Raw genomic sequence first — 288358 nt, forward strand, 5'->3', positions numbered from 1 at the left:
TCTGCAGCCACATCCATTGCACATAAGTTTGATCTTTTTCGCCTGGAAATAATATAAAATAAATGTTTGGTATGTTAAAAAAATAGTTTTTGTTCGCTGGTGCTATTTATTCTTCACTCACAGATGCAACATTTTGGTGAGCACGCAGCCGCAATTGTTCCGAAAATCCAGAGCCGTAATAAAATCCTCAAATCCCTTGCTGGCAGTACCTGGGGAAAAGATAAAGAAGCGCTCATTACTACATACAAAGCAATTGGCCAGCATTTACCTGCTACATGCTACTGGAAGAAGCTACAGGCCTGCCGAAATACTGCTCTCAGAATCGCCACGGGCTGCCTTCTTTTGTCCCCAGAACACCATCTACATAATGAGGCGAGAATACTCCCCATCAGGGATAGAAATGAGATGCTAACCAAACAGTTCCTGTTGAATACCCAGAAACGTGAGCATCCCAACAGACATCTAATTGATGAGCCAACACCGCCTAGGGGCTTAAGGAGTCATCTCCGTAAGCATTTTGAGGAAATAAGGCACCTGAGAACTCAGCCGTATGAATGAGGGTTATTAAAGGCGTTGGTTCCAAGAGGGGAGAAGGGGGGGGGGGGGGGCGGTTGCTGATGCTCGCCATTGCTACCAACTCAACTACGGAGATTGTAGTCATGAGTGGAAGCGGCCGTATGAGCTGGTGGCGCGGTGGGGCGTGGCTTGTTGAGCAGCAGAGCTGCTGAAAGGTAGTGCGGAGCGTTGAGGCGTAGACTACGGGGCGCCCTTAGGGTTCGATGCCGCAGTCCCGCTGCAGGTAACAGTCTAGTTGAGGGGTCGACCGCTAATACGCGTCCAAAAATATCGCAAGAGGTGTCAAACAACGCGTCTTGACATCAGTATTAATAATCCGAAAGCGGAAAATAAGTACTTTAACCTGTTCAAAAGATATTAACGAAAAACAGAAAAATTTCCCGCGGGTCCCTCCGAAACCGGGGTGGGATCCATCGTATTTTTGCGCAGAACACCACTCTGCATTGGCGGCCTTCGGCCGCGGTTATAAAAAATTACCCTGGATGGGTCCAACACCGGTTTGTACACCAAAACTATATCCGCGCAAAACACTTATGTTCACAATTTTTTTTGTGGGTACCCAATCTTACAACAACCACATGAAAATCGCCCACTTCCACTGCATATATCTCAGAACTGAGATACAATTTTTATTTTCCGCCTTCGGATTATTATTTTCGAGATTATTCGCGTCTTTTGATACCTCTCTCGATATTTTTGGTAGCGTATTAGCAGTCGACCCCTCAACTAAACTTTTACCCCGCTGCAAGGATCTGCTGGGAGGATGAAAATTTGTGGGAGGGACGCAACAAATTAAATGGAGTTAGACTGAAATGAAGCCGGACAGAATAGGCTGCCTTGGGAAGTGTTTATAAATTAATATAGAGGTATTGATTTCCAATTATTATTCACGCATATTCACCAGGGGAATTTATTTTAACATGGTACAATCCATTGCCCCAATTACACGCGGAAAATTTGCCTTTTCTTTAAAAGCAGAATGTGTTTCCAAGCGCTCCTGTTCCGTTTGAGGAAATTTCACAAAATCTGGTCGCAAGGATGCTAGATGGTAGGAAACTAACGTAATTGCACGTGAAGCACTTTGCTTTTGAAACTCCGGAAAGGTCTGCCACAATTTGCTGACAAGATCCTGAAGCATAGAACCGGAGTGCGATGAAAAATATTTGTTGTGGCTGCATTGCGTTGTTGCTGTAAACGAAGAAGTAATTTAGGGCAACATTTATAAAATATGATGTGAACTTACCGTGCTCCAAGATAAATTTTGTCTTTTATTAAAGAAAAAACAAAGCAAGCAGCATCTTTGCACATACGAAATCGTTCGCGAAAGTCAACATCGCCATAATAATGAAAAAAGTCGGAACGCTCTTTAATTTTTCTTTTTCGTCGAAGCACGATTACCTGCAGATCTTCAAAATCGGAATCACATTCACCAGAATCTCGAAGATCCATTAAACTTTGTATTCCACCGAGAATACAAATAAGCCACTTCCGATAAACTTCTCAGCGCTAATTATAAAACTCTTAATTTTTGTCCATTGCGGAACTATTCAAGGCGGTAGCATGGTGACAGCGCATTTGTACTTTTTTTATTAAATTAGTGAAATAGTGAATTAGTGAAAATTATAAATCTAAACATATGAATGAACGCCTGCCAAGAATTGGTATTGCAAATTTGCTCGTGTTCGTAAATTAAGGTTGTTGCCTGTGACTCAACCTTTTAAAAAATACGCTTTTACGCCTTAATGCCGACTTTGAACAAGTTAGTTGGTGGTTACTCGAAAACTTTGTTGCAATTTACTCTTATTTATAGGATTTCAAGACTTGCTTACATTCTAATTTCATCATATTGTGACGAAAATTAGCAGCACTAAGGGATACTATCATCTCTAAGCCGATACTAAGCAGTCACTTGTATCTACATAAACAAATCAATCATTATGTCTACACATATGTACATACAGCAGCGGAGATATACTCACAAAAGTATGCAATCATCAGCAAAGTAGTTCTCACACATACACATGCATATTTCTGAGATACTCACAAAAGTATGCAATCTTCAGCGAACTAGTAAATTCTAGAAGGAGAAACGCCTAGAAATATGCGAACGCGAAGAATATAAAAGCAGCACCAGCAGGGGCATGAGCCATTCAGTTTGATTTAAGCACGCTATCAGTTGCGAAGTGAAGTTTAATTGCGAAGTACTCTTAAAATAGTCTAATAAAGACCATTTTGTAATAAAGAATATTGGAGTGTTTTATTTAACAGCTTAGCGATACCAACATAAGCAGAAGGTTCCAAATAAGAGGAATTTCACTAAATTCGATACAATATTGTGAAATACATTGGCCTTGAAATAAAGATATCAATTTCTTTTGGATGGAAAAATCCATTAAGGCTCTAGTTAAGCTACATCTGAATATATACGCCAGTATTTGATCAAGTAAACAAAGCAAGATACTTTGTATTCTTAAAATAACAAATATGAATCATAGAACTATTTGTGGGTAGCTTGAATCATTGATTCAAGATGAAATTGTTTACAATTTGCAGCTGGAATAACAAAGAGGCGAGCTTGTGCTTACTGAAGAAGCGATTTCAGTTCGCAGCATGCATTGATGGGAAAGATCAATTTTGTTTACAGTTATGGTAAGGCTTGTGTGTGCAGGCTGCCGGTAACTTGTATGCATTATATAGTAAAGGTTGATTTGAAGAAGTGAAAAAAATTGCCAATTACAGACGGATGATATTACTGCCGCATAAAACAGTCAATAGCACGGCGTAGAAAAAAGATAAATCCACCAGTTTTCGCGCTCGATGGTGTCCATATGTATATATATACTATGTATGTATGGGCCACTAACAAATAATACCAGTCTTCTTCTGCTTCCAATTTCCTTGAAGTTCTTTTTGGAGTTATGCCTATTCAATAATAGGCATTATATATTATTTATTCAAAAGTGACTAAAAGATAAGTTTACCTAATTTTTCGTTTTAAAAATTTTAGTCAGTTAATTTTCAATAAAAATTGTATATATAGAACTTTTTTTGACGTGAAATGTCTAACAAATGAAAAAAAACATTGAAGGTATGAGTGGCTTTTCATTCGCCTCTTTTTATCTTTTGTCCTTCTGAATGGAATTAGACAAAGAATAGCGATGCCTGAACCATTCTTTACTAGATAGTTCGGCAGCTTAAATTGAGGTTATGTTGCGAACAGAGCGGACGGCAATGAGTGGAATGAGGAACAGCAGTAAGAGCAGAGTTCTATCAATATGCCTTCAATCTTTGTAGCAATATTAAAGATAAATGTAGAAAAACTAACTAAATATTTGAACATCAGCAAACATTTTCTCGTAATTTCTGCAAATAAGGTGTCCTAAATGCTATACAGTTATTCCAAAATCATCACAGTTTATGTCTGTTTAAATATTTAACTTGATATTCTTTCAAGATTTTCGTAATATTGCCATTAGTGATGTTCATGTGTGTATGATAATTTTATCGATCTGCTGTTAGTTGCGCTACTTGTTAAGGTTTACAATGGCCTGAACTATCTCTGTTCCAACATTGATAGGTTAGGTTGAACTGGACGGTCAATAAAGACCTCACATAGACTGAATGTGTCCATAGAGTTACCAGAATTTGTTTGACGGCCAAACGGAAGAACCCCAATGAGGTGCCAGGACATATGTATGTTATAGAATAACACCGTCCTCTTGGCAAATACTAGCAGTTTTCTAGGACCCAGCTTATTTGCTGCCTCAATATCGGGCAACTCTGCCGCCCCTAATAACTGGAGCCTTGACCTGGCGAGCGCAGGACATGAACACAGAACGTGCTCAACCGTTTCTTTCTGCAGCTCACACTTCCTACATTTGCCGTTACCGAAGAGGACTAACTTGTAAGCATATGACGCCAGAAGGCAGTGTCCAGTCAGTATGCCCATCGTCAGCCTTAAGTCTTCTCTCTTCAAAGATATGAGCCACTTTGTGAGTCTAATATCGTAGGCTTTGCACATGATCTTAGAAATTTTGCAGCCCCGCGCTTTTGTCCACGCATTTCCTGCTTGATGGATAATATGCAACTCCTGTCTCCTTTTGATTTCTCCCAAACGAATTGGGACGTCTATCGTCGACTCAGCGAGTGTTGCACCCTCCTTTGCCAACTCATCGGCCGTTTCGTTACCTTCTTCCCCTTTTATGACCGGGAACCCAGTAAATATGTATGGTCCGGCCTGAGTGAAGTTTTTCCAATGCTTCTTTGCATTCCAAAACACTTCTTAATGAAGTACTGTGTGAGATTATTGCTTTAATCGCAGGCTGACTATCAATATATAAATTTACGCGACGCGGCTTAAGCACGCTTCCTCAAGAATTTCTGCTGCTTTCTTCACTGCTATAATTTCCGCTTGGAAAACGCTGCAGTAATCTGGAAGCCTGTAGGATCTACTTATTTCTGGGTCGACACAGTAAACAGCAAACCCAACCCCTTCCATTAATATGGAACCATCCGTATACACGTGTATAGCATGTTCTGCCATTTCGGCACCCCGGCGCCAACCCCCCGGCTCAATTGTGGCCCCAATATTTCTTTCGACGCTTTGCCCGATATCAGATGGCGCTATACTGCTGTGCCATAAGTCCTGCACTCAAGCTGCCCCGAGGCCTTAAGCGTTGTTGCCGTTGCTAACGCGATGTTATTGGCAGTCAGGTTTGCAGGCATGCATGCAAAGCTCCTATCGGTGTAGTTTTTAAGGCTCCAGTTTTGCTAATCAATGATACTCTGCATACCCTCTCAAGTTTTTTGGTATACGTACTTTTGTGTGTGGCTGTTTACCAAACAAGAACCCCATAATACAGTATGGGTTTAACAATTGCCGTAAATACCCAATGAGAGAGTTTGGGTTATAGGCCCCACATGCATCCTAGCATCCTCTTGCATGCATAGAGTGCCGCGGAGGCTTTCTGTGCTCTCTCATTCACATGGAGTTTCCACGACTAATTACTATCTATTAAAACTCCTAGATACTTTGTGCTATATTTTTCTTGCAGGGTTACCCCTCCAAGCTTAGGCTTACTCCAATTAGGGACCTTATAATTCCTAGTAAATAATACTAGACCGGTTTTTCCGCGTTGGCGGTTAACCCGACTCCAGATGCCCAGGCATGTACAATAGGGTGGGTCGATTTGTATGGACGAAAGTTAAACAATATCGCGCCATCCATTTTTCGATAGGATTTGGGCTCAGGAAAAAAAGTTCCACTACGCATACCCAAATGCTTACCATGTATACCCTGTCCGACCCAGAAATGTCCGCTAAAAACGTTGTCGATAACAGTTTTTAGCGGACATTTTTGGGTCGGACAGGGTATACGTGGAAATTTTACAATCAAATGAAAATTTTTTTAGTAGGTCATGAAAAAAACCTTAAAAAATCAAAGCCGAAAAAAATTAAAAAAAAAAAGTGAAATTTCGCAGGCCCGAAAATTATTTTTTTTGGGTATCTGTAGTGGAACTTCTTTCCTGAGCCCAAATCCTATCGAAAAATCGATGGCGCGATATCGGTTAATAAATCGCCCCAGTCTAATGTACATCCCGAAGTGACACTACGGACTCAATCAGTCTATGTGAGATCCTCATGGACCGGCCAGTTCAACCTAACCCGAAGTGTCTGATCCATCAGAGAGATGAGCAACATTGATAAATTACAAAACAAAATTTACTGTTTAGATATGCATACATTCGGGATGTGTCGCAAAGTAGTATGCGACCAATGCCAGTTTTGATTTATTTGGTACCTTTTGTTTGAAAATTGTACCTATATACCCGAAAGGCATCGATAGGACCAATCGGCTTTGTTCCAATATGGGAACATATGCAGCCTAGTCTCTTTTCTGTTCAGTAAGGACTCAAATAGGGCCAGTTGTATTTTTAACCCGAATGGTAGTAGAATGATTTTTTGGTCCGACAAAACTTTATCGCCAAAAGCGATAGATATTTTGTCGTTAAGATATGACCAGACCAGGTTGACCATAATTTACCAACGCCAGTGATGTTAGGTTGGTTGAACTGGCTGGTCTGTCAGGACCTCACTTATACTCAAGGTTTCAACAGTTTTTAACGCCGGTTGGGAGGTTACAATAAATTATTACAAAGTAATTTACACTTTATGTTTCTTAGATAATTCTATTCAATCATATTTAATCTTTTCATTTGATTTATTTCGTTGCTATTTGTTTTTTACGTTTTGTTTCAATTTGCTACATAAATTTCAACTTGACTGTTGCCAAATATACCTGAAAGGGGCTAGAGGGCCCCTCATTTTTTTTTATTATATCCCAATGTGGGCAAAATAGATCAATCGCAGACTGCTCTCCTTAGGGATTAATCGCACGGTTTTTTGTACCTAAAATATTGTTTTGATTGAACAAATTATTGAAAATTTAAAATAAATCTTTTGCGTTTCGAGACTTAAATTTGTATGATAAAACTTGCTAGATCTAGCGTTAAATCTTTTTTGATGCTTATATCACGAAAAAAGCTCAAGTGAAAATATGCAATAAAACATTTGAGGTGTTTGACATTAAATCTTTTCAGAGGCGTAAATCTCGAATAAGGCTTTAGGTTGAAATATAGTATAAGGCTGCTAATGCAAATTAAGTATCCAATTTTTCTACCGTTTATGTTTGCTACTCGGTTCAGATTGTGCAGAGCTTTTTTCAATGTTCTGGTTTATTTGGTGTTATATCGCTTCACGACCTTTTTTGACCAGAAAAATTTCATACTACATTATCTGAAAGTTTCTTCCTTTTTACAAAGCCTAAGACTTTCCTTGATGCTATCATCAGCATTGTTTTAAAGCCATAATAAGAGCGAGATCACCCCTCGGCAATTGGCAAATACCCTCAGTGTATTTCTGCATAAAATATCGGTATAAAATATGTAGGTTCCATCCCCGCCAAAAATAACTATAAGGTAGCAGGAAGAAAAAATCGCTCTATGTTGCTTCGGAGGTGTATCGTGCAAGGTTATAATTACAGGATGTTATTTAAGTATGTTTCCAAACTCCAAGAGGTGATTCTTTGAGTAATTTTAAGACGAAAACAAAAGTCGAAAAATGCTCAATTTTCAAGATAAAAGGTGTCAAACTTTCTTTTAAAAATCGGTTTAAGTATCCTTAATATCTTCAGAAACTTTCAGTCGACTTTGTTCAAATATAACAAATATATAAGGACAGTAAGAGGTTAATTTAGCACCAATTAGATACAAATTATTAAGTCTAGTGACGTCCCGCAAAACACCCTAACCAATATCTTTTACAAAAAAATTTTACGTCACAGACTTTTTTTGAATTTTCGTATTTCTTTCGAATTAAGCAGCTAAAAATACAACTTCGTTTGCGAGCATTGTGAATTCATATGTCCAAGTGGCGAATGTTTGAAAAAAACGTTCACAATAGTAAACAGCCGGGATCTCCTGTTGAATCGCTGTTGGATTACTTAAATTATTTGCTCAATAGTGCTTTTCAAACATTTTTTTAGACGACTGGTACATTGCGCTAACCACATATTCTAAAATGTTTGCTTAGCTGGATGCTCATATTTTCTCTATTACCTAGATTTTAAAAATCAATATTAATTTTGTAGTCTCATTTTCTGCAGACCCATCTGAAAGAAAAATTCATTTGAAACATGAATGGGCAATTGATGACACTTTAATTTATTAACCGCGAGCAAAAAACAATCCTTTCTTCCATTCTCTAGCCATTTGCGACAGCCGTTCTCCCAGTCAGCAATTATTTGACAGGTAGGTATGGCAATGAAGGAATAGAAAGATTTTTCACTTGTATGAATTCGCAATGTTTGCGAGATAAAAAATAATAAGCACTTCATTGCATGTCCCCGGGACAATAACATTATAAAATACTAATACCACCAAACTTATTAAGCAATGAAAATTGGACGAAAACCGTCTCTTGAATATTTTTGCACATATTAAAACTAATTTCGATAGAACAAATAATAATAGTAATGATAACTATTATAATAATAATAGTAATGATAACTATTATAATAATAATAATAATTAGCCGATAGTCTGCTGGACCAACTGGTACTCGATAGCAGAGACAGCGATGCGATCATCAGCGAACCTTATAGGGCCAGGAGTGACTGGCACGTATATTTAACAGGTGCTGCTGCGAGCTGGATCGTGGACGCTGGCACCCACGTACGAAGCCGTGTTGTCGGAAACGGCTACGTACGCGTAACAGTGGCGTACACCACACTAGTGAGCTGCTACCTGTCCCCAAATGATCCAATTCAAGGGTTTAAAGATAAGTTAGAACTACTTGAAGACGATTTGCGAGATGAAACCGGTAACGTGGTCGTCGCTGGAGATTTCAATGCTAGGGCTGTTTGAGTGGGGAATGCCCCAGACTAACTGCAGAGGAAGGCTAGTGCTAGAAATGGCTGCCCGTCTTGGTTTTGTCATTCTGAATACCGGCACGACCCCGACGTATGGGCGACCAGGCATTGGACACTATCCCTGATATTATATTAGTATCGGAAAACCTGCTGTCAAAGGCGGCTGGATGGAGGATATCACAGGTAGTGACCATAACTACATCACCTTTCATCTTAATGACTCAGGGCAAAGTCGGAGAGGGAGACCGCCCCGTATGAAAACAAAATGGGACGCCTCTAAGGTTGACGCTGCAGTTCTCCGCTGTTTTAGAAGCGAGCGCACGACAGATAGTCGACAGTGCCGAAGCAGCGAACGCTACGGTAGAAGCCACCAATTGTACTAGTGGAGTAGCGAAGTCGCCGAACTACGCGGGGTATGCCACATAATGCCAAAGCTGGCAACCCGCGCACTCAGCAGGCCTGACGCGCTAGAACATGCGGAGGCATACAAAAGAGCAAAAAAGGTTCTCTGTGCCGCCATAAAGCAAAGCAAACTTAATAGCTGGAAAAAGCTTTGCAAAGAAGTTGATCGGGATCCTTGGGAACAAGGGTATAAAATAGTAATGGGGAAATTCCGCCTACCGAACCAAACGACGGATGACGACAAGATGCGAAGTATAGTAAATGTTCTGTTCCTCACTTGCACAAACTGATAAGGTGACCACGGCACCCACGAAGGCCACGGCGTGCAGCGGTTCAGGGATGGTGAACTAAAATTGACTACTAAAAGCAGCCCTGAGTTGTGCTGCATATGTATAACAAATGCCCGGAAGCCAGGATCTTTCCAAAAAGGTGACAGGCAGCACACCTCGTGCTATTCCCGAAAGGAAAGGGAGACCCGAACTCCCGAAACGCCCGGGAAAATGATGGAAGGCTTCCTGCTGATAGCAGCCACTGAAGATGGAGGAGGTGTGTCCTATCGGCAGCATGGGTTCCGGTAAGGTCACTCCTCAATAGATTCCATAGCCGAGGTTAAAAATGCGGTAAGGAAAGTCGAAACGGCGGCCCACCAAGCTAGGCTGGTTGTCTTACGGGTTCCGCTGGACGTGAAAAATGCCATCAACTCCGTCAGGTGGCACGACATGCTCGGTGCGCTAAAACACTCTTTGAAGGTACCTCCTTATCTACTAGCCATTTTAAGGGACTACCTAAAATATCGCTGGCTCACGTACGAAATAAATCAAGGCCAGAGAAATGTGAGGATAACAGGCGGAGCAGCCCGGGGATGAGTGTTAGGTCCCGACCGCTGGAATGCTTTGTATGACAGCCTCCTTCGCTTGCACATGCCAGAAATCGATTTTCTTGTCGCTTTCGTAGACGACGTGGCTACCGTATTTACAGCACGGAACTGCGAGATGGCGCAGCTTAAATTAAACCAAGTAATGCGCAGTTTAAAAAGATGGATGAGTGACCGGACTTGAGCTTGCGACAGCGAAAACTTTTATCGTGATTCTCACGAAGAAACGAATTCCCACCATAATCAATATGATGGTTGGGGAACAGCAAGTACAAACACGCGGATCAACGAAATACCTTGAGGTGAAGCTAGATAGCAAGCTAACCTTATCGGAACACTTTCAAGGAACCTGCGAGAAAACTGCGCTGAAGCCATGGTTAGAACGGTCACATGGAGAGGTCGAATTCTATCTGACAAAGTTTTTAAGTGATCACGGCTACTTCTGGGAATATCTCCACAAGATGGGGAAGGTTAAAAATTCGAATTGCTTATACTGTGGGGTCGTAGACGACGCACGTCACACCTTTTTCGAATGCGCTCACTACGCACAGCAACGTAGAAGAGTGGATGTAACACTAGGCGACCTATCTACGGGCTGTGCCATACGCAAGGAATATTCTCTTCGTTAAACGTCATGAATGTTCTTAGCCCAATAACGTGAGAGTAGCCAAAGAGTTCACGTAGCGCGCTCCGTCCCCGAAATTCTGTTAAACGCGGTCCAAGGTCTGGAAGATGTGCAGGCCGCGGGAGGTTAGGTTTTTGTGAGAGAAAAAGGGAGTCCTCAGAGATGCTCGCTACAACAGAGTGTGGCACCGAGTCTAAACAACCCGGTTAGTGCATAAACCACTTCCTCCATCCACGTAACAAAAAAAAAAAAAAAAAAAACACACATACATACATAACACAATAAGAATTTCTTACCTTAAAATTACTCAAAGATTACCTCTTAGTGTTCGGCCACGTACTAAAATAACACCCTGTATAAAAATAACCTGGCACCGTCGCCTCGACACAAAAAAGCGGTAGCCTCAACCGAAAGAAATTAAAAGTTGAAAATGCTCATCCATCCATCGGCCATGTCTTCGCCTATAGGCCCGAAATCATATCCCCCACATGAATTTTTGCAATAACTTTCATTTAAATAAAGGTATCGTAATAAAATTTGGTATACAACTTATTCTGACCACAAGTAATGTTGCCATTATGGGCGTATTCGGAATAAAAGCACGCCCCTTTTTCTGTATGAAATATTTTCTATAAACATAATTCGTCGATATTTCACTGGAAAATGGCGGCATACTCTTAAAATTTGTCACTTTGCTTCTCTGTGTAGAGCTAACTTGATCTGCCTAAAAACTTAAGAAATCGGCATGTCAATGCGACTGGATAAAATTACGAAAAACCGTTGATGACCACACACACTTACCATATAGTTAAAAGAAAAAAAAAACTCTTTTAGACACACATAATGCAATGTCTCCTCAAATTATGAAATATATTTTTAGATACACCCTTTCTTTAATTGAAAAGTACTCGTAAAAAAGATGAGAATACTTTTGAAAAAGCCATATCTGCGTAGATACGGTGTTTTTCATGGGAAACATGTTGTAATTTCATTTGATTTCCTACAAAAAGTGTAGATACTGCTGTCATTTTGCTGTAACTTTTAATCTTCAATTTCTTTCTTTTATCATATTTTTCTTAACTATTAATTTTCAGTTACCTAGCATAAAATTTCCAATGTTCCAATAAGAAACGGTAAGAACAATTGATGTACCCATGTCCATATGTGTGTGTATATGCCTATCTACGAAAGAGCGCGGATATGTGCGCATAAAAGGCATATACACACCGCATGCACATAGTCCAATTGTTACTAAGTAAGCATGCAATTTACGTACATAAGAATTTTAGGTGAGTTGAAATTTAAGACATTAGGGTATTCGAAAATAATTCAAATGTAATGTAGGTAGTAAATTTAAAATATTCAATTGCAAAGATAACAGGTTAAAGGTACGAATTTAAAGGTAAGTTATAAAAGTAAGTATTCATTTTAAGAATTAAGGTAAGTATATATGAATTATATATGTATATATTTCATCTTATTTTACATTTCATTTCAGGTAATGGATTTCTCTTAAATTTCTCTTAAAATTCATCTGCTTTAACACCGGCCACCTTGATGGAATCTGCATTATTCAACACTCGGATAATAGTAACACGGCAAGTTTATGAATTGGCCTCCTAATTATTCCTGCCCTTGTGCGGACGTCTTCTACTCTCACTTTCCCGTCCTGGCCGGCGATCGTGCCCGTCACTCGGCCTAGAATCCATTGTTGGGGTGGGGCGTTATCTGCGGACGTTGCCACTTGTTGCGCTCCTGCAAACTCAGGAGGTAGCTCTTGGACCACGCTTGCCAAAACTGTCGCTTGAGGGAGCAAACATGTTGCCATCTGTCGGGGTAGCGTGTGCTTGGTTCCGGGAGTGCGGTTTCCCCTGGCATTGCCTTGAGCTGGCATCCGATCAACAAGTGGGCCGGAGTTAGAGCCTCGCCGTCGTTCGGATCTTGGCTGAGAGGGGCGATTGGGCGCGAGTCGAGCACGGCCTCTACCTCTACGAGCAGCGTTCCGATTTCTTCGGCGGTGAGACTCGCGTTGCCCATGGCTCGTACGAGCAGGTGCTTCGCCGACTTCACTGCTGCCTCCCATAACCCGCCGAAGTGGGGCGCCCTGGGAGGTATAAAGGTGAACTTGAATCCTTCTTCTGCTGCGTACTGGAGAACCTCCGCCTTCTGACTCAGAAACGCTACCCTCAGTTCCTTGAGTTTGCGATCTGCTCCCACGAAGTTCGTTGCGTTGTCGCACTGAATCGTCGCTGGTGTTCTCCGGCGTCCAACGAACCTATTAAGGGCGAGAATAAATTTATCAGAACTTAAATCAGAAACAAGTTCCAAATGTACAGCTTTTGAGGAAAAGCACACAAAGACTGCAATATACATTTGTAAAGGGGGACGACCCCATATCTTTTGTGTGACGTAAATTGGACCGCAAAAATCTGCCCGACAATCCATAAAAGGTCGCAGAGAACGCAGCCTGTTGGCTGGTAAATTGCCCCTTGTTTGGTTTTTTAATTTTGGTTCGTAGTGAAAGCAATGTATGCAGTTTCACACGGTTCGACTACATGCTTCTCGAGCATTAATTAACCAAATTCTTTCGCGAAGAAGTGCAACCAATGCCTTTACTCCTGCATGGCGATTGCGTAAATGTAAGAACCGTACATAAGGTTTAACGAACTGCGAATTTTTACTCAATAATAGATGGCGGCCACCGTGGTGTGATGGTAGCGTGCTCCGCCTACCACACCGGATGCCCTGGGTTCAAACCCCGAGCAAAGCAACATCAAAAATTTTAAAAATAAGGTTTTTCAATTAGAAGAAAATTTTTCTAAGCGGGGTCGCCCCTCGGCAGTGTTTGGCAAGCGCTCCGAGTGTATTTCTGCCATGAAAAGCTCTCAGTGAAAACTCATCTGCCTTGCAGATGCCGTTCGGAGTCGGCACAAAATCATGTAGGTCCCGTCCGGCCAATTTGTAGGGAAAATCAAGAGGAGCACGACGCAAATAGGAAGAGAAACTCGGCCTTAGATCTCTTCGGAGGTTATCGCGCCTTACATTTTTTTTTTTTTTTTTTGAGGAATTGAGGAAATTTGGCATCATAACGGATCGGCGCGTTTACTAAACGACCGCCTACTAGTAATAATTTCAACGACAAGGACTGCTATGAAGGAGTATGTAAAAATGGATTTAATTTTTGCAAGCTCGACGGTAGTTTAAGATTTTTCGACAATTTATGGATTTCTTCACCATATTCATCACCTTGGATTATTTTAACAATTTTCAAAAAGCTTAGTTTCAACTCGTGTGCTGATGGTAATATGTCATATTTAGTGGTTCGGTTTCTCATTTTCAAGAACCATCGCAGAATATAGGCACAGACTCGAAGTAATTTTGTGTGTAAAGAAAATGTTTCAATTATTTTCAGCAGTGGATTACGATCAGTACTCACTGCTACTAAGGCGCTGGCGTTTTTCTTTTTTTCCAGTGTTTGTTCTTCAGGCGTTAATTCAAAATGATTATTTATTGACCAACATGCGGGGTCTTCTAAGAGGAACTGTGGGCCAGAAAACCATATAAAGTTCTGCAGTTCATCCACGCTACAACCCCGAGACACTTGATCCGCAGGATTTTGTTTTGTTGGCAGATGTCGCCACGAAGCTTTCTGGGTCCACTCTTGGATCTGAGACACTATATTTGCAACGAAAGTTTGCAGCGTTGATGGATGTGTTTTTATCCAGTGCAAAACTATTTCGGATTCTGTCCAGAAAGTTGTGCTGTCAATGGGTAGACTCAAAATTGGGGCGATGCGCGACAATAATTTGGCCAGAAGATGCGCTGCCAGGAGCTCTAAACGAGGAAGAGACTTATTCTTCAGCGGAGCAACCCTGGATTTTGCAGTTAGCAGAATGCATTTAACGTCGTTAGCGAATTGGCTTCGAATGTATTTGACAATTAGCACTCGACTCAGTATAAACGAACCGAGGAATGCTGATTGACGATAACTGCAACAAATTCGCTTTAAAATTCTGCCAACTGCTGTTGAGATACAATCGGAATCGACTCATCCCAATCTAGTTTCTTAATCCACAGCTCTTGCAATAAGATTTTAGCTGAGGTCACTAGTGGGGCCAGCAAACCAAAAGGATCAAAGATTCGGGCAGATACCGATAAAATATTTCGTTTTGTAGCTCGTAACTCATCAAATGTATCATCCCATCTAAACCGAAATAAGTCGTCTTTTGGCGACCAGTGGATTCCCAGCGTTTTAGTGGAGTCTGAATCGTTGAAATTTAACGATTTTTCCAGACTCTGACTATCGTAAAAACTTGGGTGGTCGGGTGAACTTTAAGATGTCAGTTACCTCACAGCGAATTCTGTCGAGGGATTCAAAATCTTCAGATCCGGTTAACAGATCATCAACGTAGAAATTGGTACGTATTACCCTGGCACCGAGTGGATATTTTTGTGCATTCATATCACTTAGCATCTGCAAACACCGTGTTGCGAGAAATGGAGCTGGCGCAGTGCCATAGGTAACGGTGTTTAAACGAAAAATTTGCAGAGGCTCGGATGGATGTTTTCTTCACACTATTAATTGAAAATTTTTCTCATTTTTATTTACGAAAACTTGGCGATACATCTTTGTGATGTCCGCCGTAATATCATACTTATGCATTTGAAAGCGAAGTAGCGTTGAAAAAAGTCCTTCTTGTATGGTCGGTCCAACCATTAAATTGTCATTCAACGCAATTTGTGAAGATGTTCGACTTGACGCATCGAAAACAACGCGGATCTTTGTCGATGTACTTTGTGGTCTCAAAACGCATTGATGCGGAATAAAGTAGTGGGCTTCACTCAGGATTTTATTATCAGTGGGACTCATGTGCCCCAAAGCCAAGTATTCTTCCATGAAGTCCAGATACATTTGACTAAGTTCTGGATCTTTCAACGTACGTCTCTCCAGCGCCTGAAATCGCCGAGCTGCGGTTTCATATGAATCACCTAATACATTAAAGCCAACTTTGAACGGTAATCTTACTTGAATCCGTCCATATGGCAAGACTTCAGTAGTCTTCACAAAATTTTCCTCGCATTCCCTTTGTTCGGGAGTGAACCTTGTGGCCTGTGCCTCTGAAGGAATTTCTTCCATTGCCCTGAATCTTTGAACAATTTGATCAATTGTTTCTAGATCATCTTCAGCTTTGCACAAGGCACTGTTTGCTTGAGAGCTATCAGTTTGGTTGGAGGCATATTTACCTGAAATAACCCAACCCAAAAGTGTTTTTTGAAGCGTTGGGAATCTTGGGTCAGTTTTAATTTGACCTATAGAAAGGAGATCGAAGAATGTTTCGGCTCCCAACAAAAGATCAACCTTTGCCGATTTATAAAACCCAGGATCGGCGAGCTCAATATTGGCTAGAATTTTCCAGCCTGTCGTATTTACTACTCGAACAGGGTGGTTTGCAGAAATTGCTTCCATTACCCAAAATTCTGCCATAAACTCAAAATCGTTTACTCGGGATTTAATAGTTGCAGTAACTTTAGCCCGAACCTTTTGAGTTGCAATTCCTATCCCGATGACATTTAATGTCGCCTTCTCTCGTCGAACTCGCAATTTTTGTGCCAGCTCTTCAGTCATAAAATTGACTTGAGACCCTGAGTCAAGTAAAGCTCGAGCTGAAACATAATCACCGGAGCAAGTTTTCACCTTGACTACTGCTGTCGCTAACATAACGCGATCGGGCACGCTTACTGTGTGCATCGCTTGCGAGGTCCAAGGTTGTGGTGATGTTTCGAACGAAATTGGGTACTAGTGTAACATGGTATGATGTGACCTGTTACAAACCCGACACCGTTCCGGTTTGCACTTTGAAACCGTATGTCCCTTGCGTAAGCAATTTATACACAATGGGATTGATTTCGCGAATTCGAACCTCTGCTGCGCAGAGAGAGTTTGAAATTTGGGGCCGGCTGTTGTTAGGAAATGATCTTTGGAGTTGCAATGAAAGTACGTTATTGCCTTTGATTTTGTAGCTACAAAGGACGATTTTGGCTTTTCAGCACCTTTGTTGTTCTGCCTGTGGTTTCGAAGGATGAAAATTTCGATTTTGACGACGTCGATGCTTCTTCAGACGAGAGGTTCTGGTATCTCTTATTGGGAGCCGCTTCACACTCACTCCACAGCGGAAGCTTGTCATAGTCGAGCTGCTCCTCCCATTTTGACCGCGTAGTGGGATCAACCTTCGACATCACTAAATGTATCAGCATTGCATTTGATTTATTTTTGTCGTCACCCAAAGACAACAGGGAGTCATACACGGCAGATACTGTATCGATCATAGACCGCAATGAAACCGAAGATGGTTTTGAATTTTTGGAAGCTCAAACAGTTTTGCAACTGTGTTAGAAAATATCAGACATTTGTTGTCATATACTTTTTTTGAGCATGCCACCGCCTTCGGATAATTTTCTTCCGTCATTTGGAAGGCCTTCACGGTTCTTAAAGCTTCACCAGGCAAACATGAAACCAAGTGGGTGAATTTTTCTATATCCGAAAGAGACGTGTCATTCTGAACAAGGCTCTCAAACAGACTAATGAAGTTTTTAAACTCCGAATATTGCCCTCGAAATTTGGGCAGCGACATCTTTGGAAGCCCCGAGCTGTGAGGCGCTAAAGAAGGATGTTTCAGTAACATTCAACTTTTTATGTTCTGACACTATTGATTTTAAAGGGGCCTTGGTTTCTACAATCAGATCATCAAGGCTACCACGAGTTGTATCGTCTTCATCGATATCCTCGATTTCGCATTAACACTTCATAAGCTTTTCACTGTAGCTATCTTGCATCTCAAGTCGACACTCGACTTCCGATATCTGTGATGAAATCGACTTATCGAGAATCTCGGTTTTAATTCTCAAAATGCTTCGTTTTAAAGTGTGATCGATTTTTGCTGACCAATTTGATTTTATTAAATTCAAAATTATTATAGGCTGGTATGGTCAGATATTTGAACAGTGCAAGATTAAACTTCACTTATAAACCCGACGTTTCGCCAAGCTCCTTGGCATCCTCAGGGGCTGGATATCTTTATTTAAAAACAATGACAATAACAAAGACAAATTTGTAAAAACAAGTTGGAACATAAACATTGTAAAATCATGACACAAACATTAAATGCGGAAGATGCGTTTTAAAATTGACCTTTGTCTTTTCAGAGCCTTGGTGTCTTCCACCTGGCCTTGCGAACTCTCACTTTTTCCGGTTATCTTGGTGCGCTATAAGTACAGTAACTTTGTACTCAAAATGTATAGTCTGGAAGTTTTCAGCGACTTAAATAACGAAAACGAAAAAAAAAAAAATACTGAAACTTCACCCGAACTATCGAAAAGAAGCGCGAACCAAGTAGGGACTCACCGAACAAGAAAGTCACAAAATCGTTTCAAAAAGGGAAACTAGACAAATGTCGAAAATCTGAACGATCTAACCGGAGCGAAAATATGGTCAATAATAGGACCAAGAAATAAAGCAGTATAGCTTTCGAAAATATGACAGTTTTGGTAATCGCGAGCCTTGTCGGAAATTGCACGAGGTAGTTTTTCACTAGCAATCCCGAAATCTTATATCACGAAATTTACGTAAAATATACGATAATATATGAAGTGAATAAAAGAGAGCCAAAAATTTAAGTTCGTTGGGTAATTTTTGCAGCAATTTAGTAAAAGATATAACCTCAACAGCTTTTAATTGTTAGCACTCAATACCTATTCTTTGTGTACTGGTTCGTTTCCTGCTTTGACTTCCCTTTGGCAGAGTAGGCAGCTGCACTTCATTCCCACGATGTCCAACGCTGGAGGAAACTTAAGTGGCCAAATCCTCGAAAGCAGCAATATCACCAAAAATCAGGATCAACGCAATTATTAGCGTCCAGAGCAGCAACCGTAGCGGTATCACGGTCGGTTTTAAGCGGCACAGTTATGCAGTTAAGCAAATATCAAAATATAGTGTAATAAAATGTTAATCCCTTTTTAAAATTCACTACTATTTTAGTGAACGCAACTGTACAATAAATATATGTATAAATTTTCAGAAATTTCCGCACTTGTGGGTAAGTATTACCTCTTTCATATAACCTTTTATTATTATTATAATTGGTTAGGGGGGTGTGGTATAAAATTTACCTGTTGTTCCTGGCGGGATGTAGCTATGGTGGATGCGGCGACGATGGCGATGATGTGGTGGTGATGGCGGCAGCGTTTCGATGATGGTGGTGATGGTTATCTGGCGGCAGTGGCGAAGTGCTGAGGGTGGCAGTAGACGCTGTGGAATTCGGTCGGATGATGACCACAGCGATCCCTTTTGATGTGTACAAAGCACTTTGTCTAACTTTTTGCACAACCTAATGGCAGTCTTTATATACACACAAACCACTATTAATTTGGGATTTTACACAAGAGAAAAGGCACTTGGGTTTTGTTCAAACTTTAAAACAAATTTAATTTTTTATACAAAGAGATTTTACAACGATAAAAAGATTTTTCCAAATTCAGGTCACACCGCGAGATAGATAAAATTCGAATTATAAGTAAAAAAGGAAATGTCAACAAACATATATATATATGTACATATGTACGTACATGTCAACTGTCAACTCATCGTTGCGGTTGCCAGAGGGGCGAAACGTGAACTTTTATACTCTAATAGATATAACTATAGATATAATTCATGGATTTAACGTAATTCATGAGTCGTAAAGATAATAACTATACATCAAATAGTAATGTATAAAAAGGTTCAATGTACATATTTATATATATGTAACTTAGTTACGGTAATTATAAATAAGGTACATGTTCAAATTCAATATAAAAAATTCAGGTAAAATTCAAGTTCTTTTAATTGGTTATAAAAATACGATGTTGATGGAGTTGGCTGTTGATGACTGCAATAGTCGCTCAACCATCGTCCCCGCCCTAGGCGCGTTCAGCGGCTAGAGCCTCTTGCAGCTCTTGAAGAGTCCGTAGCGCATCTCGTACGAGGAGGTCAGACACCTTTCCCCTGGAAGTGGCAGTTTGCAGCCCTTGTGCGGTGCATCGAACGGTGCGTCGAGCGGCAGTAGATGCTGGTGGTTGTGCTTCGGTAGCTGGGCGAGACCGAGAGATAGCTGGGCGAGAACGGGATCGCACGGTGGGGGTAGAGGGTACCTGAGGTGGTACTACTTGGCGACCAGGCCGGTGTGCCTGGGTATGACGTGGGATGCTCGGGGTTACATCCCGTCGATGCAGCAGAGAGTGATGTCGTAAGCCGCAAGTTCGGCAGCGATCATGTGAGCTGCATTCATCTGTGGCGTGCGATAGCGCTAAGCAATTTAGGCAGAATTTATGCGCCCTCGCGAGAATCCATCGTTGTGGCGGCTTCAGTTTCTTGAAGACTCTGCAATTACGAAGAGCGTGGGTTTGCATACATACGCGGCATCGTCGGTAGTCGATTTGCAGCGGCGGGCTGCGCGCGATCACTGCTGACCGCAAGGAGTTTCGGGGTGCCCGTTGCTGATCGCGATTCATGACAATCTGAAAGTATAGTTGTAAATGCCTTTTAGGTGAGAGAAATGTTAAGGCAGGGAGTTTCAGTTGGCATTATGTTGCGAAATACGACTATTAGTGACGGTGATGTGGTAAGAGTGGACAGAGGTGGTTTGAGAGTAGCTACGAATTCTCCGGGGTTGCCCGAGAGGGTGGGCTTTCAATCTGAGGGAGGAAACAGAGCTTGACAAGTGGTCGTGTGAGGGTGCCGGTTTGAGTACGAACGTCAATAACGCGTATATGACCATCTGACCCGGGATATATGTTTTCAATGCGTCCTAGACGCCACTCTGTCGGGGGGAGTGAGTCGTCGTGAATACAAACACACTCACCGACCTTGGGTTCGGGTTGTGGATTTTTCCACTTCTGCCTCTTCTGGAGATCCTTTAGGTAGTCTTCCTTCCACCGTTTGCTGAATTGATGATGTAAACTTTTTACCCTGTCCCATCGGTTTATAAGAGATAACTCCGCGTGATCCACTTCAGGGATAGCGAGGAGGGGGCCACCTCTGAGAAAGTGGCCGGGGGTCAGCGCGGTAAACTCGGTGGGATCTTGGGACAAAGGTGAGATAGGACGAGAGTTTAATACGGCTTCAATTCTTACCAAGAGGGTGGTAAATTCTTCAAATGTGAACTTGTGGGCTCCTGCAGTCTTCTTGAAGTGCAGTTTGAAACTCTTCACTGCAGACTCCCACAAGCCGCCCATATGGGGAGCTCCGGGCGGAAAGAATTTCCAATTGATGCCCTGGGGAGAGTATTTAGCGATTACTTCTTGAGAGGCAGTTTTCATGAAGTCAACGAACTCCTTTTCGGCCGCTATTTTAGCTCCAATAAACGTTTTGCCGTTGTCACTCATCATTGTGGCAGGATATACACGACGTCCGACGAAGCGAGCGAATGCTGCGAGAAAGGCATTTGTTGTTAGGTCCGAGCACAGCTCAAGGTGGACAGCTTTTGTCACGAAACAGACAAAAACGGCCACGTAGCCTTTCAGTAAGGTGTGAGACCTTAGCAAGGAGGCTTTTGTTTGAAAAGGCCCCGCAAAGTCGACACTGGTAGTGGTGAAAGGCGGAGCATATGTGCATTGTTCCGGGGGCAAAGCCGCCATGATTTGCGATCGCATTTGCTGCTTGTGGAGGGAACAAGTCTTGCACTGATGTATGCATCTCTTTATGAGGGGTTTGAGTCGTGGAATATAGAGATCCTGTCTGAGGCATTGCTGCATGAGACGTATTTCGGCATGGAGAAGAAGTTCATGGAGGTACTGTATATAGAGGACAGCAAATCTTGATTTTTCTGGGATAATAACGGGATGTTTTTCACTGTAAGTCAACGTCGAATGAGCTAGTCTACCATGAACCCTGAGGAGCCCGTTTTTATCGAGGTATGGGTTGAGGGTTAGTCGAGAGCTTCTTTTATCAATGGGTTTTTGCATTTTCCAAGCATGTTCTTTCGCGAGCAAAATATCGGGTTTGCGTTAACGTCACAAGTTTATTTTTCGTTTTGTGGAGATCTTCATGAGACAGAGAGGGAGTGTACGCGGGTTTAATGCCTCGAATTCGGTCCTTGAGATTATTAATGAACCTGAAGACATATGCCATGACCCTGAGGGCGCGGGGAAAAGAGGAAAATCGATCCAATACATCGGGGTCATCTTCAGCTGAGTGTAGTGCTTCGACTCGGCGCATTTCAGGCGGGTTGATACTGCGGGTAGATGATTTTGGCCAAGCTTCCGGGGGCTGGGTCAGCCACACAGGGCCATTCCACCACAGCGAAGAATTTGCCAAGTCCATGGGTTTGCATCCTCTAGTGCCCATGTCTGCTGGATTGTCGCGACTGCCTACATGCTTCCAGGAGGCGCTTCCGACGAGATCCATAATTTCAGCTGTTCGATTGGATATGAAAGTTTTCCAAACGTGGGGAGGCTTTTCGAGCCATGCTAACACAATTTCCGAGTCAGACCACATGTAAAGATTTTTAAGAGAGAGCTCGAGATGGGATTGTACGACGGCGATTAGTCGGGCAAGGAGTAGAGCTCCACATAGTTCTAGTCTTGGAAGACTGGTAGTGCGAAGAGGGGCAAACTTGCCTTTAGCGACCAGAAGGTGGGACGACGTGGTGGCACCGTGGGTTGTTCGCAGATATATAGTGGCGCAATATGCCTTTTCTGACGCATCGCAGAAGCCATGCAGTTCAACCTGCTGGTTCGGGATGTAGTCAACCCATCGAGGTATCTTTATATTTGAGATGCTGAGTAAATTTTTTGCGAACTGCGTCCATTTAATAAAGCGGAGGGGCTTCACTGGTTCGCCCCAGCCAGTTCCGTCTATCCATAGCTTTTGGAGTAAAATCTTGGCCTGAATCATAATCGGCGTAAGCCACCCTGCGGGGTCAAAAAGTTTTGCGACCGAGGAGAGAATTTGTCGTTTTGTACTAGCGGACGAGAGCGGTATTGAGTCCACTGTGTACGAAAACGTGTCGGTCAGGGCGTTCCACTGTATGCCGAGAGTTTTGGTGTTGCTTGCTTTCTCGAATTCAAAAAGATTGGTGTTTAGCAAGTCCTCTTCTTCGATGTTTTTTATAATACTGGGGTGATTGGCCGTTATTTTCCGTAATGGAAATCCTGCTGACGCTAACACTTGGATGACTTGGGAGAGAGATGTTTCAGCAGAGAGAATTTCATGGCTGCCAGAGAGAATGTTATCTACATATGTTTCTTTCGTCAAAACAGGCACGGCTTTGGAGAAAGTTTCTTCTACATCTTTGGCCAGTTGGTGAAGAGTACGTATGGCGAGGTAGGGGGCACAGTTCACACCAAATGTGACTGTTTTCAGACGATAGTCTTTTATGGGGTCGCTCGGAGATGAGCGAAATACGATCCTCTGATAGTCTCTGTCGTCTTCATGCATTATGATTTGACGATACATTTTTCTACGTCTCCGTTAAAAAAAAATTGGTAGGTACGCCACTTGAGAATCAGAAGCATCAGATCGGGCTGGAGGGTAGGGCCGGTATAAAGAACGTCGTTAAGCGCACGTCCAGATGCCGACTTTTTTGAGGCGTTAAACACGACCTGCACCTTTGATGTCTTTTTCTCGGGTTTGACAACTGCGTGATGAGGAAAATAAAATGAGAGGCATTTTCCTCCGTCAAATTTTTCATAGGAGCCGGTTTTCTCCATATGATCGAGGGTGAGGTATTCTTCTAGGACACTATCATATTGAGTCTTTAAATCCCCTTTCTTGTGGAAACTTCTCTCCATTCCAAGAAACTGGCTTAGAGCTGAAGACCGAGAGTGGGATAATGAGATTGACTCTGGGAAGCTGGGTTTAAACGGCAGCCGTACGATTTTTGTTAGCCGGGTTAATATATTGCCTCTGCACTTATTCTGGTTTAAAAATACGATGTTGATGGAGTTGGCTGTTGATGACTGCAATAGTCGCTCAACCAATAATTTTTTTTTAGGAAAACTTTGCTTTTGGGTAAGTACCTCTTTTATTTTATTTGGGTAAGTACCTCTTAATTCTTTTTCTTTATATGTAGGCAAATTGTTATATGGATATTCACTGCACTATTAAGAGCATAAAATTTTAGATTGTATGATTTTAATTTTAAATATATATGTATCTGTATATATATATATTTTAATAATTGGTATAATTTTTAATTGCTCTTTTTGCTTTTTAGCCACTGTACTGCACTCACTGTATGTAAATTATATTTATTTGTTTTTACACACGACCACTCGCGGACAGGCAGTTGATATTTTCATTAAAAAAGAATAATTTGCAAGTTAGTTGTTTTTGAAATTTTAATTTGATTAAATAGTTTTAAATTAGTTTTTATTTAATTTGTATTTATTTGTTTTTTAACTGAGCACTCACTTTCACTTCATAGAGTATATTATTTAATTTAATTTGCACTGAGTCCCTGCTTCGGGCGCCATGAAAATTTACTAATGTTTTTTAGCAAAGAAAATAATAAGGTATTTTAGGGGAGCGCAAATTACTTCACACTCTCATTAAACTGCCTAGAAAATCACTTGAAATTGCATGTCTCCGTATAAATAAAACGCCGCTGTCGCCGATTACTAACAAACTCTAACTTTTAATCTTCAATTTCTTCCTTTTATCATATTTTTCTTAACTATTTTCAGTTACCTAGCATAAAATGTCCAATATTCCAATAAGAAACGGTAAGAACAATTGATGTACCAATTTCCATATGTGTGTGTATATGCCTATCTACGAAAGAGCGCGGAGATGCGCGCATAAAAGGCATATACACACCGCATGCACATAGGTACAATTGTTACTAAGTAAGCATGCAATTTACGTACATAAGAATTTTAGGTGAGTTGAAATTTAAGACATTAGGGTATTCGAAAATAATTCAAATTTAATGTAGGTAGTAAATTTTAAATATTCAATTGCAAAGATAACAGGTTAAAGGTACGTATTTAAAGATAAGTTATAAGTATTCAATTTTAAGACTTAAGGTAAGTATTTATGAATTATATATGTGTATATAGGTATGTATTTCATTTTATTTTACATTTCATTTCAGGTAATGGATTTCTCTTAAACTAATTATTCATCTGCTTTAACAACGTTAATATGACCGCCTTTTGACTAGTATTACGACCGTTTTTTTGCTTGGATTATACTGCTATATAAATAAAATATTTCTTTAATGCAAATCCATTAACATTTCTTTTATTCAATTTTTTTGTAATATATTAGACTATTTATAATAGTTGTAAATTATTAACTATAAGTCATAAGGAAGGAATAGTTTTTCAGTCTTGTTGGTGAGCCATAAATACAACTTTTATTGTATGCGATTGTATGCATACAAAGTTAAGGGAAACTTAAATAAATTAATTAGTGATATAGAAAACAAAAGAGAAGAGCTAACGGAACTATTGGTTGCAGTAAACCATCAAATCGCGAGTAGGCAATTCACAAGTTCAGTAAGTTGACTTGTAATTCGCCAATTTTAATGCTATACCTTTTTTATTTTAGTTCAGGAAGCTGCAATTGAGGTTCGGAAGATACAATTGAAGTTCAAAAATTTCTACTCGAGTTCAGAAAATTTAAATTCAAGCTTAGAATTTCTAGTTGTAGTTCAGAAAATTAAAATTGAAGTTGTGTTTGTAGTTCAGAAAATTATAACTGAACTTAAATTGTAATTTTCTGAACTTCAGTTGTAATTTTCTGAACTGCAGTTGAAATTCCTGAGCTTCAGTTATAATTTACTGAAATTCTATTGAAAATTCTGAACTTCAATTGTAATTTTTTGAACTTCAATTGAAGTTCCCGAGTTTACATAACTTCAATTGCAACTTTCAAAATTTGTTTACATAAAATGAACAATTTAACATTTTTTCTGACAGTTAAAGTGGTGATTTGCTTACCAGTGGTTTGAAACCACTTGCATTCGTGTTTGCGCTTCTCTCATATTCAAACCGGTGTCCAATCCCTACTTCTTTTTAACTTCTACATATCAATAGCTATCCTCACCACCAGAAGGAGTCACTATTGTTTCCTACGCCTATACTATTGTTTCCTACATCGATGAGCTTTGTAATAAAATAAAGAGCTATCTCCCCGATCTCCCCAGTTTTGTCGCCACGAAACCTGACATTGTCACCGACCAAATCATCGGCGACCTTATTTACAACATGGACGCGCCAATTTTCGACCATATGGCATTACGCTACCGACTGTCTTGCATCCTAAAATCTAGGGTGTGATGTTCGATCAGGATCTACGTTTTGGTCAGCATGCAACCGCAATTGTATTTTTATTTCTTACTTTTTACATGTGGCTCTCCTGCGTAAAGATAATTTGATTACAAAGAATATCCCACCACCTTTTACTTCACTTGAACAACAACAGCACCCTCTTCGAAAGTTTTGGGGAGTGTTGTAGATGGTAAAAGTCTAGTTGGTACGTTTTGGTAACAATGCACCATTAAGGTACTAGCCCGACCATCTCGGAAACGATTAATATGATCACATTAAATCTTCTAAGCCATCCCGCCCCACCACCTAGTTCCACGAGGAACTTGGGGTCGCCAGAGCCTCGCCAGCTTAATATGTGTGTGATACATTTATATATGTAACAGGATTCCTCTCGCGTAGATGAGGTTGACAATTGGTTTGAGGAAGCTCTGAACCTATAAAGATTTGTCGCTTATCAATCCCTTGAGTCCCTCGTTCCTTTGGTGTACAAACATGTTTCGATTTTTTGTGATAGAACTGAGCTACATTACACTGACCGACTTCACGGCGACGTTACTGATCAGCTTAACGCCTTAAAGGTAGTTGGCAAAGAAACGGCATATACGATCAGAAGGCACTCGAAGGCGATGCCCCAAAACTAACAGCCAAAAGCAATAATTATCATTTCACTGACACAAATTTTATAGTTTTTTCTTCCGGAGTTGGACACAATATTTTCATTATATTACTTAACAATTTAATGTATTTTGACTTACCAGCAACAACATAATCATGTTTAATTGTACGCCGCACAATCATTATAGCATCATTTAACGAAGCTCAGTTTCTTCCAAAAATTGTTCGGCACCGCCACGTAAAATCAATGTACGTGTTCTGGCATTAACGCAACCTTTAAATAATTATAAAATATGAAAATAAAATCAACGTCAAACCCACTATCAAACCTAGGAAAATGTTGAAACGTTCACCACCAACTTGACGTTCTTCAAAGTAATCACATTGACTCAAAACACTTGAATTAATATCATTAGCTGCAGTCATAACAGCACCACCACAAGCTTTCATTGTACGTTTCAAATCTTCTTCTGGTACACGAACAGCACAAAACACATCACAATCTGCAAAATACTGTGTAGCAACATCACCAATTGGTAGTTTAGATAACACAACATAGGCGCCTTACTTAGCATGTTTATTGTACAGAATGCGCCATTCAGCATCAACAATTTTCTGATACTCTTGAATATTATCAACACGTACTTCAGCATTATCACGCTCAACCTTGAATTTCAATTCTATATTTAATAATGCGATTTTATATTTTCTGTAAGACTTTGGTCCATCAAAGGAAAGTACAGCGTCCACTACCATTTTAGAAAAGAAATCGTTTTGTTGATGAATAATTTTGGAGGTCATTGCTGTTACAGTGCATTTTTCCAATAAAGCACGTTGTTTTTCCTTTGATTGGCGCTTCTACATGTACAGCCATGTCATATTTTGGTCATGCATAATTGTAATACTTTACGTATAGCTTTAATGATGATACGTGTATGCACGCCTTCCTCAACATATGGCTTTACTTGTTTTAAGATTTCACCTGCTTAAAGAACTACTGAAGTGGTGCCATCGCCGATCTGATAAGTGAAACATTTTTATTCTACACATTCTAATATAACAAAGAACTTACCTCAGCATCTTGAGATTTGGCGATGTCGACTAGAGTTTTACGGCTGGATGCACAATTGCCAATAGTTTCATAATGGATGCACCAATTGTGGCCTTACCACTGGAATCAACAATATGCTTGTCCATACTGCGTGGACCCAATGTAGTGCGTACAGCGTCCACAATTGATTGCGAGGCATTGATGTTGGATATGAGTTGAGGTTTACCTTGACAGCTATCGGTACCCAAACATTGTTTATTCAAAAACTCATATGTACCCAATACAAGTTCAGGACGTTCATATTTATTGACACGCTGTCCGGTGTTGCCCAAATGTTGGAACTATTCAGTTGGCACTGTTGAGAAAATATATGGATCAATGAACACAAGTAAAAGTGAAAGATTTTTTTACTATCTGTTGTCACTTTACACACAAGACATTGCAAACGACGACCAGCATCTACAAATTGCATATTAGCCTTGCAACGATTACATCTAATTGGACCCAATTCACCAAAATTTACAATGTGTGGCTAATGTTCACCCTCAACCGTGCGTGCCATTGGTGAGATGGTAAGTGTAAAGGGCAAAGCTGTTGTTTTTAATAAATCAGCTGTTGCAGGTATGCAATACAAAGAGGACCTGCAAACGAGAAAGATCAATGTAACTGCCAAACAAAACATTAATTTCGAATATCAATACCTAACGTTACGTGGCGAGGAGTTACCCTGATCTTGTACCACATATTTTGTGGTCACCAATGGTGGTAATAGACCCTGTTGATTAGTAATAAAAACACAACCCGCGCTAATTTTATTTTCAATGATAACGCTTATCGGATTTGGCAACTGATCGGGATCTAAACGGCGTTGGGCTTGATCATACTGTTGCGGCTGTTGATATATACCAGTACCAGGTGCAGGTGGTTGCTAAAGAAAATAATACAAAAATGGCTGACTGGGCATTGGCGGCTGTCCAAGTTGTGTTGGTGGCATCATTTGACCCATGTAACAACCTGGCGCCCCTGGCTGTTGTAGAGGATAACCTGGCTATTGAGGTTGTGGAGGACAACCAGGTGGACCAGGTTGTGGTGGATAGGCCGAATGTTGTGGCATTGGCAGATAGTTTGTTGCAGCTGCTGTCGTGGCATTGCATCACCCGGTTGCTGTTGTGGTATATACCTTGGCATATCTGGATGTGGTGTCATTGCCCCACCTGGTCCAGTAGATGCTGCGGCATACCTGGGGGACCATCTTGCTCATGGCCACCAAATGGTGCATACGGTGTTGAGGTGGACCGGATTGTGACTGTGACCAGACTGTCGTGGAATTGGACCCAGTTGCGGTGGCATTTACTGGTCACCTGTTTGCTGGTATGGAGATGTTAAACCGCCTGCAATTGATGTTGGTGGTGTAGCTGACTAGTTTGAGGAGAACCAGTCTAGAAAAATAACAAAATTTATTAGACAGAAAATTATTCAAAAATATGGTAATTCTATACGACAGCATGATACTGCTAATACGCATCCAAAAATCGAGAGAGGTGTCAAAAGACGCGACTTGACATCAGTATTAATAATCCGAAACCGCAAAATAAAAATTTTAACTCGTTCAAAAGATATTAAAAAAATCGAAAAATTACCCGCGGGTCCCTCCAAAACCGTGGTGAAATCAATAGTATTTTTGCGCAGATCACCTTTCTGCATATTTATTTATCAAGCAAACACACAACCATAAGTTAATTTACAGTGTTTCATCTTAAATCAAGCTTAACCTAGCAATAAGATTAGAGTATGGCAGCAGAATGGTAGATGTGTGATAGTCTAGGCATAAAAAGTTCTTGGGTAAAGAAAACAGGAGGAAGAGGAAAAACAGATTGGTTGGAGCTAAAAGGCCAAATACATATATTTCAGTTATTGTGCGAAGTAACGTAGCAGTTCGTTTTTGAAATGCAGTGGGTTCTGAATAGTTCTAAGTCGGACAGGTAATGCGTTCCAGAGGCGGACAGCAAAAACGAAAAATTGGCGTTCAGTTGTTAGGTTGCTGAACTTCATATTGAGTAAGATTCGCGATCGCGGGGATTTAGTGAATTGAAGGCGTTCGCTAAGATATTTAGGCTCTTCGGATACAATGACCCTGTGTAGAAGTGTCAGACATTTTAATTTAAGAAGGTTATCTAACGTTATGGAAGATAATTGTATGACAAAAGCGGATATGTGTTCACGACGTTTAACACCATATACATATCTACCGATATTGTTGTATAAGGCATTCAGTTTACCACGGCACAGGCTGTCACAACAGTCATACAATTCACATCCATAACACAGGGTTGGTAATAGAAATGTTTTCGCTAACAGCAGTCGAATTTTCACTGGGGTAAAGTGTTGCGTGTTCCAAAGAGAACGAAGCATGCCGTAGGTCTTGCCTATTGCATTAAATATGTGGTTATTCCAAGTCAAAGTTCGATTGAAGATTACTCCAAGGTTTTTTACAGTATCAACAAATTTTACAACTGAGTTGTTTAGGATTACATTATCATAGCCGTCAAGTGCAAGAATCTTCTTATAAATTACGATGCAGTGGGATTTGTTTGGGTTTAAAAGTAACACATTATCACATGCCCACTTGTTTACACTTTCAAGATCATAGGTGAGTTTACTGATACAGTTGTTGACGGAGATCACAGGACAGTTGACATATAATTGGACATCGTCAGCATAGATATGAACATAACAGTATTTTAACACGCTTTGGAGGTCATTGACATATAACACAAACAGGAGTGGACCAAGAATCGAACCTTGAGGAACCACCTTTTTTATGAGTAAATAATTAGACAACGTGCTGCCGGCACATACAGCTTGGGATCGATCGCTGAGATATGAAAGTAATAAACATAATGCTGGCGGTGAGAAGTTGAACACATTTTTTAACTTCATGGCGAGAATCGTGTGTCGAATGCTTTTGAATGATCCAACAGCGTTAAAAAAGTAACATGGTTGTTGTTAATGTTTGCGCTAATATCGTCGGATACCTTGATTAGAGCAGTTGTACAGCTGCGATTCGTTCTAAAGCCGGATTGTGTCATATTAATAAGAGAATTGCGACTCAAAAAGGTGTTTATTTGAACATGCATTATGCGTTCAAGGACCTTAGACAAAAATGGCAGAATTGCTATGTGCCTATTTTAACCATTGTTTTTTATTAATTGGAATAACCCTGCCACCTTCCAACATGGAGGAAAAGTTGACGTAGTCAGAATGGTACTTAAGGAAAAGGTGACGAATGGCAATATTTTAGGGAGTAAGCACTTAAAAAATTTAGGCTGAATACCATCTAGGCCAGTGGCATTAGATTTGACACTGAGAATGGACTCAATAACTGCACAATCGTCCACGTTTGAGAACGAAAAACCAGGAAACGTATTGGCCAAATAATCGCTATATCTATCGCAACATATGTTACTCTCACCGTTGGATATCTGAACAAATTTTTCGTTTAGCTCACTGACATTGATATCAGCTGCGATAACATTGTCCCTGGCACCAATACCAATATCACGAATGTGCTTCCATGTTGATTTACTTCCAATCGCAGTGCTAAACCGATGCTCATAATAATTAAGTTTTTCAAATTTTATGGCTTTGGTAACTTCTCTCCGGCGGGCCTTGAAAACGTCAAAGCTGCTCACACATTTTAATCGTTTCCACTTACGATATGCCTGGTTGCGTTTGAGAATAAGGCCCTTGATATGATTGTTAAACCAGCGAAGCTTATGGACATTACAAGGTTTTGTTACAACTGGCACGCGAAAATCAAAAAGGGAACAAATGTTGGATTGAAGGAAAGTTATTTGGTCATTAGCAGAAGTCAGATTATAAACATACTCCCTTGGTGTTCTATCAACGGCCTCTTCGGGCAGCTCATAATTTATATGTGCGAAGTCACCAGCGACGCTTATGGACATTACAAGGTTTTGTTACAACTGGCACGCGAAAATCAAAAAGGGAACAAATGTTGGATTGAAGGAAAGTTATTTGGTCATTAGCAGAAGTCAGATTATAAACATACTCCCTTGGTGTTCTATCAACGGCCTCTTCGGGCAGCTCATAATTTATATGTGCGAAGTCACGATATGAGTAGGTGACTATAGTAGATGACAATTTGAAGTCGTACGTGAGAAAAATTAATCATGCTTGGAAAAGTTTGGTGCAGAGAGCTGATCAAAGAGCAGGCCTTCGGCCGCGCTTATAAAAACCTGGAACCACCCAACACCGGTTTGGAGACCAAAACTATATCCGCGCATAACACTTATATTCACAATTTTTTTGTGGGTACCCCAACATTACAACAACCACATGAAAATCGCCAATTTCAACTGCAAATATCTACGGACAGAGATACAATTTTTATTTTCCGGTTTCGGATTATTATTGCCGAGATTAATACGAGTCTTTTGACACCCCTTTCGATATTTTGGGCCCGTTTTAGCAGTGTCGTGCTGTCGAATAGAATTACCAAAAATATATGTTTGGCGGCCACCGTGGTGTGATGGTAGCGTGCTCCGCCTATCACACCGTATGCCCTGGGTTCAACTCCCGGGCAAAGCAACATCAAAATTTTAGAAATAAGATTTTTCAATTAGAAGAAAATTTTTCTAAGCGGGGTCGCCCCTCGGCAGTGTCTGGCAAGCGCTCCGATTGTATTTCTGCCATGAAAAGCTCTCAGTGAAAACTCATCTGCCTTGCAGATGCCGTTCGGAGTCGGCATAAAACATGTAGGTCCCGTCCGGCCAATTTGTAGGGAAAAATCAAGAGGAGCACGACGCAAATTGGAAGAGAAGCTCGGCCTTAGATCTCTTCGGAGGTTATCGCGCCTTACATTTATTTTTTTTTATATGTTTGCGTACACGCACGTACACTGCTTGAAAGTTGGTTCATTGGCTCGAGCCTTTTAAATGAATTTGGGAAAAATATGAGCAATTATGACATCTATTCAGATTTGCATGAACGTTTTATATTTACCTGCAAAAATTATACATATTCCACAATATTTAATGCTCCAAAATTAGCACAGGTCTGCAGCTAAATTCGCGGAAAAACTTCTAGGCCAGGGAATGTACACGATATACACTCAAAGTTTAGCTAATGAATGGCAACCACAACAGCACAATAATTTGTAATTGTATCACAATCGCACAATATAAATTAAATTATATCTCTTAACAAAAATTTTTCACCGCCGATATGGAACGCTAAATTAGAAATGGCGGATTCGCAGAAAATTTTTTGACGTATTTGGAGATACATACCATGTAAGAAAAGGCGAGCATATACGAATCGGACATTGCAGTTAGGCCATTTCATTTTTTCATACTAACAATTGTGGAACAATGTGAGATTTTTTGTTATTGGTCGCCATTTTCGGTCACTAGATTTTTTCTGGGTTTTTACCTAAATTATTGCAGTGCTGGAAAATTATTTCAGAGCTGGGTTACCCTGGGTGTGAGTTCGCGTAAATTTTAGGAACCTAAACTTATATTCCCCTGGAACTTTCCAGCACTGCAATAATTTAGGTACAAATCTGTCAGAACTGTGCGAGTTGTTTTGACATTGCTGATATATCATACAAATAACGCCAACAACGTTTATTGTATTTGCAATGTCCAGATATATATGCTTCAAATAGACACACGAAGTAAGCTTTTACAAACAAATTTTGAGACTCTTTTCATTAAAAAATTACATTCAAAATGTGAAAGTGCAATTCCTTGATATTCCTTGAAAATGTAGCTTTATTTTTTGGAAGGCGTCCTTTGCGATTTGAGACATTGTTCTTTATATTGTATTAAGGGTCCTACATATCTCTTAAGCAAACAGAAATATTTTGATTTATTCCTTTTGTATGTAAATAGGAGCAGCCAAGAAATTTTTAAGTTCGAAAACACATTGGGATTCACGCAAAATACACACAGAACATCAAGAGTTGTCTGGTGAATTTGTTCCTAAAAGTCTTTAGAACACAGAAGTAGAAATTTCCTTAAAGCTGTGTATTGCAAAAAAATGTTTCTTCAGCATTTCTTGAGTGGTATTTTATAAGGATTTTTTTGATTTTCATAAGAATTGCATAGGGCTCTTAAGGTTTGCGATATTTTCTACATACCCAATTTTTTCACACATTTGAATCTACTTTTAGGTACGCTAGTATCACGGGATCACAAATTCCAATTTTTTTTTTTTTTGCACCAGAGACGCAATTATGAAATTCCTATGTAAAATCACCCCCTGATTCCGGAAATAAAGGCTCTTTTTTATTCTATGGTAACGTTTTTGAGATATTTACGAATTACCGTTTTTTCCAAAAAACAAAAAAACAATTGGTTCCTCTTAATCATATATATCTCAAGAACGAATTGAGCAATTCCAAAACGGTTTGAAGATCTTAAAAGGTAATAAAATTTGCTATAAACTGTACATACAACTATTTGCTGGGCCCTGAAGATTCAAAGATAACGAACAATCGTTACGGATTTTTTCAATTTTTTTTTGTAAAAATATAAAAGAATTGTACTTTGCGAGGAAGGATCTCGAAAATTTTTTATTTTTTTGCAGACTATTTTTTCTTTCTAAACTCTGTTCTATTACAAAAACTAAGCTTTCATTAATCTATTTAATACTTAAGTACCCTACTGGTACATATGTGTTAGTATTCGTATATCAGTTAGTTAGCAGTAGATTTGCGAAGGGCCATTCAACGTACTGCCATATTTGTACTACAAAAGTACTTAGGGTTGGAAAGTCAAGAAAAGTAACCTATGCGAGCGTATCTACAGTGTCATTACCAGAACTAAATTCAACGGAAGCTACATTGCCATAATCAAATTTAACTTTAGTTCCGGCTCCAGTTTCATTGTCAACAGCATTATCTGATTACGCGGCATCATGTTGTACTGGATTTCAAACGGAAAACGAAAGAAACTCTTTGTCAAAAGCACAACTCAATGACTGGATAAGGCATTTGGAATTGTCAAAGGAAAAGGCCGAACTACATGCCTCTCGTATGCAACAATTTAAATTTGTTTCATCCGATGTTAAGGTAACATAGAACTCGTCACGAACAATTTTCCAAGTACTATATGAAGGAGGACAGTGTTTTTTACTGCAAAGACATTGCTGGTCTATTCAAACAGTTTGGTGAACCATATGATTCAAAAGAGTGGCGATTCTTCATAGACGGCGATAAATTAAGTTTAAAGGCCATATTATTGCATATTGGCAACCAAAAGCCATCTATCCCGATCGCGCATGCAGTAAATACGAAGGAAACGTATGAGCTAATGCAAAAATTGCTCAAATTAATCAAATACGAAGAACATGATTGGAAAATATGTGCCGATCTTAAAGTCGTTGGAATGTTATGTGGTCTACAAAGTGGATACACAAAATACTGTTGCTTTCTATGCAAATGGGATAGCCGGGCTCGTCAAGACCACTACATCATAAAGGATTGGCCGGAACGAATCGAGTTTCAAGTTGGGGTGGATAATATAAAATACTCCCCACTTATAAAGAAGGAAAACATAATTCTACCTCCGCTGCACTTCAAGCTCGGCCTTATCAAAAATTTTGTCTAGGCTTTGGACAAAGAAGGCGAATCTTTTCATCATTTGAAGACAAACTTTCCAGAGATTTCTGAAGCAAAAATAAATGAAAAGGATTTTTGTGGGACCGCAAATAAGGAAAAAATGACCAATAACCATTTCAAAGAACTATTGTCACCAGTGGAGGCAGCAGCGTGGGATTTTTTTGAAAAGGTCGTTACTTCTTTTTTAGACAAACACAAAAGTCCTAACTATGAGATGATAGTGAACGACTTAATCAAAAACCATGCGGAAATGGGTTAATAAAAAAACATATTTAAGACCGTTTTCTCAGTTAACTTTAAAACCTGAAAGTATGTTTGACAACTGTTAATAGTTGTCAAAGCGGACTTCACCCTTCGTTTTGGTGTGCGGCGCGGCAAGGTGAAAATCCTCCGGTCTCCTCAGGAGGAGGAGGAAGAACCGGATGATTTCGACGATGCTAACAAGCGCTTGGAGGACTTGCAGCTCGCCGTGCAAGAACCTGAACCCCAATAGTTCCAACGGGTCTAAAGGTTGTCCAAATTAACCTCCAGCACTCTAGGCTGGCCTCGGACAACCTTGTCGTCTTCCTACTGGAAGACGTTGATATAGCCCTTGTTCAGGAACTCTCTCGATAAAAGGATATTCTATGTTTTACAAGCGCGAGGACGGTAAGCCTAGGACATGCGTTTTGGAAAAATCTAACTACAATGTTCTTCTTGTTACTTCTTACAGCTCTTCGGATCTGACGACGATTTCGCTAGAGACAGCTGACGGAGTTAGCATACTAATTGCTTCTTGCTACATGCCGCACGACAAGGACGCTCCGCCGGAGGAGGTCCGAGCCTTGATGAAGGACTGGAGATCTGCAAATATTGTGCTGTGATGTGATGCCAATTCCAGGCACTCATTTTTATCATTAATACTGACCTAGTAGTATGCAATCGGGGAAACACACCCACCTTTGTATTTCCAACCACGGCACATAGCGGCTGGGAGGAGGTGTTAGATGTCACGCTACTAAGCAGAAACAGCAATATTCGGGTAGACAGCTGGAGGGTATCAGATAGTCAGTCGTTTTCTGACAACAGGAGGATACTATTCAATATCTGCCTTAATGTAGAAATTCCTATTTGCTATCGTAATCCAAATAGGACCAATTTGCGAAGGTTCGTCAAGGTGGTAGGAAATAAGCTAGGTAGGCATTCGGCACAGGAAATTTCATCAGTGGGGGACCTTGATATGCTAACAGTAGCAAGCTGGAGGAGGCCTTAGGGTCTGCCCTGCGGATAGCTTGTCCAACCAGTTTTAGTAAAAATAATACGGGCACGGTCGTATCCTGCTCAATATTAACGACTCCAGCACCTTGTCAAAAACGGACTACATATGTCCAAGTAAAGTCTTCGACACAAACTATACAATTCTCTTCCCCACAGGAAATATTGGAAAGATGGGGGATCACTCAGAGATTCGACATCTCGGTTTTCACGGATGGTTCTAAAATGGCTTGCGGAGTGGGAGCGGGAATATTTGCGACTGTCCCGCCCACGTCCTTATGTATGCGGCTTCCCGACTCGGTAAGCGTGTTTCAAGCTGAGATTTCCGCTATCCAAGATGCGTGTTAAGCGTTAATGGATACCATTGGTAACGGTAACAGGGTGGCCATTTTCTCCGATAGCCAGGCGGCTCTTGGGGCCCTCGGGTCAGAGACGATATCTGTCTAGGTGGAATCGGCTGCGGACCTGTAGAGTTTCCAAGAGCATGTGGCCATCATATAACGAAAAACGATCGGCAGCTGTCCTTAAGATGAACAGAAGGGATATATCCAGAGTAGTTGCGGTGCTCACGTGGCATTGGACAATTGGGGTACATGCGGCACTGATAGGACTGGAACACAATACCTCCTGTCGCCGCTGCAAGCGTCCGGAGCCGGAGGAAACGGTTGAGCATCTGCTGTGCGAATGCCCAGCACACTGTCGAAGCAGAATAAAGTTTCTTGGAAAGCCCTTTTTCGAAAGCCTCCCAGAACTCAAGGATGTTAGGCCGGGAGAGCTTCTCAAATTTACAAACTCCACGGGATAGATATAGGGGGACGGGGAGGCGCGTGAAAATGTTTATTAGTCTTCTCACAACACCCTTTCAATGGTTAACTCACGAGTTTGTGGTATCAAAACGGCGCATGAGCGCTAATTGGAGTCAATTGGGACTTGCCACTCCAACCAACCAACCAACCAATTTTAAAACATATCTGCCCGATAAACAAACAATTTATATGAAAATTTTTAAATTTACATGAGAATATATAGCCATAAATCTGAATTAATCGTCCAGTTCCGAACAAACAAGAACGAGAAAAATTTAAACAAGAAATTTGTTCTCAATTGAAAGATAAATCCAGCCTAAGAAAATTATATACTAATGTGTCACTTATGTATTTATCTAATTTACTTTTTTATTTTCTTTCAGGAGTAAATATGTCTTTAAAAATTAATTTTCTTCACTACCATTTAAATTTTTTCCCGCAAAATCTTGGCGACGAAAGTGACAAGCATGGCGAAAGGTTTCACCAGTAAATGAAAATTATTGAAAGTCGGTATCAAGGATTCTGGGATGTCGCTATGATGGGTGACTACTGTTGGTTTCTCATAAGAGAAACCGATCCTAATCTAAATAGGCGTCAAAATAAGACACGTAACTTTTGCAATTATAAAACAAGTAAGGACGGAACTGTCTTCGTATGTGCCGAAGATTTCATACCTTTCATGAACAATAATCTTATCCCTTTCGTAACCTCCAAATAATCGGGTGTATAAAATAAGAAATATATAGTGAACAGATGTAAATACCTAAACGATTTTTAAGATAAATATAAAATAAAAAATAGGTAGGTACTTTGTGTGAGGATGCAAAGCTTCACGTTTTTTGTGGTCTGCATGTAAAAACTATGACTACGAAACACGTATATCAAAAATATATGACGTAAACGTAACTATTTGATGAAATATGATGAATTTTGAAGCTTCTAGCCGTAAAAAAGGGGTAAAAATGACAGTTTATATGGGGTATATAATATATATACCACCGATCTCTATGATTTTTTCAGAAAACAATATATGCTATATACTTAAGCATTCGGTGATATTTGAAGCTTATAGCTGTTGAAATGGGGTAGAAATTGCGAAAAGTTTCTTATCTGAACAATCGGTCCTATGAGATATATACTATATATAAAACTGATATATGCTATAGTGGTCCGATCTGGCCGGTTCCGACAAATGTCTAATCGGACGCTCAAATACACTCGCTCTCCAAATTTTATCAAGATATCGCAAAAATTGAGGGACTAGTTTGCATACAAACAGACAGACGGACAGACGGACATGGCTAAATCAACTCAGCTCTTCATCCTGATTATTTCGGTATACTTAATGGTGGGTCTATCTATTTTCCTTTAAGCACTTACAATTTTGGGTTTCGTGACAAAATTAATATACCATTTCATTTTCATGAAAGGTATAATAAGATCATAGAGTTAAGACAGAATCGTATGTACATATGCCATTATTTGTAGTGTACTTAAGTTGTACTATATGGATATATTTATTTGAACGCTTATAAATTTTGTACTGGTTCATCGATTTTGTTGAATGAAGCTTATTTTGTTTTGTAATAAAACAAAGCTTAGAGAGAAAAAAAAAAATAAAATTTTTTCGAGATCCTTCCTCGCAAAGTACAAAGTTTTTTAAATTTTTATAAAAATTTTTGAAAAAATCCGAAATGATTGTTGTTATCTTTGAATCTGCAGGGCCTAGCAAAAGGTGTTGTATGCACAGTTTATAGCAAATTTTATTACCTTTTAAAAGCTTCAATTCTTTCAAGAAATATATATGATTAAGTGGAACCATTTTTTTTTTTTGAAAAAACGGATATTCGTAAATATCTCAAGAATGTTACCATAGAATTAAAAATAACCTTGATTTTCGGAATCAGGGGGTGATTTTACATAGGAATTTCATAATGGCGTCTCTAGGGCATCTTGGCTGTAAAATAGTGTGTTTTAATGGCTGCAACTAGGCGGGTTCCTTTCCGTCCGTGCATGTTCGAAATACAATTTTTTTAAACAAAACCTTTAAGTTGTAAGTAGAGATGGAAAAAGGGTAAATACCAAAATGGTAAATATCCGGTAAATTGGTTATATATGGTAAAAGTTGGTAAATACCCAAATATTTACCCAAAAGAAGGGTTAAAATAATCTTTTGGAAAATATGGGAAACAAATTCAATCCAAAATATACGCGACTTGTAATGTAATGTTCAATAAAACTAATTTTTCACTAAATATAATGACACTAATATTTATTTTACATACTTGCTTTTTATTGGTCATTCAATAACGCGATTCGCCGAGGTATAGAAAAAAATTCATTCAAAATTTCGTCAATTTTTAAATCTACATTCCGAAGTATGTTTAAGGAAGCAAGTCCATATAAGAGATCTTCTACCATTGTAGACCTCAAATATGATTTCAGGCGACGTAAAGTAGAAAATGATCTTTCGTTTGTGACCCTTGTAACAGGCAATACAGCAATGATTCTTAATACTTGGTGAACGTTCGGGAATGCATCCTGGTCAGAATATCGAGGGCCTCTAGCGAATTTCGAATTTCCTAATTATCGATTCGTTTCCTCCAGAGTTAAATATCATTCTTTCATATTTCGGGGAATGGATCACGTAGAATCGATGAATGTGTTTCAAACAATTCAACGGAACGAGCTTCATCAAAATTTTGTAATTTGGCAGGGAAAAGGCAGGCGAAATTGTACATAATACTCCGATGATTTATAAAACGATCTTGTTAATGTGTAATAAATAAATCCAGGTATGGAATGAAACGTTGCAGCGCTGAGTTTGTTTTCTTGCAAGCCTAGGTTTTTGGAACTCGATGTCGTACTCTTCACAAGTCGAAGTTATTTCTTGGAAAATTGTGCTGAAGACCTCAGTCGCATTTTCTCTCCTGAGTTTCAATACATCTTTTGCATCATCCGCCAGCTCAATTGGTTCGATAAATCTTGATTATCCGTTTGCAGGACTCGACTCAACGATAAGGTCAAAAAATGAACTGACTTGAGGACATGTAGAGATGCCTAAATAAAAAACAATATTTATTTAGACTAAGATTTATGTGCCTACGTCGTTATTTTTGAAAGATGTTAATAAGATCGACTTTGATAATAATTTGAAAACACAATAAGTTTTTAAGTTTCATTGTATGTTTTTGATTTACATTTATGCATTTTCGACATCGTATTTAATTTTCTAACCTGGAAAATTAGTGTTTTGAGGGCAGAAAAAAATTTGGAAAGCATCAGATGCCATTGAATTCTTCCAAGTCGTCGAAATATCCTCCAAAGAATCGATTACCGCTGGCTGCAGGTGAAAATACGTCTCTACTGCTTCATGACGTTGTACCCATCTCGTGGCACAAAACTGTTTCAATTTTTTCCTCAGTCCCTCCTTTAATGTTTCATTGGCCTCAATGGCCTTTGGAAGAACAAGTTGCCGTTTTGGATATTTAAAGAAAGTGTAAACAGTTTCGATTGTTCCGAGACAGTTTTTGATTTCAATTTTACCGCAGGTATCATTGACAGCCAAATTGAAACTATGAGAAGCACAATGTGAATAGAGTGCCAGAGTATATTTTTCTTTGATATATGCTTGAGCCCCGTGAAATTTACCACTCACAGATTTTCCGCCATCGTAACCTTGTCCGAATAATTAAGTAAGGTCTAGTCCAGAAGTTTCTAGAAATGCGAGCAATTTCTCGGACAATACTTTGCCTGTAAAATTTTCAACTGGAGCGAAAGTCAAAAAATCTTCGTGAATTTGATAGGCACCATTCTTCGCGTGTACGTACCGGATGCAAATGGACGAGTAGTGCCAACCCCTGCCGACGGCACAGAAAGTTGTAAGTCAATGGGGACAACCTTTTGTTTCGGGATATCATCTCTCATGACTGATTTAAGTAGTGCTGCTTTATGGTAATCCGCATTTTGATGACTTTTGAAGGTATCCAGTGCTTTTTTCCAATTCTGAAAGGGTTTGAGTACCAGCTGACCCAAAACTTGGCTGCCGACTCAACCTCCTCAGACACGAAATAGCACGCAGCGTTTGCAAAAAGGTCCATCTTCTTTGGCTGAGTAAGCTAACCATGGATATTTTCGAAGCCAAATTCTTTGGAATTTCAAATTTCTTGGTCCAGATGAAATTAATTCGTAGTTATCAGGAGGTGTCCAAATTTTTTCTTGAAGTCCAACAATCGAGTTAATGCCGTCTTCAGATGATTTATTGACAAAATTGGCTATGTCGAATTGGTTGAAGTTGAAGGTTTCGTTGAAGAACTTGCAGCTTCGAAGCTATCTTTTCGCTGATCAATTTCCTACATTGTTAATACCAAAATAAATAATAAAAAAAAATATTTGTGAAATTATAAAGTTCAAAAAATATATAATTCGTAGGTAAAATCATAAATTCTACTAATCAAACACACTATTTGGAATCGAGAAGAAGAAACCATTTTTTCTAAAACAAAACAAAAATAAAATAAAAAATTTTAAGCACATACATATTCTTGCTAAACTTTAATTTTTAAATTTTGACATAGAAATTGCAAAAAATATTTATGAGAAGTAAAAATATAAAAGTGGAGCGCACATTACTTGGATTTGAAAGTTGGTAGGAAAGGAGATATTATTAGCCAATCAATTGCGCTCCACCTTTATATTTTTACTTCTCATAAATGCAATTCTATGTCAAAATTTAAAAATCAAAGTTTAGCAAGAATATGTATTTATGTGTCCTTATCATTTTTCGCTGATTTTTGTCCATTTATATAAAGGAGGTGCTTAACATTTTTTTATTTTTTTTTTATTTGCTCCTTTTCTTACATTTTCTGGGTGTCTTAACCTATCTTTAAGTTTACGCTCGTAGCTCAATGAGAACTTACACAAAAATCAATTCCAAAATTTCCTCCGTTCCGTTTGATTTTTCTAAATATCTCAGTCCGTGTGCCCCTAGCGAAATTTTTGTATTTTGTCATCGTCTGTCATCGACCTCTGAATTAAGCTCTAACTTTTTAGCCTCTAGCTCATCGAGAAGTTACTTAAAACCCGGTTCTAATTTCCAAATTATTATCTAATTTTTTCGATCCGTGCGCCACCTAACGGAATTTTTTTCTCCTTTTGTTTCTTTGTCACGGAGCACAGTGTATTATTTTCATGTTCATGTATTAATTAAAAAAAATTATATCTTTGAATTTCAAAAATTCTTTTGAAATTCTATTTAGAAATACGTAATTAAGCGAAAAAATAAAAAAACTAGAAATTTGAACTAAGTTGAATCGTCTAACGGGCTTTATTTGGAAGCATATCAATTGAGAAAAAGTTTTAACTCGAATTTTTGCCATTGAATGTGAAAGTTTAAATTGCTGGCCTGCTGTTAGTTATACTTCAATTGCTAAAATATAATATTGTGTTTATTTTCTAAGGTATGCTAATTTTAGTAAATATAGCATATGATGTTTAGGCCACAGGCTTAAATATATCTCCCCCCCCCCCCCCCCCCTCTCTTTACATAATTTCCTTTGATTTATTTTCTTTAGTGTACTACCACTCACAGATGCCTGTGTTTATTAGTGACCACAAACATATTATATTTTTTACTGCTGTGAGCTCCCGGTATAGCAAATTTGTTGCCGGGAAACCCAACAAAGGAGCTGTATCGTAGGTTCATCGGCTTATGTTGCAAAGAGGCTCGTCCTCTTTGTATCCAGCAGCCAGCGAAGGAACACCGATTCTACCGTCCACGTAAGTGCTAATTTCCACAATATAATATAATTTTGCGAATATTTTAATATTCTATTTCACAACATTTGTTAAACCTTTTTCTTAACCCTTGTTGTTTCCTTTCAATATATTGAATAAAACCATTGTATTTCTTTTTATTAATACGAATCCTTTTGGTGTTTTTATTTTTCTTCCTTTTTCCCGCCGTTGCCACCACGAAATTGTACATGGTCCTTACCACGCCGGTTACGAGAATCGCACAAAGAAATTAATACAGTCCACTTTCACTCCAAAGCAGATAAAATCAGGAAGCACGCATTTGTTACATCCAACACGTCAATCCACACTACACATCTAGTGACACACTTTCTTGGTGATACCAGCATCTTTTCTTGGGAATATCAACAACATCCAATATCAACACCACAAATCACATTTTTTTAATTCCGGATCACTACAATACAGTAAAGGTACGTGGTTTATAATTATTCCGTGCTAGGTAGGATTTTCGGTGGTTTTCTTTATCATTTCTAATAAAAATTTTAAAATAAAATTAGAAATCGGTAGAGTGTGTTTCTCTGCGTTAAGTTAATTAAACCAAACTTTAACTTAATTTACTTGCACAGTCAATTAAACAAATTTTTCGACAAAATCACTTGCATTTACACCGGCAGTACGACTGCGATTTATTTTGTTGTTACAGTGCAAAGTACACCTGTTTTTAAACTGCACATATTGTTGTTGTTGTTTTTGGTGACCAATAAGCTCATTTCTTGTCCAATTTTTAAAATTGAAATATTTTTATTTTTCACTTGCGGCAATACACAAATCAGTTTTGTCTGATCTAATTTTGTGATACAAAGTTCACTAAATCAATAAAAAAGTCTTAATGCAGTCTTTGGTTAGGCTCTCTAAAAGTCCATAACGAGCGTTCGTATTTTTTTTTTTTCACTAACATCAGTTTTCACTAGCCAATACGTATTGGCTTATACAATTCATTAGCACATCTGCAGTAGCACATTCTTTTAACAATTACGTGGGTGCGCGCCGTTGCCACCACGCAATTGTACATTCCTTTAAACAACTAGCCTTCTCGCAAGCTTCGAAGCCACTTCCACGAGAAATCAATCTCGAACACAATCCTTGAATTTAACACATTTTCACTCACTACTCTCTGCCAAGGCAACTTCTTCTTAATTTTCTTATACATTTTTTGGTTTTCATTTTTATCCACGCCGAGCAGATGCAGTGACGGAGTATGAAAATTACTTCAACGATATGTCACCTTCACAACTCAGTAAACACTCCATAATATACCAAAGGGATGAGAGGGAAACTACGAAGATGACATACGAAAAGCTCGTAGGTTCATCAGAGCTTGAGTCAAAGGACCTATCGGTTTTCAAAAAGAAGCACAAAATGTGATATTTTAGCTTCCTAAAGTGTCAGGCGGTAATAGCTGAGCGTCTGGAAGATTTTGAAAAAAAAGAGAAGAAAGTAGCAGTCTCAGATAATATGGAATATCATGTGCACCTGCCAGCGTGTGATGCGGATATTTTCAAAGGAGGGTATATTTCATGGCCGTCCTTTAGGGACATGTTCACTGCCATATATATTAATAACAGTAAACTCCATGCAGTACAAAACCTATACTATTTAAGGCAAAAAAACCAAGGGGAGGCCAAAGAAATAATGGAACGGTGTTCCTTAACGACAGACGGTTTCGAAACAGCGTGGAAAAATTTATGTGACCGATACGAGAACAAACGTATCTTGGTCAATGCCCAGTTAAAAATTCTTTTTAGTTTGAAAGCAGTTGAGAGAGAATGCGGTAGCTCCATTAAGAAACTGCAGCGGGAAATAAACAATTGCATCTCAGCGCTACAATGTCACAAGATTGACATATCAAACTGGGACGCAATTCTAACGTATTTGTGCTCCACAAAACTGCCAGAAACCACACCTGCTCTATGGGAACAAACCATAGAAAATAAAACACAGATTTTCAAATGAGCAGACATGGATAAATTCTTATTCAGCAGATTCCAAACGTTGGAAACCGTCATAGATATAAGAGGGGATACAGGTTCAAAACCCTCTAAGTAACAAGCCTCTCGTTCCTCTGCAGATACATCGTCGAAACGACTGGGTTTGTATCAGGCTAGTGTAGCCAAACCTACGTGCAAGATGTGCAAAAGTTCTGCACACCGAATCGCAAAATGTGAAAATTTTCTGCGCTTAACGCCAAACAAACGGTTTGAGCACATTAAAAGCATTCGAGGATGCTTAAACTGCCTTTCGACTGGACATACTGTCCAAAGTGCCCCAGTCAAATGAACTGTGCCACATGTCATTTAAGACACAATACGCTGGTTCACATTCCGAACCAGTCCAAAACCACAAATTCGGTAGATACGATCGCAGCATCAACGTCAAGAGATGCTCAAGCGCGTCGCAATGCTGAAAAAGAAAACAGTTCGGTTAATAATGTGAACTCATGTTTCGAAAATACTAGTAAAAGAGTACTATTAGGGACAGCACAGGTGAATATTCATTTAAATGGTGTTGACTATTCGGCGAGAGCCCTAATAGACTCGGGATCTGAATGCTCATTCATAACCGAGAAACTCAAGCGCAGAATAAATCTACCAACTAAACGTATGCATGCCCAAGTTTCGGGCATCAGTAATACAATTTCTGCAAAACTGAAAGAAGCGTGCAATATTCAACTGCGGTCACCAATAGACACACTAATCAAGATCAATTCGATCATGCTGGTTGTACCACAACTAACAGGGAATCTTCCAACTTGCCATATACATAGATGCAATGAATAGGCAAGCATTCCCTGATCTAGTACTGGCTGACAAAAGATTCTTTGTCAATGAGCCAGTGGATTTAGTTATGGGCGGAGACATATACGCCCAAATTATGTTAGGCGGCCTAAGAAAAGATGTGCTAAAAACTTTAATAACACAGGAAACCGTGTTCGGATGGATTCTGACAGGCCGGACCTAGACGGTGGATACCAACAAAACCCTAGTTTCATATTTCAACGAGGTCACTTTAGATAAACAACTGGCGGCCTTTTGGGAGATAGAGGAAATTCCAAAGAAGAGGAGCATCAATAACGATGACACTTAATGCGAGAAGCTATACAAATCCACAACAGTTCGGAACAACGGTGGCAAATACGTAGTCTCCTTACCCTTTAGGAAAGAGGTTAACTTAGGCCCCTCATTGAGAAGTGCGTGTTGTCAATTCCATCGCAACGAGACACGACTTCCGAAAAACCCAGTCCTGCAAACGGAAGTTCACTTTGTTATTGTAAGAAAGCTGGACTTCTCTTATATAATGAATATCAGATTTCGTACACACATTAAATAAGCTTTAGCAATAGATGGATCCATGTAATTAATTTTTTCTTCCGCTTTTTATTTAAACACCTTGCGTTGCGAAAATTAAAAGAATCTCAACTATTCGCACAAATAAATTTGTTCTGTTGTACTTCGAATGACTTAAACGTTTCGCGTCTTTTACGAGCTGCCTGCTGGCCCCACTATTTCAGGGAAAACATATCATGCTATTGAACGTTTCTTGAGCACCAGGTCTGGGGTTTATTGCGGACCACTGAAGCTATTAGCCACGGAGGTTTTTAACAAATCTAATGAAAAAGGCACACCTTGCGATCCGGTAACAGGAGAAGAACGGAAATTTTGTATCAATGGGGAAACACCAGCGAGTCACGTCGCATGTACAGTGGAAATGACATCTGTGAATACGCCGTATGAAGTTGCTGTTATTGATGAAATTCAACAGCATTTGTTGACCCACAAAGAGGCTGGGCGTGTACGCGGGCTTTTCTGCACTGTGAAGCTGGCGCCTTCGAACTTTTGCAAAAAAAATGTGCGAAACAACAAATGAAACAGTAGAAGTGCATAATTACGAAAGACTTACCGAGCTAACCATTGAAGGCTCAGCATTACTAAGTTTGGATTATATATAGCCTGGTAATTGCATTGATTGCTTTCGTAAAAATGATACCTTTTCGGTTTCACGCGGTACAAAATTAGCACAAGCTGCAAAATTCAATGATCCTGAGAATAGCTGTAAAGTTATGGTGGCGACTTATGCCGTCGGTATGGGACTCAATTTGAGCATACGACGCATTATCTTCTTTTCAATAATCAAACCTGGAATGAACGAAAAAAGTGAACGTGAACTTGATACAATATCTGTTTCATCTGCGCTGCAGACAGCAGGTCGCGCTAGACGTTATCGCACACAGTGGGAACACGGTCATGTTACCACATTCAAATCGGACGATCTGCATGTATTACGCAAAATCTTAGCAGAGAAAACTGAGCCACTTAAACAAGCTGGTTTTTTGATTTCAATTTTACTGCAGGTATCATTGACAGCCAAATTGAAACTATGACAAGCACAATGTGAATAGAGTGCCAGAGTATATTTTTCTTTGATATATGCTTGAGCCCCGTGAAATTTACCACTCACAGATTTTCCGCCATCGTAACCTTGTCCGAATAATTAAGTAAGGTCTAGTCCAGAAGTTTCTAGAAATGCGAGCAATTTCTCGGACAATCCTTTGCCTGTAAAATTTTCAACTGGAGCGAAAGTCAAAAAATCTTCGTGAATTTGATAGGCACCATTCTTCGCGTGTACGTACCGGATGCAAATGGACAAGTAGTGTACCGGATGCAAATGGACAAGTAGTGCCAACCCCTGCCGACGGCACAGAATGATGGATTCAATAATTGGAATCAAATATTTCCTACTCCTATTAATAAAATCGAGTTTTTGTTGCGAAAGTTGTAAGTCAATGGGGACAACCTTTTGTTTCCGGATATCATCTCTCATGACTGATTTAAGTAGTGCTGCTTTATGGTAATCCGCATTTTGATGACTTTTGAAGGTATCCAGTGCTTTTTTCCAATTCTGAAAGGGTTTGAGTACCAGCTGACCCAAAACTTGGCTGCCGACTCAACCTCCTCGGACACGAAATAGCACGCAGTGTTTGCAAAAAGGTCCATCTTCTTTGGCTGAGTAAGCTAACCATGGATATTTTTGAAGCCAAATTCTTTGGAATTTCAAATTTCTTGGTCCAGATGAAATTAATTCGTAGTTATCAGGAGGTGTCCAAATTTTTTCTGGAAGTCCAACAATCGAGTTAATGCCGTCTTCAGATGATTTATTGACAAAATTGGCTATGTCGAATTGGTTGAAGTTGAAGGTTTCGTTGAAGAACTTGCAGCTTCGAAGCTATCTTTTCGCTGATCAATTTCCTACATTGTTAATACCAAAATAAATAATAAAAAAAAATATTTGTGAAATTATAAAGTTCAAAAAATATATAATTCGTAGGTAAAATCATAAATTCTACTAATCAAACACACTATTTGGAATCGAGAAGAAGGATCCATTTTTTCTAAAACAAAACAAAAATAAAATAAAAAATTTTAAGCACATACATATTCTTGCTAAACTTTGATTTTTAAATTTTGACATAGAAATTGCAAAAAATATTTATGAGAAGTAAAAATATAAAAGTGGAGCGCACATTACTTGGATTTGAAAGTTGGTAGGAAAGGAGATATTAATAGCCAATCAATTGCGCTCCACCTTTATATTTTTACTTCTCATAAATGCAATTCTATGTCAAAATTTAAAAATCAAAGTTTAGCAAGAATATGTATTTATGTGTCCTTATCATTTTTTGCTGATTTTTGTCCATTTATATAAAGGAGGTGCTTAACATTTTTTTATTTTTTTTTTATTTGCTCCTTTTCTTACATTTTCTGGGTGTCTTAACCTATCTTTAAGTTTACGCTCGTAGCTCAATGAGAACTTACACAAAAATCAATTCCAAAATTTCCTCCGTTCCGTTTGATTTTTCTAAATATCTCAGTCCGTGTGCCCCTAGCGAAATTTTTGTATTTTGTCATCGTCTGTCATCGACCTCTGAATTAAGCTCTAACTTTTTAGCCTCTAGCTCATCGAGAAGTTACTTAAAACCCGGTTCTAATTTCCAAATTATTATCTAATTTTTTCGATCCGTGCGCCACCTAACGATTTTTTTTCTCCTTTTGTTTCTTTGTCACGGAGCACAGTGTATTATTTTCATGTTCATGTATTAATTAAAAAAATTATATCTTTGAATTTCAAAAATTCTTTTGAAATTCTATTTAGAAATACGTAATTAAGCGAAAAAATAAAAAAACTAGAAATTTGAACTAAGTTGAATCGACTAACGGGCTTTATTTGGAAGCATATCAATTGAGAAAAAGTTTTAACTCGAATTTTTGCCATTGAATGTGAAAGTTTAAATTGCTGGCCTGCTGTTAGTTATACTTCAATTGCTAAAATATAATATTGTGTTTATTTTCTAAGGTATGCTAATTTTAGTAAATATAGCATATGATGTTTAGGCCACAGGCTTAAATATATCTCCCCCCCCCCCCCCTCTCTTTACATAATTTCCTTTGATTTATTTTCTTTAGTGTATTACCACTCACAGATGCCTGTGTTTATTAGTGACCACAAGCATATTATACTTTTTACTGCTGTGAGCTCCCGGTATAGCAACTTTGTTGCCGGGAAACCCAACAAAGGAGCTGTATCGTAGGTTCATCGGCTTATGTTGCAAAGAGGCTCGTCCTCTTTGTATTCAGCAGCCAGCGAAGGAACACCGATTCTACCGTCCACGTAAGTGCTAATTTCCACAATATAATATAATTTTCCGAATATTTTAATATTCTATTTCACAACATTTGTTAAACCTTTTTCTTAACCCTTGTTGTTTTCTTTCAATATATTGAATAAAAACCATTGTATTTCTTTTTATTAATACGAATCCTTTTGGTGTTTTTATTTTTCTTCCTTTTTCCCGCCGTTGCCACCACGAAATTGTACATGGTCTTTACCACGCCGGGTACGAGAATCGCACAAAGAAATTAATACAATCCACTTTCACTCCAAAGCAGATAAAATCAGGAAGCACGCATTTGTTACAACCAACACGTCAATCCACACTACACATCTAGTGACACACTTTCTTGGTGATGCCAGCATCTTTTCTTGGGAATATCAACAACATCCAATATCAACACCACAAATCACATTTTTTTAATTCCGGATCACTACAATACAGTAAAGGTACGTGGTTTATAATTATTCCGTGCTAGGTAGGATTTTCGGTGGTTTTCTTTATCATTTCTAATAAAAATTTTAAAATAAAATTAGAAATCGGTAGAGAGTGTTTCTCTGCGTTAAGTTAATTAAACCAAACTTTAACTTAATTTACTTGCACAGTCAATTAAACAAATTTTTCGACAAAATCACTTGCATTTACACCGGCAGTACGACTGCGATTTATTTTGTTTTACAGTGCAAAGTACACCTGTTTTTAAACTGCACATATTGTTGTTGTTGTTTTTGGTGACCAATAAGCTCATTTCTTGTCCAATTTTTAAAATTGAAATATTTTTATTTTTCACTTGCGGCAATACACAAATCAGTTTTGTCTGATCTAATTTTGTGATACAAAGTTCACTAAATCAATAAAAAAGTCTTAATGCAGTCTTTGGTTAGGCTCTCTAAAAGTCCATAACGAGCGTTCGTATTTTTTTTTTTTTTCACTAACATCAGTTTTCACTAGCCATTACGTATTGGCTTATACAATTCATTAGCACATCTGCAGTAGCACATTCTTTTAACAATTACGTGGGTGCGCGCCGTTGCCACCACGCAATTGTACATTCCTTTAAACAACTAGCCTTCTCGCAAGCTTCGAAGCCACTTCCACGAGAAATCAATTTTGAACACAATCCTTGAATTTAACACATTTTCACTCACTACTCTCTGCCAAGGCAACTTCTTCTTAATTTTCTTATACATTTTTTGGTTTTCATTTTTATCCACGCCGAGCAGATGCAGTGACGGAGTATGAAAATGACTTCAACGATATGTCACCTTCACAACTCAGTAAACACTCCATAATATACCAAAGGGATGAGAGGGAAACTACGAAGATGACATACGAAAAGCTCGTAGGTTCATCAGAGCTTGAGTCAAAGGACCTATCGGTTTTCAAAAAGAAGCACAAAATGTGATATTTCAGCTTCCTAAAGTGTCAGGCGGTAATAGCTGAGCGTCTGGAAGATTTTGAAAAAAAAGAGAAGAAAGTGGCAGTCTCAGATAATATGGAATATCATGTGCACCTGCCAGCGTGTGATGCGGATATTTTCAAAGGAGAGTATATTTCATGGCCGTCCTTTAGGGACATGTTCACTGCCATATATATTAATAACAGTAAACTCCATGCAGTACAAAACCTATACTATTTAAGGCAAAAAAACCAAGGGGAGGCCAAAGAAATAGTGGAACGGTGTTCCTTAACGACAGACGGTTTCGAAACAGCGTGGAAAAATTTATGTGACCGATACGAGAACAAACGTATCTTGGTCAATGCCCAGTTAAAAATTCTTTTTAGTTTGAAAGCAGTTGAGAGAGAATGCGGTAGCTCCATTAAGAAACTGCAGCGGGAAATAAACAATTGCATCTCAGCGCTTCAATGTCACAAGATTGACATATCAAACTGGGACGCAATTCTAACGTATTTGTGCTCCACAAAACTGCCAGAAACCACACCTGCTCTATGGGAACAAACCATAGAAAATAAAACACAGATTTTCAAATGAGCAGACATGGATAAATTCTTATTCAGCAGATTCCAAACGTTGGAAACCGTCATAGATATAAGAAGGGATACAGGTTCAAAACCCTCTAAGTAACAAGCCTCTCGTTCCTCTGCAGATACATCGTCGAAACGACTGGGATTGTATCAGGCTAGTGTAGCCAAACCTACGTGCAAGATGTGCAAAAGTTCTGCACACCGAATCGCAAAATGTGAAAATTTTCTGCGCTTAACGCCAAACAAACGGTTTGAGCACATTAAAAGCATTCGAGGATGCTTAAACTGCCTTTCGACTGGACATACTGTCCAAAGTGCCCCAGTCAAATGAACTGTGCCACATGTCATTTAAGACACAATACGCTGGTTCACATTCCGAACCAGTCCAAAACCACAAATTCGGTAGATACGATCGCAGCATCAACGTCAAGAGATGCTCAAGCGCGTCGCAATGCTGAAAAAGAAAACAGTTCGGTTAATAATGTGAACTCATGTTTCGCAAATACTAGTAAAAGAGTACTATTAGGGACAGCACAGGTGAATATTCATTTAAATGGTGTTGACTATTCGGCGAGAGCCCTAATAGACTCGGGATCTGAATGCTCATTCATAACCGAGAAACTCAAGCGCAGAATAAATCTACCAACTAAACGTATGCATGCCCAAGTTTCGGGCATCAGTAATACAATTTCTGCAAAACTGAAAGAAGCGTGCAATATTCAACTGCGGTCACCAATAGACACACTAATCAAGATCAATTCGATCATGCTGGTTGTACCACAACTAACAGGGAATCTTCCAACTTGCCATATACATAGATGCAATGAATAGGCAAGCATTCCCTGATCTAGTACGCAGAATAGAAAATTAGTAAAATTTTGGACAATGGGCGTGGCACCGCCCACTTTTAAAAGAACGTAATTTAAAAGTTTTGCAAGCTGTAATTTGGCAGTCGTTGAAGATAACATCATGAAATTTGGCAGGAACGTTACTCCTATTTGTTCTACATAAAAATTAGCAAAATCGGATGACGAACACGGCCACTTTAAACAAAATTTTAAAAGTCAAATTTTAACAAAAAATTGAATATCTTTACAGTACATACATATGTATGTAAGTAAATTATGTCAACATTCAACGCCAACATTTGTCTCCAAAGCTCTCAGCTGAGTATTTAATGTTCGGTTACACCCGAACTTAGCCTTATTTACTTGTTTTTGTTTAAATTTCGTTTGTGGATAAGTGAGTCTACCTACTGCAGTTTACTATTTCGAAATTATCGCCGCCAACATCAACGCCAAGACGAGATTTCGATTACTCTTGCATGATAACTCTTTACATAACAACTTTTTCAGACTGCATAGCTTATTGCAACAGCTATACCCAACTGTAACTAAATGAACTCATTCCTAGATTTTCATCATACTCAAAATCTTTGAAAGCATCTTATACACCGGTAAAACTTAAATTATGTAAGGGGCAGCAAATGAGAGTTCAAAGGCTTCGCTGGAGAGGTTAATAAAAAATTGGTTTCCGGGATATTCAATACCAGCATTGTAGACTTAAAGCTATAAAGCAACGAAATAAATTATATCGACTCTATATTAAAATAACAACTTTTATTGCCAACGAAAAAATATATTTATTGATTATAATAATTACCAAGCAACATTAAAAATAAACGTTGACAAATAATTATTGGACTAAAAATAAAGACCAAGAATTAACAAAAAATTATTACTGAACAAAAATTTTAAAATTTTCATCTGAGAAAATATTATAAACCAGCGTTTATGCGATAAAACTTATACCTATTATGTCCCTGAAATATTCCTATATATAAAACGAAAAGTTTTTATTTTTAGAAAAATTCTTCCATTTTAGTTGGTCCTGCAAAGTGACGGGACCTACATACATGATTTAAGCTAACTCCAAGTGACAGCTGCCAGGCAGATGAATTTTCACTGAGAAGCTTTTCATAGCAGAAATATACTCGGAGTGGCTTAAAAAACTTTAATTTTTCATTGGAAAACTTATTTCTAAATTTTTGATTTGCTTTCCCCGAGGTTTAAACACCGGATGTTCGGCGCGGTAGGCGGAGCACGGTAGCACCACATCGCCACTGTCGTCGTTTCTTTATTTTAGAAAATTTTCATTGTTTTTACCAAAAGAAGTTCGTTTGGCGAAAAGTCATCCCCATTTTGGATGGTAAATTTTTTAAGTGTACTGATTTTGTTTTTCTAAGAAATCTTTATTTTAAAAAGAACATCAGTACATATGCAGAATAAATTCAGAAATATATAGGTACGATTAAAACACCACGATGCATTCACTAACCTGTAATCTACTCATCTAACCTTGAGATACCTTTGAAACAGGGTCTTGTTAGCTACACTGGTCCTATCGTGTTGCAAACTTTTTTCATTATAATAAATATTTACCAAAGACAGGGCTGTTCAAAATTTTTTATATTGAAGTGCAAATAACAATACATATACAAAATTATATGTACCCTGAAAATTTTTTTAATAAAAAACAACACAATTATTTTAAATGTTTAAGGAATTTTGATGGTCCCCTTAATGAGTAAATTTTGAATAAAACTTTTTTTCAGTGCTGCAATATTTTTGAAAAATTGTTTTTTGTCAATGTGTAAATTTGAATATCATACCGAAGTGCCTTGGCTTCATATGGAAGTGCTTTTCTTTGCACTTTCAAATGAATCGAATTCATATGTGAGGGCATATGGGAGTGCTATGAATTTTTTTGTATTCAAAGTGTGAATTTGTATCTGTGCCTATTCTTCAGGGCGAAACAAAAACAAAAGTGCTTTAAGTTTATAGGGGTTGAGCAGCTCTGACCAAAGAAATTCAAATAACTGTCATAAAAAGTATCTAGCCATAAATTGTATTCGGCACTATAGTTAAGTATTAGCTATAGATCTCTTATTTGTATTAACCTACACAGTTTTCATGACAATAAGTTAAATTGCTAAGCAATAATTATGCACCCTGTATCAAAAAAAGGTCTATCTGAGATAAGAATAATTCTTGCAGTTAATCTAAACAATATATGTTCATCTCACTCATGTGGCTTTGTAAATCATTAGACAGTTTAACACGTTTTTAAGTAACATATTCAATAGAATTTTTGTACATTAAATTTAGTTTAATTGATCTTAATATGCCAGCGAATCAGTGCTTTTGGTGTAAGTGAATTTTGGAACATACAAATTGGTTCTTTTGATAATGTTTACACAAATTTTAAAACATACAGGCAAAATTTTAACAGTTACTTTGCTTGGAGCAATCAGTGTCATATTACTTGTGGCTTCATTAAAATATAACTACCAGTGGGCGTTAACACAAGAACACATACGTTTTCGTAAAGGCTTCCCATCACAATCGAATTGGTTAGCATCGCCGGACGGAACACTCAAAAGTTATTTATTTAACGTGACTAATGGTGAGGCTTTTCTTAATGGTACTGATTCTAAAATCAAACTTCAAGAAGTTGGACCAATCGTGTATCATATAAAAGGAAGAAATAAAATGATAAATCAAACAACCGACAGTATTACCTACGAAAAAGTGCGCTACGACGAAATAAAGTTTGATCCAGAAGCTAGTTGCTCTCCTGATATACTTAATCAAACAATCATTTTGCCGAATTTCATTTTATTTGGTACCGCTGCCAAATTCCATGATTGGGTTTTTCTGGTTAGACACGCTTTCAATGCTATCACAGTTAAAGAACCAGTGTTGGTAAATCAAACTATATATTCTTTTTTGTGGAATTTTACAACACCTGTATTGAATTCGTTATCGACTTACCTTCCAAACCTTGTTGCCAACTGTGGAGTGTTGCACAACGTAAGTGTTCTGCTTCATTAATTGCAATTGTTTACTATTTTGCTATTTTAGGCACTCAAGAGGAAAGAAGAGATATATAATGTAAAGATAGGTACAAAACATGGATTGGACAACTTTTTTAGAGTTAATTCTTTAAATAATAAAACTTACTTTTTTGAGCAAAGTAATCGGCTAAAGATTCCAAGGCATGAACAAGCATACAAATATTGTCCAATCGAATTGGCTGATACGTTTGATAATTCGTTGTTCACGCCATATTTGACTCCAGAAAGAGAATTAACAATCATCGCTGGTGAAGCCTGTAGAACACACCGTTTAAAATATACTGGTGTAGTGAATCACTTGGGATTAGCAGGGTATCGTTATATTATTAATGACAATCATGACGAGTCAAGTTGTTTAGATAACTCCATGGGAATTAAGTTGTATAAGGGAATGTTTGATGTCTCGAAATGCCTCTTCAGTAAGTGAAATATTCATTAATATTTATTATGTAACGGCCAATGGGAGTGTTGAAGAGTTATTTGGTTCATTCAGAGAATTAATACACCATTACAATTTTATCTACTTTATATATATATATATATACATTCGAACGATTTTCTGTCTTCCTCTATCAAATTTGGCTTGGACGCAAGCCTAAATTTTTTTTTTGTGGTGAACGGTACCAAATACTGAAGATACTACAAGTGCGGAACCAGTTTGTCTTCTTATCAAATTTTAGAAAGGTTGATAAAAAATCCTTCCAATATTTGTACATCTACTATCCTATAGTGAAATCAACAAAACAAAATGAATCAATTACAGTGTTTCACACAGAAATACCTCAAGTTATAGGTGTAGTTAATCAGTTACAAGAACATCATTCTTAGGGCTAAAAACGTCTTCTCCATAGATATATTTTAATCTATAAGTTATTTTTGCCTCATCAAAAATTAGCGCCAAAAGCTTAGGGAAAATATTTATTTTATGCATACAAAGTATTTACATAACTGCCGCGCACAGAAAACAGTTGTTTTTTGAATTAAGAACTCAATTTCAAAATTTTTGTCATATAAATATACATGGGTTTGAGTATTGAAAATGTAAAAACCGTAGACAAATTTTGTTGTTGCGTGTAGAAAAGTTTTGTCATTAAAATGGAAAACTTTCAATGTTTTCTAAGGATTCTACATACAGAGAATACCTGAAATAATTTTTTTTACATACAGTGCAATCTGAGAAAATTGCAGCTAAGACAGAGCAGCTTAACACTCCAGGGCGGGCGAAACATAAAAAATCCAGGTGGGTAATTTTTCGAACCGGAAAAACTTCCCCATATTTGAACTTTTTCTGTTATTCTTATAATATTATAACATTATACTATTTTCAACCAACTTTATTATTCACTTTAAGTTACAAAAAATAGTTTTCTTAAATTTAAACTAATCTCATTGCTGAAGCGCGAATATTGCAGCTCGCTTCGAATTTTTAGAAATAATTTGTTCACGAGGATTTCAAGATCAAGCTCGTCAGTTTCCTTTGAGTACGAATGTAGAATCGCCACATGGTTGAGTCGATTTTGTGCCATAGTCGATCTCAAATAATATTTAACTCTACGTAAACCACAGAAACTTCTCTCGTTAGAGCAAGTTGACCCCAGAATAGTAATGAGCAATTGTACAAAACTTAAATATTCAAGAACAAGTCTTCTACACCAATTATTTTCTTCATTTTCATAAATTGCACAATATCTTTCAATGCTTTTGGAAGTACTTTCGTACGTTTCATTAAATTCAATGCCACATCTCTGTCACTGACTAACTTGAACTCGTCAAAATCACCTTTATAAAACAGGATAATTTTCTCCACGTCAACTGTTTCACCGACTGCAAATTGTTCCAATGTTCGAAAAAATGTGGCTGAATCTGTGTCAAAACTACTTTTCAAAGAGAAAAATACTTGGTCATACATTTCACAGTAAATTTTACGATAATATTCTTTTGGAGTGTTGAAAACATGGTCGTTATCATTTTTACCGTCAATTCGCTTTGAAGTTTTCCGACGACGTTGCAAATTCGGTTCCCTGATTTCAAATTTCTTTGATAACGCTATGCATTTTCGCCAATTTGATTCAAATTTGGAATTGTGGGAAATTTCTAAAGTGTATGTTACAGCTTCAATTTTACGAGAAGGATCTACGACTTTAAAGTAAAGTATTACTTACTATACGGTTTTTTGTGATAACCGGTAACTTTATATGTAGTACTATGTAAAATGAACATGTCAATGCCGGCAGCCAGCTGTGACACAATACTTTTTTGATCTGACAATAGAACAAAACAATTGAATGGGAATGCATATTAGAGGGACTCATTAAAGCATATAAATTTATAAGGTGTAAAATAATATCCATTTACACACGCTGTTATATGAACGCACCTAGTAATATTCTTGATAAACTTAATTTTCGATCAGCTGTATTATTGCCAAATAAATGTTTAATTGTTTTACAAATTAAAAAATGCCAAGATTAAGTGAAAAATCAAACTAAAACAGTTTTACTAAGAAATTCTTGTAAATGACTTGCTGATGCCGGAGATTTCTGATGAAAAGGACGGCAATTATGTTTGCAAGGTTGCATTCCTTTGAGTTTACCGCGTTTACACCATGAAATGTGCGCGTAAATTTATACAAATTGTGTAAATGTTTTTCATACAAAATTTGACAGTTCGTTTACGCACTAGATAAATTTATACGTTTACACACTTTATAAGGCATTTAGAAGGTTAAATAAGTCCCCCCATTGTAACGAACTTAGAGAAATTCGACTTATTTGAAACCTTCTGCTAACGTTCGAATCACTAACTGTTGAATAAATCACTCCAATATTTAGTATAAAAAACTGGTCTTTATTTAGATTACTTTGGGAGTAGTACTTCACAATTATACTTCACAACCAATAGCTTGTTTAAATCAAAACTGATTAGTTATTACTCAGCTTGCGCGTCTTTTATACTCTCTGTTGTCTCGTCCGCATATTTCTCCGAAGGTATAGACGTTTCACCTTCTAGAACTCTTGTAGCTCATGCTTGGTTACCAGCTATATACTACGTGTATACTTGTAGTTTATAGCCATATGGGTGTGTATGTGTGAGTAACTACTCCGGCTGATTACTACATGTGTGTGTGTTAGATATCTCTTCGTCGCCTTCTACATAAGTGTTGCTAGCTTTAATGTGGACACGTATATAAGAGTGGCTGCTTCATGTTTTTCTTGTTGCGTGATTATCTACTAACAGCGTAGTGATGTCAACATTCGCCCTCCACGTAAGTCGGATCGTTCCGATCAGACAAATTTTCTGATCTAAACGCTGCCCGCCTTTCCAAATGAACCACTTTCATTTTGTTTCATGGTATGGGCCTTCCCAATTACACTGCGATTTCGGGGACAAACCTTTTTTTCGTTGTGGGTTGTATAGCAGCACCTAATCTCCTTCCCGAAAACCTTCCGAATTAATTGCTTTATCGTATCTGGCTTTCATTTTGTCACTAATATCTTGGTTCGTTTTATTACAAGATCGTATATTTCCCTTATCTCTTCCTCCAGGACACCAGTGGATTTCTTGGCATTTCCTTCCGCATCGGCATTTATCCCAAACTTAAAATCAGCTAGCAGTCGAAGGTCATTGCCAAATATTACCTTTGCAAGGGTTTGGCCCGTTGTCTCATGCACTGCCGATCGGTGAGCCATCAAGAATAATGATATGTGTGTATCGCACTCTTTATGGAACTTTTCTAAAGTGCTCCTCCAAGGTTCTATTGAATCGTTCCACCATACCATCGGACTGAGGATGCAATGCAGTTGTCCGTGTTTTCCGAATGCCTAATGTCTTACACACTTCTTGAAACACAGCTGATTCAAAATTCCTGCCTTGGTCAGAATGTAACTCCATTGGTACACCATACCTTGCAACCCAATTGTTTGTAAACACTTCTGCTACTGTTTCCGCTTCTTGATTTGGGATTGAGTATATCTCTGTACTCTTGCTGAAATAATCCATAACCGCCAGTACATATTTGTTTCCCCGGTTGTTGGTAGGAAGTGGACCTGCGACATCCATAACCATCCTTTCAAATGGCGCACCTGTGTTATATTGCTTTATCTGGCCATGACTTCGTGTTTTGGGACCCTTCGCTCTGCTGCAAACCTCGCAGTTGGCAATCCACTCAGTGACCGACTGAAGGCAATCAACACAGTAGAATCTCTGCTTAATTTCCTCGAGCGTCTTCGTGATTCCCAGATGACTTCCACTTGGACCATTATGTAGCTCGTTGAGAACGTCAGGAATCCTTTTCCTGGGTACAACTATCATTTTCCTCTTACATTGGCCATCCTCACTCTCCCATACTCGATGCAAGCAACCGGATATCAATTCTAAACTGTTCCATTGTGCCCAATATGACTTCGCAATAGGACCCTCCGCTGACATCTCCTCTCTATTTGGTATATCGTTTCGTTCGAGCCCTTGCATAACATGTGACAGACCTGTATCCTGACACTTCCTTAGTTGTTCCTTGTCCCATTCATCCGTACATTTTATAGTCATAAGCCGGACATCTATGATGTCTTCCTTAGCCTCAGCTTTCGAACAGTGTTTGCACTCCAAACTACATGGGCTTCGTGACATTGCATCAGCATTTCCATGGGTACTACCTTTTCGATGCTCAATGGAAAAGTCATAGCTTTGTAGTCGCTCGATCCACCGTGCTAATTGACCTTCTGGATTACGGAACTGCAGGAGTCATTGTAACGCTGCGTGATCTGTCCTGACGCGGAATAGCTGCCCGTAGAGATATTTGTGAAAATGTTTAACGCACTCTACCAATGCCAACAGCTCTCTCCGTGTAACACAATAGTTGCTCTCTTGTTTTGCAATTGACCAGTTGTCCATCAACCACTTGTGACAAAACGCCTCTTATATCATATCCACTCGCATCTGTATCTAGAATATATGTTGCTCCTGGAATCGGATATGCCAACATTGAGGCAGTGCACAAACGCTCCTTCAATGTTTGTGAAGCCACTTCTTGCTCCTTCTTCCATTCAAAAGCTTTATTTTTTCTTACTAGCTCGTGGAGGCTATGGGCTATGCTAGAAAAGTTTGGTACAACTCGGCGGTAATATGTGCACAGCCCAAGGAAACTTCTCAATTCATGCAGGTTCAGTGGTCTTTGGCCAATCCTTTACAGCCTCTATCTTTTCATTCACAGTGCAGATGCCCTCTGACGTTACCTTATGACCAAAATAAGTTACTTCCTTTTTAAACAGCGAACACTTTTTGGGACTTAGTTTCAGACCAGCGCCAGCTCTTCTCTGGAAAACTTTCTCTAAGTTCTTAAGATGTTCTTCAAAATTCTTTCCCAATACGATGATGTCGCCTTAGAACACTAAGCATGTTTTCCAATGTAGTCCTTTCAGTACCTGGTTCGTCAGTCTCTCAAAAGTAGCTGGTGCATTACAAAGTCCAAAAGGCATCACCGTAAATTGCCAAAGACCATCACCGACACTAAAGGGTGTTTTCTCTTTGTCTTCCTCCTTCACTTCCACTTCCCAGTAGCCGCTTTTCAAGTCCAGTGTGGAAAACCATTTCATACCAGATAGCGAGTCCAAAGTGTCGTTAATTCTTGGCAATGGGTAGCTATCCTTTTTCTTAAAGTCACTCAACTTCCGGTAGTCCATGCAAAACCTCATTTTTCCATCCTTATTCTTTACAAGTACTACTGGTAAGCTCCATGGACTAGCTGATGGTTCGATGACGCTCATTTCTTGTATGATTTGACTCACAACTTCCCGCTTCGCCAGTGGAACACTACGTGGAGCTTGAAGGATCGGCCTCGCATCGCCAGTGTAAATTTGATGTTTCACAACGTTGGTGCGGCCTGCTTTGGAGCCATCTTGGTTAAATATGTTCGCCTACTTTAGGAGCAGTTGTTTTGCTTTACTCTGATAGTCTCCTCTAGATCAATCTTGCTAGTTGAAATGTTTTCCTGGAGCTGTTCCCAATTGATTACTACTTCAGCCTCTTGGCATCTTCCCAATATGGTTCCCCTGGTCAATTTGAGTGGTGACTTGAACTCATTGAGTACTCTTACTGGGATACATCTATCTCGTATTGTCATAGCCAGGGTTTTTCCTACAACTACATTCGGTGTTTATTTGTTTGCTGACTCGATAACCCACAATTTGTTTGTCCCACATTCTCCATCAAGCTTTGCCCAGATTACTGCCTCCGATTTTGGTGGTATTTGCTGATTCTGCTCCACCAGCTTACTGCTGTAGCTCTTCTCGTAACCGTAATTAAGTGGCACGTCCATGTTCTTATATCGCATCGTCTTGCTTTGCATGGCGATCTTGATACCTTTATCGATTAAGAAGTCCGCTCCAATTATGATTTCATCAACAATCTCTGCCACTATAAAATTGTGTAGTACTGTGACGTTCCCAATTGTGACTTCACATGCTACTTCTCCTAGAACCTGGGTGTCCTCTCCAGTGGCTGTACGCAATCTTGCTCCATGCAATGGTCTTATCTTCTTGTTGACTAAATCCGATCGAATGATATGCACCCGTATCTGCAGTCAATAAACGTTCCTTCCCATCCACATGTCCTCCGACAGTAAGATTGTTTGACCCTCTTTCAACTTGCGAGATAGAGATTATAGGGCATTCAATTGCGGGAGCCTGCTGTCGCCCCTTGCTGCTGACTCGCTTTAGTTTAACGATTGAGTGGTTTTGGAGATTTCCTCATCTCCTTCAGCTCTGCGTTTACGGCCACCCATAGTGTTGGAACTATTAGGGCTGGTACTGCAATAATGTGCAATGTGCCTTGGCTTACCGCACTTAAAGCATTTGACGGCACTTTCGTTTTTCCGCTGCGTTGCTTTTAATGCTTCCAAAATTGTGTCTACCCAGTCTGGCCTTTCCACTTCCACGCGATGAGCTTGGTATGCGGGCTTACTCAAAAGTGGCGCTATTTCCTGAGTCAGTGCATGGGATACGGTTTCAGCAAATGTTGGTTTTGGGTTCGCATATGTAGCTCGTTTCGTTTCGACATCCCGTATTCCATTTATAAAGCTTTGAATTTTAACCCTCTCATATATATGTATCACCTAAGGACTTCAGGCCAATCAGTCTCTCGTCGTATCTTCTTAAGACGTTTGAGCGGTTGATTGACCTGTACCTAAGGGAAAGGACTCCCCGGGGTTACTGTCGGCTTCACAGCATACCTACTGTAAGGGCAGATTGACGGAAACGGCTCTCCATTCGATTGTAAAGCAAATAGAGGGGTCCCTAGAACACAAAGAGTTCGCTCTGGGAGCCTTTCTAGACATCGAAGGGGCTTTTAACAATGTCTTACCGGGGGCAAGAAAAAGAGCTCTGGTGGGTTTAGGAGTAGAGGCGGCTCTGGTTGAATTTATTAGAAAACTTCTATGCAGCAGAATTGTCGCAGCTGAGTGGGGAGGCGCCATAACTAGGAGGAAGTGTGCAGGGGCACGCCACAGGGGGGGTGTACTATCTCCTCTGCTCTGGATTGTGGTAGTCGACGAGCTTCTTCTGGAGCTGGAAGCCAATGGCTGTGGGGTGGTTGCCTATGCCTCGCTATCCTAGTCAGAGGCAAATTTCTGGACACCCTGCGCGATGTTCTTCAGGGCTACCTGGATACTGTGGCTAGGTGGGCTGAATCATGTGGATTGGCGGTCAACCCGGGAAAACAGAATTGGTTCTTTTTACAAGGAGATATAAGATACCCGACTTCAGAACTCCCTCGATTGGAGGGGTACTTTCTGACAGGGTTAAATATTTGGGGATTGTTCTGGACAAGAAGCTGTCCTGGAGACCCAATGTCCTAACCGCTCACTATGCAACCTGCATCCCAGTCATTCCCGCGAGGGAGGAGTTGGGAAGAAGAATTATCGGGGGCATGGGACCGGTTAACTTGTTCATGGATGGGTCGAAGTTGGTCGCAAAGGTTAGCGGGGGGGGAGAAGGGGTCTTTTTTCAAGAACTAAATGTAAGCCGCAAGTTTAAGTTGGCTGATCACTGCAGTGTATTCCAAGCGGAATGCGATTAAGGATGCGGTGGAGGAAATGCTATCCAGTGCTACTAAAAAATAAATAAGTGTAAGGCGCGATAACCTCCGAAGAGATCTAAGGCCGAGCTTCTCTTCTAATTTGCGTCGTGCTCCTCTTGATTTTCCCTAAAAATTGGCCGGGCAGGACCTACATGTTTTATGCCGACTCCGAACGGCATCTGCAAGGCAGGTGAGTTTTCACTGAGAGCTTTTCATGGCAAAAATACACTCGGAACGCTTGCCAAACACTGCCGAGGGGCGACCCCGCTTAGAAAAATTTTCTTCTAATTGAAAAACCTTATTTCTAAAATTTTTATTTATTTGTTTAAGTCTATGAATTTTAATTCTTACAGACTATGATACAAGGAAAATTTAAAAAATACTTATGCCTAAAAGTAATCGGTTTACTTAGAAAGCAGACTTCAAAATATTCATAAATTCAGCTCTTTGTATAGAAAAATCAAGAGCAACGGAATTACTTATTGAGTTAAGCTCCCGAATAGCACGCGTAATGGGAGCATTACCAGCGTAATTCGTTCTGAAATAATCGTAATAAAATGGAAAGGAATTTCTGAGAGATCTTTGGGGAACATTAAATCGAATCCTTTCCAGCAAATAAGGGCAATCAATGTAGCCATTAATAACATTATACATGAATGACAAGCACAGTATAGATCTACGATTTTCCAAAGACTTGAGGCTTAAAAGTAAAAGACGTGCAGAGTAGGAAGGAATCGGCTCCGAAAAGTTTAACGGGCGAAGGGCATATTTAAGGAAAATTTTTTGAATTCTCTCAATTCTACAAATGGCCGTTTGGTTGCTTGGTCTCCAAATGAAGACAGCATATTCAATGTGAGATCTAACGTATGACGTGTAGAGCAGCTTAAAGGTATAGGGGTCTGAGAATTTTGAAGCATTGCGCCGTACAAATCCGAGCATAGAATATGCTTTCGACGTTACGTAGTTAATGTGATTAATGAAGGAAAACCTTTTGTCAAAAACGACACCCAGGTCTTTAATCTCGTCAACACATTGAAGTTCACAGTTAGATATACTGTATTTTGTAGAGAAATTGTTAGTTGATTTTGAATAAACTATTTGGAAGCATTTTTGCGTATTTAAAGAGAGACAGGAGTTCAGGCACCATTGGTGAAGCTTATTTATATCATCCTGCAGCTTTATGGCATCTTCTTGCGATTTAATAGCTGAGAATATTTTTAAGTCATCTGCATAAAGTAAACACTTTGCAAACGAAAAACAACTGCTGATGTCATTAATAAATAATATAAATAAAAGTGGGCCTAGTATACTTCCCTGGGGAACGCCAGAAGTCGCAACGAACGGACTAGACATTTTCCCATCAATGGTAACAACGCAGTGTCTATTACTTAAATAAGAACGAATCCACAAAAGAAACGTTGAATGAAAACCGATACAGCTTAATTTTTTTATCAGAACTGTGTGAGGAACTCTATCAAAAGCTTTGGAAAAGTCAGTGTAAATGCAATCAACCTGTAGTCCAGAAGAGAAAGAATCTACACAGTATTCGCTAAAAACAGCAAGATTTGAAACCGTGGACCTATCAGCAACAAACCCGTGCTGGTTGGGTGATATAAGGGATTTAACAGCAAAACTCAACTTGGCATTCACAGCATGCTCAAAAAGTTTAGAGATTGTGGACAGCTTGGATATTGGTCTATAGTTACGCACATCGTTCTTATTTCCACATTTGAAAACGGGCGTAATCGAGGTGAGCTTCCAATCATCGATGAACGTCCCAGATGATAATGATTTATTGAAAATCAGAGTCAACGGATAGACCAAGGCTGGACAGTTTTTTAACAAGACAGAAGAAAACCCATCAACGTCAGTTTGGGATGAGGATTTAAGTATAATAATAGCCTTACTAACATCCTCACAGGAGAGAGTAAGCGTACCGAAGTTCAGGGTACTAACGGCATCCAATGAAAAATCAACCGCTTTATTATTATCATCCTGAGAAAAATTTGACTTAAAAAACTCAGCAAATAAGTTCGCTGCCTCACTTAGAGATCGCGCAGGTTGATCATCAAGGAAAACTCCAAAGGGTACAATGGAGCCGCCTTTTTTTGACTTTATATAGTTCCAAAAAGTTTTAGGATTCGATTTAATATTCGACTCAATATTATAAATATAGTTATTGTACAGAAACTTATCCAAATGATTAAATATCTTTAAATAGTGCTTGTACTTAGTAAAGAATATATGATTCTTTGACCGTTTGAAGTTACGCAAATATTTATTTTTTATGTTCTTCAGTTTTTTTAATTCTTTCGAATACCACGGAAGTTTATACGGCCTCTTTCGCTTTACCGGAATTTTATCCAAACAGTGACTAAATAGAGTGGATTTGAACGTGGCGAAGCAGTTAGAGGTATCAAGTCCCTCCAGTAATTCGTCCCAGTTTATTTCCATTAAAAAATCGTTAAATCTAGGAAAATCGCACAAATTGAAGTTGAATGTTAATCTGCTATCTGAAGTATCCGACGCATAACAATAAAAACTACAAGTAATGACCAGTGGTAGGTGATGCCTATCCTTGGGAATAACTGCATTAGAGCATTCGCTGACTTCACAATTAATGTTGTCACTTATAAATACTAGATCCAATAATCTATTTAGGGCATTAACACTTTTACTAATTTGCTTTAAATTGAGACTCAATAAATTATCAATGAAATACAGTTCGTGATTCAAAGAAAGATTATTAGGTGTGAGACCATAACTAGAATTATTTGTTGACCAGTGAATATTACAAAGGTTGAAGTCTCCAAGCACGCAGAGGTGGTTATCATTAAGGTTTCGTAAAACAAGAGAGATTATGTTATCAGCATGTGCTTTGTATACATCAAATGCGCTGCCTGGTGGAACATACGAGGCAAGCAGATATAGGGAGCCATGCGCACCAGAACCAGAACCATTTATACACACGCAGATTTGGTCAAGTAGCGAGTCGTCATTGTTGAGCGGAAATAAAAATGAACGCAGCTGGCGCTTGACAGCAATTAAAACACCACCACCGCGAATGCAACCAGTTTTCCCAGCATCCCGATCCTTGCGATAGACATTGAAAAGATTTGGGTCAAAGAACTCACTATCAAAAAATTTTCCATTGAGCCATGTCTCGATGAAGACAAAGATATCATAATCCATTTGCGCACTAAAATTATACACAAGATCAGACTTGGTTCTCATGCCAGATACATTGTGAAAATATATCCTTAAGTCGTTACTGCTTTTATTAGCGGGACGATTTCTCCCTACTGTGTGCGAGGAGGCTTTTTGTGAGCCTTCCGAAAAAACTGAAAAGGCTTCACCGTAACATTAGTCGGCCAAATTTCGGAGCTGAGCAATTTGTCAAATGATGACTCAGGAACTCCCAACTTGAAGCTAACTCTATTCAGATTTGCCAACGCAACATCTTTTTTTACTAGCTTCGTACAACTTAATGCGGTTTTATTTAAATTAGCTTGCCTAGCCACATATTCAATTATATTATCTTCAGTTACAGATGGCGAAAAAGACGATATATGTAGCCATTTGTAACGATCAGCAACCACCAGATCGCTCGATGCGTTAGATCCTCTAATAAGAATTCGAGAATTAGTATTTTTCATTTTAGTTCGAGTTTTAGACACATTTGCCCCCTGTCCATCATCCTTAATAGACGCATGAGTGGATGAAGAAGAAGCCGAAATACCCGTCGTTGGCACGGCCGTAATTATGGATGCATACGTATTGCGAGAATTATTTGAAGTTGAAATAACACTCTGAGGCGTCGACGTCACAGCATTGGACACCGTTGTATTAGTAGTGCAAGCAGCTGCAGTACTAATATTTGAGATAGCACTAATCGATACTACAGATGATTGAGGATTCATAGGCACTGACGTTACAACACTAGGCGTTGAAGTTTTAGTAGTGCAAGCAGCAACACTTGCCGATAGTACGGATGGTTGGGCACTCACTGGCACTGACGTCACAACATTATTATTTATTGTATCCGCATGCACTGACGTCACAACACTAGGCGACGTGATTGTAATGGCACAAGCAGCAGCATCAACAGCAACAGGCGAGCGAGCATTCTCATGCACTGACGTCACAACGTTCGTTGTATTAGAAGTATTTGATATGTTAGCACTCTCATTAGTTGTGGCTGGCAGATGAGAGGGATTACCGTTCCACACATCGGCATTACTCATGACTTGTTTAACTGCGACTTCAAAAGAGCCGCGTAAACAATTTATTTCCGCGGTGAGGGAAGCAATTGTATTGTCTTTTTCTACAATATCGCGCTGAAACGCCAGTAGAGCTGAGTGCAAGCTATCAAATTTTAACGAGAGTTTTTTGTTGTCATCTTTTAGAGCACTGACCACATTAAAAACACGAGCATTCTCTGCTCTAAGAGAAGATATTATATTAAATAAAGATACCAATGTTGGTTGTTGTTTGTTGACGTTGTTATTACTGTTGTCACTTTTTATCGCATTGTCAGGCCTAGATTTCGTAGATTCTAAAGAATTACTTTCTGACAAATTCGAATTTTTGGCAATAGCCTTTTCATCCATCATGAGAGTTGGGGGAGGAGAGCGAAGGGAATTCCGACGCTGAGTAGCACAATTTTTACAAAAAAAACTCTGCTGGGAGTTCAATAAAAAATCGACGTCTGACTGACGGATATCAACACAATTTATGTGAAAGAGATTGTTGCACTTAGCGCACTGCACTTTCGGTTGACTTCTATCAACTTTTTGACCGCACACACAAGGCATTTTAATTAAAAGTTTAAATAATTGGAACTAATAAATTATAATTTCCAAAAGTCAGCGATTTGTCAAATGTGTTACCATTGCAAACGCACTTTTACTTTCACAACACGGTGGATTTATAGATTTATGAAAGATTTATGAAGGAGCGTTTTAAAAACACGTCCGAACTGTACGAGAGCGCAGTATGTTTTGATGTTGCTTTGCCCGGGGTGCGAACCCAGGGCATACGGTGTGGTAGGCGGAGCACGCTACCATCACGCCACGGTGGCTGCTACTACGGTTTGGGAATTTAATCTACTCTGATAGCCAAGCGGCTATAAAGGAATTGAGCTCAACTACAATGCGATCGAGGTTGGTCTGGGAGTGCCTGACCTCACTTGCGATTGCATCGAACTATTTTACAATTAAGATTATCTGGGTCCCGGGCCATAGTGATATTCCGGGTAACTGTCAAGCGGGCCCCTTAGCCTGAATCGGTAGAACTGAACCGGATGAAGATGGCTGTAGAGATTTCGGTATTCCGTTAGCCAATTGTGGACTGCTCCTCCATAGCTGAGCCTCGAGTCAGCTCAGCAAACGTTGGGCGGACACTACGTCTTGCAGGGTAGCAAGATCCTTCTGGCCTAAAGTAGATGGCAGGAGGTCTGCTGAAATAACTGGGTTCACTAAGGCTCACCTATCAATGGTCATTGGGGTTTTGACAGGGTACGTCTCAATATATTGGAAACTCCATCCTACTGCAGCTGTATTGAGGATGATGAGGTAGAATCACCAAATCACTTTATGCTTGATTGTTTCGATCTCCCGAGGAGCTATCCAAGGTTGAGATCGGGATCATTCGGAGCTTTATCGTTGCTAACCTACGATTCTCTAAGTATTTATATCTACATCACCGTTATTTTAGTTTATTATATGTGGTATCACAACGGACCTTCATGTTGTCTAAGTGAGCTTCCCCTATCAGGGAACCTAACCCTCTCATATCTGCTCTGTTCGTACTCTGGAATTTTCTGTAAGATTTCAGCTGCGGCCCTCTCAATGCCACGAACAGAGCAGCAACTTTATCTTCAGCATTCCAGTTGTTCACTGCTACGGTGTTCTCGAACTGTAGCTTAAAGACCTGGTAAGGAACAGAACCGTCAAAAATGGAGTTTTTGCCTTCGTATTACTGCCTGAAACAGCCGGGAGATTAAGTTGCAACTAATGGATACGTTCTCTCAAAGCATCCACCTCGGCTTCAATTTTTTTCTCAAACTGCATTATTTTCTCGTCCATACGCGTTTCCAATTTTGATGATATACGCGCCTCTAGTGCTTCGAGTTGTGTGTTTGTGTTTCCATACTTTATGTGTGTCTCCTACGATTCCAGTTGAGATGTTATTTGCGACGATATTTCTGAAATACGTGCCTTCTGCGCTTCCATCTTCGATGTTATACGTGTTTCCTGGGTTTCCCTTTTTGTCGATATCTGTGATAACAAAGCCAACATCGCATTATTCTCGCCGCTTGCGAGTGGGCTCGGACTTCCGTTCTTCTCTTCCAATTCTGATAATGTCTCGTCCCCATCAGGATGAAATACCTACTCGACTGCATTAACTCCTTCTGACTCCACAACCTCCCGTAGTCGTGCTTGAAGTTCTATTTTATTACCGATTGTAGTCAACTTTGTTAACTTTACCATGTCCAAGTTGAATTCAAAATCTTCGGAATTTAAATCATCCCAATATTTAGTATTGCAAACTGGTCTTTATTTAGTTTACTTTGGGAGTAGTACTTCACAATTATACTTCACAACCAATAGCGTGTTTAAATCAAAACTGATTACTCAGCTTGCGCTGCTTTTATACTATCTGTTGCCTCGTCCGCATATTTCTCCAAAGGTCTAGACATTTCACCTTCTAAAACTCTTGTAGCTCATGCTTGGTTACCAGGTTTATATGTGTATATTTGTAGCTTATAGCCATATGCGTGTGCATATGTGAGTAACTACTTCGGCTGATGAGTACATGTGTGCGTGTGTGAGATATCTCTTCGTCGCCTTCTACATAAGTGTTGCTAGCTTTAAGAGTGGCTGCTTCATGATTTTGTTGTTGTGTGAGTATTTACTAACAGCTGATGTCAACATTCGCCACAGTATGATATGTTCAGTCTACTCCCGTACTCCAAGAAACAGTCAGTTGAGCTAGAGTGACGCGCTTCTCCATAGGCAAAGTACGTTCCTCATCTGCGAGCTATGGGTGTTTTTCTTTAAGAACTGGATTCGCTGGAAAATAGGTCCTACGCCTGTTTATGGATATCACTGGGGACCGGTTTGTGTTTTTTTACATTATACGGCTTTGTTCGCAGGTCCCGCATTTCCTCAAAAGGCCTGCGAAGATGAATTCTTAGGCCCCAGGGAGGTGTGGATTCTTTAATCAGATATCTATTGGGATGCCCAGATTTCTGGGCATTCACAGAAACTATTTGTTCAGCATTTAATTTCTCTCCCTAATGGGGAGTACTCTTACCTCATTGTGTAGGTGGTGTTCTGGGGACATAAGAAGTTATCCCGTAGCGGTTTTGAGATTGGAGTTTTGGCATGCCTTTATTTTTTCCAGTGTGTAACTTTTAGACTTGGCCACCATATCGGGTACGCGTAATATGAAATTGGCCGGCCAATTGCTATGTAATTGGCCATGAGCGTTTCTTTGTCTTTACCTCAAGTGCTGCTGGCAAGAGATTCGATGATTTTTTGACGGCTCAGGATTTTAGGTACAATTTAGGTTGCATGCTGGAGAGATCAGGGATATAGCTGTTTATTTTATTACAAAGCGATCGATGTGTGGGCCTGGATCTGTGGCCATTATTGCGCAGTCGTTGGCGTAGGATACAATAGTGAGTCCTTCTGGTGGCGAAGGTAGCTTCGATATGCAGATGTCGAACAAAAGTGGGGATAGGACACAACCCTGTGATACCCCTTGTTTAATTCTTCTGGGTTTAGATGTTGCGTTCCTGAATTGCACCGATGATCGCCGGCTAGACAGATAATTTGCGCTTCATCTTTGGATATTTGGAGGACCCTTCTAGGGGTACAGTACTGTTTTATGGCGGGGTTTTTGCTTCAAGCCGCATGTTAATGGTGTTTAGCGTGGTGGTCTATTAGGTCTATTTAGTTTTCGAAAGCCATGCTGATAATTGGCAAGACGCAAGTTTGCAGTGAAATAGGGAAGCAGAATACATTCAAGTATCTTGGTTACTACGATTCTTCTACGTTAGCTGGCTTCCCAGGCTTTAGTAGCGGAACCACACTGGCACTTTTTCGAGGATGACGAAGGTGGACAGGGATATGTTGAAGATATTCGCTAGATAATTAAATCCCTCTTTGCCAAGTTTTTTAAGCATCGGCATGGCTATGCCGTCGGGGCCTACTACATGCACGAAGGCATCTTAAAAGCGCTGTTTTTATGCTTGTGTATGCGTCTGTTGGACCACCGTCTGGCTTCATCAACAGTAGAATGTATTACATATTGTCGGCAGAATGGGCTCGCGCATTTTTCGCATCCGAAGACACTTTATCGCCGAAGACGATGGATATTTTGTCGTCGTGCTTAGTTTCGATAGGTGCTAAAAAGGTAGACCATAGCGGCAGAGAGGTTACAATTCTTTAAGATGTCTGATGCGTTGGCTGACGTCCCTTATTTGGGTGTCGCTGGGGTCGTGCTGTCTTATAAGGTCACGTTCTCACGCTAGAGTTGCGGCCTCCGCTGGAAAATGTGGCCGGATTTCCAGGATTCTTCCGGCAGGAATAAAACGACCCGACGCGGGAAGCACGCTCCCCTGGGCGAGCATCAATTGGGATATGGATAGCAGCAAAGCGATTGTCTGTATAAGATTTGTAATCTTCCCACTTTCCTTTTTTTTTGAATTTGATGACGCTGACCAGAAAATTTTTTTTTTTGGTGCGCAAAATGTCACTTATGTTCAGCACCATAAAATCAATCGAAAGGCAAATCTTAATTAAATTAATTAACAAAAAATTCTTCTGCTCAGGCAACAATGCTATTGTTACTGAATTTTACTCTCCGCATGATCGAGATCGTCTTTCTCTGCCTCCCGTAAGAGAAATAATTCGACCATCCCGTTTAGTTCTGTTGGGTTTGATGGAGATTTTATTTATATGACAGCCTCTCTAAGTTAAACCTTTAATTGCTGCAAGAGGCCTCCAAATTATGGTTTGGAGGAAAGGTGCGGGGAGTATTTATTCTCAATGGAGTTGTTAATGTGCGATGTTAAAAGAGCTCTCCCGCTTTGACAATGACTTGATTTGACGTGATTTCGCTGACATTCTATTTTTGTTTATATTTATGTTGTTATATACATATGCTATTCTCTTTATGTATAGTCTCCTATATATACATTTTTTTCGTATGGCTGTAAAGTTGGCCATTTTCTTTGTAAGAACTATATTTCTAGTAATGGTTGCATTTGTTTTCTCTTCCATGGTATTAAACGATAGTAACTGCAGTGCTGAAGAATCTGGTCGAGCTAAGCTTTATGTTTTATGCTGTCAACAGGGTGGACTTAACATTGTGCATTTTAACGCACGTAGCCTGAATGTTTAAAACTAGATTATGCTAGGTCTGTTTTTGAGAACTCGCTAATTGATATTATTTGTGTGTAAGAACTTGGTTCAATGTCCAATGTGAGGTCCTAATGAGTATAAATAACTATAGCTAGTTGCGTTATGATCTGCCTCAAAGAAGGGGCGGAGGGGTTGCAATATATTGTAGATGTGATTTACATATGGAACTATTACACAAGTCAACTGGAAGCGGCACTGAGTTTCTGTAACCCATTTAATTTGTTGCGTCCCTCCCACAAATTGCCATACTCTCCTGCTCCATGAAGGTATAGAACCCAATCATGGCCCCAAACCTAACCTGGTTTGAGAAATGGTTTTGCTGCGTATGCCGGAAAAAAATATTTTTGGAACGGTCACACTCTTGTTAGTGTGTCACGCCCAAGGGATGGTTGCATCGGAGAGGTTATTCTGGATTAGACCCCAGAACCCGACATACTCCTAACTTTTATAAAACTTTTGTGGCTCTTTGCTTTTCAGGCCCATGGGCGTCCCGTAGTCTGCGAGTTAGCGCCCCCACTACCTTCCAACAGCCCTGCTGCACAGCAAGCCACAACAAATACCCGCTGATGCTCGGGCCCCATGGCGCGACCAGCTCATCCGGTCACTCCTACTCTTAACTACAATCTCCGAAGTAGAGCCGGTAGAAATGCAGAGTATCAGCCCCGTCTTCTTCTCCCCTTCTTTCCGGCACTAGCAATCGTGTAGGTCAGGGAAACATACTATTCGTCCCTACCATCTTTTGATATCTCATATTTCATATTTCATATTTATTTATTTAAGTCTATGATTACAAAAATCTTACAGACTAGATTCCATATGGACCTATGTATATGGATAGTACTAAATTATTTAGCTTAAAACATAAAATAACATATTTTTAAAGCAAGTTCGAGATATAGAAAAGTCAATGCAATGATTAGAGTTAGTAGAGTTCATTACACTTAGAGCGCGTATGATTGGAGCATTCATCGCATAATTAGATCTTAACTTTTCAATAGTAAACACATTATGTTGGCGTAAGTTACGTGGTGGCACATGAACGTTCAATAATGCAAGAAGTATTGGACAATCGACAATGCCATTAACGATATCATAAATGAATATAATGGAAGAAATTACCCTTCTACTCTCAAATGTATGCAGATTAATTAGCCTCCATCTGGATGTATATGAAGGGATCGGCAGGTCAAAATTTATGTCAGATAAGCAATATTTCATAAATACTTTTTGAACACGTTCAATTCTTTTACTGTGGACCTCATAATATAGACACCAAATTATAGAACCATATTCCAGCCTTGATCTTACAAACGCATTATACAATAAGTTTTTAGTATATGAGTCTCTATACTTTGAGCCATTTCTTTTTATAAATTCCAATAAAGAATACACTTTACTTACTTACTTACTTAATTGGCGCTTAACCGTCTAAACGGTTATGGCCGTCCAACAAGGCGCGCCAGTCGCTCCTTCGCTCCGCCAACCGGCGCCAATTGGTCACACCAAATGAATTTAAATCGTTTTCCACCTGGTCCTTCCAACGGAGTGGGGGCCGCCCTCTACCTTTCATAGGCGGGTTCCGATAGAAACACTTTCTTGGCCGGAGCAACATCTTTCATTCGCATAACATGGCCTAGCCAGCGCAGCCGCTGCGTTTTAATTCGCTGGACTATGTTGATGTCTGCGTATAGCTCGTACAGCTCATCATTAAATCTTCTTCGGTACTCGCCATCGCCAACGCGTAGAGGACCATAAATCTTTCGAAGAACTTTTCTCTCGAACACTCCCAAAGCCGCTTCATCTGCTGTTGCCATGGTCCATGTTTCTGCCCCATATAGCAGGACGGGTACGATAAGTGACTTTTAGAGTATGATTTTCGTTCGCCGAGAGAGGACTTTACTTTTCAATTGCCTACCTAGTCCAAAGTAGCATTTATTGATAAGATTGATTCTTCGCTGGATTTCAGTGTTGATGTTGTTGCTAGTGTTGATGCTGGTTCCCAAATAAACGAAGTCTTTTACTCATTCGAAATTATGGCTGCCAACAGTAGCGTGGTTGCCAAGGCGCATGGGCGCTGACTCTTTGCTCGATGACAGCAGGTACTTCGTTTTGTCCTCATTCACCATCAAACCCATCTTTACCGCTTCTTTTCCCAGTTTGGAGTAAGCAGAACTAACAGCGCGGTAGAATCACGCTTTAGGGATTATAAAATTTAAGTGTTCAATGAACATAAATGGCGAATCAAATACTATGCCTAAGTCTCGAATTTTATTGACCGTGACCAAAGGTATATCAGAAATGTAATAAGTTGAAATCAAATTCTTATTTAATTTAGAATACGTAACACTGTAACATTTACTGACATTGAGAGCGAGCCTTTTCCTACTGCACAATCATTAAGAGCAACTAATTCTGTTTGAAGTGCAAGAACATCAGACTCATTTTTTATTTTGAAAAAGATTTTCAAGTCATCAGCGTAAATAAGATGACCGCACTTTTTAAAGCAAGCACTGACATCATTAAAAAACATTATAAAGAAGAGCGGACCAAGGATGCTTCCTTGAGCCACACCCGAAGTAGCCACATATGGCGCCGACTTTACATTATCGATAACAACAAAATTGATTCTATCGTATAAATATGAACTTATCCATTGTAAGAAGGTGGAATAAAACCCCCAATGCTGTAGCTTGGCCAATAATACTCGATGAGATACTCTATCAAAAGCTTTGGATAAGTCAGTATATATGCAGTCGACTTGGCAACCATCTGTGAACGCTGAAATGCACAATTTGTTTGTCCCACATTCTCCATCAAGCTTTGCCCAGATTACTGCCTCCGATTTTGGTGGCATTTGCTGATTCTGCTCCACCAGCTTACTGCTGTAGCTCTTCTCGTAACCGTAATTAAGTGGCACGTCCATGTTCTTATATCGCATCGTCTTGCTTTGCATGTCGATCTTGATACCTTTATCGATTAAGAAGTCCGCTCCAATTATGATTTCATCAACAATCTCTGCCACTATAAAATTGTGTAGTACTGTGACGTTCCCAATTGTGACTTCACATGCTACTTCTCCTAGAACCTGGGTGTCCTCTCCAGTGGCTGTACGCAATCTTGCTCCATGCAATGGTCTTATCTTCTTGTTGACTAAATCCGATCGAATGATATGCACCCGTATCTACAGTCAATAAACGTTCCTTCCCATCCACATGTCCTCCGACAGTAAGATTGTTTTACCCTCTTTCAACTTGCGAGATAGAGATTATGGGGCATTCAATTGCGGGAGCCTGCTGTCGCCCCTTGCTGCTGACTCGCTTTAGTTTAACGATTGAGTGGTCTTGGAGATTTCCTCATCTCCTTCAGCTCTGCGTTTACGGCCACCCATAGTGTTGGAACTATAGGGGCTTGTACTGCAATAATGTGCAATGTGCCCTGGCTTACCGCACTTAAAGCATTTGACGGCACCATCGTTTTTCCGCTGCGTTGCTTTTAATGCTTCCAAAATTATGTCTACCCAGTCTGGCCTTTCCACTTCCATGCGATGAGCTTTGTATGCGGGCTTACTCAAAAGTGGCGCTATTTCCTGAGTCAGTGCATGGGATACGGTTTCAGCAAATGTTGGTTTTGGGTTCGCATATGTAGCTCGTTTCGTTTCGACATCCCGTATTCCATTTATAAAGCTTTGAATTTTAACCCTCTCATATATATGTATCACCTAAGGACTTCAGGCCAATCAGTCTCTCGTCGTATCTTCTTAAGACGTTTGAGCGGTTGATTGACCTGTACCTAAGCGAAAGGACTCCCCGGGGTTACTGTCGGCTTCACAGCATACCTACCGTAAGGGCAGATTGACGGAAACGGCTCTCCATTCGATTGTAAAGCAAATAGAGGGGTCCCTAGAACACAAAGAGTTCGCTCTGGGAGCCTTTCTAGACATCGAAGGGGCTTTTAACAATGTCTTACCGGGGGCAAGAAAAAGAGCTCTGGTGGGTTTAGGAGTAGAGGCGGCTCTGGTTGAATTTATTAGAAAACTTCTATGCAGTAGAATTGTCGCAGCTGAGTGGGGAGGCGCCATAACTAGGAGGAAGTGTGCAGGGGCACGCCACAGGGGGGGGGGGGGTGTACTATCTCCTCTGCTCTGGGTTGTGGTAGTCGACGAGCTTCTTCTGGAGCTGGAAGCCAATGGCTGTGGGGTGGTTGCCTATGCCTCGCTATCCTAGTCAGAGGCAAATTTCTGGACACCCTGCGCGATGTTCTTCAGGGCTACCTGGATACTGTGGCTAGGTGGGCTGAATCATGTGGATTGGCGGTCAACCCGGGAAAACAGAATTGGTTCTTTTTACAAGGAGATATAAGATACCCGACTTCACAACTCCCTCGATTGGAGGGGTACTTTCTGACAGGGTTAAATATTTGGGGATTGTTCTGGACAAGAAGCTGTCCTAGAGACCCAATGTCCTAACCGCTCACTATGCAACCTGCATCCCAGTCATTCCCCCGAGGGAGGAGTTGGGAAGAAGAATTATCGGGGGCATGGGACCGGTTAACTTGTTCATGGATGGGTCGAAGCTGGTCGCAAAGGTTAGCGGGGGGGGTCTTTTTTCAAGAACTAAATGTAAGCCGCAAGTTTAAGTTGGCTGATCACTGCAGTGTATTCCAAGCGTAATGCGATTAAGGATGCGGTGGAGGAAATGCTATCCAGTGCTACTAAAAAATAAATAAGTGTAAGGCGCGATAACCTCCGAAGAGATCTAAGGCCGAGCTTCTCTTCTAATTTGCGTCGTGCTCCTCTTGATTTTCCCTAAAAATTGGCCGGGCAGGACCTACATGTTTTATGCCGACTCCGAACGGCATCTGCAAGGCAGGTGAGTTTTCACTGAGAGCTTTTCATGGCAGAAATACACTCGGAACGCTTGCCAAACACTGCCGAGGGGCGACCCCGCTTAGAAAAATTTTCTTCTAATTGAAAAACCTTATTTCTAAAATTTTGATGTTGCTTTGCCTGGGGTGCGAACCCAGGGCATACGGTGTGGTAGGCGGAGCACGCTACCATCACGCCACGGTGGCTGCTACTACGGTTAGGGAATTTAATCTACTCTGATAGCCAAGCGGCTATAAAGGAATTGAGCTCAACTACAATGCGATCGAGGTTGTTCTGGGAGTGCCTGACCTCACTTGCGATTGCATCGAACTATTTTACAATTAAGATTATCTGGGTCCCGGGCCATAGTGATATTCCGGGTAACTGTCAAGCGGGCCCCTTAGCCTGAATCGGTAGAACTGAACCGGATGAAGATGGCTGTAGAGATTTCGGTATTCCGTTAGCCAATTGTGGACTGCTCCTCCATAGCTGAGCCTCGAGTCAGCTCAGCAAACGTTGGGCGGACACTACGTCTTGCAGGGTAGCAAGATCTTTCTGGCCGAAAGTAGATGGCAGGAGGTCTGCTGAAATAATTGGGTTCACTAAGGCTCACCTATCAATGGTCATTAGGGTTTTGACAGGGCACGTCTCAATATATTGGAAACTCCATCCTACTGCAGCTGTATTGAGGATGATGAGGTAGAATCACCAAATCACTTTATGCTTGATTGTTTCGATCTCCCGAGGAGCAATCCAAGGTTGAGATCGGGATCATTCGGAGCTTTATCGTTGCTAACCTACGATTCTCTAAGTATATATATCTACATCACCGTTATTTTAGTATATTATATGTGGTATCACAACGGACCTTCATGTTGTCTAAGTGAGCTTCCCCTATCAGGGAAGCAACCACCCAACCTAACCTAACCCTCTCATATCTGCTCCGTTCGTACTCTGGAATTTTCTGTAAGATTTCAGCTGCGGCCCTCTCAATGCCACGAACAGAGCAGCAACTTTACCTTCAGCATTCCAGTTGTTCACTGCTGCGGTGTTCTCGAACTGTAGCTTAAAGACCTGGGAAGGAACAGAACCGTCAAAAATGGAGTTTTTGCCTTCGTATTACTGCCTGAAACAGCCGGGAGATTAAGTTGCAACTACTGGATACGTTCTCTCAAAGCATCCACCTCGGCTTCGATTTTTTTCTCAAACTGCAATATTTTCTCGTCCATACGCGTTTGGAATTTTGATGATATACGCGCCTCTAGTGCTTCGAGTTGTGTGTTTGTGTTTCCATACTTTATGTGTGTCTCCTACGATTCCAGTTGAGATGTTATTTGCGACGATATTTCTGAAATACGTGCCTTCTGCGCTTCCATCTTCGATGTTATACGTGTTTCCTGGGTTTCCATTTTTGTCGATATCTGTGATAACAAAGCCAACATCGCATTATTCTCGCCGCTTGCGAGTGGGCTCGGACTTCCGTTCTTCTCTTCCAATTCTGTTAATGTCTCGTCCCCATCAGGATGAAATACCTACTCGACTGCATTAACTCCTTCTGACTCCACAACCTCCCGTAGTCGTGCTTGAAGTTCTATTTTATTACCGGTTGTAGTCAACTTTGTTAACTTTACCATGTCCAAGTTGAATTCAAAATCTTCGCAATTTATTCAACAATCCCACTTCTGTTGTAACGAATTTAGGGAAATTACGCTTATTTGAAACTTTCTGGTAACGATCGAATCGCTAAAGTGTTGCATAAATCATCCCAATATTTAGTATTGCAAACTGGTCTTTATTTAGTTTACTTTGGGAGTAGTACTTCACAATTATACTTCACAACCAATAGCGTGTTTAAATCAAAACTGATTACTCAGCTTGCGCTGCTTTTATACTATCTGTTGCCTCGTCCGCATATTTCTCCAAAGGTCTAGACATTTCACCTTCTAAAACTCTTGTAGCTCATGCTTGGTTACCAGGTTTATATGTGTATATTTGTAGCTTATAGCCATATGCGTGTGCATATGTGAGTAACTACTTCGGCTGATGACTACATGTGTGCGTGTGTGAGATATCTCTTCGTCGCCTTCTACATAAGTGTTGCTAGCTTTAAGAGTGGCTGCTTCATGTTTTTGTTGTTGTGTGATTATTTACTAACAGCTGATGTCAACATTCGCCACAGTATGATATGTTCAGTCTACTCCCGTACTCCAAGAAACAGTCAGGGGTGGACCACAGTGAGAGGGCTGTTAAAGGCATTGTTTCCACATAGCATGTCATGTGGGGACACATTGCAAGCAAGACATACAATACGTATGTCGGCGTTGAGTCTGGATGGATATGAGTTTAACCTGTTACAGTATCTAAATCTAAGTTGAGCTAGAGTGACGCGCTTCTCCATAGGCAGAGTACGTTCCTCATCTGCGAGCTATGGGTGTTTTTCTTTAAGAACTGGATTCGCTGGAAAATAGGTCCTACGCCTGTTTATGGATATCACTGGGGACCGGTTTGTGTTTTTTTACATTATACGGCTTTGTTCGCAGGTCCCGCATTTCCTCAAAAGGCCTGCGAAGATGAATTCTTAGGCCCCAGGGAGGTGTGGATTCTTTAATCAGATATCTATTGGGATGCCCAGGTTTCTGGGCATTCACAGAAACTATTTGTTCAGCATTTAATTTCTCTCCCTAATGGGGAGTACTCTCACCTCATTGTGTAGGTGGTGTTCTGGGGACATAAGAAGTTATCCCGTAGCGGTTTTGAGATTGAAGTTTTGGCATGCCTTTATTTTTTCCAGTGTGTAACCTTTAGACTTGGCCACCATATCGGGTACGCGTAATATAAAATTGGCCGGCCAATTGCTATGTAAGTGGCCATGAGCGTTTCTTTGTCTTTACCTCAAGTGCTGCTGGCAAGAGATTCGATAATTTTTTGACGGCTCAGGATTTTAGGTACAATTTAGGTTGCATGCTGGAGAGATCAGGGATATAGCTGTTTATTTTATTACAAAGCGATCGATGTGTGGGCCTGGATCTGTGGCCATTATTGCGCAGTCGTTGGCTTAGGATACAATAGTGAGTCCTTCTGGTGGCGAAGGTAGCTTCGATATGCAGATGTCGAACAAAAGTGGGGATAGGACACAACCCTGTGATACCCCTTGTTTAATTCTTCTGGGTTTAGATGTTGCGTTCCTGAATTGCACCGATGATCGCCGGCTAGACAGATAATTTGCGCTTCACCTTTGGATATTTGGAGGACCCTTCTAGGGGTACAGTACTGTTTTATGGCGGGGTTTTTGCTTCAAGCCGCATGCTAATGGTGTTTAGCGTGGTGGTCTATTAGGTCTATTTAGTTTTCGAAAGCCATGCTGATAATTGGCAAGACGCAAGTTTGCAGTGAAATAGGGAAGCAGAATACATTCAAGTATCTTGGCTACTACGATTCTTCTACGTTAGCTGGCTTCCCAGGCTTTAGTAGCGGAACCACACTGGCACTTTTTCGAGGATGACGAAGGTGGACAGGGATATGTTGAAGATATTCGCTAGATAATTAAATCCCTCTTTGCCAAGTTTTTTAAGCATCGGCATGGCTATGCCGTCGGGGCCTACTACATGCACGAAGGCATCTTAAAAGCGCTGTTTTTATGCTTGTGTATGCGTCTGTTGGACCACCGTCTGGCTTCATCAACAGTAGAATGTATTACATATTGTCGGCAGAAAGGGCTCGCGCATTTTTCGCATCCGAAGACACTTTATCGCCGAAGACGATGGATATTTTGTCGTTGTGCTTAGTTTCGATAGGTGCTAAAAAGGTAGACCATAGCGGCAGAGAGGTTACAATTCTTTAAGATGTCTGATGCGTTGGCTGACGTCCCTTATTTGGGTGTCGCTAGGGTCGTGCTGTCTTATAAGGTCACGTTCTCACGCTAGAGTTGCGGCCTCCGCTGGAAAATGTGGCCGGATTTCCAGGATTCTTCCGGCAGGAATAAAACGACCCGACGCGGGAAGCACGCTCCCCTGGGCGAGCATCAATTGGGATATGGATAGCAGCAAAGCGATTGTCTGTATAAGATTTGTAATCTTCCCACTTTCCTTTTTTTTGAATTTGATGACGCTGACCAGAATATTTTTTTTTTTTGGTGCGCAAAATGTCACTTATGTTCAGCACCATAAAATCAATCGAAAGGCAAATCTTAATTAAATTAATTAACAAAAAATTCTTCTGCTCAGGCAACAATGCTATTGTTATTGAATTTTACTCTCCGCATGATCGAGATCGTCTTTATCTGCCTCCCGTAAGAGAAATAATTCGACCATCCCGTTTAGTTCTGCTGGGTTTGACGGAGATTTTATTTATATGACAGCCTCTCTAAGTTAAACCTTTAATTGCTGCAAGAAGCCACCAAATTATGGTTTGGAGGAAAGGTGCGGGGAGTATTTATTCTCAATGGAGTTGTTAATGTGCGATGTTAAAAGAGCTCTCCCGCTTTGACAATGACTTGATTTGACGTGATTTCGCTGACATTCTATTTTTGTTTATATTTATGTTGTTATATACATATGCTATTCTCTTTATGTATAGTCTCCTATATATCCATTTTTTTCGTATGGCTGTAAAGTTGGCCATTTTCTTTGTTGTCATAAGAACTATATTTCTAGTAATGGTTGCATTTGTTTTCTCTTCCATGGTATTAAACGATAGTAACTGCAGTGCTGAAGAATTTGGTCGAGCTAAGCTTTATGTTTTATGCTGTCAACAGGGTGGACTTAACATTGTGCATTTTAACGCACGTAGCCTGAATGTTTAAAACTAGATTATGCTAGGTCTGTTTTTGAGAACTCGCTAATTGATATTATTTGTGTGTAAGAACTTGTTTCAATGTCCAATGTGACGTCCTAATGAGTATAAATAACTATAGCTAGTTGCGTTATGATCTGCCTCAAAGAAGGGGCGGAGGGGTTGCAATATATTGTAGATGTGATTTACATATGAAACTATTACACAAGTCAACTGGAAGCGGCACTGAGTTTCTGTAACCCATTTATGCGTCCCTCCCACAAATTGCCATACTCTCCTGCTCCATCAAGGTATAGAACCCAATCATGGCCCCAAACCTAACCTGGTTTGAGAAATGGTTTTGCTGCGTATGCCGGAAAAAAATATTTTTGGAACGGTCACACTCTTGTTAGTGTGTCACGCCCAAGGGATGGTTGCATCGGAGAGGTTATTCTGGATTAGACCCCAGAACCCGACATACTCCTAACTTTTATAAAACTTTTGTGGCTCTTTGCTTTTCAGGCCCATGGGCGTCCCGTAGTCTGCGCGTTAGCGCCCCCACTACCTTCCAGCAGCCCTGCTGCACAGCAAGCCACAACAAATACCCGCTGATGCTCGCGCCCCATGGCGCGACCAGCTCATCCGGTCACTCCTACTCTTAACTACAATCTCCGAAGTAGAGTCGGTAGAAATGCAGAGTATCAGCCCCGTCTTCTTCTCCCCCTCTTTCCGGCACTAGTAATCGTGTAGGTCAGGGAAACAGACTATTCGTCCCTACCATCTTTTGATATCTCATATTTCATATTTCATATTTATTTATTTAAGTCTATGATTACAAAAATCTTACAGACTAGATTCCATATGGACATATGTATATGGATAGTACTAAATTATTTAGCTTAAAACATAAAATAACATATTTTTAAAGCAAGTTCGAGATATAGAAAAGTCAATGCAATGATTAGAGTTAGTAGAGTTCATTACACTTAGAGCGCGTATGATTGGAGCATTCATCCCATAATTAGATCTTAACTTTTCAATAGTAAACACATTATGTTGGCGTAAGTTACGTGGTGGCACATGAACGTTCAATAATGCAAGAAGTATTGGACAATCGACAATGCCATTAACGATATCATAAATGAATATAATAGAAGAAGTTACCCTTCTACTCTCAAATGTATGCAGATTAATTAGCCTCCATCTGGATGTATATGAAGGGATCGGCAGGTCAAAATTTATGTCAGATAAGCAATATTTCATAAATACTTTTTGAACACGTTCAATTCTTTTACTGTGGACCTCATAATATAGACACCAAATTATAGAACCATATTCCAGCCTTGATCTTACAAACGCATTATACAATAAGTTTTTAGTATATGAGTCTCTATACTTTGAGCCATTTCTTTTTATAAATTCCAATAAAGAATACACTTTACTTACTTACTTACTTAATTGGCGCTTAACCGTCTAAACGGTTATGGCCGTCCAACAAGGCGCGCCAGTCGCTCCTTCGCTCCGCCAACCGGCGCCAATTGGTCACACCAAATGAATTTAAATCGTTTTCCACCTGGTCCTTCCAACGGAGTGGGGGCCGCCCTCTACCTTTCATAGGCGGGTTCCGATAGAAACACTTTCTTGGCCGGAGCAACATCTTTCATTCGCATAACATGGCCTAGCCAGCGCAGCCGCTGCGTTTTAATTCGCTGGACTATGTTGATGTCTGCGTATAGCTCGTACAGCTCATCATTAAATCTTCTTCGGTACTCGCCATCGCCAACGCGTAGAGGACCATAAATCTTTCGAAGAACTTTTCTCTCGAACACTCCCAAAGCCGCTTCATCTGCTGTTGCCATGGTCCATGTTTCTGCCCCATATAGCAGGACGGGTACGATAAGTGACTTTTAGAGTATGATTTTCGTTCGCCGAGAGAGGACTTTACTTTTCAATTGCCTACCTAGTCCAAAGTAGCATTTATTGATAAGATTGATTCTTCGCTGGATTTCAGTGTTGATGTTGTTGCTAGTGTTGATGCTGGTTCCCAAATAAACGAAGTCTTTTACTCATTCGAAATTATGGCTGCCAACAGTAGCGTGGTTGCCAAGGCGCATGGGCGCTGACTCTTTGCTCGATGACAGCAGGTACTTCGTTTTGTCCTCATTCACCATCAAACCCATCTTTACCGCTTCTTTTCCCAGTTTGGAGTAAGCAGAACTAACAGCGCGGTAGAATCACGCTTTAGGGATTATAAAATTTAAGTGTTCAATGAACATAAATGGCGAATCAAATACTATGCCTAAGTCTCGAATTTTATTGACCGTGACCAAAGGTATATCAGAAATGTAATAAGTTGAAATCAAATTCTTATTTAATTTAGAATACGTAACACTGTAACATTTACTGACATTGAGAGCGAGCCTTTTCCTACTGCACAATCATTAAGAGCAACTAATTCTGTTTGAAGTGCAAGAACATCAGACTCATTTTTTATTTTGAGAAAGATTTTCAAGTCATCAGCGTAAATAAGATGACCGCACTTTTTAAAGCAAGCACTGACATCATTAAAAAACATTATAAAGAAGAGCGGACCAAGGATGCTTCCTTGAGCCACACCCGAAGTAGCCACATATGGCGCCGACTTTACATTATCGATAACAACAAAATTGATTCTATCGTATAAATATGAACTTATCCATTGTAAGAAGGTGGAATAAAACCCCCAATGCTGTAGCTTGGCCAATAATACTCGATGAGATACTCTATCAAAAGCTTTGGATAAGTCAGTATATATGCAGTCGACTTGGCAACCATCTGTGAACGCTGAAATGCAGTAATTGGAAAATACTCAGAGATTAGAAATTGTTGAACGACCTGGAACAAATCCATGCTGATATGGGGAGATATACCGCTGAACTAACGCCATTAACTTTCCCATAACCACTTTGTCAAACAATTTCGATATAACGGGCAATTTAGAAATTGGTCGATAATTTGAAATATCACTCTTATTACCATTCTTGTGAACTGGTTCAATATAAGTAATTTTCCAATCATCCAAAAAAATTCCTGACTTTAGGGATAAATTCAAAGTGTACAACAAGGGTTCCGCAACCGAAACCATACAATTCTTTAAAAAAAAATGATGTAAATTGCTGATAGTCGCACTGCTTTGAGCTCTTGATAGTCTTAATACTTATAATAATATCATCTATGTCAAGAACTAATGTTGGGAAGTTAAGACAAGACGATATGTTATTTAACATACCACTATTGTTACTCGGAGCGTCACTAAAGTCGAAATTCGCTTTGAAAAACTCTGCGAACAAATTTGCCGAGTCATAAGATGATGTTGAATTTATACCTTGGTAAGACACATACCGCGGAATAGCTGAAGATGATCGCTTAGAACGAATAAAATTCCAAAACGACTTTGGATTGGATTTGATGTTATTCTCGAAGTTATTAATATACTGATTGTATAAGAATTTATCAAGGCAATTGAACTCCTTAACGTACTTTAAGTATTCTTACTTGTGTTGAAGGGAATTCGATTCCTTAAAAGCTTATAATATTTATTACGTTGGTTTTTAAGTTTCTTTAGGTTCTTTGTATACCGCGGTAACTTATAAGCCCTTGCTGGAAGACAAAGAATATTATTTTCTACTATTTATGAGATATTACTTTTAAATAAATTAGAACAGTCCACAAGACTGCGGTGATATAAAATAAGTTGCCAGTCAATATTGGAAATTAAATTATTTATCAATCCAAAATCACACCGACTATAATTGAAATCAATCTCATTATTAAGTGCAACATTTGCAAACTCATAAAACTCAAGCTCTAATATTAATGGTACATAATGCTTGTAAGTATTCGATAACGGAAAGCAAGAGCAAAACAAATTACAATTTAGATCATTGCTAACAAAAATTAGATCTTGTATTTTATCGAGTGAGTTTACAAAGTTATACTTTGAGCTAATTGTAAACTGTAAAAACTATCAACTAAATACCTTTCATTAGCATAATTTACATTGATTGGTATAAGAACATTTTCACCTGGAAGATAATTTCAAATGATTCTATCTAAATTAAAATCACCTAATACTCATAACTGCGAATTCAAATCGTTCCTCGAAACATGCATAATATTATTAATATGATCTTCATAAAGCTTCTCCGGACTAGTTGGCGGGATATAAGATACACTAACGTGAAGAATACCGGTTTTGCCTTTTATTGAAATTATTAGTTGGTCCATAGCAGTATCAGCTATATTAAGAGGAACCTGAGAAGAATGTATTTCTTTCTTAACAGCTATTAAGACTCCTCCTCCTCGAGAGAGACCAGTGCTTAAACTATTTCGATCTTTGCGAAACACATTGTACAGATTCTTAACAAAAAACTCATTATCATTAAAATCTTCGGAAAACCACGTTTCCCCGAGAACAATTAAATCATAACCACTCTTACAAGTAGCGGCATAAACAGTTGAAGCTTTAGTCCTCATTCCCGACATATTTTGAAAATAAATAGTCAAAGATTTCTTTGTAGAGCGAGCACTACTATTCATACATGGAATAGTTGACTCATTATTAGTACCTGAGTTAACACTCACACATTTTTCTGCAGGGACACAGCCTTTTGAAAAAAAAAACGATACGGCATCTATTTGGCATCAGATGGCCAAATTGATGCATCAAGAATCTTATTGTAATTGGATATACCAAACTTAAAATTCACATGAGTTAAAAAATTGGTATCCTCATCCTTTTTAACAAGCTTTTGGCAACGCATTACAGATTTCGATATATTGGCAACTTTTGAAACATAATCCAAAATTGCTTCTTCATCTACCGACGGCTTAAAAGATGAAAAATGAAGCCATTTAAAGCGAACATCTACATTCAAATTGGAATTAGCATTGCTACCAACAACAATTGCACGCGCCTTAGGATTTTTGTTCACGTCACGTCAAGAGTTCGGAAATTGGAGAGTAACATACTCTTCTTGACTTGCATTTGCATTTTTCACTTGCTTCACATTCGGTTCAACGACATTAGCTTTTGAACACGTTGTAATAACATTTTTTTCAATTTCCGAACTATTTCGCGACGGGTTTCATCGCGCCATTCTGCCAGGCAGAAAACCCAACTACACCGGGTACCACAATGCTTACCCAGGGACTTCATGTCCCAGGACCACAACAGCAATTGCGTCCTGGCCTCCCTCAACTCAGGCGTAGTCACCCGTCACTTACCCCTAGAGTGACGCCGTCTCCCCCGTTGCACTTCAGAATTCTGCAGTTAAACTGTAATGGATTAACTGGGAAGATCACGGAGATAGTTGATTTCATGAAGCGGCATAACATCCGCATTGCTGCGATTGAAAAGACTAAACTCACAGCAAGATCTGCTCTGTAGACCAGCTCTGGGTGTAACATCCACAGGAAAGATCGTGGGAGCGGAAATGGAGGCGGTCTCGAGTTTATCATCCACCACTCAGTGCAATATTATTTATTTATTTATTTATTTGGTGTTCGTACAAGGAAGAATTAGTCTTTTAGGAAGTACATCAATCCGATTAAGTAATTATACCTAAATGTTACAAAAAGAAATTTACTTATTCATCTAAAGATATAAAATATCATATATAAAACAGAAAAGTTAAATACATACAAATTTTCAATAGTATATATTATCATATATTCACTTAAAACTTCAAAGATTTAGAGTAAATTAAGAGTTAAGGAAAGAAAATGCTGCTAGTTTGAAACATCCTGCGTTTTTAATAGTTTTTGTTTTGGAGGGAAGTGAGTTCCATAGACAGATTGTACTGACAAAGAACAGTCTTGAGGATGTTGTGTATTTAAACTTAGGAACCAATAGATTTAGGGTCCGAGTGGACTGACACAAATATAGTTTTTCGAATAAGTAAAGGGAATTTTTGGAATGAAGTAGCTTATGCAAGTAGCATAGATTTCTAAGTTTTAAGAAGTTATTAACATTACTTCCGAGAATTTGTACGGCATATGAAGAGATATGATCAACTTATCTTGTTTGGTTGATTTTCCGACAGGGTGGATAAATGATGTATATTGGAAGAGAACGAAAATCGACACTGACGATGGCACAACGCCGAAACCGGTTTGTCTCAAAACCAAATTTGACAAGGGATGACGGAAAACCGTTCCAATATACATCAGATATGATCAAATTTCTTTTTAGAAAAAACGAAACGGGCAGCATTGTTTAAGGCAACCTGCAATTTATTATGTGAAGACGAATCAAGATTATCGTATATAAGCTCCCCATAAGAAATTTGAGGAATTATAAGAGATTTGACCAGCTTCATTTTTGTTTCACGTGGTAGTAAATAGGCATTTCTGTACAAATTTCGAAGGGTATTATATATTTTACCGACCATAAGGTTAACATGGTCCACACAAGTTAATTTAGAGTTAATTCTGAAGCCTAAATTGGTGACCACGTCTTGGAATAATATTTTGTCTTCATTAAGTATAACTTCAGGAAGTCTGTTCAAGTCAGATGTTGCGCTTGATATTGCTAACGCCTTAGATTTCGTTGCATTCATATATAACTTATTTCTGTGACCCCAATTTCCTATGCGTGATAAGTCTTCATTCAGCCTGACGAACAAGTCTTCGGCAAGCTCAATAGGGCGTAACAAGTATATTTGTGTGTCGTCCGCGTAGAGATGTATTTTGGCATTTTGGCAACAAGGAACTATGTCGTTAATAAAAAGTGTAAACAATATTGGACCCAAAATAGATCCTTGTGGGACACCAGATGTTATAGGCTTTAAGTTTGAGACATTATTACCGCATTGAACTTGCTGAAATCGAGCTGTGAGGTAGTTTTGGATTAGGTTTATAGCATAAGAGCTGTAGTTATACTTTGTTTCCAGCTTATGAAGAAGTATTCTGAAGTCAACTGTGTCAAAAGCTCGTGAGAAATCTAAAAGTACAAGTACTGTAAGCTCATTACGGTCATAGGCAGGGCGTATGTCTTCAAGAATCTTCAGATAGTAAGTTGTTATTATATATATAATCAATTATCTGCTTAGCTAATAGCTTCCCATAACCCTTAGACAAGGCTGGCAACCGGCTAATTGGTCTAAATTCTTTGGAAGAACATGGAGACTTAACTTTAGGAATAGGGATAACATTAGCTATTTTCCATCGACTTGGAAACCCACCGGACATAATTGAAAAGTTAAAAATATGTGTTAGTGAAGCTGTAACAAATGGAAGTATAAGTTTAATAAATCGTATACTGATGCCATCGACTCCAACGGAGTTAGACTTAAGGTCAAATATAGCATCCAAGACATGACTTTCGGTTACAACTGAGAAGTCAAAAATATCAATATCAATATTCCGTCTTATGCCTATACTACCCATCTTACTGTGTTCATAACTAGTGTTATGATCATCATTATAATTTACACTGTTATCGCTTATATTACCATTCAGGAAGTGTGAGTTCATGACATTAGGGTCAAATTTGCATTGTATATTATCATTTTTGGATACTCCAAAAGTGCGAAGATTCTTCCATAGCATTTTTGGAGGCAAATTTGCATTAAATTTATTATTCAAATATGCCACCTTAGCATTCCGGATAGATAAGGTAGCTTGATTGCGCTTCCCATTTGTTTTCATATGGAAATTGCTTCCATTCTCTGTAAGCTTTCTCACGTTTTCTTAAAAGCTTCAAAATTTTATTTGAAAATCATGGTTTTTATGACCTTAGATTTTAACGGTTTTTAGAGGAACATATCTATTAAAAAGGTGATTGACAAGGCTATTAAAATATTCCAACTTTTCGTCTAACTTAGAGAAGGAAAAGCATCCATTCCAGTCAAGAAAAGCAGCCTCATTACTTAGCTTATCTAGGTTTACAGCATTATAGTTCCTATAGGTCAATTCAAAGCCGGGCTCTTTTACGTTGAATTTCAGATCATACGATAAAAAAGCATTTCGTGGTCAGAAATAACATCCATGGGGAATTGGTCAATATGGTTTATATTATTGGCATCGTTAACACATATTAAATCGAGAAAAACGGGTTGCGAATGTGTTCATAATGCACAGATCATTTGCCTGAAAGTTACTTAAAAGGTTCTTACTGCGGGAATCATTATTAAGGATATCAATATTAAATTCACCGCAGATGATGACATGTTCATTTTATTGCATATTCAGAGAGTTTACTAAATAAGTATGTTAAGTCATTTGACCTATTGGGGTTGTATACACAAGCCACAAAACACTTAGTCCGAGCATCGCCTATTTCAATAAATATTCTTTCTACCTCACTGGTAAGGTCTGAGCGATAAATTACTTTTGAATTCAGAAAATTTTAGCAGTATATAGCAACTCCACCACCACGGATGTTATTTTTCCTGTCATTTCTCAGCAATACATATTTATCTAATGAATATGAATGGTCTTCAACGCCAGATTTGAACCACGTTTCGGTAATACAAATTAAGTCAATGTTTAGATCAGCAAATACATATGAAAGGTAGTCTAATTTATGAACCGTAAGACTGCGAGTATTTAAATGACACACATTGAATGTTGGATGTTTTTTACATACTTCACTCAAGATACACCTTACCTGCCCACTGTCAGTACAATCGTTATTCACTTCATACATAATCAAAATAAACAAGCAAGACGATATCAACAGAGCAGCAGATGAAAGTTTTAAACGTGGAAGAGAAAAAGAGTATAGAGTGTGAAATGAGAAGAGAAACAATAGTGCCAGTATAAAATATTATATTAAGCATTAAAACTAAGCAAAGTATTAAGCTCTCATTACTGATACTTAGCATAGACTTGACTTGACTTGGCGTAAACTTGGCAACTTAGCCACGATTATACTCCACTTGGCGCATACAACCTGGCATCATAATCAGCGTTGAAATTTACTTTTAAATAAATGTCAATTTGTATGACAAAAAATGTCAAAATAAAATGGAAACAAACAAATGGCATCTCAAAATGTAAACGTCACTTAGAACTTACATAGAAAATCAAAATTCAACAGACTTCTAAGTCAAGTTAAGTGTTGCTAAGTTTTGAGTAATCAGTAACATGCAATGTTCATTTAACAGAACTGTAAGTGACAGTTCGCAAGCCAAGTCAAGTCTATGCTAAGTATCAGTAATGGAGCCTTTATGCTAGGGTGTTTTTGTATTGTTAGCTTCATTTGTCGGTACGTTGTTTCCTGCAATTCGTTCAGCGCTCTCTTTATCACTAATTTGTACAGCATCGCTGTGTTGACGAGTACGTACATACACATCTCCACGCAGTGAGAAAACATAAGTGAGCAGTTTCTGTTTTTTTTAATTGCAGAGCATGCTGCAATACTTCACGGCAGAGCCGGCCACACAAATACTAAAGCAATTGCATAAGTGTGTGTAAAAATTGAGTGACAACTCCCAACAGTGTGCTAAAAGAAAATGTGGACTGTGAAGTTCGAAATTAAAAAGGAATCTGGTTATTTGATTTCAAGCTAATCCTAACAATATTTACTTATATTCATATAACTAAGAACGCGGATGACGAGCTAGTCAGATAAAACTTTTTTATAAAAGAAGGTATGGTGTTTCTTCAATGCATAATTTACTTAAAAAATCAATTTTTCATCAAGAAAGAACTATAAAACAAAGTAAATGTAAAGACAGAAATATATATTTTCAAAACATAAAGTTATTCAATAAAAAAAAATGTATAAAAATTAATAAAACTAAATAGAACATATAAAAAGTTACTTATATTAAATTCTCAATATTTATTAATAATTAATTAATTATTATTAGTGATTTATATTTAAATTGCCAATATTAATATGTATGTTCAAAGGAACTTAATAATACTAACTAAAACGTATTAAAAGTCACTTTAACATTGCTTTTATTATGTGCCCCAAAAGTAGCATGGACTTTTCCTTTTGCATTCACTGTTGATTTTAGTGAATGACCAGCGAAAGCAAACGATCGTGATCGCACATCGTTAGTGTCTGTGTGAAAATACGAACTCAAATTGCACAATGTGCAACTTTTGGCCGGCTCTGCTTCACGGTTACGTTTTGTAAGGCACTCATGCACAAATATCTTTCCATTTCCATTGCATTCAATATCGCTAAGAGCTAATGATCTTCTATTTATTTTGCAGAAGTTAGCTATTGCTCTTAAAAGCAAAGAGCGGTCATTGGGTGAATTTAGTTTAATTATTAAAGGTGAGCTACAGTTTTTTTTTTTCCAATACGAAAGGCAGTGCGAATAGATGGCGGATTTACCTGCACTGTGCGACATATTTTAGTGAACACTTCACCTAAATCTTCATTTGTCGTTGTGGGCACTCCACTTACCAATATATCTGTCAGTGTGGCATTATTTTGGCATTCATCAACCTGATTCCTCAGTGCATTGACATCAGATCGAAGTTGCTTGCATTCAGTTTCCGCTAATGCTACCCTATTTTCCATATCGTTGTAGCTGCTCTTAAAATTAGCGATCTCTGCCGTCAACTCACCAACTCTCTGCAATAACCGCTGCTCTGATTCCTTTATAAACTCCTTCATCTCCTCCATCATGCTCTCCTTCCATATAATTAATTTTGCTTCTCGGCGCGAAATCTCACTAAAAGAAGGCGGCGGGCTCTCAATTTTCGAAGCCTTTGTAAATGTAGGAGTGAGAAGTGGGGAGACAGTCGTTTGCCGTGTTGGTCTTGTTTTTGTTGTTGTTTTTGATGCCATATTTATATGCTGATATGTCAACAAATTAGCAAAATATTTTATACACAATATTTTTGCAAATGGTAAAATGACCTAGTAACCGAATGGCGCACACCGATTGTAAACCGCCTCACAAAGAAACCTCCCGTGTTTAATTATTTTTTGTGACGTGGAACTATTTATAATTAAATTTTATTGCAGCGAAAATGAAACGCGTCTACTCTCTTCGCATTATTTCCAACATATCCATCTGATCCCGACATCGGCTGCAGGGACAGTGTCTTAGAATGTCATGGCATATCTATCCGATGCGATGTAAAGTTAGAAATCATCATCATGTACATCCCTCCAGTCACCTGTTGGCCCAGTGGATACCGCCCTGATATCAGAGCACTACATACTGGCGAAAAGCGTATTATCTTTACCGATTTCAATGCCCATCATGATCTTTGGCATTCAAACCTTAAGGCAGACAGCAGGGGTGGGATGTTGGAGGATCAAATAGAAGAAACAATGTTCTGCACAATAAACTGAGACGCCCCTACTCGTATGGTAGGAAGCTGTCACAGTTCGCCAGATCTATTCAATGGGAGAAGCATTCAAAAATTATAACCTCTCTGCCGGTGTGGGTACGCTTTGGTCCACCGTAAAGTCCCTATTGAATCCGTCTAAGCATAATTATAAAATCTCCATTGCCTTTAGCGATAAAGTGCTGTCGGATGCGAAAAATGCGCGAGCTATTTTTGAAGATAATATGTAATGCATTCTACGGTTGACAAAGTTAGACGGCGGGCCAACAGACGCGCACACAAGCATAAATACATCGCGTCCCCAATTGCCATCACCAGACAACATAGCCATGTCGATGCTTAAAAACCTAGGTAAAGAGGGATTTTATTATCTAGCACATGTCTTCAACTTGTCCCTTTCCACGTTCGTCATCCCGAAAAATGCAAAATGACCAAGGTGGTTCCGCTACTAAAGCCTGGGAAACCAGTTAACATAGGAGATGCTTATCGTCCGATATCTCTCTTATCGCCAGTAGCCAAGAAATTTGAAGCCACTCTGCTTCCCTACTTTAATGCAAATTTGCAACTAGCCATTTATCAGCATGGCTTCCGAAAATTACATAGCACTCCCACCGCGCTAAATGCCATTAGCACCCAGATAAATTGCGGATTAAATCCAAACCCCCACCATAGGACAGTACACGTTGCGTTAGACCTGTCAAAAGCTTTTGATACGGTCAACCATGGCACGTTACTGCAAGACCTGGAAGGGTCTCCCCTTCCCCAAGTCTCAAAAGGTGGACAGAAAATTATCTGTCTTGTCGGCAAGCATCGTTGGAATTCAGGAACGTAACAAGAAACCAAGAAGAATTAGACAAGGGATGCCACAGGATGGTGTCCTATCCCCTATGTTTAACTCCTACATATCAAAGCTACCTTTACGACCAGAAGGAGTCACTATTCTTTCCTACGCCGATGACTGCACAATAATGGCCACAGGCCCAGGCCCACAGATCAATGAGCTTTGTAACAAAATAAACAGCTATCTCCCTGATCTCTCCAGTTTCTTCGCCTCGCGAAACTTGATATTGTCACCGACCAAATCATCGACGACCATATTCACAACATAGCGCGCCAAATGTCGGCCGTAATGAAAATTCACGTCGATAACACCACGCTACCGACTGTCTTACACCCTAAAATCCTGTGTGTAAGTTTCGATCAGGATCTACATTTTGGGGAGCATGCAGCCGCAATTGCACCGAAAATCCAGAGCCGTAATAAAATCCTCAAATCTCTTGCCGTCAGCACTTGGGGTAAAGATAAAGAAACGCTCACTACCACTTACAAAGCAATTGGCCGGCCGATTGCATGCTACGCCGGCCCGATATGGTCGCCAAGCCTAAAGGTTACTCACTGGAAGAAAATACATGCCTGCCAAAATACCGCCCTAAGAACCGCCACCGGATGTCTTCTTATGTCCCATCTGCATAACCAGACGCGAATTCTCCCCACTAGGGACAGAAATGAAATGCTAACCAAACAGTTTCTGTTGAATACCCAGAAACCTGGGCATCCCAACAGACATCTGATTGATGAGGCTATACCGCCTATGGGTTTAAGGGGTCATCTCCGCAAGCAATATGAGGAAATACGGCACCTGAGAACACAGCCGCATGACGCAAAAAAGCACGAGCAAGTCCTCAGTGCTATGCACAGGCAGGATTGGTCGCACCTATTGGATCGGGAGAAGCACTGCTACAACAGCAATAACAACAACATTTTAATTTCAATATTCTTGTAAGTGATAGCTATAGTATTGATTTTCTTGGTGCCATTGCCAGCACGGAACTGTTCCTTGTCAATACGACAGTGCCAACAAGGTATGCTATAAACTGCTGCCCTAGCCTTTTCGATTATTATATTGTTTGTGATATGTTTAGTGTCATCAAGTTTGATCAAATTTCTTTTATAACTGACCACGATCTAATTTTTTGCTGCTTAGATATAAACAGAGATCGTAGTCATCTAAGCAGGTCGTTTACTTATCGTGACTTCCGCAACGCAAACAAAACTGCTTTTTTTTCTGATTTTAGAATTATTGACTGGAGCTTATGCTGTCTTCTTGAAGCAACTGATAGTAAACTTGATTTTCTTGTAAGTGTCCTTAAATGTGCTTTTGACAAATATGTACCTGTGCGTGAAGTCTCTGCTAAGTGCTCGTCTTGTCCCCGGTTTACCAAGCAAATCCAAACAGCTATTAATGGGAGAAATAGGTTGCATTCAACTTGAAAAAGAAGAACTTCGCAGTGGAGGTATACGCCGCCGATAAACGCTGCCGCCGCGCCGATTTTCGTCGTTTTTCGCACGCCGCCGCCGAATGTCAAAAATATCGGCGCGGTGGCGTTCGGCGCGTTAATATATTTTCTACATATATAAGACTGTAAGCCTTTTATTGATCATGTCGAAAATTGGTCCGATATGGTCGAAAGGGGTATCAGCGGATGCGCATCACTCTCAGTCATAAGAATCCAATCGCCAAATTTAACTCTATCCACCCGTTCAAAAGTTATTTAAAAAACAGTGGCTTTCATTGTCAGTTTAACACGGATTTTGCATAACCCAATTCACCAAGTTATTAAAACAAATCACTAAAAGAAACGTTATATAAAAAATGTATAAATTTTTCAAAAAATTAATAAGGAGCAATGAATTCAAATAAAATTACCCAAGTTGAACATGTTTCAAATTGTCCTTAAGTTGTTAAAAAAAGCAAATTACCCGAAAAAGTGCCGATTTTTTCAAAAATTCTATTTCCGATTGGCTAAAATAGTAGGCGAAATCAGTGATGCAAAATCCTTTAGTAATTTCCAGGGGTTTAAACACTCTTTTGAAACGATTCTTACCCCATACTTAAGTGGAAGATATATGTACATATGAGACGGGTTTGAAAAATAACATGGTCTTATATTCAAACATCTGTTGTTTATTTGCGAAACTATAAAATAGCATCTGAAATGTTAATTTTGATTTTCACACTTCATCATTCAATACCCGAGTCTCTTGGTTTGACACTTCTTAAAGTTGGCGGCCATATCCCCAACTAGGCCAGTTGAATGAATCACATTGACTTATCTTGTTGGGTTAACATCTTTCAACCTAAAATCGGTCGACTTTCATTCTTAAATACCCTTTTGGTTTAACGAAGACTATTGAAATCAATGTTACGAGCACAAACGCCTGAAAATTTTAGTCTATGTTTAAAAAAAAATTATCCAGGGTATTTGTAAAATTTATTATGTGGGATTATACTGTTTTCGCCTATAAGTTACGCAATAATATCCACTTGGACTGGTTACGATTTCGAGGACGGCATCCTTGGCCGAATAGCTACTCCCTAATGTTTTAAGGTGTTTCTCTGGTAGTGCTCGGCAGCATAAATAAATAAATGTAAGGAGCGCTAAGCTCCGAAGAGATTTTAGGTCAATTAATTTTCGTCGTGCTCCTTTTCATTTTGCTTTCAAACTGGCAGGACGGGACTACATGTTTTATGCCGACTCCGAAGGACATCTGCTTTGCCCGGGGCGTGAACCCAGGATCTTCGGTGTGGTAGGCGGAGCACGCTACCATCACACAACCTTGGCAGCATAGCTCAACAAAAAAATTCAGTCAGACAGTCTTCGGTGTTGCACCTAGAGCTTCTTGTAAAGTGACGTCGGCGAAGTCGCAGTCCTATAGCCTCTGTGCTGGCATGTAGTGTGGGTGTCAGGAGGCATGGTAGTGACTGGTGGTGGACAGGCCTTCTACTGTTCGCACATCGGGAATTATAGCTCTTAAAACAGCTGAACAAATTAGAGGGGCCCTTTGCCGCGATCAACAATAGGCGTTGGTGTTAATCGTTAAAACTGTGAGCCATTAGTATTAAAAGGCAATTAATAGCAACCGTAAGTGTCAAAGCTTTATGCGTGACCAGCAAGGGGCCACAAATAATTTAAATAAATCTTGTCTACAACGAGTACTACGCTTTATACGAGACATACGGACAAAAGGTATCCATTTTAAGTACTTAAATTTTTGTCGGCAGACGCAGCAGTACCAGTCCCTTAGACCAGGGTTAGGTTCGAAGCCTCCCTGGAGTAAGTGAATGCAGGACAGTCCCTCCGCAAGGAGCTTCCCCTGAAATTTTTTGAACGATCCGAGAGACTTTGAAGCAAAAACCCCCGATCTTTCTGAAATTTCAAATAGAAAAATCAAGCTTTTTAAAGTAAGAACACCGGCCTAAGCCGTCACGCCTCCGCCGATATATAATAGTGCCTACGCCGCCGCCGCCGCCGATATAGTTATCGGCGTAAACCGCTACCACGCAGAAACTTGGCAAGCCTTCAAATGTTCTAGAAATAGGACTACATATATAGCAAGGCTAGAAATCGCAAGCTCTAAGGCTTAAAACTGAATACCGCTCTCCTTACTAGCATCCTGTGGGGCAATATTAATAAGTTACAAGTTTATACCAAGGAAAAGGTAGAGTGTACTACTCTCCTGATGTGGTTAACATCCTTTCTTTCAGGTAGCACGTCCTGCGTAGCAATAGCTTGAACCCAGTTTGAATTTTCCACAGTGTCTAAACCAGATGTGGGAAGGTGTGTTTTTGAAATCCCCTCCAATGCTCTAGGTGAGGATGGGCTGCCGATCAGGGTCCTAAAACTGGTTTTGCCATTAATCATTCGAACCCTTACCCATATCATCAATCATGCCATTACCACCCATTGCTTTCATAGTCTGTGGAAAGCTGCAACTGTTTTACCTGTAGTTAAAAAGAGTGGTGTTTGCTCACCGTCCGATTTTCGTCCTATTAGTGTTCTGCCAACCCTTTCGAAGGTTTTGAAACAATACTTAATGCATGATCAGATTTCTAGATATATCAATGAGCATAATCTACTTTCCCCTCTTCAGTCAGGCTTTAGTCATAGCTGCGCTATTACAATGCTCAAGATCTTGGATGATCTGAGAACTCCCTTTGACGATAATTATCTAACGTTGTTATGTCTTCTTTCGACTCAGTTAATCATACGCTATTATCAAGCAAGCTGAAGTTTTTCTTTGGGTTTGGTAATCATGCCCTCAGTTTAATGAACAGCTACTTAATATTCAGATACTACGGGAGAACCTCAGGGATCCATTCTTGATCTTCAACCTTTTTCTAAATGATATTTTATTTATCCGACTCGTTTAGCAAGTTGATCGCCTTTGCTGTCACGTCAATGATGACTTGTCAATCATATACAAATGGGCGACTTAAAATGGTTTGTTGCTAAGATGTCATAAATCTTTTGTGCCACCTATCGGCTAAAACCTGAAACTTTGCATCCTCACACAAAGTACCTACCTATTTTTATATCTTTCATGAAAATGAAATGGTATATTAATTTCGTCACGAAGTCCTTCAAGGAAAATAGATAGACCCACCATTAAGTATACCGAAATAATCAGAATGAAGAGCTGAGTTGATTTAGCCATGTCCGTCTATCCGTCTGTCTGTTTGTATGCAAACTAGTCCCTAAATTTTTGAGATATCTTGATAAAATTTGGGGAGCGGGTGTATTTGGGTGTCCGATTAGACATTTGTCGGAACCGGCCAGATCGGGCCACTATAGCATATATCCTCCATACAACCGATTTTTCAGAAGAAGAGGATTTTTGTCATATCGTTCTCACTTTAACAGATTGAAGCTTCAAACTTCACCATATACTTTCGTATATTGCACATATTGTTGTTTGAAAAAATTTATGAGATCGGTCGTATATATAGTATATATCCCCCACAACAGATTGTTCAGATAAGAAACTTTTCGTAATTACTGCCCTATTTTAAGAGCTAGAGGCTTCAAATTTCAACGAATGCTTACGTATATAGCATATATTGTTGTCTGAAAAAATCATAAAGATCGGTGGTATATATAGTATATATATATAGTATATATGGGTTATTCCATCCCATTTCGACCAATTTTGAACCCGACCCCTTTAGAATTGGCTGAAAGTTTTTCTTCTTTTTCTAGCTTACGAAAGACGTTTTTCAGAAATTTTTCAAATTTTTTCATCCAAACACAAAAAAAGTTATGAATTTAAAAAAACACCGTTTTTGTTTTCAAAATGCTATAACTTTTTCAAAAATTTACCGTTTGGGATCTTTTTTTTTAAATTTGTTTTTAAATGTACTTTTCGGAAAAAATACAAAAAAATTTTTAAAGTTTTTTTTTGTAATTTTTCAGTTTTTCGAATTTCACCATTTTTTTTTTTCTCATAAAAAACTTCAATCAATTCTGCAATCATCCCCACTAATCCCGGAGTGGGCCGATTTTTTTTTTAATTGAAAAAAAAAATTTTTTAATTTTTGTGTATTTTTTCCGAAAAGTACATTTAAAAACAAATTTAAAAAAAAAGATCCCAAACGGTCAATATTTGAAAAAGTTATAACATTTTGAAAAAAACACCGTTTTTTTTTTTTAATTCACAACTTATTTTGAGTTGGACACCGTTTGTAAGTATTAATTTCAGTTTTCTACCCTTGATTGTCGACAACATCTCAACTGACCCTTTTCCCAATGCCTTAAGACATTCCTTTCCAGCTGCTTTAATGTTGTATTCCCCACGAAATGGTGCATAATCCAGAAGAAAATCTTTATTGTTGGTCACATTTTTACTAGTGAAACATTTGACTTATTTTCATTATGCATCTCTTTATTCTGCTTATTTTTTGATGGTCGACCGTCTGCCACCGATTTTTTTAAAAATAGGGGCTCTTGCTCCTCATGGTAATCCTGCTTCTTGAAATTACGCTCAAAGTTGAACACTCAACTCGTGGAAACTTTTGTCTTCATCTTTTGACAAAAGCATCCAGCTCGACCGAAATGATTCAAATTTGAACGGTAAAATGTTTAGCGTTTTGTACAAAAGAATAAAATCTGGCAGTGAATTCTCACCTTTAGCAGTTAATCCATTGTTGAGATCATTCCACAGCCCTCGCAGTATGGCAACATGAGTAGGTACATCTAGATTTTGATCCTAATTGAATAAAAAGAAGTCACAGCAAAAGAAGTTGAATAGCTGGTCTCTTGCATTTGCTTCAAATTGATCCTTCAATGCCTTCCAAGTTTCAAAAGCGGTCTATTTGTCCATGACCTTTTGATATACTGCATCCGTTATTGAACTTGTCAGCATCGTTTTTGCGTAGCTGTTGGCTTCTCGGTAGAAATCCTCTTTAGACTTATGAGCTCTTATCTCGGCATCTGTTGGTGTATCAGACAATGGCTCCGGCTTAGTCAGCTTCCCATCAATAACATCCAAACATCCTTCGTGGTAATCAAGAAGACCCCTTATTTTTCTTTTCCATATTGGCCAATCTGCTTCCGTAGCCAATACTCGGATGCTTGAAACATCCATTCCACAGCCTGGGCCCATAACCTTTTATAATTTCGTAGTTAATAGTAATGGTTTATTAGAATTGAATGTTTCGAATGAAAAAATATTAGACAGAATTTAAAAATTCAATAGTAGTACAAAAGATTACCTGATCTAGAAAACTCAAATATAATATTGCAAAGTACATTTTACTATAATATAACAAAACTTCAACACCTTTCACTTGTTTAAATTCAAATTTTCCGGTAACTCGCAAGTTATATTTTGTTGTGAATACCTTCACCAGATAGCTACCATTTCTATTTGTCGTCTTATTTTTCATTCTTTACTCAATTGAATTTCTGAACTGAAGAATAATCATTTAATTATTTTATTTAAAATCTGTCTTGTTGTGACAGATGCTCAGAAGTGGCCAGAAGAGCCTAATTGTGCTGCTTAAAGATGTGCTGCAGAAATTAGAGCAGAAAACAAGTGGACGGTCATGAGAGGAGCGATGCATCAACGATTAACGATGTAGAGGTGGAAATGTTGACCACCAAAGTGCATACCCTTCGTTCATTAATGCCGAGCCCACCAGGGACCACGACATGTACATATAACAATGGTAGTCGTTCATGACTTGTTCCGCAGCCTGCGGTCTCTGCATATAAGCAGATAGACATGCCAGTGATGCAGAAACCTTTTCCAGAAACTGCGCAGCCATACTAACCGAGGACAACGCTCTCTGTACAATCTGTACAAATTAGGTACATACGCTATCAATATACAACACAAATTAATACCAGGTCATCAGTACATGAAAATGCAGAGCGATTACAAAGAGAAACATTTTTACAGCAGCCGAGTTAACAGCGGACATTCATATTCTTACATTAATGCAACAGGGAACATATGTACATAAGAGCGAGATACACACACGAAGTGGCAGCGATATTGACAGAGTTTGATCCGCGTGAGAGTTCATATCCATCAGTGCAATTTGTCGAAAGAATTGCAGCTTTTGCAGTTCTCAGTAAGCTTAAAGGGGCTGCAAAGGGAGGGGCGGATGCGCAGCCAGTATTTTGTAGTTAGAAAAAGCGTAGGCAGATTTGTAAATGTAAAGGCTCCATTACTGATACTTAGCATATACTTGACTTGACTTGGCGTAAAATTGGCAACTTAGCCACGATTATACTCCACTTAGCGCAGACAATCTGGCATCATAATCAATAAATGTCAATTTGTATGACAAAATGTCAAAATGAAATGGAAACAAACATATGGCATCTCAAAATATAAAAGTCACTTAGAAGTTACATAGAAAATCAAAATTCACAGACCTTTAAGTCAAGTTAAGTGTTGCTAAGTTTTGAGTAATCAGTAACATGCAATGTTCATTTAACAGAACTGTAAGTGACAGTTCTCAAGTCAAGTCAAGTCTATGCTAAGTATCAGTAATGGAGCCTTAAGTGTATAGGTAAGTGAGAGCGCATTGATCGCGCGTCCCAATTGGTTTTCGTGTCAGTCACTTGCTAGACAGCAACTAACAAAGACTTTTATTTTTTGGTGCGCAATATGCGAAGCGAACAATTTTTTATGCTAACGAAAAAAATTATACGTACATTCCTGCATATTGTGACGAATATTAATGAAGCAAGCTGCTACAGTCATTATATCTACACATATGTACGTACACGCAGCAGAGAAGAGATGCACAAACACATGCAGATATCTTATCTGAGATGCTCCCAAAAGTATGCAATTGTAATTGTGGAAATGTCGCTCACAAATACACGCATATGAGAAGCTATATACGTGCATCTGTAGTTATAATTATATGGAGGTAACTAATTAAATTCTGGAAGCGCCTAGAAGATGCCACGAGGAAATAACAGAGTATAAAAACACCAGAGGTAGAGGCGCTACAGGCAGTTTCAGTTAAGCACGCTATCTGTCGGGCAATAGATCAGTTTCATTTAAGCTATCAGTCAGTTTGGTTATTAAGCAAGCTATTTGCAAAGTATAAGTGTTATTTTGAAGTACTTTAATAAAGGCCATTTTTCCATTATTCAATATTGGAGTTATTTATTCAACCGTTTAGCGATACGAACGTTAGCAGAAGATTGCAAATAAGGGGAATTGCAGTAAATTCGTTACAATATTGTGTGCTATGTATGGACCAATTGCAGTTATTATACCAAAAGGCCCAATGATTGTTTAAAATTTTGTTGAAATATCCTAAAATTATTATATAAAATTGGAGGTTACAAATAAATGAACTAGAAATTCTTATTCAGTATTTATTTCTGCCATTTCCACCATGAAAAATTGTAATTCCAAAAGTTGATGTTTGCATAAGTATGCATGCAAACTGGTCAATGGCAACAGTGCTTTGCTGTAAACAATACACACACAAATATGTTATGTACATGTACACAGGCGCACATATTGATTCCTACGGGCTTGAAGGCTCGGTCAAACGTATTTCGTACGACAAACGATCGTACGTATGGCACACGTCGGTGGGTAACTTCCGCTTTAGTCGCCGCTTGGCACTTGGCGTAGCAACATCGGTGATAGGTATCGGCTTATCGGTATCAAAATATGTACATATGAATAATTATGCGCGATAAATATGCTTGTTGTTAGCTCGTTGCTTGCTAGTAAGCGAATAAATGAAACATCAATTCACCCGCACTTTCAATTTTGAAAAGCCCTGGTTTAAATTCTATTTCAAATTAAGAAAAGGAAAACAAAAAAATCTTTAGCAGAAAATCGAAATTATGTGAATGCGGTAACATAGCCTTCTTGCTACATAATCTGATTTAACGTTGTTACATGCCCCAAATAATCAAAAAAAAAAAAAACAAAAGAAATTCAAAACCTCCCGTCGCAAAAGTTTATTAATGTTCAACAAAAAAAAAAATAATATTTATTACTTTTTTTTTTTTCGTACTATTTTTAACGTAAAATTTTTAGTAGAATTTAATGACGATGTAGTCCCTCAAGTGGTGCAAATAAAACACGAATTGGTTGAATGAATACAGATATACACACCAGTTAACTTTTATCTATTGATGCCTTACTTACCCTTTTCATTAAGGTAATCATTTTAGAGAAAACAAGTAAGGAAGGCTAAGTTCGGGTGTAACCGAACATTACATACTCAGTTGAGAGCTATGGAGACAAAAGAAGGGAAAATCACCATGTAGGAAACTGAACCTAGGGTAACCCTGGAATGTGTTGTTTGGACGATATGGGTATCAAATGAAAGGTGTTAATGAATATTTTAAAAGGGCGTGGGCCTTAGTTCTATAGGTGGACGCATTTTCGAGATATCGCCATAAAGGTGGACCACGGGTGACTCTAGCATTTGTTTGTACGACATGGGTATCAAATGAAAGGTGTTAATGAGTATTTTAAAAGGGAGTGGGCCTTAGCTCTATAGGTGGACGCCTTTTCGGGATATCGTTATAAAGATGGACCAGGGGTGACCCTAGAATGCGTTTGTACAATATGGGTGTCAAACGAAAGGTGTTAATGTGTGTTTTAAAAGGGAGTGGCGTCCGCCTTTTCGAGATATTGCCATAAAGGTGGACAAGGGGTGACTCTAGAAATTTTTTGTACGATATGGGTATCAAATGAAAGGTGTTAATGAGTATTTTAAAAGGGAGTGGGCCTTAGTTCTATGGGTGGACGCCTTTTCGAGATATCGCCATAAAGGTGGACCAGGGGCGACTCTAGAATTTGTTTGTACGATATGGGTATCAAATGAAAGGTGTTAATGAGTATTTTAAAAGGGAGTGGGCCTTAGTTCTATAGGTGGACGCCTTTTCGAGCTTTCGCCATAAAGGTGGACCAGGGGTGACTTTAGAATTTGTTTACGATATGGGTATCAAATGAAAGGTGTTAATGAATATTTTAAAAGGGATTGGTCCTTAGTTCTATGGGTGGACGACTTTTCGAGATATCGCCATAGAGGTGGACCAGGGATGACTCTAAAATGCGTTTATACAATATGGGTATCAAACGAAAGGTGTTAATGAGTATTTTAAAAGGGAGTGGGCCTTAGTTCTATGGATGGACGCCTTTTCGAAATATCGTTATAAAGGTGCACCAGGGGTGACTCTAGAATTTGTTTGTACGATATGGGTATCAAATGAAAGGTGTTAATGAGTATTTTAAAAGGGAGTCGGCCTTAGTTCTATAGGCGGACGACTTTTCGAGATATCGCCATAGAGGTGGACCAGGGATGACTCTAAAATGCATTTATACAATATGGGTATCAAACGAAAGGTGTTAATGAGTATTTTAAAAGGGAGTGGGCCTTAGTTCTATGGATGGACGCCTTTTCGAAATATCGTTATAAAGGTGGATCAGGGGTGACTCTAGAATTTGTTTGTACGATATGGGTATCAAATGAAGGTTTTAATGAGTATTTTAAAAGGGAGTGGGCCTTAGTTTTATAGGTGGACGCCTTTTCGAGATATCGCCAAAAAAGGTGGGCCAGGGATGACTATAGAATGAGTTTATACAATATGGGTATCAAACGAAAGGTGTTAATGAGTATTTTAAAAGGGAGTGGGCCTTAGTTCTATGGGTGGACGCCTTTTCGAAACATCGATATAAAGGTGGACCAAGGGTGACTCTAGAATATGTTTGTACGATATGGGTATCAAATGAAAGGTGTTAATGAGTATTTTAAGAGGGAGTGGGCCTTAGTTCTATAGATGGACGTCTTTTCGGGATATCGTTATAAAGGTGGACCAGGGTTGACCCTAGAGTGCGTTTGTACATTATGAGTATCAAACGAAAGGCGATAATGAGTATTTTAAAAGGGAGTGGGCCTTAGTTCTATAGGTGGACACCTTTTCGATATATCGCCATAAAGGTGGACCAGGGGTGACTCTATAATGTGTTTGTACAATATGGGTGTCAAATTAAAGGTATTAATAACAATTTTAAAAGGGAGTGGTGGTAGTTGTATGTGTGAAGGCGTTTTCGAGATTTCGACCAAAATGTGGACCAGGGTGACCCAGAAAATCATCTGTCGGGTACCGCTAATTTATTTATATATGTAATACCACGAACAGTATTCCTGCCATGGTTCCAAGGACTTTCGATTTCGCCCTGCAGAACTTTTTCATTTCTTCTACTTAATAATGGTAGGTGTCACACCCATTTTACAAAGTTTTTTTCTAAAGTTATATTTTGCGTCAATAAACCAATAAAATTACCATGTTTCATCCCTTTTTTCGTATTTGGTATAGAATTATGGCATTTTTTTTCATTTTTCGTAATTTTCGAAATCGAAAAAGTGGGCGTGGTCATAGTCGGAGTTCGGCCATTTTTTATACCAATACAAAGTGTGTTCAGATAATTATGTGGACAGAGTTTAGTAAAGATATATCGATTTTTGCTCAAGTTATCGTGTTAACGGCCGAGCGGAAGGACAGACGATCTACTGTGTATAAAAATTGGGCGTGGCTTCAACCGATTTCGCCCTTTTTCAATATCGTCCTAGAATCTAAGCGCCTAACAAATTTCACAAGGATTGGTAAATATTTGTTCGACTTATGGCTTTAAATGTATCCTAGACAAATCAAATGAAAAAGGGCGGAGCCAGGCCCATTTTTAAATTTTCTTTTGTTTTTGTATTTTGATGCACCATATAATTACTGGAGTCGAATGTTGACATAATTTACTTATATACTGTAAAGATATTAAATTTTTTGTAAGTGGGCGTGGTCGTTCTCCGATTTTAATAATTTTTATAAAGCATAAATATAGTAATACAAGAAACGTTCCTGCAAAATTTCATCATGATATCTTCAACGACTGCCAAATTACAGCTTGCAAAACTTCTAAATTACCTTCTTTGAAAAGCGGGCGGTGCCCCGCCCATTGTCCAAAATTTTACTTATTTTCTATTCTGCGTCATTAGTTCAACCCACCTACCAAGCTTCATCGCTTCACCGTCTTTGGTAATGAATTATCGCACTTTTTCGGTTTTTCGAAATTTTCGATATCGAAAAAGTGGGCGTGGTTATAGTCCGATATCATTCATTTTAAATAGCGATCTGAGATGAGTACCCAGGAACCTACATACCAAATTTCGTCAAGATACCTCAAAATTTACTCAAGTTATCATGTTAACGGACGGACGGACATGGCTCAATCAAATTTTTTTTCAATACTGATGATTTTGATATATGGAAGTATATATCTATCTCGATTCCTTTATACCTGTACAACCAACCGTTATCCAATCAAAGTTAATTTACTCTGTGAGCTCTGCTCAACTGAGTATAAAACTATGTGTCCAACATTCATCGCACAAAAAAAAATCCAAAATTAAATATTTTAGAACGATTTAATAAAGAAACCAGCTAATTGGATTAGCTAATTTCATCGCTTTTATCCAATAAATAATCCAGTTCAAAGCATGTGAATCAATATGTTACAGGTGTGTATGTATAATGTACCGATTCATCCTCCTTTCGCTGGCCATTTGATGGAGTGCGGTCGGTTGAAGGTAGATTTTATGAATTTAGAAAAACACAATTATTATACTCAGTTGAGCAGAGCTCACAGAGTATATTAACTTTAATTGGATAACGGTTGGTTGTACAGATATAAAGGAATCGAGATAGATATAGACTTCCATATATCAAAATCATCAGTATCGAAAAAAAATTTGATTAAGCCATGTCCGTCCGTCCGTCCGTCTGTCCGTTAACACGATAACTTGAGTAAATTTTGAGATATCTTGACGAACTTTGGTATGTAGATTCCTGGGCGCTCATCTCAGATTGCTATTTAAAATGAACGATATCGGACTATAACCACGCCCACTTTTTCGATATCGAAAATTTCGAAAAATTGAGATAATTCATTACTAAAAAGGGATAAAGCGATGAAACTTGGCAGGTGCGTTGAACTTATGACACAGAATAGAAAATAAGTAAAATTTTGGACAATGGGCGTGGCACCGCCCACTTTTAAAAGAAGGTAATTTAGAAGTTTTGCAAGCTGTAATTTGGCAGTCGTTGAAAATATCATGATGAAATTTGGCAGGAACGTTACTCCTATTACTATATGTATGCTTAATAAAAATTTGCAAAATCGGAGAACGACCACGCCCACTTTTAAAAAAGTTTTTTTTTAAATTGAAATTTTTACAAAAAATTTAATATCTTTACAGTATATAAGTAAATTATGTCAACATTCAACTCCAGTAATGATATGGTGCAACAAAATACAAAAATAAAACAAAATTTCAAAATGGGCGTGGCTCCGCCCTTTTTCATTTGATTTGTCTAGGATACATTTAATGCCATAAGTCGAACAAAAATTTACCAATCCTTGTGAAATTTGGTAGCGGCTTAGATTCTAGGACGATAACTGTTATCTGTGAAAAAGAGCGAAATCGGTTGAAGCCACGCCCAGTTTTTATACACAGTCGACCGTCTGTCCTTCCGCTCGGCCATTAACACGATAACTTGAGCAAAAATCGATATATCTTTACTAAACTCAGTTCTCATAATTATCCGAACTCACTTTCTATTGGTATAAAAAATGGCCGAAATCTGACTATGACCACGTCCACTTTTTCGATATCGAAAATTACGAAAAATGAAAAAAGTGCCATAATTCTATACCAAATACGAAAAAAGGGTTGAAACATGGTAATTGGATTGGTTTATTGACGCAAAATATAACTTTAGAAAAAAACTTTGTAAAATATGTGTGATACCTACCATATTAAGCAAAAGAAAATGAAAAAGTTCTGCAGGGCGAAATCAAAAGCCCTTGGAATCATGGCAGGAATACTGTTCGTGGTATTACATATATAAATAAATTAGCTGTACCCGACAGATGATGTTCTGGGTCACCCTGTTCCACATTTTGGTCGATATCTCGAAAACGCCTTCACATATACAACTACCACCACTCCCTTTTAAAATTCTTATTAATACCTTTAATTTGACACCCATATTGTACAAACACATTATAGAGTTACCCCTGGTCCACCTTTATGGCGATATATCGAAAAGGCGTCCACCTATAGAACTAAGGCCCACTCCCTTTTAAAATACTCGTTAACACCTTTCATTTGATACCCATAATGTACAAACGCATTCTAGAGTCAACCCTGGTCCACCTTTATAACGATATCCCGAAAAGGCGTCCACCTATAGAATTAAGGCCCACTCCCTTTTAAAATACTCGTTAACACCTTTCATTTGATACCCATATCGTAAAAAAATTCTAAAGTCACCCTTGGCCCACCTTTATGGCGATATCTCGAAAAGGCGTCCACCTATAGAACTAAGGCCCACTCCCTTTTAAAATACTCATTAACATCTTTCATTTGATACCCATATTGTACAAACAAATTCTATAGTCATCCCTGGTCCACCTTTATGGCGATATCTCGAAAAGGCGTCCACCCATAGAACTAAGGCCCACTCACTTTTAAAACACTCATTAACACCTTTCATTTGATACCCATATCGTACAAATTAATTCTAGAGTCACCCCTGGTCCACCTTTATGGCAATATCTCGAAAAGGCGTCCACCCATAGAACTAAGGCCCACTCCCTTTTAAAATACTCATTAACACCATTTATTTGGTACCCATATCGTACAAACTAATTCTAGAGTCACCCCTGGATTACCTTTATAACGATATCCCGAAAAGGCGTCCACCTATAGAACTAAGGCCCACTCCCTTTTAAGATACTCATTAACACCTTTCATTTGATACCCATATCGTACCAACAAATTCTAGAGTCACCCCTGGTCCACCTTTATAACGATATCCCGAAAAGGCGTCCACCTATAGAACTAAGGCCCACTTCCTTTTAAAATACTCATTAACACCTTTCATTTGATACCCATATCATACAAATAAATTCCAGAGTCACCCCTGGTCCACCTTTATGGCGATATCTCGAAAAGGCGTCCACCTATAGAACTAAGCCCGACTCCGTTTTAAAATACTCATTACCACCTTTCATTTGATACCCATATCGTACAAACAAATTCTAGATTCAGCCCTGGTCCACCTTTATGGCGATATCTCGAAAAGGTGTCCACCTATAGAACTATGGCTCACTCCTTCTTAAAATACCTTTAATACCTGTCATTTGATACGCATGTCATACAAACACGTTAAAGGTTACCCGAGGTTCATTTTCCTACATGGTGATTTTCCCTTATTTTGTCTCCATAGCTCTCAACTAAGTATGTAATGTTCGGTTACACCCGAACTTAGCCTTCCTTACTTGTTTTTTATTTAACACCTTTTTCTAACACCCCGTCTTCATAACTGATATCATTTTTTGAGGCTTTTTGACTCGCTCACTCGCCCACTGCGACCTTACATTAATCTTTTCACAATACATATATATATATTTTTTTTGTATTCGAACTTCTAAATATTTTTCGTTCTCATTTTTTTTCTGCACTCTAAATCCTACATAATAATTTATTATTATTCTTTTAGATATTTCTATTAGATATTATTTTTGTTATTTCTTATTTTTTGTATCCACACATACAAATAGTTAGTTTTTATTTCCTTTTTAACAAATAAGCTTTTTTTTCTTTGTATCACTTTTCGGTTCACTTCAGGTATTGATATAATTTATCCTTCAGATTTTGTAATGTTTTTTTGTTTTTTCACTTGTAAGTTTTTAATTTTATTAACTTTAAAAATTTTAAAATTTTTCTTAGTTTGACGCCGTGCACGGCCGGGACAAACTTTTGATTAGTATATAATATTTTTGTTTCTTTTTTTTTGTATTGAAACTTTCAAATAATTATTTTAATAAATATTTTTTTTTCAACAAATTTACTTTTTTTTGTATGACTTTTCCCACTTGTTCACGTGTTCATATAAAAATTCTTTTTTTCAATTTTTTTTGATTTTATAAATTAAAGAAAGTTCTTTTTTTTATAAATTTCCCTTTGTAAATTTTTATTAACTTTTAAAAATAAAAAAATACACGAGGTGCGTGGGCGGGATTTTAAACGATTTAATTTTTTTTTACTTTTGTTTTCGGATAACCGATCATGTTTCAACTCCTTCAGCAACTGCCTTGTCCAACTTTTCGTAAAACTTTTCTAAGTTCGGTATCCGCCGCAATTAAGCCACTTCCTCTCCAAAAAAAAATTGTTTTCGAACTATTTTCTATTCAAAAAATTGCTTACGAGCTATTTTTCTTCGTTATTCGGCTGTTTTCGAACTATTTTCCTTTGTATAGTTTTTATATTTTTAGTCTCTTCAAACTTATAGGATTTTTATTTTACTCCCATAATTCACGTATTTTAATAAGCAATCTCTCATGTAATTTCTGTAACATTTTCCTACACAAATCCCACAGTTTAAGCCCTGCGTTTATGATGCCTGTTAACATCTGTTCCCACTTCTATTATTAGTATTTATGTTCGAACTCATTATTGTAACATTAACTTGAACTTCGGAACTGATCATATGCTGTTAAACCACGCTCTCTATTTGGACGTGCCCTGTTAAAATACTACATGTTTGCTATACCATCTACTAATAAACGAGAAGCATTTCCTTTGGCTACCGGAAATAGAATGCTTATGACTGGCGGATATCAGTCGAACCTCACACATTTGCGAAACTTTCACCCAGGAGGGAAAACTTAAAATATGTGATAAACTTTTACTTTTGTTTTTAGCATGAGATAACGTCTAATGTCATTGAATCCAGGGTAATAAAATTATGTAGGAATAACTAATCTCCCGGCGTCGGATTTTTCAACTACACTGTGTATTTTTTATTGCAGATGATGTACCAGCAGCATTTTCGAAACCACATTTCTATTATACAACATATAATTGGAGTGAACACTTTGAAGGACTCTTCCCAAATAGTATCGACCACGAAACGACAGTAGTAATCGAACCAATATCTGGTATCCCAATAGAAGAAAGGTACAAATTTCAATCAAACATTCCCTTACCAGATATGTCAGGATATAGCAGGGAAATGCAGCGATTCAGTGAAATGGTTATACCTGCCTACTGGTATGAATACGTGAGTACTTAGTAATATTATTCACAGTGGCAAAAACATCGGGTCGTATTCATAAACAACGCAAAAACCTCCTGGTATTTAACGAACTTCATTCAATACCAGAGAATTTTTCTATGCGAGGTCGCCCCTCGGCAGTGTTTTATTTATTTATTTTTATTTTTTCGAAAAGTCAAAAACAACAATGGTTCTTAATGACTAAAACGAATCACTAAGCCTGACTAAAAACAGTTTTAAGTAAATTAAGAAAAACAGACTTTGGAAAAGAAAAATCAAGCATAATAGAATTAGAGATCTCATTAAATTCACGTAGAGAGCGCGACAATGGAGCATTTATAACATGTTTGGCAAGCACTCCGAGTGTACTTATGCCATGAAAAGCTCTCAGTGAAAACTCATCTGCCTTGCATATGCCGTTCGGAGTCGGCATAAAACAAGAAGGCCCCGTTCCGCCAATTTGTAGGAAAAATTGAAAGCAGCACGATGCAAATTGGAAGAGAAGCTCGGCCTAAAATCTCTTCGGGGGCTATCGCGCCTTAAATTTTGTTTATGGTTTTTGTGTGAGTTTAAACTACAGTTAAAATTTATTAGAATTTATAACCCTGCAACTTTGACCGCTAAACTAAGATGAGTATTAAGACTTAACTGTGGTTTAAGCTCAAGCTTAAAAACCGGGCCTTACATTTCATCGAGTGAAGCCAGTAGTTTTTTGCTGTTTTGGTAGTAAAATATTTTACTTAACTAACCCATTTCGTACATCTGTTGCGTTTTCGCAACAGCAGAACTACATTTTTTTTTGTTAAAGAAATAAAATCCTTCTCTAATAACAAAATCAAAAAAATTGTATAAGCCATGTGAGCCTGCCTTGGGAGGATTCATGAGAAACTGAACCTTAATGCGGAGATAACTTTTCTTACAAAACTGGAGAACGTGTGAATACAAATGTTCTACAAACCTTCAAATTCATTCTTTAAATGCATTTTTAACACATTTTTCTTTCTGCTTAAAGTAAAGTGCTGATTAAACATTTCCAATTAGGTAGAAAAAGCTTGTTTTGAAAATGCTGTCAAAAAATGTGTGACAGTGATTAATGAGAAAAATAACTGCATTAACTCAAAGTGGCGTAGTGAGGTTTCCTTCCGCCCGGGCCAAAATATTTTTTGGCGCTCACTCCAGTTAAGTCGTTGGCTTAAGATATCATCTATAAGTTGACTCAAAAACATATTTAATAATAATATGATTATAATACATAATTAAAACTAATATCTATGTGCAAATTTTGCTTGCCTTTGAGGAAGCAAATATATCAATACCATCAAAATTTATCATTTCAAATTTCTCTTTTTCCACATTTAGGCCCGGTTTTTCAGAACAAGTTCAACTCAGTTTGTCAGTTAAACTACGCTTAAACTAATTCTGCAGTTTTTCAGTCTAATTTTGCTGAATTTTAAGCTGAGCTTAAGCAGCCTATCTGGGTTAAACTCTAGTTAACTTCTCGGTGACTTGCGTTCATTCGAAATGGCGTCGAATATACCCAACAAGCATTTGGGCTTGAGTACCATTAGTGCTCATGTTTATAACTAGCATACCCCAAGAGTTGTTACGAAACAATGGTCAATTTGAGGATAATAGTAGTAGTAGTATATATTTATTTTTTCCAAAAAATCCGATACAGAGTATGACTTATGCTTTTGCGTACATCAAAACAAATAAATAAATTAAAGTAGATAATAGCGACAATAACAGAGTATTTTGTGTGTCGCACCACGTGCTAAATAAAATACTATTGAGTTACAAAAATCCATTTAATAATAAGTCTCTAATTGTAAAGCTTTCCGCGAGAAACTTGGCCAGATCCTCGAAGTTAAATCCATTTACACTGTCAACCACCTTGGCCATATCTAAAGTTCTTTCACCAAAGTAAAGGGAACGAATGTTGTTCTATATCGGACATGTGCCAATAAAGTGAAAAACGTCTTCTGGCTCCTGCAAGTTACATACTGTGCAAAGTGGAGACGATATGTTTTTATAGATTCTTGCGTTTAGATTCAAGAAACCTCTACGTGCCCGGAGAATCATAGCGGCTGCATATGCACTGTAATCATCAGTGAAATACATACTCTCCAACGATCATAGTGTACTCAGCGTACTCTGTAAGAGGGAATTTTTTATAAAGCGAAAAATGCTATACTTAAGTTAAAAATGATAGTTCCCAATTTGTGGTTCTTTGACTGGACTCAAGTGTAAGATTCCAATGGTACAGTATTTTCACGGAAACAAAATAAAATATATATAATTTATTTTTGATAAGTTACGCTTAATTACTGCTATCATTCAGGTGTTTATTTCTTACAATAAATACCTGTTGGGTTTGGGGGTACTACCATGGAGATTTTCTTTCAACTTCACCCCAACTCGATAGCAATGTAGGATATCAACTGGAGAAACGTGTTGAATATTCATTTGAGTAGATACTGTACATTTCTCAAATTCCCCCAAAGGTTGGATAATAATTTGAAAATGCTAATGATGTTGGAGACCAACTCGAGAAATATAAATTTCAAAAAATTTCTCAAAGGTTGGATAGTGATTGGAGAATGAAGTTGGATATTAACTTGACAACTATCTGGTTTAAGAATAACTAGATAATGATGTTGGATATCACATCATGAACTAGATATATATTTCGCTGGAGAAATATCTTTTAAATGTTTGTTGGGTAAGCAAAATCCAGCTGTTGTCGTATCTACAAATTATCTAGATAATAAAACACCAATGTTGCCGTACAAAATAACCTACCACAAAGGTGGCTTTAAACTGTGACTGAAGAAGTGCTCAGTAGTATAACTGGAGTTTAGATTTGATTAGAGTTGAAGCAAACTTAGTTTAAGCTTAGCTTAACCAACTACTGAAAAACCGGGCCACTTGGGCGACCTTGCCCCATCCTTGATCGGAAATATGTCAAACTCAGTTATAATTTGCTGAACGAATGTTCGCAGCTACCAATTGATACTGAGATAGTCAAGAGTATATGAAGTGCCACTCGCAAGTTTGGAAAACCATCTTTTCCATACGTGATTATAAAAGAAAGTAATTCTAACGGAGTTTAGGTTTAATTTCTTTTATACTGCAATGTAATATTTTGCAGTCACATATTTCGGTAAAAAGTTCTGTTCCATCGAAATCTGTATTATAAAATTCACCAAAGTTCTTGCAATTTTTTTCTAAGTCGTTATTATTCTTGTTTACCAAATTTCCAACGTCTAAGAGAATTCCAAATTTAAAATTAAGGTCATTTAGTCGTGTAAATCTTGTAAATATTTCTTGTTGAAGACGATCGAGAAAACTTTTCTTAATGCGAGAAATTTCACATTCTGCGAAAAGACCAACATCTCTAGCCGATTTTTTGGAGATTTTGCACCGCCTTCTTACACGTTTTACTATATCAATATCCCATTTTTTAAAAAAATGACTTCGCTTTTTCTATTGCTTCTTCACAGAGAGTGCCTCGAATTTCGGATAGTTCAGTTGCTAGTGATTTAAGATCACAATACGCTTCTCTAAAATTCATCCCCGGATCTTGTACTCTGAGCTGCACACGATCAATCTTACAATTCGCGTTTTATGAAGTGATAAAATGAGAAACATTTTCAAACAAAAATGTTTTCAAATGTTTGAAAACTCATTTTCCTCAGTAAGCCACACATATCGATCAGTAAAACCCACCTTCGGTTCTGAATGACCACACAGCACATACACATAGCTAATATACACAAGCATCAATTTTGACAATACCTGTTCATGTACCTACAAACTATAAATACAAGACAAACGACAACAACAGATCAGAACGAAAATCAACACTGATGATGGCACAACGCCGAACCCGGTTTGTCTCGAAACCAAATTTGACAAGGGATGACGAAAAATCGTTGCAATATATATCATAACAGCGTTTCTTGATCACTAATTCCAAAAGCTTTGTAAAAATATTGAATTATTGGAATATGTGCATGGCGATTAGTATAAAAAAGCATAAATGTTAGTTTTAGACCTCAAAGTGCTTACTTACATATAAATATTTTCCAAAACCTGAAACACATGCGAAATGCAAAATTCTTTTAGCAGTGCATGAAATATTTGTTTCTTGAAATAACTTCCTAAAACTATTTACATTTATGCATTTTTTGTTGCGGCTTTATTTTAAACTAGCTGGCCCGGCAGATGTTATCCTGCCCGGTAATATTCCTTCCAGTGCTTTACAAACTTTTCCTGGAAACGGAAGCATTTGTCATTTAGAAGCTCATAAAAAAAATTCCGCACCTCGCTTCATATCTCAAGCTTTATCTCTCCATTCGCTTTCTCCCTCTTTTCTCCTTTAAATATTTCTTTATTTTTCCTTTCTCTTTCCCCTTCCTATTCATTCCCCTTTTCCATTTCCCTTTTTTCCCCCGTTTCCTTTCCCGTTTCCTTTCATTTAGAAAAGAGGTGTGGCACCCCCCAATTTAACGCCTTCAGATAAACTTCAAGGATAACAAAACACAAATAGTTCAAATTTCAATGTTATTTATTTGAACGGAATCGAAATCAGTAGAGAGCCATATGAAGAACAATGTTTTTTGTTTTGTTTTCCGGCGCAAAAACAAACAACGAAGACGGTTTCCCAACACGCGAACAGGCAACGTACAGCTGACCGTGCGAAAAACATGGAAATTCGAGATCAATCCCACAGACTTCCAACGATTGGCCTTGCGATTTATTGATTGTCATTGCAAAAGCCAATCGAACCGGAAATCGAATCCGCTTGAATTGGAATGGAAGATCAGATGGAATAATCGGATTCGTGGGATAAGGACTTCCTCTCCCTTGAATTTGCCCTTGATAATCGTAGCTTGAATCACATTTTTCATCAGTTTCTTGACGGACAACCGCGTACCGTTGCACAATTTCGGATGATTCAGATTCCGCAACATGTTTATGATCGATCACTCTTTCGACTGTAAATTATGCGGCGGAGTTCCTGGCACATCAAGCGAGTTCAAAAATTCTGTTGTATAGTTTGTCGCTTCATCCTCGTCGAGCACGCTGTCAACGGATTTGTATGAATGCATTTCTCCAGCTATTTGACTTTGAATAATCAAATTCAAGCTATCGACGTGCTTATTCTTTGCTGCAAGTTTTCCCCGTTCACTAATCCAATCGAGATTTTTATAATTTTGTGCAATGCCGGGGAACACTTTGGTGATGAGTTTTTCTTTCGACGATGTGAACTCGCAAACATTTGCCGGGAACGATATTAATCCAGTGGAGACATCAACAGGTATTTGGCCATTGCCAAGCACCAGCAGTTGTCTCGAGAATTCAAGAGCCGATCGTTCTGCAACGCAACTCTTATGTTCGTGGTCAACTTCAACTTCTTGACATGACGCCACAAATACGACGATTTCAGGCATGCATTAAGTTCATCGCCAGCAGTAGATTTCGGGATGACAGGTAGCGTTTGGCGAAAATCTTCGCAGAGCAATATCATAGCCCCGCCAAATTGTCTCGAATCACCTCGTAAATCCTTCATCGTTCGGTCAACCTCAAAAGCTCGTTTATGCGACATCGTGCATTCATCCCAAATGATGATTTTGCATTCTCGCATCAATTTTGCTGTCGCTGAATTCTTGGTCATTGTGCACGTTGGCTTGTCTGCCGTAAGTAGATTCATCGGCAGTTTTAAAGCTGAATGTGCAGTTCGACCGCCTTCCAACAATGTGACAACAATGCCAAAGGAAGCAATATCCAACGAAATTTGAGATCTTTCCCGAATTGTAGCCAGAATCAAAGAAATTACTAATGTTTTTCCTGTCCCACCGGGAGCATCGAGAAAGTAAATGCCTCCCGTTCCATCGTCAACAGCCTTCATCCTGCTCTGCATTCAACAGCTGCACATTTGTTCGGACTCTTTCGGCCAGCTCATCTCGATCATAGTCTTGCTCCCGTTGCAGTTCCCGATTGAATGCATCTTTTATCGAACGATTTGGCGCTGGCATTCCCAATGTCGACACCAGACTGCCGCATATGAGGATGCACATGTCTTCGATCAGAAGTAACGCTTCGTTGTGCATCCCGTCATTAATTTGAAGATCGAAATTCAAAGTTGTCATGCGAAATCTGCGTAAAATGTCGTCAGCCATCTCGTCCCTATATTTTTCCCACAATGCGGTCGGGTTCGATGGATTACATGCGGATATGATGATCGCAAACAATGTACGAATTTGATTCGCTGGCGATGAAACAGTTGCATCGGCGAGAGTGGCGCATAGCACACCATCCACAGTACGCAGGGAATCGAAGGATGTAGGGCCCCTGATGTTAACCGAAAGCAAGGGAAGATAGAAGCATTCGCCTTGGCGTGGATGAACTGTGCATATTCGTCCGAGAGCATCGGTGGAATAGACATCAGTAAAGCAAGCAACAACATTACCTGTTCTCCGGCGTTGAAACCTCTTTGATGCAGCGTTAAATGTGCTGCGGATGACGTTCATGAATCGGAAAAGAAAACAGCCGCCAAATTGCCTCGTTACAACTCACATAACGTCCAAGTTGAAATTTCGTTACCTCGTCGTTTGCATTCGGTTCAACAATGCCAAATACCGCCATGTCGCTCCCTTTGTTCACATATTTGCAAACGTATTTGATGGATTTAATGGAATTGCAGTACTCAACATTGCAGTGAGTTGAGAACGTTTTCGACAAAAGGAACGATCCTTTCACTTTCATCACGATTGATCTGCCATTGTCATCTGGAGAACGACGCCGCTACAATGGATATCCGTCGATTCCAGAGATTGTGTCAGCCGCCAACGGACGGGGGAAACGCTTTGTGCAATTTCCGTTTTCCATGCACGGCGAGTCTGGGTTTTGGACTCCCCAAGGACCATGGATCATGTTCGTTGTCACAATGGAGTACAGCTCCGGATCAGTTTCTGGATCTGGTATTTCGGAAGAAATGATCGATTTAATATCATCTGGATAGATCGTGTCAAGCATCCAAAGCAAAATGTGTGCATGTGGTAAGCCACTCTTCTGCCATTCAACCGAGTACATCCAACAACGTATTATGCCAAAAAACGTATGCTTAACGATGTAATCCATGAGTACTTTGATCGTTTGTCTGAACACTCGTGCAATGATGTCATGTCGATCGCTGGATGTTTGTCCTGTCATCAGGAAATTCGTAATTTTAGGCCATTTCGGATTGCAAGTGAACGTGATGTATAAATCCGGCCGTCCGTAATTCAGCACATACGTCATCGCATCCTGAGCGTACTCATGCATGTGGCGCGGGCTTCCAACGTAAGTCCCTGGAAGAATGGTCAAATAACCGATGTTGGTTGCATCTCCTTCAGTAGCCATGGCATCACGCAAGCGTATGTATTCATCTGATCGTAACTTGGACTGATTGAAACGAATGAAATTGAGGCGCTCCGTTTCGACCTTGACGTACATGTCAACGCAGTACTGGTGAAACAACCGGCGATATCTCAACAGATGATTGTCAATATCGCGCCGAATCATCAAACGATACGCATAAAAATACATTGAGCTGACCTTCATATTCGTTTCTTCTCCTGAAATATGAATTCGAACTCGGTTGCAAAATAAAATAGAAGTGATGACTTGTAAACAAACCTGTAGTTGGATTAACCATCTTTATATTGAAGTTATATCCATCCTCTCCACGACAGAACATCAACGGGTATTGAAGTGCATCATATGACCGATTCCTATCGCAAACGCGCTTCAATTGTCCACCATCCCGACGGTAAAGAACAATATCGCGTTATTCCTTATTCTCGCCAACAATCACCACTGCGACATCATTGATAGTAGGAGCATTGAATTGTCTTGCATGGCCTCCAGCAGGTCTTTTGTCTGCTCTAATAATAATTTTGTGGTCGTCTGAAGGCATCATATCCAATGCTGTTTTGAACAATCTGATCATTTCACGTTTAGTCGCAGTAGTGGTAGCGTTCGGTAGTGGTAACAAAGCGCCCGCTCGATGGTGAATTTGCCCTTGAATCTGAATATTTGGAAGCAATTTCTAAAAATATAACAATAGTTGTTCATTTTGATAATAATGGGACATCATTACCTTAAAAGTAGGATTGTAGCCGGGTACATCAACAACTTGGGCTCCAAATGATGTCATTTGAAAGCATCCGTTATATTTTTGTGTATTCTCTAGAAAATGTTTTGATTGGATTGTATTTCCATATAGTAACGAATACAATGGCTCTAGCGGGTGGGTTAAAACGGGTAATTTCACTTTGCCACCAGCACAGCATAAGCCGGGGGTTTCTGATTGAAACGCAGCGAAGATCTTTGTAGGCTATTGCGGAATCGTATTCGAAAGTAGCGCGATTCAAGCCTACATTTATGAATGGTGTTCCAACAACATTTTTTTGAATTTGTGGTGGTGATTGTGCCGCGCGAACTTGTGCAATATGGGCACGTCTCCATTCATTTTCTTCTGCACGTTCCTCTTGCGTTTGATTATCACGGACATTCTGACTAATTATTGGACGGCGTGTACGTCGTCCAAGGTTTGATCGTCTAATAGGAGGCATTAGTCAAGCAAATAACTCAAGCTAAAATGCAATAAAGTAATTTTTGACTAATCCTATTAAAAAGAAAATTCTTAAAAAAAAAATACTTACGGAATGAATGTATCGCAATATATGCCCACAGTTCTAGAAGATAACCTCACTTTTTACACGCAAACTTAATTTCTTAAAACATGATCGAATTGATAAATATCGCAATGGAATTTCAATTGATCGTAATGCTTGTACCGTTTGTAGTTGTGAGACGCGATATATGACTATCCGAAATCAGAAAAATAAATCAATGAACACGAAAATCAGAAAAAATCGAATCAATTCCAGCAAGAAAGATAGCACATTTGTTTAATAAAAAATGACAATGAGAAAAGTGCACCTGTAAAATTACGCTCAACCTAAGCACAGCGCCATCTGTTATTTATCTCGTTATATTAATAATCAATTTTCGATTTCTCCAATTTTCCGACTTTTCCACAGGGTTTTCCCAAAATTTTCTTTCGTAAAAACCTTCTCCTAGCAATTACGATGAACTGAAAAAAAATTTGAGCCAATTCGGTCCTGCCGTTCTCAATTTTCAATTTCTCCAATTTTCCGACTTTTCCGCAGGGTTCTCCCAAAATTTTCTTTCGTAAAAACCTTCTAGCAATTACGAAGAACTGAAAAAAATGTCAGCCAAATCGGTCCGGCCGTTATCAATTTTCGATTTCTACAATTTTCCGACTTTTCCGCAGGGTTTTCCCAAAATTTTCTTTCGTAAAAACCTTCTCCTAGCAATTACGATGAACTGAAAAAAAATTTGAGCCAATTCGGTCCTGCCGTTCTCAATTTTCGATTTCTCCAATTTTCCGACTTTTCCGCAGGGTTCTCCCAAAATTTTCTTTCGTAAAAACCTTCTAGCAATTACGAAGAACTGAAAAAAAATTTGAGCCAAATCGGTCCTGCCGTTCTCAATTGATGAATTACTATACATTTTTCACACCATTTTTATATATATAGATATATTTATTTACAATTTAGATGCCCAAATAACGTGTCCAGTTTCCACTCGCTAAGTATTTTGAACAAAATATCCACGTTCCCAAGGCAGCCGGTTCTATGTACCGGAGCGTCTCAGGATTTTTCCCGACCAAGGGCTGTCGTTACATTGTAACCTCATTTAATTTGTTGCATTCTTGGTCGCACCTATTGGATGGGGCGAAGCACTGCTACAACAACAAAAAAATATGCGCCATTACTTCTATTGTTTTAATTATTACTCCCTGGTAAGAAGAACGTTTTAAAATACAACCACTAAAGCGTTATCTTTTCTGAAAAAAATTGTTGCCTAAATAAATGGTAAAACCTTAATAGAGTTACTCCTACCCTTGAAAAGTGTCAACTTTTATAGTTCATGAAAAGAACATAAATGGCTACCCCGTGTATCAGCTGATTCTCACAAGCGCGTTGTCAATAATAATAAAAATTCATTTGCAATTATTGCCTTCATTTCAATTTTCTTCGTTAAAAATTTGTGAAGTTACGAAAATATATTGTTACGATCAGCTTGTTTGCCACACCGTAATTTTATGAAGGGTAAAAATGTAACGCTTTTGCGTTGCGATGAGGTAATAATTTTCACAAAAGAACGAAATACCCCGTATAGGCGTTGACTGTTTTTTAGAATAGAACAAATTATATTTACAACCCTTGTGCAGCTTAAAAAAGCGTAAGACCCTTTGACAGAAAAGAAAACGGTATAAGTGAAGATTTTTGTGTGCTAGGGTTGCCAAAAATCGCATTTCGTAATGGAAATATATTTTATTATTTTGGCACTGAGAAGGTATTTAATTATTTCCAATGTCCATTTGAGTCTTCATTAATTTTCACATAGTCGTTTTTTCAAAGCTCAGACTTCAGAGCTTGAAAGTAAAGAGCGAAATACTTATCAAACTTTTTCCAAAAGAACTCCATTTTAAAAGAATTTTCAAAAACTTATTCCATAAAATCACAATGTCACGAATATTGTCTTTAACTACGTTTTCAAAATGTTTGAAGCAGGTTGACAATTCAGATATTGGCTTGCAAATCTCTACCTCTTTACTTAATTTTTACTGCCACACTTGAATATAGGGGTGATGGACGCCAGACGTCGCTTCCCAACGCAGCCGGTTCCGCTTCCAAGCCGGTTCTATGTACCGGAGCGACTCGGGGTTTTTTCCGACCAAGGGCTGTGATTTCAGTGTAACCCCATTTAATTTGTTGCATCCCTCACACAAATGGTCATCCTCCCAGCAGATCCTTGCAGCGGGACTGCGCCATACTCTCCAGCACCGGGAAGGTATCGAACCCAATCCGGGTACTTCTCCCGACCCCTGCCCTGAGAAATGGTTTTGCCGCGTTTGCCGGAAAATAATCTTTTTAGGACGGTCATACTCTTGTCAGTGTGTCTCGTACAAGAGATGGTTGCATCGGATAGGTGCTAGATGGGCTAGATCCCAAAAACTGACGTCCACGTAAATTTTATAAATCTTATGTGGCTCCTTGCTGTTCACGCCCTAGGTCGTCCCGTAAAAAGATCGTGAAAGTGGAAATGGAGGCTGTTTCGCGTTTATCATACACCACTCAGTGCAATACAATATATTTGATCCCGACATCGGACGCAGGGACAGTGTCCAAGAACGTCACGGCTTATCTGTCCGGTCAGGCGATGTACATCTACATCCCTCCTGCCACCAGTTGCCCCAGTGGATACCACCCTAATATCAGAGCACTACTCACTGGCGATAATCGCATTATCTTAGGCGATTTCAATGCCCATCACGGTCTAAGACATTCTAACCTGCATTCGGACAGCAGGGTGAGATGTTGACGGATCAAATAGAAGTAACGACGTTCTGCACAACAAACGGAGCCGCCCCACCCGTATGGTAGGAAGCTGCCACAGTTCGCCGGATATATCAATCGTGAGCGCAGGACTCGTAAACTGCTTCAACTGGCAACCGATGGTAACATTGGCATCTGACAACCTGCCTATACTTATTTCGCTCGAGCGAACCGCCGACTTCATCGTCACCGAAAACCCCACTTTCATAAGCTTTAAGAAAGGAATGTGGGATGAGTACAAATCCTTTACAGACAATCGCTTTGCTGCCCTCTCTATCCTGACTGATGCTCACCAAGGGGAACGTGCTGCCCGGAAGGTCATTGAATCCGCCACGGCTCGTTTTACTCCCGCCGGAAGAATTCACGAATCCCGGCGACCCCAAATAAGGGATATAAACAAACGCATCAGATTGCTTGTGGACGAACACAAGCGGGCAAAATGGGAGGAGCATTTAAGGGATTGTAACCACCCTGCCGGTGTGGGTAAGCTTTGGTCCATCGTATGGTCCCTATCGAATCCGTCTAAGCACAGTGACAAAATTTCCATCGCCTTGTCCTGTCCCTTTCCACCTTTTTCATCCCCGAAAAATGGAAAATGGCCAAGGTGTTCCCGCTATTAAAGCCTGGGAAACCAGCTAACATGAGAGATTCTTATCATCCGATATCTCTCCTATCGCCAGCAGCCAAGACACTTGAAGCCATTCTGCTCTCCTACTTTAAAGCAAATCTGCACCTAGCATGGCTTCCGAAAATTACATAGCACATCCGCCGCGCTAAATGCCATTAGTACTCATATAAATTACGGATTAAATCAAAACCCCCACTATAGGACAGTACTCGTTGCGTTAGACCTGTCAAAAGCTTTTGATATGGTCAACCATGGCACGCTGCTGCAAGAACTTGACGGATCACCCCTTCCCCCAAGTCTTAAAAGGTGGACCGCAAATTATCTGTCTGGTCGACAAGCATCGGTGCAATTCAGGAACGCAACATCCAAAGCAAGAAGAATTAAACAAGGGGTGCCACAGGTTGGTGTCCTATCCCGACTTTTGTTTAACTTCTACATATCGAAGCTACCTTCACCACCAGAAGGAGTCACCATCATTTCCTACGCCGATGACTGCACAATAATGGCCACAGGCCCAGGCCCAGGCCCACAGATCGATGAGCTTTGTAACAAAGTAAACAGCTATCTCCCTGATTTCTCCAGTTTCTTCGCCTCGCGAAACCTGACATTGTCACCGACTAAATCATCGGCGACCTTATTTGCAACATGGCACTCCCAAATGTCGACCATTTTGAACATCCACGTCAATGGCACCACGCTACTGACTGTCTTACACCCCAAAATCTGGGGTGTGACGTTCGATCAGGATCTATATTTTGGTGAGTATGCAGCCGCCATTGTACCGAAAATCCAGAGCTGCAACAAAATCCTCAAATCTCTTCTGGCAGTATTTAGGTTAAGATAAAGAAACGCTCATTACCACTTACAAAGCAATTGACCAGTCGATTGCATGCTACGCGTACCCTATATGGTCGCCAAGCCTTAAAACTACTCACTGGCAGAAGCTACAGGCCTGTCAAACTACCGCCCTCAGAACCGCTGTCTTCTTATGTCCCCAGAACCCCGTCTACATAATGAGACTCGAATACTCCCCTTTAAGGAAAGAAATGATTTGCTAACCAAACAGTTTCTGTTGAAGATCCAGAAACCTGGCCATCCCAACAGACATCTGATTTATGAGCCTACACCGCCCACGTGCTTAAAGAGTCATCTCCGTAAGCATTATGAGGAAATACGGCACCTGAGAACACAGCCGTAGGAATCTAAAAAGCACAAGCGGGTCCTTAGTGAAATCCGCAAACAGGCGTCGGACCTCTGTGCCAAGAATTGCCCGGTGAATCGTGTAATCAAAGAACAATACCCAAAACCAACAGAGGAGGAACGCACTCTCCCTAGAAAACGCGCGTCACTCTAGCTCAACTTCGATCTGGGTACTGCATCAGGTTAAACTCTTACCTATCCAGTATCAACCCCGATATACAAAACAAATGTCCTGCTTGCAATGTGTCCCCACATGACACCAAACCTCTCTTTGACTGTATTGCGGAACCAACGTCTCTAATACCCCATTCATTATGGTCCACCCCTGTTGAAACAGCATGTGTCCTTGGACTCCCGTTAGAGGACATTGATGACAATTTGTGATTGGTCGCACCTACTGGGTGGGGCGAAGCACTGCTACAACAACAACAACGCCAGCTTCCAGCGATCAACAAGAAATCCAGTCATTAGCAATGGCACACAGAGGGAAATACTACACTTCTTAAATAAAAAAGAGGACAATCCATCTATATCATTTTTGAATTAGGACTGTAAGCAGGATATACCCAAGATAATATCGGTTACAGAAATAGATAAGGACCAAAATTCTAGAGGTGTGGGGCTATGAGTAAAATACCCGTTAAAATTATCCGCCTCAACATAGTTCCAAAAATAATTCTGATTAACTCTCAACTCATCTTCAACTCGTAAACGCTTTTATTCTACAATAACTTATGAAGAACATTGAACTACGTCATATAAAAGGTATACTGATCTCTAAAAGCACTATCGCTGGTTGCGGTGTATAATTTAAAGTTCTTATTCCTTTGATTTTTCAACCTAATAGTGTACCAGTGTAGTTTGTGAACCTTAACCGGAAGGAGAGAGAGATTACTACTATCATTGTTTTCGTAAAGGTCAAATATATTATTGACATGAGCACAGTACAGAGAATCTGAGCTGCAAGGCGGAATGTAAGAAACGCAGATAAAAAAAATGCCAGGTGGCCCAGTAAAACAGACACAAAGCTGGTCCAAGAGAGAGTCACCATTAGAGAGTAAGAACAAAAGAAAAGAGAAGGGAAGGCCTCACAGAAATTAACACCCCAGGGTTTGATTTTGACATCTGACGGCCATAGCCAAGAGTCAACAAGCTTTTTAATATTGAAGGAGAGACTCCGTATTTAAAATTACATCTTGTTTACAAACTGGAGTCAGCTACTTTCTTTATTAATTTAAAGCAATGATTTGCATTATTTGAGACATAGTCGACAATATCGTTACCGTTTACAGTCGCACAGTGTAACTTTTTTCACTTTTAGGATGACAAAAGTCCAAAAAACAATGTTCTCCAGTCTCAAAAATGTTTTGACATGCAACAGATTAATAACCAACTGTTAAGAAAATGTATACAAAGCAAAGTAAAAATCCCAAGATCACCATAATTAGCATTATGAAACTTGGATAATTGAGTGTAAAAATCAAGTGTAAAAATCATTTCACAGTCCAAAATTTTTGACCAACTTTGTGGCCACGTGGTGGATTTTTTGATAATTGTTTTGACTTCAAACTATTTTATTTAACATACTTGGGTAGTTCTTAACAGCATTGGTAAGTTTCAGCCACATAGGCGTATTTTTTTAATTTTTTTGTTTTGTTTTAGACAGCCACTAAAAGTTTGGTAAGCTTAGAAAATTTTTCGTTTTCAATAGAATAAAACTTGCTTGATTCCGCCAAATTCCATTGAAGGAATACATACACATTAAAGGGAATTGCATATAGTTTCAGATAAAAAAAACCATTGCGAAATTTTGCGTTTTTCTTTGTAATCGCCAACTTAAGGTCTCTATGCCCTCGCTCATGTATGAAGCGCAGTGACCTAACAATGGAATGTCTTCAATTCAACTATACAATACTAGATCCCAAAAAAAGACAGTTATACCTGAAAGGGCAAAAACCCAGAAAAAGGAAACTTGTGCACTGAATAGCTTCATTGTTTGTCATATCTGTTTTCCCATAGTTAACGAGTTGTGCACTTATCCCATCAACTTTTGTTATGTATGCACGCCTACCTGAGGGTCGTCTATTATGGGTGATTCTTCTAAGCAATTGAGTGCTTCGGGAATATATATGTATGTATACATCACATAAACGCCTACCTAAAGCTCGCTCGGAGTTTGAGATCTTAGGTAGATCTTTAAAGCAAAGAAATGGGTAAGTAAATTTTTGTTAAGCATTAGCAGGTATTATTTTCCCGTAAAAACCCAGTTTCTTATTCTATGACAAGTGATATAATAAAACGCTTGGGCTAACAGTATATAAACAGAGAACAAAGCTAAAAATGAATCATACCAAAGACGGACTGTATTGAAGTAAAACCAACTCCACTGTACCAAATTTTTCTATATCATCAACTAGTTATGGCTATTTCACGAAATGCACTCTTTGAAGTTTGGCTAAAAAGCAAAGATGGAGAAACGGACAAAGCCATACTAAACCATATTTTGAGTATAATTGGAAGAGATGTGGATCATTCAAAATTAAAAAAATATATCATCAATCTAACTTATAATATTCGTAAGAGATGGGCATGTTGTTTTCGATCTACAAGTAGATTTATTAAGAAAACCTCTGAATGGTTATCAAAAAATCTGGATGCTGATGTTGATATTGTCGTGATATTCCTAAGCCGGGGAGGCCAACAAAAAACTTCTCTGAGTCATCTATGCGTACAAAAAGACCAAAAGCTAAGGAACTAGTGAACAATATCGAGAATTATCAACTGTTAATGGCAGCGGAATTGAAATTACGATCATCAGGGAAGAGAATTCCTGCAAAAATAATTGAGGAGTTGTCCACGGCATTACCATCAACAGGCACTGCAATCAAAAAGTCAAACTTCAGAAGTTGACAGAAAAATATATCCTTCATATAACTGTTTAAAAGAATCAAAGAATTTATGCTATCCTGAAAAAATAAACGTAACGGAAACCTATGCTGAAATTTAATTGCAATCCCTAATTGATCACAGCTTACGAAGATTGTGTCTTGCACAAGAAGAGGTATTGCTTTCTATTCCTGAGGTTAAAGAACTAAATGCAATTATTAAATGGGGATGTGATGGAGCTGAGCATAGCTGTTACAAACAACAATTTTCGGAAGAAAACAAATCGGACACTAGTATGTTTTTCAATTCACTAGTACGCCTTCAAATGTATACAATGGTAGACAAACGAAAGGTTATAATTTGGAGTAATCCTGCTCCATCTTCCACGAGATACTGCCGCCCGATAAAATTTGTTTTTACAAAAGAAACGCGAGATGTCATTTCAAAGGAGGTGCAATCTGTCAAAGACCAAATTTACAGCCTTCGTCCTCCAAAAATTCAAACAGATAACGTAAACTTACTGGTGAAATCAACGTTTGTGTTGCGCATGATTGATGGCAAAGTTTGCAACGCTCTCTTTTGAACCACTATGCGACAGAGACAAGGGTACTATATTTATCGCAATATGCTTGGTAAAATATGCCAGTGAGCGTACATAAAATTCTGTTCCATGGAAAGGGTATAATCGTGTCTGCTATTCTTCCTATTGGTAAACTTTCCGAAGAAGCTCAAGAGTCCAGAAACCAAGATGCACGAAACTATCGTGAACTTTTCACCACAAAAAAGTCAAGAATTTGTAGTAACTTGGATTTGCTGCACAGGTTGCTGATAATATCGTGAGACCTGTTCATAAACAGTTTGTGGAAAACCCCTAGGTCAAAGCGGCGGGCCTTAACGAGTGAAGTTATTGGCTTATTATCTGAACCAGAGCATGTCGACGGTATTGACTCCGATTAACTTTATACCAGTTAAAATATCACTTTTTATTTATAAGTATGTTTTTCGATTCAGTTTTTACAAAAATATATGTACCAATGTTGTGTTTGAGTTTGAAAATAAAATTTTTTTAAATATTAATCAAAAGCCTCTAAGCTAAAGTTAAGAAATCTAAACAATTTTTATTTATATTGGCACTGGAAAATGCTTTTAAAGTAGAAAATATGATTATGTGAAATTTCACCTTATATGAGGGCAAGGAGGAAAAGTGGCGGATCACGCCCATTTTTATTCTCAAATCAGATTTAGGTATCTGCAACCACACTGCAAAATTTCAAATGAATTGCTCCATTGGTTTAGCTGTTATTATTTTTGGCATCCTAAAAGTGAAAAAAGTTACACTGTGCATCGGCTTAAACGATGACAAATGCAACGATTTCAATCGAACAGCTAAGTTAATATTTGCATTTGAACTACTTCCTACGACAATAGTAGGTGCTTTGATAAACTTATAATTAGATGTTAAGTTAGTATTATTATTAGATGATAGGTTAGTAGCCACTGATCCCTGATGGCCGGAATAGCCAGTTTTATTATTATCAGGTACAACAGAATTGATATAAGCATCACTAATGGAACGAGTGGCAGCATCACTAAACGAAATGGGTGAAAAAGGCAAATCAACAATAGGACATTGTTTGTTTGATACATTCCAGTCTTTTTAGTACTGTCATGTGTTGGTAGTTTTGTGTTTACCGCCGTATCATCTTGGCAAACTGATTTGCTTGTTATGCCTGACTGAACTGCTTCTGGATTTTCATTGCACTTAGCACACAGTTTCAGTTGGCCTGCCTCAACCTTTTGTCTACATTAGCATGGCATTACGAGATATGTAAGTTAACACATAATAAGTTTACTTACCTTTTTGGCTACATTTTTGCCTACCTTACAAAAAGCCTTTTAATTCTTTTGTGGTTCCCACATTAAAGTGAAATTCCGATTAATTTTATTTTGAAATAATAATAAACCTTATTAATAGTTTGCACTTCCTGTTTTGCACTCAATAAATAAAAAATGTCATTAAGCAAAAGTAACTAAATTTTGCTTCACACACCCCTCACTAGGCTAGGCACATTGTCGTTGGTGTGAGGGCCTAGCCGATCTCCATAGCGCCCGACTATGAGGCGGAGCTGTTTAGGACTGGCATCTCCGCCGTTTCGGCTCATAGGAGAGCGGCGGGATGTCGGTGACCAAGAAATGCCAACCCCCTAATCCAAGGTGATATGCGGACCGTACATATTGGACGATTTGCAGCCAGGGGATAAATTCGGCTGTATTCGAACGGAGCCTTCCCGATACCGGGCCACCTCGGGAAGTATTGATGGCCTTACCACAGTAAGGGACGCTGCTGTGGCGGACGGTTCTTTCCCCGTATATAATACTGGACCGCTGAGCCCGCCTTGTCGGGCAGGTGGTCGTACGACCAAGATGAAGGACTCATTACCTAATTGTAAAAAGGACGATGATAAGAGGACTGAGTCGCAAGCCAAGGACGACAAAAATGCATTAAGCGAGGCGTCGGACTCGGGGAGCGAGAGTAGTGCTGATTCAATGAACTCCGTGTTGGAAAAGCACACAAATGAAAACGGAGTAGAAGAGTGGAGACGGGTACGGAGCAGAGGAAGTAAAAGAGCTCACCCGCAGTACCGTGCAGTGGTCGACCCAACTGAAGTGGAGATCGTATAGTGTGTGAAGTATAATGGTGTGAAGCAACAACATCGCGAGCTTGATGTGGCTGGAGTGGTTCCAAACTTCCAAAGGCAAGGCACGAACGCGCGGTTTGAGGTGATGTATAAAGCGCAAATCCCCATGGAGGATACATTGCGTCTTCTGCAGAATCAGAATCCGAACATACCGACACAGCATTGGAAGGTATTTACTGTATCTCGGCCTACGGAGGCAGGTCAGTTCTACATCTTATTGGAAAAATATCTTTTGGTACAGGCAAAATTTATATGCGACTCAGGAAAAGAAAATTCGCAAACGGAAAGATGGGTGCGAGCTGTAGTAATGGTAAGGAAACAGCTGCATTCATATATGCTGCCTAATTACACTACTGAGGACCTCGTAATGTTAGCCGCTGAACAAAGGAATAAGCAGGCATTTAGCCTGGCATCCTGATACATAGCCCATGCTGCGGAGGTTCCACCGATGGAGTGCAATAGGGTAGTCCAGGACGAAGGTCGCAAAGGGTGGTTGGTCATAGGCGCGGATGCAAATGCGCACCACAATGCGTGGGGAGGAGCAGATACGAACGAGAGAGGCGAATCTCTATTTTGTTACATCCTGCAAACCAATTTGCAGATAGCCACAGGGGAAATGTCCCTACATACTGTAACGAATTTACTTGCAAATCCTCTTATTTGCAATCCTCTGCTAAGTTCGAATCACTAAACTGTTGAATAAATAACTCCAATTTGTAATAATGCAAAATGGCCTTTATTAAAGTACTTCACAATACACTCAAACTGTGCAACGAATAGCTTGCTTAATAACCACACTGATTGATAGCTCAATGAAACTCTACTATTCAAAATAATACTGCTATTGCTCGCTAGATATCGTCTTAATCGCAACTGCTTGACAACTCAAATCAAACTGAATTACTTCTTACTCGCTTGCCCCGCTTTTATAGTTTACGCTGCGTACTTCTAGGCTCTTCCATTTCCAGAACTTACTAGTTGTTTCGGCTACAAAATCGCCAGCCACAACTACGTGCACAAATTATTGCTCTCTCTTGTGACAACTCAGATAAGATATATGCATGTGTTTGTGCATTGCCGCTCCGCTGCTCGTATACGTACATATGTGTAGACGCAATTATTTATTCGTTTATGTAGATACATAAAGATTGAATTATTGATGTGAATGTTTGTAGTTTACAGTCTCTCGCGCGCACATAGGCATATAAGTAAATGCATCTGTGTGTGACATCTCTCTGGGCTGCCTTATATAAGTGTATACTTGATTTAATTATTAACGTAAATACTGCTTGGCATGGCCTAGCATCGCCTTAGTGATGGGATAATTTAGTGATGCTAATATCCGTGACACTGCCCTCCACCTAAGTCTGATCGTCCCGATCAGACAAATCTCTCGATCTAAACGTTGCTAGCCTTTCCAAATGGACCACCTTCATTTTGGTTCGTGGTTTACCGATGGTTTGTATGCGGTACACTACATCGTTGATCTGTTTTACAACTTTGTATGGGCCTTCCCAATTACACTGCAATTTCGGGGACAAACCTTTTTTACGTTGTGGGTTGTATAACAGCACCAAATCTCCTTCCTGAAAACCTTCTGAATTAATTGCTTTATCATATCTGGCTTTCATCTTGTCACTCATAATCTTTGTCCGCTGCCTTATCAGATCATGTATTTCTCTTAGCTCTTCTTCCAAATCACTAGTGGATTTCCTGACATTTCTCTCCGCATTGGCATCTATCACAAACTTCAAATCAGCTGGCAGTCTAAGGTCATTGCCAAAAATTACTTTTGCAGGGGTTTGGCCCGTTGTCTCATGCACTGCTGATCGGTAAGCCATCAAGAATAATGGTATGCGGGTATCCCATTCTTTATGGTACTTGTCCACTACTTTCCTTAAGTGCTCCTCCAATGTTCTATTGAATCGTTCTACCATACCATCGGATTGAGGATGCAATGCAGTTGTCCGTGTTTTTCGAATGCCCAATGACTTACACATTTCCTGGAACACAGCTGATTCGAAATTCCTGCCTTGGTCAAAATGTAACTCCATTGGTACACCATACCTTGCAACCCAATTGTTTATAAACACTTCTGCTACCGTTTCCGCTTCTTGATTTGGGATTGGGTATACCTCTGGCCATTTGCCGAAATAATCCATAACTACCAGTACATATTTGTTTCCGCCGTTGCTAGTAGGAAATGGACCGGCGACATCCATAGCGATCCTTTCAAATGGCGCACCTGAGTTATATGGCTTCATCTGGCCATGACTTCGTGTTCTGGGCCCTTTCGCTCTGCTGCAAACCTCGCAGTTCGCAATCCACTCAGTGACCGACTGACGGCAACCAACCCAATAGAATCTCTGTTTAATCTTCTCGAGCGTCTTCGTGATTCCAAGATGACCTCCGCTTGGACCATTATGCAGCTCGCTGAGCACATCAGGAATCCTCTTTCTGGGAACAACTATCAGTTTATTCTTGTATTTACCATCCTCACTCTCCCATACTCGATGAAGGCAACCGGATATCAATTCTAAACTGTTCCACTGTGCCCAATATGACTTCGCAATGGGACTCTCTGCTGACATCTCTTCTCTGTTTGGTCTTTCATTTCGTTCGAGCCCTTGCATAACACGTGACAGATCTGAATCTTCTAGCTGGCACTTTCTTAGCTGTTCCTTGTCCCATTCATCTGTACATGTTATAGTCATTAGCCGGACATCTATAATGTTCTCTTTAGCCTCGGCTTTTGAACAGTGCTTGCATTCCAAATTACATGGTCTTCGTGACATTGCATCGGCATTTCCATGGGTACTACCTTTTCGATGCTCAATGGAAAAGTCATAGCTTTGTAGTCGCTCGATCCACCGTGCCAATTGTCCTTCCGGATTACGGAACTGCAGTAGCCATTTTAAAGCTGCGTGATCTGTCCTGACACGGAATCGCTGGCCGTAGAGGTATTTGTGAAAATGTTTAACGCACTCTACCAATGCCAACAGCTCTCTCCGCGTAACGCAGTAGTTCCTCTCTGGTTTTCCAATCGAACGGCTGTAATATGCAACTACCTTCTCCTGTCCATCGACCAGTTGTGATAAAACGCCTCCTATAGCATATCCACTCGCATCTGTATCTAGAATAAATGTTGCTCCTGGAATCGGATATGCTAACATTGGGGCAGTGCACAAACGCTCCTGCAATGTTTGGAAAGCCACTTCTTGCTCCTTCTTCCATTCAAAAGCTTTATTTTTTCTTGTAAGCTCATGGAGGCTTTGGGCTACGCTGGAAAAATTTTGTACAAATCGGCGGTAATATGTGCACAGCCCAAGGAAACTTCTTAATTCATGTAGGTTCTGTGGTCTTGGCCAATCCTTTACAGCCTCTATCTTTTCGTTCGCAGTGCAGATGCCCTCTGTCGTTACCTTGTGACCCAAATAATTTACTTCCTTTTTAAACAGCGCACACTTTTCGGGACTTAACTTCAGACCAGCGCCAGCTATTCTTTGGAAAACTTCCTCCAAGTTCTTAAGATGTTCATCGAAATTCTTGCCCAATACGATGATGTCGTCCAGGTACACCAAGCATGTTTTCCAATGTAGTCCTTTCAATACCTGATCCATGAGTCTCTCGAAAGTAGCTGGTGCATTACATAGTCCAAAGGGCATTACTGTAAATTGCCAAAGACCATCTCCGACGCTGAAGGCTGTTTTTTCTTTGTCTTCCTCCTTTACCTCCACTTGCCAGTAGCCGCTTTTCAAGTCCAGTGTGGAAAACCATTTCGTACCAGAGAGCGAGTCCAGAGTGTCGTCAATTCTTGGCAATGGGTAGCTATCCTTTTTCGTAACGTCATTCAACTTCCGGTAGTCCACGCAAAACCTCATTTTTCCATCCTTCTTCTTTACAAGTACTACCGGTGAGCTCCAGGGACTAGCTGATAGTTCGATGACGCCGCTGTCGCTCATTTCTTGTATAATTTGACTCACAACTTGCCGCTTCGCCAGTGGAACACTACGTGGAGCTTGACGGATCGGCCTCGCATCTCCAGTGTCAATTTGATGTTTCACAACGTTGGTGCGGCCTGGTTTAGAACCATCCTGGTCAAATATGTTCGCGTACTTTAGGAGCAGTTGTTTTGCCTTACTCTGATATGCTTCCTCTAGCCCCTGCGTCCATGCCGTGATGTCATTTGAAAGATTAGTATTACTAGCTGAAACGTGTTCCTGGAGCTGTTCACAGTTAATAACTACTTCAGCCTCTTGGCATCTTCCCAAAATAGCTCCTTTAGTGAGTTTGAGTGGTGAATTGAACTCATTGAGTACTCTTACCGGAACACGTCCATCTTGTTTTGTCATAGCCAGGGTTTTTCCTACAAGTATGTTCAGTGCTGATTTGTTTGCTGCTTCGACAACCCACAATTTGTTTGTCCCACAATCTCCATCAACCTTTGCCCAGATGACTGCTTCGGATTTTGGTGGTATTCGCTGACTCTCTTCCACCAGCACTCGTTTACTGCTGTAGCCTCTCTCGTAGCCGAAATTAAGTGGTACATCCATGTTCTTATATCGCATCGTCTTGCTTTGCATGTCGATCTTGATGCCCTGGTCGATTAAGAAGTCCACTCCAATTATGATTTCATCAACAATCTCTGCCACTATAAAATTGTGTACTACCTTGACGTTCCCAATTGCGACTTCACATGATACTTCTCCTAGAACCGTGCTGTCTTCTCCAGTGGCTATACGCAATCTTGCTCCATGCAATGGTGTTATCTTCTTGTTGACTAAATCCGCTCGAATGATGGAATGAGATGCACCCGTATCTACAGTCAGTAAACGTTCCTTTCCATCCACATGTCCTCCCACAGTAAGATTGTTTGACCTTCTTCCAATTTGTGAGATAGAGATTATGGGGCATTCAATTGAGGGAGCCAGCTGTCGCCCCTTGCGGCTGACTCGCTTTAGTTTAACGATTGAGTGGATTTGGAGATTTGCTCATCTCCTTCAGCTCTGCGTTTACGGCCACCCACATTGTTGGAGCTATTGGGACCGGTGCTGCAATGTCGTGCAACATGACCTGGGTTGCCGCACTTGAAACATTTAATAACTCCGGCATTTTTCTGTTGTGATCCCTTCAGTGCTTCCAAAATTGTGTCTACCCATTCTGGCCTTTCTACTTCTACACGATGAGCCTTATATGCTGGTTTACTTAATAGGGAGGCAGTTTCCTGAGTCAATGCATGTGATACCGTTTCAGCAAATGTCAGTTTTGGGTTCGCGTATGTAGCTCGCTTCGTTTCCACGTCTCGTATGCCATTTATGAAGCTCTGGATTTTTACCCTTTCAGTGTATTCCACGGGTGCGTCTGCATTTGCAAGATGAGCCAATCTTTCAATATCTGAAGCAAACTCCTGCAATGTCTCATTTGCTTTTTGGTAGCGGTTTTGCAACTCAATTTGGAATATCTGTTTCCTATGCTCGCTTCCGTAACGTCTCTCTAAAGCGCTCATCAATGTTTCGTAGTGGTTCCGCTCGTACTCTGGGATGGTCTGTAAGATTTCCGCGGCAGGCCCTTTCAGTGCCACGAACAGAGCTGCAACTTTATCTTCAGCATTCCTTTGGTTCACTGCTGCGGTCTTCTCAAACTGTAGCTTAAAGACCTGAAAAGGAACAGAACCGTCAAAGGATGGTGTCTTTACCTTTGGATTACTCGCTGAAACAGCTGGGCGGTTTAGTTGTAACTGCTCCATACGACCTTTTAACGCTTCTATTTCGGCATCAATTTTGTCCTCGAGTTGTAAAATTTTTGCATCCTGCTCTTCCAGTTTCACAAAGAGCTGCGATGATACCTGTTCCGAAATTTGTGCCGACATTTCAGATATACGTGCCTCTTGCGCTTCCAGTTGAGATGCCAAATATGTCTTCTGTTCTTCCAATTGTGATGTTATACGGGTTTCCTGCGATTCCAGTTGGGATACCATATACGTCTTCTGTTCTTCAAGTTGTGAAGAAATTTGTGTCGACATTTCTGAAATACGTGTTTCTTGTGCTTCAATTTTCGATGTTACTGTCGACGTTTGTGCAGATATTGCAGCCAATATCAAGTCTGTGCTGGTAACCGTTTGCGATGTTTCGTTCTTCTCTTCAATTTTTGTTGTCTCCTCGCCATCAAGATGAAAGACATACTCTTCCACATCAATTCCTTCTGCTTCCATTGCCTCTCGTAGCCGTGCCTGAAGTTCAAGTTTAACGCCGCTTGTATTCAATCCACGGGTCTCCAACTCCTTCTTTAGTTGCTGGATCTTCAATTCACTGAACTTTGCCATGTCCTTGTTGTCCTTTGGAATTTATTCAACAATCCCACTTCTGACACCAATTGTAACGAATTTACTTGCAAATCCTCTTATTTGCAATCCTCTGCTAAGTTCGAATCACTAAACTGTTGAATAAATAACTCAAATTTGTAATAATGCAAAATGGCCTTTATTAAAGTACTTCACAATACACTCAAACTGTGCAACGAATAGCTTGTTTAATAACCACACTGATTGATAGCTCAATGAAACTCTACTATTCAAAATAATACTGCTATTGCTCGCTAGATATCGTCTTAATCGCAACTGCTTGACAACTCAAATCAAACTGAGTTACTTCTTACTCGCTTGCCCCGCTTTTATAGTTTACGCTGCGTACTTCTAGGCTCTTCCATTTCCAGAACTTACTAGTTGTTTCGGCTACAAAATCGCCAGCCACAACTACGTGCACAAATTATTGCTCTCTCTTGTGACAACTCAGATAAGATATATGCATGTGTTTGTGCATTGCCGCTCCGCTGCTCGTATACGTACATATGTGTAGACGCAATTATTTATTCGTTTATGTAGATACATAAAGATTGAATTATTGATGTGAATGTTTGTAGTTTACAGTCTCTCGCGCGCACATAGGCATATAAGTAAATGCATCTGTGTGTGACATCTCTCTGGGCTGCCTTATATATGTGTATACTTGATTTAATTATTAACGTAAATACTGCTTGGCATGGCCTAGCATCGCCTTAGTGATGGGATAATTTAGTGATGCTAATATCCGTGACAATACATTGGTCCAAAATCCAGCAATGTTCTTGATATTACACTGAGCTCCGAACGTGGTATATTAAGGTATGACAGCGTCCCTTTAAAGAGGGTAGAGAAGGGAGGAACCTTTAGAAACCCTAGGTCAACGAACTGGCTAAATTCCAGAAACAGGTAAAAACCAAACTGGGACAACCCAAAGAGGTTACCAATGTGGAGGAACTGGAGGAGTCTAATGAATTCCTAACATGGACGCTAATGACTTCGTATAACAAAGCTTTCCCTCTAAGAAGATTCAGAGGAAAAGCAAAGCCGCCATGGTGGATGTGTAGGGATATACTGAGGATCTACAAGCGTGAAATTTTCAGGGCGAAGAGAATCTCATGGGAAAGTTTCTGTACGGACATAGAGTGCACCAGCGAAACAGCACGGTTGAGATAAGTCCTAGCAAGGGGAAATATAATCCAGGGAAAAATAAAAAAGAGAACGGGGAATGGTCAAGTAATAGTGACGAATCCCTTGAGGTGCTTCTCGATACACATTTCCAATCGGGTTTTTTTGCGTAAACGGTGGTTCCTTGAAAAACCAATTAGATTTTTTTGATTTAAAGCGGTGCGTCCTTGTATAAATATGACATACATTTTTTTAATCGCGTTGCGTCCGAAGACATTTATATTACGAGTTTGAAAAGATGCGGTGCGCCCGTATCTATAAAATTAAAATCATACAATTTTGACTTTAAACGGTGCGTTCGTGAAAAAACATAATTTGATAACAGTTTGGCTTTTTTTTAAAATATATACTTTCACAAATTTCTTTTTAAAAAATATTTTCATAAAATTCCTTCAAAAATACTTTCATAATTTTTGAGCTCAACCTAAATCAGTTCTATATTCAAAATTCAGATTTTCGTTAAATTACCGGATAATTCTTTCAGTTTTACTCTCTCAAATCCCACTTGTCTTTCAATTCTGTATAACTTTTCAAATCAAGCATAATCTATTTTCGAATAATTCTCTCATTCAAATTGAATTTCCTTTAAATTCAATTTGTTTTCAATCTTCATAAACAAATTCCATATATCTTGCTCCATAAAATTTTAATATTTCGTCTATTCATTTCAATACGTATGGACCTAAAAGCCGGGAAGGTAGTTTCTAAAAATTCACATCCAGTTTCAAATTCCAAAAAATCAGAGCATGATTAAATTCCAAAAACGCAGAACAAGATTTAGATTCCAATAATTCAGATTCTGATTCAGCTTCAAGTGCATCGTCAACTGATGCCTTAACAAGTGAACATTATAAATTATCCCTGAGTACAGACTTTTTAGGATTTGCTGATCACCCTATAACTCCAAATTCTAGTTTTTCTATTATAACTCCGATTCTTACCGTTACAACCATGGCCGCAATCGAGGAGAAAAATCATTTATTAGTACGTGTGCTTCGATTATGCGAGAAAACTACAGACCCGTTAGCATTTGGTTCATTTATAAATAAAGTTGAATTAATGGAAGCATTCTCTGAAGAAACTTTAACTCCTACTTTCATTGCATTTTTAAAATCCAAACTTGAAGGCAAAGCTCGTGAAGTCTTACCAGCGGAAATAAATTCAGTCAGCCAAATTGTGTATGATTCACCTAGGGAGGTAGGATTGTCCTTGAATGGAATTTTAACTACCACCCGACCATCAGAGTTTCGAGTAACGGTGTCGTTATATAATTTTTCGCAACTATATTGTTCAGGGGTCCAAACATCCACTTTTGTTGTAACTTCTTCAATCTACTATAGTTTTTTCAACTTTGAGTCGATGGAGTCCTCACAAACAAGTAAGCAGTTCGGTTTGAGCTTATTAGAGCTAGTACGATAGCGTCCAGTAATGTTTTTTTATAAAATGGATTGTTACCAAGTTTTATTGGTCCCACACAAAGTAAGCTGAAAAACCTCTCTGTCCCTAAAAGCAAATGGTTTTTTTTTTTTGAATTTATAAAATTGATCATCAGCGAGCACAACGTTTGATGGGTAATGCCATGAAGATGTGTATATCTCCGGTTCTGGCTGATAAGCGATGTGCGGCGTGATACAAAACGTGAGTGGTACTTCAAACCCTGTGGCTTGCGACTTAATATTCGTAGATGTTTTATATTATGGCGGCCACCGTGGTGTGATGGTAGCGTGCTCCGCCTACCACACCGTATGCCCTGGGTTCACATCCCGAGTAAAGCAACATCAAAATTTTAGAAATAAGGTTTTTCAATTAGAAGAAATTTTTTTTAAACGGGGTCGCTCCTCGGCAGTGTTTGGCAAGCGGTCCGGGTGTATTTCTGCCATGAAAAGCTCTCAGTGAAAATATCTGCCTTGTAGATGCCGTTCGGAGTCGGCATAAAATATGTAGGTCCCGTCCGGCCAATTTGTAGGGAAAATCAAGAGGAGCACGACGCAAAGTGGAAGAGAAGCTCGGCCTTAAATCTCTTCGGAGGTTATTGCGCTGACTAGAAAGTTGATGTGCAGTTCGATAATTGATGTCCCTCCGACAGGCAATTAATGCAAAGACACATTTTCTTCAAATGGTCAAAGCGTTGCGACACACTAAGAGCCTTGAACCGGTCGCAGTTTTGTATTTTGTGGGCTGTACTAGAACACACCGAGCACAATGAATTTGAACAAGCAAATGAATAACCCTTGTTTTGATTCTTTACCTTTGATGCCTTGATGAGGCTATGACGTACAGGTCCCACCGCGTGAGCATTGTCAATCGAGTCGAGGTATTGGCAACGTCTATCTAAAACCTTGGTGCAATCTGTCTAGCTAAGTAGTGTTTTGAAATCTAACGGCTCCTTTCATTTATGATTGGTTTCTTCATCTGCTTTCTGCAAAACTAAATAAATAAGCATGGCTTCTGCAATATGGCTCTCACTTCCCAATGACAATAACGAACTGTAAATTGCGGACGCTTTGTCGATAAGGCTTCTCTACTGCCAACCGTTTGGTTTCGAAGTAGGTGAAAGCTTGAATAGAGAAGAAATATTTTCTAAAAATATAAGGGTCGTATTTTCATACCGGGATTTAAGTATTTCCAAAACCTTCGAATAATTTTCATTGGAAACTGGGAACGCTTCGATAGTTTCTAACGCGGGACCCTGGAGACAGTTGCGCAATTGATTGAATTTTTCTATGTTAGATAGGCTAAACTCTCTATCGATGATTTGGTTAAAAGAAGTAATGAAATTTTGATATTCAGAATACTTGCCTCAGAAAGCTGCGATTGAAGAATTAATTTCGTTGTTATGTACAGCTCTTCTAAGTCTACACGACCACTGTCCTCCGAATCCAGTTTTTCTATGTCCGTTTGTGTAGACAACACATTTTTGAAATACGACTCAAGAATATTGCTCAAGGTCCTCGAGCGGCATTGTAATAATCACCCCTATTACGGTTGTCAACGTCAACCATCACTTCGTATCGTCGTCGACATCACGTCGTATCAACATCAATGTCACGTCAATGCATAATTGGTATTTACTAAGGCAATGTATTGATGTCGACGTGATATCGATAAAAATACAATCCCTATATTTTTGACAGTTGTTTATTTACAGTTTGTATTGAGTTAATTTTTTGTTTAGTGACCAATTTGTGGATCTAAATAATTGCTGAAATCTTTTAGCGCACAATTAGCATTCCGGGCGAAATACACACAAGGAATTTGTTTACGAACTTTCGTGAATATATTGTAGTTGTTTGCATTTCTCTTTAGTACACCATTAGCAACTCCTCTACCTCCCAGAGCGTGGTGCACTAATGGAAAACTTAATCGAATTCGGGAGGGGTATCAAAATACCCGAATTGACCTCGGTATTAATAATGTGAAGGCGGAAATAAAAAGTCCTTGAAATTTCACAAAAACCTTTTAATGAACCACTTGAAAGCTTCAACTGTTTTTGTTTTTTTGCAAATATTTCCTAACGCTAGTAAAATTTTTATATTCCGCCTTCGGATTATTAAAATCGAGGTCAATACGTGCCTTTTGGTACCTCTACAGAGTTGTTTGGACGTGTTTTAGCAGTCAACCGCTGCCCTAGAACGTTACCACAATTCTATTAAACTGACTATTGGTTATTTTGACTATTTTCTGAAATTAAATAAAAGAATAATAAATAAGGAGCATAAAAAGCCAAATAAAAAAGGTTATTTTTTGAATTTTTAATAGCTGAATTCTGTATTGCCGCGCTTGTCGTCACCAAAAACTATGTCGACAAATTTTGTGCCGCGCCACGTCAACACAGAACATTGTTTTAACCAATACCAAAAAAGCGTCAACACCCTGCAAAAATTGTTGGATTACGTGTTCCATTTTCTTCATGTTGGAGTACTCTAACAATACTCCTTTGCAATGCGTTTTCGGACCACCATCAGCCGATCATTGCTCGTTTTTTAACGACCGTGATCACGACACGATGACGATCGAACAGAGTTGCCAAAAGTAAAATATTGCATACAAATAACTGATAATAAAATTTTACTATGGCAACTCTGATAAAATGCAACCGCGCACTGGTTTTATGTACACATACTATAGTATAGAGAAATATTAGTTTCTTTATTTCTATCTCTATTTAATTCTTTGCGACACAATTCCTCTTTAGTACTTTGGCATATGATCTTCTGTGGGTGCTCCATGGAGTACTACAGTGAAAGTACTTTGGAAAGTACTCTCACGTATGTACTCTATGGAATACTCACAAACAAAGCGAGAGTGGGATCACCTACTCCTCTCCTAGGACATCGCAATGTTAATTGGAACACATTTTTTGTATGAATACAGATTAGGTTTAGAACACTCCTATACTCCTAAAGGAGTATTCCTTACACTGTTTATGGAGTACTCGCGTTTTTTGAAGGGCACCTGTCAATAGTTATCGACGTTGACAACGCCGATACCAATTCATGAGCGTCGACACTAATTTCCTCACTACTGACAACCGTAATAGGGGCGAATACTTTATTTAAAATGTGCGAAAGCTTAGTACGTGCTAATAAATGTTTGAGGTATGTGGCTGGACGTACTTGGTATGTGCCAGCGTGCAATAAATAAACTACTTTATTACTTTATTATACTCTGGTATAGGTTACCGCAACATGTTTAATTAACAGCCTTTTGCGGACGACAACGCAGATACTTCACCAAGTGATCTAATTTCGTAATTTCTTATAAATTTTTTCCTTTTTTATTGTATGTGGATATACATATGCATGTACATAAACGTTTTGGTCGCATCAAAGTGAAAAAAGGGGCTAGCCGTTCATTGTTATTCATGGCGGTGCCAGAGCAACAAAGCAAAGCAAAGCAATCGAAATATATTATTTCATATTTTTCACTTATCTTACAAAATATTTCTACAAAACTTTGCATTTTTTATAAATTTTAATAAGTTTTTATCAGCTTACTTGCTGATTTATTTGAAAATAATGAAACCGAACGGATTTCTTGGAGTTTTTTTTTTTGCGTATTTTAGGCAACTCTATAGCCAGCTGATTTCAACACCCATTCTTGGAAACGAATGAACTTTTGCTTACAATTGAATGAACAGACAGCTGATTTCAAGCCCCATTCCTGGAAACGATTTGAGAGAGAATGAATGTTTCGTATCAGGTCATCAGTAAGCTGAAGCGGCCGTTACGGACGTTTGTCGTACGAAATACGTTTGACCGAACCCTCAAGCCCGTAGGAATCAATTTGTGCGTCTGTGTACATGTACATAACATATTTGTGTGTTTATTGTTTAGAACAATGCACTGTTGCCATTGACAAGTTTGCATGCATGCTTATGGAAACATCAACTTTTTCCATTTTAATTTTTGATGTTGTAAAAGGCTGGAATTAATATTAAATAAATATAAATAGATTGCATATTTTTAATCTGCACTTTTACATAATTATTTCGAATTTATTTTCACAATTTTTCATATTTTAATTAGGTGTTTTTGCATAAAACTGCAAACGGTCAAAAATTAGCGCACACAAGTTTACTAGGCAACTATGTCTAGTGAGAGAGCGATCAGCTGACACGTTCTTACGGAAAAAATCAAAATTGTTTTGATTTCTACGTTCCGGGATACGTACGTATGGGCGTTGCACGTCGGTGAGTTTTCGTTTAAATTGCACATTCATAAGATAGGTCGGGTCAGCTGGCACGTTTTTTCTACGTACGTTCGTGGGTAACTGACGCTTGAATTTAAAGTAGTGCATTCGCAAGTGTTCCTGACCTACGGCAACATGCAGGGTGTGTCGTTAGGTGACCCAGCAAAAGCATTATTTACGTTATAAGTTTACCTACAACAGAAAAAATCTACTGTAGAGCTTTATAAATAAGACCGATAAAAATAGGACAAAGCATTAATAAACTAGAGTATAAGTCAATTTTAACATGTGAAAATAAAATTTATGGAAAAACAGGAAATTGTAAATCATATATGAAATTATCAATTTGTTCAAGAGATATTGTAAAAGATATTACGAATGGCACGTGCATAATACAGCTGCTAAAAAGTAAAATAAATAATTGTACCAAGATAAATAAATCAACATGTAAAATCAGTAGAAATGATTTCAGATGACATAATTTTTATACTCAGCGTGCTTTGCACACAGAGTATATTAACTTTGATTGGAAAACGGTTGGTTGTACAGGTATAAAGGAATCGAGATAGATATAGACTTCCGTATATCAAAATCATCAGCGTCGAAAAAAAATTTGATTCAGATATGTCCGTCCGTCTGTCCGTTAACATGATAACTTGAGTAAATATTGAGATATCTTCACCAAATTTGGTACACGAGCTTATCTGGACCCAGAATAGATTGGTATTGAAAATGAGCGAAATCGCCCACTTTTTATATATATAACATTTTGGAAAACACAAAAAATCGGATTATTTAGTAAATAATACACCTAGAGTGTTGAAATTCGACGTGTGGGCTGATATTGGGACTCTTGATAAAAATTTGGAAACATTTTTAAAATGGGCGTGGCACCGCCCACTTCTGATAAAATCAATTTTACAAACATTATTAATGATAAATCAAAAATTGGTATGGTACTATGTGGAATGCTTTGAAGAAAAATTAACGAAATCGGTTAAGGACCACCCCCACTTTTATATAAAAGATTTTTAAAAGGGTCGTGGACGAAAAAAAAAATAAGCTATATCTTAGCGAAAAAGAGCTTTGTATCAATAGAATTTTACTTTTTAAATTTAATTATAACATTAAATTGGTAAACACTCAAATTTTCGAAAATAGGTGTGGCACCGCCCCTTTTATGACTAAGCAATTTTCTATGTTTCGGAACTATAACTCGAAGAAAAATTAACGGATCGTACTAACATTGGGTACACAGATTTTCCCTATAGCAGGAAATATTTTTAGGAAAATGGACGAGATCGGTTAAAGACCACGACCACTTTTATATAAAGGAATTTTAAAAGGGTCGTAGACGAAAATAATAAGCTATATCTTAGCGAAAAAGAGCTTTGTACCAATAGAATTTTACTTTTTAAATTTAATTATAACATTAAATTGGTAAACACTCGAATTTTCGAAAATAGGTGTGGCACCGCCCCTTTTATGACTAAGCAATTTTCTATGTTTCGGAGCTATCACTCGAAGAAAAATTAACGGATCGTAATAAAATTGGGTACACAAATTTTCCCTATAGTAGAAAATATTTCTAGTAAAAATGGACGGGATCGGTTAAAGACCGCGCAACTTAGATATAAAGCAAGTTTAAAAGTGTCGTAGACTAGAATAATAAACTATAACTTACCAAAAAATAGTTTGGGATCAATGATATTTCACTTATCAAGTTTTATTGTAAGAGGAAATGGGGAGACTTTTTTTAAACGGGCGGTGCCACGTATTATGTAGAAAAGTAATTTATCTGAAATGAAGTGTGCAATTGAAGTTCACGCTGAGTATTTTATGTTCAGTTATACTGGAACTTAGACACCTTTACTTGTTTTAAATAATTTTAATGGTAATGTAAAATTCGAAAATGAATGTATAGAACTTCAAGGTTCATATTTAATTAAACATGTTATATTATTCAAAATAAATAACGATAAAGAACCCCTTGCTGGCTATATTACAGCTAAGAGCAACACATAATAAAATGGAAGAAATGTTATCTCTAGACTTAATTAAGGAACTATAATTAAATGAAGTAAAAGAAATATCAATTTTAAGAAAGAAAAACACTATATTTATATCATTTTACATAATACTATAATTATTATTGTATTCACAATTGCAATGAAATTACTAAAAAAATTTAAAAGTAATAAAGTTCAAATATCAAACCAGAGCCCTATTGACATAGGGATTGAAGACCTGCCTAAATGTTAAGTAAACTCATCGATCGAGGACGCTCCAGTTTAAGGTCGGAGGAGTTAACACATAATAAGTTTACTTACCTTTTTGGCCACATTTTTGCCTAACTTACAAAAAACGTTTAATTCTTTTGTGGTTCCCACATTAAAGTAAATTCCGATTAATTTTATTTTGAAGTAATAATAAACCTTATTAATATTTTGCACTTCCCGTTTTGCAATCAATAAATAATTTTATAAGCTCGAGGCTTTATCGAAATAACGCACAGTGTTATACTTTGTATTTGTATTTTCGATATTTCGACTTCAGTCTGAAGTCATCATCAGGACTGTGAAACAAAAACAATAATTATAACATTTTCAAAAAATCCAGCATAAACCAAATACCACTTACACAATTGAGTATGTTATACAGACTAACAATATGTGCGAAAATGAAGAATGTGGGAGACAAATAATCATACAAAAATATTAACAATATTTTAAAGCACCGTAAATGTAAACAAAATGTTTGCAAAAACAAAAGTACATCGAGTGGCTAAAAGTACGACATACAAGCATATATATATATATATATATATATATGTATATATACATCATCTCATTTCCTTATTGTTGTGGAGAGATCTTTCTACCGTGCAATGCTGTTGCCTTAAAACCAAGTCCCGATACACATGTGCACAGTGGTCAGTGTCCGCTTTAAAATTCATCCTAGTACTATTAGGGGTGTTCGCTATATGAAGCAATTCCAAAGTAAATCGTTTATAATAATTTCTCTCCTCATGTAAAATAGCTACATTATCGAAGTGTGGATAATGCCCCGTATATTTACAATGGGCTGACAAGGCCGTCTTATTTTCCGAATAATTGTTTCTTAACTTAATATTAGATCTGTGGGCGGACTTGACTGGTATAAAAAGCCGACCGCATCCGGAAGACTCATCAAATTTAACTCTAAACACGAAAACAAAACAATTATAATTACGGCGAGTAACTTTATAAGAAGAGTTCTCTCAATAAGTGACAAGATTTTTCACAAGAAGAATATCGACATTTCAAAGAAACTGAAAAATAATGAATTTCTCATAAAGTTTGTAACGAAGCTTTTCCTTGCCCCGGTGCTTCTTCAGTAATTGCTGGGGTATACTCGCCGTGTCCAAGGTTCGTTTACAATAAATTTGTATTTCGGAGCACCTTGCAAATCGTTTTGATATAAAAATTCACTTTATTACTTAACTCCTTAAACTATAATATAAAATGTATAAAAGCTGCGTATGTATAATTCACTCCAGTTGATGCTTGCTATATGATTAGTCGTGGGCTAACGGTCCCTCGTGCCCCGTTAGGAGCGTTCCGTTAGGTCGCCTTACTGGTCGCTGCCTGGGTATGTGTAAATGTATCTCAGTGACGCCTTGCGTCGGCGTGTTTCTACTACGGTTAGCGACTACACTGTCTCTGCTGCGGCTGTCGGTGCGTCTGCGTGGGTGTAGCTCTGGTATGGTTGACGTCGTATGTTAGCGTGACTCTGCTGTGGTCAACGTCGTATGATCGTGTAGTTCTGCTGCGGCCAGAATCGTATATTTGCGTAGTTCTGCTGTGGCCAACGTCGTATTTATGCGTGACTTTGCTGCGGCCAACGTCGTGTATTTGCGTAACTCTGCTGCAGTTAACGTCGTGTATTTGCGTGACTCTGCTGCCGAAGCTTATGGCGGTGGCGCGCGGGCTCGTGACGTTGTGGGCCTTCGCTTAGCAGTGAGTGAGCGTAGTCTAAGGCGTCTTAGAGCTGTTAAAACTAGCTTACCAACAATCCTCAAGCCACGGTTTCCTCCTATGAAGGAAACCGTCTTGCGATGGTTAAAACCGATACACCTTTAAGATGCCGTTCAATTGCTGCTCAGGTGACAATCAAAACTTCTCGTCCCATTAGGGAGATCCGTTAGCCTCGGTACAGTCACGGTGTGGCGTTTCACTCCGATTCACTTCTACTGTGATTTGCCGACGTACTTCTGCCGCTTGTTCCGCTAGTGATGTTTCAGAGACTTGTTTGTGTTTCGCGTTGTGTTGGCTATGTTGCTGATCGTGTTCTTTTGTAGAGTTTTTATTTCTGTTGCGTTGTCTGTGCTACTAATCCTGTGTTGTGTGGCGGTGGTTTTGTGTGGGCCAAATTAATGGTTTAGATTTGGTCGCCACATTCCCCAAGGGTTCGCTACGTTGTGGGGTGCCAGTATGACGCGCTTACCAAACAGGTCTGTATTTCTCAGCCATCGGTGTATGCGCCGATGGTTTTCTCCTCATTTCCCTTTTAGATGAGCAGGCAGATTACAAATGGGCTTAGTGTGGTGCCTTGTTGCCCGAAATCGATTTCCAGGTCCTTCGCCCACGCGTCGATGACCGTGTCGGTGAGCCAGGGGCTTCCCTCGAGGGAATGGGGATCGGTTGCGTAGAGTGCGATACCGCGTGGTCTCGGTGGGAAAATTATCTCCGGTCCTTCCATCTCCTGCGTCATTGACTCATCGTCCGATGATAGCTCGATCGTATCGGGCTGCTTTATTTGGCTATGTGGCTGGCCGTTATTGGCCTTATCAATCGTGGTGGCCTGGGCTACCAGGACGTTAGTTGGTGTTGGCGGTACGGTTGTTTGCATGTCGGCCTCGACCGATGCCCCCTCCGGTGCTGCGTGTGTGGCGTTCGCAAACGAAGCAGTTGCGCGCCTGGCTATGGTTTCGGTGATGGATGTGCTCGCCGCGACCATGCGTGCTGCCTGCGCGTACGAGACGGCGACGCATCTGACGTTCGTCACCGTGGTGTCTGCGTTTGCCGCAACTATGCGTGCGGCGTACTCGATTGCCTTGGGATCGTTATCGGCGTCCTGAGCGGTTGCGCGTGCTGCGGTGCTGGCGTTGGCAGCAATTGTTGCTCGCGCTTGTTCCGTAGCGCGCGTGCCATTGGCGTCGGTGTTCGCAGCTGCATCCCTCTCCAGCAGCAAAGCCCTGGGGCGTTTTGCTTCCTCCTCCTCATAGCGTAGGCGAAGCCGTTTGGCGCTTTTGGCGAACTTGCATCAAAATTTTCGCTTGAACTCATTGTCTGTTGTGTTTAAATGTGGATTTTTACTCGCTTGCACTTGCCGTGTTGTCACCTCGGTAGTTTGTGATCGAATGACTGGTGCCAGTCTGGTGTTCTCTGCTCCCTGCCTGTTTCGTTTTTTGTTTATTTAATTTTGATTGTTTTATTATTTCCTGATTTCGTGGTTTCGCCAACTTCCCATGAGTGGTATTCCTTCATATCGGCGATGCTTGCCGTCTTCTCCTTCCCGCTATCGATTTTCCGTAATTTGACAATTACTGGGGAGACGTACCCCAGGATTTGGTAAGGGCCATCATACTTGGTGGCTAATTTCGCTGCAAATCCCTCAATTGCCTTGGACAAGTGATGCTCCTTGGCAAGGACTAACTCGCCGACTGCGGGGGTCCATTTTCTCCGCCGTAAATTGTAATGACGTGCTTGATCTACTGCCGCTGCTCCATATTCTGCCCCACTATTCTGAAGGCTTCCTGCATTCTGTTGGACTTCTCCTCGGCCGTGGTGAGAGCTGCACCTGTCCCAACGTTGACCTCATCGATTAGTGCTCCTGGCAGTCGTGGCTCCCGTCCTTGCACGAGGAAAGCTGGGCTGTAGCCTGTAAAATTGTTGACACTAGTATTTATTTCTAGCTCAATTTCCGGAAGAAGGTCGTCGCATCGCTTGTGTTTTGCGTTGATAAGCTGCGCTATGTTTCGCTTAATGGTCCTGTTTGCTCGTTCCGTTGGGTTTTCTTGTGGGTATTGTGGCTGTGCTTGTTGGGTGGCGAGGAGCGGAGGCAAGCAGGTATGCTTGCGGGCCCAGGCTAGCTCGTCGTCTTGGGCGGGGCATTTCACCACCGCCCTCAGCCGCAGCCACATGAACTAAAAAGGGGTTCATACCTGCATGATGAGAAAAAGAAGGGAAAGCTGAAAAAGATAGAAACATACGTGAGGGGCACAATTAAGAGGGGAAAAGATGAAGGACTGTCCTGTCAGATGGAGTCTACCCTCCCTCTGCAGTGCAACTTGCACCGCACCGTGGGCACTGTGCTGACTCCTATTTACCTTACAGTGCCCCCAATCCTGCATTGGTCTGTCCGTCCGTCAATAAGTCATTTCCCTATCCCTCACCTTCAATCCACCTTCCCGCGCACAAACGCAGCACCCAAACCAAATATTTAACGCCTAGCCTTGCATGATTGCAAAATACTTATATTTTTATCCATACATTCCTTATAATTTATTAACAATTCAGATATTTCCGACCCTTTACTCAGCTATGTTTAAGACAATCAGTACAGATAACGAAAAGAAAAATATATAGATAAACTATGACTCCAAAGAAAATTTAAATAACCTAGGTTTAATTTTTCAGTAACTCACCCTAATACTAATGCCCCTATTTTTAATGTCAGTTGCCTTAAATAACAAAAAAAAATTAAAAAGAATCCAAAAAAAACTTAGTCTAAGTTAACTTATAACTATAATAAATAATTCAAGATCCAATTCAAATTGAAATTTAGATATACACGCAGGAGTTCAATCCCACCAATGGCCAAAAGTACAAATCCCTAAACCTTTTTAATTGGTTTCTGATCCAGCCTAATATACAAATGCTGCTAGGTGTTAAATTCAAAATCCTATAGATACCGACATTCAAACGCTCATAAAGTCGGCCATCAAAAGCAAAAAAAAATAAAATGAAACAAAAAAGCACTAAGTACTAAGCACTATTCCCCGACCTATCTCAACAATCAAAACAAATCCGAAATCAATTTTGTACAAAGCAGAAGTACGTCAGCAAAGTAAAAGAAAGATTATGTAGGTGCAAATGTATGTTTGTGACGTTTTTATGTATGTAAATGTATTATTCTGGTTTCTTTTGTCATCGCCAATTCCTCTTCTAATTTTGCAAGACTAGGAATTGACTGGCAATATATGTACATACATTCATATATGCATATATACTTCTCCAAAGGTACAATATTGTCACTCACCGTGTTACTCACTCCTTTGGAGGCGCCTGCATGAAGTTGAGTCCGCGAGTTGTAAAGAGAAAAACACTCAAAGCATATATGCTCAATGCACATACATTTATCCGGCACACCTTTTTTTTCTCAATACTCAGCCAGATCACTCGCTTGTGATCTTGGACATTGAGTTAGTTAGTTTAACAAAGTGTCGGCGACAAGACAAAATTACAGCTGGTATGTACGTTCCTAGGCGGATACGTGGCTGAGTTCTTTGTGTTTTTTTTCTACCGAAATGAGGGTGTGTCGGAAGCCCCGGAAAATCCCAAGGGAATTGGCAAAGTAAAACAAATTGTAAGTGTCAAGCTAAAATTTATATTATTCAAATTAAGGCAAATTCAAATGAACCACATGGGCTCCTATACGAATGTGTGGGTAGGAGTATGGTGAAAAAAAAACGAAAATTTGCAAAAAAAAGAGGAACAGAGAAAAAGGCAAACGACAAGTAATGTGTAAGAATTCTTTCCAATGGAAAAGAAATAAAAATTTGCGAAAAAATAAAATATATCTAATAAAAGAAAAAAAATGTATTTGGTTATACCCCTTTTAGAGCAGTCGGGAATACTCCTATAAACCCGCCACGTTCAAATAAATATCAAATTTCTTAGAACTCGGAATCCCCTCGCTAGCTTGATGTTTCTTATTACCTATCCCCTTTTATCTAAATTTTAATTCGCCATCCAAGTATCCGTGTGTGCAAAAGGAAAGGTAACAATAATAACGTGTGTGCAAAAAAAGGAGTGTAACAATAATTGTACGATAAAAAAATGTAACAAAAATAAACGTCATTCTCGGGGATTATATTACTCCTCCCGCTGTTGCCTCCAATCGCTGTACGGCTGTCAAGAATTCAGAGTTGTTGTTGTGAAGTCCGGTGGCTGAGACAATGGTGTTGTTGTGGTTGTTTTCGTTGGCCTAGCGCCGATTTCGTGGAATTGTTGGAGTTGTTGTATAGATTGTGTGTCGCCTATATGGAAATTAGTAATGGTTGTTGCTGGCCTTAGATGGCTGATCTCGCCGTCACAAAAAATCGTAGCAAAAAAACGTTGATGCAGTTGTTGCCGCAAGTTGGAAGTGGGGTCTCTTAGTTGTCGGGAGTGACCGCCGCCAGTACCGCTTTTAGGCTTATTTTCTTTTTGCATACAGTGTTGTTTTTTTTATTTAGATAGTGTTGTTGTGATTGTTTTTGTTGTGGCGATATATCGCCGATATGAAATATGTAGCCGCCAGAAGAAAAATGTGTAGTGGTTGTTGTTGGCGTTGCGCCGCCAATAAAAGGTTATTATCTTTATTGCTGTTGGCCTAATTCCGCCGATCCGAGTTAGGTATTCGCGTTTGTGGAGCAAAAATATGTTGGTGTTGTTGGTACTACCTTAGCGTTGCCAGCACAGATGCCGTTGTAGTTGTTGTAATCCTTACCAGACTTTCCTTGGACCTGGTGTGGTGTTTGTGTCGATGCGCGTGTTTCAAATATCGCCCTGTTGTGAATTTGCGTGTATCATTTGTGTGAATAAGTGTATTGCCAGTGTGGGATATGTAGTAGTTGTCATCGTTGTGTTGACCGCCACCAATTTGGGCCTTTTTGCCGCCAACGATTCCAGGTTTTAGCCACCTTTTTCCCGATGCCGGTGCCCAGTGTGCTATTTCCGCAATTTAAAAATGATCTACCACAAAAAAGACAAAACAAAAAATTTATTAGTTATACATATAAAAAAATTATTCATGAAATACACGTTACTCTATAGACGGAAGCATTCTTGTTTGTCTGCTTTATTTCCTCACCTGCATACATATATACATATATGTATGAGGGTGTGGAGCCATGCATGCAAGTTTACTTTTGACTTGCTTGGAAACCTGGCTATATAGAAACCAACTTCCCAGTGGGCATGCCAGGTTGGGAGAGGGAGTTAAAACACGGAAAGGTTACACTTACCTGGTATTATAAATTTTGATGGCGGGATCCCATTGGAAACTGCCGGACTAGGGTGTAAGTAGGCCTCGCAACTCCGCGCACTAAACACTTTTCGCGGACTTTTCTGACGCTTTTAAGTAACGCGCACTAAAAACTTTTAAACCTTTGAAAAGGTATTACTACTTGGCACTTCACTTTCACTGGACACTGTTACAAGAAAACGTTTGCCCGTTGCCTAACTTGTTGCCCTTTTATAGCCACCGCCGTGGTAAGGAACTTTGTCCAGAAACGGACAACTTTCACCTATACATGTTCAACTTTCTTCTCGGCTTTCCCGTATTTTCGTTTAGGTGTCCACGCAATCATACACTCACATGTTCACACATAAACGCTTATTCAAACTAGCATTAACAGACTCAACGAAACAACACAAACACATAGATACATAACATTCGTGCCTTGACCGGTCACACTGATACACTCACACGTTCATACATTCATACACTTAAACGCTTACACAAACTAGCACCTACACAGATACAGATATTTAGTTCGTGTCTTGGCTGCAATGTTGCTACGTTATCAGCAATGTTGCTACACCGTCTACTCCAGACACAATGTTGTCATTGTGCTGTTGCGACAGTCATTGCAACATTGCGGCCAACACACGAACCTAGACACACCACACGTAGTCACAGATACATGCTGCCATTCATTTGAACCAGTGCTTATGATCCAAGGCTGTCGTTACAGGCTCGCAACCGCCGATGGTGCCTGCACTATGGAGCAGTCTACTTAATTCTATATCACAGATACTGCTCTACGTACCTAATGGTAATTAAAATATCAGAGATAAAAAAACTTAATAATAAAATATAAAATAAAATATCACTGGTAATAAAAAAAGGATGAAATAAAAGGATTAAATAAAATAAAATATCACAGATCACATGGTCAATTAAAAAAATATGTGAGATAAATAAATAAATAGACAACTCTAAATAAATGCAAAAATAATCAAATAAATAAGAAAGGTCAAGAAAAATAAAAATAATTTAATAAAATAATCACGTACGTCAATAAGTTAATAAATAAAATACGTCAATAAATAAATAAATAAACTACGTCAATACATAACACAGAACACAGGCAAAACATTGCACAAAGGTACTAGCACTACAAAAAAAAAACATAGCACCTTTAGCGTGGTATACGCCGATCTTTTTCCCATTACTATCGCCAAGCTCGTACATCGAATTCCCGATAGCTTTTAGGACTATACATTTTATCTGTTTGGGAGCTAGCTTGGCGTTGTAGTTATCGGCTAGGGGACTCTGCTTAAAGTTTCGGCGATATACCGCTTGTCCGATTTTAAACGTAACATCCCTACTCCTGGTGTCATATACTTTTTTACTTCTTTCATGGACCAAATTCAGCTCAGTCATTATCTGGTTCCTAATCATTTGCATTCTATCGCTTGTTGCCTCTACCTCACAATCAACATCCTTTACCGCCGCCAGCTTTCGGTATAGCTTATATGATGCAGCATGCTGTATCATAGGCATACCGAAACTGGCAAAATATGGCGACATGTTGATTGCAGCATGTGTAACGCTGCGGAGTGCAAACGCGGCATCACTGACGCAATTGTCCCAATTCTTTTGATTGTCCTTTATAAAGGATCTTATGATTTGCAAGACAGATCTATTTACCCTCTCCGCAGCGTTACCCTGTGGCGAATAAAATGCAGTTTTTATATGTTTGGTACCATATTTTTCTAAAAAGTTGTTGAAGATCTCAAATACAAGAAGATACAAACTGTTTCGGGCACGCCGAATATGTGGAAAACATCTTTCTCTAAATATTTTATGACTTCAGCTAAAGTGGCCCTTATAATTGGTTTTAAAAATACAAATTTCGAGAAATGATCTAGACAAACAAAGACATATACGTTACCATCTACAGTACGTGGACACGGACCCATAAAATTTATGAATAAACGTTGGAAAGGTCGTTCTGTAACTTTTTGTTTCCCCATTAACGGTTGTTTAAAAACTTTTTGTGTCTTATTTGCTTTGCAAGTTTCGCAGTCTTTAACGAATACTTCGCTTGCCATGCCTGGCCAGTAATACTTTTGACGTAGTCGGGATAGCCTTTGTGGGTATCACCATGACCAGCGGATGGTGAGCTGTGAGACGACTCTACCAGCCCCGGTCGCAACTCCGACGGAACCCAGAACTTCCAGATCTGGTCCGCTAGAAGATCATCCCCCGTGTCGAATTGCGTCCGTTTATAGACGTAACCGTCCGATATGCATAAGTCTGGTAACTTGTGTTTATTCTCGGTCACCGTCTTTTTCAACTCCGTATACTCCTCCGACTCGAAGCACGGTGAATCGAGACATACGTCGATGGATCTGTCGTTCGTCTGTATTTCGTCCATGTGCATTCGTGAGAGGAACCACGCTTTGTGCACTTTTTCGATGTTGGATATCGAAATCATAACGCTGAAGTTTCAAACTCCACCTTGCCAATCTCCCAGAAAGATCTTTCTGATTCATGAGCCATTTTAGGCTGGCATGATCAGTTATGATGGTGAACGGGGTTCCTTCCACATAAGGTCGGAATCTCTTCACACTCACGATAGCGGCGTAGCATTCCAGTTCTGTTATGCTGTAGTTTTTCTGCGCTTTATATAGTTTTGCCGAAACGTAGGCAATCGGTTTTTTGTTCTAGTCTTCGTCTAGTTGGAACAAAACCCCTCCCACTCCGTCAGTTGATGCATCACATTGAATATAAAAACGACGACTAAAGTCAGGATGTGTGAGCACCGGTACAGAAACCAAACTCTGCTTTAAAAATTCAAATGATTTTATTGCTTCGTCCGTCATGGTAGATTTCTTAATTTTGTCCTTTTTGAGGCAGTCGTGCAGCGGAGCTGCAATTGTCGCATAGTCCTGTATGAAACGTCGGTACCAGCCCGACATACCTAGGAACTGAAACAGAACTTGATCTTTTCTACATTTATAGTTAACTTAGCCTCACGAATACAACGAGTGACCTTTTCCAACAAACACATATGAGACTCAAAATCTACCGAACACACTAACAAATCGTCAAGATAAACAAAAACACTCTCACGTAAAGCGGCCGGAATGACCTTGTCCATAAGACGACACATACGTTGTGCTGCATTGCACAACCCGAAAGGCATGACCGTGAATTGGTATAGGGGTCGGCCAGGGACAGTAAAAGCAGTCTTTTCTCTTGACTTCTTTTCCAGAGGAATCTGCCAGAAAGCATCTTTCAAGTCGATGGCGGAAATATATCGTGTATTTTGTAGCTGGCTGAGGATTCCATCGATGTGGGGTAAGTGGTATGCGTCTTTGATCATCGTCTCATTCACTTTTCGTGCGTCCCAACAAAGACGATTCTTTGTGCCCTTAATCACGAGCGAAACCGGCGAATTCCAACTGCTGTTTGATTCTTCGATTACTCCCATGTTCAGCATTTAGTCCAATTCTGCGTAAATAGGTTTCTGTATGGCCGGCGAAATTGGGTAATGGCGTTGCTTGACTGGCATTTGCTCGTCTAACACCTCGATCACGTGCTCCTCTTTATCTGTCCGGCCTAACCCCAATACCGCGAAAGACGGGAACTGGGCTTTCACATGCTCCAACATGTTGTTTTCTTCTGTTGTTAAAACATGTTGCAGGGCATCAAACGAAAGATCCCCCTCGGCGGGCACGAGCTCCGCCACACTGGCAACATTCACACTCCCATTCACACCTCTACTAACAACACTCATATCGAATGCCTGCCAAAAGTCGACGCCTAGATAGACTTCTTGTTGAAGGCCGGGAAGGATTAAAAATTCAAGTTCTCTGGTGGTGTTATCCCACACCACAGGTAGCGTTATTACCCCTACCACGGCGGTTTCCTCCCCGTTGGCGCTCCGGATGCTTTTGCCCTTGATTGGCATAATCAAGGCCTCCTCTCCCCGAAGGAGTGCAGCTGAGTCTTTGCCTAAGCAGCTGGCACTCGCACCTGAGTCCAAGAGAGCCAGGACCTCGTGACCTCCTTTGCAAAAAACCGATTGTTCCCTTTTACAGTAACAATCGTCGCAATTATTTTGCTCCTCAACCTTCTAAAATATCTCCTCTTCTCTCTCATTTTTTTTTATCTTTTTGTAATTCCTATTCTTCTTCCTATCACTACAAATTGTTTCACAAAATATTCTTTTCCTTGCCTCCTCGTACTCTAACTTTCGTTGGTGTAAACTTTTCACTTCGCGTTTTTCCACCGTCCCTTGTGCTTTCCAAACCTCCCCTCTCTTTTTTATTTCTTCTTTTTTCAAAATTTTTATTTCAGGGCTGCCGGGTTGCCTAACTCCTGGCTGGGGTCCCGGTCAACTCCGCCAGCTTCGGGTTTCCCTGTTTGGGTTTGAACACACAGCAGGACGCATCACTACTACAAGCAAAACACACTATGTTGTGAAACGCGGACGAACATTTATTTGGTTTTTGTGCTCCTGCTCTCCATGATTTCACGGATGATTTCATAGTCGGGCTCGGCAGTTTTGAAGTGGCTCAGCAGCTCGGACTTTAGCTCAAAGTAGCCAAAGTTCGGCTCCTCCGCATGGTCTTCAAGGACCTGCCAGTTCCACTTCAAGGCACCGCCGGAAACTAGAAAATGAAAGTCCGTGAAAAGCTGGAAGAAGGAAATATTATGCTGCTCGCGCATCCTTTCCACCCGAAAGATGAAGCTTTCGACGCTTATGCGTTTACTGGTCCCATCGAATTTGATGTGCCATTTTTCCAAATCCAACTTTTTCCACCTTGGAGTGTCACTACCATCTTGCTCAGTAATCTGACTGCCACTCGGAATACTGTTGCGTGTAGCAGTTTCCCCCCTTCGGTTCTGAGGCTCGGGCGTGGATGCCACAATGGACCGATGTCCCACCGCGTGACTGGATGCCTCCATCTCTGCCACGCAACCACCAAGATGATCGACATTGGTCTTGATCATGCGGCTCAGCTGTTCAACATTGGTTGCATGCTCATTGGCGTCGGTGCGAGGAGCATTTGTGCCGCCGTGAACCATTGCTGGTGCGTTTAAAGAAATTTCAACTATTTTCCAAGTCTTAAATGACACCCCATTTGCGAAAGAGAGCCTAATCGGGCGCTCAGGGCCAAACGAACCGAAAATCCGCGAAGCGCACCTATTGAAATAATCCGTAGGCGCAAAGTCTATGGTCCGTGGAATCCCCGTGTCAATTTGTGTGAAAAGTGAACCAGCAATCTGGTTTTCAAGAGCCCTGGCACGACTCCTTGTAACACGCCTTTTGGAATCTAAAATTCCCAATCCCCCAAAAGGTCTTTCCTCCGTATATTTGTCCCGGCCTTGGTCAGACATTCACTGTCTGCGCGGCAACAACTTTTTACCAAAAATCCAAAAAAAACGCAAGAAAAATTAAAAAATAAAAAGAGCGAACTAGAGTTTTTGTCCCGGATACCCTAATACCACCAAGGACACGATATCCCGACCGCGACCCAAATGGTGAAAAAAACAGAACAAAAAAAAATAATGCGGAAAAGAAAAAAATGGGATGTAAAGAAAATATTCCGATAAAAACAATCTGTTTGTATTGCAGATCCAAATAATAAAAAAGTAAATATAAGATCAATAATAGGTCCAAATTCACCCAAAACCCAATAAAAAATATATGTATAAATAAAGGATATTAAATAAGAGATATAAAAATTACAATATATATTTATGTATATAAAAATTCAATTCAATTATTAAGTAATATATTTGTGTGTATGTATGTATGTGTATGGTAATTCAAGTGATTTGCGGTTTATGCGTATGAGGAAAGAAGAAAAAAAACTTACACGTTAATATCAAAAACAAAAATTTTGAAGTATCTAAAAAAAATTTATTAAAACTGAAGTTCAATTCAGGGGCTACGTACGTGTGTATGTGTGTGAGAATTCAAAAAATGTTTGTTTGGGTGTAAAATATTATGTATATGATAATCGGAACAATAGAAACTTAAGACTTACAAAAGTGAGAATTCAAATTATATGTTGGCTTGTGTGTGTATGAGTAGCAAGACAAACTTTTTTTCAATTTTATGCCTTAAATGTCTCGTATCCAACCAAAAAATATGACCCAAAACCAAAAACAAAATAACTCGGGGATCAAAAATTAAATGTGAATAATATTTTTGATACCTAGTCATCTAGGTTTGACGATTTAAGGGTCTGACCCAGAATCCAAAAAAAATACCTCAGGGATAAAACTGAAAACAAAATTAAACTAAAACTAAAACCAATCTCTAACACTATGTTTGTGTGTGTGAACCAGTTAGAGTTGATTAGCAGGAAAAGTCTATAAAAAATTAAAAAAAATTGAGATAAAAAAAAATTAAGATTACTTGAAACCAAAATTCAAACCTTATTTTTGTGGTTGTCTCACCCTAAGTATGTATGTTCTCTGTTATCTATACTACAGCACACCGGATGCAAAGTCATTGCATATGCCGACGACATAGCCTTGACAGTTACCGGCAAACACCTTCCGGTGCTTGGAGAACTCTTGCAAAATGCTCTTAATCTAACAGACACCTGGTCTATGGAATGCGGACTCAGCATCAGCAGTGAAAAAACTGAGATGGTGTTTTTACCCGCAAACGCAGTATACCGGAATTTACCCTCCCGTCCCTAAACGGGAGGGAAATCAAACTTTCTACCGAGGTTAAATATCTCGGAGTTATTCTAGACAGGAAGCTTGACTGGAAGCGAAATGTGGAGGAACGATTCAGGAAAGCCACAATGGCTCTCTACACTTGTAAGTCGGCAATCGGAAAAAGGTGGGGTCTCCAGCCACGCATAGTCCATTGGATCTACACGGCAGTGGTGAGACCTATACTCTTCTACGCCGTCACCGTATGGTGGACGGCACTCAATATCGAATCTAACAAGAGCAATGTAACGAGAGTGCAGACGATGGCGGCAATGCTCACCAGCGGTGCCCTTCCCTCCACTCCCACCAAAGCTCTTGAAACCATATTATTCCTTCTCCCAACTGATCTATATGGTAGATACTGTGCCTCCTGCAATGCGGCAAGGCTCAACGCTATCGAACCATGGAGGGACTGCAGGTTTGGTCACACCCGGATCCTGAAGCAAGTACCCGAAACCTTCTTGAAATTGGACCATACAACATCGTCCCCTTGCTGGAACAAGAAATTTTCCATAAGAATCCCAGAGAGGAACGAGTGGGCAAACGGCGTGGAGCCGAGAGCACATGAAATCTCTGTTTTTACAGATGGCTCTAAACTAAACAACAGAGTCGGCAGAGGAATATTCTCGGAGAAGCTCAATCTAAGCGAGAGCTTTCGCTTACCCGAGCACTGCAGTGTTTTTCAGGCTGAACTCATAGCTATCTGGGAAGCAGCCCTCTATCTTGCTAACCTGCAGGTGACCAATTCTATCTCAATTTTCTCTGACAGCCAAGCTGCCATAAAATCCCTGCAATGCAGTAACACCTCGTCACTAGTGGCATTGAAGCGCAGGAAACCCTCAACAAACTAGCTGAAAATTGCAACCTAAGCGTAATATGGGTTCCTGGCCACTGTGACATCTCAGGAAACTGCGCCGCGGATGAGCCAGCTAGGGAAGGTACCAACTTGCAAACAATAACCTCCGCTGGTTGGGCCAGCCCTCCTCTAAACACTTGCAAATACTACCTGCGATCTCTTTTCACGGATCAGGCAAACGCCAGATGGGCGAAGGAACCTACATGTAGTATATCCAAGCAAATATGGCCTAAGATGGATGAAAAGAGATCGCGATCGGTGATATTGTTAAACCATATCTCTATAAGCCCACTAGTGGGCCTTCTTACAGGTCACTGTCTCATGGACACTCACGGTGCCTATATGGGCCTGCAGACAAATGACTTCTGCCGCAGCTGTAGGGAGGAGGAGGAGATAGAAAGCGTTGAGCACTATCTGTTCCACTGTCCCGCACTATCAAAAACCAGGTACCAATGCCTCCACAGACACTCTTTTGGGTGCCTTGCGGAGCTTGAATCTATAAACCCAAACGACATCTTGCGTTTCATTAGGCAAACGCGCTGGGTCTAAACTTTCTTCTTCTTCGAAAGTAGGGTAACAGGAAATAGGGGCCACCCCCGCGTGGTAGCCCAACGGGCCACAACGGCCTACGTGAGTCTCCGCTCGGACAGCGGAGGCAGCCACTCTAACCTAACCTAAGTATGTATGTTCGTGGTGATCGAAACCATTAAAGGCAACTATGAAACAAACTAAGAAAGTATTAAGTGTGATTCAAAACCCGATTGCACCGAATGCAATTTACATCCAAACAAAAAAAAATTTTTTTAATTTTCGAAAAAAAACGCAATTCAAAAAAGATGTTTGGAAATAATTCTACTAAGAAATAATCAGAAAAATCAGAAAAAAAGAAAAATTAATTCAAAAATATAAAATTTTGAATTTGAAATAAAAATTTAACAAGTGAAATTTAATGTATTTTTATTGGTGTCTGTGGTGCTGCCAATTTCAGCGAAGGTGGTTAGTCCGTCTCTATGCATTTGAAGTCTGGGAAATCGTGCAGTCCGTGGAAGTGTGGCGCTTCACGTTCAAGAACTTATTCCCAAGTGTGGATGCCACACCTCCTACTCCTAAATATCGTGGCGACGACTGTAAACCTCACTTACCGGGAATGCTGGACTCCCGGTAAGGTAGCTTGAACAGCTCGCCACGATCTCCTACCTAGGTCCGTCGCCAGCTAAGTGTCATGCCAGTTACCACTTTGTGGAACTGTTGAAGTTCTACAAAGGAACCCTGGGATGGACACTCGGCTAATCCCTATCCTCTGGTCATGATGACACTTGTCGATCAGGTGAACCCAATCGGCGTTGCCATCATGACGGTCCCTGTCCTGTCAAAAGACGAAAATAAGGATTGGGTTTGGAAGAGTAAAAGGAATTTAAAAAAAATTGGAAAATCAAAGGAAGGAAAGATTGAAAAAAATTAAGAAATTCAAAAATGGCAAATAGGAAATAATTATTTAAAATAAAAATGGGAAATTTAAAATAAGAGATAAATAATTAACATGGAAATGAAAAATTGATAGGGCTATTACCGTCGAGAATACCAACGCTAAGAACTGAAAGAAATTTTTGGATTATTATAAGTTTTTAGCGCCCTTTCTTCTTTAACTAAATAATTTTCTTGCCGGCTTGAGGTCCAATTTTGTAAATAAAATTTTTCAAAAATTGTTGAGTTTTTTTCTTCAATATATTTCGGTTACCTACTGTAACCGTCTTCAGGGTTAACTATAACAATATAAAGAAACATAAACAAAATAAAAATAACAATTGACATCAAAGCAAACATTCATAAAAAACATTATTTACATACATTATTTTACGCGTCTTCACTGCTTAACGCGGAGTTTTGTACTGTCCGTCTGTTTGTTATCAAATGTCTGTAGGAGCTCGCGCAATTATCGATGTCCGTCTTGTAGTTCATTCTTATGCTGGTCGGTGTGTTAATTATATGCAGCATTTCCAGTGTAAATCTTTTGTTATAATTGGTTTCTTGTTGGAGTATCGTCGTTTTATAAAAGTCTGGAAAATGGTTCTTCGTTGCACAGTGTGTCATTAATGCTGTTTTTTGGTTAATAGTTTTATGACAATATTTAAAATCGGATTTATGTTGCGCTAGTCGAGATTTTAATTTTGCTTTCGTTGTTCCCACATATATGTTATTGCATGATTCTGTTTTGTTTCCATTACAAGGGATTTTGTAGACAATATTACTTTTTTCTGTTTTAGGAATTTCGGATTTCGTTTTGTTAAAAATATTTTTCAATGTGTTTATTGGTTTGTGAGCTATCTTCACTTTTTCTCTATTATAGCAATCTGATTTTGCTAGATGCTCTGACAATTTTGGTAGATATGCTAGCGATTTGAATATTTTTTGTTTTTTCGGATTCACGTTGACTCGTCTGTGATAAACTTCTTTTTATTAAGGTTTTGATAACATTGTCAGGAAGGTCATTCCTTTTTAATATTAATTTAATTTCTTCTTTTGTTTCCTTGTGGTAAGTGTCGTCTGATATTTGTAACATACGTCGTATACAGCCCATTGCTGTATTCATTATCATCTTTTTTGGATGTTTTGAATAAAAATTGATAATTCGTCCGGTAGATGTTGATTTCTTATACCACTTGAGCTTTAATTGGTTTCCTCGTCGAACAACAATTGTGTCGATATAAGGTAATTTTCCGTCGTCTTCGAGTTCTGTTGTGAATTTTATATTTTTGTCAAATGAATTTAATGCATCAGGTGTACTTTTTACGTCATTTTCATTTATAATAGCGAATAGATCGTCCACATATTTGGTAATGCATCTTGGTGTTCTAGTTAATTTTGCAGTTGTATTTTCCAATAATTCCTCCATTACGATATCTGCAATCACTTGTGAAGTCGGCGATCCCATCGGTAATCCTTTTAGTTGTGTGTATATTGTCTCTTTAAACTTAAAATATCTGTTTTCTTCTATACAGAATTTTAATACTTCCATAAATAGTTTCTTTGGCATTTTCGTATGTTTTTCTATTATCGTCAATTTTCTTATTATAAAGTCAAGTGCTAGCTGTGTAGGTATACTGGGGAATAGGGAAATTACGTCAAAAGATATAAGTTTTTCATCGTCATAAATATATGAGTTATTTATCTTTTCTTTGAACTCTAGTGAATTTTTAATATTATATATGGAGTTCGTCATGACTTTTTTAATATGTAGGCAATGTATTTACATAGGCCGTGTGATGGTGATCCAATTCCAGAGCAAATCGGCCGAAGTGGTGTTCCTTCCATGCGTGTTTTCGGAAGTCCATAAATTCGTGGGGATAGTGCCGTGGTCGTGGTTAACTTATTTCTTTCGGCCTTTGAAATCAGATCCAATTTGAAAAGCTTATCAACTAAGCTATTGTTTTTGCTTTGTAGCCTCGATGTGGGGTCCTGTCTTTGTATTCTATACATTGACAAGTCATTTAATATATCTTTCATTTTATTTTCATAATCACACATATACATTGCTACTGTTTGGTTTCCCTTGTCCTATGTTAAAATACGAATATTACTATTTTTGCTCAGAAAATTCCGCGTCCGCTTCACTCTATCCGATATTGCACGATCTATTGCACTTGGTTTATTTGTTGTTGTGTGATGTTTTATTAGCTGTGAGAATTTAGTTCGCGCTTCTTCTTGTTCTTCCTTTGTTTTAATAGTTTGTATGAGATCCTCACCATCCGCGATATATTGGAATAATGGAAATCTCTCATTTTCTATCGGCAGCGCAAACTTTGGACCTTTTGTTATCAGAGCTTTTATATCTGGGGGAATTCAATGTTTGTTTTGTTTACAAACCACTCTTTGCTCTTGTTGTATATATATTGAAGAAAAAAACTCAACAATTTTTGAAAAATTTTATTTACAAAATTGGACCTCAAGCCGGCAAGAAAATTATTTATTTAAAAAAGAAAGGTCGCTAAAAACTTATAATGTACAATACGGAAGGCATGCCGAACGCATACAGCAGTAAAATTGGATATGCAGAAATAAAGAGAAGCTATGGCAACGAGAAGGCAACTATAAAGAAATTTCAATTAACAGCAAAAAAAGTAACAAAACTTAAATGTAGTATAAAATTTTTGTTAAAGTGTAGAAAATCCAAATTAGTTCCTAATTTTATAAGAAATTCAACTAGAAGTGATAAATTATTTGCATATGACGGTGACAGACACACAAATATAGATAAGACATTAGACAGACACACATACAACTACCACTTGAAAATTCTAAGCCTACTTATAAAACAGAAACACAACACATTAAAACGGCAACAAAAGAAAAAATGGAATATGCAACAAAAAAGCTAAAGAAGAAGCTGAGCGAACATGATTTCGACGAATTTGTGAAAAGAGAAGAAAATGCCACCAACCAACTTACCAAAACATTGAAGAAGAAACAGGAATCAAAGCACGAGAAACTACGAAGCAAACAAAATAACATACTCGTCGACAACAACAAGAGCAAAGAGTGGTTTGTAAACAAAGCAAACATTGAATTCCCCCCAGATATAAAAGCTCTGATAACAAAAGGTCCAAAGTTTGCGCTGCCGATAGAAAATGAGAGATTTCCATTATTCCAATATATCGCGGATGGTGAGGATCTCATACAAACTATTAAAACAAAGGAAGAACAAGAAGAAGCGCGAACTAAATTCTCACAGCTAATAAAACATCATCATCATCATCATCATCATCATCCTCCTCAACTCCTATTGGAGCATAGGGCCTCGACCACCGACTTAAATCTTATTTTGTTAGGTGCAGTTCTTGTGATGTCATTCCACGTATATCCTGCGTCTTCGAGTTCTTTATCCACAGTTCTGCGCCAAGTTTTCGCAGGTGCACCAGGTCGTCGGCTTCCTTGTGGATTCCATCGCAATGCTTGTCTGGCTATATTTACTGGAGGTCTTCTGAGAGTGTGACCAATCCACGACCATTTACATTAAAACATCACACAACAACAAATAAACTAAGTGCAATAGATCGCGCAATATCGGATACAGTGAAGCGGACGCGGAATTTTCTGAGCAAAAATAGTAATATTCGTATTTTAAGATCGGACAAGGGAAACCAAGCAGTAGCAATGTATATGTGTGATTATGAAAATAAAATGAAAGATATATTAAATGACTTGACAATGTATAGAATACAAAGACAGGACCCCACATCGAGGCTACAAAGCAAAAACAATAGCTTAGTTGATAAGCTTTTCAAATTAGATCTGATTTCAAAGGCCGAAAGAAATAAGTTTACCACGACCACGGCACTATCCCCACGAATTTATGGACTTCCGAAAACACACAAGGAAGAAACACCACTTCGGCCGATTTGCTCTGGGATTGGATCACCATCACACGGCCTATGTAAATACATTGCCGACATATTAAAAAACGTCATGACGAACCCCATATATAATATTAAAAATTCGCTAGAGTTCAAAGAAAAGATAAATAGTTCATATATTTATGACGATGAAAAACTTATACCTTTTGACGTAATTTCCCTATTCCCCAGTATACCCACACAGCTAGCACTTGACATTATAATAAGAAAATGGACGATAATAGAAAAACATACGAAAATGCCAAAGAAACTATTTATGGAAGTATTAAAATTCTGTATAGAAGAAAACAGATATTTTAAGTTTAAAGAGACAATATACACACAACTAAAAGGATTACCGATGGGATCGCCGACTTCACCAGTGATTGCAGATATCGTAATGGAGGAATTATTGGAAAATACAACTGCAAAATTAACTAGAACACCAAGATGCATTACCGAATATGTGGACGATCTATTCGCTATTATAAATGAAAATGACGTAAAAAGTACACCTGATGCATTAAATTCATTTGACAAAAATATAAAATTCACAACAGAACTCGAATACGACGGAAAATTACCTTATATCGACACAATTATTGTTCGACGGGGAAACCAATTAAAGCTCAAGTGGTATAAGAAATCAACATCTACCCGACGAATCCTCAATTTTTATTCAAAACATCCAAAAAAGATGATAATTAATACAGCAATGGGCTGTATACAGCGTATGTTACAAATATCAGACGACACTTACCACAAGGAAACAAAAGAAGAAATTAAATTAATATTAAAAAGGAATGACTTTCCTGACAATGTTATCAAAACATAAAAAGAAGTTTATCACAGACGAGTCAACGTGAATCCGAAAAAACAAAAATATTCAAATCGCTAGCATATGTACCAAAATTGTCAGAGCATCTAGCAAAATCAGATTGCTATAATAGAGAAAAAGTGAAGATAGCTCACAAAACAATAAACACATTGAAAAATATTTTTAACAAAACGAAATCCGAAATTCCTAAAACAGAAAAAAGTAATATTGTCTATAAAATCCCTTGTAATGGAAACAAAACAGAATCATGCAATAACATATATGTGGGAACAACGAAAGCAAAATTAAAATCTCGACTAGCGCAACATAAATCCGATTTTAAATATTGTCATGAAACTATTAACCATAAAACAGCATTAATGACACACTGTGCAACGAAGAACCATTTTCCAGACTTTGATAAAACGACGATACTCCAACGAGAAACCAATTATAACAAAAGATTTACACTGGAAATGCTGCATATAATTAACACACCGACCAGCATAAGAATGAACTACAAGATGGACATCGATAATTGCGCGAGCTCCTACAGACATTTGATAACAAACAGACGGACAGTACACAACTCCGCGTTAAGCATTGAAGACGCGTAAAATAATGTATGTAAATAATGTTTTTTATGAATGTTTGTTTTGATGTCAATTGTTATTTTTATTTTGTTTATGTTTCTTTATATTGTTATAGTTAATCCTGAAGACGGTTACAGTAGGTAACCGAAATATATTGAAGAATAAAACTCGAAAATTTTGGATACTAAAAAGAAAAAATTTAACTACAAATTTAAAAATGGTAAAAAGAGGAAAATAAATGGAAAGATAAACAACTAAAAATATTATCGGGCTATTAACGTTGGGCGCCATTGTTACGTGGTTGTGCTTGTTGCGGCGGCAAGCAGGTATGCTTGCGGGCCCAGGCTAGCTCGTCGTCTTGAGCGGGGCATTTCACCACCGTCCTCACCCGCAGGGGTGTAATGTGACAAATTGATAAAAGAGTGTTTAGACTTTGGAAGTCTGATCAGTAATCATTTTATTAAAGCAATTCATTACTATTTATACAGAAGTTCTTAACCTATGCATATATGCATACTTACATTAATATTTACATACTAAAGGTTCTTGACTCAATAGTGAGGAATGCTTGTCAGCAGATTATTGACCTACATATTGTCAATATGATTCCCGCTTGAGCAGTTTGGTATGACGCAGAAATGCATTAGGTGACTTTGTGAAAGCGAATGAATTTATGGTAGTTACCTGGGTCAGTGAACGAACGTTTGTAATGTTAAGCATGTTTGAAATGGGGTGAATTCCACGCGATACTACACCATCGGCCTTTTAAGTGAGCGTGTATAATTTTATACTTAATTATAGACGGTCACTCCAATGTCACTATGATAAGTGTGCCGTGTTGTTTCATTATTCGTTGAATGACCCAGTCAACTTAGTTTGTTACCAAATAATTTTTTGCATTCAGTTGTAATTTATATCATGGTGGTAATTTGATATTATAAGTTTATATGTTTTCTTTTTGCTTTTATTCGTTTGCATTTGCTTTACATACCATGCCCGTTATGCTCATGCTCGGTTGTTCATAATAAGCTGACTTTTGCTATATTTTTTTTTGTATATTAATGGTAACTGGATACCAATATGAATTGTTTGCTTTTGTTTATTGACGAGGACATTGGAATACTATTGTTGAAACTGCTTTTTTTTTTTTGTTGTTAGATTATTGTGAGTCATTGGCATATTTTTTATTGGGTAAGCCTATTCTAATGGACTATTATTTCCTTATTTTGTAGGTAGGTTAAAAGTAGAAATGTTTCCTATTTCTATTTTCAAATCTATTTAGAATGAAAGATATTTTCCTATTCGTAAAAATATTTTTCCTAAAATTATGACCTCTCTAGAACTAGGTTTCCTAACTGAAGCATCTCATATATATTGTTACGAATATTAGCAAAACTAAGGGGTGCTGCCATCTCTAAGCCGATGCTAAGGAGCGCCTTGCATGCACATCCATAGATCAATCATTATGTATCTACATAAACGAATAAAACATTATGTCTACACATATGTACGTACACCCAGCAGAGAAGAGATGCTCCCAGAGGTATGCAATTGTAATTGTTGAAGTGTCGCTCACGCATATGAGAAGCTATATACGTGCATCTGTAGTCATAATTATATGACGGCAACTAAGCAAATTCTGGAAGCGCCTAAAAGATGCCACGAGGAAATCACAGAGTATAAAAGCACCAGCGGTAGAGGCGCTATAAGCAGTTTCGATTAAGACGATATTTAGCGAGCAATAGCAATATTATCTTGAAAGTCAGTTTCATTTAAGCTATCAGTTTGGTTATTAAGCAGCTAATTTCAAAGTATAAGTGTTATTGTGAAGTACTTTAATAAAGGCCATTTTTCCGTTATTCAATATTGGAGTTATTTATTCAACAGTTTAGTGATTCGAACTCAGCAGAAGATTGCAAATAAGGGGAATTGCAAGTAAATTCGTTACAATATATATTTCTTTAATAATTTCTATTAAATAACATCTTTTCATTGTTATTTCATTTCATTAGGGTTTCATTAAACTTCGTAAAAAAATCTGTTGCTAATTATACGGAAATCTATAATATGAAATATGTCACTAATTAATAATACAGTTATTTAGGAGTTGTGATTGATGGAAGAGCAAGGTAGTTTATATTAGTGGTAGTAGTTTAGCTAGTTAGCGGAAGGGGGGTACAGTGGATGCAAAATTTATTCGGTCTTTTAATTTATTTTTCATATTTTTCCAGCAATTAATTTGATCTTATTTGTCATGCGATTTCTGCGGCGGCCACCAAGACAGAATCGTCATGACTTTTATGAAGAATTATTTTTATTTTTCCGGAATTGTCACATGCACAACCTCTTTGGTTAGTGCAATTATTTGATCTTAGAGAACTTTGGTACCAATTATTATTTTATAAATTCGCCTACTGCAGTAAATATCCAATTCTTAATCACCAATTTGTTCCTCAGGACAACTGTGTTTTTCCTTATAAATTTCAAGTCCTGGATTGCCGGCATTTCTTGTATGCCTGGTCGAATATTGTCCTAAGTCAATAACTCCTCAACAATCTGGTTGCTTGAAAATTTTCTACGCTACCATTTTTCTATCCTAAGATGAAAACGAGCGCGACTAGTCTTTTGTTGCAAATTTATATAGCGCTTTAATATATATATATAGGTTCTCGTTGTGACTTTTTCTTCATGCTTGTTGTTATGAACGGGTTTTTAAAGTTTTTGTATATTTTCTTTCTTAGGGTTTGCTTATTTCCACTATCCTAGGATTTCTTATTGTTTCATGAGCATTCAAACGAATTATGCAAATTTTGATTTGCTATTAAATTTTGGCATGGTTAATGAGTCTGCCTTTACTGTTGATTGGGAAATCTGCAGAGTTATTATTTTACCTATTTGTTGCTCTTCCTCAGCTTTGGGTTGGGTTTTAAAAGGGGTTTAGGGTAGAAAGTTTAAAGTACTTTGAATATTAAATGCGTGCTTGAGCATTTTTCAACTGCCTGTATTTAACTTTCATATAGTTTTTGGTTATAGTGGCTATTGCAATGACTAAAAGCACGATAACGGAGATTAAAACTGCTAGCCAAACATCTGGAATGTTTGGAGCAGCTTTTGTTTCTGGTTCAGCTGGTGGTTCATATTTAACTATCTTGTTTTCTGTTTCTGAATTTCCTAAATTTTCCTTTCCTAATTCATATCCGGCTAATGCTATCATTATGCCGTGTGCTATCTTTGTCAACCACGACATTTTGTAATATAACTATCTTCCTGCTTCTATGAGTAATGAACTAACTTTAATTTTAAATATAATTTTTCGATTTTATTTTTTTTTATCCTATGCATTCCATTTTACTCTTGACCTTCATTGGTTTCTAATAAATTTACCTTATTTATTTAATAGGTATTTTAACAATTTATTTTTAAGATTGTAATTTTTGTTTTACTTTAGTATTTTTCATTTCTGATTTAGATATTTTAAATTTTTCCTTAAAATTTTTTTTTAATTTTTATTTTCTTTTGTGTAATTAATTTTACAAAATAACTAACATTTTTCTTTAAATTTTAGAAATAGTAGTTTTTTTCGATTTACAAATTATTTTAAAAATTAATTTTTATGCCATTTTGCTATTTCCTTTATTTATTTGGCATTATAAAGATCTACGAAGAATTTTGTTTATTATATTTTTCCTCATTTACTTAATATTATAGAAACTACTGTTTAAAATGTATTTTAAAAATTTTTGATTTTCTTAAAAAAATTTTTAAATTTAATATTTTTGACATTTCTATGTTTTTTTTTTAATTTACTTTGCAAGGTATTGTTTAAAATTAATTATGTTATTATTATTATTTCTTTCTACGCCACATTGGGCTTCAAAAATATTTTTTTTCTATTTTTGGGTTTAGTTTGTGCCATTTTCAAGGCTGACATCAAACTTTTGGAGAAAAAAAATTTTCATCCTACCATATTTAAAAAAAATTCCTAAGCAAAGATTTTCGTTTTTGCTAATAGTTTGGCGTCCGTAAAGGCCGCCCAATTTGTTTCTAAAATTTTTGTATATTTATATTAATTGCCCCGAGCGGTACGCCTCCGATCTCATCTTGTTGTTAGCTTGTGCCAATTGAAAGGTGTCCTCCGATCCCGTTTTGTTACCACTAAGTATTTGTTTTCAACTTAGTTTTCTATTTCCGCCACATCATTGCCGAAGAAGGCTTTCTTTTTTAAGATCTTTATTGATGCCACATAGTAGTACCTTTTGTTTAAATGTAAGAGTTTAACTGTATTGCAATGGTGTCAAGATTGTTAATTTCCATGTGATATTTATTCTTTATTATATTCCACCTCTTTATATGGTCGCATGCTGTCAGTCAAAATTATATATTATATATTTATACAGAAGTTCTTAACCTATGCATATATACATACGTACATTAATATTTACATACTAAAGGTGCATGACTCAATAGTGATGAATGCTTGTCAGCAAATTATTGACCTACATATTGTCAATATGATTCCCGCTTGAGCAGTTTGGTATGACGCATAAATAAATGCATTAGGTGACTTTGTGAAAGCGAATGAATTTATGGTAGTTACCTGGGTCAGTGAACGAGCTTTTATAATGTTAAGAGGGTTTGAAATGGGCTGAATTCCACGCGATACTACGAGGGTTCATACCTGCATGATGAGAAAAACAAGGGAAAGCTGAAAAAGATAGAAACATACCTGAGGGGCACAGTTAAGAGGGGGAAAAGATGAAGGCCTGTCCTGTCAGGTGGAGACTACCCTCCCTCTGCAGTGCAATTTGCACCACACCGTGGGCACTGTGCTGACTCCCATTTACCTTACAGTGCCCCCAATCCTGACATTGGTCTGTCCGTCCGTCAGTAAGTCATTTCCCTATCCCTCACCTTCACTCCACCTTCCCGCGCACAAACGCAGCACCCACACCAAATATTTAACGCTTACCCTTGCACGATTGCAAAATACTTAGATTTTCATCCATACATTCCTTATAATTTATTAACAATTCAGATATTTCCGACCCTTTACTCAGCTATGTTTAAGACAATCAGTACAGATAACGAAAAGAAAAATATATAGATAAACTATGACTCCAAAGAAAATTTAAATAACCTAGGTTTAATTTTTCAGTAACTCACCCTAATACTAATGCCCCTATTTTTATTATCAGTTGCTTTAAATAACAAAAAAAAATTTACAAAGAGTCCAAAAAAATTTAGTCTGAGTTAACTTATAACTATAATAAATAATTCAAGTTCCAATTCAAATTGAAATTTAGATATACACGCAGGAGTTCAATCCCACCAATGGCCAAAAGCACAAATCCCAAACCTTTTTAATTGGTTTCTGATCCAGCCTAATATACAAATGCCGCTAGGTGTTAAATTTAAAATCCTATAGATACCGACATTCAAACGCTCATAAAGTCGGCCAGCAAAAGCAAAAAAAAAAATTTTATGAAACAAAAAAGATTTAAGCACTATTCCCTGACCTACCTCAACAATGAAAACAAATCCGAAATTAATTTTGTACAAAGCAGAAGTAGGTCAGCAAAGTAAAAGAAAGATTATGTAGGTGCAAATGTATGTTTGTGACGTTTTTATGTATGTTCATATATTATTCTGATTTCTTTTGTCATCGCCAATTCCTCTTCTAATTTTGCAAGGCTAGGAATTGACTGGCATTATATATACATACATTCATATATGCATATATGCTTATCCAAAGGTACAATATTGTCACTCACCGTGTTACTCGAGCTGTAAAGAGAAAAACATTCAAAGCATATATGCTCAAAGCACATATATTTATCCGGCACAACTTTTTTTTCTCAATACTCAGCCAGATCACTCGCTTGTGATTTTGGACATTGAGTTAGTTAGTTTAACAAAGTGTCGGCGACAAAACAAAATGCCAGCGGGTATGTACGTCCCTAGGCGGATACGTGGATGAGTTCTTTGTTTTTTTTCTACCGAAATGAGGGTGTGTCGGAAGCCCCGAAAAATCCCAAGGGTATTGGCAAAGCAAAACAAATTGTAAGTGTCAAGCTAAAATTAATATTATTCAAATTAAGGCAAATTCAAATGAACCACATGGGTTCCTATACGAATGTGTGGGTGGGAGTATGGTGAAAAAAAAACGAAAATTTGCAAAACAAAAAGAGGAAAAGAGAAAAAGGCAAACGACAAGTAATGTATAAGAATTATTTCCAATGGAAAAGAAATAAAAATTTGCGAGAAAATAAAATATAGCTAATAAAAGAAAAAAATTGTATTTGGTTATAACCTTTTAGAGCAGTCGGGAAAACTCCTATAAACACGCCACGTTCAAATAAATATCAAATTTCTTAGAACTCGGACTCCCCTCGCCAACTTGATGTTTCTTATGATTACCTATCCCCTTTTATCTAAATTTTAATTCGCCATCGAAGTATCCGTGTGTGCAAAAGGAAAGGTAACAATAATAATGTGTGTGCAAAAAAATGAGTGTAACAATAATTGTACGATAAAAAAATGTAACAAAAATAAACGTCATCCTCGGGGATTATGTTACTCCTCCCGGTATTGCCTCCAATCGCTGTACGGCTGTCAAGAATTCAGAGTTCTGAACGCCGCCAGTACCGCTTTTAGGCTTATTTTCTTGTTGCAGATAGTGTTGTTTTTTTTTTATTTATATAGTGTTGGTGTGATTGTTTTTGTTGTGGCGATATATCGCCGATATGAAATATGTGGCCGCCAGAAGAAAAATTTGTAGTGGTTGTTTTTGGCGTTGCGCCGCCAATAAAAGGTTATTATCTTTATTGCTGTTGGCCTAATTCCGCAGATCCGAGTTAGGTATTCGCGTCTGTGGAGCAAAAGTATGTTGGTGTTGTTGGTACTACCTTAGCGTTACCAGCACGGATGAGGTTGTAGTTGTTGTAATCCTTACCAGACTTTCCTTGGACTTGGTGTGGTGTTTGTGTCGATGCGCGTGTTTCAAATATAGACCTGTTGTTAATTTGCGTGCATCATTTGTGTGAAAAAGTGTATTTCCAGTGTGGGATCTGTAGTAGTTGTCGTCGTTGTATTGACCGCCACCAATTTGGGCCTTTTTGCCGCCAACGATTCCGGGTTTTAGACACCTTTTTCCCAATGCCGGTGCCCAGTGTGCTATCTTCGCAAATTAAAAATGATCTACCACAAAAAAGACAAAACAAAAAAATTATTAGTTATACATATAAAAAAATTATTCGTGAAATATAGGTTACTCTATAGACGTATGCATACTTGTTTGCCTGCTTTATTTCCGCATCTGCATACATATATACATATATGTATGGGGGTGTGGAGCCATGCATGCAAGTTTACTTTTGACTTGCTTGGAAAATTGGCTATATAGAAGCCAACTTCCCAGTGGGCATGCCAGGTTGGGAGAGGGAGTTAAAACACGGAGAGGTTACACTTACCTGGTATTATAAATTTTGATGGCGAAATCCCAATGGAAAATCCCGGACTAGATTGTAAATAGGACTCGCAACTCCGCGCACTAAAATCTTTTCGCAGACTTTTCTGACACCTTTAAATAACGCGCACTAAAAACTTTTCGCGGACTTTTCTGACGCTTTTAAGTAACGCGCACTAAAAAATTGTAAACCTTTGAAAACGTATTACTAATTAGCACTTCACTTACACTGGGCACTGTTACAAGAAAACGTTTGCCCGTTGCTTAGCTTGTTGCCCTTTTATAGCCACCGTCGTGGTAAGGAACGTTAACCCGAAACGGACAACTTTTACCTATACATGTTCAACTTTCTTCTCGGCTTTCCCGTATTTTCGTTTATGGGTGCACGCAATCATACACTCACATGTTCACACATAAACGCTTATACAAACTAGCATTAACATACTCAACAAAACAACACAAACACATAGATAAATAGCATTCGTGCCTTGACCACTCTCACTGATACATTCACACGTTCATATTGTCATACACTTAAACGCTTACCCAAACTAACACCTACACAGATACAGATATTTAGTTCGTGTCTTGGCTGCAATGTTGCTACGCCGTCTACTCCAGACACAATGTTGCCATTGTGCTGTTGCGACAGTCATTGCAACAGTGCGGCCAACACACGAACCTAGACACATCACACGTAGTCACAGATGCATGCTGCCATTCATTCGAACCAGTGCTTATGATCCAAGGCTGTCGTTACAGTATATGGTGCGGTGTATTGTTGCCGTACCCCGACTTCTTTGAGGTAGCGCTGCCAGAGCGTACTACAAAACTGTGCGCCGTTGTCGGATATGAGTAGTTTGGGTACGCTAAACTTTGCGAGGATTCGTTCCCTAAAAGCCCGGCGAAGGCCGTCTGCGGTAGCACGCCTCATGGGGATCAATTCCACCCACTTGCTGAAACGGTCGAAAAATACCAGTAGCATCGTATTTCCGTGTGTAAACCGCGGTAGGGGTCCAACGAAGTCGACGCATACCCTGGCAAATGGTTCCTGTGCTACCTGTGAGAGCATTATTCCGGCTGGATTTTGTTGTGTTTCCTTGTATTTATGGCAGGATTCGCATTGACGTACATAGCGGCTGATCTCACGGAACATGCCGGGCCAATAATATCGGTTGGCGATTCGTGTTACTGTCCGGCGGATACCCATGTGTCCCGCGCTTGGTATGTCATAATTTTCCTGTCTGAGCGGTATGAGCACACACAATTTCCATGGTACCGCCTCTTCGTCCCCCCGTTCCCGGCAGGGAATATGGCGGTATAACTGTCCATCCTGTATTGTATAGTCGGCATATTTCTCCGGGTTGGTGCGTACTTAGCCGACACTCTTGTGCCACCACTTGCATTGTGGTTCCGTCGTCGTATGCGATCAGCCTTGCCTTCCATACCATTGTGTTTATTGCTGGGTACTTCGTATTTAATTCGATTAATGGTGTTGTTGTTGTTGTTGTAGCAGTGCTTCGCCCCACCTAACATCCGCGACCGATCACAAATTGTCATCAATATCCTCTAACGGGAGTTCAAGGAAACTTGCTTTTTCAACAGGGGTGGACCATAAGGAAAGGGGTGTTAGAGGCGTTGGTTCCACATTACAATTAAAGAGATGGTTGGTGTCATGTGGGGACACATTGCAAGCGGGGCATACATTTTGTATGTCGGGGTTGATTCTGGATAGGTAAGAGTTTAACCTGTTACAGTATCCAGAACGAAGTTGAGCAAGAGTGACACGCGTTTCCCTGAGGAGTATGCGTTCCTCTTCCGCGAGTTTTGGATACTTTTCTTTGAGTACTGGATTCACCGGGCAATTGCCGACATAAAGGTCCGACGCCTGTTTATGGAGTTCACCAAGGACCTGCTTGTGTTTTTTCGCTTCATACGGCTGGGTTCTCAGGTGCCGTATTTCCTCAAAATGCTTACGGAGATGACTCCTTAAGCCCCTATGCGGTGCTGGTTCATCAATCAGATGTCTGTTTGGATGCTCAGGTTACTGAGTATTCAACAGGAACTGTTTGGTCAGCATCTCATTTCTCTCCCTGATGGGGAGTATTCTCGCCTCATTATGCAGATGGTGTAATGCGGACATAAGAAGACAGCCCGTGGCAATTCTGAGAGCAGTATTTTAGCAGGCCTGTAGCTTCTTCCAGTGGGTAATTTTTAGGCTTGGCGACCATATGTGTGACGCGTAGCACGTAATCGGCTGGCTAATTGCTTTGTATGTAGCCATGAGCGTTTCTTTATCTTTTCCCCAGGTACTACCAGCGAGGGATTTGAGGATTTTGTTACGGCTCTGAATTCTCGGAACTATTGCGGCTGCGTGCTCACCAAAATGTAGATCCTGATCAAACGTCACACCCAAGATTTTGGGGTGTAGGACAGTCGGTAGCGTAGTGCCATCGACGTGGATGTTCAAAATGGTCGACATTTGGGACGTCCATGTTATAAATAAGGTCGCGGAAGATTTAGTCGGTGATAATGCCAGGTTTCGGAGGCGAAAAAACTGGAGAGATCAGGGAGGTAGCCGTTTATTTTATTGCATAGCTCATCGATCTTTGCGTCTGGGCCTGTGGCCATTATTGTGCAATCATCGGCGTAGGAAACGATTGTGACTCCTTCCGGTGGTGAAGGTAGCTTAGATATGTAGAAATTAAACAAAAGTGGGGGGTAGGACACCACCCTGTGGCACCCCTTGTTTAATTCTCCTTGGTTTTGATGTTTCGTTTCTAAATTGCACCGATGCCTGCCGACCACCCAGGTAATTTGCGGTCCACCTTATAAGACATGGGGGAAGGGTAGACCCTTCCAGGTCTTGCAGTAAAGTGCCATGATTGACCGTATCAAAAGCTTTCGATAGGTCTAGTGCTACGACTACTGTTCTATGGTGGGGGTTTTGATTTAAACCGCAATTTATCTGGGTGCCAATGGCATTTGGCGCGGTGGTAGTGCTATGGAGTTTTCTGAAGCCATGCTGATGAGAGGCTAGCTGCAAATTTGCTTGGAAATAAGGGAGCAAAATGGCTTCAAGCGCCTTTGGTACTGGCGATAGGAGAGATATCGGACGATACGACTCTTCTATGTTAGCTGGTTTACGAGGCTTTAGTAGCGGGACCACCTTAGCCATTTTCTATTTCTCGGGTATGACAAAGGTGGAAAGAGACAGGTTGAAGACATGCGCTAAATATTTGAAATCCTCTTTCCCTAGACTTTTAAGCATCGGCATGGCTATGCCGTCTGGGCCCACTGCTTTGGATTGTTAGCGCGACCAATGGCGTTCTCAACCTCTTTAGCGGTGATGGTGATTGGTGACGCGCTGAATTTGTGTTTATGTGCGTGTCTGTTGGCCCTCCGTCTATCTTTGTCGACCGTAGAATGGATTATATAATGTCGGCAGAAAGCGATCGCGCATTTTTTTCGCATCCGACAGCACTTTTACTCCAAAGGCGATGGAAACTTTGTCTTTGTGCTTAGTCGGATTCGATAGGGACTTTACGTTGGACAAAAGTTTACCCACACCGGTAGGAGGTTACAACCTCTTAGGTGCTCCTCCCATTTCGCCCGCTTGTATTCATGCACAAGCAATCTGATGCGTTGGTTTATATCCCTTATTTGGGGGTCGCCTGGATTAAGCTCTCTTATAAGGTCATGTTCTCTCGCTAAGTTTGCGGCCTCCGCCGGGAAGTGGGGCCGGATTTCGGGAATTCTCTCGGCAGGGATGAAACGTGCTGTGGCGGATTCAATGACCTTGTGGAAGGCACGCTGCCTTGGCGGGCATCAATCGGGATAGGGAGTGCAGCAAAGAGGTTGTCTGTAAAAGATTTATATTCTTCCCACTTTCCTTTTTTGAAGTTTATGAAAGTGGGTTTTTCGGTGACGATGAAGTCGGTACGCTCGTGCGAAATAAGTATAGGCAGGTGGTCGGATGCCAATGTTACCATCGGCTGCCAGTTGACGCAGTTTACGAGTTCTGCGCTCACGATTGAGATATCAGGCGAACTGTGACAGCTTCCTACCATACGTGTGGGGGCGTCTCCGTTTATTGTGCAGAACGTCGTTTCTTCTATTTGATCCGCCAACATCTCACCCCTACTGTCCGCCCGCAAATTTGAATGCCATAGATCGTAATGGGCATTGAAATCGCCTAAGATAATGCGATTGTTGCCAGTGAGCAAGGGTCTGATATTATGGCGGTATCCACTGGGGCAACAGGTGGCAGTAGGGATGTAGATGTTGATGTTGTCCCTGCGGTCGATGCCAGGATCAAATATATAATATTGCACAGAGTGGTGTATGATAAACGCGAGGCCGCCTCCATTTCCGCTATCGCGATCTTTTCTGTGGACATTATACCCAGAGCAGGTCTGCAATGCAGATATTGCTGTGAGTTTAGTCTCTTGAATCGCAGCAATGCCGATGTTGTGCCGCTTCATGAAATCGACTATCTCCGTAATCTTCCCAGTTAGTCCATTACAGTTTAACTGCAGAATTCTGAAGTGCATAGGGGGAGACGTCGCCACTCTGGGGGTAAGTGACGGGTGACTACGCCTGGGTTGAGGAAGGCGATGACGCAATTGCTGTTGTGGCCCTGGGACTGGGCGTCCTTGGGCAAGCATTGGGGTACCCGGATGATTTGAGTTTGCGACCTGCCAACATGGCGCGATGAAACCCGTCGGGGGGTTGCCGTCGCGGAGACCAGAACATCTAGGAAAGTGGCACCACCCAAGGCAGGAGCTGCGGGACGCCCTTGGGCGTGAACAGCAAGGAGGCACAAAAGATTTATAAAAGTTCATGGTCGTCAGGTTTTGGGATCAAGCCCAGAACAACCTGTCTGATGCAACCATCCCTTACACGAGACACACTGAATAGAGTATGACCGTCCTATAAAGATTCCTTTCCGGCAGATGCAGCAAAACCATTTCTCAGGACCAGGGTCAGGAGACGGACCCGGATTGGATTCGATACCTTCCCGGAACAAGAGAATATGGAACAGTCCTGCTGCAAGGAGCTGCTGGGAGGATGACAATTTGTGGGAGGGACGCAACAAATTAAATGGGGTTACACTGAAATGACAGTCATTTGTCGGGAAAAATCCCGAGTCGCTCCGGTACATAGAACCGACTGCCTTGGTGTCGTTAAAGTCGTCACTCGTACTCGCTGGTGTTACACTTTGAATGATCCCTGGCGTTGCTCCAATGATGTCGTACCTGTCGTTATTCGTACTCGGTGGTGTTATACTCTGAATGTTCTCTGACGTTGCTCCAGGAGGCGGTGTATACTGAGCAAGGGGTCTGGTAAGCACGATGTGGCCTCCTCCACATGATATGGCTGCTCCTATGCTCCCTAGCGTGTCTAGGCCAAGAATAATGTGGTCAATTGCCCCGGGCATCACATGTAGGACTGTGTGAAGTGACGAGCCGCCGAGGCGTACCTCTGTCCTTACGGCGTCGAAAACCGTAGTTCTAACTCCATTGGCCATTTTTATTTCGATGGCCCCTCTTACCTTCTCTCCGCTTCCAGAACTCACCACCTGATTCTCCCCTCTGATGATACTGTCCCAATCTGAGCTGGGGCGTAAAGGTGACCGTGTTCCTGGTACATGACTACTGCTTATTCGGCGCTGGGTTCAGTGGGCACACCGCGCCTTGTCCTTGGTGATGCCCTCCGTCGTTTCCCTGACGTCGACGGCAGCATTAAGTTGTGCGTATATCGTTCCGACCGCACTCCCAACAGAAAATTTTTCGCAGGTTACGACATCCCCTTGCATAGTGTTCTTCTTGACCACACATTCTACATACTCTTTTCGGGTCGAAACCCCGCGTTTCTGAGTGGCGCTGTACGCTCGGGGGCTGCTGGTGGAATGACCGTTCCCACTGCGGTGATGAAACTGTAGTTTTGTCACCAGCGACGTGCCTCGCTATTTCGCGACGTGATCTGTCTCATGTCCGTCGGTGACCTATGTGGATACCTTCGTATTCCTCGGCGAGAGAGAGTTCTCCTAGGGTGTTGGAATCCCTTCTGCGAATATAGAGTAAATAATCGGGGTGGCTATTGCGGAAGATTCTTTCCAGGCGCTGCTCGTTGCTGTACCCGGCATGTCTCATCAAGCTCTGTATCGCTAGTACATAGCCTTTATATTTTTCGCGGGCGTGCTGCCTTCGTTGCTGTATTTCGTCGTCTAGACGCTCGAATTACCTTGCTGGTAGAAAGAAGTTTAAAAAGTCGCGCTTGAAGGTCGTCTAGTTCCTCCAGTGTACGTTGTTATTGCGATACCATTGAAGGGCGGTGCCGCCTAGCAATTCGGGCATCGTTTTTGGGAGCAAGTCTACGTTTAGCGTGTAAACTTCGGCTAATTCTTCCATTCGTTCGATGAAAGCTAATGGGTCCCGTCCACCTTCATATTTTACTGACCACTTACTTGGTCGATGATGGGTGCGAATATAACGGTCGGTGCCTGAGGTGTACCGTTGGATAGTACCGCTATTCCTGATGATAAATACTGTTGTGGGCGTGCTGCTTTCCTGGGAGGTGCCTGAGATGTACCGTTGGATGGTACCGCTATCCCTGATGATAAGTACTGTTGTGGGGGTGCTGTATTCCTGGGAGGGAACGCGAACTGGATTTTCTCTGATGGTCTATCGGTGATGTTCATGGTTCCGCCTCCGTTCGACGGAATCGGTTTCTTGGCCTCATTTACCTCACTCGTGCCTGTAGTTCCTTATAAGCGGCTTCTAGTGATACAAAATTTTGCGTGTATTTCCGAGTCAACATTTGCTTTCGACGCCAGTGCTGCTATGCGCTTTCGGATTTCTCAAGTGGTGCCTGTCTGCTCAATACCCAATTCCTGTGTGATGGATATCAGCTGCTCCTTTGAAATGTTATCTAACCACGTGGTATCAATCTGGTCGGCCATTTTGCGGTTAGGTTTCTAGTCAGGAATGTTCCTTCTGACGTTGTACGATTTGCAGGATCCCTGCTCGGGCGCCAATTGTACCGAAGCTTTTCCTTGTCCTGGTGCTTCTTCGGTAATTGCTGGGGTATACTTGCCGTGACTAAGGCTTTTTACAATAAATTTGTATTTCGGGGCACCTTGTAAATTGTTTTGATATAAAAATTCACTTTATTGCTTAACTCCTTAAACTATAATATAAAATACTTATTTTGTTTAAAGCTATCTTCATGGCCAAATTGAGTAAAACACAATATGCTTAAGTTTTACTACCAATATATTTCGGTTACTCTTCCGGTAACCGTCTTCAGGGCGTAACTATTGACAAAATCAAAACAAAATAAAATAAAACATTGACAATTGTACATATTAAAAATTATAAATTGAACAAAATATATGTACATAAATTGCATTTATTTACACGTCTGCTCTGTCTGACGTGGAGCTGTGTACTGTCTTGTTGGAAAGTAAATATTTGTAGGTGTGCGCGCAGTTCGCTATATCTGTCTTATAATTGAGCCTAATGTTTGTATCTTTGTCGACGATATGTAACATTTCTAGAGTGAAACGTTTGGTATAATGTTGTTCTTGCTGGAGAATCTTTGTTTCTTCAAAATTTGGTGTATGTGCTCTCATTTTACAGTGCATCATGAGTGCTGTTTTTTGATTCATTACATTATGGCAATGTTTTAAATCCGACTTGTGTTGGGCAAGTCTACTTTTCAATTTTTGTTTGCTTGTTCCTACCTTAACACTATGGCAAGGCTCATTGTTTTTACCTCCTCTGCATGGAATTTCATAAACTACGTTACTTTTTTCCATTTCGGGTATTTTAGATTTTGTTTTGTTGAAAAAGTTTTTCAATGTATTTATAGGTTTGTGTGCTATTTTAATATTTTTTTATTGTAACAATCTGACGTCGCGAGTCGTTCAGAGAGTTGAGCTACATATATAACTGATTTGAAAATTACTGGGTTTTCGGATTTTTGCTTTTGGTTTTGGTGTTTTGATTTATTTAATAAGCTTTTAATAGTTTTATCGGGGAAATCGTTGTTCCTTAGTAATACAAATATTTATTTTTCTATTTGGTTGTGGTACATCTCATCTGACGTTTGTAACATCCTTCGAATACAGCCCATTGCTGTATTTCGTATCATCGCCTTTGGGTGTTTAGAAAAAAAGTTGACGATTCGTCCTGATGCCACTGTACCACTTAAATTTGAGTACATTTCCTTACTTGTTTATCATTGAATCCAGATAAGGTTATTTTCCGTCTTGTTCTAGTTCTCTGGTGAATTGTATACTTTGGTGAAAGAGTTTAGCGCGTTTAAAGTGTTTTATACCTTCTTTTCACTTACTATTAAAAGCTTATTAAATAAATCAAAACACCAAAACCAAAAGCAAAAATCCGAAAACCCAGTAATTTTCAAATCAGTTATTTATGTACCTCAACTCTCTGAACGACTCGCAAGGTCAGATTGTTACAATAAAGAAAATATAAAAATAGCACACAAACCTATAAATACCTTGAAAAAATTTTTCAACAAACCAAAATCTAAAATGCCCGAAATGGAAAAAAGTAACGTAGTTTATGAAATTCCATGCAAAGGAGGTAAAAACAATGAGCCTTGCCATAGTGTTTATGTAGGAACAAGCAAACAAAAATTGAAAAGTAGACTTGCCCAACACAAGTCGGATTTAAAACATTGCCATAATGTAATGAATCAAAAAACAGCACTCATGATGCACTGTAAAAATGAGAGCACATACACCAAATTTTGAAGAAACAAAGATTCTCCAGCAAGAACAACATTATACCAAACGTTTCACTCTAGAAATGTTACATATCGTGACAAAGATACAAACATTAGGCTCAATATAAGACAGATATAGCGAACTGCGCGCACAGCTACAAATATTTACTTTCCAACAAGACAGTACACAGCTCCACATCAGACAGAGCAGACGTGTAAATAAATGCAATGTCTGTACATATATTTTGTTCAATTTATAGTTTTTAGAATGTACAATTGTCAATGTTTTATTTTATTTTGTTTTGATTTTGTCAATAGTTACGTCCTGAAGACGGTTACAGGAAGAGTAACCGAAATATATTGGTAGTAAAACTTAAGCATATTGTGTTTTACTCAATTTGACCTGAAGCCAGCTTTAAACAAGATAAGTAATTAATTAAGAGGTCGCCAAAATCACAATTATATAATATAAAATGTATAAAAGATGTGTATGTATAATTTACTCCATTTTATGCTTGCTATATGATTAGTCGTGGGCTAACGGTCCTTCGTGTCCCGTTAGGAGCGTTCCGTTAGGACGCCTTACTGGTCGCTGCCTGGGTATGTGTAAATGTATCTCAGTGACGCCTTGCGTCGGCGTGTTTCTCCTACGGTTAGCGACTGCGCTGTCTCTGCTGCGGCTTATGTCGGTAATTCTGCATGAGTGTAGTTCTGGTATGGTTGACGTCGTATTTTTGCGCCGCTCTGCTGCGGCCAGCGTCGGATTTTAGCGTGACTCTGTTGTGGTCAACGTCGTATGCTCGTGTAATTCTGCTGTGTCCAGCGTTGTATGTTTGTGTAGCTCTGCTGCGGCCAACGTCGTATGCTTGCGTGACTCTGCTGCGGCCAACGCCGTATTTATGCGCGACTCTGCTGCCGCCAACGTCGTGTATTTGCGTAACTCTGCTGCGGTCAACGTCTTGTATTTGCGTGACTCTGCTGCCGAGGCTTATGGCGGTGGCGTTTGGGCTCGTGACGGTGTGGGCCTTCGCTTAGCAGGGAGTGAGCGTAGTCTAAGGCGTTGTAGAGCGGTTAAAACCAGCTTACCCGCAATCCTCAAGCCACGGCGTCCTCCTATGAAGGAAACTGTCTTGCGATGTTTAAAACCGATACGCCTTTCAGATGCCCTTCAATTGCTGCTCAGGTGACAATCACAACTTCGCGTCCCGTTAGGTGAGATCTGTTAGACTCGGTACAGTCACGGTGTGGAGTTTCACTCCGATTCACCTCTACTGCAATTTGCCGACGTACTTCTGCCGTAGTGGACGTATTGTAGCATTATACGTCATGCCCACTGTAATGTAGCATTATGCTTCATACCCACTGTAACACACTTGCAATAATACGTATCATGAACTCCAAATATATTTTAGTAATAATCGTATTACAATATTTTCCAACATAAATTATTGAACTAACACAGACGGTTAACTAACATCAATGGAATGCCGAATATGAAACCCTTATCCGTTCACAGCTAATAAATTACTTATTACATACAACCCATTATGGGAACTAACTAAAATACACACATCGATATTCCAACATTGCGAACAGGCATACAAACTTACAAATTTACGTGTATGCATAGCATTAACCAAAGTACTCACATTGATCTGCTCACGTAGCTAAATAACATATACAAAACTACATGTATAGAGTCATGCATACAAAACTAAATGTATACAAAGACTGTATACAAACTTACATGCACTCATACCCCATTTTCAATGTACATATTTTTAGTTATTAGTATTAAGATATTTATGAATGTATAGGGTAAGTAAAGTACTATATAAGACAAAGAATTTATTGAATAAACAGAGATTTAATGTTTGCATATCGAAGTCGTAACTTCTTTTCATTTTCTCCAAACATTTCATTGCGATCCTGCCAGTCTAGGTCAATAACTAGCACAACTGCTAAAAGATCTAGCTGGCCAGAAGAGCCTGTCGGTTCGGAAAAAATAAATAAAACAGGATTCACCAGAAATTCCGCCAGTTTATAAACCAGGACAACAAGTAAATCCTGCAAAATTGCAAAAAAAAATTTTATATGATGAAAGAAAGAATCGACAACGCATCTGCATTATAAAAACCTGCTAATTCTTCAGTTGGTAAAAATCTCGGATGGTATTCAAACCAAGGAATTATTTTCATACACCACAAGCAATGCTGAAATAATTACACATACATACATGGCTAATCGCATAAAAGGTGGAATAATTAGGACAGGAAGATACATGGCGACATACATAATCGCATAAAAGGTGGAATAAATTAAGGACAGGAAGATACATGGCGACATACATAATCGCATAAAAGGTGGAATAAATTAAGGACAGGAAGATACATGGCTACATATATAGTCGCATAAAAGGTGGAATAAATTGAGACATTAGCAATCGACGGAGTACCGGTTGAGACGACAACAAAACTGGCAGCTATATAAATATAAGTAGGTATAAAATTCAGAAACAAATTGGGCGGCCTTTATGGACGCTAAACAATGAGCAAAAACGAAAGTTTCTGCTTAGGATTTTTTTTTTTTGTCCTCTTTAAGTAGGAATTGAGATATGAAAAAAAATTAGTTAAAAAAAAAATTTTTTTAGAAATACATTTGTATTAAATATTGAACAAATTTTTTTTTTTAAATTTCAAAAAAAAATATATATAATTTACCTTGTTAAAATTTAAAGTAAAATTTCTTTATGGAAAAAAAGAAGTAGCAGGAAAATAAAAATTTCTTAAATTCAAAAAAAAAAAAAAACTCAGTTATCTCTTTACTATGCAAGAGATAGAAACGGAAGAAGAATTTCACAGAATTTTTAAAAAGTGTGAAGACACTATAACAGAATTCATAAAAATTTCTGAGAAAGTTCTTGAAAACCGTAATACTACTAAACAAGGTCCGACACCAATTACTATAGAAGAGTATTGGCGACGGAACCAATCTGTAAAAAAGCAAGAAATACCCAAAATACCTACCCCAAAAATCCGAAAAAGAAAACGGGGAGGTAAACAATTTAAAATAAAGAAAGAGATAGCTGAGACTTATAAACAATTAAATTAAACAACAAATACCGAAGATAGGTTAAAATTAAAAAAGAAAATTAGAGAACTGAGAAAAAAAATAACTTTTTGGGTAAATTGGAATGTCATCTGATACTAAGCCATATACTGGTTGACAAATAAATAAATACAAATTTTCTTCGTTAATTTTTTTTCTAAAAAATGGCATGCTGGGAAAACTATATTAAATAGTGTACTAATAGGTATTGCAAGATACGAAGTTGATAAGGGAAATACAAAAAACCATGTCGAAAAGTAAATTGGTCAAGTATGAACCAAAAGAAATTATAGAAAATAATGAAAAAATCTCCGATAAATGGTTAACTATTTTTGTTTGTGTAACTGCATTTTTATTATCGCAAATGCAATTCCAATAAAAAATTATATAAAAAAAAAAAATTGAGACAATTAAACAATGTACAAAGAGTTTAAAGGAAATTTCAAAGAGAAATGAATACATGGCAAGAATTCCATAATAATTTAACAGAAGAAAAACTAAAAGCCGATAAATCATACAAATGCATAAACAAGAATACTACCATAAAAACAGAAACGATAGCAAAATATTTGAACATAATTTTAGAAGCCTTAAATGCTATAAAAGAGTTGATTAGTAAAGTAAAACACATACTTACTAACGATCACCAAAAAGAGGCTCAACGAATTTTTTCAACAGTAAGGGATAAATTAGTATCTTCATTAGCAAGATATAACATCGAAATCCCTATACCAACTACTATAGAAGAAAGTTTCCAAATTGATTTTAACTCCGTTCTAACTGAACTTCCAAGAAACCGTACCCCTTCACCATCATTTAGCCAAACCCCATCAGTGGAAGATCATAAACCACTGCATAACTCACTCATAAACGTCACAATGGCACAAACGATAGTAGAATTTATCAAAACTGCCTCATCAGTGCTGCCAGAGTTTGATGAAAAATAATGGCAAGCCTGAAAATTTGCACAGTTTCTTAGATGCTCTTGATATTTTAGACCAAATCAAGGATAATCATGAAGCTTTGGCGATAACCATGATAAAACTAAAAGGCACGGCAAGGAACTTCATAAGTGACGAAAGTATAATTGCCAAATAAAACAAAAACTAAAAACTGCAATAAAGGGAGAATCAGTAGAAGTTTTAACAGCCAAACTCCTGAACATTCAAACAACGCAGCAAAACTGCAAACCAGTATACTGCTGAAATAGAAAAAATCACTAGATCACTGGAAGGAGCTTATATTTCGGATAGACTTAACCCAGACTTAGCAACGAGATATTCAACACAAGCAGCAGTAAAGGCCATGTGTAAAAACTGCTCCAATGATAAAGTGAAAATGATAATGCAAGCAGGAACGTTCACAACAATGAACGACGCAATCTCAAAATTCACAAACAGCTGCACGGAAATCACAGGCAGCTCGAATGCAATTTTAAACATTCGTCAACAAAACCAATACCGGAAAAATTTCCGTGGAGGTTACCAAAGTAACAGCTATGGCGGTTACCGAGGTAGGAGATTTAGATACCAGCCAAGATATAATAACAACTCTAGAGGAAATAATAATAATAATAATTCCTAAAGAAGATCACAAACCCAAAATGACAATAGACAGTACAATCAAACGCGTAACGTGCGAAATTGTACCCAGCAGGAAAACCAAGAAACTCCACTTCAAAATCAGTAGATAGGAAAATATGTGTATTAAGTTTACATTTAAATAGTTACATATCTACAAAAATATCATTAAATAACTCGATTTCAAATTTTTTAGTAGACACAGGAGCAGATATATCTATAATTAAAAAGAATGAAGTACTTAATCGTACAAAAATAAATACAAAACAAATAACAGACCTAAAGGGCATTGGTCAGGGTATAACCAGTACACTAGGCACAATTAAAACTGATTTAAAAGGCGATGACCTCCTAATTTATCATAAATTTCATGTCGTAGAAGACGATTTTCCAATACCGTGTGATGGTATAATAGGTTTGGATTTTATAAAGAAATATAATTGTATTCTAGATTATGGCAAAAATGAAGATAAACTAATCCTAAGACCATATGATTTTCCCCAAACAATCACAATGTACCTAACAAATTATCTGTCTGCCAACACAATTACGATCCCTGCTAGATCTGAAGTCATTAGACAAGTAACAGTAAACTCTGATAATAAAACCATCTTCATACCCCATCAACAATTATCTGAAGGAATCTTCATAGCGAACACAATCACAAATAAAGAACAAACTTTTGTCAGAATTCTAAACACCACACATAAAAACACAACTATTCAAAATTACAAAATACATACTGAAAATTTAGATGACTACAATATAATTAAAACAAACACACACAATAAACAGAGTAATGACACAGAAAAGTTAAAAAGATTAACCAAAAATTTTCCAAAATTTGTCAATTCAGAATTAAACTCATTATGCACAGAATTCATAGACATATTTGCACTAGAAACATAACCAATCTCCTCTAATAATTTTTATAAACAAAAATTACACATGAAAGATGACACCCCAGTATACATAAAAAATTATAGATTGCCCGAAACTCAAAAAGGGGAAATAAGCAAACAGGTTAATAAATTGATCGAAGATGATATTATAGAACCCTCAATATCAAAGTACAACAGCCCAATTTTACTGGTACCTAAAAAATCACTACCAGGCAATAATAAATTCCCACTTCCAAGAATTGATGATATTTTAGACCAACTTGGAAGAGCAAAATATTTTTCATGCCTTGACCTTATGTCAGGTTTTCACCAAATAGAATTACACCAAGATTCTAGAGATATAACCTCATTCACAGCAGAAAATGGTACATATAGATTTAAAAGACTACCCTATGGATTAAAAGTAGCACCAAACTCATTTCAAAGAATGATGACACTGGCATTTGCAGGCCTCAAACCATCCCAAGCATTTCTATATATGGATGATTTAGTTGTACTAGGGTGTTCGGAAAAACATATGCTGAAAAACTTAAGAGATGTTTTTGCTACTTGTAGGAAATACAACTTAAAATTACATCCAGATAAATGCCTATTTTTCAGCGAAGAGGTAACTTATTTAGGACATAAATGCACAAGCGAGGGAATACTACCCGACCCAAGCAAATTTGAGATAGTTCAAAATTACCCAACACCAAAAACAGCAGACGAAGTTAAAAGATTCGTAGCGTTTTGCAATTATTACAGAAGATTTGTACCGAATTTCGCAGAATACTCAAGAAAATTAACTAGGCTTTGCAAAAAGAATGTTTCCTTCGACTGGACAGAAGAATGTCAAAAAGCTTTTGTCTATTTAAAGGAAGCATTAATCAGCCCAAAACTCCTGCAATAGCCCGACTTCAATAAAGAATTATGCATAACAACAGACACTAGTGGGTATGCTTGCGGAGCAGTCCTTAGCCAGGAACATGATGGCAAACAGTTTCCAATAGCTTACGCCTCTAGATCCTTTACAAAAGGTGAAACAAACAAAGCTACTATAGAAAAAGAACTAGCAGCAATCCATTGGGCCATAACATTCTTCAGACCATACGTTTATGGTAGAAAATTCAAAATCAAAACCGACCATCGCCTTTTAAAATACCTTGAAGAGTCCTTCATCTAAGTTAACACGAGTAAGACTCGATTTAGAAGAGTACGATTTCGAAGTGGAGTATATTGCTGGAAAAGAAAATCACGTCGCAGACGCATTGTCTCGCATTAACATAACAAATTTTAAAGAAATGTCAGTGGAGGCATGCAAAATAATGAAAGTTTCAACTAGATCAGCAGCTCAAAATATAAAAAATAACATTAAAATTGAAGAAAGTCACACAGAGAACCCCAAAATATACGAAGCGCTAAATAAATTTGAAGTAAAAAGACTAGTCGAGCTCGTTTTCAACCCTTTGAAATTCTATTTCAAAAAATGAAAGAAAATTTGTAGCGATTTTGATACAAGCAACCTAATTGTTGAGGATAAGATTGACTTAGGACAATTCTTTACCAGGCTCGAAAGAGAAGCCGGCAATTTAGGCCTTGTACGATTACAGTTGTTCTTAGGGGACAAATTGTTTAAAAGAAATTATACTGCAGTAGGAAAATTTATTGAAAAAAGAAACAAGGTTCTCAAAAAACTAATAATTGCACTAACCCCAGAGATTATAAATGTGACTAATCCCGGGAAAATTAAGGAAATTCTGCAAAAATATCATTACGATCCTATTAGTGGTGGCCACCCAGGAATAAATCGCATGACAAATAAAATCAAGCAGAAATATAGCTGGAAAAACATGAAAAATGACGTAAGAAAATACGTTAAAAGCTGCATTCACTGTCAGAAAAACAAGATAAATAAGCATATAAAAGAACCAATGACAATAACGGAGACACCTCCAAGAGCTTTCGATATAGTACAGATCGATACGGTCGGACCATTGCCAAGGTCAATAAACGGAAACGAATACGCAGTTACCATTATATGCGATCTCACAAAATACTTAGTAGCAAGCAAACATGCGCTAATAGTTGCTAAAGCTATATTCGAGCATTTCATTTTGATTTATGGTCCCATGAAAACAATCCTAATAGATATGGGATCCGAATACAAAAATAAACTATTCGAAAAGCTGTGCAAATTGCTAAAAGTTGAGCACAAAAACTCAACACCATACCATCATCAAACTTTGGGCACTGTAGAGCGTAGTCATAGTACGTTTAATGAATATGTACGTTCATACATATCCAGTGACAAAGATGATTGGGATGAATACCTAAAATATTTCGCGTACTGCTACAACACGACCCCATCGACCGTACACAACTATTGCCCTTATGAGCTTATATTTGCGAAAAATCCCCCGAGGTACGAATTCTTAAAAGAGAATAAAATAAGCCCAGTATATAATCACGAGGCATGTGATAAGGAAATTAAATATAGACTTCAAATAGCACAACAAAGAGCTAGAAAATTGGTAAAAGAAGCTAAGGAAAAACAAAAATTTAAAGGAAATAAAATTAGGAGATTTAGTATTAGTAAGAGAAGAAGATAGCCATAAAAAACCATAGATATAAGGACGGTATAAAGTAAAGAAAATTGACGAAAATAACAATTTTACTTTAATACCACATAGAGAGGAGTCTAGTAATAAGAACAATAGGGATAAGGAATTAATAATCCATAAAAATAGACTTAAACCCATTTAAAATATCATTTGGTAATTTAACAAATAATCATTCCAATTTATTCAATTGTTTAATAATAATTTATATCTAAACAATTGAAAACAATTTTTTTTTTCTTCTGCTTCATATTTCCATACAAATATTAGAAATAAATTCTAAAAACAAGCGGATTTTAGATGGGTCGACACATTTAAAATCCGGCAATAAAATAATAAAATAAATAAAATAAACAAGATAAATAAAATAAGTAAAATTTAAAAATTCTATATTTCAAAATTTAAAATTTTGAAAAAAGGACGTATACAAAAACAAAAGATAAAAAAATATATGTAAAATGTAAACATTTTTGAAAAAAAAGGGATATGCATTAAAATATAAACAATAAAAAAATCAAGGTCAGCAGATCAAAAGCAAAGCAAACAACCTCTTTCACTACAATATCAAGTAACAATAAAATATCAAAATCATTGAAAATACGACAAAGAGTCTTATACAATTGTCCACAAAACAATTATATAACACTCTTTTTTCTAAGGCGGATGGTGTAGCATTATACGTCATACCCACTGTAATGTAGCATTATGCTTCATACCCACTGTAACACACTTGCAATAATACGTATCATGAACTCCAAATATATTTTAGTAATAATCGCATTACAATATTTTCCAACATAAATTATTGAACTAACCCAAACGGTTAACTAACATCAATGGAATGCCGAATATGAAACCCTTATCCGTTCACAGCTAATAAATTACTTATTACATACAACCCATTATGGGAACTAACTAAAATACTCACATCGATATTCCAACGTTGCGAACAGGCATACAAACTTACAAACTTACGTGTATGCATAGCATTAACCAAAGTACTCACATTGATCTGCTGACGTAGCTAAATAACATATACAAAACTACATGTATAGAGTCATGCATACAAAACTACATGCATATAAAAACAGTATACAAACTTACATGTACTCATACCCCATTTTCAATGTACATATTTTTAGTTATTAGTATTAAGATATTTATGAATGTATAGGTTAAGTAAATTACTATATAAGACAAAGAATTTATTGAATAAACAGAGATTTAATGTTTGCATATCGAATTCGTAACTTCTTTTCATTTTCTCCAAACATTTCTGTATGGCTGAGCGCGGGATCACGATGCTGAGGTGGACGTTTGCTTACGAGGCAGCGAGCGTGGTCTAAGGCGTTTTAGAACGGTTAAAACCAGCTTATCCACAATTCTCAGTCCACGACTTTCTGCTATGAAACGCACTGGTTTGCAATGGTTAAAACCGATATGCCTTCCAGAACGCTTCAGTAGTAGCTCTAGTCGCAACCACAACCGCGTGCTGACTGACTGTTGTCTTCTTGTGTTACCCTTTTCATAGCTAATGCTCTTGATGTTGCTAGCTTAGTTCGTTGCGTTGCCATGGTTACTGTGTTGCTGTGAAGTGTTGCGGCAACTTGTCGCGCTAGTGATGTTTCAAAGACTTGTTTGTGTTTCGTGTTGTGTTGGCTATGTTGCTTATCGTGTTGTTCTGTAGAGTTTTGGTTTGTGTTGCGTTGTCTGTGTTACTGATCCTGTGTTGTGTGGCGGTGGTTTTGTGTGGGCCGAATTAATGGGTTATATTTGGTCTTCACAAGTTAATCAACAAATTTCTAAGAGATTGCGTGATCAGGTTGAACAATGAGAGAACTAGACAAACTTCGGGAGATAAAATATATAAATCAGTAGTACATGTCCCGGGCGTAACCAATCGAGTAAAATACTCAAATCTCTACAATCGGGAAAAATACCAGATAGCAGCGATATATAATCACACTCTCAAACATGTCTACAGCAGTACAAAAGATGAAATACCAAATCATGAGAAATCCGACGTGGTTTATAGAATTCCGTGTAATGGTGACGGGTCCACGTATGCGACAAGGTATATGTAGGGACCACAAAATAAAAACTCAAGACAAGGATTTCCGCTCACAGATCTAATATTAAGTTAAGAAATAATTATTCGGAAAATAAGACGGCCTTGTCAGCCCATTGAAAGATACGGGGCATTATCCAGACTTCGACAATGTAGCTATTTTACAGGAGGAGAGAAATTATAATAAACGATTTATTTAGGAAATGCTTCATATAGCGAACACCCCTAATAGTACTAGGATGAATTTCATAGCGGACACGGACCACTGTGCACCTACGTATCGGGACTTGGTTTTAAAGCAACAATATTGCACGGTAGAAAGATCTCTCTCACAACAATGGGGAAATGAGATGATATATGTATGCTTGTATGTCGCACTTTTAGCCACTCGATGTACTTTTGTTTTTGCAAAAATTTTGTTTACATTTCGGTGCTTTAAAATATTGTTTTAAGGTGGTTTTCGTCGAAAGCTGGGGTAGCACTCAGCCAATCCACAGTCGAAAAAGGACACCTATTTCCTTTTGAAATGAACACACGGCAATTTGTTGTTGGTATTTTCGTCAAGCACACAGACCGTAGCAGAGAGGTAGACCTGGCCGAGGAATGGGTAGTGGACTGTAACCGAAGGTTGGTGAGTCGGTGGATCGATGCACATCACAAGTGGGCAGCTGGTGGATTGCAGCGGGCCGGTGGATACGGCCGATACAAGTCCCTGGTTGATAAGTTGGTGGATTACGGCGGGTCGGTGAATACGGACGGTGGGTCGTTGCATTTATTTCCGAGCAACCGAAGGTTGGTGAAACCGATACGCGTCACTAGTTGACCAGCTGGTGGATTCCGGTGAACCAGAATTTAGTTGCAAAACCCCAATTTGTTCGGTGGGTTTTTCTCGTAAATGGGTAGACGACGCACCAGTGTCGGGGGAAACTGTGAGGTGGAAATTGCATTTCCTCACTCACTATTCTCCTGACACACAAAAAGAAAGCGACCAAGGTCGCCTACTGCACACAGGATCGAAAGTGCCAGACAAGATAATAGGGCTGACCACATTCACGACGGCGGTGTAGCCGCCACATCTGTCATATTATTTTTACACATGTTCTTATGAGCGTCGCTATTTTTGGCGCGACAGAGCAGCGCAACAATCAATCACGACTGCTGTTGTAGCCAGATTAAACCTAGTTCTATTTTTGGGAAGCGCCAGTGTGTGGCGACCTTTTCATTTTGTCAATAAAAACTAAAGTAGAAGCAAATAACAGAAAATAATAGCTAAAATCATTCTTTTGGGCGTTTTTTAAACATATTTAATATTTTTTTCTAAATTTTTCGCCACTATTTGCTGTAATTTATATTGGCGGCTACCGCTTTTAAAGTAATCAAGAAGCCAATGCTTGGCTACGGTTGTCGTCAAGCTTTGCTTTATTGTGGTTGTGGTCTGTAGACGCCGTGTTGAATGTGATCAGCCCTAATGGTATCCGCTCACACGCATGGGGTGCGGATCTTACCTTGCTGAAATTTGGGCCCTCCGATCCTCATGAAATGTAAATTATTTGTACCTAAGTAAAAGTGGATATGAAGAAGTTGAGAATTAAACGCAGTCTTAGCTAGACGATCGGTGAGCGAATGAAATGCCTGCCCATTATTGCTCGTATTTGTCAGTGCCAGTCATTCGCTTGCAGCCAGCTGTTACAGTGGTGGCGTATGTAATGGGGACAGTGCATTGGTTACAGTGGAGTGCGTGTAGAGAATACTTGTAATGCAGGTAAAAGCGGCATTACATTGTTTATATTTTTGTATGATTATTTGTCCCCAACATTCTTCATTTTCGGACATATGGTTAGTCTGTATAACATACTCAATTGTGTAAGTGGTATTTGTTTTATGCTGGATTTTTTGAAAATGTTATAATTATTGTTTTTGTTACACAGTGATGATGACTTCAGACTGAAATTGAAATATCGAAAATACAAATACAAAGTATAACACTGTGTTTTATTTGGATAAGGCCTCGAGCTTATAAAATAAATTAATAAATTTAAAGATTAAAGGCCAATAATAATTTTTAAAAAATCTATAAATAAAAAGTCTCATTAAGAAAAAGTAACTAAATTTTGCTTCACAAGCGAAGTTAAGCTAATTCAAAGAATTAGCACAACGAGCCACTTCACGCGCATCCTCTACAAAGCTGTTGCTTGCGTTAAAATGCTGACTTAGCGTCTAGCACACCTTAGCACAAGCAATAACCAATACTTGCATGTCTTTAATGTTTTTGTTGTGTTAATACGGTAGCGAACTAATTGATTTAATATGAAAATTTACAAAGTAAGTCTTCAGGCTGCAACTTATCGTGTCCGCACAGAATTCATGCACAGAATTCATAGACATATTTGCACTAGAAACATAACCAATCTCCTCTAATAATTTTTATAAACAAAAATTACACATGAAAGATGACACCCCAGTATACATAAAAAATTATAGATTGCCCGAAACTCAAAAAGGGGAAATAAGCAAACAGGTTAATAAATTGATCGAAGATGATATTATAGAACCCTCAATATCAAAGTACAACAGCCCAATTTTACTGGTACCTAAAAAATCACTACCAGGCAATAATAAATTCCCACTTCCAAGAATTGATGATATTTTAGACCAACTTGGAAGAGCAAAATATTTTTCATGCCTTGACCTTATGTCAGGTTTTCACCAAATAGAATTACACCAAGATTCTAGAGATATAACCTCATTCACAGCAGAAAATGGTACATATAGATTTAAAAGACTACCCTATGGATTAAAAGTAGCACCAAACTCATTTCAAAGAATGATGACACTGGCATTTGCAGGCCTCAAACCATCCCAAGCATTTCTATATATGGATGATTTAGTTGTACTAGGGTGTTCGGAAAAACATATGCTGAAAAACTTAAGAGATGTTTTTGCTACTTGTAGGAAATACAACTTAAAATTACATCCAGATAAATGCCTATTTTTCAGCGAAGAGGTAACTTATTTAGGACATAAATGCACAAGCGAGGGAATACTACCCGACCCAAGCAAATTTGAGATAGTTCAAAATTACCCAACACCAAAAACAGCAGACGAAGTTAAAAGATTCGTAGCGTTTTGCAATTATTACAGAAGATTTGTACCGAATTTCGCAGAATACTCAAGAAAATTAACTAGGCTTTGCAAAAAGAATGTTTCCTTCGACTGGACAGAAGAATGTCAAAAAGCTTTTGTCTATTTAAAGGAAGCATTAATCAGCCCAAAACTCCTGCAATACCCCGACTTCAATAAAGAATTATGCATAACAACAGACACTAGTGGGTATGCTTGCGGAGCAGTCCTTAGCCAGGAACATGATGGCAAACAGTTTCCAATAGCTTACGCCTCTAGATCCTTTACAAAAGGTGAAACAAACAAAGCTACTATAGAAAAAGAACTAGCAGCAATCCATTGGGCCATAACATTCTTCAGACCATACGTTTATGGTAGAAAATTCAAAATCAAAACCGACCATCGCCTTTTAAAATACCTTGAAGAGTCCTTCATCTAAGTTAACACGAGTAAGACTCGATTTAGAAGAGTACGATTTCGAAGTGGAGTATATTGCTGGAAAAGAAAATCACGTCGCAGACGCATTGTCTCGCATTAACATAACAAATTTTAAAGAAATGTCAGTGGAGGCATGCAAAATAATGAAAGTTTCAACTAGATCAGCAGCTCAAAATATAAAAAATAACATTAAAATTGAAGAAAGTCACACAGAGAACCCCAAAATATACGAAGCGCTAAATAAATTTGAAGTAAAAAGACTAGTCGAGCTCGTTTTCAACCCTTTGAAATTCTATTTCAAAAAATGAAAGAAAATTTGTAGCGATTTTGATACAAGCAACCTAATTGTTGAGGATAAGATTGACTTAGGACAATTCTTTACCAGGCTCGAAAGAGAAGCCGGCAATTTAGGCCTTGTACGATTACAGTTGTTCTTAGGGGACAAATTGTTTAAAAGAAATTATACTGCAGTAGGAAAATTTATTGAAAAAGAAACAAGGTTCTCAAAAAACTAATAATTGCACTAACCCCAGAGATTATAAATGTGACTAATCCCGGGAAAATTAAGGAAATTCTGCAAAAATATCATTACGATCCTATTAGTGGTGGCCACCCAGGAATAAATCGCATGACAAATAAAATCAAGCAGAAATATAGCTGGAAAAACATGAAAAATGACGTAAGAAAATACGTTAAAAGCTGCATTCACTGTCAGAAAAACAAGATAAATAAGCATATAAAAGAACCAATGACAATAACGGAGACACCTCCAAGAGCTTTCGATATAGTACAGATCGATACGGTCGGACCATTGCCAAGGTCAATAAACGGAAACGAATACGCAGTTACCATTATATGCGATCTCACAAAATACTTAGTAGCAAGCAAACATGCGCTAATAGTTGCTAAAGCTATATTCGAGCATTTCATTTTGATTTATGGTCCCATGAAAACAATCCTAATAGATATGGGATCCGAATACAAAAATAAACTATTCGAAAAGCTGTGCAAATTGCTAAAAGTTGAGCACAAAAACTCAACACCATACCATCATCAAACTTTGGGCACTGTAGAGCGTAGTCATAGTACGTTTAATGAATATGTACGTTCATACATATCCAGTGACAAAGATGATTGGGATGAATACCTAAAATATTTCGCGTACTGCTACAACACGACCCCATCGACCGTACACAACTATTGCCCTTATGAGCTTATATTTGCGAAAAATCCCCCGAGGTACGAATTCTTAAAAGAGAATAAAATAAGCCCAGTATATAATCACGAGGCATGTGATAAGGAAATTAAATATAGACTTCAAATAGCACAACAAAGAGCTAGAAAATTGGTAAAAGAAGCTAAGGAAAAACAAAAATTTAAAGGAAATAAAATTAGGAGATTTAGTATTAGTAAGAGAAGAAGATAGCCATAAAAAACCATAGATATAAGGACGGTATAAAGTAAAGAAAATTGACGAAAATAACAATTTTACTTTAATACCACATAGAGAGGAGTCTAGTAATAAGAACAATAGGGATAAGGAATTAATAATCCATAAAAATAGACTTAAACCCATTTAAAATATCATTTGGTAATTTAACAAATAATCATTCCAATTTATTCAATTGTTTAATAATAATTTATATCTAAACAATTGAAAACAATTTTTTTTTTCTTCTGCTTCATATTTCCATACAAATATTAGAAATAAATTCTAAAAACAAGCGGATTTTAGATGGGTCGACACATTTAAAATCCGGCAATAAAATAATAAAATAAATAAAATAAACAAGATAAATAAAATAAGTAAAATTTAAAAATTCTATATTTAAAAATTTAAAATTTTGAAAAAAGGACGTATACAAAAACAAAAGATAAAAAAATATATGTAAAATGTAAACATTTTTGAAAAAAAAGGGATATGCATTAAAATATAAACAATAAAAAAATCAAGGTCAGCAGATCAAAAGCAAAGCAAACAACCTCTTTCACTACAATATCAAGTAACAATAAAATATCAAAATCATTGAAAATACGACAAAGAGTCTTATACAATTGTCCACAAAACAATTATATAACACTCTTTTTTCTAAGGCGGATGGTGTAGCATTATACGTCATACCCACTGTAATGTAGCATTATGCTTCATACCCACTGTAACACACTTGCAATAATACGTATCATGAACTCCAAATATATTTTAGTAATAATCGCATTACAATATTTTCCAACATAAATTATTGAACTAACCCAAACGGTTAACTAACATCAATGGAATGCCGAATATGAAACCCTTATCCGTTCACAGCTAATAAATTACTTATTACATACAACCCATTATGGGAACTAACTAAAATACTCACATCGATATTCCAACGTTGCGAACAGGCATACAAACTTACAAACTTACGTGTATGCATAGCATTAACCAAAGTACTCACATTGATCTGCTGACGTAGCTAAATAACATATACAAAACTACATGTATAGAGTCATGCATACAAAACTACATGCATATAAAAACAGTATACAAACTTACATGTACTCATACCCCATTTTCAATGTACATATTTTTAGTTATTAGTATTAAGATATTTATGAATGTATAGGTTAAGTAAATTACTATATAAGACAAAGAATTTATTGAATAAACAGAGATTTAATGTTTGCATATCGAATTCGTAACTTCTTTTCATTTTCTCCAAACATTTCTGTATGGCTGAGCGCGGGATCACGATGCTGAGGTGGACGTTTGCTTACGAGGCAGCGAGCGTGGTCTAAGGCGTTTTAGAACGGTTAAAACCAGCTTATCCACAATTCTCAGTCCACGACTTTCTGCTATGAAACGCACTGGTTTGCAATGGTTAAAACCGATATGCCTTCCAGAACGCTTCAGTAGTAGCTCTAGTCGCAACCACAACCGCGTGCTGACTGACTGTTGTCTTCTTGTGTTACCCTTTTCATAGCTAATGCTCTTGATGTTGCTAGCTTAGTTCGTTGCGTTGCCATGGTTACTGTGTTGCTGTGAAGTGTTGCGGCAACTTGTCGCGCTAGTGATGTTTCAAAGACTTGTTTGTGTTTCGTGTTGTGTTGGCTATGTTGCTTATCGTGTTCTTCTGTAGAGTTTTGGTTTGTGTTGCGTTGTCTGTGTTACTGATCCTGTGTTGTGTGGCGGTGGTTTTGTGTGGGCCGAATTAATGGGTTATATTTGGTCTTCACAAGTTAATCAACAAATTTCTAAGAGATTGCGTGATCAGGTTGAACAATGAGAGAACTAGACAAACTTCGGGAGATAAAATATATAAATCAGTAGTACATGTCCCGGGCGTAACCAATCGAGTAAAATACTCAAATCTCTACAATCGGGAAAAATACCAGATAGCAGCGATATATAATCACACTCTCAAACATGTCTACAGCAGTACAAAAGATGAAATACCAAATCATGAGAAATCCGACGTGGTTTATAGAATTCCGTGTAATGGTGACGGGTCCACGTATGCGACAAGGTATATGTAGGGACCACAAAATAAAAACTCAAGACAAGGATTTCCGCTCACAGATCTAATATTAAGTTAAGAAATAATTATTCGGAAAATAAGACGGCCTTGTCAGCCCATTGAAAGATACGGGGCATTATCCAGACTTCGACAATGTAGCTATTTTACAGGAGGAGAGAAATTATAATAAACGATTTATTTAGGAAATGCTTCATATAGCGAACACCCCTAATAGTACTAGGATGAATTTCATAGCGGACACGGACCACTGTGCACCTACGTATCGGGACTTGGTTTTAAAGCAACAATATTGCACGGTAGAAAGATCTCTCTCACAACAATGGGGAAATGAGATGATATATGTATGCTTGTATGTCGCACTTTTAGCCACTCGATGTACTTTTGTTTTTGCAAAAATTTTGTTTACATTTCGGTGCTTTAAAATATTGTTTTAAGGTGGTTTTCGTCGAAAGCTGGGGTAGCACTCAGCCAATCCACAGTCGAAAAAGGACACCTATTTCCTTTTGAAATGAACACACGGCAATTTGTTGTTGGTATTTTCGTCAAGCACACAGACCGTAGCAGAGAGGTAGACCTGGCCGAGGAATGGGTAGTGGACTGTAACCGAAGGTTGGTGAGTCGGTGGATCGATGCACATCACAAGTGGGCAGCTGGTGGATTGCAGCGGGCCGGTGGATACGGCCGATACAAGTCCCTGGTTGATAAGTTGGTGGATTACGGCGGGTCGGTGAATACGGACGGTGGGTCGTTGCATTTATTTCCGAGCAACCGAAGGTTGGTGAAACCGATACGCGTCACTAGTTGACCAGCTGGTGGATTCCGGTGAACCAGAATTTAGTTGCAAAACCCCAATTTGTTCGGTGGGTTTTTCTCGTAAATGGGTAGACGACGCACCAGTGTCGGGGGAAACTGTGAGGTGGAAATTGCATTTCCTCACTCACTATTCTCCTGACACACAAAAAGAAAGCGACCAAGGTCGCCTACTGCACACAGGATCGAAAGTGCCAGACAAGATAATAGGGCTGACCACATTCACGACGGCGGTGTAGCCGCCACATCTGTCATATTATTTTTACACATGTTCTTATGAGCGTCGCTATTTTTGGCGCGACAGAGCAGCGCAACAATCAATCACGACTGCTGTTGTAGCCAGATTAAACCTAGTTCTATTTTTGGGAAGCGCCAGTGTGTGGCGACCTTTTCATTTTGTCAATAAAAACTAAAGTAGAAGCAAATAACAGATAATAATAGCTAAAATCATTCTTTTGGGCGTTTTTTAAACATATTTAATATTTTTTTCTAAATTTTTCGCCACTATTTGCTGTAATTTATATTGGCGGCTACCGCTTTTAAAGTAATCAAGAAGCCAATGCTTGGCTACGGTTGTCGTCAAGCTTTGCTTTATTGTGGTTGTGGTCTGTAGACGCCGTGTTGAATGTGATCAGCCCTAATGGTATCCGCTCACACGCATGGGGTGCGGATCTTACCTTGCTGAAATTTGGGCCCTCCGATCCTCATGAAATGTAAATTATTTGTACCTAAGTAAAAGTGGATATGAAGAAGTTGAGAATTAAACGCAGTCTTAGCTAGACGATCGGTGAGCGAATGAAATGCCTGCCCATTATTGCTCGCATTTGTCAGTGCCAGTCATTCGCTTGCAGCCAGCTGTTACAGTGGTGGCGTATGTAATGGGGACAGTGCATTGGTTACAGTGGAGTGCGTGTAGAGAATACTTGTAATGCAGGTAAAAGCGGCATTACATTGTTTATATTTTTGTATGATTATTTGTCCCCAACATTCTTCATTTTCGGACATATGGTTAGTCTGTATAACATACTCAATTGTGTAAGTGGTATTTGTTTTATGCTGGATTTTTTGAAAATGTTATAATTATTGTTTTTGTTACACAGTGATGATGACTTCAGACTGAAATTGAAATATCGAAAATACAAATACAAAGTATAACACTGTGTTTTATTTGGATAAGGCCTCGAGCTTATAAAATAAATTAATAAATTTAAAGATTAAAGGCCAATAATAATTTTTAAAAAATCTATAAATAAAAAGTCTCATTAAGAAAAAGTAACTAAATTTTGCTTCACAAGCGAAGTTAAGCTAATTCAAAGAATTAGCACAACGAGCCACTTCACGCGCATCCTCTACAAAGCTGTTGCTTGCGTTAAAATGCTGACTTAGCGTCTAGCACACCTTAGCACAAGCAATAACCAATACTTGCATGTCTTTAATGTTTTTGTTGTGTTAATACGGTAGCGAACTAATTGATTTAATATGAAAATTTACAAAGTAAGTCTTCAGGCTGCAACTTATCGTGTCCGGGTCTGGATTAAAAAATATTATAATTCTATAATTTGTATGATTATGATTTGTCACTGTTTATTTTATTTTATATTATGTTCGTTTGTAAGATTTAATTGGCTTTAAGGATTACAATGCAAACAAGGGTCACTATCTCAATATAGCAGTAAGCACAAATTATTTACAGTTGTAAAGTTAACTATAAAAGCACACAGAAATACGGAGCGAAAATAATCTCATCCGTATCGTTCGATGGAAAACCTGTGCGTGCAGTTAGTTGTTAAGGAGTTATTCAAAAATAACGTATGTCCCACCCGCGACAAGAGAAACATGTGTTAGAAATAGGTATGCATTGCTGTTACGCCTAATAATCCTCATACAGATATCAACTAATTAGATGCAGTAGAAATTGCAATAAATTGCGAGATCTATGAAGTAGGCTTTTCCATGGCCCTTGAATCGGAAGGAAGTAAAACTTATTCGAATTTTTCATAACTAAAATTTATTGAGCCCGTGAATTAACGACATGGCGTCAGCCATCTGTTTAACCTTTGACAAATGCTGTCCCAACCGTGAAATTCGTTCTTTAGATTAAAGCAATAAAATAAAAAAAGTAATTAGAAATTTGAATGCACAAATGTTCGTTTATCTATATGTATCTAAACAAAACCAGCTACTTTCATGTATTCGCAGTACTTGCATAATATGTAACTTCATTAAGGAATTGCGTCTAATTTTTGGACCACCCTCGATAATTATAAAACACACTATAATGCGCATATTCGCTATGATATTGTAGTTTTGTTACATTACAATGATTGAATGTTAAGTGTCTCACCTAGCTATGAGACTTGAAATGCTCTTGAAGGATGCTTCAACAAACGTATCAAAAACTACTTTCGCTCAGGCGATACATATTAGGATATCCAACTATTTACAAAAATTATAATAAATTATTGTTCTAGTGAGTACGTTTTGTTCCTAGTTCACATATTTCATTAATCCGATACACCATTTCGGAGGTATTGTGATTTAAAAGTGGGCATTCGGTAGCGGATCGTATTTTACGATTTGGCCCCTAATTAAAGTTATGCAGGATAGGATTTACTGGCTGTAAAATCCTACAGAAATACACACACCCACACCAGTAATGTCGCTTTGATTTTTCCAGTTAGAACGCTACTTGTTATATAATGCATTAAACTATCCGTAGTGCTACAAAAATTATGCGTGAGAAAGTCAAAAAGTTTACATCAGTTTGTTAAGACAGACTGACAAATCCTCACGTATATTTTTCTATACATGTGAGCAGCCTTCTCTTTTATGTTCACTAAATTCTGCTATTAAGCTTTCATATATTTTTTTGTTTTCAATGTGCTATTCATATGCTATATATTACATGACTTATAGAGCAACGAATGTCATAAAGCTACGCGTTAGCGTTATGACATAAATAACATACATATTATCTAGCTGTTATACTTATCCCATAGTCCTAACGCATTTATATTGAAAAAAAATAACTCCTTAAATTTTTATTAAAATGAATACCTGTTTATTTAAAAATTTAAAGAAAAGTAAGTAATGTTATATTAAGGAAAACTAAGTAATAACTAAAATCATTAATTGTTGTTTCGTTTAAAACAAGGGTAGTATTTAATTATTAAATATAAAAAAGAATATTTAATTTTATTATATTATAAAAGCAATATGTTAATAAAATGAATAAATTATTTACATTATGTTTTGAATATATAGTTCTTTGATATTAAAGAGGTTTTAAAGTCAAAATTGGTCAATTTTACGTTACAATTATGAAGAAATTGATTATTTAGTTAGTAAACAGTTATCACTAATAAAATGGATTATAAATTAATTAATTCATTCAATAAAAAAATGTATGATTAAAGCTATTGTGACGAATATTAGTGACACTAAGTGGTACTCACTTTTTTTTTATTTATTTAAGTGATACTCACATCACTAGTCTGATGCTAAGTAAACGAAGCCACAACAACAATAAAGCAAGCAGTCACTTGTATCTACATAACCGAATCAATCATTATGTTTATACATATGTACGTACACGCAGCAGAGAAGAGACGCACAAACAAATGCATATATCTTATCTGAGATGCTCCCAAAAGTAGGCAATTGTCTGTGGAAGTGTCACTCACATATGCACGCGCATATGAGGAACTATACACGTGCATCTGTAGTTATAATTTTATAGCAGTAACTAAGTTAATTCTGGAAATGCCTAGAAGTATGGAACAAGGGAATACAAGAGTATAAAGGCGGCAACAGTAGAGGCACGACAATCAGTTTGATTTAAGCAAGCTGTCAGTTGCGAAGTATAAGTGTTATTGTGAAGTACTTTAACAAAGGCCATTCTGAATTATTTAATAGTGGAGTTATTTATTCAACAGTTTGGTGATTCGAACGTTAGTAGAATGTTGCAAATAAGCAGAATTGCAGTAAATTCGTTACACTATTAATAGTGAAGCATGTAATACTAGTACTAAAATAAGAAAGTTAAACAAGTAATTAATTAATAATTAAATAGTCTAAGATAAAGGCTTGAAAAATCGTTCGCACTCGTTGGCAGCAGCTCGGCAAAGAAATAAGTGTTTTTTTCGCCATCCTGTTGCGGCTCAGCTCTATACATTTTCTTAAAGTTTTGTCAAAGGCAGGGCGTTCTTCCAATTAAAATACGTCGACAAAAACATATGTACATACATGTTCTGTATTACCATATAATTCAATTTTACTATCTAAAAATCTAAAATCTTTAAAATATGCAATTTATTGCTATATCCCGCAATGGACATAAACTTAATTGGCTCGAATTGCCATACAGCTGAATATATATATATATATATATATATATACTTGTATATCACCATTCATGGCATAAAACTGAGCATGGCCAGCAACCAATAAATTTTCTTCGAAATCGCAAACGTGCGCCTTAACTGGAAAAGCGAAATCATGCAAACATTCCATTGTGCCTAAATGCCATATCGAGAATTTCGGTCCACCGCCCCAAATTAACCAATTCATTTGCCATATTCCCGCCGCATCAACTGTGTATTTTCACCTGTTACTAACTTGCCTGTTGATTCTTTTTGTTGTTCACTCCAAAAGCGTAGGGTACGATCTTCTGATGCTGAATATATTTGCCCATTATCACTGCCGGTTACACCATGTATATAATCCGTGTGTCCACGATAGTCACGTACAATACTCCCATCTTCCAACTTTATTTGATTGTATAACATTGTCACCACACCCGGCATATAAATAATCCGTGCCTACACGCAGCCACAAAAAGTTAAAATCTGGTACCACAACCACCATGTGCTCAATTCACGCTTTTCTTTATTCCACGCGAGATCATAGATGACACAAATGGCGCCAACTATAAGGAAACCACGATGAAAGCAAAGGCTATTAATGTCCGTCTGTGCGGCTTGCGGGAAGATACGCACTTTGGAGCGTGGTGCATCGGTGTTCTCAAGATCCTGTAGATTGTTGGATGACAAGTTTTTTTTAGCATTTTTAAGTACTTTTTTATATCACGAATACTTACTCTTGTACAAAAATATCACCAAAGCGATTACCGGCAAAGAGAAATCGGCCAGATTCGGAATCGGAAAAATATTATTGTTGCGGCCGGGGAGGCTTGAAATTAACAGGCATTCGAATTCTGTAGTATAGGCTAGTTTGCTCTGTTTTATTTCCTAAATAGTTATAATGTTACAACATATAAATACGAATATTGAAAATAAACTTACGTTTTGGTTTCGCCTCCCATCTAGCTCGCCGCTCAAATTCGTTTTAAAAGATTACAATGAAATGCAAAAGTTGACAAAGGGAGCTACCAGATGGGCCAAATTTATAAGTTTGTTTCCATTTAGTACAAGGTAGTACAACATAAGTACAGGGTAATACAAATATAAAGAACGGGTAATACAAACATAAGTAAAACTAAACTATATTTTAACGATTCTCGCCAACATCCCGACCACCGTGAATCTGGTAACATTCACCAACATCTAGCCGCGCCAGTACACACGCCGGTCGCCGGAATAACCCAACTGTGATCTGCACCTCCACTGCTCGGACTTGGTTGTCCTCAGACGGGTAGACTCTCATTGTATAGAGCGTGTCCCATGGCCCGCATGGCGCTACGCACAAGTCGCCCCCAGCATCCACCTACATGCGGATTCAATGGACAATTAAATACCCACTCGATGCCCTCAGCTGCTAGCGCGTTGGCTATCCTCTCATTCGCGAAGTCCGAACGTTGCTGCTGCATTTCCTTATTAGCGCCGATGAAATTAGTAGCGTTATCCGACCGTATGCGAACCGGGGTGCCTCGTCTGCACATGAAATTACGAGTGCATAGTAGACATGTATCAGTACGGAGGGCCTTGGCAATCTCCAAATATATGGCACGCGTCGTCGTAAATAAGGTTATCCAACACTTTTCCTTCCATCGATCTATGTTTACGGGGAACGGGCCTATGTAATCCAACCCGACATAGGAGAATGGCCTCAAAAACGGCATTAGCCTGTCCTCTGGCAGCTGGCCCATTATCGGTGGTCGTGGTTGCGCACGATCCTTCTTAAAACCTTGGCATTCCTTAGCGGTGCGCCGAACGGCTACCCAAATGGGGGGAACCTAAAACTTTCGGCGATTATAGTTTCTTCATTCTGATGCTTCGCCTTACGATGATAGTGCATGACGATGATATTTGTAACGTGGTGCTCCTTCGGGAGGTTATTGGCCTGCTACTCTGGAATGGTATTACCTCAGCGGCATCAATGCGATCCTTTATACGCATGACTCCTTTTTCATCGATGTAAGGTGTCAGTTTCCACAAATTGCTATTGCGCCGCAGTTCTTTTCCTACACGCAGAGCCTCATACTCGTCAGGCTACGTGCCCATCTGTACCGCTCGACAAACTAAGTGCTCCGACGCTTCTAGCTACGCTACGGTTATATATCCGTACTCCCTTAGTATTCTGTGCTTCTTCCGAGCGTTGTTGTAAAAATGTAATATCCACGCTATAACTCTTCATACGAGTGAAACAACAGAATCTTTTGCGCGTTGTAAAATCGGCTGGGTTGTCGATACGGGGCAACCATCTCCAGTCTGTTGCTTTACTGCCTGTCAGCACTTCGTTTAATCGGTGTGCCACATATGGCTTATACCGGCGGTGATCCGAGGTTATCCACGCCAACGTTGTCATAGAATCGCTCCACATGATTATTTTATCAGGTGTAAGGTCATGGTTTTGAAGTACTGCTGTTCGACGTCGCGTGGCCAACACGGCCGCTTGAAGCTCCAGACGTGGCACCATTGTAACTTTAAAGGAGCACATTTAGCTTTACCCATAACGAACGCAAAACGTATTATACCACACCCGCTGCTGATTCTCCAATACGCCACTGCTCCATAAGCCGATTCGCTGGCATCGGCAAACACATTAAGTTCTACCGACGATTTAAAGAAATTTTCAGCATACCATTGTAGCATTCGTAAGGTTTGAATGTCCTTTACCATGTTCAACCATTTTCTCCACATCTCGAAATCTTCATCCGGTATGCCATCATCCCATCTGATCTTCTCTTGCTACACTTTATGCAAAATCAATTTCGCCACTGTCGAGTACCTATTCTGCTGCTAGACCAAAGTAATCGAACACTGACATGGCTATGCTCAAAGCTTCTCGCTTGGTGGGTCTTGTTGCGCCTGTCATTAACTTACTATCGATTTTATGATAAGGCGAATTTCAGCTCATTCTTTAAGGTATCCCAAACCATGCCAAGCACTCTCTGGAAATGTTCATCGGCAGATCTATCGAGATTCACCAGGCTCAGTGCATTTTCTCCACTATTAAAAACATTTGATACTTGCTGGCGATTAGACACGAAACGTTTCAGCTCACCACGCTGCTGTACTTCCGCTCCGTTCAAAGGCCTTACGTAGCCTTTTCGAATGTATTGAGCCATGATAGGCGTACACTGCTCTCGGAGGCCTGGGTTTTTAGAAAAGTTTCGCTCCAGTGTCATTCATCTTATTTCTGCCATGCCTCTACTATCAGGGAGTTTCACCTGATCGCTCTTCCACAGGAGTCCCGTTTCGTATCGTTGCCCCTTTCGAACTGTCGTTGCGTTAAGTAAATGTTTGGCTCCCTCATCGGCTACGCTCTCCACATGCGCATGTGCACCACTGGCTTCCACCTTATCGTTCACTATAAAATTTTCAACTAATTGCTCGAGCTTCGACTCACCGCTCTTATGCACAAATAAAGAATGGTAACTTTCAGACGGAGGCTGCACATGACTTGGTCCGTAAAGTAGCCCTCCAAGCTTTTTCAACACAACCGTTGGTCCATGCCTTCCGTCAGCTATTACACGTTTCGCCACGCCCAAGTGCGCATTATCCAGGCCAATTAATGGTTCTGGTATCGCCGCGGCGTACTCAGCAATTGGCAGCTGCTTGGAGAACCGATGCTCCCACGGAAGTTCTGAATTGTTCAGCGTTTGCTTTGGCAACTGCAAATCTTCGACGACCTTAACGTTTTTCATGCAAAATCTCCTGGCGTTTGTATCGAGACCTGATATTTGAATATTACAATTAAAAACCGTTTGAGTTACAGCATTGTTTCCGAACCGTTGTAATGTCAATTTCTCTTTATTACCTATCAGAGCGAGCTGATTTGCTAATTTCCTATTCATTAATGACACTGCCCAACCCTCGTCAATATAGGCATAACAAACTACCTCCCGCCCATTCGCATACAATTTGACGGGTAGATACGGTGTTAATAAAAACTGGTTGCCTTGTTGTGTCTTGAGGCTGAACTCCACCAGCGCTTCGTTTTAATCTGCATGCAGCAGCACGTGCACTTTCTTCGCGCAGTTTGGTTCAGAACATTTGTGCTCCTTTCCACACCTGTTGCTTCTATGACCACGCCTCAAACAATTAAAACACAACCTCTCTGTCGCACAACCTTCCATCTCGATTCGACGTCTATTGTCTTAAACTGGTTGCATTCTTCAAGGTGATGTACCTCTGTACACAATTCGCAGCTGACTGCTTGCTTACCGTTCATAATAACGTGAAAGAATTTCACCCGCCCTTCATTTTTTCTTTGGACCGGTCGCGTATCCTGGGTTGAATTGAGGCAGGTGATGTTCACCACGAGCGCCAGCTCCTGTATCCATTCACTGTAATGGCAGATTGTCGTTCTGGGTGTAATGTTTATGGCATGGCGAGCCCACTCTAATCTTCGCGATGTTGGTAGCTTAAGCAGCAACTCTTCTATAAGGGTAAAATTGGCTAGGTGGTGGTCACAACCAGCAGCTTCGAGAAACGTCGCGACGTCGTAGCAACATTTGGAAATATTGACAACGAAGCGACGTCCCTGGAACTTTAACGTCGCCAATAGTTAATAAAAAGGATATAACGGCATAGCTTTAAGTACAACTGCACAATTCGAAAAAGAAAAATTTATTTTTAATTTTTAAGCTCATAACGAGTGAACTTACACGGTATTTGAGTGTATTTATTCTATAACGAACGATAGTATCAAAGCAAGAAATTGTCAACCTTGGCACATTATGTATAATTGTTGCTGACCCATTTTCTTAAAGATGATCTCTCTTTAAAATATGTTCAATCGTATATACATACATATAACACCCAATTTCAAAATCACCATTTACATATGTATAGTTAAGTATGGTAGTTTTGCCTATTCGAAAATTCGCTAAAACATACCGAACCAAATTAAATTTTCATTTCTCTACAGCCTGACTTTACCCCATAACTTTCTTTTTTGGTTTCAGGATCTAGATGATTTGCCATCGATGGTGCTTTTGCTGATGAAAATCAATATATTTGTGGTTCCAATATTACAACCTGTTTGTATCGGATTGTTTTTCGTTTTGGCTGTGTGGAGCTTTGTGTATGTAAGGCTGGGTCTCAAAGCTGTTAATGCATCTCATTTACTATTTAAAAAGAACAAAGAATAAACATCGTTAGAAAAGTAACTTTTATACTACTTAGTATGTACATTAACCTGGGTCGATTTGTATGGACGAAAGGTAACCGATATCGCGCCATCGATATTTCGATAGGATTTGGGACCAGGAAAAAAAGTTGCACTACGCATACCCAAAAAAAATAAAGTTCGAGCATGCAAAACAAAAATGGCGAAAGGGTAAATTTTTCGACCAAAAGACTCCCCAAAACCCAGAAATGTTTTTTTTTTCAAAAAACTGTTGTAAAAACGTTGGCGATAACAGTTTTGTGAAAAAAAACATTTCTGGGTTTTGGGGAGTGCTTTGGTCGAAAAATTTACCCTTTCGACATTTATTTTCGCAGGCTCGATAATTATTTTTTTGGGTATGCGTAGCGGAACTTTTTTTCCCTGAGCCCAAATCCTATCGAAAAATCGATGGTGCAATATCGGTTAATAAATCGACCCAGTCAAATGTACATTTCTTTTATATTTACCATTTAATTAGGCAATTTACAAGGTATTTTATTGTCTTATGGAGTATATTTTTAAACACTACAATGAGTTGTATGGTGTATTTAAATACCTCCGTAAGAAGGTCCATCAGCAATAAGCATAAAAACATCCAAATTTATGCAAACCCATATACTTTTATTGATATGCACATATACCCTTTATTTCGTTGCTGTTTTTTGGTATTTCATTTCGAAGATCCTTTGAGTAATTCATTTATAAATAATTTTTTTTTTGACAATAAAGTAGACACCCGATGTACATAAGCTGCTGGATTTTTTTTTTTTTTACAAAAATGTTATATGTGAAACAAAACCACAAAACATACATGGCAGGTTTAAAACACATACATCATTGTGGATAAAACAAGTGTGATTGATATCTTATCTGTCAACTGCTTGATAGGATGTTCAATATGGCTACTTTTTAACATTTTGGCAGCGTTTTGACAGGATGTTCAATATGGCGGCGCATAGGGCCGGCTATCTTCAGCGGGTGATAGAAAGAGATACAGAATGAGACAGGGATAGTCAACTAAACAACAGGTAATCCATTCTATTTGTAATTTTGACGTCTATGCAGAAGTTTTCACACTTGTTTTATACACAATGACAGGCATTGTATACGACAGCTTGTGAATTGCCTAAATAATTAATTTGAAAACATTATCTAAAAAAAATATAATTAAGGCCGTACTACATATAACTCGACATTAGCTTTAAACTGGCGACTTGAATTGAATGCCAAGTCGCCTTATACTATGTTCAAACAGAAAAATAAATTGAGGCAATTTCGATTTAAATTGAGTGGTGTTCGTACAACTCAATTTAGCTTACACAATAGTTATTTGATAGCTGGTTGGCTCATCTCTACAGCAACAACATACCTTTGTTCAGACTGCCAAAATGTGCGTGTTGGAATTAGGCGAATGGAATGGAATGAAAACATAAAACTTTGAAATTTTTGGGTGTTGTAAGAAAATGTGTTCAATATTTTGGTTCCATTTTGAGTTTGCCATTTTCTTTTTACAATTCCTACTCCAGTGAAATGAAAAAAAAAATCAGCTGATGAGATGGGCCAACCATACAGTTGAGCCATGCGCGAAACTGACGTTTAAATCTGCTCAATAAACACACTTTACAAGGTTGCATTTGCAGTTTGAAACAATTTATTACGCAATTTTTTTTAAATTGGCAATTTATTATTATAATTTATTATATGATAAATTGCGTAGTAAATTGCCCAAATGGTATAAATTACCAATTTGGCGTGTGTTTGTACATAGTATTAAATGAAGTATTATGGCTGGCGAACACAATTTCTATTAGTTTTGATATTTGAGGCAAATGTTTTAAGCAAATAAACTAATGTAAACAACTTTGAATTGTTTTTAAGAATCGTATTTTTTTGAAAGTGTTCGGACGCAACATAAATTGTACCTTAAAAAAAATAAAGCATTGCAGTTGCAGTGGTGTTAAAATTTTAAGACTAAATGGCATTTTAGGATATCTTTATGATCGCACACTTTATTTATGAAGAACTATTAGCTACTAAGATGGTAAGGATGCTTTAGTTCTTTCAAAATTTATTTAAAATAGGTTTTCTCGTAATTGTGTGGTGAATTTGGAAAATTAATTTCGCCAAAATCAAACGAAATTTTCGACATTACCTACATGGCACATTTACAATCAAATTTGATATACTAAATATTTTATGTATTTAAAATTCATGGCATATATCCAACCGAACATTACTGGTAAATGTGTTACCGGAGTATTATGTAACCGAAAATCGTTGCCAGTTCATGCAACCGAGTTCCGGCCTACACGATTGTAATGTAACAAAAAAAACGAAGATACGCAATTGAGAATAAAATTAAAATGTAAAATAAATTTGGGTTAAAATTTTTTAATAATTTTTAGAAATTCTTGTACACTGACATGGATACACTATTTTATTTGTTTTATCAAAAACGTGCAATTATGGGTAGTAACAAGACATGGCCACCTATTTTACCGGTAATGGTATTATCTGCAATCAGACTACGAAAAATTTTAGTTTACGTAACCGATTGTTGTTACCAACTTAGGGTAATGGTGGAAGAAAAGTAAGTAAGATCGGGACTCTCATCGGCTTTGCTGAAGACCTCATACAAAGAGGTAAGCGATATATTCCATAAATTTCAACAACATAATTGATTGTTAATCCCCAAGCCAAGTATCATAGTTTTTGTTATCAATATAAGGTAGATTTGACTATGACCTTATAAAAATTCTAAAAAAATACAATGTTCCCTATAATATGAGTTACGTTTTGGGCCGTTTAAAGTCACCATAAAGAAGATGTGCGTCGCTCATGAAAGATATATTTATAATATAATATTATTATATATACGGTTAAGAAGGTTGTGACTGGAAAAATAATTTTCTTGTTTAAAAAGGCTTCGAATTTAACTTAATTTATTTCCTATTAATAATTCGCAAAAAACATATGTCAATTGGTACACAAGAATATAGATGCATGTGTCTCTATGGTATAGTTTAGCATTTTAAGTTGTGAACGAATTGTGAAAAGAAACTAAACTAAATTTAGTTCATATCTCTTTTGTCAAACATTTTTTTATTTCCATTACAACCTTTTTAAAACCCTCCTTAGATACGACTTTATTAACGTATTTGTTGAGATACGACCTTATTAACAGAACGTCTGAGATACGTCCTTTTTATACCCAGCTGTACTTGTACGCAGGATATTATAAGTTTGATTGGATAACGGTTGGTTGTACAGGTAGAAAGGAATCGAGATAGATATAGACTTCCATATATCAAAATCATCAGTATCGAAAAAAAATTGATTAAGCCATGTCCGTCCGACTATCCATCCGTTAACACGATAACTTGAGCAAATATTGAAATACCTTCAATACGCCCACTTTTTCGATACATATTAAAAATTTAGAAAAATGGGAAAAATGAGATAATTAAAAAATAGAAACTCGCTTTGGTAGTGAAACTTGGTAGGTGGATTTGTTTTATGACGCAAAACATAAGTCCCAAAAACTTTGGAATATGGGCGTGGCACCCCCCTTTTTAAGAAGAAAATTTTCAAGTTTGACAAGACGTAAAACAAAATCCGTTAAACATATTACATTGAAATTTGGCAAAGCCACTTGCAGTTGCATATTTCTTTTGGTAAGTCACAGGAACTTAAAGAATATACGATTTTTCGAATCAAGAATTAAGTGTAAAAATGGCATTGATTTATTAGTGCATGTTTTGTCTTTAATGCATATATTGGCATATTTTTTCATAAAGGTATATTTTGTTGCATATTTTTTAGTATTTGGTGAATTTCAGTTAAGTACATTTCAAGAGTAGTTGGCCACCTTCCCTGCAAACATTTTTGGATTATGTGTTCCAATGCGTTTGCGGACCACCATCAGCCGATCATTGCTTGTTTTTTAACGACCGTGATCACGACACGATGACGATCGGACAGAGTTGCTAAAAGTAAAATATTGCATACAAATAACTGATAATAAAATTTTACTATGGCAACTCTGATAAAATCCAACTGCGCACTGGTTTTATGTATACATACTATAGCAAAGAGGATAAATAAAATAAGAGCCGTCACTAGTTATTTTGTGGCGAGTATCTCGCTGGAAATTGAAAAAATTGATGCCGAATGTTTTCTGAGAGGGACATTTTTAATTTCTCGCATTTGTCCATGCCGTGTAGGCCCCTTGTGTAACTGTGATTTTTAAAAAGAGAATTAAATAAATTAATTAAATACAGTCGAAAAATAAACACAAATACCCCACGAAAATGTATAGAAGACATTTATAAACATCTCGCCCAAAAAAAAAGTAGCGACTACCTCTCAATATACATCGAGTAAATGCCAAAAAAATAACGAGTGACGGCTCTTATTGTATTTATCATCTTTGACTATAGTATAGAGAAATATTAGTTTCTTTATTCACGCAAATACTAAATAACATAAGAATATTCGTAGTATAAAATATAAAAGTTGTATTGCCCCTCTTCATTTACTTTCATTTTAAATTAAATTCACTACGACAATTCTTTCCGGAAAATTCGTCTTTATTACTTTTAAAGAGGATAAATACAATAAGAGCCGTCACTCGTTATTTTTTGGCATTTACTCGATGTATACTGAGAGGTACTCTTTTTTTGGGCGAGATGTTTATAAATGTCTTCTATACATTTTCGTGGGGCATTTGTGTTTATTTTTCGACTGTATTTAATTAATTTATTTAATTCTCTTTCCAAAAATCACAGTTGCACAAGGGGCCTATACGGCATGGATAAATGCGAGACAATTAAAAATGTCCCTCTCAGAAAACATTCGGCATCAATTTCCAGCGAGATGCTCTCCACAAAATAACGATTGACGGCTCTTATTGTATTTATCCTCTTTGGTACTTTTGGATATGATCCTCTCCCTGCAAAAACGCTCCACGTCATTTCACTAGTCATTTTACGGTCATTGTGACTTTTCCCAGCGGTTATATTCATAGTCACATTTGCATGGGCGTGATTAGATGTTGTGATCAAATTTTCCGTTTCGTTCCTATTAATGTAATCGTGCATTCCGCTTCCACCCAAAGGATGTGAGCATAGTATTGTGCTGCTCACACACGTCACAATGCTCGTCAAATGGCGGTCATATTCTCCGTCATTTCACTCTACATTTTCAAGTCATTTGACAATAAATTTTACTGCGGTTTTATCATTTATATAACCGTCATATAACATGAATTTTACCTGCAGATTTACTTTACCTGGAGCAGCCATATGAATAAAATATGAACCAAAAGAATTGAATTTTCAATATTTATTATTTTCAATATTATTATATATGTACATGAAATTGGAACTTATATTAATACAGTTCATATAAAAAGAAGTAAGCACTTTAATAATAAATAAACTAGCTTAATTGGTTTTTGTTTTCCAATTGAAATCTTTTCTAAGCGAGCAGAAAATAATTTTAAGCTTTAAAAAAACTCCAATTATTTGAATAATCTACAACTTAAAGCTTAGTAGAAATTCAGATTAGGTTTACTTTTTTTTCAGATCAAGAATATTCAAAGGTGTTGTGGAATCAGATTGCTGTCGTAATTGGTGAACTTAAAAATGTACGACTAGTAATTAGGTCAGACTTATTATTTTTCTAAATCTAACCATTCCAGCAATAATTATTCAACCCTTAGCAGAAGTATTGATTGGTTTCAAATCTAATTCCAACAGCAATCGTATCACGACATACTTTATTATATATGTACATGAAATTGTAACTTAAATTAATACAGTTAATATAAAGAAAAGTAAGTATTTTAATAATAAATAAACTCGCTTAATTGGTTTTCGTTTTCCAATTGAAATCTTTTCCAAGCGAACAGAAAATAAATTTAAGATTTAGAAAAAACTCCAATTATTTGAATCAATTTAAATCTACAACTTAAAGCTAATTAGAAATTTAGATTAGATTTACTCTTTTTTTCAGATCAAGAATATTAAAAGATGTCGTGGAATCCGATTGCTGTCGTAATTGAATTTGAAAGTAATAAAGTAAAGTAAAATATGAATTTAAAAATGTAGGACTAGTAATTGAGTCAGACTTGTTATTGTTCTAAATCTAATCATTCCAGCAATAATTCTGCAACCCTTAGCAGAAGTATTGATTGGTTTCAAATCTAATTCCAACAGCAATCGTACCACGACATACTTTATTATATATGTACATGAAATTTTAACTTAAATTAATACAGTTCATATAAAGAAAAGTAAGTATTTTAATAATAAATAAACTCGCTTAATTGGTTTTCGTTTTCCAATTGAAATATGTTCCAAGCGAACAGAAAATAAATTTAAGCTTTAGAAAAAACTCCAATTATTTGAATCAATTTAAATCTACAACTTAAAGCTAATTAGAAATTCAGATTAGATTTACTCTTTTTTTTTCAGATCAAGAATATTCAAAGGTGTCGTGGAATCCGATTGCTGTCGTAATTGAATTTGAAAATAATAAAGTAAAGTAAAATATGAATTTAAAAATGTAGGACTAGTAATTGAGTCAGACTTGTTATTGTTCTAAATCTAATCATTCCAGCAATAATTCTGCAACCCTTAGCAGAAGTATTGATTGGTTTCAAATCTAATTCCAACAGCAATCGTACCACGACATACTTTATTATATATGTACATGAAATTGTAACATAAATTAATACAGTTCATATAAAGAAAATTAAGTATTTTAATAATAACATAAACTCGCTTAATTGGTTGATATAAAAAAGAAATAAGTACTTTAATAACAACATAAAAAATATATTAATTGCTTTGAGCTATATTGTTGCAGCGTCGTCTAAGTGGCCAGCACTGTATATAGCAAAATATTGTTATATTACATTATATTATATTCATAATAATTAAATGCTTGCAAAGCTTAAGCGTTTTTTGGTTTAAACTTAATATCAAATTAAAATTTTAATAAATTTCACACTTCAAACGTCGCCGCAACAGCCTACACTAAACCAGTAAAGAAATGCATAATCCTTTTTTATGTTCAACCAAAAATTGTTTAAACTCTCGCTGCGGCAGTCGAACGTTCTTTATCTATACTGCGCCGTCATCTTGTTGGTCAATCGCGCCGCAATAGCCATTGGTGGGAATTGACATTCATCATAAAGTAGCGAAGGCACGGTCCTGCGTAAGCACATCGCTGAACTGTGTTGGCAAAAGATATGATGATACTGTCTTCGATAGTTAGTCGGAACAGCCGCTACTCGGCGAAGTAGAGATGACCGTTGTGTCGGTGGCAGCAGTTACAACAGCAGTTTCTAACTTTGCACCATCCGTACAGTGTGATGAATGCTTCACTGCATTTTCCAATTGCTTGGGGCCAGCAATTTTTGCTGTTTGTAAAGCTTTAACTGTAATGCAAATACATAGATGGGTTAAAGTGGTTTTCGTATGTTATTCAACAACTCACCCTATACCATCATCACAGCCTTCTCATCGATTTTGAATACGTGCACTGTTTCAGTATTCAGAGCCAGTTCGTTTGGTGCAATATTTTCGATTTGATGAATATGTATACTATCCATTAGGCAGACAATTGGGTGCGTTCGATTCATTCATATACTGTGGGTATTTGAGCCGTAGACGTAATGGCAGATATTTTGATTCTTTTTGAAGTGTAGCATTTGTAAACATTTGGGTTTCTCTGTTATCACCATCACCACTAGAGAGCTATTGAAGCAACGCTCGACCAAGATAATATGTTGCGATTTACGCGCATAGATTTCTTCCACCTTGTCACAGTTATTAATGGAGAAAATGCGAAAGCCATCTTTACCATCTAATACGTAAATTGAACTGTAGAGGAAGAAACATTTTATAAAACTTAATAAAATTAAAAATGATAGTAGTGCTAAAAAGGGGTAAAGTATTGTATGTTAAAGTATAGCAAAGTCTCAGCGGCTTTGTCGTGGTGAAAATTGAGTTTGAATAAGTCTCATTCTTCATTCTTAGAAACATGTACGAAGGTACCTCGTAAGATATTAAAAATCCTCAAACCCTTTTTTGCAATAACTTAAAAAAAACTCATATTCAAGGTAAACACCTTCTACAGGTAAACACCTTCTACATATCAATAGCTACCTTAACCACCAGGAGTCACAATTGCTTCTACGCCTATGCTATTGCTTCCTACATCGATGAGCTTTGTAATAAAATAAACAGCTATCTCCCCAACCTCTACAGTTTTGTCGCCAGCGAAACCTGATATTGCCACCAACCAAATCATCGGTGACCTTATTTAAAATATGGCCGCGCCAAATGTCGACCATATGACATTACCCTAACGACTGTCTTATATCCTAAAATCTTGGGTGACTTTCGATCAGGATCTACATTTTGGAGAGCATGCACTAGCAATTGTAACGAAAATCCAGAGCTGTAAAAAAAATATTTAATATAATTCGATAAATCGGCAGTACTTGGGGTAAACATAAATAGACGTTTGCATGGTACGCGTCTCCGATATGGTCGCCAAGCCCAAAGGTTACTCACTGGAAGAAAATACAGGCCTGCCAAAATGCTGCGAGAAGCGAGAAAACTCACAATAAGGGAAAGAAATTAAATACTAACCAAACAGTTTCTGTAGAATACCCAGAAACCTGGGCATCCCAACAGACATTTGATTGTTGATCCAACACCGCTTAGGGGCTTAAAGAGTCATCTCCGTAAGCATTATGAGGAAGTACGGCACCTGAGAACTCAGCCGTATGAAGCAAAAAAACACAAGCAGGTCCTCAGTGAACTCCACAAACAGGCGTCGGACCTTTATGCTAGGAATTGCCCGGTGAATCCAGTACTTAAATAACAGTACCCAAAACTTGCGGAAGAGGACCGCATACTCCCCAGGGAAAAGCGAGTCACTCTACCTGAACTTCGTCTTGGATACTGTAACAGGTTAAACTCTTACCTATCCATCAAAATGCATGCCCCGCTTGCAATGTGTCCCCACATGACACCAACCATCTCTTTAATTGTAATGTGGAACCAACGCCTCTAACACCCCTTTCATTATGCTCCACCCCTGTTGAAACAGCAAGTTTCCTTGGACTCCCGTTAGAGGATATTGATGACAATTTGTGATCGGTCGCACCTATTAGGTGGGAAGAAGCACTGCTACAACAACAACAACCATTTCGGGAACGATTAATATCATCACTTTAAACCTTCTAAGCCATCCCGGCCCACCCCATATTTCCACGAGGAACTTGGGGTCGCCATTACACATTACACTGAACGAGTCCGCCGCACAATCATTATAGCATCATGTAACGAAGCTCAGTTTCTTCCAAAAATTGTTCGGCACCGCCACGTAAAATCAATGTGTATGTTCTATCATTAACGCAGCCTTTAAATAATTATAAACTATAAAAATGAAATTAATGTCAAACCCACTATCAAACCTTGGAAAATGTTGAAACGTTCACCACCAACCTGACGTTCTTCAAAGTAATCACATTGACCCAAAACACTTGAGTTAATATCATTAGCTGTAGTCATAACAGCACCACCACAAGCTTTCATTCTACGTTTCCAATCTTCTTCTGGTACATGAACAGCACAGAACATATCACGATCTGCAAAATACTGTGTAGCAACATCACCAATTGGTAGTTTAGAAAACACAACATTGGCGCCTTACTTAGCTAGTTTATTGTACAGGAGACGCCATTCAGCATCAACAATTTTCTGATACTCTTGGACATTGGAGGACATTGCTGTGGCAGAGCATTTTTCCAATAAAGCACTTTGTTGTTCCTTTGATTGGCGCTTCGACTTGTACAGCCATGTCATATTTTATCATGCATAATTGTAATGCTTTGCGTATAGCTTTAATGATGATACGTGCATACACGCCTTCCTTAACATATGGCTTAACTTGTTTTAAGATTTCACATGCTTAAAATACTACTGAAGTGGTGCCATCGCCGACCTGATAAGAGAAACATTTTTATTCTACACATTGTAATATAACAAAAAACTTACCTCAGCATTTTGAGATTTGGCGATGTCTACTTGAGTTTTACGGCTGGATTCACAATATCCAATAGTTTCATAACGGTTGCTCCATCATTGAAATTGTGGCCTTAGCACTGGAATGAACAATATGCTTGTCCATACTACGTGAACCCAAAGTAGTGCGTACAGCGTCCACAATTGAATGCGAGGCATTGATGTTGGATATGAGTTGAGGTTTACCTTGAGAGCTATCGGTACCCAAACATTTTTTACACAAATACTCTTGTACCCAGCACAAGTTCAGGACGTTCATATTTATCGACACGCTGTCCGGTGTGGCCCAAATGTTGGAAATATGCAGTTGGCACTGTTTAGAAAAAATATGGATCAATGAACACAAGTAAAAGTGAAAGATTTTTTTTTACCATCTCTTGTTACTTTACACATTAGACACTGGAAACGACGACTACAAGTCATCTACAAGTTGCATATGAGCCTTGCAACGATTACATCTAATTGCACCCAATTCAAACGTGCGTGCCATTGGTGAGACGGTAAGTGTAATGGACAAAGCTGTTGTTTTTAATAAATCAGCTGTTGCAGGTATGCAATACAAAGACGACCTGCAAAGAAGAAAGATCAATGTAATTGCCAAACAAAACATTAATTTCGATTATCGATACCTAACGTAACGTGGCGAGGAGTTACCCTGATCTTCTACCACATATTTTGTGGTCACCAATGGTGGTAATAAACCCTGTTCATTAGTAATAAAAGCACCACCAGCGCTATTTTGATTTTCAATGATAACGCATATTGGATTTGGCATCTGATCGGATCTAAACGGCGTTGGGATTGATCATACTGTTGCGGCTGTTGATATTTACCAGTAACAGGTGCAGGTGGTTGCTAAAGAAAATAACACAAAAATAGTCATCAGCAAATTTGTAAATTATTAGTTGTATTAGCATACATTAAAACCAGGACGTCCGGACGTGTCCGGGTATTGGGGGTTGACCCGGCTTGGGTGGTTGACTGAGCATTGGCGTCTGTCCAGGTTGTGTTGGTGGCATCTTTCGACCCATGTAACCACGTGGTGCACCTGGTTCTTGTAGAGGATAACCTGGATGTTGAGGTTGTGGTGGATTGCCCGGATTTTGTGGCATTGGCAGATAGCCAGCCTGGGGAAGTTGTTGCTGCTGCTATCGTGGCATTGCATAACCCGGTTGCTGTTGTGGTATATACCTTGGTATAACTGGATGTGGTGTCATTGCCCCACCTGGTCCAGTTGATGCGGGCGGCATACTTGGAGGACCATGTTTCTCATGGCCACCAAATGGCTGGTGCATATGGTGTTGAGGTGGCATTTGACCGGAATGTGACTGCATTAGACCAGACTGTCGTGGCATTGGACCCGATTGCGGTGGCATTTGCTATTCACCTGTGTGCTGGTATGGAGCTGCAACACCGCCTGCACTTGATGTTGGTGGTGTAGCTGAAACTGGTGGTTGACCAGTCTAGAAAAATAACAAAATTTATTAAACACAAAGTATGAGCCAAGCCAGGTATATTTACCCTATTTATAGTCATCTGATTGGGACCACCAGGTACAGCTTTTCCTGGCGGTGTCGTTGCTGGAGGCGATGGCGAATCCATGGAAGTTGGCGCATTGGCTTAAGGCGGCGGCTTAGCTGTTTCACCATATTGATCAGCTATAAAGTTATTGTTCGGTTGTTGTTGTTGCTTGTTGTTTTAATTTAATTTAATTTAATGCTCCAAAATTAGCACAGGCCTGCAGCTCAATTCCCGGAAAATGGCGCACTCGCTGACAATTTTTTTCCACACAAAAATGACATATTTCACAATACCTATGAATATAGTAGGTGCGAGAGTGCACGATATATTGTGGCAAAGCTAAATTTGTCAACATGCTATTTTATTTGGAGAATTTTTCATTCCAAATCGTCACCCCTGTCAAAAATTCGTGTGGCTGTGTGCGTTTTCGGTCAGACGATTTTTGCAAGGCTGTGGGTGTTCCATGGAATAATACAGTGAAAGTACTTTGGAAAGTACTCTCACGTATGTACTCTATGGAATACTCACAAACAAAGCGAGGGTGGGACCACCTACTCCTCTCCTAGGACATCGCAATGTTAATTTGAGCACATTTTTTGTATGAATACAGATTAGTTTTGGAACACTCCTAAAGGAGTATTCCTTACACTACTTATGGAGTACTCGCGTGTTTTGAAGGGTTATCGAACATATGTTTTTAGACCAATAATGCATTTCCCAAGGCGTATGTGTATATAGTTAGTCTATACTACAGTCTGTGTGAATTACAATAAAGGTATATAAATACTTTTATATTTGAGTTTAAACGTTGCTCGCGGCCAGTGTCCCTGGTATAAATATTTTATGTTCCGCGATTCATTTCTTATTTATTTTCTTTTTGCACAAAAAATTGTTGTACATTCAGAAATTTTTTAAAAATGCCTAAACCGAAACTACTTTGGCTGGAACTCTTTCAAAATATGTGAACGAATATAAAGAGATATTCGAAACCGATGGAGGAATTTTATTTTGCAAAATTTGCAATAAAAGAGTTAGCTGTGAAAAAAAGTTTCATGTTGATCAGCACATGTGGATCCCGAAGCACGTAGAGCTTTCTAGAAGGCAAGATGAAAAAACTTCTCAATGCCTGCTTAAAAATTACGTTGGCAATAAGAACAAGTTTTACATGGAGCTTTGCGAGTGATTTATTGCAGCTGATATCCCATTATGGAATTTAACAAACCAGCATATAATCAACTTTTTCAAAAAATACACCACGGAATCCATTCCTTCTGAGTCAACTTTGAGAAAAAACTATGTCCATGATATATATTTATTGAAAAATCAAAGGGCAGTTGAAGAACCAATTTGTGTGGGTATCTGTGGGACTGACATACAAGGCTGTTTCGTAGCAAACATTTTGGTGGGAATAATACATCCAGACAAAAATGTGAGCTCCAAATTTTTTTTATTAAACGTCGTTTGTCTAGAACGCACAAATCACTCCACAATTGCAAGATCATTTGATGATTCCATGCAATTATTGGGCCCTGACTTCGAAAAGTCGAAAATTCTTTTATGTCACTGACGCAGCTCCATATATGTAAAAGTCAGCAAAAGCGCTGAAGGTATTTTATCCAAAATTACTGCGCGCTACTTGTTTGTCACATGCAATGCATCGAGCGGCCGAAGATGTTAGAACACGTTTTAGTGATGTGGACGACTTAATATCTAATGGAAAGAGAATATTTTTAAAGTCTGCTTTGCGTGTTGAAGCGTTTAAAACATGTTTTGCAATATCATTCTTCCGCCACAGCGAATATTAACAAGATGAGAAACCTGGTTAGAGGCGGTAAAATACACTGGATCACAAATTCCAATTTTTTTTTGCACCAGAGGCGCCATTATGAAATTCCTATGTAAAATCACCCCCTGCAATTCCAAAACGGGTTGAAACCTTTAAAAGGTAAAAGACTGGTTTTTTTTCTCTCTAAGCTCTGTTTTATTACAAAAAAATAAGCTTTCATTCAACAAAATCGATGAACTAATACAAAAGTTATAAGCATTCGAGTAAATATATCCATTTAATACTTGAGTACATATCGTTAGCTTAATGTGAAAATGTGCTAAGTCACTTTTTACGAATTTTAAAGGAGATGAAAAAAACTGAATAATTTTTGAAATAACCTTTTTTTCAAAACTGTGAATGAGGATACGTTAGTTGCAATACTTTTGAGTGTAGAAGCTTTGAAAAAGATAAACAAAAATATGTATGCTAACCCAGCAGCTATTTTATGACTTAGCATAATTTCCTCACTCAAAACAAATTTTTTCTCCTGACTTAGCACTTTTTACTCAATATGTTTCCCCATCACTCCTCCCCTTTAATGATTGAAATATAACAGTAAAGTATATATTTCACAAAAAATACTATTTATTTGTCAAACTATTTCTAATTATTGGCGCCCACCGTGGTGTGATTGTAGCGTGCTCCGCCTACCACACCGAATACCCTGGGTTCACACCCCGGGCAAAGCAACACCAAATTTTAGAAATAAGGTTTTACAATTAGAAGAAAGCTTTTCTAAGCGGGGTCGCCCCTCGGCAGTGTTTGGCAAGCACTCCGAGTGTATTTCTGCCATGAAAAGCTCTCAGTGAAAAGTCATCTGCCTCGCAGATGCCGTTCGGAGTCGGCATAAAACAAGTAGGTCCCGTCCCGCCAATTTGTAGGAAAAATTAAACAAAAAGAGCGCAACGTAAATTGGAAGAGAAGCTCCGCCTAAAATCTCTTCTCGCGCCTTACATTTATTTATTTATTTTATTTCTAAAGGTTCTGATCTGGACTCTTTTGCTGGATGGTGCGACAATAACTTATTTTTAAATTCAAACAAATGCTGTGTTGTGTCTTATTCCACAAAGACAACTGCCACATACTTTATCTACAAACTAAATGCTAAATCTCTGAATCGTTGTCAAGAGAGTAAAGACTTGGGTGTAATTTTTGACTCCAAACTCTCTTTTTCTAGTCACATTGATTTCGTTGTTTCAAAATTTGTTGGGTTCAGTAGGCGAAACACCAGTGACTTTAAGGACCCTATGACGTTGAAGGCACTTTATATATTCTTGGTCAGAAGTGGTATTGAATATTGCTCAATAATATGGAATCCTTTCTATGAATCTAACTCCTATAAAATTGAGAAAGTTCCAAAAATTTTTACAAAATAGCTTTACGTATGCTTCCTGGCCAGACGGCCTCCCATCATACACCAGCAGTCATAAATTGCTTGGTCTTCAGGCTTTGCATGACAGAAGAACTTTTATCTCACTCATGCTTGCCTATACTGTAATAAATTTTAGCAGGAATTGCTCTGATTTATTTACTTTATTCATTCCATATATTCCACTGCATGATCTTCGGCATAATAGATTATTTATCGAAATAACTCATCAAACGAATTATGCTATGAATGAACCTATAACTAGGACTATACATCTAGCAAATCGATTCAGTAGTGTTATTAATTTTAATAACAGCTTATATAAGTTTAAGCTTGAGTTGTTTTCTATTTTTAACTAGTCTGTAAGAAAGCATGTAGTTATCGACATGTAAGAATTGAAGTAGATTATAGTCACCGCAAAGCATTTATTATACACCGAAGGCATGTCTCAATTGGGTAAATCCAATTTAAATGGGTTGTGCTCGCAACCCTCTCAAGGGGTTGCCAGCACAATATATACCTTCTCCAACCCAATTGTCAACTCACCTAACCGTGACGAATCCTGTTTCAGTTACAGCCGAGGCTCTGGGAGGGGGGGGGGGGGGGGGGGGATGGCCTAGAAAGTTTAATGTGGTCATATCAATCGTTCCCGAGATGGTCGAGCTAGTAGTACTTTAATAGCGCTTTGTTACCGGAACGTAACATCAACATCGGTAACACTCCTCAAAGCCTTCGGGGAGTGTCTTTATCGTTAATCCAACAACAACAACAAAGCATGTACTTTTAGACTAAGTGAATTAAATAAATAAATAAAATGCGCGCACAAAGAAATGACTAGTAATTCATATTGATATTATTGACAGGTTGACTTAGCACATTTTTTTAAAAGCTGACGACTTAGCACATTTACACATCATTGCCCACAGCACGTAAAAATGAAAAATTTTAATATTTTTTTTATGATCGATGTATATTGAATACAGTTTTAAAACTTCATTAAAATACAATTTTTCAAAAAAGTGACTTGGCACATTTTCAAATTAAGCTAACGATATGTGTTAGTATTCGTATATCAGTTAGTTAGCAGTTAGATTTTCGAAGAGTTATTAGATACAAAAACACGGTTAGTGTCGTTTTCTCAAACCCAGGTACATTTCAAGCAAGAGCATATTTTTAAGGCAAGTAGTGTTTTCTTTGTAGAACTAGGGAACCTCTTTGTCTAGGTAGGCTTGAATTTTTACTTGATCTAAGTATAAGTAATAGCACATGCGCCTTGTTCCTTCATAATATCTGCAAGGCTCGCCGGATACTGTTCAGTTTATAATTGTAGTTTATAATCCGTCATTTACTTAAAAATGTAATATGAATAAAAGGGCGCGAGAGTTTGAGTTTACAAGTGATCCAGTTTAATTCGGTTCCATTTACGGTCAATTTATCGTTAAAAGGATGCGACGTGTGTTTTCAAATCCTTTGAAAGTTACATAATACAAGTATTTTGGAATTGAGCCTAAAAACAATGAAAAACCACCGAATACTGTGTGCACCACATGTCGAGTCGAATTGATTTTTTCGGAAACCGGAACAAAAAGGTGCGTTCTAAAAATTAGGAATTTGCTCCCTTTTAATGCATAGCTGACTAATTTCTGAAACTATATACTACTACTATTTAGGAGACATATGAAATTTATTACACCCATGAAATGGAGGGAACCAACTTGCCATTCACAGGACTGCTATATTTGTACTAAAAAAGTACTTGGGGTTGGAAAGTCAAGAAAAGTAACCTATGCGAGCGTATCTACAGTGTCATTACCAGAACTAAATTCAACGCAAGCTACATTGCCAGAATCAAATTTAACTTTAGTTCCGGCTCCAGTTTCATTGTCAACAGCAGAATCTGATTACGCGGCATCATGTTGTACTGGATTTCAAACGGAATACGAAAGAAACTCTTTGTCAAAAGCACAACTCAATGATTGGATAAGGGATTTGGAATTGTCAAAGGAAAAGGCCGAACTACACGCCTCTCGTATGCAACAATTTAAATTTGTTTCATCCGATGTTAAGGTAACATATTATAGAACTCGTCACGAACAATTTTCCAAGTACTATACGAAGGAGGACAGTGTTTGTTACTGCAAAGACATTGCTGGTCTATTCAAACAGCTTGGTGAACCATATGATTCAAAAGAGTGGCGATTGTTCATAGACGGCAATAAATTAAGTTTCAAGGCCGTATTATTGCATATTGGCAACTAAAAGCCATCTATCCCGATCGCGCATGCAGTAACTACGAAGGAAACATATGAGATATAAAATTGCTCAAATTAATCAAATATGAAGAACTTGATTGGAAAATATGTGCCGATCTTAAAGTCGTTGGAATGCTATGTGGTCTACAAAGTGGATACACAAAATACTGTTGCTTTCTATGCAAATGGGATAGCAGAGCTCGCCAAGGCCACTACATCATAAAGGATTGGCCAGAACGAATCGAGTTTCAAGTTGGGGTGGATAATATAAAATACTCCCCACTTATAAAGAAGGAAAAAATAATTCTACCTCCGCTCCACATCAAGCTCGGCTTTATTCAAAACTTTGTCAAAGCTTTGGACGGCGAAGCTTTTCATCATTTGAAGTAAATTTTTCCAGAAGGGATTTTTGTGGGACCGCAAATAAGGAAAATGATGACCAATAACCATTTCAAAGAACTATTGTCACCAGTGGAAGCAGCAGCGTGGGATTTTTTTCAAAAGGTCGTTATATCTTTTTTAGCAAACACAAAAGTCCTAACTACGAGATGATAGTGAACGACTTAATCAAAAACTATGCGGAAATGGGTAAATAAAAACACATATTTAAGACCGTTTTCTCAGTTAACTTTAAAACCTATCTGCCCGATAAACAAAAAGTTTGTATGAAAATTTTTAAATTTACATGAGAATATATTGCCCTAAATCTGATTTCATCGTCCAGTTCCGAACAAACAAGAACGAGAAAAATGTAAAAAAAAACCCCGAGCGAGGAGACCAGCACCCTAATGCAGACCCACGGTCTGCCACAGAACTCTTTACAAAATACATAATATATAAGTAAATCTACTCACTAAGATTGAAATTCATGCATACACTAACTGGAGAATGGCCGCAATTTTAATTGGTTGGTGGAGAATCCAAAAAAAAAAAAAAGAAAACAAAAAACCATGTACAATTGTTGTGTGTCGCAAACTCGGCAAAGGAGTGGAGGCACCACAAATGGATTTGATTTGAAATAAACAAAAGAAAGAAAGGCGAGATATCTCTCGTTATAATCTTGTCTTTTTTACAGTGAAAGTTAAAATTAGAACAATAATTTACCTTTGTATAAAATGAAGATGGCGGGGCTTTGTTGATCGCTCGACAATCGCTGGAAAAGTAGACAGTTGCCTTGTCGAGGACAACCGTTGAACCGCGGAAAAAGTCTCCGGTTTTAAGGGGAAGCGTCCTCACACAGTTGTACCGGCATGCATGTATATGTGCACGGGCAACATAACCCTACATATGTACACATATACATGCATGTGGGCGAACTAGTGGTCGATAAAGTGGTGCTATTAGGGTGGCGCGACTTACTATGAATTTAAGCTTCGGGCCTAAACATGCCGGCCCCTTGCGATACGCAACAGCTCAGACTCCGCCCGAGCGTCCCCGACCACGACTTATCTTACGACAATCTTATAGACTAAGCGGTGCGCGCCGGATGGCGCGACGGCATCCTCCTTGCCTTCGCCGTTACCTATAGCTAGGACGAGATAAAATAATGGTAAAATAAAGGAACACGCATCATATATTTCTTGCCATTTAACAAAATTCATTTATTGCGAGAAAGCGTACTATTTACAGGTATAAGCTTATCATCAGCTAAATAACTCTAAATAGCCATTAAGGTTTATCAGATCGGGTGGGTCCCCGATAGCACCCACCCGAAGATCGTGATTTGCGCGAGCAGCGATCCGAAGGATGGTGGTAATGTGCCCGACGTCATGATTTCGGCGTAGACGTCACCGCCAAGAACGAGGCGAATTGGGGTGAACGCATGAAAATGGGGGTCCGCAAGACGGATGAGCTCGTAAGGAGCCGCGACGCTGGGGTCGACGTTGTAAGTTGGACTGACGCACCTGAACTCGTGGACGCAGACTGCGTGAGTCGTCACCGTCTTACTATGCCCATTTTTGCCTCTAAAACGAATAAAACAGCCGGTTTCGCCATCGGGGTTGGTTGTCGGCAGTGCTAACTCTCGCGCCAGCCTGCGGTCGATCGTTGTGCGGGGGGAGTATGCGTCTATGAGTGCACGAATGAGGTGCAGACGCCCTACGGCTTCCACCTTCACGATCGCAGTTGGCGCCAGTGCAGGCATTGGCCGAAGGCTTGGGCCGGCTGAGGCGTGGGCTGGAATGACCCCGTTCCGGAATGAACTGTGTTGAGGTAGCTGGCGCGGCCGAGTGGCGAGTCTACCGTCTCGATGGTCTTCCTTCACGTTTCGTATCGCGTGTAGCTGGCGCGGCCGAGGGGCCAGTCTACGATCGCGCGTTGGTCGAAGTGCTTGCCTGCGTTGTTGCGTAGGTGGGCAGAACGGCCGTGATTCCGCTCCACTTTTCTCCTGTCGTTCGTGTGCTAATAAGGGTCGGAACTGCCGTGGGTCCGATCCCCTAGTGTCGGAACTTACTATATGGGAGCCCGCTCCACTTCCGGATGGCATTTGTTGTTCTTCTGCAAAGGCCGACTCGGACGCGTGGAGAGACAGCGCCTCATCCATCGTCCCGTCGTCCACCTCTTGCATCGTAGGCATCCGCTCATACCCTTCTCCCTCTTCTTCCATGACCAGCTGGTACCAGCTCTTCGGTGGTTCTGGCTCGGACGACAAGTCCTCCATGGAAAGGTGCAGCGTGGTATGATGATTGCTACCACATCTTCGGCACCTTCCTTTGCTCGTGCAGTCTTTGACAAGATGTACCATTGAAAGGCAATTTTGGCAGTACTTGGCCTTTATAATTTCGCGCAGCGGGGACTTCGCGCGGTATATCGGGCATGACCTGATTGGATGTTTCGCGTCGCATAAATGGCACCGCTTTGGGTAACGAGCGGCCTGGCGCTCGGTCATCCTTCTTAGCGAGTCATTCTATAGAGAGAATATGGAAGAAAATAAAGGAAACTCGTTGAGTTGCTATGACTGTGTCACGCTTTCGGTGGCGAGTAAGCCCTAGTTTTATTAAATTGCATATTGCGTATGGGTAGGGTGAAACTCGGTAGCTGCTTAAGAAGATATTCGCGCATGTTATGTGCATGGTCTCTTTCGCTGCGCGTTATGTGTCTTGGGCTTTAGTGCCCTATTTTACTTATTTTTGTGTCACCCAGTAGCGTATTAGTTAAGGGCGAAATAATGGTGACTTATAACCACAAAAGCCATAACCTGATAAAATAGCTGATCGAACCTACTTTATGGAAATCAATGTAATCAATTAATGGTGCCATACCATAACGCTAACATGATTACATTGATTTCCATAAGGTAGGCGTGATCAGCTGTTTTATCTGGTTATGGCTTTATGGTTATAAGTCACCATTAATTCGCCCTTTAGCCACGGGCACACTAGTGTTGCGGAAAACTGAGCATTTCGCTTTTCGGTTCGCACATTCTGGTACCGAACCGGGTAGAGAGTGTATAATGTGGGTTCTTTGGAGTCACTGTTATTTGTGTTGTTGGTGTTAAAAACCAACAACTTTCCTGCCCGCCGCAAAAAAATGTTTGGACTGCAATTTGTTTTTTTTTTTTCATATGAAGAAAAGGAAGAAACATAAAAATGTTTGTTTCGGAAGCGGGGAGAAATTTATAAAGCGTATAATCTTTTATTTTTTTTTGTATTGCCCTTCGATTATTAGTTCAAATTTTCTCCAGTTTAATTGACGGCATTTTAATATCAAAATCCAAAAAAAATTTATGTATATACGTGAATGTGAAATTTGCAGAAAAACTACATATACATATGGAAGTAATATAGTAATATACTTAAATGCTGCTTCCGCGGTTTCGTCTTAGTCGTTGCTGCTTCTTCTGCTGCGCTGCTGTTGCGATGTTGGTGCTGCTGCTGCTACTGCGCTGCCAGTATTAATGCGCTGCTGGTGTTGTTGCTGCTGCTTCGTATGGCGTGGTTTTTGTGCCGTTTTGTGAGTAGGTGGAGGAATGGCGTTAGAAATTCCGATGGTTGGTGGTACAGTTTGCCCTTACGTAGGCGAATTAGTTTTTCGAATTATAATTCTTTTTTGTTTGTTTTATCTCTGCTTCTTTTTATATTCGTTTGTAGTCGTAGATTTAATTGAGGAAAAAAATTTATTTCTGCTGCTTTTTATAAATTTTAGTTGTGAAATTTAGTTAAATTAATTATGAATTTATGGACTTTAGTTAGGAATTTGTATTAACTCTGTTTTGCGTTGTAGATTTGCATGTATTTTATTAGAAAATTGTATTATTTCTGTTTTTCGTTATAGATTTGCTTATATTTGTTAGAAAAATTAAATTATTTCCGTTTTTATTAAAAGTGTTTAGATATTTGTTAGAAAAATTTTATTATTTCCGTTTTTATTAAAAATGTTTATATCTTTGTTAGAAAAATTTTATTATTTCCGTTTTTATTAAAAAATGTTTAGATATTTGTTAGAAAAATTTTATTATTTCCGTTTTTATTAAAAATGTTTATATATTTGTTAGAAAAATTTTATTATTTCCGTTTTTATTAAAAAATGTTTTGATATTTGTTAGACAAATTTTATTATTTCCGTTTTTATTAAAAATGTTTATATATTTGTTAGAAAAATTTTATTTAAATTTGTTTTTTTCCACTGCACCACCACTTTCCAAATTTTCACTCCACTCTACTCACCGCTGCTGTCCAAAACGAAATGACCGAGGCTCCAGCCTCACGGTCGCCATATAATGTACCCAAGTTGAAACGTGGAGGGCGCCGCCACCAAATACTTGCCATTTTATGAAATTGGCTTTATAATCTCGGTGGACGCCGTCGCCAAACTTTATAAGGCATCTAGGTCAAGAAAGTGTACTACGATTTTTTACAATTTAAACTTTACACTTCATTTAAACAAAACTTTTTAATAACTCGTCTGAACTTTAGAGTTGGCAAAATTATAATGATGGCGGTGAAACATAAAAATGTCGATGGCACTATTGCCATTCGTAATTTTTATATTTCTTTATATACACCATACTGTCTTACACATCGTATTACAATAGCTGACTACTTATTAGAATATGCTATGAACATGTTTCCTACTCTTTCTTACAAAGTGCACCATTCACAATGTCACATCTTGCATTGTCCGCAATGGCGTTGCCAGATGTGTCGTTATGTATTAAAATGGGGAATTTTATCACTACACTAGAATCATCTTGCATGCATAGAGTGCCGCGGAGGCTTTCTTCGCTCTCTCATCCACATGGAGTTTCCACGACAACTTACTGTCTAGTATAACTCCTACATACTTTGTGCAATATTTTTCTTGCAGGGTTACCCATCTAAATTTAGGCTTAGTACAATTAGGGACCTTATACTTCCTATTAAATAATACTAGATCCGTTTTTCCCGCGGTGGCTGTTAGCCCGACTCCAGATGCCTAGGCATGTACATCCCGAAGTGCCTGATAAATTAGAGAGCTGAAGGTTGCTAGGCACCTGCCGCTTGTGATGATAGAAACTTCATCTGCATATGCCGTCAATTTGACTTTATAACCAGCGTCCACAGCATGGGTGATAAAACCTCACACTGCGGCGTTCCTCTGTTTACAGATTTCGTTGCCTCGCACAGACTCCATTGCGATGTGGTCATTCTGCAGCTTAACATGAAGCCGATACAATTTGCTAAAGCTGGATGAACATGATTGCTCTTTTCGAGACAATGTTTAAAGCTGCGGCAATGTCCAGAAAAACGGCATATTCCTGGTGTACCAGGGCTTTCTCTATATGCACAACTACCCTATGCAATGCAATATCGACTGCCTTGCCTTTGGTGTAAGCATGCTGTGCTGAAGAGAATAATTCTTTGTTCATTTTTGATTTTATATACACATCTAATAATATCTCTAGGGGTTTGAGTAGAAAAGATGTCACACTAATAGGCCTGTAGTCTTTCGGGTGCAGATGACTGGCTTGTCCGGCTTTCGGTATGAAAACTACTCGAACCGTTCTCCAAGATTGCGGGACGTGGTTCAGTTTTATGCAACCCTCAAAGATTATTCTTAGCCCATTCAATTTTTGTATTAGTCACCAATTCTGGTATCTCTCGCTCCGAATTAGGACATTAGACGTGGTTACATAGCCCTTCCGCATCATTTCCTGACGGGAAGTGTGTGTTGAGTAGTGCCTCAAGGAACTCCTCACTACACCTTTAGATAGAACTTTCCTCAGGCTCGCCGTTTCGCTGGAGCATTCTATGTCGGCACAGATATTCTTCCATGAAACCCGCTTTGACCTGTGGATTTCATGTTTATAGATCCTCAACAGATCTCTGTATTCGTCCCAGCACTCCTCGCTTTCCGCAACTTTTGCCAGCTTAAAAGTCTTTTTTACCTGCCCTCTAAGAAGACTCAGCTCCTTACCCAACCACGGGGGCTTTGCTTTCCCCTTGAATTTCAAAATGTGACCCAAATCGGACCAGAAATAAGATTTTTTTTAATATCTCGATCCTTGCGCCACCTAGCGGCGATTTTTTCATAGGTCGCTTTCTATTCATGTATGTATTATGTGTTACAAATATGAGCCAAATCGGACCACAAGTACGATTTTTTCAATTATTCGATCCATGCGCCACCTAGCGGCGATTTTTTTCATAGGTCGCTTTCTATTCATGTATGTATGTAAAAGGGAAGTCTGGCAACTCTCCAATGCTCCCATTAGATGAGGTAAAACGGAGTAACATCAGAAGAGAGGAAGTCAGTCGTCAAGTCGTGACTCAACAGAACGTTGATCGGTTGAAAGTTGTAAGGTTGATCGTTGGCATTAAATCTACGTATTTAATTTAAGTTGATTTAACTACTTAAACCTCAATTATATCCATACCGTGAATTTTAATATTAAATACTAATTTGCTCATGAAATATGATATTAATAAACTTACTGTTTTTTTAAGAACTATTAACGGCATAATAAAGTGTACGGCGCGAAATTTCCAGCCCGTTAGCATCAAATATTAACGTGCGTGTGTGCGTCGAATTCGTTTCGCTAAAGAATGTCTTTATCCAAACCGAAGTTACCGAAAAGAATTTACAACAACCTCAAAAGCGCTCTCAGAGACTTGCAAAACGGTGAACTCCGCGGCCGAAAGCGAAGACGAAAAAGTAGAAACGATAGTTAGAAGTAGTGAAAATATGGAGGCAAAGATCGAAGAAAATAACAAAAGTTTACAAGAAGTTATAAAGCTGCTTACGTTGAAAATAAAAGCTGATGACACTAAACAAAATGAACCAAAGAAACCGTGAAAAGTTTTGCGAAAATTGTGCCGGACTTCGATGGTCAAAACATGCTGGTACAGCATTGGTTTTCTAACTTCGAACAAAACGCGGACGCTTACGGTCTAAACGAAAAACAAAAATACGTTCAGGCGCGTAGCAAAATGACTAAAACTGTGCCATTATACCTAGAATCCGTGTGTGTAAATACGCATACAGAGCTAAAGAAAGCACTAGAAGCAGAATTCAAGAAAAATTAGGGAAGCGCAGAAGTGCATAAAAAACTAAGTGATAGAAAGAAGAGAGCTGAAGAGACGTTTCGCGAATATGTTTTACATATGAAAAAGACAGCCGCTCTTGGTAATGTTGACATTGATTCGGTAATTCGCTATATAGTCGACGGCTTGAATGTAAAGAAAGAGGGTAAATACATTATGTACACTTGCAAATCGTGGTCGGAACTATATGAAAAACATGAAATGCACGAACATATGCAAGGCGAAACCGAAAATACAAATAAAAATATATACAGTGGTTGTAAAAAAAGTACACAAGGTGTTAAAACTAATCGTTGCTTTAACTGCGGCTCAGTGGAGCATTTAATAAAAGACTGCAAGGCTGGCACAAAATGTTTTAGGTGTAATGGTAATGGACATATGTCAAAAAATTGTACACAAATCTCGAAGAGTGTGCAACTGGTGAACGATCTAAAACGTTTTGAGGTAGTACGAATAAACGATGTTGAGGTCAGCTGCCTTGTTGATACAGGGGCTGATGTTTCTATTTTCAAGGTCAGTATTTACATAAAATTTAATGACTCTAATATGAAGAAATACTACTTAGTGTTAAGTGGGCTAGGGGACAACAAAACTATGCCGATAGCTGACTTTATAGGCATTGTCAAAGTAGATCGCATTGAAATGCAGCAGCGGTTCATCGTAGTTCATGACAGCAAAATTGGGTATGATGTATTGTTGGGGTATGACTTTGTTTCAAAATTTCATGTCACGATGAATGAAACGGGTTTCACGTTTGTGTTGCATCCGAAGTGGTCGAGGAGTTGAAGGTATATAATATTAACGAAAGTATGGTAGAAATTAGCACTCCGCCGCAGTTCCAGTTATCCAGTCTCTAATCAACAATTTTTTTTTTTTAATCAACAAATACAAGCCAACAACTTCGAGCGTTGAATGCCCAGTTACGCTCAAAATAGTACCAGATGGGAACATCAAACGTTTTCGCCAGCAGCCGAGCCGTCACTCTCCTGTCGAATGCGAAGCAATTAAACATCAAGTCGATTGTTGGTTGGAAGATGACATTGTGCGCAGATCATCGTCGAATTTTGCAAGTAGAGTAGTAACAGTTAAGAAGAAGGATGGAACCCTTCGAGTTTGCGTTGACTTTCGACAACTGAACAGTATGATTCTTAAAGATTGCTTCCCGGTACCGCTTATCGATGACGTGCTCGAGAAACTTCAAGCAGCGGAAGTTTTCTGTGCCATGGGCTTGGAAAATGGCTTTTTCTATGTTCCCATCGACGAAGCCGATGGTAAATACACAACTTTTATCACAAAAGAGGGACTGTTTGAGTTTAACAAGGCTCCGTTTGGTTTTTGCAACTCCCCTGCGACTTTTATTCGTTTTGTAAATTGCTTATTTCAGGATTTGATAGCCCAGCACGTAATGCAGATGTACATGGACGATATTATTGTCTATACGCAGACAGACGACGAATGCATAGAGAACCTTAAAGTAGTTTTAGAAGTTTCGGCCAGGTTTAATCTTAAAATTAATTGGAAGAAATGCTATTTTTTAAAACGAAAAATTAATTTTCTGGGGCATCAAATAGAGAACGGCAAAATTTGGCCAAGTACCGAGAAAACAAACGCAGTTAGACATTTCCCCACGCCAAAGAATATTAAAGCGATCCAATCTTTTCTAGGCCTAACAGGTTTTTTCGAAGATTTTTTCGGGGGTATTCGCAGCTGGCACATCCGCTGACCAATATTTTGAAAAATGATGTACCATTTAAGATGGAAGCAGCTGAACTAAACGCGATAAAGCTACTGAAAGGTGCACTTTGTAGAGAACCAGTCTTAAAGCTGTATTGTAGGAATGCACCCACGGAGCTGCACACAGATGCCTCCAAAGAGGGCTTCGGGGCAGCACTGTTACAGAGATTCGACCAAGAGCTGCACCCTGTTTTTTACTGGAGCAAGAAGAAGTCGTCAAGTGATGCTAAGCGCCACAGTTATATATAAGAAGCTAAAGCAGCATACCTAGCTATTAAAAAGTTTCGGCATTATTTGATTGGTATAAAATTTACGCTGGTAACATACTGCGTAGCATTTACGCAAACCGTAAGAAAAAAAGACGTTCCAAGGGAAGTAGCGCAGTGGATTTTACACATGCAAGATTTTAATTTCGATGTTGAACATCGAGCAGCTGATAAGTTGAAACATGTAGACTCACTTAGTCGCTATCCGAGTTTTCTAGTCGTTTCTGCGAGTATTTCTACACGTTTAAAAGTGGCGCAAGAGAAGGATAGTTTCATCACAGCAATTCGGGAGTTATTGAAATAAGGCCTATATGACGGTTTCAAACTAAAAGGTGATATTTTGTATAAGAGCGTCGGGGGAAATGATCTTCTGGTAGTGCCTCGAGCCATGGAACGTACCATAATAGCAGAGGCACATAACGTCGGCCACTTCGCAGTTCAAAAAACGATACACTCTGTGCAACAACAGTTTTGGGTACCACACTTGGAGCGAAAAGTAATGGACATAGTAGGTTGCTGTGTACATTGTATAATACACAATAGAAAGCTGGGTAGACAGGAAGTGTATTTGAACTGTATTGACAAAGGCGAGAGGCCTCTACATACGGTGTACGTCGACCATCTGGGGCCTATGGATTCAACAGCTAAACAATATAACTTATATAGGCAATGTTGGATGACTTCACTAAATTCGTTTGACTTTTCACAACAAAATCTACCGGCTGTGAGGAAGTCATCAAAAAGTTGGGTGAGTGGTCAAACATATTTGGAATGCCTACCCGTATAGTGAGTGACCGTGGAGCAGCGTTCACCTCAAATGCGTTTGAGGAATTCGTAAGAAAAAATAGGGTTGAACATGTATGGTGCACTACCGGTGTTGCCCGTTGCAATTGTCAAATTGAGCATATTAATCGATCTGTTCTTTCCATAATATCCAAGCTGTCAACAGAGGATCCTTCAAAGTGGTACAAGTTAGACCCGCAAGTCCAAAAAGCAATAAACTCTCATATTCACAATTCTACGAAACAAACGACTTTTGAATTAATGTTTGGTGTTAAAATCCAAGATAAAAGCAGTGATAAGTTGTTGTCTATGTTGGAACAAGAAATCATCGATGACTTTGAAGAAGAGCGAAAAAGGGTGAGGGATGTGGCGAAAGGTGAAATACAGCGAGCTCAAGATATTTATAAAAAGCAGTACGATAAGAAGCCCAGACCCCAGCGGGTCAGGGGGTTAGAATATACCCGCGGTAGGTATGCCTGTCGTAAGAGGCGACTAAAATACCGGATTGGCCTGAAGGTTTAATGTGGCCATATAAATCGTTCCCGAGATGGTCGGGCCAGCACCTTAATGATGCTGTGTTACCGGAGCGTACCGGATCTGTAAACGGCAAAGGACCATCACATCGATCACTCCCTAAACCTTCGGGGAGCAAACGTATCGCTACAACAACAACAACAACAATAAGAAGCCCAAAGAGGAATACGCATATAAAGAAGGTGGTCTGGTTGCAATTAAGCGCACACAATTTGTCGCCGGTAAAAAGTTAGAAAGCCCATTTCTTGGCCCATACGAAGTTACTAAAGCAAAGCGCAATAGCCGATACGACGTCAGAAAAGCTGCACAAATAGAAGGCCCAAATACTACGTTTACGAGTGCAGATAATATGAAGCTGTGGAGTTGCGTAGAATAAAACGAAGATTTGTTGTCGTCAGGGTCTGACGACAAGTTGTCAGATGGCCGAATGTAAAAGGGAAATCTGGCAACTCTCCAATGGTCCCATTAGATGAGGTAAAACGGAGTAACATCAGAAGAGAGGAAGTCTGTCGTCAAGTCGTGAGTTGAGAACGTTGATCGGTTGAAATTTGTAAAGGTGATCGTTGGCATTAAACCTACATACGTATTTTATTTAAGTTGATTTAACTACTTAAACCTCAATTATATGCATACCGTGAATTTTAATATTGAATACTAATTTGCTCATGAAATATTATATTAATAAACTTACTGTTTTTTACATGTATTATGTGTTCCAAATATGAGCCAAATCGGACAACAAGTACGATTTTTTCAAGTATTTCGATCCATGCGCCACCTAGCGGGGATTTTCTCATAGGTCGCATTCTATTCATGTATGTCTTATGTGTTCACAGTATGTGCCAAATCGGACCAGAAATAAGATTTTTTGAATATCTCGATCCCTGTGCCACCCAGCGACGATTTTTTTCAATGGTCGCTTTCTATTCATGTATGTATTACGTGTTCCAAATATGAGCCAAATCGGATCACAAATACGATTTTTTGAAATATTTCGATCCTTGCGCCACCTATCGGATTTTTTTTTCTTATTATTGCATTGTCACTGAGCTCTGAACTATATTCCAAGTTTCAAGCTTGTAGCTTATCGGGAAGTTACTTAAATTTTAATTACAAAATTCGTTCACAACGGATGACAAATCAAAATTTTGTTTTTAGTTCGAATATTTTGTGCATAAATACTCAGCTAAAATGAACCTTCGTGTAAATAGTTAAGTGACCCACCGGAGCGCGAAATAACTTTTCCGTGTTATTTGCATGGTGTTTGTTTTGAAAAATGTTTATGAAACAATAAAATTTAAAACATAAAAAAACGTCTAATTATTTTATTTTATGAAGGATGAGCCCATAATACACCGTCCACTTTGAACTCCATGACCCAAGTTATCGAAGCTTTAAAATTGGCAGAGTTCCCTTTAAGAATGATGTCGGCAAACCACCTTGACATTCCAAACCCGTTCCCGGCCCTGATTTGCTAGATGTCGGTTTTATTAAATTCGTATGACCCACCATCAGCAGCAAACACGACTACAAAAAGGCAGATGTTATCAGCAGTTTCGAAACTGTTTGATGGCTATCGCCAATAAAGAATATTGCAAAAATGTTACTGCAGCAGCTCTGGATGGAAGGAACGGATTGGAACGAAGACGTGAAGCACGGGGATCTCCAAAAATTTACTTCAATTTATAAAAATTTACCCTTACATTAGAGAAAATAAGATCCCTAGGTGGGTAGAGTATTCCCCCGATATACTCATCCAGCTGCATGGTCAAGGCATATTGTGCCTGTATATATTTAAGGGTACAAACCCATGAAAAAAATTTTACATCTAATTTTCTAGCTGCTAAAAGCAATGTAGCACCCCTTCAAACCATGAGTCTTCCACGGTTGGAACTCTGGGGAGCAGTGTACTTTCCAAATTAGTGAAACAGCTGCGAAGTAAGCTGAATCTAGCCCAACTCGAACTCATTCTCTGGTGCGATTTTGCCATCGTACTGGCACGGTTAGAAGAACCACCCATACCTGGAAAACGTACGTCGCCAACAAGACATCGGAAATTTTTAAAAACGTTGACAACGCCAGTTGGAGACACGTTTCCAGCAACGATAACCCAGCGGATTTGGGCACTCGAGGCTACAAGCCTCAGGACTTAGTAGAATGTCCATTATGGTGGGAAGAACCGAATTGGCCTATCAGGCCATCAACTTCGTGGCCAAAAGATCTGTCTCACCACCCAACTTCCTCCGAACACCGATATGTAGAGGAATTCCACACCCTGCAGGAACAAAATATAGATACACTCGTTTTGTCGAGCGCTTAGAGTCGTGGCCTATATGTTGCGGTTTATCCGAAAAGCAAGGAAACTAAAAGTTCCAGCGACGATCAACCTCACCCAAGCCGAATTGATTGATGCCAAAATCGAAATCGATTGGAGCTGCTTCAAACGTCAGGACCCTTACATAAAAATAACACCCTTCTGACATTAAACTCCACACCCAGGGAAATTTTCATGTTAAATCAACACTTTTTAACACTTTTTCAGGTTAATATTTTTCAACACGATCACTGATGTTATTTTAACACCTGGGGCTAGCTGCTGGCTCTTTGACGTTCCAAATAGAAAAGAAGTTCAAAACCGCGAACAAGTCCGCGGCACCTGCTGATAGCTAACTTTCGTTGAGTTTTTCCCCTTCAAAGTTAGCTCTCGGCTGGTGTTAGCCGTTACCGGTAAGAATAATAAATAAATAACTAATGTGCGTGTTAGGGTGGTCCGAAATATTTAGGCTGGTGGCCTAAACATGCCGGCCCCCTTGCGGCGAGCAACTTGAAACTCGGTGAGTACGCCAGCAACCTTCCCAAGGCGGGATAAACTAAATAAATTTAAAAAATATGAGACGTATGTATAGTAGGATCGTAAGTACGATCTCCGGCGGACATCCGTGCTCGCAGTAATGCAGCCTCGCTGAACTGTGGATGAAAAAGAAAAGCGTTAGTATTCAAGTACGTGGGGTTGCTTGGTTTAAAATGCACCTTGTGGTATAGTTTACGGTTTTATAGTGGGTGGGCTCCGGACACGACGAGGCCGAATATTGTGGCTTGGGTGAGGAGCCCACCGACAGTCGACGCGGGTGTGCCGCCGACCATAATATTGGCGTAGACGTCGGCGCCCAAAGTGAGCAACACTGGCGACGATCGGTAAAACGTCGGATCGGCCAGCTTCATGAACTGGAATGGGGCCGCTACCGACGGGTCCAGATTTGCCGTGGGGTTTAACCTGGCATAGTTTGCTATTACGGTGGCTTGGGTCGTGATCTTTCCCGCTACCCCATACTTTCCTCGAAGAACGATGGTGCACCTCGACAGACGTGCGGTATTGTTACGCTCCAGGTGTAGATCCTTGCACAAATTGGCATCGATAATGCTGGTGGGAGCGCAGGCATCTAACAGGGCGCGGACCAGGTGTAAACGGCCTCCTGCCTCAATTCGGACTATGGCTGTCGGCGCGATGGCGATCAATGCTCGAGTTATAGTCGGTGCCGCTAAATTATCCCGGAGTCGACCACTTCTGAAGCCGGCTGGGGTTGTTGTTTGGCGCGCGAGGGTGGTTGTGGTACCCTCCTTGCGTGGTTGATACGGGGCCGCTCTGCCAGTAGAGAGTCGGGTCGAGCGGAACGGACGCGGCTCCGCGCCGCCCCGGCGCGCACTGGCATTGCGGTGCGATGGGCGGAAAGGACGGGCCTCCGCGCCATCCCCGTGTTCCATGTGTCGCTGATGGCTTTTCTGCTTCTCATGCTGAAGCAGCGGTCGGAAGGATCGTGCTTCTCCACTGGCCGTTGGGGCGATGGCTAAGGCGGCTGCACTTCTCGTGAACTCTTCCATCTCCTTCTCCTCCTCTTCCACCTGTTGGGCCCACGATCGTGTGTCCTCGGTGATGTTGATCGATAGCACCTCGTCGCTTTCGTCGTCGTCGCGCTCTTCGCAAGGGATCGGGCATGGCCGTGCTTGCTCGTCCTCCATGTGAAGCGTAGTGTGGTGTGGTTCACGGCAGCGGTGGCAACGGTCGTTGCTAGGGCATATCTCTAACCGATGGAACGGCGATAGGCAATTGGGGCAGTGCCGGTGTATAAGGACGGCCCGGAGGCGTTCTTTTGCCGACATTCCCCTGTACCGCGGGCATAGTCGTATGCCGTGGTTCTTCTGGCACAACCGGCAGGAGACGGTGAAGGAGTCAACGCGTTGCTCCGTCTTGGTGCGTTTGACCGAGAAACCCGTCATTCTGGAACGGGAACTTGTTATTATTTGTTTTGCATTTTAAGGGAGTTGGGTGGCGTATGGGCGGAGAGTAGAGGCTTAATTGGTCGAGCTTGTGGTTGGCGTACTCGGGATAAAGGGTTGTGTGGAACGAATAATCTTATTAAGTTATTCTGTCGATGTAATGATGGGTTTGTAGTGGTTGAAACCACTGTGGCAACTTTGTTTCGTTCATTCAAAATGTCATTCATTCATGGAAATGAGTATAGAGACATTTTGAATGAATTTTCACTATGAAGAAAACTGGTGATGGGTAAGTATGAGTATCGTTCCATTTTTTGATAATTTTATAAATTTTCTAATTGCTTATTCTTTTTTTCTCATTTCAGATGGAAAAATACTTATGTGCTCTGGCACATAAATTTGCTCATGAAAAAAAATTCAAAAGCTAGACGGAAGCTTTTGGAAATGTATGGAAATAATTTAATAATTAGCAAAATTTCATATGCAAAAATCGACTTTTGATTGGCTTTGCGGCCAGTTGAAAGGAAATGGGCAGTTTTTAGGGAAAAATTCATTGATGGGCATTGGGTAGTGTTGGGAACTATCGAATTAAAACTATCGAGTTATTCGATAGTTCAATAATTTTCATTCATTCGATAGTCATTTGGAATTCGTTCATTACTATTTTTTCGAATTACTAGTTTTAGGTATGAATGATTCGTTCACTACTATTTTTTCGAGTTACTAGTTTTAGGTATGAATGATTCGTTCATTACTATTTTTTCGAATTACTAGTTAGGCATGAATGATTCGTTCACTATTATTTTTTCGAGTTACTAGTTTTATGTATGAATGATTCGTTCATTACTATTTTATCGAACTACTAGTTTTTGGTATGAATGATTCGCTCATTACTATTTCTTCGAATCATTCGTTCTATTTAAATTTTTGCTGTGCATATATCAGTGTTAAAAAGATATTAAAATAAATTTAGCATACGTCAACCTAATCAACAAGCGTTTTAAGCGTGGTAATTGTTAAATATTTTTAACTGAGGAAGTGATTTTAACGATTTAATTTATGTAGATATTTATAATGCGGCCTGGATTGAAGAGATCTTCTGTTTGGGAGTTTTTTACCAAAAATGGCAATGAAGTTAAATGCCATATATGCAAAAAAAATTTTAAATTTTCTGGCAACACATCAAATTTAAATGACCATCTACGCCGTAAGCGTCCGTCTTCCTCAGAACATAGGAATCTAACTTCAGGAGAAATAGCGCCAGTAATTTCAGAAGAGGAACGTAGTTCCACTTCTCTTTCGTCAACTACTGCAGGGAGTGCAGCGCGCAGTTCGTTAACAGTACCTACCGAAGACATTTCCAATAGTGGATGTTTGAGAAGGACTGTTCAAACAAAATTATTTGTTACCAGCACACGTTCTGAGCTCTCAGAGCAAGAAAAAGATAATATTGATGAATCTCTTTTAAAGATGATTACAAAAGACTTGCAGCCGCTTTCCATCGTTGACAATGTAGGATTTGTAGAATATACAAAAAAGCTTCAGCCATTATATTCCTTGCCAAACAGAAAAGTTTTATCAAATACAATGCTACCTTTTAAATACAATGAAGTAAGAAAGAAACTGCATGACTTGCTCAACATTGTAACACATATTTCAGTTACAACTGATATGTGGACTTCTGATAGTCAAAAATCTTTTTTGTCAGTTACTAGTCATTTCGTTCGGGATAACAAAATGATTTCTGCAGTTTTATCAACAAAGGAAATCTTAGGAAATCATACCTCCCAAAATATAGCTACAGAATTGAAGTTAATATTTGATGAGTGGTCCGTTTTTGACAAAATAGTTACTGTAGTATGTGATAACGGGGCTAATATTAAAAAGGATATAATTGAAATGCTACAGAAGCACCACCACCCATGTGTAGCGCATACATCAAATTTATGTGTAATTGATGCCATCAAAGCTGTTCCACAAGTTACTGTGCTCATAAACAAGTGTCGTGCCATAGTCACTTACTTTAACCATAGTTCTCAAGCGACGGAAAAATTAAAAAATATGCAAAAGCAAATGGGCGTTACTGAACTGAGGTTAAAACAAGATGTCCCTACCCGGTGGAATTCCACCCTTATAATGATGGAGCGCATATGCTTGGTAAAAGAACCACTCGCTGCCATAATAACTTCTTTACCAAATGCTCCTGATTTCCTCAATTCATCAGAATGGGAAACATTGTTGGACTACACTAATCTTTTCAAGCCCGTAGAGGCCATGACAACCGAATTGTCAGGAGAAAATTATCCCACGATGTCACTGGTAGTGCCCCTAATCAGAGGTCTTCAATACGCAGTACGAAATCGCAAAATGAAAACTGTAGAGGAAGAAAGTTTGAAGAGCAGATTGTTAGAGGTAGTTTGGAGACGATTAGGGCAGTTGGAGTCTGACAAAATGTTCGCTAAATCAACATTCCTAGATCCTTGGTTAAAAAAAATTTCGTTCGGTAACGAAATTAATGCAAATAATACAACAAAATGGGTAGTGGAAGAAGTAACTTCCCTAATACGGCAACAAAACACAAGTGTTTCTACCAACACCCCAAGAGAAGTATCGGTCGATAAAAGCGAAGTATCTCTCTGGGACCTTCTCGATGAAAAAGTTGCTGAAGCAAAAACAATTTGTCAAAACGCGCCCAATGTCAATGCAAATATTCAGTTGGAGCAATATCTAAGGCAAAATTTTGTTGACCGCTCAAATAATCCCCTAGACTATTGGAATCGTAGCCAGCCAACATTTCCGGAACTATATATGCTTTCGAAAAAATATTTATGTATACCCGCAACATCGGTTCCGTCAGAACGAGTTTTCTCGAAAGCAGGGCAAATAATTAACGACAGGAGAAACCGACTTAAAGGAGATAAACTAGATATGATAATATTTTTGAACAGCAATTTAAACATTGAAGGTATTTTTCATGTCAACTCAATGTACATACTTGTATTATTTACTTTACAATCAATTTTTTTAGGGGTTTAATAACACAATCAGTTGCCATCTCTGCGGCGAAAATTTAATATAGACCCTCATGCACTATCCGATTTTGGCTAGAACAACCATAGCGACTTTTAGTATTTAAGTGTTTGAAATATTTGTTTTATGTTTCTTTTATAAGTGAAATTTAATGAGCAATTTTTATATTAATTAAACGTGACCTGAATTTTGAAAAAAAAAAAAAAAAACAGTAGCTTATGTATAAGTTAAGGCAATCAATAATGCCTCTGAAACAGATTTGAATAATACAGATAAAAATCCATTTTAAGTAACCTTATTTCCTGTTGTTGTTGGTGTTGTTGTAGAGGCATAAAATCTCCCCACAGGTTTGGGGAGACCAAAAAACTCTGTGGGTTGCGAACCAAGGTCATTTGCATATCATTCATGCGCTTTGCATAACATGTAACAAAGGCATTTAAATTGAATATTTTCATTATTTACTTGAAGCACAATTTACACCATTTTAGTCATATTTAACGTTTTTGTTACGTTCCAATGTAGCGTGATCCAGATACGGATAGAAATTTAACATACAAATGCAACAACAAATTGATCCATATGGTTCACATTGTTGTCGCAGTTGCATGTTAAATCTCTAGCCGAATCTGGATCTCGTTTCATTGGAACACGACGTTTTTTGTCTTATATAGGTTTGTTCTTTAGCTACCCCGAGGGGTAACTAAAACAATCCAGAAATTGTTCTTTTGGCTTCTAGCAAGCTAAAGAACAAATTAAATGAATGAATGAATGAATGAAAAAATTCGTTCGATAACTAAAATCATTCAGTAACTAACTATCGATAGTTGAATTCATTCGATAGTTCCCAACACTAGAATTGGGGTGCTCGGAGTATGTGAAGTGCCGGCTAAAGGGCGAATTAATGGTGACTTATAACCATAAAGCCATAAGCAAATAAATCAGCTGATCGAACCTACCTTATGGAAAGGAATGTAATCGATTAATGGTGCCATACCATAACGCTAACGCCATAGCCAATCAATTGGTTTTTGGTCCCCAGCCATATCCACAACCTAAAAATATTTGATTTGTTGAATTTTATAACTTTTTGAAGATTTTCTTCATTGTTTTGGATAAGTTATGACTAAGAGACTTATTTTTTGTCGAATATGTGTGTAGTTTTTTGCGTTTTCTTCATTTTTATGAAATTTTCACGATTTTTAGGTTAAGGCACCATTAATCGATCACATTGAGATGGTTATGGATATGGGTATGGTTACGACTATGGCGTTAGGGTTAAGGAAGTTTAATTTGGCTTTAAGCCCCAAGTCAATAGCAATTCTAGCGAATCCGAAAATTCCGCAAACATATTGCAGGTGCTGGTTGATAGTAATATGTTATTCCGTAAAGTAAAATTGGACACAAACCAACCGTCGCTATTTTTGGAGGAAACAAACGAAATTACAAACCTCTCCCCAAAATTAATTAAGAATCAACTAGTTTCGCGATTTATTGTTACACCAGACACATATTATCCATTAAGAATGTCGCTTATGCACAAATATCATGATCCTGTTGAGCCGCCCGAATACGACCTTAATGAAGCCGTCGACCATCTATTCATATTTAGAGACCGGGCTTTGCAACGACTTCATGCACGATGGAGAATACTAAAATGTAATGGTGATATTGATCTGTTGTGGATGATAATGTAGCTGAGTGTGTAGTTTTAGGTGCCGGACGTGCAGTGAAAGTCTTTGTTGTTGTAGTTGTAGTAGTGGTAGATGTGGAACTTTTGGCACGACTAGCTGCTGCCGTTGTATTTGCTAAAATCTTGGAGATGCCATTAGTGGTTGATGCTGTAGTCTTAAGAGGACTTCTAGCAGTAGTTAAGCCAGTGCCTGTGTTGGTAGTTAGCGCCGTTTTGCGCAGTTGCGATGTTAATGTATTACGAGGCGATGACAATGTCGGTTTTGTTGTAGTAGTAAGTCCCAGGGTAGTGGGCTTAGTTGGTGCAACGCCAAGAGTTTTCGGTTTGGTAGTAGGGGCTATGCCATTTGCAGTGCTACCACTAGTTGTAGTTGGCTTCGTTGAAGAGGCAGCAGATGTTAACGGTTTACGTGTAGCAGTAGCCGCGGAAGTTGATGATTTATGCACAGTTGAAGTGATTGTCGATGGTTTCTTTTCTGTAATTGTTGTAGCCTTAGCTGGACCAGTATGTGGTCTAGCTGCAGACGTTGCCGATGATACTGATATTTTAGAAGAAGTTCCGATAGGTTTTTTAATTGGCTCTGCGCCCTTTTTGGCATCGTGTGCCTTTGCTTTAGTCGAAGTAGGAGTACTTGCCTTTTTGATATCCGATTTCTTGTCACTTTTTGCAGCAACAGTTCCAGCAGCAGCAGTAGCTGCAATAGCACCAATACCAGCTGCAGCAGTGATGAAATCTTTGCTCATTGCGGATTCGGTTGTATCAATAACTGGCGCCAAAGTGGAGTCTGTATGCAAAGAAACTGGAGCTCCAGATATAACCAACAATGCTTCATTACCAGTGGACAAATCAAAAAAAATATCACTGCTAGCTTCGAACACATTATTGGGTCCAGTTTCCTGCATATGCATAAGCTCCTGTTGATTAGAACTTTCTGGGTCTGTCAAAACAAGGTGCTGTTCGGTCGGAGCGATTAATTCTTGTTGTGGTACAGATTTCGCCTCAGAGGAGGGCTCGGTTGTAGAAGCAAACACGTTGTGTGCGGTGACGGGTGCCAGATTATTGTCTTCCATGGAAAACGTAGCAGGTGCACCGTTGTCAAATCCACTCAGTTCAAATTCCAATTTGGTAGGTGATGATGTCGATTGCTCTATGGGGTGTGCCAAAAACAAATCATTTTCATGATGTGCATATACAGCCTCAGATTCCATCTCTTGAGTTGTTTGGTGTTGCTCCTTCTGTTCGTTATGGAAAAAGTTGTTCTTGCTTGTTGCGTTTTACACAACGTAATAGAAAGGAACGAAAAAAACATTTAACGAACAATGGTCTAATGGGCCACATTCAGATAACACTAAATATACAATGAGCATTCGCTTCAAACCAGTTTTGAATGAACTCCATGGAAAACCCAATTCTTGGAAAGCAGACGGTGCATCCGAAACACGCAAGTTGCTTCGACAGGCCATATATTCTACAGACATGTAGACTTTACCTAAAATGTGGTTGTTTTTAACTGAATCACTTTCAGACGAAATCTTCGTACTATTCGAATTGCTGCTAAAAGTTGATTTAATAAGAAAATAATAAAACAATGCGAAAAATGGATGCTTTGACGATTATATAGATGTTAACCGACATCATCCAACGACTTTTTAAAACACTCGTCGAATATTTCAAATACCAAGGTCACTATTCTCCTGAAAATCGTTTATGGACCATATTATGCCGCGCATACTGCTACAATGTTCCTTAAAGGTTTTTTTCTTTTGTATTATAGGTCTTTCTATATATCGTGCGGGCATTAGTCGAAGCTTACATTTATGTCCACCTCTTCGTTATTTGGCATACATGCCACTTTTATGGTTATACCACTTCGTCAATGTACCGCATAGCACACTTGATTATGCTACGTTTAACGGTGTGGCCCAGGTACTGCCTTTACTGCGGCGCTTGAAGTATGCAGTGTCTACACAAGAATTGATGGTTCGGGACGTGAGTCCGAGATGAAAATGGAACAGGGGCTCTACTTAGGTAAGCTTGTACTTAATGTGTGTGTATAATAGTAAAGTATTCCCGTTTTCACATAGGTAATCGCACTGCAAAGACACCTATGGAAACATTGAAAGGGTATAACATATATATTGAAGCTAGACTCAGTGCCGTTGCCACAACATAGAGGAGTGCAAGCTTCCTTACAACCAAAAATGTGCACGGTAAGTTGGAAATACACTTTAGTCTTTTTAAGTGAGGTATTACAAAGCATTCCGTCTCATCTGCGTAAAGTTTTGATGTATCTGCCGGTGCTGCGAATATGAAATGCTTTCTTCCAAACACCTGACAAAGCAAATTATGTTCAGGATCATAATTTAGTGGTGATATTGTGTTTTGGGACCTAGCAATGCCTTAATTGAAACATTCGCCGGCTCCGTACAATCCAATACATTCGTACGTAAACTGCAACAATCTGGGATGCAAATATCTGCTTTAAGTGCTGGTATTTGACCGAATAGTTCATGCTGTGCTAAATATTCAATTTCTACGTCAGTTAGTTTAAATTGTCGTTGCAAGACATCACGAACTTTCACAAGCTGCTGTGACCATTCATCAGTTACATAGTTGGCTCCAATTTCTATTGGAACCGTGCGATTACCTGCTAGTTTGTGTATATAATTTAGATCACGCCACTTTTTCATGGCAGGCCAATGGGCGACTGTGTTGAGTAGCAAAGCCAGGATGTAAGGGAAGGCAAGCGTGACATTAATCAAATCGTTTTCCGCGTTTATCGATACGCCTCGCCCCAGCTGAAAATTGAGTTTTGACTTTCTGACAAAAGTGTTCTGACTAATGTCTTCTAAAAGCAAAAATGGGGCCGTAAAATGCATAGTTCTCGGGTTGATATCCAAGGGCATTCTCCACCCTTTTCGAGTTCTTAGGAATGTACAGTTCTAATATGATTGCACAAAGGAGATAACCACTGAACCATATGAATACTTTGATGATCGAAAACTGAATATAGTTCTCAATCATTTTTGGAGTCATATGCGAATCGAATATGTTTACTTTAGATGGTCAACGATTTTTTAGTCATTTTCCATTCAGCTTTCTGAATCTGCCCTGATTATCTTGGGTGACTGATTAATGAATATTGTACGTGTTAAAGTTTTACCTCTCATTGAAGATTTTATTTGGTCTGAGATATGGATCAGAAATGATTATTTAAGCATAATCACATTTAAGCTACCTTTTCGTCTCGACAATAAATTAACTTTTGAACCGAAAATACCTTTGAATCTGAACGTTTTTAATCATCCATGATGTTTGAAGGTTTTGAGTCACTGGATATTCTGGTGGTTCGTGAATAAAAAATTTTTTTGTTTTTGTTTTTGTGGGGTATGCGGTGGCAGATAGTTTATCTGCTTTAGGCTTCGGTTGGCCTCGTTCGTGGTGAACGAAAGCTGGGTTACGGGATTTGTTGGCCTCGTTCGGAGTGAACGAGAGCTGGGTTACGGGATTTGTTGGCCTCGTTCGGAGTGAACGAGAGCTGGGTTACGTGTTATTGGCCTCGTTCGGGGTGAACGAGAGCCGGGTTAAGCGGGTTGAAGTTACAGATCTTTCTCACCCTCACTGGAGGGTGGTAGTAGGACCAATTTCGTGATTGGTCTGGTGGTTTGTCCCCTTGCCGTATCCAGTTCGACTACTCGAACTCGGTTATCGGGGCCATAATGGAGGTTGGCTATCCGACCTAGTCTCCATTCGTTAGGGGGCAGATTATCCTCCTTAATGACGACTAGGTCTCCCTGTTTAAGGTTTGATTGTGGATGCTTCCACTTAACGCGCTTCTGCAGTTCGGTGAAGTACTCCGTTTTCCACCGCTTGCAGAAGGTTTGATGCAGCGCCTTAAGTTTTTCCCATCGATTGACGAGTGAAGCGCGATTCTCGCTGACGTCAATCTCGGGTGGCGCTAGTAGGTGGCCCCCGACTAGGAAGTGCCCGGGGGTGAGTGGCTCCAGGTTGGACGGGTCATTGGAAGATGGGCTTAGGGGTCGGGAGTTGAGACAGGATTCAATCCTACACAGGAGGGTGCTAAACTCCTCTAGAGTAAATTTATGATCCAATGCGATCTTTTTGAAATGAGTTTTGAAACTCTTGACTCCCGCTTCCCACAGTCCGCCCATATGAGGAGCAGCTGCTGGTATGAAATGCCATGTAAGGGTTTGGTGGGCATATTTAGAGAGGGTTTGGTTGCGCGCATCAACGAGGAATGCCTTGACCCCTGAGCGGAGAGCCCTCGACGCACCGACAAAGTTCGTTCCGTTGTCGGAATAGAGGTTTTTCGGGCATCCTCGTCTGGAGACAAACCGACTAAATGCTGCTAGAAACGCGGCGGTGCTGAGGTCACTAGTCGCCTCTAAGTGGATCGCCTTAGTCGCAAAGCAGACGAATAGGCAGACGTAACCCTTAGACATGCGGCATCCTCGTCCGCTGTAAGACTTTATGTCAAACGGTCCTGCGAAATCCACCCCGGTGTTGGTAAATGCCCTGCTAAAGGTAGTGCGTTCCGCAGGGAGGGTTCCCATGAGTTGCGTCGGGGAACGTTTGCGGAATAGCGTACAGGCCTTGCAGTTGTGTATGATGGATCGGATCATGTTTTTAACCCGAGGTATCTAATACTGCGTGCGTAGGAGCCGCAGCATTAGTTGGTTTCCGCCATGTATGGAAATGGTGTGGACAAACTGGACCAGGAGACGGGTGAGTCGGCAGGCGTAAGGGAGGATTATCGGGTGACGCTCGTCGACGGGAACGTCCCTGGATGCGTTGAGGCGACCCCCCACCCGAAGGACATTATCTTCGTCGATAAAGGGGTTTAGAGAGAGAATCTCGCTTTTGGTCGCGATGGGTTTCCTAGTTCTCAGAGAGCTTATTTCTTCGGCATAGTGGTTGGTTTGGGATATCCTTATGAGGCGGCTAGTCGTAGCCTTGATTTCGTCGGGCGAGATCTGGTGAGACTCTGCTTTAAAGGACATTTTAGTTTTTGGACGTGTTCTATTCGAGAATCGTATAATGTAGGAGATTACCCGCAATGCCCTTGATAGATCGGAAAACCGATCAAGAATATCCTCGCTATTGTTGATGTTCGTTGCTACATGCACTTGCACTCGTTTTTCTTCGATGTTTGTGTGGTACTCCTGTTCGCCCAGAGATGGCCATTTCGCTTTGCCTTCTTGCAGCCAAGAAGGTCCCTGCCACCACAAGGAGTTGTCGACTAGGTCCGTGGCTGGAAGTCCTCTGCTGGCTAAGTCCGCTGGATTTGATGCGGACTCGACATGATGCCATGCTTTCGTTCCTACCTTCTCCACGATTTTTGTCACCCTGTGAGCTACAAATGTTGACCAGGAACACGGGGGTTTCCGAATCCATGCTAGGACGATGGTCGAGTCTGTCCATAAGTGAATGTTAAATGTGCCTAAGTGCAGGTTCTCCATCACATTTTCCAAAGTCTCAGCCAGCAAGACAGCACCGCATAACTCCAATCTTGGTAGTGAAATTGTTTTTACTGGTGCCACCCTCGTTTTCGCCATGAGTAGACTAACGTATGCCCTATCGTTGATCTTAGCTCGCACGTAAACCGTACCGCGTAGGCTTTTTCGGACGCGTCACAGAAGCCGTGAATTTCTATATCGTTGGTTGGGGTGAAGTGCACCCACCGAGGTATACGAATCCGGTTAATGGCGGAGTACTCCTGCATAAAGGTTTGCCACCGATCTAAAGTGATTGTGGATACCGGTTCATCCCAATCCGTCTCCTCCAGCCAAATGTTCTGCATTAATATCTTAGCTACGATGATAACTGGAGCAAGCCAGCCTAACGGGTCGAAGAGTTTGGCGATGGCCGATAGGATCGCCCTTTTTGTTAAGATGTCCTGGTTTTCGATTGGTTTCGCTGTGAAATAAAAGTAGTCGGAATGCGCGTTCCAACGGATCCCTAGGGTTTTTACCATGCTCGCGTCCTCGAACTCCCGAAAGTCTTCCGTAAGCCTGTGAGGTTTGGGTATGCCCTGTAGTATCCTACTGAAATTAGAGGTCCATTTTCGCAGAGGGAATCCTGCTGACTTTAATGCGGCTGTGATTTCATCGCGAGCAGTGACTGCTGCCTCGATGCTATGCCCCCCTGCCAGGACGTCGTCGACGTACATGCTGTTTCGCAAAATGTGCGCTGCGGTTGGCAGAGATGCCTCGACGTCATCTGCAAGTTGATGTAGGGTTCTGATCGCTAGATAGGGGGCACAGTTTACCCCAAAGGTTACCGTGTTGAGCTCAAACACGCTGACAGGGTTCTCTGCTTTGAGTCGAAAAACTATTCTTTGGTATTGGGTTTAATTTTCCTTTACCCAAATTTGCCTGTACATCTTCTCAATGTCGCTGTTGAAGACGTACTTGTAGAATCTCCATCGGAGGAGTAGTATTGTTAAGTCAGATTGAAGTACTGGGCCGGTGTGTAGCACATCGTTAAGGCTTGTGCCATTGGATGTCGGGCACGACGCGTTGAATACGACCCTTACTTTAGTCGTTGTACTTTCCTCTTTGATAACCGCATGATGCGGCAAGAAGTAGCAATCAGATGATTGTGGTGGTACTACGGTGTGCACTTTAGGCATATGCCCTAACGTGACGTATTCTGTCAGGACCCTATTGTATTCCGTCTGTAGGGCCGGTATCTTGGCTAGGCGTGTCTCGTTCCGATAGAACTGAGAGCAGACGCTCTTAAGAGATGGGCCCAAACAGAGCGTTTTTGGGAAGTCTTGTTTGAATGGAAGGGCGACGGTGTATCTTCCATCGGAATTCCTTTCCGTCGTGTTCTTATATAGTTCCTCGCAATAGGCATTGTCTTCGGTCAGGGCTTTTTTGTTGGTATGTTTTCCATTTCCCAGAAAGCTGTTAGTTGCTTGTCTAGGCTAATCTCGTTAAAAGAGGATACTCGTGTATTGGTTGGGTGAGGTGCATCTGCACGACCGGTTAAAATCCAACCGAAGACGGTTTCTTGGGCGAGAAGCGTATTTAGAACGTTCTTCCGTATACCGTTTAGTATGATCTGAGGATAAATATCGCCTCCAAGTATGAGGTCGACTGGTTCATTAACGAAGAACCTCTTATCTGCCAGAGTCAAATCAGGGAACGCTTGCTGAGTCGTTGCGCTCACTTGGCAAGTCGGAAGGTCCCCTGTTAATCAAGGCAGGACTAGGGCCACTGTATTGATGCTTACAAGGGGTCTGTAAGCGAACCTAAGTTAAGCGAGCATGATTCCTTTACCTGTGCAGATGGTGTATTACTTATTCCTGACACCTGCACATGCAAACGTTTGGACGGAAGGTTTATTCGCTTTTTTAGTCTTTCTGTTATGAAAGAGCATTCGGACCCAGAGTCTATCAGCGCTCTGGCGGAAAATTTCACTCCGTTGTGGATTATATTAACCCGCGCTGTTCCTAATAACACCCCTTTAGTGGTGTTAGCATGACACGAAGAGACGTTATTAGTATTATCTTGTCTTTTTTCAGACTCCATCCTTGCCCTAGCCTGCTGTGAGGTTGAAGGTGAAATGTCGGTGGCGTTTTGAGTCCACCTTTGAGGAGTTGTCTTTGATTGTGCTGTCGGAAGATGGAGCAAGGTGTTGTGCCTTGCGTGGCACGTGCTGCAATTGAATTGGCTAGTGCATCGTGTCACGGTGTGTCCACCCGACAGACAATTCAGACAATAACTATTGTTTTTGATAAATTCTATTTTTCCTGACGTGGACAACCTACGGAATTTTTGGCAATTTCGTAATTTGTGCTCCGTACTGTTGCACATCTTACATGCCGACTTTGGTACGCTTGCTTGGTAAACCCCAAATTTCGTAGAATTTTCCCTAGAATTCGAACTCTGACTTTTGGGTGCTTTTGTTGTTTTAATACCCCTAAGATCGGAAACCGTCTCTAATGTCTGGAAGCGATTGGGCAGGAATTTGTCCATATCCTCCCATTTCGGAATATCTGTTTTTCGTTCTACGGTCTGTTCCCAAAGAGCCAGTGTAGATTCAGGGAATTTTGTGGAGCATAAGTAAGTTATAATTGCATCCCAATTTGTGATGTCAATATTATGACATTGTAGCGCAGAAATGCAATTGTTTATCTCCCGTTGCAGTTTTTTGATTGAGGTTCCACACTCCTGCTCGACTGCCGTCAGATTAAATAAAAGTTTTAATTGTGTGTTGACGAGGATACGTTTATTTTCGTACCTGTCGCTTAGATTCTTCCAGGCGGTTGCAAAACCCTCGTTTGTTAATGAGCACCTGCCCACTATTTCTTTTGCCTCCCCTTGCGTTTTTTGTTTTAAATAATATAATTTCTCGACATCTTTCAGATCAGTATTGTGGATGTATATCGCCGTGAACATATCTCTAAAGGCTGGCCAGGAAAGGTAGTCGCCTTTAAATACATCGGTGTCACAAGGCGGCAGCCGCATTTTATGTCCACGGCGCGAAGAGTTTTCATCCTTTGCTTCATCTTTCGCCGGCTGTGGGGTGATAGCTTCGGCTTCAGCCGCCACAGCAGACATGCATTGTAGGTAGCATGCGAAGCAACTTTTGTTCTTTCTTCTTAGCGAGCTGAGTTCCTCTTTGGACAGCTCAGGATTGCTGAGAAGACCTTCATATGTGGACTTGGTCTTCTTCCATAGTGCCTTTAGCTCCTCTTGCAGTAGTGCAAGGGTGTGCTTGTTCCGTGATTAGGCCGGGGCAGAGTTGAAATCTTGCTCAAACTCCACTATGGAATCAGCCAATCTAATATAAGTCTCCATTGCTTTAATTAATCTGAATATTTTGTTTCTTTGAAGGTGTCGAGCTTGAAGGCAAAAGACTTAGTGGCGTTGGTGTGTATTCAACCGCAGCAAAAATAATAAGAGTGTTTTGTTTTTTGTACGTAGAACAGCTATCAATTCTGCTGTGATTGTGCTGTGTGAGTAAAAGCTTTAAGACCACACGAATTCTGGTCTGATTGAATGTGTTAACACAGATAGCAATCTTATGTGAATAGTGATATGGAAATAAACACAGATAGAAATCCTGACGAGGATTTAGTGTGTATAAAGTGATATAAATATAGTGATATGCAGCACAGATAGAAATCCTGAAAGGTTCTAGTGTGTACAAAGTGACAGCAAGCACAGATAGAAATCCTGACGAGGATTTAATGTGTCTACAGTGATGTGCAATGCAGAGAAGAGAATTCGTCTGCAGATATTTAATGTGTCTAAACGGGTGTGTTGGACACAGATAGAAATATTCTCCAAAAAAATTGGCGTGTTTAAAAAAAATTAAAACGCAGATGGTAATCCCAATGTGGATATAATGTGTAATGTTTGACCCACAGATAGAAATCCCAACGAGGATTTAATGTGTATAGAAGTAAAAGTGAAACACAAAAGAAATCCTGACGAGGATTTAATGTGTATACAAAAGGGTGTTATGTGAACGTTGATGAGTATCGCCGAGTAGCCAACCAGGGTATCTTTCCCAATATAAATAAGAAAATAAATATGTGTATCCAACTTAATGTGGACAACTGCACTTTTAATTATTTATTATAAAAACGCTGAAAAACATACAGCTATATAATATAAAAACGATCAGTATAAAATTGTGTTTGTGACCAATTGTGATGAGCCACTAGCCACCCAATGTAGAGGAATTCCACACCCTGCAGGAACAAAATATAGATACACTCGTTTTGTCGAGCGCTTAGAGTCGTGGCCTATATGTTGCGGTTTATCCGAAAAGCAAGGAAACTAAAAGTTCCAGCGACGATCAACCTCACCCAAGCCGAATTGATTGATGCCAAAATCGAAATCGATTGGAGCTGCTTCAAACGTCAGGACCCTTACATAAAAATAACACCCTTCTGACATTAAACCCCACACCCAGGGAAATTTTCATGTTAAATCAACACTTTTTAACACTTTTTCAGGTTAATATTTTTCAACACGATCACTGATGTTATTTTAACATGAATGAACTTTTTCATTGTTCGCACAAATTAAATCAACATGAAGGAACAGTCCTAATTTAACATGATCAAATCGCGTTGAACTAACATGAATTCTTGTTACTTTAACTCGAAAGTCATGCTGAATTGACACGAATAAAGTAGTTGAGTTAACATGAATTCTTGGTAAACCAACACTGTCTTTTGTTAAGTTAAGAGTAACTCATGTTAATACAACACCATATTCAATGTTAGTTTAACACCATTTTCCCTGTTGAATTAACACGATGCGTCACGTTAAATTAACACTATCATTCTTGCTAAATTAACACGATTTGTAACGATAAATTAACACTATCATTCTTGTTAAATTAGAACGATTTGTCGTGTTAAATTAAGACTATCATTCTTGTTAAATTAACAAGATTTGTCATGTTAAATTAATACTATCTTCCATGTTAAAATAGAACACTTGCTTTTGGTTTTTGAAATTTGTTTAATTCATTAATTCACAGGTACAAAAATTGTTTTCTTATACTACTTAATAATAAATATCGCATGTAAGATACATATACATTCATATAACTAATAAGGCACAAAACTTAACTTTTATAAAAGAAAATAGTATAATAAGGGGTTTCTTTGCGCAAACATATATGTACATATATATTAATTTTTCATGAGAGAAATCATAAAAACCAAAGTTTCAAATCTTGCACAAATTTTCAATTCGTAGAACAAACATAACAAGTAAGGAAGGCTAAGTTCGGGTGTAACCGAACATTACATACTCAGTTGAGAGCTATGGAGACAAAATAAGGAAAATCACCATGTAGGAAAATGAACCTAGGGTAACCCTGGAATGTGGTTGTATGACATGTGTATCAAATGGAAGGTATTAAAGAGTATTTTAAGAGAGAGTAGGCCATAGTTCTATGGATGGACGCCATTTAGGGATATCGCCATAAAGGTGGACCAGGGCTGACTCTAGAATGTGTTTGTACGATATGGGTATCAAATGAAAGGTGATAATGAGTATTTTAAAAGGGAATGGGTTTTAGTTCTATAGGTGAACGCCTTTTCGAGAAATCCCCATAAAGGTGGACCAGGGGTGACTCTAGAATATGTTTGTACGATATGGGTATCAAATGAAAGCTGTTAATGAGTATTTTGAAAAGGAGTGATCCTTAGTTCCCTAGGTGGACGCCGTTTCGAGATATCGCCATAAGGGTGGACCAGGGGTGTCTCTAGTTGTACGATATGGGAATCAAATGAAAGGTGTTACTGAGCATTTTAAGAGGGAGTGGGCATTAGGTCTATAGGTGGACGCCTTTTCGAAATGTCGCCATTAGGGTGGGCCAGGGGTGACTCTAGAATGTGTTTGTACGATATGGGTATCAAACGAAAGGTGTTACTGAGCATTTTAAGAGGGAGTGGGCATTAGGTCCATAAGTAGACGCCTTTTCGAGATATCGCCATTAGGGTGGGCCAGTGGTGACTCTGGAATGTGTTTGTACGATATGGGTATCAAATGAAAGGTGGTAATGAGTATTTTAAAAGGGAGCAATCCTTAGTTCTATAGGTGGACGCCTTTTCGAGATATCGCCATAAAGGTGGACCAAGGGTGACTCTAGAATGTTTTTACGATATGGGTATCAAACGAAAGGTGTTACTGAGCATTTTAAGAGGGAGTGGGCACTAGGTCTATAGGTGGACGCCTTTTCGAGATATCGCCATTAGGGTGGGCCAGGGGTGACTCTAGAATGTTTGTACGATATGGGTATCAAACGAAAGGTGTTACTGAGCATTTTAAGAGAAAGTGGGCATTAGGTCTATAGGTGGGCGCCTTTTCGAGATATCGCCATTAGGGTGGGCCAGGGTGACTCTAGAATGTGTTTGTACGATATGGGTATCAAATGAAAGGTGGTAATGAGTATTTTAAAAGGGAGTAATCCTCAGTTCTATAGGTGGACGCCTTTTCGAGATATCGCCATAAAGGTTGACCAAGGGTGACTCTAGAATGTTTGTACGATATGGGTATCAAACGAAAGGTATTACTGAGCATTTTAAGAGGGAGTGGGCATTAGGTCTATAGGTGGACGCCTTTTCGAGATATCGCCATTAGGGTGGGCCAAGGGTGACTCTAGAATGTTTGTACGATATGGGTATCAAACGAAAGGTGTTACTGAGCATTTTAAGAGGGAGTGGGCATTAGGTCTATAGGTGGACGCCTTTTCGAGATATCGCCATTATGGTGGGCCAGGGGTGACTCTAGAATGTTTGTACGATATGGGTATCAAAGGAAAGGTGTTACTGAGCATTTTAAGAGGGAGTGGACATTAGGTCTATAGGTGGACGCCTTTTCGAGATATCGCCATTAGGGTGGGCCAGGGGTGACTGTAGAATGTTTTTACGATATGGGTATCAAACGAAAGGTGTTACTGAGCATTTTAAGAGGGAGTGGGCATTAGGTCTATAGGTGCACGCCTTTTCGAGATATCGTCATTAGGGTGGACCAGGGTTGACTCTAGAATGTGTTTGTACGATATGGATATCAAATTAAAGGTATTGATGAGGGTTTTAAAAGCGAGTGGCCCTTAGATGTATATGTGAAGGCGTTCTCTCGATATCGACCAAATGTGGATCAGGTGATACAGAAAATCATCTGTCGGGTACTGCTAATTTATTTATATATTCAATAACACTAACAGTATTCCTGCCAAGATTCCAAGGGCTGTTGATTTCGCCTTGTAGAACTTTTTCACATTCTTCTACTTAATATGGTAGGTGTCACACCCATTTTACAAAGTTTTTTCCAAAGTTATATTTTGCGTCAATAAACCAATCCAGTTACCATGTTTCATCCCTTTTTTCGTATTTGGTATAGAATTATGGCATTTTTTTAATTTTTCGTAATTTTCGATATCGATAAAGTGGGCGTGGTTATGGTCGGATTTCGGCCATTTTTTATACCAAGATAAAGTGAGTTCAGATAAGTACGTGGGCTAAGTTTAGTAAAGATATATCGGTTTTTGCTCAAGTTATTGTGTTAACGGCCGAGCGGAAGGACAGACGGTGGACTGTGTATAAAAACTGGGCGTGGCTTCCACCGATTTCGCCCATTTTCACAGAGAACAGTTAACGTCATAGAATCTATGCTCCTACCAAATTTCAAAAGGATTGGTAAATTTTTGTTCGACTTATGGCATTAAAAGTATTCTAGACACACTAAATGAAAATGGGCGGAGCCACGCCCATTTTGAAATTTTCTTTTATTTTTGTATTTTGTTGCATCATATCATTACTGGAGTTGAATTTTGACTTAATTTACTTATATACAGTAAAGATATTAAATTTTTTGTTAAAATTTGAATTTAAAAAAAATTTTTTTTAAAAAGTGGGCGTGTTCTTCATCCAATTTTGCTAATTTTTATTTAGCACATATATAGTAATAGTAGTAACGTTCCTGCCAAATTTCATCATGATATCTTCAACGACTGCCAAATTACAGCTTGCAAAACTTTTAAATTACCTTCTTGTAAAAGTGGGCGGTGCCACGCCCATTGTCCAAAATCTTACTAATTTTCTATTCTGCGTCATAACGTCAACCCATCTACCAAGTTTCATCGCTTTAACCGCCTTTGGCAATGAATTATCGCATTTTTTCGGTTTTTCGAAATTTTCGATATCGAAAAAGTGGGCGTGGTTATAGTCCGATATCGTTCATTTTAAATAGCGATCTGAGATGAGTGCTCAGGAACCTACATACCAAATTTCATCAAGATACCTCAAAATTTACTCAAGTTATCGTGTTAAAGGACGGACGGACGGACGGACGGACATGGCTCAATCAAATTTTTTCTGGATCCTGATTATTTTGATATATGGAAGTCTATATCTATCTCGATTCCTTTATATATGTACAACCAACCGTTATCCAATCAAACTTAATATACTCTGTGAGCTCTGCTCAACTGAGTATAAAAATGTTTACTTTTCTGAGTGACTGTATATTAAATAGATGCTAGATCTAAATGCTTTTTAATCGTATAATTTTTTTTTTTATTTCGAATGGTGTGTATATGCAGAGGAGGTGAAGATATTTTATGCGCATTTATAAATTTATAATTACATAACTTTTCTTCGACAGTATATGACTGGGTATGTAAATCAAAATTTAGAAGTTTATGCTCCGAACATATAAAAAATAATTGTTTATACGAACATATCGGAATACCTTCAACCTCAAATAAGGAAATAATATCTTCTTTTGTAAAGAAAAAAAAGCTGTTTTTGAAAACTAATCCTTTAAATGTTACTTCTGGATAAAAGTTGTAGTTTTAAATGTTATATTTTTGTTGAAAATAGGAACCGTATTTGCATCCTGTATTGCCGGGAAGTAAGAACTTCATGTTGTTGTTGTTGTAGCAATGCTTCGCCCCACCTAACAGCCGCGACCGATCACGAATTGTCATCAATATCCTCTAACGGAAGTCCAAGGAAACTTGCTGTTTCAACAGGGGTGGAAGATAAGGAAAGGGGTGTTCGAGGCGTTGGTTCCACATTACAATTAAAGAGATGGTTGGTGTCATGTGGGGACACATTGCAAGCGGGGCATACATTTTGTATGTCGGGGTTGATTCTGGATAGGTAAGAGTTTAACCTGTTACAGTATCCAGAACGAAGTTGAGCAAGAGTGACACGCGTTTCCCTGAGGAGTATGCGTTCCTCTTCCGCGAGTTTTGGATACTTTTCTTTGAGTACTGGATTCACCGGGCAATTGCCGGCATAAAGGTCCGACGCCTGTTTATGGAGTTCACCAAGGACCTGCTTGTGTTTTTTCGCTTCATACGGCTGGGTTCTCAGGTGCCGTATTTCCTCAAAATGCTTACGGAGATGACTCCTTAAGCCCCTATGCGGTGCTGGTAAATCAATCAGATGTCTGTTTGGATGCTCAGGTTACTGAGTATTCAACAGGAACTGTTTGGTCAGCATCTCATTTCTCTCCCTGTTGGGGAGTATTCTCGCCTCATTATGCAGATGGTGTTCTGCGGACATAAGAAGACAGCCCGTGGCAATTCTGAGAGCAGTATTTTAGCAGGCCTGTAGCTTCTTCCAGTGTGTAATTTTTAGGCTTGGCGACCATATGTGTGACGCGTAGCACGTATTCGGCTGGCTAATTGCTTTGTATGTAGCCATGAGCGTTTCTTTATCTTTTCCCCAGGTACTACCAGCGAGGGATTTGAGGATTTTGTTACGGCTCTGAATTCTCGGAACTATTGCGGCTGCGTGCTCACCAAAATGTAGATCCTGATCAAACGTCACACCCAAGATTTTGGGGTGTAGGACAGTCGGTAGCGTAGTGCCATCGACGTGGATGTTCAAAATGGTCGACATTTGGGACGTCCATGTTATAAATAAGGTCGGGGAAGATTTAGTCGGTGATAATGCCAGGTTTCGGAGGCGAAAAAACTGGAGAGGTCAAGGAGTTAGCCGTTTATTTTATTGCATAGCTCATCGATCTTTGGCCTGGGCCCGTGGCCATTATTGTGCAGTCATCGGCGTAGGAAACGATTGTGACTCCTTCCGGTGGTGAAGGTACCTTAGATATGTAGAAATTAAACAAAAGTGGGGATAGGACACCACCCTGTGGCACCCCTTGTTTAATTCTCCTTGGTTTTGATGTTTCGTTTCTAAATTGAACCGATGCCTGCCGACCACCCAGATAATTTGCGGTCCACCTTTTAAGACAAGGGGGAAGGGTAGACCCTTCCAGGTCTTGCAGTAACGAGCCATGGTTGACCGTATCAAAAGCTTTTGATAGGTCTAGCGCTACGAGTAATGTTCTATGGTAGGGGTATTGATTTAACCCGCAATTTATCTGGGTGCTAATGGCATTTAGCGCGGTGGTAGTGCTATGGAGAGGCTAGCTGCAAATTTTCTTGGAAATAACGGAGCAAAATGGCTTCAAGCGTCTTTACTACTGGCGACAGGAGAGATATCGGACGATACGACTCTCCTATGTTAGCTGGTTTCCCAGGCTTTAGTAGCGGGACCACCTTGGCCATTTTCCATTTCTCGGGTATGACAAAGGTGGAAAGAGACAGGTTGAAGACATGCGCTAAATATTTGAAACCCTCTTTCCCTAGGCTTTTAAGCATCGGCATGGCTATGCCGTCGGACCCACTTCTTTGGATGGTTTAGCGCGACCAATGGCGTCCTCAACCTCTTTAGCGGTGATGGTAATTGGTGACGCGCTGAATTTGTGTTTATGTGCGTGTCTATTGGCCCTCCGTCTATCTTTGTCGCCCGTAGAATGCATTATGTATTGTCGGCAGAAAGCGCTCGCGCATTTTTTCGCATCCGACAGCACTTTGTCGCCAAAGGCGATGGAAACTTTGTCTTTGTGCTTAGTCGGATTCGATAGGGACTTTACGGTGGACCAAAGTTTACCCACACCGGTAGAGAGGTTACAATCTCTTAGGTGCTCCTCCCATTTCGCCCGCTTGTGTTCTTTCACAAGCAATCTGATGCGTTGGTTTATATCCCTTATTTGGGGGTCGCCTGGATCAAGCTGTCTTATAAGGTCACGTTCTCTTGCTAAGTTTGCGGCCTCCGCCGGGAAGTGGGCCGGATTTCGGGAATTCTCCCGGCGGGAATGAAACGTGCCGAGGCGGATTCAATGATCTTACGGAAAGCACGCTCCCCTTGGCGGGTATCAGTCGGGATAGGGGGGGGGGGGGGGGGGGGGCAGCAAAGAGGTTGTCTGTAAAAGATTTATATTCTTCCCACTTTCCATTTTTGAAGTTTATGAAAGTGCGTTTTTCGGTGACGATGAAGTCGGCGGGACGCTCGAACGAAGTAAGTATAGGCAGGTGTTCGAATGCCAATGTTACCATCGGCTGCCAGTTGACGCAGCTTACGAGTTCTGCGCTCACGATTGAGATATCTGGCGAACTGTGACAGCTTCCTACCATACGTGTGGGGGCGTCTCCGTTTATTGTGCAGAACGTCGTTTCTTCTATTTGATCCGCCAACATCTCACCCCTACTGTCCGCCCGCAAGTTTGAGTGCCATAGATCGTGATGGGCATTGAAATCGCCTAAGATAATGCGATTGTTGCCAGTGAGTAAGTCTCTGATATTAGGGCGGTATCCACTGGCGCAACAGGTGGCAGGAGGGATGTAGATGTTGATGATTTCTAGGTTTGCATCGCCTGACCGGACAGATAGGACTTGACGTTCTACTTCATATGTATGCTTATCTTAGAAATGTTTGTTCTTTATACAGTACACTGTCAAAAACAATATACTAACTTTCTAATCTTGACAATGACTTTAAAATTAGTGGTTGCAGCGAGGTAAATTTTTCCATAGCTTTACATTTCAATTCGTCATACTTTTTTTGGCAGTCTTTGACACATTCGCAGTGCAGCACGGTGACGTGTTGGGCGTCACATATAGATGGTTTCCATTTAATTCTCTTACTGCCAGGAGTTTTGCTAATGGAAACTAGCAGTGATTTAAGTATGGAATGCATGAGTAGGGTTATTATACAATCGGCTGATTCTAAATGAATAAATGAATTTATAGTGACAATATTTTACAAAGTATTAAACTTTACCTAAACCCACATTTTCATCAATCATGAGTAGCATATTGTTAGATGCATTATCGTTAACTTTATCCCTCATGTAGGGAATAATATGTCTTCTAAAATTAGGCCATTCATTGATAAAAATTTGTGTGCTGTCAGGGTACTTTGTCGTAAAATCAAAATTCAATCTAAAACGTGAAGTAAAGAAAATAAACTGTAAAAAAATTGATTATAACTACATTATATGATATCAACTAACTAATGTATATCCAAAGGTGTGTTTGAGCAACGGCCAATCAGCTAAAATATTAACTTTTCCATCGAAAATATCCTGCAGTCTTATATCTATTATTTCATTTCATTTTATAATCGCATCACTCCATGGAGCCATATTGTGTGCAAGCCCCAATTTATTCGCGACTTCATTCTGATCTAGAAAATTGAAAGCTGTTTTATAAAAATATGTAAAATTTTAAAGTGATTTTTACATGTGTATGCAAAAAATGTTTTCAAAATAAATAAAATAATTAAAAAAATTGTTTTAAGTTAAATGGTTTTATTGAAAACAATACTTACATTAAGTAGTAATAATACTAAAAGATAGAAAATAATTAGGTAGGTCCTAATCATCACACTCCTCATCAATCTAGGGAGTTGATCAGACAATTAAATAAAAGCGTTGAAATTTCTGAAAATGTGAGGCGTAGCATAACCTGATTAAGGTTCAGTTGGTCTTACTTATGACTATCAATAGAAATTTGACGTGTCCAACGCTTTTATTTAATTGTTTGATCAACGCCCTAGATTGATGAGGAGTGTGATGACTAGTACCTAGGACCTACCTAATTATTTTCTATCTTTTAGTATTATTACTACTTTATGTAAGTATTGTTTTCAATAAAACCGTTTAACTTAAAAATTTTTTTTTGTGTCATATGGAGCTTTTCGGTCGTTGGTTTTAAAGCAAAAAACAAGGTTTTTTCCTTTTTCTTCTGCATTTTTCGGTGCTAATTTGCACCTTCCTCAGGAAGTCTGTTTATTGGACAAAAAACATAAAATAATTTATAAATATAACATCGGCAAAGTATACAGCATTTTCTACTAAACACTTACATTAATTGTATTTTACAATTTTTCCATTTTAAACATATTTATTTACTGAACTATTTATTTTATTTATTTTCCTTGATCGGCGTGGCGTAAGCACAACAAATATTGTCCACATAGTCCTTAAAATTGGCAGCTTTTTTTATTCTTTGCTGTATTCGAAGGCCTGACGCTGGAAGGAAGAAGAAAAAAGGAAACAACTTTTTTTTTGTTTTAAAACCAACGACCGAAAAGCTCCATAAGATACAAAAGTGAACAACTTATTGACCCAATAAATAAAAACAGAAATTAAATTTTTTTTATTATTTTATTTTCTATCTTTTAGTATTATTACTACTTAATGTAAGTATTGCTTTCAATAAAACCGTTTAACTTAAAATTTTTTTTTAATTATTTTGTTTTCTATCTTTTAGTATTATTATTACTTAATGTAAGTATTGCTTTCAATAAAACTGTTTAATTAAAATTTTTTTATTTATTTTATTATACTGAAATTTCATTAGCAACATCTGAATTTATGTGCTCCAAAGTTTTCTGACGTCACTTCTACCGGGAAATAAATTTTTATAATGAAATTTCACTAAAAAAATATGAACCTATGTGCTCCAAAGTATTTTGACGTCTCTTCTAACGAGACTAGAATTTTTATACTGAAATTTCACTAGCAAAATTTGAACTGATGTGCTACAGAGTATTTTGACGTCACTTCTACCGGGAAATGAATTTTTAACAGAGATTTCACTAACAAAACTTGAACTTATGTGCTCCAAAGTATTTTGATGCCACGTTTATCGGACTGTATATAATAATTGTTCAAAGAGCGAAATCGGACAGACAAGTACGAGTTTTTTGAATATCTCAACTTTTGCGACACTAGCGTGAATTTTTTTACTAAAGCAGTTTCTATTTCTCTATGTCAAATATGATTTCCAAATATGAGCCAAATCGGACCGCAAATACGATTTTTGTGAATATTCCGATACTTGCGCCACCTAGCGGCGATTTTTTCACAGTTCGCTTTCTATTCATGTATGTATTATGTGTTCCAAACATGAGCCAAATGGGACCACAAATACGATTTTTGTGAATATCTCGATCCTTGCGCTACCCAGCTGCGATTTTTTTTCATAGGTCGCTTTCTTTTCTTGTACGTATTATGTGTTCCTAATATGAGCCAAATCGGACCACCAATAGGATTTTTGTGAATATCTCGATCCTTGCGCTACCTAGCGGCGATTTCTTTTCATAGATCGCTTTCTATTCATGTATGTATTATGTGTTCCAAATATGAGCCAAATCGCACCACAAATACGATTTTTGTGAATATCTCGATCCATGAGCCACCTAGCGGAGATTTTTTATAGGTCGCTTTCTATCCTTGTACGTATTATGCGTTCCAAATATGAGCAAAATCGGACCAAAAATACGATTTTTGTGAATATCTCGATCCTTGCGCCACCTAACGGCGATTTTTTTTATTATTGCATTGTCATCGGGTTCTGAACTATTGTCCAAATTTCAAGCTTGTAGCTTATCTGGAAGTTACTTAAATTTTAATTACAAAATTCGTGCTGGCCGGCCGTGCAGCCTGTCACGGCAACCTAAATAAACCCGTTTAAAAATATTACCATTTGTGCATGAGGGCGAATCTTTCTTTTTTGAAACTTCAGTATTTCCTATAATTACAGCTTCACGTTGCCTTTTAATTTTTCTAGGACATTCGTTGCTTTATCGTACAACTTCCCTGTAGGATTTTTGCCCTCTCTGCGATTACAATAATAGCGCTACTGAAATGGAAATTTATATTAAAAGGAATGTAAGTTCCTGATGCTATAAACTCACCATATTTTCAATAGGAAATAAGGCTACTATTTGCTGCGAAAAATTCATAATATCTTTCATTGTCATAGATACTGACCTATCGGTGAAGTAATTTGAAATAATGCCGACTAAAGCTTCTCGGCGAATATCTAAAAGAATAAAATTTCCTTTGTAGTGTTGAAGAATGCTTTTTCCCTTAGGTGAGAAATTCAGAAGAGCTTTTAAATTTACTTGCGCGACTTCTATACGAACTAAGAGGCGACAAAGTACGCGCCTGAAAAAAGACCATTAATCAAAATATTTGAGCAGAGCTCATTCCCATAATTAGCTTTTTGATTCAGACTTTGATTTTGACAGCTAATTCTTTCAAAATTTAACATTTTTTTTTGCTTGGATATACCGTAGTTATAGATTTCGGTATTTGTTTCCTTTGATTTACCACTGCTAAAAAAAATAGCTAAAATTGTGGGAGTGGTAACTAGAGACGCATTTTGACTCAATGATCTCGAGTTATTTTATAGGTGTTCCACGCAGAAATACTAGGGATTCGGCCGCCGGTTTTGGATAGACCCGGGGTCATGTTTAGGCTTTTTCCGAATATCTTGAAAAGTATCAAAGGTATCGGTATTTCGCCTCCGAATTCTACATCCTGGAGCCAAAACGCGTCTCTCGGCACCACTCCCGGATGTTTGGCTATTTTTTAGCAGTTTCCTTTAGGGAAACAAATTGTGAGGACCAAATATTGCAAACAAATTTGGCCCACACAACATTGTCATAGCAACACACAACATACGGCTGAGCGAAACCAGCAACATACGACACTCTAGCATCACAACATGAGGCTGGCGAAGCCAGCAACACGATCACACAATAAACATATTATGCCTACAGCAAGTCAAACACACGAATACAACACGCAATAGAGTAGGCCATACCAACTTCAACAGCAACATCAAACAACAATATACCCAAACCATGCGACGACAATTACTACAGCTTCTACCGCACACGACCGATCGTAACAACACGGTCGCAACACGTCGGCGAGCAAACCAAAATCATTAACACATTTATTACGATTATGCAATTCTATAATATCAACGACCACAGCAAGAAAATAGTGAGTCAGCACGGAGCCATAGTGTACCTATACAAGTAAGTCAACTAAGCGATAAACGTCAAAACTACAAACAGCCTCGCTCACCTGATGCAAATCTCAGGTATAGAGTTGCATTTTTGGTACGTAAGAGTACTTCCAGCTGAGTTGCATTTGATAGTTTAATAAAACTTTGTAGTATTTACAGATGAAATAGTTGCATATATTTCCGCGGAAATAAGAATACTAGAAGATTTGTAGCCTGCAACATTGCGGAAACGTACGGAAAGCAAAATTTATTTAAATTAGAGTCAAAATATAAAGCGCCACACGTGTAACATGGAAAAATTTCACTTCTAAGGCTGTTTACACAAAAGCATAAGGGCAAAATTATATAAACGCTTTAGTCGCTTCAAAGCAAAGATAACGTACGGCGTTTCATTGTTTTTCGTATGGCGTTGTCAAAGCGTAGGCACGCAACCAAAGCATTTCGATACTTCGCCCGACAGATGAATTAATGAATGCAACAATGTGAAAATCTCCTGCAAATAAATTGGTGCTGTAAGTGCAAACAAATCAAAATGCTATATGACACTACTTTATTTTCTATATATTTTTCTTGTATTCTCTCTTATATTTTTTGTCGAGGGAGCCAATAAGTTTTCAGTACTGATGTAAGTGTGTGAACTATATTTAAAAAAACTAACGAAATACAAGAAAAATACAACGTAGTTCATTAAAAACAAACAAGCCAGTTTGTATTTTGATAGGGTGTTTTGACATTAGGACGTTTTTTCTTTATTTTTTCCGACAAATGAAAATTTTGTTATTGGTTTCTAAATTTAGTGCATAAAAACACAATTAAATTCAAAGTGTAAATTGTGTGTGCAAATGAGTTTTCAATAAGTGTACATTTTTCAGTTTTTCATAGTTCAGGAATTGACCTCCAGATTCTTGTGTTACACAAATATAGTGAACTAAGGTACAGCAATTCAAATTAAAAAGTTATTCATAATAATTTGAAAAACTCTACGTTTTCTCTGCTTTTTACACCTAAGCGAGTAACCCTCCGTAATAAATTAAACTTTTAATGAAAATCAATAACTCTGAACTCAACACTTTTCGCTATGATATAAAATTAAAATGCTGTGGAACAGGAGCAACACTTTTGTGACTACATAAACCCTATTTCAATCTTTTACGTCTCTGCACAGAATTTTAATGGACCGTTTTCAACCGAAACAACAATGGCAATCCAGATTTTCCCGTTATGCTCAACACACTTGTACTTGTTCACTATGCACGGAACCGTGGTAGCAAACGGATCTAAGCCAAACATCGGCGTTTCATAGATCAATTTATCAGACAAACAGGTTACGCTCTGCAAACAGACAGGTTGCGTTCTTTGCTTACCAAATGATTTAGTCGTCGCTGAAGAAGTGGCGTATCAACATCGTGTGTGGCTATCGCATGTTTGCGCAGCGAATGTTAAAGATATGCATGAATGTACGTATAGTTTTTTTGGTTAGCATAGAAACTTGATCGCTTTGCATATTGCGCATCAAAAAAATAGAAGTCTTTGTTAGTTGCTGTGTAACAAGTGACTGACATGAAAACCAATTGGTTCGCGCGATCAATGCGCTCTCACTTACCTATACGCTTGCATTCACAAATCTGCCTACGCTTGATTTAAGCTGAAGAGTGATGGCTCGTAAATAGGTTTTGACCAATGCGAGACACAATCATTCAGATTATAGGCGAAGTGAGCCAAACCAAGCTTTAGGTTGCGCACCGCCGTTCCGCCACCGCCAAACGTGAGCCGCCATATCAACGCGAGTGAACGCAGTGAAAGCGACGCCGACGCAACCAACCGTGCCAGCAACAGAGCAATCGATGCTGACGCAACCAACCGTACCAGCAACAGAGACACCGACACGACGCAGCCAACTGCGACAGCAAAGAGCCATCGACGCCACCAAAAGGTATACCTCGGCACTGTGATTACTAATCGGATCTACGAGCGGATGGTGATAGCTAGTAAAAAGGTTTTGACCAATGCGGGACACCACCAACCGACGTAGACGCAGATTGAGCCGTACGTGAGTGTTGTGATTTTCCCCACTCATTATGCGCTTAAGGCTGTGCTCTGCCGACGGATCACAGCCGGCCGCGAGGCGACGCGTAATTTCTACCGAGCCATCGTCGTTCAGCAAAAGGCATATCCCGGCGCTGTGGTTAATAATCGGATCTACGAGCGGAGGGTGATAGTCAGTAAACAGCTTTTGACCAATGCGGTACATCACCACCCAACGTAGACGCAGACTGAGCTGTAATTGAATGTTGCGATCTTTTCCCCCTCATATATGCTCAAAGCTGCGCTCCACCGACCGACCACAGTCGACCGCGGGGCGACACCCGACAGCGACGGCTCACCCCGTGTCAGCACAACGTCAACGGCAACAGAGCGTCATCTTCGAGCATCCTCAGTGACCGCATATCCTTTCTGTGACTAAGTACTAACCGCGACGCCAGCGCACAATGTTTCGTGTAGAACAAGCTAGCTGGACAAAACCAAAGTTCTTATTCCAAGAAAAGTGTAATGAGAAATGAAAGAAAAAAAACAAAATAACGGGATTTTTGCTTTTTTTTGATATTTTTGCTCATATATATTGAGTAATTGAAGTAAGAAGGTAGGAGTGGCCGTAAAATGCATTGATTAATTTGCAAAATTCTTGTTGAATATCGAGCTTCATATTTATTTTAAGTGAACACTTTTATATAATTTTTTTGGTGGATTCTAAGCTCGAAGGTAAGCAAAATTTTTTAATAGTAATTCTTTCGCAATTAGAGTATTTTCAATATATTTAACATTCCGTTATTAAGAAGAAAAGCTTTTTTCTCTATATTTTTAAATTTAGGGACAAAAAAGTTACATACATCCGCGGACATCCGGCCTAAATTTTACATATGTTATAGTCGCAAGTATTCTCTAATAGTAGAAAGAAAAAACCATTTCGAGTTCTTTGCACATCTATTTTTAATTTTGTTTTTTGCAGATTTAGTTATCTCTACATATAAAATAGGATGTATACCAGCTCCGACGAGATATTTGAACCTTTAAAGCTGATCTACAAACGGCAAAACCAATTCCCTGGTACAGGGAACAAACACGTAACCATAAAACACACAAAAATAAAAGCGCAAGGTCAAAAAGAGCACACCAAGAGGAAAAAGGGCGAATATCACTGACTTTAACCTGCCACAACCTACCGCACCAGTCACCAAGGCATAAAAACAGGTACATACAAAGCAATCCTAATGCAGGTATAACCACACAGAAACTCTACACAAAACAACCCCATTTGGTAGCATCTACGCCAATACCTGAATGTAATATAAATACTGCACAACTTGGATTGATAGTAGATAAACCAAAACCAGGTTTCAGCAATACCAATGACGGCAACACTGCTCATAGGTTTTTCGAAAATTCTGAGGCTAGTGCTGAGATTACGGGATTGTTACGCTCATCAAAAGATTCGACACTCCTTCGCGCATTAGCATCTGGGTACAATATAAATATCCAAAGATTTGAAAAATTTGCGATCGAGACTAAAAAAACTATACATAGATCTCTATCCATGGTTTAATATGCCTGTTACAGTTCATAAAATCTTAGTGCATAGTACTGATATTATAAAATCAGCAATTTTACCTATTGGTCAACTTTCTGATGAAGCACAGGAAGCCCGTAACAAAGATTTGAGACGATTCAGAGATGATAACACACAAAAGCAGTCGCTTGAAGCCACGAATAGAGATCTTATGAATATGTTGCTTATAACATCGGATCCTTTAGTTAATAGTTTTAGGGAGATACCTAAGAAAAAATTTAAAAGTCTGACTTCAGAAGTCTTAAATTTACTACCCCCGATAATGTTGAGGAGTCAATAAATACCCCAGTTGTTTCAAGCTTTCACAGTGGTGTTGCTGATGCTCATGACTATTCCACAAGTGACTCATCGAATGAAAGTGATGATAGCGAATAATAACATAATTATAAAAGATAACCTACCCTATAACTTTTTGTTGGATCAGGTTTTATTCAATTTAAATCTATAGTCTTTTCTACTTTGTATGATACTTTACTTTTAAGTTTTTGTAATAAGTAATTTTCACATAATTAATTTAATTATTTACATTGTTATTATTATTATTGTAATTTACTTTTACATTCCTGACTGGTACTATAAAATAATTTTGTAAAAATTGTAGTGCCAGGATAAATACTCAAATAAATACAAAATATGTATGTACATATGTACAGTCACTCACATAAATAAGTACACACCCCTTTTTGGACAATTTTTACAATTTTCGCTTTCGCAAATTTATTTTAACTAATTTCCCATAAGAAAATTTGTCACGATCTATAACAAAAACTAAATTATATTTAAAAAATGTTTGAAAAATTCGACGAATTTTCATAAAAAATTTTAATTTTTTTCCGAATTTTTAGAATTTTTTAGAGTATTTAGATTTGAAGTCCATTCAATTTAAGTACAAAAAGTAATATTCTTAAGTCCTTTAAATTTTTTTGGATCTATGTCACTTATTCACATGAGCTACTGTATATGAAATAAGCAAATGTATGCATATGAAGTAAAATTTTTGGAAAAAAAAAATAAAAAAAAAGAACATATGGCTGAAAAAAATGACGTAGTTGTATCAACGCGTCGCCAACGAACATCCCCAATGGCCGCATACCCATTGTCATCGAGCGTCCCCAGTGACTAAATGACTAAAATGAAATTCGTATGTAAAACCACCCCCCGATTTCGAAAATTGAGTTCATTTTTGATTCTATGGTACCGTTTTTGAGATACTTGCAATTTACCGTTATTCGTAAAAACCAAAAAGATGGCTCCCTTTAATTACGTATATCTCACGAATGGGTCAAAAAAAAAATGTAAATGCGTCATACATTGTTTTTGCTCAACTAGATAGTTTTCGAGATATTAGCTTATCATTTCAGATTTTTGTTTTTTTTTTTATGAAAAAATATCAAAAAAATTACTTTTTGCGAGGGCAGCATTCCAAAACCACAACTTTTTTTCCAGATATTTTTTCTTTACGTAGAGCTCTGTGTAATTAGAAGAAAAGATAAGCTATCGTCGAAGAAAATCGATGCAAAACTACGTAAGTTATAAGCGATCAAATAAAAATACCCAGTTTGCGCAATTTGAACGTATACCTCAAAACGTATGTATGGTGTAAAGAAGAGTAAAATATCTAGCTATGCTCTGTCTCTATTTGGTTAAAAGTTCAATTTATGAATGAAATTACCCATATTTTAACTTTTTTTAAATTTATTTATGTTTATACTATATTCTAACAATCTTTATCTTAATTTGATTTTGCTATGTAGTCGAAATAATTATGTGTTCTACTTTTACGCTTATTCAGTTTAGGGACGATTTCTCTTATGAGAAACCAGCAGTAATCACTTATCATTGCGACGTCCCAGAATCCTTGATATCAATTCTCAATTAATTTAATTTGCTGATGAAACCTTTCGCCATGTTCGTCACTTTCGTCGCCAAGATTTGCGGGAAAAAAGCTCAAATGTGAGTGCAGAAAGTGAATTTTTAAAGACATATTTACGCCTGGAAAGAAAATATTAGTTAGGTAAACAAGTTATAGAATTTTGGGAAATTAATTTTAATAAGCCTTTAATATTTACCCATTTTCGCATAATTATTGATTAAGTCGTTCACTATCTGCTCGTAGTTAGGGCTTTTGTGTCTACCGAGAAAAGAAGCAACGACCTTTTCAAAGGATTCCCACGCTGCTGCCTCAACTGATGAGAGTAGTCCTTTGAATTGATTATTGTTGATCAACTTTTTTATTTGTGGTCCAACAAAAATACCTTCCCTTATCTTGGCTTGAGAAATATCTGCAAAAATTGTTTTCAAATAGTCGAATGCTTCGCCTTCTTTGTCCAAATCCTTAACAAAGTTTTTATTGAGACTGAGCTTGATGTGTAAAGGTGGAAGTATGATTTTCTCTTTCTTGACAAGAGGGATGTATTTGATGTTATCCACACCAACTGTAAACTCGACTCTTTCCGGCCAATCCTTTCTGACGTAGTGGTCCTTACGAGCTCGGTTATCCCACTTGCAGAGGAAGCAGCAGTGCTTGGTGTAGCCACTTTGTAGACCGCATAGCATGCAACGACTTTGAGATCAGAACATATTTTCCAATCATGCTCTTCATATTTGATAAATTTGAGTAATTTTTGCATTTCCTCGTAGGTTTCCTTTGTATTTACTGCATGTGCGATCGGGATAGAAGGCTTTTTGTTACCAATATGCAATAATACAGCCTTCAAACTCAGTTTATTGTTGTCTATGAACAATCGCCACTCTTTTGAATCATATGTTTGACCAAACTCTTTGAATAAAACAGGAATGTCGTTGCAATAGCATATACTGTCTTTCTTGGTGTAGTATTTGGAAAATGGTTCGTGACGAGTTCTACAATATATCATCTTAACATCGGATGACACAAATTTAAATTGTTGCATACGAGAAGTGTGGATCTCGGCCTTTTCCTTGGATAGTTCCAAATCTCTTATCTTAAAGACAAGGATTTCCGCTCACAAATCGAACATCAAAAATCGCAACCATTCTAACGACAACAGAACGGCTTTATCGCAACATTGCAAGACTACGGGACACTCTCCAGACTTAGAGAATGTTACAATATTGCAAGAAGAAAAACAATATTCCAAGCGGTACACTCTCGAAATGCTACATATTATCAATACACCTAATGACATACGCATGAATTTTAAGAGCGACACCGACAACATCGCTCACGCATACAGACATTTGGTAATGAAGAGAAGTTAGCAACAATAATGCTGAGGGTGTCCAACAAGTTAATATATACGTTGTTGTTAGCAGATATTTTGTTTATTATTACTGTTTATTATTTGTATACATCTTTGTTTTCTGTTTATGATTTTCTGTGTTCTGCACTGAAATTTTAAATTAGTCGACAAGGTGCATGCACAAGTGTAAGTGTTAGATTATGTTTGTGCATTTGTGGTTTTTATACATAGAAAAATTTATTTTTTACAGCCCTGAAGATGATTTCTAATTGAAATCGAAATATCGACAAAAAAAGTAAATAAATACAACATATATGGTATAATTAATTTATTTTTTATTATTAATATATATGTGTGGCCTAGAGCTCGGAAATTCTTCTTGATATAACTTATTATAATTAGTTAACTTAATAAAGTTCGAATTGAATTCTAAATGGTAGAAACACAGCAAATTGTAATGTAGGTACCGTGCTAATGAAATAATGATTGATACAACAAAATGTTTTTTATTAAGCACTTTTTTAACTCACATGAAATCCGTACGCTTCCTTGGCTTCAGCAATAACCCGTAATTTAGTACGATCGAAATTTTTAAACTGATAAGTACGTGCATAGTCATAAGGCAAGTTCCCTTTAGGATCCCACGGCGATGTTCTGATGGAAAATATTTTATTTTGCTTGTTAAATAAAAAATAATGTATGTGCATTACCTGAATGATTCCAGGCCACGATATTTCTGAAATCGGTCTCGTCCATCGACATCTAATGGTGTATCAATTTCATCAGGCCATAACTCATCAATTCTGGCTTCTTTTATTTTCTTGATTGTTTCACGTTCTTCATGAAAATCCATTTGCAGATCATAGTTTTCATCATTTATTGCAGTATCCGAAACAGAACCAGTCTCAACGTACTCTTCATTGTTAGATTCTGGTTTATGTCTTTCACCATCAAAATATTGGTCTTCGCAAGACATAAACTCGTCGTTCTCTTGATCCTTATATTAACACTCTTCGTTAACATAACCACTATCATCTTTTCCACTAATATCATCTGCTTCTATCGCCTCATTGTCAGGGCTCCTCGCGGCTTGGTATTTGCTCCATGCTTTGGGTACTCGCTGATTAATTTAGTTTTAATTTTAAGTATGTTAACTTTGATTGGATAACGGTTGGTTGTACGGGTATAAAGGAATCGAGATAGATATAGACTTCCATATATCAAAATCATCAGTATCGAAAAAAAAATTGATTGAGCCACGTCCGTCCGTCCGTCCGTCCGATAACACGATAACTTGAGTTAATTTTGAGGTATCTTAATGAAATTTGGTACGTCAGTTCCTGGGCACTCATCTCAGATCGCTATTTAAAATGAACGATATCGGACTATAACCACGTCCACTTTTTCGATATCGAAAATTCGAAAAAGTGCGATAATTCATTACCAAATACGGATAAAGCAATGAAACTTGGTAGGTGAGTTGAACTTATGACGCAGAATAGAAAATTAGTAAAATTTTGGACAACGGGCGTGGCACCGCCCACTTTTAAAAGAAGGTAGTTTAGAAGTTTTGCAAGCTGTAATTTGGCAGTCGTTGAAGATATCATAATGAAATTTGGCAGGAACGTTACTCCTATTACTATATGTATGCTTAATAAAAATTTGCAAAATCGGAGAACGACCACGCCCACTTTTAAAAAAAATTTTTTTAAAGTCAAATTTAAAAAAAAAGTTAATATCTACAGTATATCAGTAAATTATGTCAACATTCAACTCCAGTAATGATATGGTGCAACAAAATACAAAAATAAAAGAAAATATCAAAATGGGCGTGGCTCCGCCCTTTTCCATTTAATTTGTCTAGGATACTTTTAATGCCATAAGTAGAACAAAAATTTACCAATCCTTGTGAAATTTTGTAGGGGCTTAGATTCTAGGACAATAACTGTTTTCTGTGAAAAAGGGCGAAATCGGTTGAAGCCACGCCCAGTTTTTATACACAGTCGACCGTCTGTCCTTCCGCTCGGCCTTTAACATGATAACTTGAGCAAAGATCGATATATCTTTAGTAAACTCAGGTCACGTACTTATCTGAACTCACTTTGTATTGGTATAAAAAATAGCCGAAATCCGACTATAACCACGCCCACTTCTTCGATATCGAATATTACGAAAAATGGGAAAAAAAATGCCATAATTCTATACCAAATACGGAAAAAAGGATGAAACATGGTAATTGGATTGGTTTATTGACGCAAAATATAACTTTGGGAAAAAACTTTGTAAAATAGGTGTGACACCTACCATATTAAGTAGAAGAAAATGAAAAAGTTCTGCAGGGCGAAATCAAAAGCCCTTGGAATCTTGGCAGGAATACTGTTCGTGGTATTACATATGTAAATAAATTAGCGGTACCCGACAGATGATGGTCTGGGTCACCGTGGTCCATATTTTGGACGATATCTCGAAAACCCCTTCACATATACAACTACCACCACTCCCTTTTAAAACCCTCATTAATACCTTTAATTTGATACCCATATTGTACAAACACATTATAGAGTCACCCCTGGTCCACCTTTATGGCGATATCTCGAAAAGGCGTCCACCTATAGAACTAAGGCCCATTTCCTTTTAAAATACTCATTAACACCTTTCATTTGATACCCATATCGTACAAACAAATTTTAGAGTCACCGCTGGTCCACCTTTATGGCGATATCTCGAAAAGGCGTCCATCTATATGCCCACTCCCTCTTAAAATACTCTTTAATACCTTCCATTTGATACACATGTCATACAAACACATTCTAGGGTTACCGTTCATTTTCCTACATCGTGATTTTCCCTTATTTTGTCTCCGTAGCTCTCAACTGAGTATGTAACGTTCGGTTACACCCGAACTTAGCCTTCCTTACTTGTTTCGTTTCATCATGTGCTAATTTAATTTCTTCCTCAGTTGGCCATGTCTGCTCAGCATACATAGCATCTGGTACATTTTCTCGCTGCATAGAAGTTTGTTTTTGGAGATCTGCTAATCGAATTTGAAACTGAATATTATCTGACTGTTTATTTATTTTAAATAAATCAGGCGCTGTGCTTATTTATTGCATCTGGAAATTACCAAGTCCGGGAATATGTACAAGCGAGTTTTCATCAAGTGGTGCTCCTCTTAAAAACCCCGACACTTTCAATGTTATATTATCTTCATTTTGATTAAAATTGTTTTCAATATCAACACTATCACAAAATAAATGTGGACGATTTGTTTGATTGGGAAGTGTATTCTTTTTCTGGCCACCAATACGACGCATTAAATTTAAGCCTTCGGCGTTAGTATCCAGCTGCATAACTTTTTACTTAGGTAGTACCCTCGATATAAACTTTTGTAGAGCTGATTTCATATCACTACGCTTTTTGGGGTTTATGGATTCCAAATCCATAAGTTCCAAAATAGGAGTGGGTATACCTTGAGCAGATATCATATTAAAAATTCGGAGACCCCAGCGATCAAAAAGGTCGTCCTCGTCCATAGCCGCAGATGTTAGAAGTAATGTGGTGTCGCAAACTTTGAGGTAGTCCAAGACAACTACCTCATTTCCTCGTCCTGTTATGGGAATAATGAAGCAGAAACGCTGCTTCAAACGTGGCAAATTAATATATGTAGCACCCGTTTCTGTCCGTTGAATTATGGCACTCTCATCACAACTTTCTATTATGGCCAATGCTGATTGTGCATCTATTTGTTGATGCATTGGTAATACACAAATCATAAAAGGAGCCGAATTCTCTGTGCGTAGTAGTAGTTTTTCCATTCTTGCTGCCTCACGTTTTTTCTTACGAATCTGTTATTGGTATACATGATCAATTGAGTGATTGATTTAATAGTTATATGATAATATAGTACCTGATTCATTTGATTACGTCGTTGTTCCCTACTTTGTTCTTGTTTGTGCTTGTGGGACACCGCTTTCAGGGACACTCGACCTTTAAGGGCATTTTCAATTGCGCAATTCACTTTTTCTCCGCTTTATCAAATTGTCAAATCACAAATGTAAACAATAAAATGACAACCGATACGGCAAGTGACATAGAAATCTAAATTCAACAGACTTTATGTCGCGCGCTATGTAGCCATGCGTTGAGTAATCAATTACACGTTCATCGCATAGAACAGATTTCATAAGTGACAGTACTCGTGCAATGCAATGCACTGCTGTATAACTGACCCATTAGTTGCTTGGTGCAACGCAAACTTAATGCAGCTGAATCTCAATAAAAGTAAATTCATGTGGCTCTCTCGAAGATATTTGCCTGCAGCCTCTTACGTAATTAATAATTTTGGTCTTGCATCAGTAAATTACTTGACTTGGGAGTTACGATGGATGCTAAACTTAGTTTAACCTTCATATTATGGCTACTGTCAATAAGGCTAGAGGTGTTCTATCATTCGTGAAACGATGTTCTAAAGAATCTAGTGACCCTTATGTAACTAAAGCCCTTTTTACTACATTAGTTAGATCGATACTAGAATACGGATCAATAGTATGGAATCCGCGATATCAAGTCCATGCAGATAGACTAGGGTCAATACAGAAGCAATTTTAACTTTTTCTTTAAGGAATTTTCATTGGGACTCTGGGTATAATCTTCCACTTTATACTAGTCGGTTAGGTTGGCATAGGGCATAGACTGATTGAGCTCGTAGTGTTACCAGAAGTTTTTTTAACGACCAAACTGAAAACCCCTAACAAAAACCAGGACCTAAGTTATAAAATAACTCCGTGCTCTTGGCAAATGCTAGAAGCTTCCAAGGACTTAAGCCACTTGCTGCTTCTAGATCTGACAGCTGTATCACTGCTAATAGCTGTAGGCTTAGCAAGGCAAATGCAGAGCACGAGCACAGAACGTGCTCGATCGTTTCCTCCTCCAACCCACACTTCTTACATCTTCTATCACTGACCAAACCTAATTTAAAGGCATGTGACGCCAGAAGGCAGTGTCCCGTGTCTACTGCTTTAGTTATGGCTACTATTTCCGCTACAATAATCCGGCAGCCTTTAGGATCTGTTTATTTCCGTATCAGCACAGTATACCGCAGACCCTACTCCTTCCACTACTTTGGAATCATCTCTCTACACATGTATTGCCTCGTCCGCCATTTGCGCACCCTTTCTACAACCGTCCACCTCTATTGTGGCCTTAAGATCTCCCTCTAAGCGCAGATAGGGAATCAGGGAATCTGTTCGTCTTGTGATTGATGACGCTATATTACTATGACCATATGGTTGGCGCTCAAGCTGCCCCAAGGCACCGAGCCTGGTTGGAGTTGTTAATGCTATGTTCTTTGCTACCAGGTCAACTGGTAGAATGTGCAGAATGGCATACAGTGCAGCCGTCAGGGCTCCCGTGATGCTAAGTATCGATAGTCTGCATACCCCCTCTAATTTTTTGAGGTATGATGTTTTGTGTGTGGCTTTCGACCAAACAAGAACTCCATAGTATAGAATAGGGCTTACAATCGCTGTAAAAACCCAATGAGAAAGAGAGGGCGATAAGCCCCACCTATACCCTAGCATTCTTTTACATGCATAGAGCGCTGTTGAGGCCTTATTTACCCTCTCCTCCAGTTTGAGCTTCCATGACAGCTTACTGTATAGGATGATTCCTAGATATTTTGTGCAAGGTTTCTCCTGTAAGGTCACCCCTCCTAACTTAGGCCTGGTCCAATTTGGGACCTTGTACCTCTTTGTAAACAAGACCATATCCGTCTTCTCCGCATTGACTTTCAATCCGACATTAGATGCCCAGGAAGGCGTGGATCTACGGGGGGGGGGGACATTTCCCTCACCCCCAAAAGGTCAAAAATGAAATATCCAAAGAAAACAAATATTCAAATGTTAAATACTTAAAGTATTTGAAAAATAAAATTTTGTATGGAAAATCTTCAAGTCCAAGGTGTGGAAATGAAAATATCTAGCATCAATACTCCATTTTTTCTCAACGGAATATCATAGAGAGTAAAATTTTGCGTATGTGGTTTTCCTTGCGTGCAAAAATGTGCTCCAGAACAATTTTTTTTGCACGGTTTTTGCAACAATTTTAAAAATAGAAAATTATTTCACAAAGCAACATCAAATTTTTAGAAATAAGGTTTTTCAATTAGAAGAAAATTTTTCTAAGCGGGGTCGCCCCTCGGTAAAGTTTGGCAAGCGCTCCAAATGTATTTCTGCCATGAAAAGCTCGCAGTGAAAATTCAGGCATAAAACATATAGGTCCCGTCCCGCCAATTTTTAGGAAAAATTAAAAAAGGAGCACGACGCAAATTGGAAGAACAGCTCGGCCTAAAATATCTTCGGAGGTTATCGCGCCTTACATTTATATATTTATTTTTTATAAAAGATTAAAAGATCTTAAACAGTTTTTAATTACAAGCAAATTGGTGTTTGAATTGTCGGTAAAAGTCTAGTCTTGAAGAAAACTTGGGGTACACTATACCCAAGCCACCATTTTGGTAACATGGTCAACGAAGCATCAACACTTCCGCAAGTAACATATAAGTATAAAACTAATTAATTAAAATAACTTTTGAAAATTAACACCCTAATTATAAATTTCTGAATTCGAACTGTAATTTGCTAGTAAACTTGAAATGTAATTTTCTGAACTTGAAATGTAATTTTCTGAATTTGAATTGCAAATTTCTGAATTTAAATTGGAATTTCTGAACTTGAATTGATTTTTTAAGAACTAACGGGCTTAACAACGATAAATGATAATTGTTATTCAATTATTATTTTGGTTTTATTGCCAGTAAATGTTTCCTTCTTTTCAGTTTTTCCCAATAAAACCAAAATAATAATTAAAAAACAATTATCATTTATGGGTGTTAAGCTCATTAATTCTTAAAAAATCTAAAGAAAAAGACATAGAAAATTCAAACGGCGATAATTAAGCATACAGTATTTTTTGGAAAAATCGAAGACTAGCATTTGTTTGTATTATCGATAGCTATCAAATAATATCAAAAATAAATTATGACGTTTTTCGGTGATCACTTTCAGAAATGTTTACTCTGTGTCTTTAAACATAACATTTATTTACATTTTTATTATTACATTGCTTTATTAAAATTATATAAGTATGAAATATATACACCCAGTGATGATAAAAGTACCAAATAAAAAATAAACAAAGTATTTAAAAACAGAATACATACCTACTTTCGAAAATACTTTGAAATCGAAAGCTTACATTTTGGTATCATTAAGCGCTGTACGCAGATCAAAAGCAAACAAAAAATTTTGGTATTTCACGATGCATGACAATTTATACATGAATATCGCTTTTATACAAATAAAACAAAATTTATGAAACTTTTTGATACCATTTCCCATGCCGAGCATCAGCCCCTGCCCCCGTCTTCTTCCCCCCTCTTTTCCGACAGCAATTGTGTAGGCCAGTGAAACAGACTCTTAGTCCCCACCTCCCTTTGCACCGTTTGCCAGCACAGAATATATAAGTTTGCGACTTCCGCCCAATGCAGCTCCTGCCATGGACGGTGCCACTTTCCTAGATGCTCTGTTCTCCGCGACGGCAACCCCCTCACGGGTTTCATTGGGACATGTTGCCAGGCCACATACCCAAATACACCGGGTACCCCAATGCCTACCCAAGGACGTCTAGTCCCACACAAACTCACAGCAAGATCTGCATTGCAGACCTGTTCTCAGAAATCTGTCCACAGAAAAGATTGCGAGAGCGGAAATGGAGGCGGTCTCGCGTTTATCATACACCACACTGTGCGATATCATATATATGATCGCAACATCGGACGCAGGGATAGTGTCTTAGAACATAAAGGATTATCTGTCCGGTCGGGCGATGCAAATCTAGAAATCATTAACATCTACATCCCTCCTGCCACCTGTTGCCCCAGTGGATACCGCCCTGATATCAGCGGCGTACTCACTGGAAAGAATCGCATTATCTTAGGCGATTTCAATGCCCATCACGATCTATGGCATTCAAAGTTGCGGGTGGACAGTAGGGGTGAGATCTTAGCGGATCAAATAGAAGAAACGACGTTCTGCACTATAAACGGAGACGCCCCCACACGTATGGTAGGAAGCTGTCACAGTTTGCCGGATATTTCAATCGTGAGCGCAGAACTCGTAAACTGCGTCAACTGGCAGCCGATGGTAACATTGGCATCCGATCACCTGCCTATACTTATTTCATTCGAGCGTCCCGCCGACTTCATCATCGCAGAAAAACGCACTTTCATTAACTTTAAAAAAGGAAAGTGGGACGAATACAAATACTTTAGAGACAACCGCTCTGCCGCCCCCCTATCCCAACTGATTCCCGCCAAGAGGAGCGTGCTTTCCGCAAGGTCATTGAATACGCCACGGCTCGTTTCATTCCAGCCGGTAGAATTCCCGAAATTCGGCCCCACTTCCCGGCAGAGGCCGCAAGTTTAGCGAGAGAACGTGACCTCATAAGTCAGCTCGATCCCGGCGACCCCCAAATAAGGGATATAAACCAACGTATCAGATTGCTTGTAGATGAACACAAGCGGGCCAAATGGGAGGAGCACCTAAGCGGTTGTAACCTCTCTGCCGGTGTAGGTAAACTTTGGTCCACTGTAAAGTCCCTATCGAATCCGTCTAGGCACAATGACAAAGTTTCAATCGCCTTTGGCGACAAAGTGCTGTCGGATGCGAAAAAATGCGCGAGCGCTTTCTGCCGACAATACATAATGCATTCTACGGTCGACAAAAATAGATGGAGGGCCAACATACACGCACGTAAACATAATTTCAGCGCGTAACCAATTACCATCACCGCAAAAGAGGTTGAGGATGCCATCGGTCATGCTAAACCATCCAAAGCAGTGGGCCCAGATGGAATAGCCATGCCGATGCATAAAAGCCTAGGGAAAGAGGGTTTCAAATATTTAGCCCATGTCTTCATACCCGAAAAATTGAAAATGGCCAAGGTGGTCCCGCTACTAAAGCCTGGGAAACCAGCTAACATAGGAGAGTCATATCGCTCGATATCTCTCCTATCGCCAGTAGCCAAGACGCTTGAAGCCATTTTGCTCCCCCACTTCAAAGCAAATTTGCAGCTAGCCTGTCATCAGCATGGCTTTAGAAACCTCCATAGCACCACCACCACGTCAAATGCCATTAGCACCCAGATAAATTATGGTTTAAATCAGAAGCACCACCATAGAACAGTACTCGTAGCGCTAGACCTATCAAAAGCTTTTGATATGGTCAACCATGGCACGTTACTGCAAGACCTGGAAGGGTCTACCCTTACTCCATGTTTTAAAAGGTGGACCGAAAATTATCTGGGTGGTCGGCAGGCATCGGTGCATTCAGAAACGAAATATCAAAACCAAGAAGAATTAAACAAGGTGTGCCCCAGGGTGGTGTCCTATCCCCACTTTTGTTTAATTTTTACATATCAAAACTACCTTTGCCACCAGAAGGAGTTACTATCGTTTCTTACGCCGATGCACAATAATGGCCACAGGCCCGGGCCCAAAGATCGATGAGCCTTGCAACAGAATAAACGGCTACCTCCCTGATCTCTCCGGGTTTTTCGCCTCGCGAAACCTGGCATTATCACCGACTAAATCATCCGCTACCCTATTTACAACTTGGACGTCCCAAATGTCGACCATTTTGAACATCCATGTCGATTGCACTACGCTACCGACTGTCCTACACCCCAAAATCGTGGGTGTGACGTTTGATCGGGATCTACATTTTGGTGAGCACGCAGCCGCATATGTTCCGAAAATCGAGAGCTGTAATAAAATCCTCAAATCCCTTGCTGGCAGTACTTGGGGAAAAGACAAAGAAACGCTCATTACCACATACAAAGCAATTGGCCAGCCGCTTGCGTGCTACGCGTACCCTATATGGTAGCCAAGCCTACAAACTACCCACTGGAAGAAGCTACAGGCCTGCCAAAATACTAAGCTCAGAACCGCCACGGGCTGTCCCCAGAACACCACCTATATAATGAGGCGAGAATACTCCCCATCAGGGAGAGAAATGAGACGCTAACCAAACAGTTCCTGTTGAATACCCAGAAACCTGGGCATCCCAACAGACATCTGATTGATGAGCCAGCACCGCCTAGGGACTTAAGGAGTCATCTCCGCAAGCATTTTGAGGAAATACGGCACCTGAGAACCCAGCCGTATGAAGCAAAAAAACACAAGCAGGTCCTCTGTGAACCCCACAAACAGGCGACGGACATTTATGCCGGGATTGCCCGGTGAATCTCGTACTCAAAGAACAGTACACAAAACTTGCGGAAGAGGAACGCATACTCCCCAGGGAAACGCGAGT

At 38.9% G+C, this 288358-nt stretch overlaps 4 protein-coding genes and 2 pseudogenes across 7 annotated transcripts; 2 read left to right on the forward strand and 4 right to left on the reverse strand.

Moving 5' to 3' along the window:
• Positions 1-19094: 19094 nt before the first annotated feature.
• On the reverse strand, positions 19095-28122 carry LOC137245956 (T-complex protein 1 subunit eta-like; annotated as a pseudogene).
• Positions 28123-55135: 27013 nt separating this feature from the next.
• On the forward strand, positions 55136-214878 carry LOC137244220 (scavenger receptor class B member 1). Of its 3 annotated transcripts, none has more exons than XM_067772908.1 (5): positions 55136-55263; positions 55332-55927; positions 55979-56390; positions 112615-112865; positions 212354-214878. In XM_067772908.1, exons 1-5 carry the CDS (start codon positions 55239-55241, stop codon positions 212537-212539), a joined length of 1470 nt encoding a protein of 489 aa, XP_067629009.1. In that variant the 5' UTR covers positions 55136-55238; the 3' UTR covers positions 212540-214878. The 3 variants fall into 3 exon arrangements, with proteins under 3 accessions (XP_067629009.1, XP_067629011.1, XP_067629010.1); XM_067772910.1 differs by having other exon boundaries at positions 112615-112855; positions 212354-212487; XM_067772909.1 differs by lacking the exon at positions 212354-214878 and adding an exon at positions 144803-147307.
• On the reverse strand, positions 203842-209859 carry LOC137247295 (THO complex subunit 6-like; annotated as a pseudogene).
• A 6704-nt stretch (positions 214879-221582) lies between the features above and the next one.
• Positions 221583-222714, reverse strand: LOC137246578 (T-complex protein 1 subunit eta-like). Of its 2 annotated transcripts, XM_067777658.1 has the most exons (4): positions 222633-222714; positions 222297-222579; positions 222050-222237; positions 221583-221994 (listed from the first exon to the last, which is right to left on the reverse strand). In XM_067777658.1, the coding sequence occupies exons 2-4, from the start codon at positions 222350-222352 to the stop codon at positions 221903-221905; spliced, it is 336 nt and encodes a 111-aa protein (XP_067633759.1). In that variant the 5' UTR covers positions 222353-222579; positions 222633-222714; the 3' UTR covers positions 221583-221902. The 2 variants fall into 2 exon arrangements, with proteins under 2 accessions (XP_067633759.1, XP_067633758.1); XM_067777657.1 differs by having other exon boundaries at positions 222297-222663.
• Positions 222715-245762: 23048 nt separating this feature from the next.
• On the forward strand, positions 245763-248329 carry LOC137246579 (E3 SUMO-protein ligase ZBED1-like). The gene is made up of 2 exons (XM_067777659.1): positions 245763-247706; positions 247770-248329. The coding sequence occupies exons 1-2, from the start codon at positions 245816-245818 to the stop codon at positions 247775-247777; spliced, it is 1899 nt and encodes a 632-aa protein (XP_067633760.1). The 5' UTR covers positions 245763-245815; the 3' UTR covers positions 247778-248329.
• Positions 248330-249376: 1047 nt separating this feature from the next.
• Positions 249377-250939, reverse strand: LOC137245957 (uncharacterized). The gene is made up of 2 exons (XM_067777124.1): positions 250820-250939; positions 249377-250720 (listed from the first exon to the last, which is right to left on the reverse strand). The coding sequence occupies exons 1-2, from the start codon at positions 250937-250939 to the stop codon at positions 249377-249379; spliced, it is 1464 nt and encodes a 487-aa protein (XP_067633225.1).
• Positions 250940-288358: the final 37419 nt, after the last annotated feature.

Source organism: Eurosta solidaginis, chromosome 3 (assembly GCF_040869045.1).
Source record: "Eurosta solidaginis isolate ZX-2024a chromosome 3, ASM4086904v1, whole genome shotgun sequence".
In the NCBI taxonomy this organism is placed as follows: Eukaryota; Metazoa; Arthropoda; class Insecta; order Diptera; family Tephritidae; genus Eurosta; species Eurosta solidaginis.

Excerpts from the sequence above, each read along its gene's own strand:
- LOC137244220 (XM_067772908.1), top strand. The coding sequence starts at position 55,239 with ATGCCAGCGAATCAGTGCTTTTGGT. Across the intron at positions 55,264-55,331 it reads AGCGAATCAGTGCTTTTGGT|GCAAAATTTTAACAGTTACT; the intron begins GTAAGTGAATTT and ends TAAAACATACAG. Across the intron at positions 55,928-55,978 it reads ACTGTGGAGTGTTGCACAAC|GCACTCAAGAGGAAAGAAGA; the intron begins GTAAGTGTTCTG and ends TTGCTATTTTAG.
- LOC137246578 (XM_067777658.1), bottom strand. The coding sequence starts at position 222,352 with ATGTCCAAGAGTATCAGAAAATTGTTGATGCTGAATGGCGTCTCCTGT. Across the intron at positions 222,238-222,296 it reads GGCGTCTCCTGTACAATAAA|ACAGTATTTTGCAGATCGTG; the intron begins CTAGCTAAGTAA and ends TGATGTTGCTAC. Across the intron at positions 221,995-222,049 it reads ACGTTTCAACATTTTCCAAG|GCTGCGTTAATGATAGAACA; the intron begins GTTTGATAGTGG and ends AATTATTTAAAG.
- LOC137246579 (XM_067777659.1), top strand. The coding sequence starts at position 245,816 with ATGCGGCCTGGATTGAAGAGATCTTCTGTTTGGGAGTTTTTTACCAAA.
- LOC137245957 (XM_067777124.1), bottom strand. The coding sequence starts at position 250,939 with ATGTCTGTAGAATATATGGCCTGTCGAAGCAACTTGCGTGTTTCGGAT. Across the intron at positions 250,721-250,819 it reads GTTTGAAGCGAATGCTCATT|AACAACTTTTTCCATAACGA; the intron begins GTATATTTAGTG and ends GCAACAAGCAAG.